Source organism: Lepisosteus platostomus, chromosome 1 (genome assembly GCF_059453375.1).
Source record: "Lepisosteus platostomus isolate fLepPlt1 chromosome 1, fLepPlt1.hap1, whole genome shotgun sequence".
NCBI lineage: Eukaryota > Metazoa > Chordata > Actinopteri > Semionotiformes > Lepisosteidae > Lepisosteus > Lepisosteus platostomus.
This window is the reverse complement of record NC_142611.1, coordinates 65,096,853-65,340,361: the sequence shown is the minus strand read 5'-3', so window position 1 is coordinate 65,340,361 and position 243,509 is coordinate 65,096,853. Positions and strand designations below refer to the sequence as shown.

Below are 243,509 nucleotides of genomic sequence, written 5' to 3'. Positions count from 1 at the left end.
ACACTGCGTATAAGCAAGAGTCCCATTGCACTTACCCAGCTGCATTCCTAAACTTTACTTCAACTAGATTTAATCATGGGTAGCTGACCTCGGCCTTAACCACTGACGTCGAATTCTTGTCTCAAACCAGTTTTTGAATCTGAAAGAGGAAATTGCCAATATATTTAATCAGACGCCAAACATATTAGTTTATACTAGTTTCTAATTAAAAAATATTGGGGATGATATTCTATGTAACCCAACATTACTGGTTGGCTTTGGAAATGCTTGAGCTTAAGGTAACATTTATGTGAAAGCTTTAATTACATTAGACATAAATTCAGTCAAATGTGCACTCCTGTCTGTAAGACATCGTTACCGTTGACGAAAGATACTGAGTAAGATATGAAAACATTTATCTTTGTTTTATATAAAATTCAAATACGGTCCACGAATTACCTAATATAAACCATTTAAAACATCACTTCAAATAGCCAGAGATTTTTTTACCTTAATTTTCCCTGTGTAATCGCTGCAACAACCTCTTCACAGAAAGAGGTCTTCAGATGTAAATTAGGAATACCCATCACAAAACAAAATCGCAAACAAAAACGTTTTCGGCGCGTAAAGTGCAGAAAAGTCCATTCTGAGTCCAGGAGGGGGAGAGTCATTAAATTGACCGGTCCAGATTTTTAACCTTCTTGTGATTGCTGCTGTTGTTTTGAGTTCTTACAATTATATTTTTTTTCTGTTAAAATCAGAGCCGGTTTTAGCTATAAAAGCATCACTAGCCGTGTATGTGTCCATATAGTAATCGTTACAATAATATTTTACCCAATGGGTTTCCCCATATCGTGAAATGGAACATCTCGCGAGTCCAGGGTGGGGGTGATGATTTTTGCACCCAGATGTAATCGATCGATAGCGCGGGGAACTCGCAACAGGTGACACCCCCTCCAGCTCAAGTGACCTGTTAAGCGCCGATCTACCGGGGAGCCTACGTTCTTCTTTTACGAATCCAAAAGCATTTCGTACTTGTAGGGTGAGGGGAGCTTTGCAAAGCTTTCCTTAAAATATCCACACACTCATCCTGGGAAGAGATTCTATCGAGATAACAAGGCAGAATTAAACAATACTAATCAAGTTGCCTTTTAAGGTTTTTAATTCTACAAAGAAGGATTTTCCCTGGATACAAAACCAATAATAAAAGGTACAAAATGTCTTATTAAATAAAGAAAAAACAAGTACATACATATGAATATATACAAAATTTGTAAATTCTTGCAAAATGCTCTAGAAACGTTTTTCCTTAAAAACATTTTTAATAGTAACAATCAGTCTTGAACAAATTTCAACTCTATGCCAATGGCAATAGACAAGGAGAAATATCCGAAATTGATCTCTAACTGAAAGCAACTCAGGCTGAAGATCATTTTTGTTTTGTGGGCATGTCTTTATGGATGTGTCATTGCAGATGTGTCCATTATGGGCCTGTCATTGTAGGTGTGCCCTTGTGGGCATGTCTTTATGGGCCTGTCATTGAAGATGTCCCCTTGTGGGCATGTCTTTATGGGCCTGTCACTACAGGTGTGTCCCTGTGGACGTGTTCAGGAAGTGAATTAATCGCCATAATGAAGGTGCAGGTGTTTCAATGCCAGTCCTAGTCCTATAGGTCTCTTAAGACTCATATCCTGGTACCAGAGAAGCCCAGTGCAACAGGGTTTGTAGGTAACCCTTAAATCACCAATTTCACTTTTCTAGCACCAGTTTCTAAGGACTTAGAAACATTCCATTGCGATCACTTAAACTGATCATTTCTTAAAATTTGTTACGAGATCATCTAGCTACTCTTCAGCCCACTTTAGATTTTACTTAATTGAACAGCTGACTTGCTTGATTCATCAATTATTTGACAGTCTTTGAAACTAGGCGACTTAGAGGACTGGGGCTCCCCTGACTCATAACTTAATACTGAGCTGCAGTGTGAGGTAGCTCACACTTTCAGTGTTGAGAAAAAAGGAGCACGGGGCTTATGAAGCATAGGTAGAACCCAGTATAGGTACCAGGTCACACATTTCCAATAGGAGTGACAAGGAGTGAATTCAGAAATCAGAAAATGCAGAAAGCAAAGTGTAGAACAGAATTTGAAACAATTGTTCGACAGGCCCCAAATCGCACTCTTCTGGTACTACCAAATAGGGGTTTAGGTAGGCAAGTCCAGGGTTAAAGCAAATCATAGGAAAACAAAATCAAAGGATAAGCTTTGGATAAAAGAATTCCTGGGTTTTTGCGTTTTGTGGAAACAGAATGGAAGGCAGCACAGAAGACCTGCCAGCGTGGCAAAGTGCTCCAGGCTAACAGAGAGCCGAGCAGAACGTGAACAAGTGCTGTGTAATACTCTGCTCACGGCACAGCCCACCTGAGATACAGAGCATTTAACGGAACTACTTACTGACTAAAAGGCTTCCCAAGTCTTTCGCCACTGAGCAGGCTGTCTTCACACAATCCCGCACATTTTCTGCAACCCACCTCCATACGAGAGATGGTGTTTGAAGTCCCCACTAAATCAGTAATCAACACTAAGCAAGCATGACTTATAGCACCACTTAATCACCACAGGCAAGAAAGCAGGAGCAGCTGTTCCAAAAAGCATTAGCCGATATGTTCTCTAGTTCTCCTTACGGGTTCATTATTGCTGTTTGCTTGCATGTGGTGCCCCCTTAATGCAAATGTGCAATTGGGTCTTTCAGTATCTTATCGTGAATTTTACATTTGTTGTTGCTTGGTGACAAGCATATCACTTCAATAAATAATTTTAACAAAAACAAGACACTTTCTGAAATTATTTCAGCTGTTGTGTGGAGTCCTTAAGCTATGCCAGTTCATTCAGGAGCAAGTGTTCTCCATCCCCTGTTGCCATCAGCTCAGTCCAGACTTAAATGTGAGTTTAAAGACCACACCTGGCTCAGGTGGACTCCACCAGGTGTGACCTGAAGGGAGGAGTGGCCACTTCAGACAGATGACAAGTAGGCAGTTCGCTTTTATTCCTCTAGTGTCAATTCTTAATTACTGCCTCGGGTCTCTGCCTTCCGATCTTCTGGACACAGTCACAAGAGCAGAGCTCTTCTCTCCTGCGGTCTCCATCACTGCCGTCGGGCCCGTGTTCACAAGCGGTCTTTCCATCCATCCCGTCAGCTGCGTGCTTGTTACTCGTCTCACACTCTGGCCACACAAACCCACGCTCCCCCCTCCCCACTCCTCCGAAGCTCAGCGATAGAAACTCCTTGCACGTGCCCCCCCCCACGACTGCTTGCAAAGGATCCCCTGTCAGAGATGAAAAAACGAAACCACGAGACTCCACCTGACGCGGTGGGAGAAAACAGACCTGGACGAAGAAATCCGGCGACATTCCCAGGCAGGGGAAGAGTAATAGCAACTCCCATTCTCATGTTGCCTATGAAGAGCTCTCAACATCGGCGCCGACTTCCTCTTCCCCGCCAACCAGGCTAAACCAGCCACCAAATCAAATGGAACCTCAGCGACTGGTGGTTTACCGTGCCCCATGTGGGCGAAGAATGGGGAAGATCAGCTTGTCGCGCTTACCCTTAAGGAGCACTAGAGATCGTTTGAGTACTTGTGATCTTTTCCTCTCCTCCACAGAACAACAGGGGGGGCTTACTCTTCCCCCATAACAAACGCGGAGAGAGTAACATCTGAGAAGACCTTCTGTAGTGCCTCCCACTGGGCCCCAGAATTCCTTTTCAAGTCTTTTCAGCACTGCCCGACCCAATAATCCACGCTGAAATACAGCAGCCGCCCAGGAGCGCTAAACGAGAAGCCACACTGATGCGCAGGGGCAGATCGTCCCAGGACAAATGCCTTGGGAGCAGAATGGAGTGGTGAAGGAGGTCGGCCATTATCTGAAAAACATATCGGGTGCTCCAGTCTGGGCTGCTGTGGGAAGGTGTCAGTTGTTTTAAGGTTGTGGAGGAACTGGGGGAGGAGGAAAAGAGGGAGCTGGGTAGAGTTTTGGGGAAATTAAGTCAAAGTCCTTCCCAAGTCTTCCGTCCCATTACACCCCATGTCAGATTTAGGAATGCCTTGGTGCTTTCTCCCGAAATTCACAAAAGCTTCCGATTCAAGATCTCCCACACCATTCGCCTCCGGAAATATGGCATGTGTTTCTGTGGGATTGGGAAAGAAAACATTATGCATTAGGAATTTGTCTTTTTCACATACCCCAGCTTGCTCTCCATGAGACACAGATACACAGAAAGGGAGAGAAGCTTGGGGTCAGAGCGCAGGGTCTGCCATTGTACAGCGCCCCTGGAGCAGTTGGGCTTAAGGGCCTTGCTCAGGGCCCAAACGGAATAGGATTCCTCTGCCGGCTGCGGGATTTGAACCGGCAACCTTTCAGCCACAGGCGCAGATCCTTAGCCACAGAGCCACCGCTCCAACCCATATCAATAAAATTAAGCATGTTTTCTTCTTGGTTAAACAACTCAAACTGATTTAGAAAACTTCAGATCAGCTCATGGCAAGTCACTCCACCCTGATTTCACACATACAGCACTCCATGGCAATTAACAACACAGCTCACCATGAAACCCTAACGTTCAATCTCACTGGGCATGCTCACCTGCGTGAATGTGATTGGCTTATCTTTGGTGATGTAATCAGCATATTTACAGGTAAACATTCCACAGTCACTCCCGTTCATCTGCTGAGGGATCTCCTGTAGGAGGGGGAGACGCGTTACTGTAGTACCACAGGACAAACACTGTAACTCCTACATTACAGTATTACTGTACCCTGACTGCCTTTCGAAGGATAAATACAGCACTAATCAATCATGCTCATAAACAGAGTTTCAAAGGGCTCTGATTTTTTTTTTTAAAGACACTTGCTTTTTATGCAAAATATTTTATGCAAATTCAAGAGTTTGAGATCAGCGCCGAAAAAAAATAATGAAAAAATAAAAAATGTGGGAAATTCCCCAAATTCAAATCTGGTGAGACATGCACCCTCAGAAGGGCTCATAAACCCAAAACAAATACAAAGGGGAATGGCAAATCAAGAAAAGTGCCTGACTTGGAGTTAAAATATAGATTTTGAACACATTAAGGGGTGGGACTGTCATCAGCTGCACACTCCTTTCATATTTATCGTCACAAGAAGATTATGGTGAGGGTTCCCTGATTTTACTTGATCTATTTCGTATACCATACAGTAGTTTATTTGCTGTACTACACTTTTCATAATACTTTAAACTACATACGTACAGATACTAATATACCTACAAGTGATTTTACTTGCTTAAGTGAGGGGAATAGCTGGATTCTCAGTGGGGAAAAGCACAACAGATGCCATTTTTGTGATGAGACAGTTACAGGAGAAGACACTAGAGAAAGGGAAAAAGCTGTATGTGGCCTTTCTGGACTTGGAGAAGGCATATGACCGTGTGCCCAGAGAGGTGGTGTATTGGTGCTTGAGGAAGAAAGGAGTACCAGAAAGCATGGTGAAGTTAGTTCAGGCAACCTATAGAGATGCAACTACGAAGATGATAACACAACAGGGAGAGACAAAAGAGTTTGAAATCACAGTTGGAGTACACCAAGGATCAGCACTAAGTCCTTTCCTTTTCATAAACATTATTGACACACTGACAGAGGAGGTAAGAACAGAAGTGCCTTGGGAACTCATCTTTGCTGATGATGTGGCACTGATGGCAGACTCAGAAGTAGAGAAAATGAATGCAGAAAAATCTGAAATAATGGTAATGGAGAGAAGAGGAGATACTATGACCAATGTTGAGGAGACAAATGGAGGAAAACTGAAACAAGTTGATGACTTTAAATACCTTGGATCAAAACTGGTAAAGGGAGGAGAAACACTGGAGGCAGTAAAACAAAGAGTGAAAGCTGGATGGAACAAGTGGAGAGAGATAACTGGAATAATCTGTGACAGGAAAATTCCCAGAAAGTTAAAGTGCAAAATGTACAAGACTGTGATTAGACCTGTACTACTATATGGAGCTGAATGCTTGGCAGTTGGAAAGAGGGAAGAGAACTTGATGAGAAGAACTGAAATGAGGATGTTGAGATGGATTCTGCAGATTTCAATGAAGGATAAGATCAGAAATGAAGAAATCCGTAGACGATGTAGGGTGGTGGATGTGGTTGAGAAGATGCGAGAGGCGAGGTTACGGTGGTATGGACATATCATGAGGAGGGACGTTGAGGAAGTAACAAAGAGGGTAATGGAATTTGAGGTGGAAGGTAACAGAGGAAGAGGCAGGCCTAGAAAGAGATGGATAGATTGTGTGAGAAAAGATATGGAGGTATGTGAAGTGAGTGAGGAAGATGTGCTCGACAGAGACAAATGGAGAAGAGCAACCAAAGCAGCTGACCCCAGGACAGTCTGGGACTAAGGCTGTGAAAAAGAAGAAGAAGAAGTGAGGGGAATAGCGAGTCTAAGGAGGGTATTTTGATCATATCCAATTCTGTGCATACAGACTATGTCAGGAACCTATCTACCATGTAAAACACGACTCTACTGTAATTACATCATTCAGGCTTCAACAAATAAGAATGCAGTTGGCCATTTCTTTGGGAGGGCTGTGGTCAGTGTGATTTACCATGGTCCCATGAGGGTCACTAAGAACGCATCCCAGCACTGACCACGGACCCCTAACACTACACTTTGAACAGACTCACGGGAGAGAAGATGCTATTACTCACATTCCGCTTCTTGCTCTGCACGACCCAGCCCGATGTGTTCAGCTCTTTGTTCCTCTTGTCACGGCTCTCCTGCTGTAGGTACTGCCTGTGAGGACCAGATACGGAACCGTCAGCCTCCGTAACAAAGATCTGGACCAGGGGACGCCCTGTCCTGGTGCTGGAGGCTTACACACACCTGCTAGATTTGCTTCCAGCTACGCTCTCTTAGGTACACAACTAATCCTCTTAATTGACTTAAAAACAGGATGAACTGTTTGAATGGTTTTCAGCTCTTAACCATGTTGGGGGTTACCTTTAACCTACTGCTTTTCAGGAATAAAATGAAATCCCAAACTCTAGAGGAGAAAAAAAACTTGTTAATATTCAAAGCCAGCTTACTGTTAGCTCAACTGAGGCTTCAACCGGATCATTAAGCTGGGCTGAAATGAAAGCCAGCAGGTGTACTGGTCTCCAGTACCTGAGTAGGGAACTCCTGGTCTAGATCAGGGGGTCCCAGTTTGGGTCCTGGAGGAGGCTTTTTTCCTCAAACTAAGTTATTTTAAACAGCTTTCATCTGGGACATTTTTGTAAATTTGCTTTCAATGCTCTCAAGAGGTCAAATGGAATTTCTTATCGGCATCAACCCTGTAATGATTTCTGCGTTTCATTCTGCCTGAAATGTTAACCAGCTGGACCTCTGCAGAAGGCAGTCATATCCTGGGCATAAACCTGATGCGCCGCCAGTCCCCTTGCGGGTGGGCGTGTCCAATACACCACCACTCCCCTTGCAGGTGGGCGTGTCCAATACTGTGTGATCCCCACCCGTTCAACATCAATTGATCAATTAATTAGAGCTCAAAGAGACAAGCTGAATAACTTAACTAAAATTCAAATACGTAAGCCAGTTGATTAAGTCATTGATTAGCACTCAAGATTCAGAGCTCAGCTGGAATGAAACCAGCAGACATGGCTTTCATCCAAGAGCAGGACTGGGAACCACCGGTCTAGACAACAGGACACAGGCTACGCAAGAGTCTGCACTTGCAGTTTTGATCATAATAAATCACCCTTACCACCCTCTCTTTTTAAAGTCATAAATGGAACGAAAAGCACAAAAGGCCACCCAGGCTGAAATCATGTTAAAACAACTGACGTTGTTCCAAGCTGTTCAAACGACCAACGGCATTAAAATGAGCAATGACCTCCAGAACAGATAACAATCCCCCTAGGACAATCCTGCTGCATTTCTGCAAACTCCAATGAGGGCCAGCACTCACAGCAATAGTCTGCAGGCTTCGTCGTTGCTTCCTCCCATGGAGTCAAAGTACACGATGCTCTTCTTCCGGAAATCAACCACCTGCAGTTAAAATCGACGAATCAAACAACCGGACCAAATCAACAGAGACCAAACTCCTCCCCCTGCTACATTCACGGGATTCAGAGAACTCCACGTTTACACTTCACTTCCGGGGACGAAGCACGTCGGTCACGGTCGAACGGGTCGGGGTCTCACTCACCGCCAGGCACCAGTGGACGCCCAGGTGAATGGGCACGAGCAGGATGTTCACGGAGAAGATGTCCACCTTCTTGGTCCAGCGCCGGACGGCGGGGAAGCCCGCGTTGCGCAGCTTGGGGTAGAAGAAGGTGTTGAAGGTGTGGACGGAGGGCAGGCCCGGGCGCTTGCTCCTCTCCACCAGCATGTTCATGTAGAAATTGATCACCTGGGGGCACACGGAGAGAGAGGAGAGGCTGAGGGTATGGGGGGGCGCACAGTCACAAGTCAACGCCAGGCACCCTCGCCTCTGCCCTTCTATATTTAACTCAATCGGACAATCCAGAACAAAATCTCATCACAGGACTAAATGTCTAATCGCCAAAAAAAGTAAAGACTTTTCATTAAAACATTTTTCAGATTTAGTCGTGTGGAAGAAATAATGAGTAACAGATAGAAACTTCTTTCTGGCACGTATCGTGTAGATGTAGGACAGGAAGTAACTGATTTATATGTTCACCCTGTGTCTACTGTGACGAGCTGGTCTTGCCTTTCAATCATAATCAGGGCCGAATGGGCCAAGAGGCATCACAGAGGCACCATTGTTACTGCATGAGAACCTTACTACATCAGCTGGACAGTTCCTCAGTTCCAACTATGTCACATTACACGAGGAAAACATCTTCCAACATCTAAATGCGATCTGTTTGTTGCAGAGCCCTGTTGTGTCTGCAGGTTTAAACAACACTCCATAACAGAGCATGAGGATTGTGAGATCTCTTCACCTCGTCACACACCGTGCCCAAGTGTACAGTGGTTAACTGGGTGCAGTTAACTACTTCAATTAGGCAGACAAGGTCGGGGTAGTTGACCTGCAGGGCCAAGGTGAGCACCCTTGTCTCCTCTTGCATGCACAAACGAGCTGTTTGGACCGGTGGCAGTACCTCGTCGTTGAGCCAGTTGAGGTGGCTCAGGGTCTGCAGGTCTTTTCGGGTGATGGTCAGCCTGAAGCCCTCGCTCAGGACTTCGTCTTGACTGCCCCCCCGCAACGCCTTGGTCACCTCCTCCTCCATCGACTGGTGAGCGAGAGAGAGGGGCGCAGGGAGGGGAGGAAAACAACAGCTTAAAACATGGAGAGAGCAGAGTCTCACACATAGATGTGACTGAACACCACATAACTCCAGTATAGTGATCTTCTGTAATATTGTACAATGACAAAGTCCCGCTACAGAACCAAGACCTTGTGTCAGTATAATGTAGGGAGCTCTTACCAGCACAGCACAGGGACAGCGTGCCAGCGTAATACTGGAGCTCTTACCAGCACAGCACAGGGACAGCGTGCCAGCGTAACACTGGAGCTCTTACCAGCACAGCACAGGGACAGCGTGCCAGCGTAACACTGGAGCTCTTACCAGCACAGCACAGGGACAGCGTGCCAGCGTAACACTGGAGCTCTTACCAGCACAGCACAGGGACAGCGTGCCAGCGTAATACTGGAGCTCCTACCAGGGACAGTGTGCCAGTGTAATATTGGAGCTCTTACCAGTGCAGGGACTGTGCCATTGCGTTACAGGAATTGTATACAGTGACTGTGCCCACACAATGTACCTGAGTGAGCTCAGGGAATTCGGGCTCCTCCCTGACTGGTTTGGTTTCCTCGACGATAGGCGCCAGGGGAACCTCCTTCTCCAGGGGCACGCGCAGGTGCAGCTCCACTGGCGGCTGGCCTGGGCGGCCCTCTGCAGACAGCCGCTAGACAGAGAGAGAGAGGAAGGCAAGAACGATGGACCCAGTGAAGCAGAGAATGAGAGGGTCACAAGCCAGGATTTTCACACAGGCAGGCGAGGAAACAGGAGGCACATGACAGAGGTGAAGCCAAGCTGCATGTAAGAGACAGATGTCAAGATGTCAAGAGGCAGGAGGTCAGAGAGGTTAAGAAAATAAGAGAAGAAAAGCTGCCAGGACATGCACACAGGGGTTACGCCAGTGCCCTACGCCAGAGCTCTCCAGGGGCGACCTACCTGTTTCTGCAGACGCGCGGCGAGGGCCTCCTGCTCCTCGATGTGTCTCCGCCGCTCCCGCGCTCGAGAATCGTACACACTCGTCCTGCCGGACAGCGGGAGAGTGAAAAAAACAAATCAGGAATGAATGCAGGGAATTCTGAGTGGATATTTTTGCAAGGTATTTTTGCATCAAAGCCCGTTCTGTGAACAAGGACACAACTGACAAGAGATATGGCGGGCAAAGACATTCAAATTCCCCCAAAAATCTCACTCACAGTTCTTTGATCCACAGTTCCGTGTGGAAGAAGGGCACGCTGCAGGGAAAAGGTCGGGAACACGATCAGGAACAAGGAGTTAAAACGGACACTCCGACAAAATCCAGAAACTAATGAGAAAACGTTGGGAGAGCGCGGTACCTCATCCTGTCCTCCCTCTTGGGCTGCTGTTCCTTCACGAAGATGACCGAGTCTGAGTCTTGAGCTGGAGAAGAAAGCACCGCAGTCAACCCTGTCTTTCATGCATTTCCTAGTCTTATACGTCTGCTGTCACAGTGATACTGTGGCACTGATTTCACAGGCTTATCGATGCCGACTCTCAACAGCACAAGATTGACGTTATCCCAACTTTATAGAGTCTACAGTTAAATTAATAACGACTGGAACACAGACTGCAGACCCTTTAAAAGACGACAACTTAAGCTCAAAAGTGCCTTCAGGGATTATCATGAAACAAGTCTCAAGCAAAGACACAAGTAACAGGTAAATTAGGAGGAGTAAAGACAGGATACAGTTAGCTGGAGCTTCTGGTCTTCCTCATTCAGTTCTGAGGGAACTGAAGAGGGACACATACACTATACAGTATATTGTCCATATCCAGCACTACTATATTACTACCTAACCATATTGTGGAAGGCTTTAGAATAATTGCTGGGATCTGTGTATTTAACCTTTTAACAAAATGTATGTTGAGACAGGATAAAAATGATTTGCTTGTACAGCTGCAGCAACTAATTTTCTTCTATAGGGTGTTAAGAGAAGGAATAATCATATATCAAAAGACAGGACTTGCACTCAAACGTGTGAAATAAACGTCTGTCAGAGTCTGTACTGTATACAAGAGCTGGGAGCCCTCTGCAGTGCGTCTGTTCTGTCGTGCAGAGCTCAGAAAAAACAACCTGCACAAGACTGTGCCCTGCTGCTCCTGATGAAGAATTTCCCACAATACCAACCCGCTGTCAAAACCCAGTACTACAGTTTGCGGTTTCTAATAGAATTATACCGAGCTATTTTTTTCTTTTTAACTGTTGGTGCATGTCCAGAAGATATCAGAATATATTTCTTTGTGTGCTTCAAAAAACCATACAAAGCGAAACCAACTTCTGTCACGTATGGAAGTATGGAACCCATCTTCCTGATGTACAATTTCAAAGCAGAAGAAAGCCTCACTGTACTGAGTGGTGTCATGCTCGTCGGCAGACATATTGTATAAAAAATGAATTTTCCGGGCAAGACTTCATCAATGGTATCTGACCCGAGCAGCTGCGTTTCTTGGAGAGCGGGTCAACTCTCAGCACTAGACGAGCAACGTGCTCTTGCTCTATAACAGGGCCTCGTCAGTCCGATAACCTAGGAGGCACTGCAGCAGCAGCAGCACAAGGCCTCGGGACGAGGGTTAAATAAGCAGAATTAAATCTTAATTGCAGACCTGCAGCTGCTGATGTTAATCTCGAGGAGACCTGCACACCGTGCTGACGTGGGGAGTGCGGCCGTATGATTACAGACCATGACTGTAAGTCTGAATCTGTCCGCAGCAGACACACCCTTGTACCGCTTCACAAGCTCAGACTCCCCGCCCCCACCTGAGGACTGCGTGTCCTGCGACGAGCTGTCCTGCAGGGCAGCGGGAGGCTCTGGGACGGGCTGGCTCGGGGACGCCCCCGGGCTGACGTGGTTGGAGAAGGGCCAGGCCGGGTTCTCCAGGTCCACAGAGGCAGCTCCGGGGCTGGGCAGGGTGCTGGAGCCCCCGCTGGACAGCGCCCTGGGGCTGGAGGGACTCGGGGGGCTGCTGGGGACCTCCGACCGCTGTTCCTCGCCTTCCCCTGTGCAGCCTGACCGCTGGTACAAGCGGCGCGTGGAGCTGAGGAAACTGGTCCTGATGGAGAGAGAGAGGGGCGAAGGTCAGGACAGGAGCCAGCTCTGGATGGGCTTGTCTCAGAGCCACGCGCCGGAGCGGTCCGGCCCCTCTCGGCCGCGCCCCAGCAGGGGAGACGGTACTCACAGGTCCCGGTGCGAGCGCAGGCCCATGCTGGAGCCAGGATTCTGGGACAGCCCCCCGGACACCAAGGCCAGCAGCTGCCGGTACACCTCTTTCTCCTCTTCGCACACCGACTGGAGGGGGGGGGAGGAGAGGACACGGATTTATCAGAGGAACAGACTCCGCACCCCCTGCCAGCAGAGGATCAAACCACTACAACCAGCGACAGTCCTAACTACCAAGAACAGCCAAAGGAGGAAAAAATACTTCTGGATTCACTAATAAAAAGTTCCGTAGTGCACATCATAGATCATGTCCTTAGCTTGTTTGCCATCTCGTTTTTGTGGGTTTAGTGCAGGGGTGCAACACTCCAGCACTGGTGAGTTACTGTCTGCAAGTTTGCAGTCCAGCTAAGGCAGCTCTCAGCTACCTAGCTGGTATTAATTCATAGAAGCTAACTTTTGTCATTACGATTCGAAAGCCAACCATGAACTTGTTTCACAATACATACTTGTGCATACCCTGGACACTTAGTGCAGCTCCTAGCGCCCCCTTCATTAGAAGAATATTACTTCATGCACTATCAAAAAGATTACTTTGAGACAACATTCCTTACACAAAGGGTGTCGGGAGTATGGCCAATAGAAACAGTGGGGTCTATTAGGTTCTATCTAATGAGTTATATGGGCCATTCATACATTTTCAAACTGCTTAATCTAACTGAGGGTCATGGGGACCAGAGCTAATTCCAGCAAGCCAAAGGCACAAGGCAGGATACACCCTGGACAGGTCGTTAGTCCATCACAGGGCTTATAGACACACACACCAGGCTAATTGTCCCAGAAGCCAATTAACCTGCCAGCACGTGTTTGGACTGTGGGAGAAAACCCACATGAACACAGGGAGAACAAACACACTCCACACGGCCAGCACCCCAAGTCCAGAATTGAAACCAGGGCCCCAGGGCTGCAAGGCAGCAATGCTTACTGTGCCATCATGTAGCCCTCACTGTTCTTATTAAATATAATTTGTCAGGAACCACAACAATACACAGCAATAGATCACCCAGACAGATTAAAAAAGCAGCACCGATACAGACCGACCTGGCACACCAGTTATGATAGTTAAAAGGTCAGCCAGCAGGAGCCTGGGTTACGCAGTGCAGTGCTGGTTACGTCCTGGTCAAATGAAGGACAATATCTTTGATGGGGCACTCACAATTGCAGGCTGCCCCCGGAAGCATTAAAAAAACCCAGCGAGAATCAGCCCGTGCCCTCTCGCGCTGCTGGCGCCTCACCTCCTGGGCGGTGCAGTGCTGGACGGAGCGGCGGTAGCGGAGGATGCCACGGCGGCGCAGTGGACTCTGCACCACGCGGATAGGGAAGGTCTTCTCATACATGGAGGTGTAAGACTGGTTTGCCATGCTGCCCCCTTCTGCACAGGAGGACAACGGTCTGCAGAAGGGAGAAGGAAGCCAGTGAGAGCTCGGCATGAGAAAGGGGAACAGACACTTCATCTAGGGACCGCAGAGTGTGGGGCTGGGAGGAAGTCCCTTTCTAGAACAACAAAAATTAATTACAGGCATTATCCATACCCCCACGCAACAACAATCAGTGAAAAGTATCAAAACAAGCTGCAAAACATGGAAGATAAAATTGGGATCAGTTTGCAAATACTGGAGAGCAACATCAACATCAAGATTATTAGGGATTACAGGTTTTGCCCTGGGCGTGACACCTGCACGTTGCAGGACCCTTTATTATCACTGTTCTGAGGAGCTCACACTGAGCACAGTACCTTTTTTCTTCTAGATTATTTGTTCATTGACTTAATGCCGTGTAAAACTTCATTGCAATTAAGCACCATCTGCACTCTGAGTAACGTACCACTGCCCTGCAGATTTCCATCCTATGGGTCTGTCGCATAAGTACCCACGAATTAACAAACTGGCCTTTTCATCGGGTTACTGACATGACCTCACAGGTCAGAACCAATTAACCCGGACCTGCAGTGCTCCAGTGGCATGGAGGGGTGGGGCTTGCCAGGCGCTCAATGGCGTGCAGTGGTGTCAGCAGGAGATGCAACTCACCACCAAGCCATGCCAAGTCTCCTGTCAGGTACGTCCACAGAGCACATGCGCACATACTGAACCCCCTCCCCCCGGGAGGGGACATGAGTCACTGATGTGAGCCTATCCCAGCAAGCAACGGGTACAAGGCAGGTGGAAAAAACGCACGCAGAAAGAACATGCAAACTCAACACAGATAGCACCCCAGGTCCCCCAACCATTACCCTGCTAATCAGTGCTGTTACCTGGGCGCAGTCCGTGGTCCCAGCAGCAAGGTCCTGTCCATCTTGGGGGAGGAGGGAGGCTGTTTCAGGCTGCAGGCAGGGGGCGCTCTGACAGAGTGCCCATTGGTCTTGTGAGTCTCACAGGGCAAGGGGCTGACTGGCGTCTTGCCGTCTGTCAAACCCGCAGCCAGTTTCTCATTCTGGAGCAATGCTACAAAGAAAGGGGGAGGAGCTTAAAAACACGCTTCACAGCAGACTGCTGTCCGAGTCTCAGGAGAGTCTCAGGTGTGCCAGCAGCCATATCACCCTGCAACTCACAACTGGCAACCCACTGAAGCTAAGCAGGTGTGAGCCTTGTCAGTACCTGGATGGGAGACCTCCTGGGAAAAACTAAGGTTGCTGCTGGACGAGGTGTTAGTGGGGCCAGCAGGGGGCGCTCACCCTGCGGTCCATGTGGGTCCTAATGCCCACGTATAGTGACGGGGACACTATACTGTAAACAGGCGCCGTCCTTTGGATGAGACGTAAAACCGAGGTCCTGACTCTCTGTGGTCATTAAAAATCCCAGGGTGTTTCTCGAAAAGAGTAGGGGTGTACCCCGGCATCCTGGCCAAATTTCCCCATCGGCCTTTATCAATCATGGCCTCCTAACAATCCCCCTCTATAAATTGGCTTCATTACTCTGCTCTCCTCCCCACTGATTGCTGGTGTGTGGGGAGCGTTCTGGCGCACTATGGCTGCCGTCGCATCATCCAGGTGGATGCTGCACATTGGTGGTGGTGGAGGGGAGTCCCCATTACCTGTAAAGCGCTTTGAGTGGAGTGTCCAGAAAAGCGCTATGTAAGTGTAAGCAATTATTATTATAATTATTTAAAGAGCGCAGCTGTCGGTAGTTCTCCGTCAAGTCCAGGCCAGCAGATTTGGATTCGTCACGCCAAGATGGCAATATTACACTTATTATTTAATAATAAATAATGAATTGTTTTATATAGTACCTTTAAAAGTATCTTCTCTAAGCACTGTATAGGAAAAGTTAAAAAAAGTTCAAACAAATGAACAAAGTGACAAGGACAGGAGATGAGAGAAGCACAAGGAAACACAAGGGATTAGAAATGTAGTAGAAGATGCAAGGAACAGACACATAAAAGCCTTTCTGATGAAGAAGGTGTTGAGTCTGCTCAGCATGAGAGGGCCCTAGAACCCACAGAATGTAAACGAGCTTGGGGGACAAACAGGAGACGGGAATGACACGAATGAAGGTTGTGAGGTGGGGAGTAGAAAGCTCAATCAGACAGTCAGATTATTACACCAAATCACCAGCTGTAAAAGCCTCTTACCTCGCCTAAAGGTGGTTTTCCACTCCAGCGCTGGTGAAGGGGCCACAAAGGTCTCTCCCAGAGAACCAGGAGTCCTCACAGGGAACTGCAGGGGGAAAATAAACTGTGAGAGAAAAACAATGGCTCTGCTGTGCCATTCTTACCAAGGCTCAAGCGAATCCCAGACAAACCGGGGCTCAGAAAGACGGGAATTAAGCATCGCTTTCCCTTATGGAATGCATAAGGGGAACAATGATATTGCAGGACGTCCAGTCATCCAGAACTCTCTCCAGGAGCAGCTGGAGACCCAAGCCACAGTCCTGCAGAGCAGTGGCAAGCCGATCGCCCTATTCCATATCATATCCGTCCTCAAAACCCCCCACGTTCTACAGGTAGTAGCTTCATTAATTTGGCTGACAATTTTATCCAAAGAGGCTTCAGTGACGCACAGACTTGCGTACTCATATATATACTCCTCAGGAATGCTACAGTTGCTGTTGTCCCCTTGAGCACGAAGTTTTTTCAAACCTGGGGTTCCAATCCACAACCCTGCAGCTCCAGAGCCCTAACCAATGCGCCACACTGCTGCCCGCAGTTAAAAGCCACACAATCCAAATGCCTGCAACAGGTTTTAAGGACCTCTGAGCCCACATTTCATTCCTGTAAATGGGAACTAATGCAGTCCTAATGTCTCAGACCAGTTATTAAATCTCATTAACTATATAAATTAATTAGACAAATTACAAATTAAGCACTAAAATTGTGAACTTCGTGAAAGTACTGTATAGTCGCCGTGGGCAAGAGTTTGCGAGAACTGTGACTTGAAGCAGCCCTTCCTGCTCACTAGTCACTGTAATGACCAATGTGCTGTGAATAAGTACAGGTTGTGCAGCAGACTTTTCAGCACAGAAATACTCCAACTTGATCTGCATCCAGAGTTGACAAGTAAGTAGTATTTGTCGGCAATGACCAATAAAAAACAGTCTCAAAGTCAAGAGTAATAATTCTACTGGATTAAAAGAGATGAATTCACAAGCCTGCTTGTTCACCGTGTATCAGGGCTGCTTCAACTGACCGGATGTTTTGTTGCTTCATTCTGAATCGTAGATCATGGCGCTGCGCATTCCTGGAAATTCTGACTATTTTGTGATGTAAATTGGCGGTTTTACACATCACTGTGTACATTTGACTTTCATTATGGTTTGAAATGCACTCATCAATCCTGATTCTTTCTGAACCCAAAATATAAAAACAGAGTTGCCATTATCCTTTAAGAGCACTAAGAGAGACTGAAGTTCCCAGAAGGCCCTGCAGCTCTCTGGAGGCAGGAGGGAATTTGCTGACGGGCACCAGAAACTCGGTCTCGCCCCGGGGTCGAGGGGTCGAGGGAAGGTGGCACACGCACCTCACAGTCTCTCCACGCAGAGGTGGTGGGGGTGGGCGTGGGCTCGGGTGGCTCGGGCGGGCCAGGCGAGGCAGGCAGCATGGCCCTCAGCGAGGGGCTGACGTTGTTTCGGACCCAGGACGCCACGCTGGTGCCGCGGACCCTCACTCCTTCCGCTGCCAGCTTCACCGTGTCCACCAGGTCTCCTGGCACACGAGGAAGAGACAGGAAGTCAAGGGAAACCGATAAGAACAAATACTACCCTTGATCTTGGCCAAAATCAAGAGAAAACCCCACTGCTGGTCACTTTGGGATCCATCAACCATTTCAGCTCAAATCCAGCCTTGTCATCATACCCTAATCTTGGGCAAAGCATACTCGATCATCCATCAGGGCTGGCTGGAAAGCCCCAGGCCCTAGCCAGTGAGATATGATCTCTGTCTCCTTCACCTCCCTGATCTCCATCTCTTCATCTCCTCGTTTCTCCATCTAGCCATTCTCTAACCACTTCATCCCATTCAGGGTCGCGGGGGAGCCGGAGCCTATCCCAGTAAGCAACGGATGCAAGGAGAGGTCCACACTGGACAGGACGCCAGTCCACCACAGGGCACAGAGAGAGACACACTCACACCAGGGCTAATTTTCTCAGAATCTCTCAACCTACCAGGATGTCTTTTTTGACTGCGGGAGAAAAACAGAGCCCAAGGAAGAAATAATTTTATTTTATATAGTGCCTCTAAAAGCTGATACTCAAACTGCTTTACAGTAACAAAAAGCTCACCATGAGAGGAGACAGAGGAATTACACAACTACAATAAGGTTCTGGGATACAGCAGGAAAGCAAAGTGTCAGACATAACTAGTTAAATAAACATCCTTCTAAAGAAGATCTTGAATCTTATTTGCAAGAGCTCAGGGAGGGTGACTCAGATATCCTTAGGGATAGAATTCCAGAGCTTTGGGGCATCCCACGTGAACATGAGGAGAACATACCGGCCTGGAATTGAACAGAGGGCCCCAGTGCCGCAAGGCAACAATGCTAACCATGGAGCCACCATGCCGCCCAATTCCAGATCACGTGATGAGCAATTGCAAGCATACTAGCTGAAAAGGTTGTTTTTTTATCATTCTTAAAATAGTCTTATTCACAACATGGAACAGTCCGTAATATAAAAGTACACATGCTCAGTGCGTGGCACCACCCTTAGAGGGATTTTGAACACACCTATTCTCCTGAGTCACTGCAAGTCATCACACAATCGGCGCTGCTCAGATAAGCCTCAGATAAGGAAAAGCTGAACTCCACAGGGTGCCACCTGAACAGCGACCGAGGACACTCTTCTGCTCCCAGCTTACCACAGCCCAAAACTTGAGAGCACAGCCGGGTGGAAGCAGTCCCAGAGCATCCAAAAACAAAAAGGGACTGCGTTCGTCTTCCGTTTTGGCAAACGGACAGACAGTGCGTGCACAAGCCAGCGGCTCAATTAAAGTCATCATCGTTTTGAGCTCACTTGGAGTGAAAACCAGAGGATACAGGGGGCCTCTCAATCAGGATTGGGAACCACTGCCCAACGCGTTCAGTCTAAAAAAAAAACTATAGTTTAGTCTTGAACTGAGAAGACTACAGAAGGGGACAAGCACCTGGTTCAAGTATTCAAAACCCTCAGGGGACTGACAAACTCAACCCAGTGGACTTCTTCAGAACCAGTGATGAAACACAAACCACTAGTGGAAACTAAGTGAAGCGCATTTAAAAATTGGGAACAGGAAACAATCCTTTACACAAAGAGTCGTGGGAGTCTGGAACAAGCTATGGAGCCACGCTGTCAAAGCCAACAGCCAGAGTGTGACAACGAACAGCCGGAGGAGAACCTTGGACTGATTATCTACTACAAACTGAAACAATTTTTTTTTTTACATTCGCTATAAAAATAAAAACCCAGCCTCTCACCCATTCTGAATTTCTTCATGGCTCTGTCCTCAGCCTCAGTGCAGCCTCCATCCAGAACACTGAAGAGCAAAAAAAAATACGGCATTTAACAACTGCACAAGACTCACAGGGAAGTGCAGTGTTCATTTGATGCAATGAATAAATAAGGTTTTAACGTAGCCTACTTAAACAGGGGCGGTATAAAAAAAGAGCTGTCAAGAGGGGAAAAAAATGTTACCCACATTAGCACATTGTTTGTTCTTGATTTTGAAGTAGGTGCAGAAGAATTTAACAAAGAACTCAACTGTCAACACATGTCAAACACAAGTTGAAAAGACCAGGGGGTAAGAAAAGCAGGTGGAGAAACAGAATCAGCCGGTTTGCAAGGGCTACAAACAGAAGGTGGCTCTGGTAAGGCTGCATTAGCAAATATCTGGATATAATAGTATAGTATAGTATAAGGCCTAGCTTACAGCAAGCTTACCCGCTTTCTTGGGGTCAATCTAGATCTGTTGTAGCATATTAGTTAAGAATAGGATGTACTCACGTAATAATCCTTTCGTGACAAACTAACCCCAAAAAACAAACTTATTTTTTTTTCTAAGCCAGAGCGCTTAAAGGCGCGAATTATTTCAATCCATCACCTATTCGCACCGACTTCACTGATTTACAAAAAAAAAGATCATACGATTAATTTCATTTGTGTGACTTTACACCCACCAGTTCAGGGATCTTTTTCTGCCCCTGGGGCCGTCTCGAACCTCATCCGTCTCCGCTACCACCGCGACTTCGTCTCCGTCCCTCAGGGAGGCGATACCGGTGCCCAGCCACTCGCGGATTTTGTTAAACATTTTAAAACTCAGTAAAAATATGATAAAAAATAAATAGATAGTCACCCAAGCTCCAGAAAAGCGTCTGAGTCACATGCAGTTTAAAAGCTCTGAGGTCCCCGTCCCCCGTTCACCACTGCCCGGGTATAACAGTACTCCGCACCCCGAGTCAGAGGGAAGAGAACCCCCCTCGGACAGCAAACCTGTTCTCTCACAGCCCTGAACTCACTTTTCGCCCGTTTTTCCTCCTCGGTAATTTTTAAACATTTTCCGATATTTCAGCTCTCCCCTCCCACTCCGTGGGGGAAAATCACCTATCAAAAACTAGGAGAGAAACCGGAACGGAAAAACTCAACTATGCTCTCCCGCTTCTTCCTCATTCAAACCACAACATGGCCGAGGCCCACCCACCACCATCCGGGGTCTCTATTGGACGAGCAAACCGAGAGGAGACGAAGGAGCGCCAGTGTGCGGCTCCGAGATTGGCCGGGGCCGGGCTGCGGTCATCTGTCTGACTGAACAGGCTGTTTTTGATGTAAACAGCGCTGAGATGTACCGTGATCTTCGGAATGACGGAAAAAGGGATAATTTAAAAGTTCTTAATTTTTAGTTATAGATTTTTATGTTATTAACACATGTTGGACCGTCGCTTAAACTGGGAAAAGTATTCTTAAGTTTTTAATATTATTTGTCAAGCGTTTCGTTTTTAACCATCCGTAAACCTTTTGTTGAGTTCTGGTAGTAGATTTATTTCAGAAAATAATTTCAAATAAATAATTTTTTAATTATCGTTAAAAAATGATGATAGCAATAACGGAATGAGAAACTGTAAGAAACTGGAGACGAACAACTCGCTCGGATTGAGCGGTGCTGAGTTATATTTCAACTCATTTGAATTTGTAAGGAAATGTATTGATAGTTTGTTCAACCGTTTTAACTTTTCAGCATTTGATCAAACCTGTCTTCTGGGTATGTACCAGTCGAGTTTTTACTATGGCCATCTTGAAGTGAAAATTCTTAATTCGGTCTTTATTAACCTGATCATTGCCCGCAGCCTTTGTCTTTGCACATACTCTGGTAAGGCTCATTAGGCATGTGAGTCAACAGGAATCTCCTTTCCTTCCTCAACTCAAGTTCAAGTTCACGTTTGTCATTCCAGCCATATACAAGTATACAGTGGAACGAAATATCGTTCCTCCTGGTCCACAGTGCAAATACAGACAGGGCACTGACAGACATCATAGACACGATACACATAGTGCAAAGTGCAGATTGCAGTGCAAATTACAAGGCAAATACATAATACAATATACTCAACACACTGGGGATTTAAACCCTGTTTCTGGAATTGGAGTGGGTGCAAGTACTGTAGATTCCAGTGTGTTGAGGAGCCTGACAGCCTGCCGGAAGAAGCTGTTCCAGAGTCTGGTGGAGCTAGCCCGTACACTGCGATATCTTTTTCCAGATGGTAGGAGGGCGAAGAGTTTATGGCAGGGGTGGGAGGGGTCATCTACTATACCGCAGGCCCTGTGTAATCAGCGTTTGTGATAGGTGGCGGAAATGGAAGGGAGGTAGGCTCCAATGATCTTTTCAGCTGTTTCCACAGTGTGCTGCAGGGTCTTGCGGTCTGAAGCATTGCAATTCCCAAACCAAACAGTGACACAGCTGGTCAAGGTGCTCTCGGTGGTGCTTCTGTAGAGAGTGGGAAGAATGGGCGGGGGAAGGTTTGCCCTCCTCAGTCGCCGCAGGAAACGGAGACGCTGCTGTGCCTTCTTGGCTAGGGAGGTGGTATTGAGGGACCGAGTGAGGTCATCTGTAATGTGTACACCAAGAAACTTGGCGCTTCTAACTGCCTCCGCAGGGGAGCTGTTGATGTGCAGTGGGGAGTGATCAGCGTGGGCCCTCCTGAAGTCAGTGATTATCTCTTTTGTTTTGTTTGCATTAAGAGAGAGGTTGTTGTCTGTGCACCAGTCCACTAGTTGCTCCACCAACAACGAAGGGGTTGTTGTCACCAGATATAAACGGGGGTGAGCACCAAAATTCCCAAACAAAAAAATAGGCTATGCTTAGACACAGGGGCTCAATCACTCATGATCCTTGCACCTAAGCTAGGCCAAAACAGCCAAAACTGCTCCAGGTCTGATAGTACCGTAATCACCAAGCACATCCTACATCTTAAGAGCTCTTGACGATAAACCAGATCAGTATGTCTCAGAACGCTTGTTGGAGGACGCCTGTGCTGTGTGCTTTTTACTCCAGCAGAGCTGTAACTAATCTCCAAAGCTTACCGGATCTTGGAAATGAACAATATCCCCGGGAGAGCTGGGGAGATCATAGAGAGAGGGGGACACCTGTTAAACGTGTTGCAGTGTCTCTTGCTTGTCTCGTTATTTCTTCTGATGTTCCTTAAGAAAATCACATTAAAAATGTGATCCAAAAGAAATGAAGAGAAACCCTTTTTTCGGGAAGTGGGCTTCGGAATTGTACCGTTTCCGGTTTGTGGTTCCAAGGGCGGGATGTAAAACGGCGAGGCTTTACATGGCCATCCTGTCGGAAGAAGGAAAATTGCTTGGGATAACTCAACGGCAGAAACACCAAAACCTCACCTCAGCCCGTTCTCTCGCGCCCCTGGATCAGATTCTGTCAGGATATGTGTGCAAGCTGGTGATGACGTTCTTATCAGTCAGCCCTGGGCTCGTGGAAGACTGGGGACAGCCAGTGATGATGTCGCAAAGAATACTGACACGGCATCTGTCCCAGCCAGAACACACAGCTCCCACTGATAAACAGGTGGTTCTCATAAAAGGTACAGGGGAGCAATGAGTTTAACCCCAGATGAAACAGAGTTTCAACAAAATCAAACCATCTGCTCAATTAAAAGTATTAATGTAATTTGTCATCAGTTTAGATTTAGAATAAGAGCCAGAACACCAAGGGGCCATCCAGGACCAGGACTGGATAACACTGGACTAGAGACCAGTCAGGCCAGAGGGACACCACTTCAGTCCTGATGGAACAGAAGAAAGTATCTGGTTTTCTTCTCACTTGAGTCCTGGATTACTTTATTGAACAAGTGCCTTGTGGAAGCTCAGCCTCGTAGAAGCTTAATTAGTCTGATTCAGAAGTTCCCAATTCTGGTCACAAGGGACTGTGTCCAACAGATTTTGTAGAGCTCTCTTAATCTCCAGCTTCGCAAAAAAAACAAGGAATGGCTTCAATCTGTCCAATCAGGCAAAACAAATGGAGTAAAATTAGGTCCAAGGTGGGTAAATCCTGTATGGGGCAGCAGTCCATTACAGGATATCCACAAAAGAAGGGAGGGACAATTTAGAGATCATAATTAACCCATCCAGCATGTCTTTAAAATTTGGAAGGAAACCAGATCACCAGGACCCATGTAGACTTGGGTCCATGAGAACATGCAGACTCCACACAGAAGGTGTCCCAATCTAAAACTGAACCTCGACCCGGAGGTAACTGCACTATCATGCCATTCTACCACCTCTTGTATGTGCAATTCTATTTAATTCTTTGGGGTTTAATCCCCTTTACTCAGTTAAGAGTAAACAATGTGGGTGTTGTTTTCTATTTAAGAATAAAAGAACAGTTACATTTTTTAACTAAAGATAAATTTTCCAAAAACTTAGAAAAACTGAATCATTTTAAACATTCTTTTGTCTCTTGCAAATAAGAATGTTTTCTTCCAAGTAAATTATATGTATATCAATATGTTGTAACATTACATGCAATTAAGACACGTGAAACAAGGTAGATGAAATCAATATTGAATTATTTATTAGCAATGTAGAGAAAAATACAATATATATATATATTTCATTCATCTCTCAAAAAATAAATAGAAAGAAAAATCTTAATGTTTCAATGTGCGCACAACAGAGCAGCCGGTCACAGGAGCAAGCTAAGTCTCCGCAATAGGGCCACACAAAACAGAAAAAGCTCTCCTCTCTCCTACACGTAGATATACTGTATTTTATATATACAAACAACCCTGTTAGTGTGAAAAAATACAAGTGACTCTGAACTGACCACAACGGTAATGGTCCTTTTGTAACTTTATGCAAACATCTATCCTTCGTCGTGTTAGTGTTGGTTTTCCAAAGGCCACAAATACAGAAGTAAGCAGTAAATAGGTAAATAAATTCATCTGATTCAATACCACAGGGTCACTCCCCCCTTGACCTCAACACTGAAATCCCACAAATCCTACAGAAAGCTCAAGAAGCCAAGCGAGTTGCAGATGTTTCGACACTTGTCTTCCTTGGACAGGTGTCTTTTCCCTGAACAGGTGGAAGCTGTCAGAAAGAATGAGGGTCACATGTTTCCATATTCGGAGTTATGCAGGTCTCAGGTGACGGTCTGGATCTGCTGAATGGTCAGGCATTGTGTGATTCAACGCACAGAGATCCGGAGAGCAGGCTAATGCCTCCTAATTGAACAACGCATTGATCCAATTAGGGCATTCAGAGCTCGGCTGCAATAAAAGCCTGGAAAAAGCAAGGCTGTCCAAGACCAGGACTGGACACCCCACCCTACCCTACTCAGTCCCCCCATCTCCCACTGTGACTCAATACTCCTAATTCACAAGCGTGCAAGGGCTCAGTCTTTTAAGTTTCATCAGCAACGCTAATCAGTAGCTAAAGGTTGTTTTGATTAAGCCTTATTCAGGCTTTGAAGTGAAGATCTGGAAGGGCTGGAAAGAAGATCAGGAAACAAAATCCGGCTGCCAGGGACCAGTGTTTTAAACTCACACTCTTTTTGCTGGTGGTACATTTTGGCTTCACCTCACGTCTGTGGCTGAAAGTAACGAAACAATGAAACATCCACCTATCCCTCTGGACACACTGTCCAGGACCACTCGGAGTCCAGCTTTTGCAGCATCCAACCCAGCAGCTGTCAAAGACCCGTGGCCGGACACCCAGCGGAGAAAGACGAAGGAAACAGGGAGCCGAGCAAAGTCAATAAGCTAAAATCCCAAAACACTGTGGTCCTTTAGGACAGGAATTTGGTCCCCCACCCTGCATCATTTCAGAATGCAAACCACGAAAAGGAGGCACCAATTAAGTGCTACTTTACACAAAGGGTGGTGGGAGCATGTGACAAGCTATCCAGTCATGCTGTTGAAGCCGATACCCTGGCTTTTTTCACGAAACAGGTTGATGAGATCCTGGGATCAGTTAACTACTGACTACCCAAGGGAGGAGATAGGCCATTTGGCCTCCTCTCCTTAGTAGCCATGTTCTTATGGATAGTGGGTACATCACTTCAGCATTCCTTCTCTTAGTTAAATACAGAAGAGCAACAGGAAAAATATCTGCAGGTGGCTTGTTTCTTGAGTATTCTGTGGACAGTCAGGCTACATAAATGAATGTCAGTGCTGAGGAAACTGAGGGGCCGTGCTCCAGGTTTTCCTGTTGATTCTACCACCTGTGTGCAGCATTCCTATGGGGAACAGCCTCTCAGACTCTATACAGATTTCTCCTACTAGACCAGAATATCAGGAGCAGGATTTTGCATGAAAATATAAATAAACACATGAAGAAAATACACAATCAATTTGACAGCATTAGAGAATGCTGTGCAACTTTAAACGACTTTCAAGGAAAGGAGGCGGCAGTGAGCTGAGGGCACAGCTCCCTGAAATCTGGACAGTACAAACAGAAATACAGAGTGGGAGATGATGGCAGGTCTGCCCCCTCCCCTGCCAGAATTAGATCCCACCCACTCATGGGCTCAGAGCATGCCGAAAGACAGGGTCCAGTGTCACGAGAGGATTTGACACCACACCTGGGACAAGCGCGGCTCTCCCCACCCCTGCTGGGTGTAAATCCGGTCACCCGCGGACTCCAGCCCACATGGCGCCACTCTGTAAACAGTGGCCAATTCCACTGCACCTCAAGCCCGGGTGCTTGGCTGTGGCAGAGCTTCACGCTGTCTAGATTTCAGCAGAGGGGTTGTGATGTCACTTCTGTAAACTCGCTCAGCGCCCCCAGCCCTGTAACATCCGCAGACTGAAGAGTCTAATAACCAGCTGCACATTCACAACAATAACCGGCGTGTGGCATTCACCCAGACAAAGCCTGTCATGCTCTCCCTGCTTGTGTGTAGACCCAATACAGCTGCCCCCATCAGATTCCTGCACAGGAGCTTGCTGGGGTTTTAGAAGCTTATGTATAGTCTAGCGCATGGGTGCCCAAGAAGAGAAAGGAGCTATACAGTCCAAACACAGCAGCACAGAAGGCCAAAACAGAAGTTTATATATATGATTGTTTATATACACAGAGCTTTGTCATTTTAAAAAGGAGCAAAACACTGTGGAATGCAGTCCAGATTCCCTGTGGCATAAGCGTCTAACCTTAAAGGCATTTAAACACATGAGCATCTGTACCCGGGCCTTGCACAAACGCCGAAGGCCAAGCTGTCCCAGGCCATGCTGATGTGTTTGTGCCTGCTCCACTGTGTGCTTGGTGTTGTGTCGTGTGTGCTGTTCATTTTATCAGGCGTGCATTTTTAGTTTCCCCACCCTTCAGGAACGCCCAGAAAATCCCAACAGTCCTCTGCATGCAAGATCAGGCTAAAACAAGCAATGCACACACAAAAGAAGACAGCGCTCCTATCGTTACAGAAGTGGGCGATACTGTACAAGGTACAAGAGTGGGCCAACAAAGTGCAGTTTTTAAATGTATGCATCTTGGTTTATATTTCAAGAGAAGCACAAGCAGTCATCAGAGACCATGAACTTCTGAATAGCCAGTATGCACAACCGGACATTTTAACTAGCCATGTTCCTCCAGCACACAGGACACAGCACCACGGAAATGCCTACAAAAAAGTTACAGGGCCCTGAACCCAAACATACAGGAACATGGTGGGCATGCAAACACCACACAGGCAGCCAAACTACAAAGCATGAATCAAACCCAGGACTCTGGAACCGTAAGTCAGCTCGCCACCGTGCTACCACAAAGGAAAGAGAAATGAACGACATGCATCTTTCAACCACACTTTCCTGTGTTGCAGGGTCCATTATCTTAGATGACCAACTACCTGTGCTGTACTAGTTTAACTGTACTGGGGTCCCTCTAGGCCATCAAGGTAATAAAAGAGAATCTGGACCAATTAAGCCCAATACAAGGGCCAATTAACTAAATAAGGATGTTGTGTAAATAAAAAAGCAGTTTTCATGGTCAAGACTTGGCCAGTTCAGCTTCTTTTATCAGCTGTTTTTTCCTATTTTCATTCATCTTTCCTCAAAACATTTTCCTAATTCTAAAGACTCCCATGAGAAAAAAGAATCACTGTCTTCTTTAGTGGACAACAACAGCAATTAAAAATGTGCCGATGGATTATTTATTTCTGCCTACATTTGTTGATTGAACTGGCAAAGGGTTTTCCTCAGGTTGATCCCGAAGGAAGACAGAAGTCAAAACGTTTGGTCAACTGAGCTGTTCCCTTTGCTTGGCTAAGAATTGGCAATTGAAGTTACAGATTATTTTTTACGCAATCCCGAAGAAAAATTAACATAAAAATCGGTTGTACGGTCCATTACTGTAATTACTTCAAAGCTACTTTTAAAAAAAATACAGATGGAAATATACGCCAGTGTGACACTACATCTAAGCAGATAGGAAGCTTTTACGAACACAGGCCAGGGGTGCTTTAGATGCAGGCAAGCCTAGGATCTGGGGGTATCATGGATCCCTAAGATCAGCCAGCGGGAGACGATGGAGCAGACAGGAGGATCACTCCCTTTGAGAGCCGAACAGCTGCAAAAAGAAGCTGAAGATATAGATGATGTCCAGGTAAATGTTGAGCGTCCCAAATATGTACTCCTCAGGGCTCATAGCATAGCGCCGGTTTCCCATCAGCAGCTGGGTGTCAAATGCCAAGAACTGAGAGAGATGGAGAGAAATAGTCATCATCAGCTAATAATGATATTGTCAGACATAATAATAATTCCTTATGCACTTTTCTGGACACTCAATTCAAAGCACTTTGCAGGTAACGGGGAATCCCACTATCAACACCAATGTGTAGCACCTACCTAGATAATGCACCAGTCCGCTCACCAGACATCAGCTATCAAAATTTGGCCAGGAGAGTGGGGGTAATACTCTACTTTTTTCAAGAAAGGCCCTGGGATTTTTAATGACCACAGAGAACTGGATAGTCAGGACAGTTTTAAGTATCATCTGTTTTTTACAGTGCAGTGTCCCCATCATTACACTGGGGCATTAGGACCCACACAGACTGCAGGGTGAGCGCCCCTTGCTGGCCCCACTAACACCTCTTCCAGCACCAACCTTACTTTTTCCCAGGAGGCCTCCCCTCGGGGGACACACCAGGCTCACACCTGATGAGCTCCAGTGGGCTGCCAGCTGTGAGCTGCAGGGTGATATGCCTGCCGGCGTTTGGAAACACTCCTCTCCTTGTCACTGCTTAGTAAAACTCTGAGACCCATCATTCAGGCAATTAAAACTCTTTGAATTTAAGATATGAAACTGAAGATACAGAGGGGAAGCAGGGAGAGGAGACCCAGGACGCTTTATTTAAGATTAAGATCTCTTGAACCGATGGGTGTGGAGCGGCGAGGGCACAAGCTTGCGCGGGACTGTGACGGTCACACCTGCTTAGCGTCCTGAGGACTTTTCTAACAGTACATTACTGTATATTTATTCACGCTGGCTATTGCATGCAATATAATTTCTTTTACCATTCTGTTTTAATCTTAAACCTAGACTCAGTCAGGCTTTTCATTGGTGTCTGTCTTTTCTCCTTTTTCCTTTTTCTACATGTTGTATCTCTATCTTTGCTTCTTTACTTCTCTTTCATGTTATTTTGATTTTATTTTTATCTTTGTTGTGTGTTCTTTGTTTTTACCCGGTAAAGTGCCCCAAACACTGTTTGAAGTACACGAGCACTGAAATAAATCCTTGTGATCTTCAAACTTTGGGCAACGCTGTTCATGAAGTATTCACTTAAAAAAGTGAGTAGAAGAGAGAGTGTTAATGTCATAATACACCTCCCTCCCACCTGTGCCCTCTACCTGTCTGCTACTCTGTGCACACTCACCATTGTGAAGAGTATGGCTCCCAGCACAGCGTAGAGCCCATGCAGCCAGGGCACCTGCAACAGAGCACAGGGTCAGAGAGCAGGTCAAAGGTCAAGGGTCATCATGTGATCAAAGGGTTAAGATTAGACATAAGGTCAGGGGTTACCAATGAATTACCAATGGACCACTGCTGTCAGCCAAAAGATTAAATCCTCAATAAAGAGGAAGACTTTTAGGGTTTTAGAAGCTTTCACTGTGGGGCTAAGCATTAGGGATAGACAGAGGTTAGGATTTAAGAATAGAGGTGATGTGAAAGTTCAGGATGGGGGTCAGGGGTCATGCTGTGGAGGTGCATATTGTGGGGGAAGCGGGGATACTCACATATCCAAAGGGGAGGACAATGGAGAGGATGATGCTGCTGAAGAAGAGCACCATCACCAGGACAAAAAGCACGCCCTGACACGAGGTGAAGTCAAACTGCACAGATTGACAGAGAGTGAGAGAGAGAGATGCTTACTGAGAGCTCACACGTTGCACTGAGACACACACAATCCAGCCCCTGAACTGAAAGATCACTCAGTCTACCAATTGTATAAACCTAGACACTGTCATCCCCTTCCCAAGCACCCTGTTAATTAATTTAGCCAATCACTTGATTAAATGATTAATGGATGTGATAGTTCCTGATGGTAAAGACCATTTCAATCAGTAAAGATCATGTGAACAGTAAAGGAATTGAATTGCTAGTCTATACAACTAACTGTAATGCTACACTATGTAACAATCGTAAAACACAGACAATACACTACCCCTTGGGGCTTATCAAGTCCAGCCTTCCAGGGGAACTGTCCAGTGGTCATTGTAGGTCTCCTTAAAACATCAACATCTCAATACTTCAAGAAGAGGGACTAACGAGCTCAGTTAATGCTTAATTAAGTACCAGACCCGTTTAACCTTCTAGAGCAGGTCTCTTGCAGCTGATGGTTGAAGACTGTGGTGCACAACTCCAGTCCAGCGAGGCTGCAGTCTCTGCAGGCTTTCTCTGCAATTAATGACCCAATTCAGCTGACCGTTAGCTTGATTTCTCCAGCTGTTGATTCTTTGAAAATACCTATAAAATTTGAGGGACCTATAAAAACTGGCTCTTAAGAACTGGAGTTAAGGAGCCCGACAACACCTGCTGGACTGTGAAATTGCAGAAACAGATGCAGAGTGTTTGAATATGTGAGATCAAACGCACATATATACTGTAAATACACACAGTCTGGTTGAGCAGCAATCCCTGTGATGCCTCCTATTTCTCACCTTGGTCTGGAAGCTGAAGATGGTTACAGACAGACAGACCAGGGCAGTGATACCCAGGCACAGTATCACCGATTTGGTGTTGTAGTAGCTGTGGAGACAGACATAGTGAGACAGCAGTCAGAAACAGCACACAGCATGCTTACTTATGTATCTGCTGTAAGAGCAGGTAGAAACAGGAAGAAGATTTTTGTCTGGACTACATTCTCCAGAAGGCAATGGGGGAATAACCTGCCATCTTCAGTCACCTCACCATGGGGTGGAAGACCCCGTGGGTGGCATTCAAAAACCAGGAAGCAGAAACTTCCAGTTGCCCATCAAAGTCTGCTGTCTAGGAGAAGGGCAGAACGTCTTATGCCAGCATCACACTACACGACTGTTCCTAGGATTTCCAGTCCTAGCCTTCATTTTCATAATCGTAAGAAAATCACAGCGAGTTGTAGAGAGTCACAGCGCGCGTCCGTTACCGTCAGTAGGGTGACACCCCCAGTTACTTAACAGCCCCTAGGACTCTCTGCGACTCGCTACAAGAAAATTAAACTGGTTTCCAGGCGCAAGTCGTAGGGGTGGGCTCTAGTGTCGGCGACAGTCAACCGGAAGTACAATGCAAACAGTGCAGCTGCAGGGAAAGAAGGAGAGCGAGTGTTCTGGACTGTGAACATGGAGGAGAGGCTCGTCGAACTTTGTAGGCAGCATAGATGTCTGTTCAATGTTTCGTGTTTGTCGTTTTGTGTTTGTTGTTTTTGCTTACTTTCGTGCTCCACGTTGATTGGCTGCCAAAACGAGGCGACCTCGCGGTACTTTCACGGCGCAATGCGAGGTTTGGTACCGTGGTGGAAAGTCGTGAGGGAATCGTGTAATTAGTCACCCCCTGCAATTCCTAGTCGTATAATTTGACACCCTCTAGGACAGAAAAGGCAGCGAGATTCAGGAACGGCAGTCGTCAAATTTGATATGCTCTCCGATTAGAAGTCGTGTTGAGTCATGTAGTGTGACGCTCGCTTTAGAGAAAATGCTTCAGAGGGGGAAGGGACAAGTGACAGACAAGCCCATGAATTGTTCAGAGTTTTAGAAGAAAGTTTTGTGAATCAGACTTGGTTTGGAGCTGGTAAACAGCTGAGCTGCCCGGCTGTATTAGCAGACCATCGATGTAGAAGTAGAGCTTGGACAGAGCTATGCTTTATTCTGGAGCTTTTTCTCCCTCCCTGAAAATAAAAAGCCCATTTGGTTTCTTCCTTTATGGCTACGTTTATGTGTTTGTTTCCCTACAACCCCCCTATTAAAATTTTCCCATCTTGGCCGCCCCTGTCCCCCAGGTCTCCCACATTATCTACTTGTGACATAATGATGCAGAAAGGCTAAAATCCCCTGCAATAGGCAGCATTTGGGCTGTTTAACCTTCATCCCATGTGAGATCCTTTATTGACTTAGCCAAATGAGGAGTCCCATGGAGCATCATCTGTAACACAGCCAGGCAGAACAGCAGCAATCAGCTGTACAGATGTGCGCTGTGGTCTCCACAGCTAGGCTCCCATGGTTCCTGGTGCCCAATGCAAGAGGCAGACGTTACCTGGACACGAAGGCCATCATGCTGGCCATGCTGAGAGTCTGAGGCAGAGCGAGAGCATGCAAACAGAACACAGAGAAACACAGGACAGTGAGAGCAAGGCTAACGCTCAAGATGGAAGGCACTCTACCTGGACAGCATCCCTGTCATATAGGAGAGAGACAGGGTCTGGAACAGGAGGGGAGACACGTTAGTCAGCAAGAGCAATGAAGTCCCAGTCAAACAATTAATCCCAACCCTAGCCCTCCCTCAGTGCACAACACTGTAAAGAGTGGGCAGTGCACACTCACTCACATACTGTCCCTTAATACACAAGCTGCACCTACTGTCTATTAACTGACACAACTACTGAACCCCCCTCTCTTGCTAAGACTAAATAAAATAACAAGGATCACTCAGAACAAACACTTCCAATTTCACATCCAAATGCATTTCACAGGAGGTCAGAGTTGAGCTCATTATTACGCGCCATAGTTTTAAGCAACAGCTCATGATATTCCTGGAAACCCAAATGTGGGGGTTCTCTGAACTCTAACTATAGTTAGATTTACCTACTTAATTTAAATCATTAACTGTAACTGTAATTACAATTTATACTGTAGATTGATTATACAAACCATTTATTAATACCTTACTATTAGGTATTCTAATTGCCATGTAAGCTCTGTGAGATTTGAAGTGATTCATGCCTGCCCAGAAAAAGGGTTTATCTGGTTGGATTTAAAAATGCACTGTGTCTCGTCTAATGTGAAATGACATCTAACTTGCAATTACATGCACACTGATGATTCTCAAGACAGCATTCTTTATTTGACTCTGGAGAGCGTGCTCCTATGACTGGGTATCTTCTCAGTGCTGTCAGCCAGTCAGTCATCTCTCCCACAGCTCATCAGTGGAATTCAAACACAGGGATTGTGGGTTTAAAGAAGAAGAGGTCACAAATGGATCACAAAAAAACAGTTTTTTTAAAACTGTGATTGTTTGCCACACAGTTATTATTAGTAGTAGTACTATTAGTAGTACTAATACTATCGGTAATACTAATAGTAGTAGTATTACATTCTGCACTCCAAATTTTACCAGTGTTACACTTTTCTCATATACTACAGCTTTAATACAAATTGACAAAATGTTACATTGCTAAAATAATACGTCTTTTTTTTTTCCAGGAGCCCTGGAATGAGCACATGGTGATCGGCTTAAATTGCAATATGTCGTTACTGGTAGGTAGTCCCACAGCAGTTAACAACTCCAGATCAGGCCTGGTCACAGGTCTGTATGATACTAGGCAGCAGCTATGACATCATATGAAGTATGAAATCATGTTGTCCTAGCAGTGCTCCTGCTGCAGTTCAGCTCTTGGTTTTTCTGTTGTCAATAATGCAGGAGGCTGAGGTTTCTGTAGAACAGAGAATAAGCTCAGAGCCCCAGTCATTAGGACACCTAATCCTCAACGTGCTGACACTACTCTGCCCTCAATCTGTCTCTCCCCGTGGCCCGCACAGTCCTGAGGACCCTCTCGTCTTTAAAATACCCTCCTAATGTACCAGAGTGCACACATAATGCACAGGTGCGTTTTTTGTACGTGTCTCAAACTGTCTGGTGTTCCAATTAAAAATAATAATAATAATAATAATAATAATTGCTTACACTTATATAGTGCTTTTCTGGACACCCCACTCAAAGCCACTCAATTTCACTTCAAATCCCATAAAAAGTTTTTATGGTACTGCTTTTTTATGATACTGCTCTTTTTTCTTTTTATATTCAAAACAACTGAGTTTTCTTCCACTGCCGCCCAGTCCAAACATATTTATTACACCAGAGGGCAAATGACTTTGCCTTTTTAATGTGGTATATAAACAAAGTGCTTGTTAAACTATTCCAATGTGTCACCATTCAAGTACATTCAACACTTAATCATTCTCAGGATCTTACAGCGTTCCAGTGAATGAACTCCTTCATCATACAAAGTGACAGTTTTCATGTCTTTGTACATACAGAAAATTTCTGCACTGAAATATGCAGCTACCATTCACTACCAAGAGAGATTAGCAGTGTAATATTACCAGTCACATGGTCTAGTTATACAGCCTGTATTTATATACCAATCAGAGCACAGTGTATTTATACACTCTGTATTAACACAGATTACTGCAAAGCAGAAATAGCTTTAATGTGACAGGAAGCCACAGTGGGAGAAGATTGTGGCACAGATGTCAGGACTGAGTGCCTTATACTCACAAAGACAGCCAGCAGGATCAGATTCCAGGGAAACTGTCTCCTGTAATAGAAGAAGAGAAGAACACAGGCCAGGTCAGACATACCAGCCCCTCGTGCAAAGGACTGCACACACCAACATATTCAAAACCCACCTGCAAGGCACCAATCCTGGCAGGTAGTGCCTGCAGGGTGCCAATCAAGATTCAACCTGCCTGCAAGGCACCAATGATGATTCTCGTGCAACCGTGACCTCTCGTGCACAGCAAACCAACATATTCAAAACTCACCTGCAGGGCACCAATCCTGACATGACCCACCTGTGGGTCAATCCTGACACTACCCACCAGCAGGGTGTCAATCCTGAAACTACCTGCCTGCGAGATGTCAATCCTGACTTTACCCACCAGCAGGGTGTCAATCCTGACACTACCCACCTGCGGAGTGCCAGTCCTGACACTACCTGTCTGCAGGGTGCCATTCGTGACACTACCTGCTTGCAGGGTGCCAATCCAGATATTACCTGCCTGTGAGGCCCCAATCATGACACTACCCACCTGTGGGGTGCTGATCCTGATATTACCCACCCACAGGGTGCAGTAGTATGAACTGAATTAAGGGAGGACATCAGGAAGACTAGACTGAGTGACTTCTGTTGTAAGAAAAATACGCACCTGGGTCCCGGGCAGCAAGACAGGGTCAGGTAGGTGACAAGGAACACTGCGCTGTTAACAAACAAAACAGGTTAATGTTATCAATGAATATTAGCAATAATGATGATGCAATGTAAATAAAAACAACAAAATCTGCATGCACTTACTAGGAAGCCCAGTACCAGCCGGGGTTGGACTGAATATAGATCCTCACTGGCTCACTGTGGGACAGACAGGACATGTCAGATACACTATTTAATTAAAAATACACACTGTGTACAATGGCAACACTGTTTTGGAATAAGCTGTTATCAAGGTAGATGGATATACTGCAAACTCACGGGACAGACAGGACATGTCAGATACACTATTGAATTAAAAATACACACTGTGTACAATGGCAACACTGTTTTGGAATAAGCTGTTATCAAGGTAGATGGATATACTGCAAACTCACTAGGCTACACAGACACTGCACATATTGTGGTATGTAAGCACGGTGTACTCTTACAGACACAGGCATTTGGAAATACTTCTCTTACTCAGAGATGCACACATCAAGCACACAATACTGGATCAGGGCTACAGTCCAATCCAGTCCACTGCAGGTTTGTGTTTCAGCCAGCCCCTAGACGCATTGATCCCCGTAGTAAGTGTCAATGAAATAACCGCAGGGCTTTGTCGGAGCAAAGCTCTGCTGTGACCTGGACTGGAAGGGCCTCTAGTTCCGTATCTGTCCCTGTGCCTGAAGCGCACCGTCACCTGCCGAGACACCCACCAGAAGGTGAAGAGGGCGACGATGGCCACGGTGATCAGCAGCTGGATCATCAGGATCGTGTAGACCTGCAGCACAGAGCACAGCTGTCACGCACATCTGGAGCAGGAGCACGCCGTCACGCCAATCCACAGAGAGTGCCCTCCCAGAGCTACAGCTCCCCCCCAAGTGGGTTTTAACCCCCGGTCTCCCCAAAACCTGACCCCGAGGGTGTGCGTTAACAACCGCAGACTGGGACCTCAGCCTAACCCCCCCAACCCCACTGAATCGGATCTCCAGGCCGGAATAACTCAAGGAATAACTTGAGGGCAAGGCAGCAGAGCAGCTAGGGAGCGGACAGGGACACTGGGAGAGCCAGGGAGAGTGGCGAAGACCCAGAAGGGGAGGAATTGTGTGCGGGATAACGGGAATAGGTCATGTGGAGGCAGGCGGGCAGGGGACTCCCGTCACGCTGCCCCGTACCTTCCGGATGAAAATGCGGCGGATGTTCTTGTCGTCCCAGCTGAACTCGGTGAGCATCTCGCCGTCACCATGGTAACCGCCGCTGCTGTAGCTAGGGCTGGAGTCTGAGAAGGACAGAGAGAGGGTTGAGACCAGAGTCTGACCAATCAGCAGAGAGAGGGAGAGATGAGGGGAGGGTCACAACACTCACTGGGATCCACGTAAGCCCAGCTGGGGTGCAGGGGGACGCTGGGAGGGGGTGGGGGCGACACCCCGGTCTTGTTGTCTCCTGCTGTTGCCTCCTCATAGCTGGGTGGGGCTGTGGGCACAGCCCCTCCTCCCTCTGTCCCATTGGCTGGCTTGTTTGTCACCGAGATCTGGACAACCAAACGGGAGACATGTCATGAGCCAATCACAAGCCTGTCTCTCGACCAATCACACTTCCAGAAGGGGGCCCGCCCCTGTCCAGGGTGCATCCTGCCTTGCCCCCGCTGCTTACTGGGATAGGCTCTGGCTCCCCCACAGCCCTGAATTGGATAAAGTGGTTATAAAATGGACTGCCGGAGAAATAAGGAGACTGATCAAGGAGGTGAAGGAGACAGTGAGTGAGATCATCTCTCTCTAGCTAGGACCTAAGGCTTTTCAGCGAGCCCTGGTGCTGGCGGAGTCACCCTCCAAACCTGGTCTCTGTGGAAAATCCGCAGCCTTAAGAAACAGCACAGACAGAACATTGTGAATGATACAGAATGAGAAAAAAAACTAAAGAAATTCAACCCCAAAAGTGTTGGTGACCACTCATACTTATTATTGTGGTAGTAAGTTCATAAGGAAGTAGTTCAGGTGGGTAGCTGCGTCAGCATGCCTAGGCTGCAAAGGAACAAAAAGAAGAAAGGAAACACAACGTTTTGGCTGTGGAGCCTTCTTCAGGTGCTCCGCTGCCGAAACGTCATGTTTTGTTTCTTCTCTTTTCATCATGGAATAAACCTATTACTAGTTCATAAGGAACGTTTACCCAGGTTAATTCTTATAAGTATTTTGAAAAAAAGACTATGTACAGCAACCTGAGCTGGACTTTTCAGGCTCAGAGTTCAGCAACATTTGTATTTTTCATGAAGGCTAAGAGTGTTTGAACTTGAAAAGGAAATAATGTTCCTCTTTTTCCATCCTGTCATTGAGACTGTTATTGGATATGGTATAACAGTGATGTCTGGTAATTTATCAGTTCGGTTCAGATATAAAAATCACCCGTCTTGTCCAGACAGCAGTGAAGGTTATGGGAGTGAAGCAGCACTCCTTGCAGACAGCTTTTGAACAACCCACGATGAGACAGAAAAAAATATCACACCCTCTTCATATTCTTAATTCTGAGTGTCATCTGCTTTGTTTTAGTGTTTTAGGGTTCCCAAATCTAGTTCAAATATATACAGATATTGATTTATTCCCTTATCTTTTAAAGTATTAATACAAATAAATGACAAAGGTAAATTCTGTCAGTAAAAACCGATTATGCTGTAACAAACTCAATGTGCAACATGTCATGACTATATTGTAACGAGTTCTGCATGTGCAACAGATGTGATGAATATTTTGTGATGTATTCAGATGTACAGAAGAATTGTGCATCCATAAAAAAAATCCCCTAGGGGGCAATAAAGATTAACAGGCTTCAGGGCCTGTGCTCCTAGACACAGAGCAACAAAAAAGTGGAGAAGTGTTCAGACTGTCAGAGCCTGTCTCCCTGAGCCTCAGATGGAGCTACAAGCAGGCAGAATGAAACCAGTGAGCCCCTTCTTCATTCTGGATTTTCTGTGGTTCCTCAAACACACATCCCTGCCTGGGCTGAGTTCCTGGCAGGCCTTAATTGGCAGGGGCTCTTATGTAACACAGCAGCACATCCATCTGGCTAATCTGTCCGTAAACAATGGCTTGCCCCCCAGCCTTTCCTCCCTTTCCATAATTCCATGGGCTGCTTCTTGCTCTATTTCTGCCGGATTCTTCCAGATGTTGAAGTCAGCAGTTCTAGATGGGGGTGGGGACTGGCAAGTGTCTGGGCTTTTCATTCTTTTAGCATCTTTTTAAAATTATTATCAGCCACAGGCAAGAGTCAATGCCCTTTTTTGTTGCTCTGGTGCTCCTAACTAATTCCGTTCAGTTCATTCCCTCAGGGCTGGTTCCAGCTGGGAGTTATTAAAGGATATTTCTGGCCGCCGCTGCATGAGGCCTTCCTGGTCTTTTGTGATTACATGGGAACAGGCCACACCTGTCAGCTGTCCCTAATGTTCCAGGAGTGTCCCTCAACTTGGACGTCTACCTGGATTTTTCCCTTTTCCTCCTCTAGTCAAAATTGCTGCTATTTATTTTATGAACAGGCATGGCCCCACCACATCAAAAGCAAAAACAGACTGCACGCTACTGACCTTTCAACTTATCAAGCACACTTTTGTTGTCCAGGTTCAGAGCTCCGACATTTTTGTCACAGATTGGGGTGCATTTCCTGCAGCAGAATTGTTGGAGGAGAAAAGCTGGAGATTGTTATCTCAACCACATTCCCCAGAAGGCATGTCCTGCCTCCCTCGGTCACCTGACCAGTCAGAGGAACATGATTGGTCAGGTAATGATTTGACAACCATGAAACCGAGGCCTCTGGGATTGCACACCTGCCCATACGCGAAATACGAGGTGGGACATGATTTTCATTAAAGGCAAAGATTAGCTGCCCGGTTTTGAGGGACCGAAGAAGTGTTCTTAAGGGAGGTAGGCTTTTCTTGCATTTTCCCTGTTGTGTTTCAAAATAATATGCTCTGTGCCTAGGCATGAGCACCCCTGCTCACTGGGTGAACGTCTATACGTTAGAGGAGAGTTCAGCTGCTGTGGTCAGGGCCCCAGAGGACCCCAGTGCTTCTTAACAGGTTAATGGTATTAAGTTCTTACTTCAGCTCATCTTTTAAGTCTTTGATCCAACCTCTTTCTTTAAGGCCTTTTGTTTTCCTGTTTCTAGATCTTTCTGCTCTGGGGCTGCACCAATCACCCCACAGTATCAGGAGAGGAACGAGAGCCTTCCAGAGAGCAGAGGCAGGGGAGGGGCCTGGGATCTCTGCTGGGGGATTAGATTTGGCAGAAATTCCCAAATCGCCCGTTACACCACAAAGCCACCCCTAAGCTGCACCAGTTCTCAGATGGCGAGCTGGTATGTTCAGCAGAATGTACTCAGGCGTGGAGCCGCAGTGTGGGCACAATGTTCCAGGGCCAATCAAGTATATTATCAGTCCAGCATGCACTGTGATTTCAGATGCACAGTGGCGCGCACGCCTCCGCAGTCCACCGAACATTCCCAGCTTCTCTTCCTGCTCTTAATCAGCGTGATCCGTCAAGGTAACGAGCTCATCCTTCAATGATCGGAGTGTTATTGACCTGCCCCTGGCTCCAATAATGTAAGGGCTTGTACCTGCCCGAGACACAGGCACACCAGAAATTGGTCAGCTCTAGATGATATAGTTCAGGTGGGTAGCTGCGTCAGCATGCGCAGTCTGCAAAGGAACAAGTAATAGGTTTATTCAGTGCTGAAAAGAAAAGAGAGAAAACACAAAGTTTCAGAAGGCTTCACAGCCGAAACGTTGTGTTTTCTCTCTTCTAGATGATATAGCTGTCAAACGTCCCCTTTACAGTCCTCAGCTCTTGAAGAGCTGTACACAACAGTCCTCTTATTGTACAGCACGTGGCTTTGGATAATCAGCCAAATGAATAAGTTTAATGTCCCAGAGCAGTTACCAGACTATAACTATAGCAGGCAGCCATACTAACACAGCAGGCAGAAACAAGGAAATCGTAAGTGTAAACACACAGGCTGATTAATTTAGAATTAGAGCTGTGCTCTGTGCTGGAGACCATGATACACCCCAGAGCACAGGAAAGCTGTGAATTCACCTTTCACAGGGATTGTCCATTCACTTCCTACATCTCTTACTAGGGACCTCACAGGACCAGAGACGCCTGGAGAGCCACAAGGAAGGCAATCAGCTAATTCCAAGTTGTTAATTGAATTTATTTCTGTGAATAGCTAATGCGTGAATTTTTCAGCATGTATTTTCAGGAAGCACACTTCACCTTAAACCAGAATTCGTGCTTTATCAAACAGCGCACAGGTAGGGGGGAGTTAAATGCCAAAAAAACTTTCAGCTGTCTGCCGAGCCCTTGCACGACGCACAGAAAAACCAACCGGAAGCGAAAAGATTGCTGCAGGCAAGATGAGGCTGTTGGACGGACGAGACCCGAGCCAAACTGACCAGCGTCGCCTGACAGCTGCGTTCTCATTACAAAACACAACACAGGACAAGCACAGAGCCAAGACCAGCCGGCCTTCTGTCCCTTGTGTCAGAATTATGGGATTTTTGAGTTTTTCATTATGCAACCCAGTTGGTTCACAGCACGTTGAAGAGAGCATCATATGTTCAAAAGTAAACACCTAAGACCCCAAGCCCAATGTGTAATTACTGCTGGCCTGTGAACCAACTTGTCGTCTGTACTGTGCGCCAGGCACAGGAGACATCACTCTTCCCATCAGCCTCGGTGACGTGGCTCAGGAGGAAACCTGCACCACCCCAGCCAACCAGCGGAAGAAACTCGCGCAATCAACCCCTGGGATCGGAGATGTGGCAGCTCCCGCGGTCTCCTGCCTCTGGTCCTGCTGGGGCTCCCATCTCCGAGGGCACTCCCCTCCAGCTCTGCACAGCCGGAGCTCCAGAGAGCAGGAGAAAGACACACACACACAGACACACACACAAAAACGGTGGAGCAGTTCGCTACAGAGCCCAGTCCAGCTTTGAAAAAGAACCCGCAACGTCCCCTCTTTCAGGAGCGACTTTCAACAAAATGATGATTGCTTTTTCAAAAGCTACATGAAATATGCCCGTGCTGACCAGAGACGGAGGAGGGGGACTGTGGGAGCACACACTGCAGAGAATTGCAAGATTTGTTTTAATGCTCCATGAAATAACAACTGCAAGCACGAATGGATACAATACCAGCATCTGAAAAAAAGGCCCCCACAACATACACCCAGGCATGCCGCTGTCTGTATTCCATCTCTTCCAGTCCGGCAAAGGGACATAAGAGCAGGGACTCAGTCACCCTGCACAGTGACCACCTCCCACCGAGGGGAGAGGTGGGAGAGGCACGAGAGCAGGCTGCGTGATCAGAGACACAGCTGAGTTACCATGTCCTGTAGCTGCTTGTGGCGAGGGAGAGGGGGGGCTTTTCAGTTCAGCTTGGAAAGCTCTGGAGCCAGTTACTGGAGACACTGTTATTGTACCTACGTCTGTGCTTGCTGGTATAACTTAACGTAGCAGTAAAACAAATCTTGCAGTCTCTGGAGTGTTTCCTCCTACAGTCGCTCCTCCTCCATCTCTGATCAGCACGTGCTGTAGCGGCACATGAGCAGGAGAGCTCTGGGCTCTGCGCAGAGGACAGACAGACATGAACTTGAGCGGTTAACTCCTGCAGCCTGAAACCTGGTTTCTTCAGCCGTCTAAACAGCCCCTCTGTGCATGAACACAGCTAAACTAACGTCTTCAAAAACATAGTGTCGCCGTGAAGGGGCTCCTCAGAGGCGGCACAATTAACAGTCCGCTAACTTGGGGCGATGAAAATTTCCCACAGTACCACCAGCCCCCCTCCCCCCCCATGCACCAACCAGCTCCCCGTTGTCTTAACAAGCACCCCCAAAAGAGGAGAGGGGGGGCACTCTTCCACGAACACAAGAAAACTGCAGCTGCACACCATAAGCAGACCTGTCCCAGCACCCAGAGAGGGAGGGGGGAGGGATCCAACATGCAAGTTACATCATAATAAAAGCCATGTTCAGTAATCCCAAGGGGCACTCCCGACACATCCTCCATTCATTACTCTAATTGAATGGCGGTGTGGTGGCTCTGTGGCTCAGGATCTGCCCCTGTGGCTGGAAGGTTGCCGGTTCGTATCCCCACGGCCGGCAGAGGAATCCTACTCCGTTGGGCCCCTGAGCGAGGCCCTTCACCCCAACTGCTCCAGGGGCGCTGTATAAATTGCTGACCCTGCGCTCTGACCCCAGGCTTCTCCCCCTGTGTGTCTGTGTCCCATGGAGAGCAAGCTGGGGTATGTGAAAAAGACAAATTCCTAATGCGAGAAATTGTATATGGCTGACAAAGTGATCTTATCTTAATTGGCAATTATCCAGAGGGCACAGCTGAAGCAGATGAAACCCCCTTCCCAGCCTGTTTTCCCACCCTTGCCTGAAAACTGATTGATGCTGCAGTCGGTCCTGCTGAAATCCACACCAGGCTGTTATTACCGCATCCCAGTGCCAGCACTCCTTACCTTCCCCTGGGTCATGGTCACAGTGCCTGCGTGCCTGCCTGTCTCCTCTGCGGCTTCTCAGCGGTGTTTACTTCCAAGAGGGTGATTAAGCCTCTTCTTGTGCTCCCTCTCCTCCTGTCCTCGGACCCGGGCGAACGGGCAGCGACGCAAGAACCGGAGAGAAACTGCGTCTTGCGGAGAGATCTGGCTTGTCGGGCTTGCAAACGTGCTGCTGCTGTTGTTGCGGAGATTAAAGTGACCCTGTAATACAGCGCTAACAGGCTAATCCAACGCCAGCGAGTCTCGTTCTCTCTCTCTTCCCCCCTCCCCTGTGCTAAAAAGGACATTCTAGCAACATCCAGGTAGAGCAGCAGCACTGATGCGAGGCTGGGATGTACCATTCCAGGCAGCAGCACAGGGGGGTAGGAGGGGGGGGGGATTTTGTTTGTGTGTCAGTGTGTGACTTCAGTGATGCAACTAGGTCCCAGAGAGGTCTAGATTCAATGCTCTGCAGCTAGGGAGAGAGGATGCAGAGAAGAGGAAGAGAGGGCTCGTTTTCAGAGCCTTTCAGTCTTGTTGCCACTGCGTTTCTCTCCCATTTATGTAACATTTATGTAACAGCACGCAGCAGCACCGTGCTCACAGCAGCCTCTCTGCCTGGACCCCCAGTGTGCAGGGAGAGGGCAGAGAGCAGACGATCTGAGAGAGAGAGGACAGGGAGGGAGGGGAGAAAGAATGACAGATGAACGAGAGACACCAACAGGGAGGCAAGAAGAGACGGCAGAGACAGAAAGGGACCGAGGGACAGAGTAGGATGTAAGGAGAGCCAGAAAAGGAGCAGAGCAGTCAACACAGGAGAGAACACATTGACTAAAGTCAATGTCTGAATCAATGCCCAGCAAGGAGGGAGACGTCACAGAGAGCTCGCACTAAAGTGAAACGTCGATGAGAAATCACGCCAACAGTCCCATGGAACCCACTTCTTTTTTCAACCACGGAACATGGGTTTCCACAGATACACTGTTTTGCAAACGCAGAGCACTCTCTTTGGAGATCTCACCCTTGGGCTTTAGCTGGCCTAATTTTGCACAGACCCTGGTACCTATACAACCTCTCACTGAGCCACAAAGGAGTAAAAGTTTCTTGTGACAGGGTGGGTTTCTAAGTTGGTTTTGTAACTGATCAAGAGAGGGGTTGTAATAGGGCTTATCCCCAGATAACAAATACGAGCCTCTTAACTGCAAGTCTCCATCTGTCTGTCTGATTCTGTGCTTATATAACCCTCATATGAAAACAGAACAGCACAGGCCATAGCATTGATCTCTCAACCAGGAGCACCAGAGCCAGATAAACACAGAGGAAGGTTCTACAGAAGGAGAAAGCGAACTCTGCAGCTAGCAGAGTTAGCACCTTCTAGTGGTGATGAGCTGCAACATTCTCTCCAGAATTTAAGGGTTACATTCGGAAGCTATAGCTCACCACTGGCAGTCCACTGAAGAGAAGCAGGTCTGGCCTGTTGATGGGTGGTGAGCATACAGGTGCACTGTGACTATGGTTGCATCATCTAGCTGGGGAAACAGATGGGTGGTGGTAGTGGAGGGGAGTCCTCATTACCTGTAAAAAGGGCTTTGAGTGGAATGTCCAGAAAAGCACCATGTAAGTGTAATGCCATTATTAATTATTATTGAAACCCTTCGAGACATTTCTCGAGAGATCCTGAGAACCCGTCTCCTCAACACATCAGGGCAGTTTGTTCCACACACCTGCCACCCTTTGTGTAAAGAAGCAATGTCTGTCAGCCCTGAATGAGTCCTGTGGGATGATATTGTCAGTAACCTGTCAAGACCTGAGTCAGGACCTCCTGCCAGTGGTCCCTTCATTCCAAGACTGAAAGTATCCAGTTCCTTTAAACGGTCTGCATCAGACACTCCTTCAAGGTGAGGAATTAAGCTCACTGCCCCTATAGGAAATTATCCTAAAGCACCAGAGTCCTGGAATCAGTCTGCAGCTGTGTTTCACCAGGGTGTGTCGTGACCTCTCTCAGGTTTAAAAGCAGAACAGCTCAAGAGAGACCCCCCCACACTGAACAGGACCCACAGGAAGAGAGGGGAACTGATGAACACTGCACCATCTACTCTAGTTCCCACTGAAACATATGCATTCATTATTCACTATATCTAAATCGCAAGGTCCTGACTGGATCAATCTAACCATAATCTGTTGAACATCCCAAGAGCCCAATAGAACTAAGTGGACTGTAGCCCCATAACCTGAACAACCTGCAGGGTTGTGGTAACTTTGAGACCAGGATTAGGAAAAACAGGGGAAGAGTCGGAATGTTGTTTCAGGAACTGGAGTCTGACAGAGGTGATCGATGCTCTGAACTGAAAAACTGAAGCAGGCCTCTGGATTCATTGCTCACCCCTGTCAGAGAGCTGGAAGCACAAACAATAAGGTCCACCTTACAGACGCAGAGAGCACAACAGAGGTTAACAAAGCACACAGGCTCCCAAAGGCCAAAACTGCTTTTATTTCGAAGAAATGATTTTTGGTTTGACTACCAGCAAGGTCTCCCTTGACCACACAGCACATAGTCCTCCATTAACTCCTTCCAGCCAAATCCCGGCCCATTATCTTTTTATAGTCCCCCCCCGCTTCCAGGGCACAGCTGAACCCATTTACAAAAGGGTCTCCTGGAAGAGAAGGAGTCAGACGTGACGAGGGAAGGTTTATTACTCGTTCCCTCGGAGAAGCCCAGAGGGGGTCGCGTGCTGACCGCTGGCGCGTGTCGCAGTCCGTGTGTGGGACCACGTCACGCGCGCTGCAGAACCACCGCTACCCCGAACACACGCGACCAGGCGTGCCCCACTGGCGCGCAGAAGCGCCAAGCATCCACACACCTCGCACTTTCCCAGGAGCCAACAGCTCTGGCACTCGGGAGAGGCGTCTGCTGCAGGCCTGGGGGGGGGCTCTTGAGTTCGCACGTCTCTGCTTAAAGCCAACCGATGCTGCCTTTGTCGCTGCGCCAATCTGCAAACCGCAGAGTGCTGTACAAAAGGAACTTGTCTCTAGGCAGCCTTGGTGCTCAGCAGTTTATTTCGGCCTTGGCGAGTTTCCGAAAAACCCTGCTGGCGACGGGCAGCGCCGCACCCCTGCATGGGCCCTGCTGTCCTTGTATAGCAGACTATACATTCAGACTCTGTCTCCACTCGCCTCCGCCCGTCTCAGAGCTCCCCTTCCCCCCGGCCCCCTTCAGCGGGTCCCCCGCCCTCCAGGCGGAGCTGGGCATCCTGCCGGCCCAGGGTGAAGAGGCTCACCCCGGCCAGCAGGGCGGCGAGCATCATGCCCGCGCAGCCTGCGAACATGTGGCGCGTGCCGCCGCCCGCCTCGCCCTCCCCGCCGGGCGCCGACACCTCCCCGTGCAGCGCCAGCAGGCCCAGGCAGGCCAGGAGGTGCAGGGGCAGCCGGAACCAGGCCAGCACCCCCGCCCGCCGCTCCTCGGGGATGACCCGCCCCTGCAGGAAGCCCACGGCCGGGAAGTAGAGGCCGCAGGCCAGCTCCAGCAGCAGGAAGGCCAGGAAGGACTCGCGGGGCCGGGCCTGCCCGGGGGCGGTGGAGAAGGTCAGCATGAAGAGGGCGAAGAAGGCGGTCAGGACGGCCAGGCACAGCAGGTGCACGGGCTGCAGCCGGTAGCGGGCCGAGGTAGCCAGGCGGTACAGGGAGGAGCCGGCCATGCTGGCGGCCATGAAGCAGGAGAAGACGATGCCCAGGGGGGGGCCGTGGGGGTCCAGGACGGGCGTCCAGAGGAAGACGAAGATGTAGAGCACGCTCTCGAAGGCCGCCTGCACCCCGCCCAGCAGCAGCACGCGCCGGTCCGCCAGCAGGCAGCGCAGCCCCTCCAGGCAGCCCCGCCAGAACCGGGCCCGGCCAGGCAGGGGAAGCGGAGGTGGAGGAGGAGAGAGGGAGGAGGTCGGGGGCTGCAGAGAGCCCGCCAGCGCCCCCCGGCCCTCGCCCCCCTCCGCCTCCTCCCTGCCCCACTCGTGCAGCACCACCCAGCCGCACAGGCCCAGAGCGGGCACGGCCGCCAGGAAGGGCGCCACCGGCCCCCAGCCCAGCCACTCCGCCAGCAGGTTGGCCACCAGGCCCGCCGCCACCGCCAGGCCGTGGTTCCAGGTGGCGGCCCGGGAGAAGGTGGCGGGGATCCACTCGCGGGGGAAGTCGTGGGCCTCCAGGTGGCGCTGGACGTACCAGGCCTCAAAAGCCGTGGCCAGCAGGGAGGTGGAGAGCCCCCCCAGGACGCGGCCCAGGATCAGTACGAAGTAGTCGCGCGACAGCTTGGTGAGGCAGCAGGCCGCGTAGGCCGCGCAGAACAGCAGGCAGGTGCGGCGGCGGCCCAGCGCCAGGGGGAGCCAGCTGGCCACGGGCGCGAACAGGATGCAGGAGGCCAGCCCGAACACGTACAGGATGGCGATCTGCGACTCCAGGAAGTTGTAGTGGCGGTACAGCTTGTAGAGGTAGGGCCCCTGCAGCCAGTCGGCCCAGAGCGCCAGCAGGTAGCCGCGCAGGAAGAGCGTCTGAAAGCTGCGGAAGACGGGGTTAGCGGCATGGGCGGCCTGGCGGGGCTGGGCGCGGCAGGCGCTGAGCTCCAGGCCCAGGCAGAGGGCCAGCAGCACCAGGAATGACAGGTAGGCGGTGACCAGCATGGTGCCTCACTGCGGGTCCAGGCCAGACTGCCCTCTCCTCTCCAGCCCAGACTGCCCTCTCCTCTCCAGCCCCGATCCCTCAGACCCTTCAGCAGCAGAGTCTCCTGTCACTCACTCCCAGAGAACCGCTCTCTCGCTCTCAGAGTCTCCGAGCCTCTTGGACAGTTTGGGGTATCTGCTCCGCTGGGCAGTGTTCGAGCCTCTGGGACAGTTTGGAGTAGCAGCCCTGTGAGGAGAGAGAAAGATCAGCACAGTAGTACCCACAGAGGGAAGCTCTGGACACTCTCCTAAATTAGGTCCCACACAGGGAATGGGGGGTCCATCTGTGGGACACAGCGCAGGGGACAGAAGCACTGGATGGCCACAGCTGTGCAGGCGAGAGCTGGCCGGACCCACAGGACAGCCACTGTCCTGTTTCCGGGGCAGATTCACAAACTGGGGCTGGAGGGACCAGGATAACAAGTGTATAGTCGCAGACTGGAGCAGGTGCTGGTTGACGCAGACATGGGAATAAACTTTGATTTGGAAGGAAAACTGCACCTGTGATGAGTTGCGATTAACCCTGGTTTGATCGCTTGTGAGCTGGAGGCAGGTGGCTGAGAGAGCCCGCTGGCGCCGGGCAGAGCGAGGGCTGGTAGCTCTTGCCCCGTGGGCAGTTACAACAGGCAGAGCTCTTCAGGAGTCACCCTCCTGGGCAAACAGCAGTTCCAGAGTCCAGTTTTCCTTGGGCTGCAGCACCAACACTTTCACTTAAGAAAACGAGCTACGTTTCCCAGAAGCACAAGACAGATAATGACCAGTTTCCCACCGGTCTGCCTTTAAGCAGCAGTCTTTTTAATTATTTTTAACAACCACTGCACCACTGTGACAAACTTTTAATTATTTCTGATTTTTAGATTTCAAGCACGACTCGTGTCACAGTTGTTCCAGAGGTCACTGCGACGGCCTGGACCACGACAGGACGGGCAGGACGACTTCCCCCCGAGAGGTGGTCGGGAAGGTGGGTCAGCGCCTGGACAGTTAACACACCAAGCGACCAGGATGTTGCAAAGCTGCACGGGCCGCGAGCTCTCCTGCTCGCCTACGCGGTGTTTCCGCTTCCTCGGTACGGCTCCACGTACACCCTACCTGAGCAAGCGAACACTCCGTTGCTTTGACTTTTTTTAAACATTTGTATTAAATGTATAAAGAATTTACAAATACAAATAGAACTAGAGGAGCGGAAACTCCATTGCTTTGACTACTTATATTAGCGCCACTACTAACCACGTCACAGGACCCCGCAAAAAAAAAAGTTTTAAAACTATTTCTGAGACTTACATTGTCTAACATCAATCAAATATGTCCTTATCCTTCCTCACCTGCAGAAATGCGATACGGTTGTTAGAATAAAATCAAAACCTTTAACATCCGCTAAGTTATAAAACGATTTAGATTAGTCTCAGCGGAACATGCAATGTGTATATGAACAATGATAAACACGTTGCCATGACTAAATCATAAAACACGTTTGTTTAACTTACCTTCCCTGACCAGCGCTGAGCGCTTTTCAGTGTCAAAAACGTATGATATGATTTTTCGCAGTTAAAATTACTTGTATGTTCAATACAGCCCCGACGTGTTGCTTATTCCTCTTTACAATAATGTAAATACTAACAGAAACGGTGTCCGCATGTAAGACTTGTATTTGCAGGGAAGCTAACCCTGATAAGAAACTGAGGATTTTTATAGTTATACATTTGTTTTCAGCCTAAATAATAGAAACTGCTCGTCAAAGGGACACCCTCCTGTCCGTTTTTTGAGATGGGAATCTCATGTTAAGCCTTGTGTTGGTTTATATCAGGCTCAAGCTTTGAGTTCTATGGAGGAGCATACCTGAAGAAGATTTTCCTCAACAGTATGTTTAAAAAGACAAATACTAACGTCAAACGCCTTTCTCCTTGCGTCGCTCGCGAATCCGTCACTTCTCTTCCGCAGGTCTCTACGCCCCGCCCCTCCCTGAAGCCACTGCGGCCAGAACTCGTCATGTGACCCGAGTGCCTTCCAGACTGTGGGACCTCTTACAATAATCGATCTGTGGCAACCTGTCCGTTATTACTCCTGCACTGTTTCATCTGATCTGAATATTAAAATGTATTTGCAGAGCATACGCTCGTATCCAGTGCCATCGAATCCCAGCGATTTACAGCGCCTTATTTACGTTAAACGTAGTTCGTTTGTCAACTGTAGCAATTACTCTGCCTGAACTGATTACCTGGAATCTGATATCTTGAGGGAATATTGTCTTCGTCAGCTCAATGGATCTTCAGTGAAGCACCAACCAGAGGCCACAAGTGGTTTAAAGACTGAGCACAGTAGAGGCGTCTTTACACTAAAGGGTGTGGGTGTGTGGAACAAGTGAAGCTCATACGAGGTTGAAAACCGGTACATGCGTTCTCCCGCGTTCTTACATGAAACTGATGGACAAGATCCAATACCTGACAAACAAGTCAAGACAGGCCAGTCGGTCCCCTCTCGTTTCTTTTTAACTTCCCTATGTTCCTATTCGTTTCCATACATTTTCGGGGGTACAGGCTTAGTTGGGATAGAAGGTGAGGATTATTTTTTTAGGTAAGGATGAAGGCCGGGGTTAATATTATGAACATTAGAATGCAAGAGCAGTTACAAGAAGATGATCTCCTCCAGCCGTTTCTTGAAAAAAGCCAGGGTATCTGCCTCATGAATCTGACTGGATAGCTTGTTCCACACCCCCTCAACCCTCTCCGTAAAGAAAATGTCTCCTGCTCTCGGTTTTAAATGCATTATATGTTAACCTTCGGCCTTGAGAGGGGTTAGAGTACAGTGTTATAGAACGGTTTCGCCGGGGATGTTATGATGTTATGGTTACCCAGGAGTAGCTGGGTAAGGAGTTCAGGCTGAGCTACGGGCAGGCTCAGTGTTCACAGGCAGTAGGACGGGGGTTAAGTTTTGAGTTGCTATTGGAGGCGAAGGGGATAATCGTCACATCAGCGGTTTCGTTGTTCTAGATTTATCGCAACGTCGCCAAACGGTCTTATCCCGCGAAACCGTCCTTTGGCGCTTCAAGGGTAGGGAGGCAGTGCGCTTCATCACCACTAGATGTCGCCCACACACAGGTCTTCATCCAGGCATCCATTTCCTAAACGTTTCTTCCAAGTCAGGCAGCTGGAGCCTATCCGAGCAACGGGTGCACGGCAGGGCACACCTTGGACGGGACACCAGTCCATCACAGGGCACACCTTGGACAGGACACCAGTCCATCACAGTGCATAGAGGCTTTCCCGTTCTGAAAAGATTTTCTATTGCCTGCAGAACCTGAAGTAACGCTAGTTGACACTGAAGCAAAGCGCACGAGTTGTTCGTCTATTCAGTAAAACAATGAAGAACTATTTTGCGTATTTAAGCTCATGTTAGTCTTGCAAGGAAGTAATATTGCTATGTTTTCTCAAAGGCAAATTGTGAGTTAGAGAAAATGACTTCTTCTGCCAAAAGCCCTAAAATAGTAACCCAGCTGAATTACAGTGAAATGGTTGTAAATATGTCATTTTCAGTGCCTAATGTGTTCTTACAGAAATGAAACGTTTGTTCTTCTTCACACGAGGGTTGTAAGGAGCTAAAACAGCTGCCCAGCTGTGCTGTCGCTGCAAAACCCCAAAGTTACAAAGGCATGTGCTCTGTATCTGACTGTGTTCCCCTTTAATTACAAACAGGAACTATAACCTATTACCAGTAGAGGTCAAATCTACAGAATGTAGTAGTTCAGGTGGGCAGCTGCGTCAGCGTGCGTAGGCTGCAAAGGAACAAGTAGTAGGTTGATTCCATGCTGAAAAAAAGAAGACAGAAAACACAACGTTTCGGCCGTGGAGCCTTCTTCAGGTGTGGCTCCAAGGCTCCACGTGACACCTGAAGAAGGCCCAAATTATGGTACCAATTAACACACCTAGGGTTTGGGTGAAATCGTTTTTTCTGTGGTGAAGAATCCAGACACGTAGCCAGACCTCCACAGCGCTGGCGCCTCGGAAAACTGCAACGCCCCCTATTGCCAGCAGAGGGCGATCTAACCACCGCCATTTTGCCTATATATGAGGGATTCGGTTGCTTGTACCGCAGATCTGCTGTTTTTTACGCGTGCCTTCGGGTTAGTCCACACGTGAAAAAAAAAAAAACTCACCCTCTTTGACGGCCAGAGTATGCAATGTAAACCCAGCAGTCAGCCAGCAGTCATATCACCCTGCAACTCACAACTGGCGACCCACTGCAGTTCTGCAGGTGTGAGCCTTGTCAGTACATGGATGGGAGACCTCCTGGGAAAAACAAAAGTTGCTGCTGGAAGATGTGTTATTGAGGCCAGCAGGGGGCGCTCACCCTGCGGTCTGTGTGGGTCCTAATGCCCCAGTATAGTGACGGGGACACTATACTGTAAACAGGCGGCGTCCTTCGGATGAGATGTAAAACCGAGGTCCTGACTCTCTGTGGTCATTAAAAATCCCAGGGCGTTTCTCGAAAAGAGTAGGGGTGTAACCCCAGCATCCTGGCCACATTTCCCATTGCCCCTACCAATCATGGCCTCCTAATAATCCCCATCTATGAATTGGCTACATCACTCTGCTCTCCTCCCCACTGAGAGCTGATGTGTGGTGAGCGTTCTGGCACACTATGGCTGCCGTCGCATCATCCAGGTGGGGCTGCACACTGGTGGTGGTGGAGGGGATCCCCATTACCTGTAAAGCGCTTTGAATGGAGTGTTCAGAATAGCGCTATATAAGTGTAAGCAATTATTATTATTATTATTATTATTATTATTATTATTACTACCTAATTGGAGTGGTTAGGGGGGTGTCATTTTAATAAGAGGTGCAGACGGTCGGGCATCCCTTGAGGTTCCCCGAGCGCACGGAGCGGGCCAGTGATTCGCGGTTCTCCGCGCTGTGTCTCCCAGGGCTCCAGAGCTGGGCCCACTGGTGCACACGGGCCTGTCCGGGGCTTCCCTGTCCTTATTTTCTCCATCCCATGCACCTGGAAATATACTCACCTGTTCCCATCCAACTCACCCACCGAACCGCGGTTCTCTCCCCTCCTCACCCCACATCCCACTGGATCACCCCAGGAAAACACACTGACCAAAGCCGCCGGCCAAACACACTCCTCGGTGCTGGGGCTCCAGCAGCAGGAGACGTCTGCACGGGGATGTCGAATCCCTGTTCCAGCGCCCCTGCTGGAAGAGCAGAGAAGGAGGGAGACCGGGCCACGGCTCTTTCACGGGCTTGGAGAGTCCCAGCACCGCACTGAGGTCCCGTGTCTGTGCGGGGGGAGACAGTATATTGGCCGGTGTTTGTGTCTTATACGTGACACCACCCCCTGCGAGGCACTTCTGCTGGCACGATGGGGAATCTTTTCCTTCCAAGTCGCACCACAATCTCTCCATTGATTTTTGAGTGCGAGTGCGTGGGAGAGGAACTTTTACTCCGGTCCACGGCGTTTTTATTTTCAGTGTGGGGCGGGCGGAGACTGTGCAGGCGTTGACAGTCGGAACCCTGAAGGCAAAACACCGCCCGTAAAATCCCGTTTTGTTTTTGTTTGTTTGTTTGTTTTTTTGCGACGCTATCGTGCCGGGGGGGACTGAACTGTTAATACCGGCTTAATTCGGAGACGCCGAGGTCCCCGTGCCAGGGTCAAATCTCACACGGGGGAGAATTTCAGAGCTGCTGCTGTGACTCCCCGCATCGCCTGTGAGTGTGCAGCATGTGAGAGCGAAGGCTTATCGCCGCTAATAGAACGAATTAGGACCCTCCTCCAGTTCATAAATTCACAGCCTCTGTTCTCCCTGGGACGGTACGTACAGCTGTTTCCGAGGGATGAATCATCTGTAGATGCGACCTGCCCTTCCCTAGACGGGCGCCTCCAGGTCAGTTCTTTGCACGAAGCCGTGAATCTTCCTGGCAGTCTCTGAAGAAGGAGCCAGAGCCAACGTATTTCATCATGTTTCTGCTGCAGATATACACACATCCCAACTTTGAAAAACTGATTTCAGGGGGGTGAGATACCCCTTGAAAAAAATCAGGGAGTCAGGGAGGAGAGGCTGATTTCTGGGAGACCTGGGATGTCTGGATATGCCGCCTGTAAAAGGTCAGCACATGAGCAACGATGGAACAGCTTTACCAGAATCCTTACCTCAATGTTGAAAATGAGCCTAGGAAAAATGTCATTTTCAGGGGGAACATACTGTATAAGTACATCTTGTGTTAAACTTGGACCCCTACCTAGATCATCAGGGAGAAGTGCAGAGGGGTGCCGAGTCTCACTCGAGAGCCAGGGTGCAGGAGCCACCTCTACGCAAAGGGTTGTTGGAGTCTGGAACAGGTCGCACACAGCTATGGTGCCCAAGCTTCTCTGGTGAAATGGCTGGATGAGGGCATCTGAACCAACAAGCTGCTAGGCAGCGAAATTCTCAATGGGGAGAATGGCCCTCTGCTGTTTGTAGCTAATGCTATCAGCTTCCTGGGGTCCAGATGGGCGTCGAACCACAGTGGTAAAAACTCTCCCCACTGGGCAGACTTCACACACGAAGGAATCTGAAGCCTGGAATCGAACCCAGGATCCCGGAACTGTGAGATGGCAGCACTATCCCAGCATACAGATACACTGTTCTGAGAGGCATTAATAGTGCAGCTCATCCGTTTTGGAGACAGCAGCACGTGCTGTGTTTTAACACCTGTCGGGACGTGCTCTGTATTTATGTGAAGGTGTTAGATATCTGTCGGTGTGAGTGGGGCACACACGGATGTCTGTGGCTCCACTGTGCGTCCTGCAGTGGCTGGGCGAGCGTTTTCTTACTGGAGCAACGAAAACCTTTCTTCCGCCGCACGACGAGAGGACTCCAGTGCCCACGCAGTCTGAAAACGCTGGCCCTGTGGTTTGTGCACATGCACCACAGTGACTCTGCCCAAGACGCACTCGTGCTCCTGTGGTCTTACCACACTGTCACCCCGATTTCACCGCGCTTTACTCTGCCCCGGCAGGTGAAGAAGGCAACAGGGGGCCGGAGGAGGTGGAGAAAGCAATAATGACAGCACACAGGTCTGTAACTTTGTCTTTATAATGATCCGATGGAAGAAGGAACCGAAGAAAGAGAAACAAATGTACAAAATATACAGGCAGGCGAGAATATAAGTCTGGTGACAGAATAATGTCCACTCGGGATTTGAGACACCTCCCCTGAGTCCTATAGCCAGCTCATTTTTATATGAGCACCCATCAAGGGTCCAGAATCACAAACTCCAGACACAGGAAGAAGAGTTCCTCAACAGAGTTCCTCAAGGTCCCTTTCTGTGGGGGGAAGGGGTCCCTTCTCTCCTCTTCTTCATGGATCTTAGCTCTTTCCCGTGTTTCCAATCCAGTACTCCCAGTCCATTTTCTAACGAAGATCGGAGGGGGAGGGGTGGACTGGAGTAAAATGGAATTCATATTTACAAAATTAAAGTAACACCAACCCACAATGCATTGGGGGCAGAACCTGCTCTGAAAATTCCTCCAATTCGTGTATCACTGAATGTGCAACCTGACCGGTCAAGCAAGGCAATAGAGCTGCATGTCTAAGGAACTGATCCCATTGACTAGGAGGAATTAAATGGTGATTGATTAGGGGAACAATCTACGCATTGTTTTCCCTGCCTTAACTAGTTGCCTGATCACGCGCTCGAGTGATATAGACTATTTTAAAGAGTAGGTGTTTACACATGTGTATTACAGTAATTGTAAGGTGAATAATTTCTTTGCTCTTTCCGAACAGGCGAATTGATAGCTTTCATGATTGTTTGATCCATTCAAAGTTTCACTGCTGTCAGTCACTTCAGTCACATCAACATCATTCTAACCCCTCCCCAAACATAATTATTCAATAACCTTTCCATGCAGCTCTATGTTACACACCAGAAACAAATACGCACACATATACTGTATATATATAGTGTGTATTCCCTTTCAAACTACACAGGCTGTGTTTTGTCCATAAGAAGAAGTTTCTTTCTGGCTGCCAGCAGGCCCAGTTATCTGAACCCCATCTCTGGTCTGTGGGAGGAGGGACTGAGAAGAAAGAGGAGGAATGAGGCAGAGAAGAGCAATGTTCAGCTTCAGGATCTGTGGTCCTGTGATGCTTTTGGTCTTCTAGATGTTTTTCCCCTTTAGTCCAGTGGAAGAGTCTCACCTCGCAGAAATGGGCTTGTGGGAGTGGGGGCTGTTACAGTTCAGAAAGAGGGCCCCATCCCTTACCTCCCTGAAAAACAGCGGGGTGGGGAGGTTTGGTGGTGATATGATGTTGTACAGACAGTGCCACACCAAAGGAAGCTGTTCAGAATTACTGAGGATAGGAACCAAGGGCATTGTCCACGGTCTCTGAGCAAAGAGTTCGTCCAACTGTTTGTTCTTTCACCTGGGAAGTAATCTGTTTTGAAACATCTTCTTCCCCCCTCCCCATGCGTACAGCCCAGCGGGGTGGGCGGCGGGTCAGGGGTCGGGGGTCAGGGGTCGATGCGGAAGGCGAGCAGCTTGTCGGAGTGCTGGTTGTTGAGGGTGCGGAGGTCGGGCAGCCGCAGCAGCAGCTTGGGGAAGAGCGCGGTGTCCTGCGGGTGGCGCCGCGTCACCAGCGTGCGCAGGGCGCGGATCAGGCCCTCCTGCAGCTGCTCCACCGCGGCCACGTCCACGATCCCTGAGCGGTCTGCGGGGGGAGAGAGGGGCACAAGGGTCAGAGGTGTGATCCGTTGTGTTTGAGGCCCTTTCGTGTTTTCTGAGGGTGGCTTGGTTACATTCTGGATTCCACTTACTGGGTTTGTTTTTTCCAGAGGCTTTCGCATTTGCCATGTACGAGTTTGCTTACTTTTGGAGTTTTCATTGTTTGTTAAAATTAAAACCTTCTTTGTGGAGAGCCATTTTGCTCTCCTGGCCTGAACGGGTGTTAGAGAACCTGTCTATTTAAAGAAATAAGAGCCGCTTAATTAGCTAGTGAGTTTTCGCTGCACTACATGATTTTGATGTGCCTGAAATGATTTGATTTAGCCCCACTACAGGAGAAACAACCCTTCTAGCACTGTAACAAGCTCTGTTATATCATCTGAAAATACACAATGAGCAAGGGGAGAGAATTAAATTGAATGATGTCTCACATGCTTTGGAACGTGAACGATTTGAATAATGGTAAATAGCATGAACCCCTTACGATACATATATATGTAAACGACATATTTTTTGGCAGCCAACACACACATATTGAAAATAAGTGAAGTTAATTAGACACACAGTGTCTGCTGGGCTCTTTATTTTCGGTATTTATTTTCCAACAGTCTACCTCCTTTTAAATGGTAAGTACGCTACTAAGGCAACGCTAGAACCCAAATTAGCTAAAAATATTCATTGCCCTCAGGGTGGAAGAAGGTTTAGGAAGATTTCTGTTCACTTTAATGATCTAAAACATTGTACTGTGGATTGCTGTACAGTACATAATCTCAATTCTGTTGAACAGAATATTTGTCTGAAGATTTCAGCTTAGGTTTTGGTAAAAATATACCCACAGATGCTCTGGGCTAAATACTAAAAACTGCAGGACAGAAACAGGAGTCAATCAGGCTCTGGGATTAGCGATCAGCATCACCTGTAAACTACTGAACCGTCATGTTCAGCAGATGTATTGGCCATATTAAGTGCAGATATTTACTGTGTTGAGTGTATTTGCCATGTGCAATGTGTGCAGTTACTGTGCAAGTGTGTGCATAGCGTGTCCTACTCAATGTGTGTGTGGGTAGCGTGTCCTGCTCAATGTGTGTCAGTGTACCATGTGCTCTGCTCAATGTGTGTGTGTATGTAGTGTGTGTCCTGCTCGATGTGTGTGTGTTTATCATGTCTTGCTCGATGTGTGTGTGCAGTGTGTGCCCTGATCAATGTGTGTGTGTAGCTTGTGTCCTGCACCATGTGTGTGTGTAATGTGTGTCTTGCTTGATGTGTGTGTGCAGTGTGTGCCCTGATCAGTGTGTGTGCACAGCGTCTGTATTCTCACCAGCAGAGACCAGCACCACGGCCATGAAGAGAGCCATCTCGTCTGCCTCCAGCCCCAGGGCGCCCAGTTTCTCACTGAACTCAAACATAGCGTCCAGCAGCACACCCATGCCCAGCGCCCGCAGCGCGGACAGAGGGTACGTCTGCCCGTTCAGGAACGTCACTGTCCTCTCCTTGGGGTTGAACAGGGAGGAGAACCGCACCATCAGCACCTGGGTAGAGGGAGCAGGAGGAGAGGGGTCAGGGCTCAGGCGCCCAGAGGAAGCCAGCAGGGGGCAGTGGGCACCGTGAGAGTTCTGCAGCTCTGGACAGGCTGTGTGTATAAGAGCAGCTGAACTCAACCATGGCGTCCAGAATACGCCCACGCCCACTGGCCAGGGGTCTCTCTGAGGACAAGATAATGGACAAGAGCAACCCAGAGAAGGAGAGGAAGACACTGCTCAAGTGGGATCCCGAGAGTGAGACGGCAAGAGTGAGCCTCCGAGAGTGAGACATGGAGAGTGAGACAGTGAGATTGCAAGGACAAGAGTGGAGCCATGGAGAGTGAGATACAGAAAGTGAGAGTGAGACTACAAGAGTGAGGCTGCGAGATAGACATATAGAGAGTGAGACTGAAAGATTGAAAGAAAGAGAGTGAGATAAGGAGAATGAGACTGTGAGAGTGAGATAATGAAAGTAAGGGTGAGATGAGGAGAGTGAGACAGAGTGAGTTGCAGAAAGTAAGAGTGAGATATGGAGAGTGAGACGGAGAGTTGCAGAAAGTGACAGTGAGATGGCGAGTGAGAAAGAGTGAGATCGTGAAAGTGAGATATAGAAAGTGAGAGTGAGATGAGGAGAGTGAGACAGAGATTGAGTTGCGGAAAGTAAAAGTGAGATATGGAGAGTGAGACGGAGAGAGTGAGATAATGAAAGTGAGAGTGAGAGAGAGAATGAGATGATGAAAGTGAGAGTGAGATGGCGAGAGTGAGATCATGAAAGTGAGATGATGAAAGTGAGAGTGAGATGGCGGGAGTGAGTTGAGAGAGTGAGATAACGAGAGTGGGACTATCAGAGACGCTGGGGGAGTGAGGTGCTGTGTACCTGGAAGGTGCCGGCCTTCAGCAGCATGACCTGGTCCTGCTGGCTGAGGCTCTGGAAACCCGGGATGCTCTTGGCAAACTCCACCACCTCCCGCACGGCCGGCGTGAAGCACTGGGAGAACGACTCCCACACCTGCTGGCTGGACAGTCCGGCTGGCGCCACAGGACACGCGTTGAGAGGGCACGCCTGGGGGCGAGAGAGACAGAGCTGCACTTCCACACCGACTTTCTTCCCCTCACCCCAGAATTCCCCATACAGCTCCTGATCCCACTGGGGGAGGAAACTCCACAGAGCTGCAGCCCAGTGTGTGATCTCCTGTCCTGGCTCGAGGAGCAGACAGTGGGCCTCTCCAGTACTGTCTCATGTGCTGTCTTTAAATCTCCAGTAATATGTTTATACTGTAAATGTCTGCAATTGTGTTAATTGTATCTGCTCTGGCAACACTGTAAGTCATTGGTCATGCCAGGAAAAGCCCTTTGACTTTGAATTCGAAGAGATGCAAACAGAGAGCCAGCGTCTTGCACACACACATAAACACAGCATGTCTAGAGCCAACACCTACCAGCACTTTGGCACCGCCGCCAATCCTCCAGGGGCACGAACTCTGACCCACAGTCTCAGCCAGTGGGTAGCCGTTGTAGTTAGTAGGGTAGGTGGGAGGGGGCGGGCCCACACCTGATGGGCACTGGCTCTGATTGGAGGAAGTGGAGGGCTGGTAGCCATAGCGACTGTTGTCGACAAATGGGAGAGCAGGGTTGGGGTCACGTGGCGCCATGGGACATCGGTGGGCAGCTGTTTGGAAAGAGGTGGGGTACGAGGGGTACCCTTGGTGGTGGGCGTGGGGGTGGCTTGACTCGGGACGGGGGCTATTTTGGAAGACGGGGGAGTGGTTGTTGTTGTTGCTGCTGCTGCTGCTTTGGGTGGTGCCCCTCCTCCCTAGCCGGTCCTGTCCGCTCACAAAGATGTCCCGGTATGCCCTGGAGATGGCGCCGATGGCCTCCTCTGATTGGCTCTCCCCCGGGCTGGGCGGGGCCTCCGGTGGGGAGCAGTCGATCTCCATTGAAGCCGATTCGTTGAGGCTGTTCATGTAGCTCTGCATTTCGTCCAATAGCCTCTGCTTCTCACGTTTGGGGATCCGCCCAAAACGCACAGCTAAGGGCCAAGGAGAAGGAAAAAACATGAAACATTAGTGAAGAAATCCACAACAGTAATAAGCATTCTGAGAATCACTTTAGAGACTTCACACCCCAAGATCGTATCATCTTAAAATTTCTAGAATAATAAACAGTCTAATATAAATTAAACCACGATTACACCTTTTCATATACAAGGTCCATTAATGTGATCTTTTTTTATACCCTCAGTCTGCTGCAGAGCTTTGGAATGCTTTGTATGAAAGGTGAACCTCGGTTTCAGCGCTTGTTTGAAATGCAGGTAAGAGCTAACAGGGCTTACAGGAATCTCACGGGCACAGCCAGACCTTCTGTAATTTCACACCGTGCCAGGGTGTCAACTGCAGAGCCAGAGAGCTCCCTGCTGCTCCTGCTACAGAGCAGCACAGTGCAGACTAGGGAGAAGAACAAAAGACCCTGCTCCCACCAGCTGCACCCCCCCTCGTCCTTATCGATGTCTCCCCCCCCCTCACACACACACACACACACACACACACACACAGCACAGTCCAAGAATAACTGTCAGCTGGCAGGGCTAATAATAGCCTGCTCTCCACCATAACGGTCTCTCGCAAGCGCCCTCTCACTCTCGCTCTCGGAAAGTAGGTTAGTGGGTCAGCGGGAACGTGATGTCACTGGCACTGCGACAAGCACAGGGGGGAGGAGATGATGTCGACAGATCGGCAGAGCGAGGGAGGGGGGAGTGGGGACTGATGGGAAGTCAGATGCAGTCAGATGAGAACTGAGGGAAACAGGTGGAGGGAGAGATAGAGGGACCCTGAAATACCGGGGGGGGGGGGACACCCCCCCCCTCCCACCCCACATTCTTCAAGAAACAGTGAGGGAGCACTGAGAGAGAGGAGAACCATCGGCGTGGGGGGGGGGAGTCTGTTCAGACGGCTCTGTGGTGCTTGCTAATTAGGGCTGGGAGGGGGTGAAACCTGTCGGCTCTGAAATTAATAACATGAATATGCACTTACGGACGACTTTGTTACAGTCGTCCCTGCTGTCAGAAGCCTGTTTGAGCTGCAGGATGCCGTACCTGTTGTGTTTTTTGTCACTTCTCAACTTCTCACTTTCCTATTAGGGGAGCCTAAACACCACTGTGGCCACCAAGGTCCGAACGTGGGTTTGTAAAACCCAGTCAAAACCCAGCTGCCAGTATGAGGCCACGCCCATAGTTTACCATCAGTGGCAGTTGACATGTTGTCTTTTTGTGTGAGGCGAGGTCAATCAGTAGCCACTGGTATGATTGTATGATCATTGGTCTTGGATTGGTATGATTAGATTGGTATGATTGTACTGTATGAACACAAAATGTGCTTCTGAGATCAGCAGGTGGAGTACATCAGGGGTTTTCTTCAGGGAAAGGGAAATACGTTATGAAGCAGACTGTCTTCAGTTAGCTAGTCACTGGTTAAACTAGGTTATGAAATCACCAGAAGAAATTTATACTCACTCATCTAACTCATGGAGTGCTGGTAGGTGCTAAATCACCCAACATTTTCTTAGTTTTTATTATTTGTTTTTATAATCTTATTATTATAAGATTTGTTTCTAACTGGGCATTATTTTTAACTTCAACCCTAAATTCTATCCCTAACCCTAACTCTGCTGTTACACCTAATCCTGACCGTGACTACCCCAAACCCTGTCACTAAGCTCATCCCACAGACCTTAACCCTAACATTAAACGGAAACTAAACACACCCTGACCTCAAACCCAGCCCCGACTCCACCTCTACACCCTTAGCCTGTACCCCCTACCCTCACCCAAACTCTGTAGCAGACTTCTACCCTGTGATGTGCAGATCAGCACCTCCTGCACTGCTGCTGAGGCTGCAACTGGGTCAACAGCTTCACAGATTTCTTCCAACACATGGATGTGTGTGTATGCAGGTACCTCCCAGAGGCCTCAGATTTCATGTGGGGTGCAGGCCGTTACACAGGCCTTCCTGTTTTGCACAGCGAACAGTAAAGGGGTTTCTAGGCTGCGGTTTGCGACACTTCGAGAGTGGCGGTTTGTGTTTTGTGCACCCCCCCCCCGAGTCCGACCTTCCCCACCCCTCCCTCTCCACTTCCGGCCACAATAACTGCCGAGCCGAGAGACGCTCCGCCAGACGCTTTCGCACTTCGAGAAGCCTCCCCCTGCGCGTCTCGCTCCGAGAGCCCGGAGTGGGGGCCATGCCCGGCCCTGCCCCGTGGGGGAAATCACAGGAGATCGTGGAGAAGCCCCAGGTGCCGCATAGGACGGCCCTGGTTCAATGTCTCCGGGAACGGAGCAGATCCAACATAGAAATCGGGGAAAAGGGGGAGTGGGAGAAGGCCGTCTTCAAGTGTTTGTGAAAACGGGAAACGGAGAGAATCCCAGAAGTTCAAAAGGGAGAGGAGAAAGCAGGGATGCAGGGCCTGACAGCAAGAGAGCGAGGGATTAGACACTCTGCCCCCAAATTCCAGTTTCCCATCCCAGAATTCCCACTCCTGCCAGGACCAGAACAGCTACTGCTCCTACTGGGGGAGGAAACGCAACAGAGCTGCAGCCCAGTGTGCGATCTCCGGTCACAGCCCGAGGAACAGAGAGAGAGCATTTATAACTGTCTGCTAACTGTTATTGCTTTGGCAACACTGTGGTTGGTCGGTCACGCCAATAAAGCTCTTTGAATTTGAATTTGGAACTGGAGAGAAAGAGAGGGAGCTGGGAGAGGAGATCCAGAACTCTTTATCTGAGGCTGAGATCTCTTCAACTTTGCCTGTTTAATTACCGGCTGTATCCTTTCATAAATTATACACAAGGTTAAAAAATACACAATACGAAGCAAAAAAATGTGGGTAATCAATGACAAACACTGCATTCCTCCTTCCCAAAATAACTCCCGATCTCGCTCCCGTTGGAAATGAGTAATGGCTTTAGGGACTTCAGAGCCCCTACACTCATAAATCACTGTCCAGGGGAGAGAGAGAGCGAGAGGGAGGGAGAGGGAGAGTGAAGTGGTAAAACAGGGAGGACAGAGAAACAAGCAAGGGAGAGACTGCAGCAGGAGTATAGACAGATTATTTTACTAGATAAAGGGGAATGGAATGAATTTAGAGCTGTTTTGTGCGGCCTGGGAAAATCTGAGACTGGCGCAGTTGCGGAGGTGTGTCTAGACTGTGGAGGAATGTCAGCACACCCTGGCAGAGTGCTGCTCTGATAACACTGTGTGCTGTGTTTGTTGCCATTATACCAAGACTCACATTGAGAGAGTGGGGTTGGTGATGCCAGTACACTCAGCCAGGCATGCCAAGAGAGCTGTGGTAACACAGATATAGCCAGAATGGCACCATTGCACTGAGAGAATGATGTTGGGATGCCACTGTTGTGATGCACGAAGGCTCAGAGAGCATTTTATTGATGCCAATCACATCACATATTGATGCAGAGTGGCCTGATGCCAGTATACTCAGACTGGCACTGACAGGGAGCTCTGGTGATGCCAGTATACTCAGACTGGCACCAACAGAGAGTTCTGGTGAATCTAGTTTACCCAGACTGGAAATGACATAGAGCTCTGACGATACCAGTCTCCCCAGACTGGCACTGACAGAGAGCTCTGACAATACCAGTCTCCCCAGACTGGCACTGACAGAGTGGCCTGGTGATGCCAGTCTCCCCAGACTGGCACTGACAGAGAGCTCTGACGATACCAGTCTCCCCAGACTGGCACTGACAGAGAGCTCTGACGATGCCAGTCTCCCCAGACTGGCACTGACAGAGAGCTCTGACAATACCAGTATCCCCAGACTGGCACTGACAGAGAGCTCTGACGATGCCAGTCTCCCCAGACTGGCACTGACAGAGAGCTCTGACAATGCCAGTCTCCCCAGACTGGCACTGACAGAGAGCTCTGATGATACCAGTCTCCCCAGACTGGCACTGACAGAGAGCTCTGACAATACCAGTATCCCCAGACTGGCACTGACAGAGAGCTCTGACGATGCCAGTCTCCCCAGACTGGCACTGACAGAGAGCTCTGATGATACCAGTCTCCCCAGACTGGCACTGACAGAGTGGCCCGGTGATGCCAGTCTCCCCAGACTGGCACTGACAGAGAGCTCTGACGATACCAGTCTCCCCAGACTGGCAGTGACAGAGAGCTCTGACGATACCAGTCTCCCCAGACTCCCCAGTCTCCCGCCCGAGCCCCTGATGCTCACCGTCCCGGGACATGCCCACGGACAGGCACTTCCTGAAGCGGCAGTGCTGGCAGCGGTTGCGGTTCATGCGCATGATGAGGCAGCTCTCGTTCTTCACGCACATCTTGTAGTGGATGTTCTGCTGGATGCTGCGCCGGAAGAAGCCCTGCAACAGACCACAGACAGGGGGCGCTGTGAGTCCAGGGGCAGGCATGCAGCCTCCTACGCTTCTTATTCCCAGATACAACACTAGCCCTTGAACCTGCCTGCCATCACTTAAAGCGTTTCCTGTGTTAAAGATAACGTCAGGGTGACGAATATTCAGAGTTCATCTTACTTCACACCTCTCTAAGATGTGCTTTTATCCCATTTAATGGCAAAACAGAGATATTAAGATGCATACACATATGACATTCTCACACCTACTCTTCCTCCTGGGCTATGCACTTGATTCACTTAAGCGAATGTTTAATTGATCTAATTGTTTGCTGAATTAGGTATTTCCAACGTCCCCGGAAGCTTACAAGTTGCGCATTTAAAAATCATTTAAAAAATGATTTATAACCTCATTGTAAACTTCACCATAACAGAGGACCTGAAATATCTTAAAAGCAAAAACCACCAGATTCTGAATGAACCCAGTCATCAGCTCAACAGAACGTCTGATTAGCCAATGGAGAGCCCTCTCACCTTGCAGCCCTCGCAGGCGTGCACGCCGTAGTGGAACCCCGAGGCGATGTCCCCACACACCTTGCACAGCAGCACCATGCCTCCCGTCTCTAGACAGGGACACAGGGACACAAGGCTGGTCACAAACGAGAGCAGGCCATTCCATCCACCTTTGGTAGTTAGCAATTAATTGAACCCAGGATCTCCCTTCAAAATAAAGAGACTCAGTTCCCTCAGCCTGTCAGTGGGGGACACTCCCTTCAGACTAAAGAGACTCAGTTCCCTCAGCCTGTCAGTGTAGGACACTCCCTTCAGACTAAAGAGACTCAGTTCCCTCAGCCTGTCAGTGCAGGACACTCCCTTCAGACTAAAGAGACTCAGTTCCTTCAGCCTGTCAGTATAGCATATTCCCTTTAAGACCCAGAACGCATCTGGGTGGCTCTTCTCTGGACAGATGCCAGAGCAGCAGGATCTATAACAGGGTGACCAAAAATGTAGTTGATATTGTAAATGAGGCCCTACTAGTGTGCTACAGTTTTAACTTCCGTTGATTTGAATTGCTCACTGTTAACTACATATCCCAGCATTTTGTTTTCCATTTTAACTGCTTCCACCAACGTGGTTGAGAAGATGTCAATGGCGTGTCAAAACAGTCTTACTCCTCAGTACAGGAGTTATGACCCACGCGCTGCCCCCAGAGAGGTGGGTGTCGCTGGTAAATACAGGCAGACACAGAAGGGCCAAGGGACAGAGAGGGAGGGAGGGGTGGAGGGAAGGAGATGGAGGGATGGAGGCATGGAGATGGAAGCGGGGATGGGTGCAGATGGAAGGATGAAGAGATGGAAGGAAGGGTGAATGATAGAGGGATGGAGGGATAGGGAGATGGAGGGAGGGATGGGGAGATGGAGGGATGAAGAGATGGAAGGGGTGGTGGATATTAGAGTAATGAGAGAGGGAGGGGGGTGGAGAAATGGAGGGACAGAGGGAGGAATGGAGAGATGGGAGATGGTGGGACTGAGGGAGGGATGGATGACGGAGGCATGAAGATGGAGGGGATGGAGAGATGGAGGGAGGGAGGGATGCAGATGGAAGGATGAAGTGATGATAGAGGGGTGGAGAGATGATCAGAAAGGCAAGAGGACTGGCAGACAGAGGAGACTCACTGGTGAAGGTGCCGGTCACTCCACAGGGCTTCTTGGCACCAGGCGGGTGCGAGTGGGGGTGGGCGTGCAGGTGGGGGGCCGTGGGGGCGGCCACCTCGGGGAACTGGAAGACCAGTTTCGGGGACGAGGGGGTCCCTCCCCTCTGCTTCAGGGCGCCGATCTCGGTGAAGGTCACCTCCTCGGGGGAGGAGGGCTGGGAGGATGGCGACTGGGTCTGGTACCCGCTGGACGGGCTGCCAGGGCTGGGGCTGGCGCTGCCGGAGGAGCCAGCATACAGAATCACTCCGCCTGCAGGGAGAGAGAGAGAAGGAGGGAGTCAGCGCCGGGCTCCGCGCAGCAGCACAGCTCTTCTGGGCGGCACTGTGGCGCAGTGGTTAGCGGGGATCCATCTGTGTGGAGTTTGCATGCTCTCCCCATAGTCGCGTGGGCTTCCTCCAGGTGCTCCAGTGTCCTTCCGCAGTCCAGAGACACACTGGGAGGTTACATGGCTTCTGGGAAAACGAACCCCTTGTGTGAGTCTGTGTCTTTTTGCCCTGTGACTGACTGCTGTCCTGTCCAGGGTGGACCCTGCCTTGCGCCCGTTGCTTGCTGGGATAGGCTCCAGCACCCCCGCGAGCCTGAACTGGATAAAGCGCTTATAAATGGAAGACAGACGGACAGCTCTTCTGACAGGAACGTGCTGCCCCCTAACCCAGTTCAGACTTATCAAACTCCCTGTTAACAAATCAAGAGAGGAGCCTTTCGGCCCGTTTGGTGGTTTGTAGCTGATTAACCGAGGGACTTGTACGGGCTTCAACCACTTGACCTGACAGCTCGTTCCACACTCCCACCACGCTTTGTGTAAAGTAGTGCCTAACTAGTGCCTGATCGCAGGGTCTCATCCCGAAAACAGCCAGGGGTCCAACTTCAACCACATGACAGTACAGCTTGTTCCACACTCCCGCCACCCTTTGTGCCGACAACTGTTTTAAACAGCCCTGGTCTGCTTTAAGCACGCTTATTTAAACTCTCCCCTTGAGTGCTCCTGTTTGTATCTCACACATGATCCCAATTCACTCCCATGGACGGACTTTGCCGGCGCCTCTTAGGGTGTTGAACACTCGGATCGAGTTTCTGAGCCAGGCACAGCTTCCCTCCAGCAGTGGTTAGTCAAATTGGCCCAGTATAGCTATAATTGGACCAATTTAGCCTCTTTCCTTAGTTGGTGATTTGCAGAGACCTAGAAAACCTGCTGCATTGCAGGCTTGCAGGACAGGAGAGGGGGAGGAGAAACAGTGAAACAGGCTGTCTCTCTCTTGGCGATGTTACTGGCCACAGTTTGACATCTGCCTCAGAGAGAAATCAATACCATTTGCATCCCAGTCCAGCTGGGTCACTGGAGAGGTAGGCAGTGCCCTGGCTGATTTCCACCTGTCCAGATAAACACACACAATGCATACCACACACAAACACAACGCTTACTCCACAAGCAACTGATAAATCCAGAATTTACTGGAAAACCACACCAATACTGAGTAGAGTTTACATTGTCCCCGAAAATGAAGAAAACGTTGAATGGACCCTCACGTACGTGAATGGGGTTATTTTCAACTTCATACTTAGCATGCATTCGTAGCGAGGGCCGGTTGCTGCAGTACCGGAGTTAATACGTTCAGCACTGACTCGACAGGGGTCATGCCACTCCAGGTCAGTACACTCAGAATCGCTTATTGTGCAGCAATTCAAATGGCGAGAAACGTGACTGGGGTTAATTACGATTAGGTGAGGTATCGCAACACTTCAACGATCATGAAAAATCACATCCGCTTCACTAAAGCCTTTCCATCGTGTTGCCAGGCTGCCGTGAGCCGTGTGTGTGTGTCTCTCTCTCTCTCTGGCTCCTTGTCTCAGTATTTTTAAATGCCGCCACAAAGTCGGCTCTATATCCCGCGCCAGGCAAACTGCTCTTCAAATGAACTCTAAGCCTCGCATTCCCTCTCTCGCTGGCTTGCAAGCGCGCGCATACACACACGGACTCTCTCTCTCTCTTTCAAGTCCTCTGTCATGCGCCGTGGACGAGCTGCGCCACAGCCTCACGTGTCTGCGAGGCCTGCTGCCGCCGCGGCTCCAATAATAGCGCAGCTCCCCTGGCGGCGCGCCAGGAGCCGGGGAGCCAGCAGACACCTGACCGCCGGCTCACATGGACTGCTAACACAGTTACCGCCTTGCCTAGCTCAACGGAGGCACATTCCGCAGTCCCGTGTGTGTTTGGTTCGGGCAAGAGGGGAGCGGGGGGGGGACTCGGTGATTAATGATAAAAATAAAAAAAGCTAAGACGACAACAGCGCTTCGGCTGGGAGGTGGGGACTGGTACACCGCCTTGCAAACGTCTTAATCGAATAAGCACGTTTTCTTTTCATTAAACTTTAAAACACGGGATCATCTGAGGCGTGTCGGTGAATGTGAGGCAGGATCTGTTTAGTGGCGCCTGGTTTGCGTTTTCACCAGGGCTGTTGCAGGCTGTCGAGTACAGAACTGCACACACTCACGCCGTGCGTCTGTTACCAGGGTTTTTTTTTGTGATTTTATTAAATGCAGTATAATCGGTCGCCTGTTTTCTGCACTGAACTGCACCCTCTCTTCATTGCGCATAACGTGTACTGAGCAGCTGCTGGTCGAGGACCCTGGGCCGGAGAGGTATTCTGCTGAGCGAGCTGCTGTGGGTTCAGCTACAACAGCAGGCTGAGAGGTTTGTTCCTCTGTGAAGATCAAGGAGAGGAAAGGAGGGGGGCAGCAGTCAGCGCACAGTGTAACCTGCACCTGCCTCGCCTGCATACAGCTGACCTCCATCACACAGCACACACAGCCCCACAGTGGTAGTGGTGGGGGGTTCCTGACAGGCAGAGGAGTTTATCTGCCAAATGTACATGGAGAGTGTTCCTTACTCATGCTGTTCTCTTGGAACAGGCACAATGAATACAGTACATTGCAGAAATGGTACATAATAAACAGTGAAGGTATGTGCAGACAATAAAGAACCAGAACAATCAATGTGTATGGCTTGGCAATAAGGGAAGGGGTGTGATGAGTTCAGGGGTACTGCGCAGTGCAGGGATGGTGTCAGTGTCAGGGATGTGCACTGCAGTGGAGTAGAAGCTGTTCTTAAGCCTGGTGGCCCGTGCTTCAGTGGTGTGGTGCTGCTTGACAGAGCGAACATGTGGAACGTGGAAGGCACAAGAAATCGTGGGTGAACCGGGAAAACCAGCCAGGGCCAACCGGCCCCGTTTAGAGGGCACTGCCCTCTTCAGTGTCCAGCCTGCCCAAGCGCCGCCGAGCTCCCCCATCTCCAGGGCACGAGAAACTCCCCCCGCAAGAGCCCCAGAAGAGGCGCTTTTCGCAAAAGCAGGTCACGCGCCGTAGTGACCACGCTGTGTTTCCTCCCCGGTGTTCTCCGCATTCAATTCAAGAAACATCTCCTTCGTCTGATTATAAACCACACACGCACGTACCGAGAGAGAGAAATGCAGTCGTCGTTTTCATTACTCTCCTACTAACAAGAAATGAGTTCCCTCTTTGTTTTTCTAACCAAGCACTCCCACTAACAATCTAGGAATGTGCCACGGTCACAGCTGGGCTTTTGCAAAAAAGAAATCTGTTTTTCGACTGCTTCCACTCTCCAGTGGGGCAGCTGCGAGGTTGCTTGGGTACATTCTGTACACGGTCGGCGCTGGAATGTGAGCAGATCCCCGGGCTGTGCGCTCTGGATTTCTGCTGCTCTCTCTGCGACGCGACGCTCATCTGTCTCCTGCGCTGTTCGGCGAGCCCTAGCAACAGCAAACTAATTAACGGCAAGCAGGCTTCAGTGGGATCTGGAGGGTGTGCGTGTGTGCAGGGGTTCAGCGCTGTCTTTTCATGCAGAGCTGGTCGACTCTGCTGCAACAACAGGCGTGGGAGCAAGAGAGAAAGTGCAAAATGCCTTGGATAAAACTGTCATCTAAAATAATATATTTATTAATAACTTAACATCTTCTTACTGCTCTGAAGTGGTAAAAAACAGTCAAACCAAATGTTGTTCAACCAGCTATAGTGAAGTGAGTCCAATAAATCCAGTCCATTAACAGTCTTGCAAAGCCTCACTGTAGTGTATCACAGTAAAGTCACAGCCTTGGAAAGTCTCACTGTAGTGTACCACAGTAAAGTCACAGCCTTGCAAAGCCTCACTGTAGCGTACCACAGTAAGGTCACAGCCTTACAAAGCCTCACTGTAGTGTACCACAGTAAGGTCACAGCCTTGGAAAGCCTCACTGTAGTGTACCACAGTAAAGTCACAGCCTTGGAAAGCCTCACTGTAGTGTACCACAGTAAAGTCACAGCCTTACAAAGCCTCACTGTAGTGTACCACAGTAAAGTCACAGGCAAAGGTTAGGGAACTGCAGTGAAATCAGAGTGAGGCCAGGAAAGCCCGGCTAAGCCATGACATGGACACGACCCATCCAGGACAGGATGAAGTTAGGTCTTCTGCAAGTGCGATAGGTCTCCCATGCACCCTCAGTTTGTAAACGTCTTGATGAATGTAGCATGTTGACCAGTTCAGTAAGTCAGAAATGGCCAGATGTCTTGGTCCATGAGAGCTACAAGGGGCTGCATTAAGTAGTTTAATTACCAAAGATTTTAAACCAGCTTCACTCAACAGATCAGCTGATTCAGCAGCCAAGATGGAATTGTTCCTGTTCTTCAGAAAACTGGTGATTTCAGGGTGATCTATAAAATCCCAGCTGCACTGGGGCTCTAGGAAAGGAGCTCTCGGTTCAAAGCACGCTTGGAAAAGCCGTGAGAATAAAAAACAAAAACAAGCAGAGTAACTGTGGTGCACTGGCACACTGGGACAAGGCTGCACCCTTGCTGGGTTCAAGGTGGGAGGGAACCCGAGACGGCAAACAGCTCAACACTATTTTTGCACGCTTGTTTTTGCACTGTGCACATGCTCCATTTTTTTTTTTTGGCCTTGTTTTGTTTTTCTTGCTCTGCCAAGCACGTGTCGCTGGGCTGTTTTCGAAGACTGTATCACCTGTGTTCCTGCCAGGGAGCCACCTGCCCACCACCCCCGTACCACCCTCCGCGGGTCGGAGTGCCGTGTGAAATTCTCCCACTTTCTGGCCTCCCTCCAGCACCCACGCCTCTAGCAAGCTGGCAACTTCATATCCCGGGAAGCGGTCTAGCCCCGCTCCAGTTTACTGTTCTTAGAATCCCAGATGGAAAGATAAGGATCAATTTAAGGAAAGGCTGGCTATGTGTAATGATACATCCAGATATATTTATCTAAGAACTCGAGCACTACAGCTGTGCCACTCCGAGAAGAGAGAACAGCAGCAGACTGTCCTGTGTGTGGGACGCGGTATTGAAATAATGGTCACAGCTGCACGCTCCTGAACGGAAAGGTCGCGGGTTCGAATCCCAGGTGGGGCACTGCGCTTGTGCCCTTGTATTCCCTGCAGCGTAAATGGCTCTCCAGGGCGAAACAAAGCACAGCATTAGGTAGTTTCCCTGCCTCAGGATGCACATGTCCCACGCAATGTGTTGAAAGTCTAGATTAGCCCAGTAAGCGCAGTGCCACTGAGGGGGTGGCTGTCAAGCAGGGGCTCACACACTCACAGACACCGGCCCGTAAGATTGAGGTCAGGGAAAAGCATCCCGGCGGATCACCGCAGGCTCAGCGTGCCCATGCAAGAGCTTATCCCCCCACAGCGCAGCGGGAGGCTGAGAAACGTGAGCACTTGGCAGGCAAATGACACCCCACGCCCTTCCGCTGGCTGGGACAGGAGCTTCTGCAGCCTCCCTGCTTGACCATGTCTCTTGGCCTCTGCCCTGGCACATGGGAGCACGTTCCGATGCCGGTCTTCGTCCTGTGACCTTACTCCTGCATTGTGTCATTGTAAGTGGGGGGGGCCACGACGGCAAGAAAGGCATCGCCGGAGCGGAAGACAGGGAGCAAAAATGTCCGACTGGTCAGCGACAGGATGGGGCTGAGCCGTGCAAAAAAAAAAATACGATGGAAAAAGCAGAGCAAACGTCGCCTCAGGTGCAGCCCCCCCCCACCCCCCCCCTTCAGGTGTGTAGGGCTCAGTGGGCGAGTGCAGAAATTGGGGGCAGGGGGGTGGGTAAGGAGAAGTGAAAGATGATGGGAGAGTAGGTAGGGGTGTGAATAGGGGGATGAAGGGACAGAAATCTGGGAAATTAATACTAGGGGGAGCCTGGAAACCAGAAATCTGTAAATGAATGGAGAGATTTAGAAATATATTTGTCTACTGACAGCTGGGCAAAGGTGTAAAGCTTTAAAGGAGAGGTTTAAGAATATCGGGGCCATTGTGCTTCCTATTCTAATTGTCCTTGAAATAGGTTCACACCGGCCTCCAGCTCCCTATCCAACACAAACAGTTTGATTGATTATGCCTTTCCAGGATAAAAGACGCTGCCTGAGCGACGGATGGAGTGAGGAGGTATGCCCAAGCCAACAGAAGAAAGGGCAGCCCTGCAAACACTTTCCACAGACCGCTGTGAACAGACAGAAAGCAGGTCAGAACAGCAAGTGGGTCTCGCTACAGAAACTGTTCCTCTTTCCGGCCTCAATTTTTTACATCCTTTGCACAAAAAAAAAAACACAATGTAGGAAAGTAGGCCAATGTCACAATATGAATCTGAGAAGACCTAATTATGCGACGTGCTGAACCACAGCAGCATGACGAACCCTCCACTTTAATTACAGCAATCACTGCCTAATTACCGGCTCCCACAGCCTCTGCCGGCACAGCTCCCTCCTTCCTCGCCTCGCCTTCCTCTTCACCTCCTTTCCGTCTGCTTGACGTGTGCAGTTCAGGTTTATTTCACCCGGCCCCTCGCGCTCCTTCATTGCTTTCAAGCGGGCGGGGAGGGCTCGCGGATTCTTCACGCACACACACAGGCGTGCGCGCGCACACGCGTGGACTTTCCGTGAGACATGAAAGAAAGGGCACCTTGTGCTTTTCGCCTCTGTGCTGGCGAAACACCTCCCTTTGGTGTCTCTCAGAAGTCTCCATACCTCTAAGCAACAGTAGCAGACCTAGGATGGGGCAGATTAGCACATTCACATCTGGATCTTCTCCCAGGAAAGCCCTAGGTCACGGAGAGATGGAGCTCAAAGCATGTGGAACATGTGGAGCATCTGTCAGGCTGCGCCCCTGTTACCCTGTGAGCCCCCCACTGCCTGGGCCAACTGCACAGCACGTGCTGAGCACTGTGGGTGGCTGGGTGAGCACTGTGGGTGTGGGAGTCCCACCAGAAAGCAGAAAGCCAGGCAGACAGTGTGCACAGTGACTGATTACAACCCGCATACAAAGGCACGAGTCCTGAAGAACATTTTCTAACCCCTTCATGCATTTCAGGGTCACAGGGGAGCCAGAGCCTCTCCCGGAAAATAAGGGGTGGAGGCGGGGTACACCCTGGATGGGACGCCAGTCCATTGCAGTGCACTCAGCGACACAGACACACACACTCCCCCCCCAGGGCCAGTTCTCCCAGAAGCCCACTAACCCACCAGCACGTGATTCATTTCGCAGAGGTTTGTGCTATGCGTTTGTTCTTGCGCGTTCCGTTGAGCTGGAAAAATTGTGTCTGTTGTCTTTATAACACAAAGGTTTAGGGGATGGAACAAAACGTCCCTAATGATCAAAATACAAATTGTACACGTGAAGCCATAACACCGACCTTAAAGTCAGCAATAATACAGACTAACTGGTCTCCACATCCGTTCCTATACCAAACATCTGCTGGGGAAGTGCAAATATTTAACATCCCCGCGCACAGGGCGTCAACAGGGGACTCGCCGAAGATACAACCTTCTCACAGAAGCAGGGAGTTTTTTTTTTTTTTTAAAGAGGATAATGGTTGTTTTTCTTGGAAGAGCCGCAGTGGGCGATCCTCCGCGAGGCACGTTTCGGGTACAGCTGACTCGGAAGCCGAGATACCCTGGCGGCGTGTCAGGCGCGAGCTCGCCGGGGCGCGGGATCGAGAAGGTTCTGCGCTTAAACCCCCGCGAGACACCGCCGCCGAGGAAGACCCCCGCGAAATAAAACGGCTCCCGACTTTCCGAACCCCTGCGCGCACGCCACTGGCAAATGGAGGTTCGAATTCGAGAACGTAGAAAAAATCAGCATGCTAGCGAAAGAAGATTAGTTTCGATATTCACCGTAGGCTGAGCCTACTAACACCATGCCTTCGCGTCGCCCCACGCTTCGCCAGCGACCTTCCTCCCTCGCCCTCTTCTCTGCCTCACGTTGTCTCCAGCTGCCCGCGAGTGACAGGCTCACATTTCGAATCCTCGCGCCACGACCCGCGCTGATCTGATCTCCCACGAGCCAGGGATGTCACGTTTCCGGCCAATGAAACAGGAACGACAGAGAGAGGCGGGGGGAGTGTGGGGGGTGATGTTGCGATTTACTAATAACATCGAGGTACCCATTTCTCAAAGTGGGGCTAATAAAGCAATATCCTACACTTAGCTAGATTGTACGGACGGAAAAAAACAGGGATACAGGCGCAGCTGCGTGTAACGCGGCTTTGCAGAAACAACAGGGAAAACGTGATGTGACTGGAAGCGATGCGAAGAATCGCTGACCTACTGACCGAAAAGAGCTCTCCCCATCTCCGTCCTCCACCCCCCATCACACACACACACAGAAAAAAAACACCTCCCCATGGGAATATCCAGAGAAGGGGAGAGAGAGAGAGAATCACGCGCAGCACGCGGCTGAGGCAGTGCGTCCACGTGACGAGTGAGTGTGGAGCGCGATCAGGGTCCTGCGCGTCAGGCGGGCAGCGAGCGAGCGAGCGAGCGCCCACCGGCTGCACGAACCCCGATTCGACACAAAACGCGGATGCAAGGGGGCACAGCCGTGAACTAAAGAGGGCAGCGGGCAGGCACGGCGCGCCCTGCTGTTCACCGCGCTGTCTGTGATTGCGGAGGCGCAGTAATTACTCTGCGGACTTCGGTCTTTTTGGAAGGTGCGACAATATGCCCTCTGAAGTGGTACTTTGTGACACAGTTCGCGCTCCTGTGGTAGAGACACACTCGCGCTCACGTGTGCGTAATTAGATCCCACACAAGCCGCAGAAGGTGAGAAGCAGCGAGGAGTCGCGCCGTATCCTTCTGCTCTGGCGCAGCTCAAGGACACGGACTTGGCCGTGAGCGGGAGAAAGCGGGCGACCCTCAGAGAGAGAGGGGGAGCTTGGGGGGTTCACTGGATGGGTCTGCCTTTTATAGAGGAGTGCGTCTTAAATAGAAACACCGTGAGAGTGACTGAATCGGAATTCGCACCGCTTAAAAAAGCCGTCTTTTCCTGCGTGGCAGCCACCTGCTCTCCGCTCTGCCGCTCCCCACCTCTGAAATCATGCCCAATCGCCCCCCCGTCACCACCCTGCAGGATGAGCTAACAGCCTCAGAAAGAGAAGACTAGGCGCCGCTGGACTTTTGCTCTCTCTTTGTATCGGTCACTGTCTCCGTTTCACGCTCGGACCCGGAGTAGCCGAGCGCCTGTCCTGAGCGCCGTGGCAGCTCTTCGCTGTGAACTGCCGGCGCTCAGCGTCCAGGCGGCTCATGATCCCGGGCCCGCGGGTGTCCCTCAGCACTCCCCGTCACAGCGGTCACCTCCACTTTGAAGCCGCTGGTCAATATGGTGTTGTGCTCCTCGCATCAACTACCTATTTCAGCGCGATGTATTGCTCCCATAGCCGTCACGATTAAAAACAAAACAAAACACTCGGCTTTTATGACAACAGTCAAGAATCGGGGTTTTCCTTGCTGATGTTCTTGCTGTTGAGTGGGCTATCGAAGGGATCAGCGTGTAGCTGCGGTCTCGCCTGTCACCCGCACCTAGACGTTCGAGCAGGGAGCTGCGTCAGCATGTGGGGGCTTGCAAAGGACCGGGTAAAGGTGTTGTCCATCCTGAAAGGCGGAGAAGCGTCTCCTTTCCTTTCAGCATTGAATGAACCCTCACCTGTTCCCTACAAGCAGTGCGCTACACGAGGGTACTGACGCCCAGAAAGGACGCGGTGAGGCGGGACACGCCGGCCGTCACCGGCCTGGAAACGTGCCCGACTGCAGCGTGACGGGACGTGAATCACCGGCACCTTCAGGATCGGAGGATGACGCACCTGGCAGATTACAGCACTTAGCTCCGATTAAGCGGTTCACCGGCACACACTGACCTGACCTGGACAGCTCACAAAATAACGAGCCCACTGGCGCCTTTCGGAAACGCGGGGAGGGTAGGGGGCGAGGGATGCCGTTCAAATACCTCCACGACCACGACCGATTCCTGACAGCGGGGCCCAACTATTCTTCACATGTGAAAAACTTCTTTTAAATGAACACCTCAATGATCAACCTAAAATCCTGCGAGCGGGCGGGGGAGGTGGGGGAGAGGCACAAGCTAACTGTGGAAAAGAAACCAAATCTCGCGACCTGCGCTTGAGCTGTACAGTACCTGGGAGGGAACCATCGATCTGGCGAGAGGATACTTCCTCGCTCTCTGAAGGGGCACTTTAGGTCGGTGCTGTACACGTGAGTTTGTTTACAAGCTGAGAAGCAGGAAGTGGCTGGGCCAGGCGCGCCCCCGCGGTGAAAGTGCGCGGCAGACCAGTGGGGAAATATTATGCGATTGGTCGTAGGGTAAAAATACAATACCGGTGTAAACAGTTTTGTTCCCAAAAGGGTAAATCGGCCACTTGGCGCTATCCTCACCATTCACACATTTTTCACCGGAGAGAGGGAACTCGCTCGTACTGGTCGTATTTATAGGTGCTGTCCGTGCACGCCTCGCCGGTCCGGAGCACTTTTACTTTATTGGGCTACGAACGCCGCGGAGCCCTTCCGAAACCCGGACACTCGTCGGTAAGATAACGGAACCCATGCCCACGGGGAAGCAGCGCTGCCAGGCAGGTAAAACAAAACCTTCCCCTTCCTCGCCCTTCTCTAGCCCGACACGACACGACACACACCCACCCGGCAGAGCACCCGACCAGACTGCGCTCTATAGCGAGAAAAACACAGGAGGGCTCCCCAGGCGGCTGCAAGCAGCCCCACCGAGCAGTTCTAGAAAACACGTGTGTTCCAGTTAGGACCCTATGAGCAGTAAGGAACTCCGCCCGCCAGCCTAACGGTCTAGAGACTCGACTGCAAATATAAACATGCTATGAATAGGCTTTAGACTGTACATCCACACACTTCATACACACACAGAACAGACACGCAGGACCTAATATGCATTCGCCCAACTTCATTTAAAAACGTGCAATACGGTCAGGTGGTGAAAAACAACAGCAAGTGAGAAATACAATTTTGCACCAGCGCTGCCACTGCAAAATACATCTGAATAATCATGACAGATGCTTACCAGGACTGTTGTCCATGTTTCTGCGTGTCGGGAGCTTGGCTCTGCTCTCACGCTCGGCTTGGCTGTATTGCTGTCCGTGCAGACGCGGATCGCCGGGGAGCAGAGCTGGTCTCCGGCAGGGCACACCGGGGGCACACCTGCGCGCGGGGCATGGACAGCCGAGGCGCGCGCTGACGGTGAAGGCAATGTGGGGTCTGGAATACCCCTCGCTCTGGATGCAGGTGTACAAGGCTTTGATAGCTCGTTCGCTCCTCTCCCTCTCTCTCTCCTCCTTTTTTTTCTACCGCTCTGTCTCTCCTGTCTGCTGAAGTCTCGCTGCGCCCGTGTTGGTGTGAGGTACCCCTGACAAACCAGTGATTCGCTCGCGAACGGAGAACCAGCTTTAGCAGAATTCCAGGAATTCAGCCCGGCAGCCCCCGCGCCTGAGAGTTGAATGTCAATAAAAGCGCCCGCACGTTTTCAGGTAATCCTGAAATGTGACCGACTGGTTTCAAAGCCTGTTTTTTTCCCCTCTTGTCGCTTCAAACTCTGTTGCTTTTGTTTTTATGTGCTGGTGGGGGGGGGGGGGGGGGGGATTTCTCTCCACCATCTATCTTTTTTACTCCCTCCTCTGCTCTGCTCTCTCTCTTTTCCGACTTCTCGCCTGCTCATTGGCCGGCGGAGCGCGGAGGCGAGTGGGCTGTGTTGGCTCGACATTGGCCCGCGCTGCCGCTGCCCCGGCTCGTGCGCCGAGCATGTGAGCTGCAGGGAGCGCTGGCCTACTGACACACATTTTATGCAAAGTAACAGCGCGTGAGAAAATAAGTGTGTGTGCTGCGGGACGGAGGTAGCGGTGGTGGTGGAGGGGGGAGGTAGGAGGGAGGAAAACAGCACATGCTGTAGGGGCGGAGCTCACCGTGACTTGTCCTCCTCCGCGCTGCCCCTCTCCACCCCCCCACTCTCTCTCCTCTCGTGCCTTCTGCATCCGTAAGCCCCCCCGTCCTCCCCAGCACCGAAAAGTGGCAGGACGCTGAGAGTACGCGGGGCACGGGCACGGGCACGCCGTGCAGACACGCCAGCAGAGCGGACAGCCAGCTCACTCGGGCTCGTCACGTTTTTCGGCTGTTGTTCCGCCGCTGAGCGCAAACAGGAAACTAGGTCAAGCCGCTGTTAATTTATTATTTGTGTGGCGATACACACACACACAAAAATTGTTGGCGATGGCGGCGGAGAAGCGAAGAAGAAAGTAGTAGCGCTGTGACCGCATGTCGATACAGTATCCCACGGCGGGCGCGGCAGGTTATGCCAAAACACCGCGTAGACTGCTGAGGGAGATCTGCAGGTGTCTGACAGGGAGGAGCGGCGCTTCAGAAGCTGCTGCATATGAGGATCCGCGTTTCGCATAAGAAAGTGTACCGGTGAAATGAGGCTATTTCCCCATCTACCCCCAATTATCTACCAACTAATTGTGGTATTTGTATTTAATTGATCCGAGGTTCTCTTCTTCAAAGAAAGCGGGTCCCACAACGTGGCTGGGCAGCTTGCTCCACACTCCCACCACCCTTTGTGTAAAGTGGTGCCTCCTGTCCTGACTAATCCAGCTGTGACTGTGACAGAAGTCAGGCAATGGGCTACAACCACATTGCTGGGCAGCTTGTTCCACACTCCCACCACCCTTTGGGTACAGAAGTGTCTCCTGTTTTCGGTTTTAAATAAACGCATTCCCACTAGTTTCCACTTAAAATAATAACTTTATTCCTCGAAGGAACATCCGCTTGCAGGATAAACATCCAGAATAAAGGAGAAGAAAATGAATAGTGAATTTAATACTTATGGAAGGTACCCTCCCCCTAAAATCCCGACTCCCCCAGTCCGGGGCTGCGTCCTCGCCCACCGCTCCACCGTCCCGGCAGGCCGCAGCGCCGGGCCGGAGGAAGGAGAGGGCTCCCCCTTGCGGTGTGTTCGCGAAACTGGTTTTGCTTTCCCTTATTATGACAGTTCCCGGTCTGTCCGCTCCAGCCGCGAGCGAAGTGCGCCTGAATGAGCTGGTCGTGTCGCAGAGACAGGACACACCGTTTCACGCCGTCGTGCGTCCTCAGTTCTGCACAACACGACAACCGTACAGGCCACCTTCTGATTGGGGTGGGGTTTACCATATACCACGGCCAGCAGCCATATCACCATGCAACTCACAACTGGCAGCCCACTGAAGCTAAGCAGGTGTGAGCCTGGTCAGTACCTGGATGGGAGACCTCCTGGGAAAAACTAAGGTTGCTGCTGGAAGAGGTGTTAGTGGGGCCAGCAGGAGGCGCTCACCCTGTGGTCTGTGTGGGTCCTAATGCCCCAGTATAGTGACGGGGACACTATACTGTAAACGGGCGCTGTCCTTCGGATGAGACGTAAAACCGAGGTCCTGACTCTCTGTGGTCATTAAAAATCCCAGGGTGCTTCTCGAAAAGAGTAGGGGTGTAACCCCAGCATCCTGGCCACATTTCCCAATGGCCCTTACCAATCATGGCCTCCTAATAATCCCCATCTATGAATTGGCTTCATTACTCTGCTCTCCTCCCCACTGATAACTGATGTGTGGTGAGCGTTCTGCCGTCACATCATCCAGGTGGGGCTGCACATTGGTGGTGGTGGAGGAGAGTCCCCATTACCTGTAAAGCGCTTTGAGTGGAGTGTCCAGAAAAGCGCTATATAAGTGTAAGCAATTATTATTATTATTATATTTTCTCTACTCTGATCCTTATAACTCCGTCCGGGAGGAATTTCCAAATTTCCACAATTGTCCGGGATTTCGACCCCATTATTTTCACCATGAAGAATAATTAACAAAGGTTTCAAGGATAGTAGATCAGTAGGTTAGAAAGAGAGACCTACGTCGTCGTTGGGGTTTCGTCCTGTACGCGTATGATTACATATATTTTAAAATAGTATTGAGAAGTATTTTGTGTGTATTCAGTCGTTAATGGCTAAACTGAAATAGCATGCATTTGGCAACTAACAACTCTTAAAATGCAAACACAAACTATTTCCCTTGTTAGGACAGATCCTTGGGATAATATTTTTCACTTTTGGGACAGACGTCTGTGATTATATTCCTCCCGGTTAGGACTGAGCACTGAGAAAATATTCGCCCTGATTTGGAAGGTGGGTTCGTGTTCATCCCTATAGAAAATTCCTAAACTCTGCCATATGCTTTGGAAGTGTCTACAGTAAGAGAAATTATATTGTGCTGTGATCTTTAATTCCAATATGTAAACACTACCGTCTTACTGAGTTGTGGATCACAGCTTTAGCTTGTAATGAGATGTTGTTTTTACCGTTACCGTTTCCCCAGTGCAATCGCACACCCATTACGATGTTTAGTGGGAGGGAATGTGCAAATTCATCCGTTAAGCCTGTTAAGGATCACTTTCCCAAGTGGGAGAAACTGAACTGCTTTTCACCGCTAGACGGCACTGTTGCCAAAGAAAGGTCGAACTGATTGCCTTAACCCTGCTCCACTTCAAACCACTAGAGGGCGTGTGTCCGTGCGTGTGTGCGTAGATACACTACACTTTTGGGATATTGAAATCCAAGGGAGGAACCGTATCTGGTTAAGCAGCAGGAGACGCTGTTGGATCACGAGTGAGTGATAGGTGAGAGGTGCATGATCACAGTGTGCACGTGGATGGACACAGTGCTGTCCTGGTCATTTAGGGTCAGAATATAATAATAATAACATCACTTTATTAACCCTTTACCATTTCTTGCATTAGGAATTATCTTTTCACATACCCCAGCTTGCTCTCCATGAGACACACAGACAGGGAGAGAGCCTGGGGTCAGAGGGCAGGGTCAGCCATTGTACGGCACCACTGTAGTCAAGGGCCTTGCTCAGGAGCCCAATGGAGTAGGATTTCTCTGCCAGCTGCAGGATTTGAACCGGCAACCTCTCAGCCAAGGGCGCAGAGCCACCACTCTGCCCCAACTATATAGACACATTGAAGAGTGTAGGAGTGACTTCAGAGGAGTGCAGGCCATTAGGGTAGACTTGGCCATTGTGCAGGGGGCCATGTTTGAGACAACACCCCCACAGTAAGACTTGATAACTTGGGGAAGTGCAGATGTCCCCATAATGGAAATTACATTTCATGAGTAGCCAAACGGCCCCTTTGCTAAACTCAAAAGCTCCAGAAGCGTTTGTTTGGTTTTTGCTTTATTCCCATGTGGGGTTTTATTTCAGTGGCGTAGAGAACGGTAGTTAAAGCCAGAATGGGAGTGAACAGTGTGTGTATATGTCTGTGTGTTAACACGCACATTTGTGTGCGCGGGTGTGCATCTGTGCCTGTGTACATGTGCATATGTGTGTGCAGGTGTGAGAGGTGTGTGTGTAATGGTGTAAGTGTGTGTAAGCATGTGGGTATGCGTATGTGTGTGTACATGTGTGTGAGTGTGTAAGCATGTAGTGTGTGTGTGAGTGTGTATGTGGGTGAGAGTATGTGTGGGTATGTGTGTGTAAGCATGAAGTTTGTGTGGGTATGTGTGTAAGTGTGTAAGCATGAAGTTTGTGTGGGTATGTGTGTGAGTGTGTAAGCATGTAGTTTGTGTGGGTATGTGTGTGAGTGTGTAAGCATGTGAGTGAGAGTATGTGTGGGTATGTGTGTAAGTGTGTGTGTGAGTGTGTAAGCATGTGGGGGAGAGAATGTGTGGGTATGTGTGTGTGTAAGTGTGTAAGCATGTAGTTTGTGTGGGTATGTGTGTGTGTGAGTGTGAAAGCATGTGGGTGAGAGTATGTGTGTGTATGTGTGTACGTGCGTAAGCATATGGTGACAGCATGTGTGGTATGTGTGTAATTGTATGTAGAGCATGTGTAAGTGTGTAGTTGTATACAGTATACTTGTGGGGATAGGCGATGTGTGTAGGTGTGTGTGTCCACATGTGTCTATGTGTATGTGTGACAGAGCTCGCAGTGCCCTGGGCAGGGGGTGTTTTGCAGGTGTGTTGTTGGCAGCATCTCTTGTTCGGTTACAAAACTGCAGCACAGTCTGTAATTATCCACACGCTCTGTCACAACACGCACTGACACACACAGGTTGTTGTAAGAGCTGGGAGACCTGGAAAGAATCCAGAGAGCTCAGGGAGGTACTGCTACTGATTGTTCACACACAGACATCATTTCATTGGGTCCTGCCACAGTCCAGGAACAGGTCAGAGGAAGGTCTTCACACTGTATAGTGCACAGTGCGGTGTAGTGCGGCAGAGCTCACAGGGAGCAGGTGAAGGACGGACCGGTACAGTACAGTGTGTTCAGCAGGGTGCACTGTAGTGTTGTACACCTCAGTACAGTCCATTACAATACAGTACAGTATAGTGTGGTGCAGTTCAGTGGAGTATAGTGTATCAGGATGCAGTATAGTGTACAGTTCAGTACACTCCAATTATAGCACAGTACAGTGTGGTACAGTTCATTATAGTGACGTACACTGCAGTACAGTGTAGTACAACTATAGTACAGTATAGTGTAGCACAGATCAGCACTGCCATTATAATACAGCACTGTACAGTGTAGTACGGTAAAGTATTTTGTAGTATTGTATGGAACACTATGGCAAAATCCATTATAATGCAGCAAAGTATAGTGTATTGCAGTTCAGCAGAGAATGATGAAGTACAGTGTAGTACAATATAGTACAGTATGGTATAATACAGCAGAGACCATTATAATGCAGTACAGTATAGTATAGCACAACAGTGTCCATTTTAATGCTGTATATTACACCACTGCCCATTATAATGCATTTTAGTACAGTATATTACAGCTCTGCCCATTATAATACAGTACAGTATAGTACTGTACAGCACTGTCCATTATATTACAGAATATGATAAGATCTAAGAGATTAAGAGAGAGAATAGTATAGTATTGCCCAGCACTGTCCGTTATAATGGACAGTGTAGTATAGTGTAGTATAGTACAGAAATGACCATTATAATGCAGTACAGTACAATACAGCACTTCCCATTATAGTGTAGTATAGTACAGAACATAACTACACATTATAATGTAGTATAATACAGTATAGCACTGCCAATTATAATCCAGTACAGCATTGTATAGTACAGTCCATTGTAATGCAGCACACTAGAGGTAAAACACAGCAAGAAATCACATGGAAGATCAGGGATTACTGTTCTAGTGAGCAATCCAGACTCCTCACTCTGATTCCTCGTCTGTCTCTCCCTCATTCTCACAAAGCCGGTCTTGTTTGCAGGGAAGGAGGGGTTGGAAAGAGAGCCCCCTCCTCTTCCTGCACTCCCGGATTCGCAGTAATTAGGGAATGACTTCCACATGTGGATCAGGCTGCCTTTCCACCGCGGTATTTCTCCCATTCCCTCTCCCTCTGTCCTCTTCTCCCTTCATTGTCCCTCCTCTCCCTCCTTCTCTCTCTGCGCCTCCCCCCCATCTGCATTTCTCCTTCTCTCCCCCTCTCTTTCCATCCCCTCTTCACCACCACCGCCATCCCTCCTTCGCTCCTTCTAAAACTGGGATCGATTTGAAAACCCTCTGTTTTGCAAAAAGCCCCCGTCTTAATCGAAACAACCTGGCAGGTTTTGGCACTGCGGTACCATTGTGGTCTCTCAATCAGAGGGAGAGAGTGGAGGAGGGGGGCTGAGGGTCTGGAGGAATGGAGGGAGAGAGACGGGAGAGAGGGAGGACAGGGAGTGAAAGAGTGAGCACGGTGGACAAAGAGGAGAGAAGAAGGAAGACCTGGAAAAAGCAAATAATGCCCATGCACAGCACTGTGGGAAAGGAGACAGAGCAACAGAATGGGGTTTTGTTTAGATGCTGAAATCTGATCAATCCCAGAATCTCTCTTCAGAAGTTCTCCTCCCCCAGTTTGCTCTGTTGCCAACCTGAATGAATGATCACTTTGCCGATACACCTGTCCTTACGCTGCACCCCGGCTCTGTCTCTGGGTGACCACGAGACCTTTAAAGATGCTCCTCTTCGTTTGTCAGGTTGGCACTGCCGTTCACCGCGGCAGCTGAGGGGACGTCCTCAGAAGCAGGCCGCGGAGGATGATGGGACTGGACCGGAACAGGGGGAGCTGGACGGCGCATGACGAGGCCAGAGGGAGTGGCAGGATGACAGAGGAGAGGGAGGAGGGAGGTGGACAGCACGCAGGCGGGACGAGGGAGAGAGATACTCCAGGGACAGGAAAGCGAATGGAGGTGGACTGGGATACAGGACTTAAAGGCTATGTCTGTTTGACTGTGAGATGTCCAGTGGTGTAAAATATTGATTTTTAATTTATTGTTAGGAATGTGTAGGTTTACTAATTGATCATATTATTTTCTCTCTGTGAGCTCCTGTTAACTGTTCTGTTTTCCTTCACAGTTGTATTCATTAAATCACTCGTCGTCATTGTGATTAAGAGGGTGGCACAGTGATGCTGTGGTTAGCATTGCTGCCTTGTAGAGATGGATAGACCTGGGCTACTATCTGCGTGGAGTTTGCATGTTCTCCCCATGTTCGCGTGGGTTTGCCCTGGGTGCTCCAGTTCCCACCAGTCCAAAGACATGCTGGGGGGTTGATTGGCTTCTGGGAAACTGGTGTGTTTGTGTCTGCCTGCTCTGCGATGGGCCGGTGTCCTGTCCAGAGTGTGTTCCCTCTTGCGCCTATTGCTTGCCAGGTTAGGCTCTGACTTTCCGGTGACCCAGTACTGGATAAACGAGTTCAGAAAATGGATGGATGGGCTACTTGATTAATTGTGAGCTGTTGTCATGCATTTGGCAGCACTGTAACTGGTCTATCAGTCCCAGTAAAGCAGTGTGATCCTGCGAGGGAGCAGGGTGACGGGAGCGAGCAAGAGAGTCACGCTGTTTGACAAGAGGTGGGTTCAGGCTGAGGTCGCGATGACATCATGGCCCGTTCTGAGGAAACTTTATACAGCAGAGCCATAGAGACTGGAGCACTTTTCATTGGACACACATGTGGCAGAGTGTGTGCACACACACCCTGATAGGGCACAATGCACACGCATTGCATCAACAACAAACAAACAAGGAATTTCAAAATGTCCAGAGACTGGGGCAAGACTCCTCAGCCTCCACAACAGTCTTGTGGGCTCCTGGCCTGAGGGTCGTGGGTTCAGCTCCCAGGTGGCAGGCCTGACACTGGACCCAGAATGCTCCTGCAAACTGAGCTGTTTAAAGTTACAGAAAGGGGTCGCTGTAGCCCCCACCTCTGATGAAAGTGGCAGACAGAAAATTGGGACACGAGAAGAGGCTGTCTGATAAGGCTTGGTAGATTGCTGTGTGCTTACTGAAGGGGGGCTTCAGGCTGCCATTTCTTGAATAGTCCTGGGGCTGCAATGAGTTGGCATTATTCCAGTTCCTGTCTCTCTCTGTCCCCTGTCCCAGTCTCTCTTTGTCCCTGTCTCTATCTGTCCCCTGTCCCTGTCTCTCTCTTTCCCATGTTCCAGTCTCACTCTGTCCCCGTCTTGAGCAGTCTGCTGTGTGAGAGAGAGAGTGCTCTCACTGTCCCCTGTCTCTCTCACTGTCCCTGTCTCTCTCTGTCCCCTGTCCATGTCTTGAGCAGTCTGCTGTGTGAGAGAGAGAGTGCTCTCACTGTCCCCTGTCTCTCTCACTGTCCCTGTCTCTCTCTGTCCCCTGTCCCTGTCTTGAGCAGTCTGCTGTGTGAGAGAGAGAGTGCTCACACTGGGCCCTGTCCCAGTCTCACTCTGTCCCTGTCTCTCTCTGTCCCCTGTCCCTGTCTCTCTCCCTGTCCCTGTCTCTGTCTGTCCCCTGTCTCTCTCACTGCCCCAGTCTCTCTCTGTCCCTGTCTTGAGCAGTCTGCTGTGTGAGAGAGAGAGTGCTCACACTGGGCCCTGTCCCAGTCTCACTCTGTCCCTGTCTCTCTCTGTCCCCTGTCTCTATCCGTCCCCTGTCCCTGTCTCTCTCCCTGTCCCTGTCTCTGTCTGTCCCAGTCTCTCTCTGTCCCTGTCTTGAGCAGTCTGCTGTGTGAGAGAGTGCTCACACTGGGCCCTGTGTGTCTGTTTTTTTCCAGGCTGTTTTTTCACGGCTGCGGGAATATTAATGTGTAAATTGTGACGAGGTGGGATAAGGCTGAATGAATGGTTTCCTTCATTGCTAAACGACCGTGTTTAACTTTATACCCCAAACTGACAGCTGCCCCCCCCTCTCTGCGTTTACTTTTCTGTTTTCAGCTCTCTTCATCCCTCCCTCTCTGCCTGTCTTTTCTCCTTCAGCACTTTTCCCCTTCACTCCTCCATCTGCTCCTCCTCTCCTCACTCTCCTCTTTTCCCACTCTCCCCTCCTCTCTCCACCCTTTCCTCTCTCCCCTCCTCTCTCTCCCTCTCCTCTCTTCATTCTCCCCCCTCTCCTCCCTTCTTCCCTCTCCTCTCTCTCCCCCTCTCTCTTCTCCTCTCCCCTCTTCTCCCTCTTCCCTCTCCTCTCTCCCCCCTCTCCTCTCTCTTCCCCCTTCTTCCCTCTCCTCTCTCTCCCCCTCTCCTCTCTCCTCTTCCCCCCTCTTCTCTCCTCTCTTCTCCCTCTTCCCTCTCCTCTCTCCCCCCTCTCCTCTCTCTTCCCCCTTCTTCCCTCTCCTCTCTCTCCCCCTCTCTTCTCTCTCCCCCTCTCCTCTCCCCTCTTCCCCCCTCTCCCCTCTCCTCTCTCTCCCCCTCTCCTCTCCCCTCTTCCCCCCTCTCCCCTCTCCTCTCTCTCCCCCTCTCCTCTCCCCTCTCTCGGTTCTTGAGCTTGCAGTGAGCTGTGTCAGTGTGCAGTGTGTCTCTCAGAAACTTGCACACAGCACACAGACTCACATGACATCAATCTGGAGGGAGGGAAACAGTGATCTCATTACAGACGACTTGTTTCTGATTAAAACCTGCCGCGGCCGAGGCCCCCCCCCCCAGCCTCAGGCACACACCATTCTGTGGTTTATACTGTTTCCAACTGGGGCCCTCTTTTAGCTATCCCAAAACGAACAGCCTCTTTCCCTCTCTCGCTCCGTCTCCCTCTCCCCCAGGTCTATCTCTCTTTCACCTTTGCCTGCCCCGGTCTTTCTCAGTCAGCTGGAGAGACTGTCGATCAGTCTGTCTGGCAGTGGGCAGCAGTGGATTCGAACCGTGTGTGTGATTTAGCCTAGTGAGATTTTCACAAATCTTGCGTTCCTGCGGCGCAGAGCTGGGAAACCGGTTGGGTCTGCAGACTTCACCGAAAAGAGAGGATGAGGAAACACTGCAGGAAATTTGAAAACATTTTGACAAACTTTGACAAACCCGGCCAACACCTGCTCGATGAGATTTAATATAGTCAAGTGCAGAGTGTTGCATGCAGGTAGCAGAAAAATAAACAGATAAAGATGGGGAAACACTGAGCTAAGAGGCCACTTATGCAAGAAATAAATAAATAAGGCAAACAAATTGTTGGATACACGGTTTAAAGCATGGAATTTAAATTAAGGGATGTTGTATTAAAATTATACAATGACCTAGTACAACCTTATTTAGTGTGTTGTTTACAAACTTGGTCACCGCTTTACAAATAAAAGATGTAGCTGCCCTGGAATCAGTCCAGAGAAAAGCAACCAGACTCATTCCTGGGCTTAAAGGAATGTCCTGTCCTGAGGAGCTGAATCTTTTCAGTCTTGAACAGAGCAGGCTAAGATAGCACTGCACTGACAAATTGGACTTGTAACTAGAGCTAACCAGAGCACACAGATGGAAATTACTGGGACAGGGCAAAAATGGACTTTTTAGTTTGTAAGACTGAAGGAGTCTGAAGTGATGATGGCAGTATTGCCATCTTTTAGTTTGATCAGATAACAAAAGCTAGCCAGGTCTGGTTCTGGTTGGTACTGGGATAGGTTACTGCTGCTGTGGACCAGTAGGTGGCGCTCTTTACTCTGGACTCGAATTTCCACACCAATGTCCCAGTATGATGACTTGTAGGAAGTGCCACCTTTCAGATGAGACATTCAGGTAAGGTGCTGACTACTTGATCATTCAAGATCTCCTGTTTGTAAAATAATTGGTGTTAACCCCAGGGAAGCTTAATTTCACTCTGGGTTTGTAAAATCTGGAATCTCTCAGGTTTTCCCTAATTTCAAGTCTTTCTCCTCCCCTTGATCTGCTGTGCAGTGGGGCTGCTGGTGCAGACTGGCTGCTGTGTGTCTCCCAGGTGGGGCTGCTGGTGCAGACTGGCTGCTGTGTGTCTCCCAGGAGGGGCTGCTGGTGCAGACTGGCTGCTGTGTGTCTCCCAGGTGAGCTGCTGGTGCAGACTGGCTGCTGTGTGTCTCCCAGGTGGGGCTGCTGGTGCATCGAATGGTCTCTTCCTCTCATCACTAACCTTTCTTGTGTTCTCCATGTAGATAGTGAGAAAGAGAGAGAGGAGGGAGAGAGAGAAATAATTTGTCTTCATTCTCTGCATGAGTCTGCAGCCCAGACACTCCGATCATAAATCTCCAGACCCCCTCCTCCCAGCACACTCCACTGACACTGAAACACAAACAGTGCTGACCTCTGACCCTGCTACTGATACACACGCACTCAGACTGACGCGGAGGTGTGCTCATTCCCATTGACAGGATGCCAGGCCCTCTGCAGTTCTCTCAGAGAAGACCAGCAAGATTCGCAACAGACACAAAGCAAAATGCTTTTAGTCTGATTGCAGAGCAATTTTAGTGTCATTGAGATAGGCACACAACCTGTATACCATATAGACATATGGTAGTGAGAAGGGAATATTGGGACCTTGTATTTGGAGCAAGGTAACTCATTTATTGAGTGTATAAGATATGTTTTTTAAGCTTTATGTATCACACAGTGATCCTTCTTCTACATTTGTTGAACACTTATTCAGCTGAACAAAATGTTCAAGTCTAGTTGTGTCCAGTCCTGGTCTTGGGGGTCAGTGTGTCTACATGGTGTCCAGTCCTGGTCTTGGGGGTCAGTGTGTCTACATGGTGTCCAGTCCTGGTCCTGGGGGGTCAGTGTGTCTACATGGTGTCCAGTCCTGGTCCTGGGGGGTCAGTGTGTCTGCAGGGGGTCCAGTCCTGGTCCTGGGGGGGTCAGTGTGTCTGCAGGGTGTCCTGTCCTGGTCTTGGGGGTCAGTATGTCTGCAGGGTGTCCTATCCTGGTCTTGGGGGTCAGTATGTCTACAGGGTGTCCAGTCCAGATCTCCTTAAAGAAGCACCTGAACAACTGGGAGAAGCTGTTCAACTGGTCAAATTAATCCAGTAAAATGATTAGCTGTTTCAGGTCATTCAGACACAGGCCTGGAGAGCCCTGTCCTGGAGTGGGAGGTGTGGCAGCTGGCTCTGCTCTTAACAACCTTAACCAGCTCCTTCTTGACTAACTCAACAGCTTCTCCCAGTTCCTCAGGTTCTGCTGCTTCAAGGAGATGTACTGTAGAAAAACAAGACTGGAGCTCAAGCACTCTGGTCTGAGATGCAGAGATACACTGATCCCATTGTTAGAATAATTGTTCAGGTCCTCACTTAGGTGGTGCCATGTTCAGCAAATGTTGATGATTTCTTTTATTCACTAAACGTCATTTAGTCATTTTTAAAAGCACCAGAAAATATTTGTTGTTTTTTTTCTGGAGCATTTGAATATTGGACAGAAAAGAAGTGAGTCATCTCTCCTTACACTGTGTCCACTCAGACTCTGTGTGTCTCTGGGCATCTAGCATGATCTGGGCTCGCCTGTCTCTGTGTCCAGACTGTGTCTGCATTGGTTCAGCATCTGTCTTTTCTGGAGGACACTTTCGTCTTGACCACAGTGCAGGTTCCCCCTATAGAGTACAGCAGCACTCTGTAACTTTGTTTTGACATTTCTTACCAGTGCACCAACATGCAGACCCTGCACTGAGACAGATATACTGACACACACACCCTCTTTCTCTCTCTGTGATTCTGTTTGCCTGCCTTCGCCTCAGTGTGGGTGAGTAAACCACTTCCTGTTGACTCCGCTGGGTACCTGAGAAGGACCCAGCTAGAGCCACTGGTTGGAAATGGGCGTCTATCTCGCTGCCTGACTGCAGAGCCATGTGCATGTTTTATCTGAGCGTGAATGTGTCTGTGGTTTGTTTTCTGTCAATGTATGTGTGTGAGTGTGAATGCTTGTTTATGTGTGTGTCAGTCTCTGCAGTGTCTGTAGTGATTGTCTGGTATGTGTTGTGTGTGTGTGATTGCCTGGGGCTGTCTGTGTGGTCGGGCAAGTTTAATGACATTGCTGCGTTAGCTCTTCAAACTTGACATGTACCCGACACACCCTGCAGAGAAACAGGCTAAGACAGACACCCGCCCTCCTCCCATGTCCGTCTCTCTCCCCTATCCCTCCCTTTCTCCCTCTCTCTCAGTTCCTCAGTTCTAGCTGATAGCTCAGACAGCCTCTGTCTCTCACAGCTTCTCAGCTCAAATCACTGCCTCACACTGTTTTCCTCCCTCACAATCCCTTTCTCTCCTCTCTCTGCCTCTCAGTTTCTCAGATCTAACCACTGGTTCACACTGCCTCCCTGTCTCTCCAGTCCTCTAATCTGACCACTGGTTCACACTGCCTCCCTGTCTCTCCAGTCCTCTAATCTGACCACTGGTTCACACTGCCTCCCTGTCTCTCCAGTCCTCTAATCTGACCACTGGTCCACACTGTCTCTCTCCTCTCTCCAGTCCTCTAATCTGACCACTGGTCCACACTGTCTCTCTCCTCTCTCCAGTCCTCTAATCTGACCACTGGTCCACACTGCCTCCCTGTCTCTCCAGTCCTCTAATCTGACCACTGGTCCACGCTGTCTCTCTCCTCTCTCCAGTCCTCTAATCTGACCACTGGTCCACACTGTCTCTGTCCTCTCTCCAGTCCTCTAATCTGACCACTGGTCCACACTGCCTCCCTGACTCTCACTCCAAATCAAAGACTCTTATTGTGTTTCAACCTGTAAGTGCAGTGACTGAGCTGTGATTTAAGATGTCTCAGCAATCGGCCCTATAATCACCTTTCTATGAGAGGTGTTAACCTCTTGTTCTTGGTGTCATTATTTCCATTTTGCTGTATGTCTCCTTCTCTCCCTCCATCAGTCTCTTCCTCTTGGTCTCTCTTCGTCTTTTCATTCCACTTAGGTTTTTGTCCTCTGTCTTTTGCCCTCCGCCCCCGCCTCCACTACGCTCTATAAATTCCAAGGGAGTTTATCTGCGATCAGTGTGTTTTCAGATTTGCAGCAATCCTTCCTGTTAGCCTGCGATGCTCCTTATCGCGCATGCTCTGGGGGTGACTGGCTCCTCCTAGCCTAGCATGGTTGAGTTCTGAGGAGGGTGAGAAATGGGGTGGTGGGGAAGACAATTCAGGTTGCGCCAGTGCTCTGAAGCCTACAGAGTGAGGGTAGCACTGCTTTTAATCCACTGGCACATCCCAACCCCCCCACCTTCCCCATCAAGACTTTCCTCTTTCTCCTGTGTCTCCTTCCACCTCCCCCTTCTTCTCTCCTCTCTCCTCTCCCCCCTCCTCTTCCTGTGTCTCCTCTCTCTCAGTGACTCACACTCTCCAGCGCCTGGTGCCCCCTCACTGCAACCTCTCGCCAGTCTGTTTGTCAGCGCTGGGTCATGTGCCCAGGTCAGGGGCAGGCTGCAGGAGGGTAAGGAGGTCACAGGGTCACAAGGTCACTCTCTCTCACTTAGCAAGAAACTGGGCGCAGGTTGATTAGAAACCCCACGAGATGCATCAGTACAGCACTCTGTGCTCCAGTGATATGTTTGCCAGCAATCATCTGTGGCATGTTCCCATGACTTGACACAAACTCTACACTAAAAGCCGCAGTACCGCGTTTGAAGTCTTGGGGGCAGCGGTCATTGTTCCTTGGAAAAACCACCCCCTTCCCGACCTTTTTTTTCTTCCCATACGGAGCAGCGAGTCGGAGTCACAGAGGGTCGGGCCGGGCAGCCAGGGAGACAGAGGGACGGGGAGACTCCCGGGAAGACAGATGGGACAGACAAGGCTGGAATCGGAGAGAGAGCAGAGAGGGACGGATGACCACAGGGAAGGCACAGATCAGAAAGCCACCGAAAAGAAAAAAAAAACCAGACAAGAAGCAGAAAGGAGAGAGAGAGACAGATCTGAGGGAAGAAAGCTGAGAAGGAGAGAGCGAGAGAGAGGGGGGGGAGCTGCCGACTTCAGATTTCTGAATCTTTAAATCCGTCTGCAGGCATTCTGTGGTTTGTAAAAAATGTGCTGTATATTTGGAGTTGGGGGGAGGTGTCACGTGACGAGGTCTTGGTTTATGAATCGAAGAGCATAATGATTTCTTAGTGAGCGTCAGTGTGTGTGTGTGTGTGCGCGCGCGCGCGTGTGTGTGTGTGTGGGGAGAGAGAGAGAGAGGAAAGGGAGAGAGTGAGAGAGAAACCGAGACAGACTGCCAGTGACTGACTTTGCTCTGCGAGAGAAGGGGACTCCAGCTACAGCGCCGTAAACTTCCCTCTTCCCCTCTTCGACTTTCCTTCTCTTCGGCAACGCCAGATCCCCCCCACCCACCCCACCCTCGCCCGCGCCGGTCTGGGAGACACCCCCCCCCACACACACACATACTCCTCCTCCTCCTCCTCGTCCGTCCGTCCGTCCGTCCGCCTGCCTGACCGGCACCCGGAGCTCGGTGAGTGTGGCCCTTCTGGGGCTCAAGAAGATAGCGATCTTGCTCTGCTGCCTGCATCGCGCTCTGCTGCCTGCATCTGGGCTCCGCTGCCTGGGCTGCCGCTGCCTCTCCAAGCTGCTTCTCGCTCTGTCGCGATCACCGGGGCACCGGGGAGGAAGAGGGGGAGAGAGGGAGAGGAAGGATCTCGGGGAGGCAGGAGAGAAGAGGGAGCAGGAGACGGGGTGGTGGTGGTGGTGGGGGGGGGGGGGGAGACTGGGGGGATCTGGAAACTAGAATGGGTTTAAAAAAGCCTTCTGACAACTTTAATTGAAGTCAGAGATGGAGAGTGAGGGGTGGCAGAGGGAGCGAAAGTGACAGATCAACTTAAAAGTTGCTGAGGTTTTGCTGCTGGGCCAGATTGTGTCAGCGAGTGTGTGTGTTTGCAGGGGGGTGTCTGTGTGTGTGTGTGTCTGTGTGCGTGTGTTTGTGTGTGCATGTCTGTTCGGGCACCAATACATTCTGGATGGGATTGCCTGTGTTACTGTGTGCTGGGCTGCTTTCTGTTTGCTACACAGGGAGAAGCAGGCTGTGTGTCGGCTCTCACTCTCTTTGTGAGGTGTGGCTTTACTGAGAGCAGGACACGGTGAGCTGTCCTCTGAGCTCCTCAGACCAGGGAGAAAGTGTACGAAGTCTTGGCGTTTCTGTGTGAGCAACTCACTCGCTTCACATCAGCAGGGATGTGTGCAAGTTTGTCCTCTTAGCCAATGGAAAGAAAATGGAATGAAAATGGAATGACAAGAAATTTAATAGTAGTAAAATACCCAAAAGCCTGCTTTTGTCAGCTGATACTACGGGGCAGCTTTCTGAAGAGTGAAGAGTGGTGTGCTTGTGGACTCTGAGATGTGTCTTCATGTCTGGATGTGTCTTAATTAACAGCACTGTGGAGGCACTGTCGGCACGCAGGGTGGTGAATCAGGGACTCTGTGCTCTGACAAGCACTGGAGACAGGCTGCTGACTAGCTCTGTCCCTCTAACTGTCTGTCTCTGACTGTCTCACTGTCTCTGTGATTTTCTGTCTATTTTTCTCCCTGTCTGACTCTGTCTACCTGCCTCTCAATCCACTGTCTCTCTGTCTCACTGACTGCTTGACTCCATCTACCTGTCTGCCTCTCTCTCTTACTACCTGCCTCTCTGTCCACTGTCTGTCTACCTCTCAATAACTACCTGATTCTCTGTCTACCTATCTCACTGCCTGACTCTGTCCAGCTGTCTACCCGACTCTCTCTCTACCTGTCTACCTGACTGTCCCACTGTCTGCCTGACTCTGACTACCTCTTACTGTCTGACTCTCTGACTACCTGTCTGTTTCACTGTCTACCTGCCTCTGTCACATTGACTTCGTGTCTCTCTGTCTGCCTGTCTACCTGCCTCTGTCTCACTCTGTCTACCTGACTACCTGTCTCACTGACTCTCTGTCTACCCAACTGCCCGTCTAACTGCCTGACTCTCTGTCTAGCTGACTGCCTGTCTCACTTTACCTGACTGTCTGTCTCACTGACTCTGTCTACCTGACTGCCTGTCTCACTGGCTTCCTGTCTATCTACCTGCCTCTGTCTCATTGACTCTCTGTCTACTTGACTACCTGTCGACCTGTCTCACTGACTGCCTCTCTGTCTCCTGTCTGCCAGTCGTGTCTGGTTTACAAACATGACAGTTCTCTTCGGCTGAGTGACACAGATAGCAGACGCATATGAACAAATGAAACGAACATGTGCTGTTGTGAGTTTACAAAGCCGACGTGGTGAAATCCCCCAAGCAGACCGAGTTCTTTCCACCCTGGCTGGGCAGAGGGCAGGTGTGTAAGGGGGCAGGTGTGACGCCTCTCCCAGCCAGGGCCAGTGTCGCACGGCTTGGAGCAGCAGGCCAGGTGCAGGATTCCCCTTCTCTCCTCTAGAGTCCGCTAGGAATCCTCTCATTTCCACACAGCAGGAATCGGTCAGGGAAGAAACATACCGGCAGGAAGACTGGGAAAGAGCAGCTTTACAGGGAGCAGCAGGAAGCAAAGTTCAAGACAGAAAAGGGGACGCAGCCAGGGGAGAAGGAAAGGACAGCCGATGATGGGGACAGAGGGGGGGAGGGGGAAAGGAGGCAGCTGATCAGGGGGTCTCACGCGTGCCTCCATGCCTCCCGGGTGGGGTGTGTGTGTGTGATCCCCCTGGACACCTGCGTGCTCGTGATTTTAATCTCTGCGAATCTTCTCTGGCGAGGGCGTGCCTCGGGTACTGAGGGCACTGTGGGCTTTGCTGGCTGAAACCAGAACCTTCAGCAGGACCCCAGTGGGCTGATGAGACAGGAAACGGGAGGGGGTGAAGTTGGGTGTTGCACACGTTGGCTTCAGAGCACTGTGTACCCTTAACTAACCCCCTCCCCTGCCACTGCATGGGGAACCTCCAAGCCGTGTTTGAGCAGCTCCCAGCAGAATTGCCAAAGATGCTCAGAAGGCAGCAAAAGAAATATCAAAAACACAACACAACACGCCGCGACAGAGTGGACTGACTTTGCTTCTGTCACGAGAGCGGTCTGCACAGTGGAATGGTGCGTGTCTCGGACTGAAGGAAAGCCTGTGTGTGCAAGCGTGAGGGCCTGCTGGCAGTTTTCTCTGGTGTCACTGAAAGCACGATGCTTTGATTTAAAAAGCCATTGTGGTCTGCCTGCAAAAGACAGGGCACTACGGAGGAACTGCCCAACCTTGGACCCTGGGACGTGGCTTGTCGTGAGTCCCCACACGCAGTGCGAGCGCCTGCCGCGCAGACCGGCCACAGCAGGCCTGAGGTTACACCTCCCTTCCCTCCTGCCTTTGCGTGTTCCCAGGGTTCGAGGCTCGCTGTACAGAACTCACGGCAGTCTAGACCCTGCTTAAGAGTTTAAGACGGCTTATTTATGACTCAGTGTTATATACCTCACAAGTTTTATGCAATAGGACCCGAAACTTCCGAAACCTTGCATGGCGGCTCCTGTATGAACTGGAATATAGGAGACTGGCGAGTCCCTCCATCGTGCTGCAAAGAGCCGCCATGCCGTGACATTTCTAAAATGATCAGACTTTAATGCACTGGGATCATAAGGGATTTTGGCCTCTTCTGTGTGGAGTTTGCATGCTCCCCTTGCGACTCCCAGAATCCCCATTGTGACTGTGGATTTTCTCAGCTCCCCTGGTTTCCTCCCACAGTCCGAGGACATGCTGCCTGGGTTAACTGGCATCTCAGAAGCTCCCCCGTGGGGCTGACTGCGCTGGGCGGGCGGCCCGTCCAGGATGTAGCTCTGGGCTGGTCTCCGGCTCACCGCAGCTCCCCGAGGGAAACGGACGGATCGCTTCAGACAATGGGAGCAGGCGACAGCAGCCGCCCTCTGGCAAGACTGCTGCTGGGGGTTTCGTCCTTGCGACGCGCTGCTGCCAAAACCGCAGGGAGGGCAGCTCGGCTCAGCGCCGATCGGTAGCGCTGAAGAGCTCTGGTGGTCAGGATCAGAACTCGGCGATCCATATGCTTGACGTTCGTGCCTCAGACCCCTCCCCCTCCCCCCCCCAGGACTGTCCGTGACCACTGGAATCTGTCAGATTCCCCCTGCCCCATGAATGGACGTAGATGTACTGTATGGACTGATGCACGGTAGTCCAGAACAAGTCTTATCAATACTGGAATGAGTGCTGATGATATGGGGGTGGCACGGGGTGGGGGCACAGTGTTTAGCATCGTCGCCTCGCAGCGCTGGAACCCACAGTTCCATTCCAGAGCTGGGGTGATGTCTGTGTGGAGTTTGCATGTCAGTGGTTCTCTCCTGGTGCTCCGGTTTCCTCCAAAGACATGCTAGTAGGTTAACTGACTTCTGGGAAAACTGGCCCTGGTGTGTGTGCGTCTGTGTGTGTGTGTTATGGGAATGCGATGGACTGGTCTCCTGATCGTGCCGGTTGTCTGCTGGAATGGGCTCCGGCTCCCCCTTACCCTGTATTGGATAAAGTGCTAAGAAAATGGAAGGATGGATTTTGGGGATATTGATGCTGAAACACGGTGTCAGTTCAAGCTGCTGGAGAAGTTTTAAGTGGATGAATTAAAAATTAAAATGTGCTAAGATCCAGAGTGCCCAGCAAAATCAGCCATTTCTAGCCCAGATGTTGGCAGTGAGGTACTGGTGATGTATGGGACATATTTGTCCGCTACACCTGCTGGCTTTATAGTGCTGTGCACCATTAATACTCCATACCTACTTCCTGCCAACAAGCATTAGAGTTTGAAGCAAACAACGAGTCCTTGTGGTTCTCAGCACGCTGCCGTCACTGAAGCCCAACACAGCTTCCACATTCCCTGAGCACGCTGTTTGCCTGGTCTCTCATGAAACGGCAGTGGGCTCTGCTTATTTCTATACTTTTCTGAGCCTGACTGAGACTCTGGGCCTATGTGGCACGTCTAATCAATTCACTGGGACTTTAAATGCTTTGAGAACACACCCCTTTGTCTTATTGGCTAAGAAGACAGTGATTGGGACTCCGCGACCAGACTTTTGTGGTTCCAGTCCCAGGTGGGAAAAGTGCTTTTGTACCCTTGATTAAGGTATTTTTCTCATATTGCTCCTGTAAAATGCCTGCTGTAGTTGTATTGATGTGTACAAATAGTTTTGGAAAAAAACGCATTAGACAAATTGGCAAATCATCCAGATTGGACAACAGACTTCTGCGCCTAAGACTTCACCAATGGGGTTCAGAAAACTGTGCAACACCAAAATGTTTCCCCTAACCCTATCCTCTGCAGAAGTCTGTCCCAGATTCCTTCCTGTCCTTATGTTATAGAAGTCCAGAAGGACTTGTCCAGGAGTGTGAATATGAGGTGAAGGAATCTGCCAGGAATAACTCATGTAGGTTTAGACACATTAAAGAACACAACTGCCAGAATGCAGACAATACAAATTATTTGTAAGAAGAAAGGGCAACGCTGCACAGATGACTGAGCATGATCAGTTTTCTGCCTGTGGAGACAGCAGGAATGACGATAACTGCAAGTGTGCGTTGTGTTTGTGTGCACATGTGTGTGGGGGGGCCAGTTGTTAAGACCCTCCCCACCACACACACACACACACACACACACACACTCTCACAACATCCTGTGGTTGGGGGGCAAATGCTGACAGTGTGTGCTTGGGGTCTGCCCTCCCCTCGCTCAGGCCTGTAATTAGCAAGGAAGCGTCAGGAGACTGTGCTTCCTGTCGGAGCGTCGACAGGTGTGTGTGCACGACCCTGGGGTCAGGCCCGACAGGCTCAGGCGCCCCATGACAGGCTAGTGATCACTCCCACAGCTAGGGGTGTGATTCAGCACAGAGTGTGTGCACATGTGTGTGCTGTGCACAGGGGCTCAGCGTTTAATATGTGCACAACAGGCTGCCAAGCTAAATGCAAATGGCACGACCGCGGCAAAACACCGGGCACAAAACGGAGCCAGCACCAACACATACTGGTGTTACTGTTGGGTGTTTTGTCTGGAGGATGAAAGCGAGGGAGCGTCTGTGGGAAGTCCCCGGTGGAGAAAGGCTGAGGTGTGTGGTGCATACCTGAACACCCTTAACTGCTTTTTAACTGCATTGCAAATTTTTGTTTTTGTTCTCTGCACCAGTGATTTTTAAGGCCGCGCGCACCCCGAGGGGGAACTTGCTCCGTCTCCCGGCCTCTCCCTCCCTCCGTCTCTCTCTCTCTCTGTCTCCAGCCGTCTGTCAACAGGGTTCTGGGTTTTCAGCACTGCTCCGTCAGCCTGCCGCGGCACGGCCTGCCTGCCTGTCTCCTTACCCCTCTCCTCTCTCCCCATCCCTCTCTACCTCCCTCCCCCTGTCTCTCTCTCGGCCTCTGTGCCCGCCCGCCTGCCCCTCCTCTCTCACGCCCCGAGTTCTGTGCCCCCGTGTCTGCTCTGCCCCCGTCTCCCCCCTCCTGGCAGACCCCACCACAACAGGCCTCCCACTTTTACGAACTGCCCCGTTCTGTTTGCCCTGGGGAGGATACCCCCGAAACGCTCCCGGGAAAGTTCACTTCTATTCCTGCACCAGCTGTGCCTGGAGTCCGGGCTCTGATGTGGCCAAGGAAGACATGGACACCCACACAGAGTGGCCGGAGGATAGTGTGAGAGAGCAGCGCAGCATCCATCCACTTTCCTTACTGCTGTAGTCTAACACAGGCTCGAGCTATACAGACAGCGCCACAACACAACAGATACTGTATAAATAGACATTATATATGATTAGGAACAAGTCATGGGTTTATTCTATCTTTAAAAGAGAAGAAAAGAGACACAACGTTTCGGCTGTGGAGCCTTGTGCGGGTGAGCAGTCTTCGGGTCACACTCGGAGAAGGCTCCACAGCCGAAACGTTGCGTCTCTTTTCTTCTCTTTTCAGCAGGGAATCAACCTTAACTTGTTCCTGATATATTATATACATATACTGTACATTACACTACACAGCAACAGAAAATAGTGCGGACGCAAAGCAAAAACAGGTCAAATATACCAGAACAAAAAAAAAGAGATACGATTGAGGGCTCCGGCGGTGCACACAACCGCCGCTCGGTCCGCTCGCTCTCTCCTCGCGCAGAACGAGCACGAGCCAGGCAGCGAACCGCGTGGGGTCCTGGGTAAGCGAGGCGCGTGGAAAGGGCCGTTCTGGGGTCTCTCTTGCTTCTAGTCCTCTTGAGCGCCGATCCTGGTTGGAAAAGTAGGCTACTGTGCGTCTGAACATCAAGAGGCGCTAACTCGTGCTGGGGAATACCTAAGCGCTTTCAGATAGTGGATTATATCAGCGCTGTATACCGTAGCAATAGGTTTTATTCTTGTCTTACTTATCTTAATTGTTCGCATACCTAATTAATAATAATAATAAAAGTCTACAGAGCTTTTTCCAGTGATAGATTTTGAAATTTAAACTTAAATGGATTTTGTAGGACCAACTTTACGGTCGATTACTACATTAAAAAATAAAAAAAAACGATTATTAGTAACATGGTTAAAAAGACAACGGTGAGTGGCGGAGGGCTGAGGTGTCAGTTTCAAATCTCACCCTTTCGCCCTCGCTCCACTGACAAAGCGTTAATAAGAAGAAACTGAAATTCGCCTGGTGTCTTGCTTAACGACGCGGTAGGAATTAAAGGGTCAAAAGAGTCTGACAGCAGAACGTGTCAATTAGGGCTGACCCCTGACCCGTGCTTTAGCCGGAAGTGTTGGGCTTTGGCTGAGGGGCGCGAGAGGCGGTGACCTTCACCGTGACCCCTGCCCCGTGTCAGCCGGTGTCAGGAGTCCGCGGGGCTGGTTTGCCCCAGTATAGCCTACGGGCACACAGCACACGAACCCTTTTTTACTTCTAAGTTGCCCCCCAACAACAACAACAACAACAACGAAGAATAAAAAACACGACTAGATATTTTTGCACGCGCCCCATCTCGTTTTGGTTTGAAAAAAAAAACCTGATTTCAACGTAGATTATACCTGAAAAGCAAGCGAATGATCAACAAAAGCTCTTATAACGCACTACTAGTAAAGTGATAATGAAGATTAATTAGCTCTGACCTTTTAACCGTGTAAGAAACCTCAGCCGTTGAAAAAGATTAGGTTTTCTTTGTTGATAGTCCATATTAGCAGCCGCGGAGCTATCAGCGCGCCAGGCCCGTCTCGGACATGCGCAACGGGCTCGTATATGAATCTTGATGGACACACTTTTCGAGATCATGGCATGTTAAGAGCAAGTTGCGTTTTCTTTCAGGCAGCAGTCTGTAATCAGCGGGAGCGACCTGCCATTAAGCACAGTTCAGCGCTCTGCTATTTCAGGGGAGAGATGCTCAGGGAGCTTCCCGAATACTCGGGTCGAGGGTTCAAGTCCCGCGTGGGGCGCTGCCGTGGCGGCCTTAAGCGAAGTATTAAGTATTAAGGGGGGCGGGCGAATCACCGACTGGTACTGCGGGAACAGCGAGCAGCGCCTTTCGAACGTGGGCCGTGAAGATCGCATCTCGCGATGCGCGAGTGGCGCGGGAGAGGCCCTCGCACGGGCCGGAGAGCAGCTCGCTCCGCCGCTGCCCGCCCTCTCACGCTGTGCCCCAGCGGAGCTCCGCACTGCCCAGGGTTTCTGAGAGGGTGACGTCAACGTCTGAGCCTCGTTCGGAGCGCTGAGCCCTGTTAGACGGGCGCCGTGAGTCAGTGTGGAGTCGCGGCCCAGTGGAAACATCGACCCACAACGAGAGCTGCAGTAAATATGCCATTAAATGAAAACGGCACTACCACACAGGAAGCGTTGCCCCGGGGACCGCTCCATCTTTCTTCCTCGTGGTCGATCGGGTCGGTTGATTTGATCTGGTCGATCTCGTAATCTCATCGAGACGATCGTGTAACTGGTCTAGAAGAAACAGCCTTCCCTTGTTAGGCCCTGCTAGGCGCAGTCAAGGAAGGGGGAAGGGGTTTTGTCTCAAGCCGGGTAAATTAATACGAAAACTGACAGGCAGCTGCTTTAAAAGTCACGGGCGTGATTTATTTTATTTATTTTTTTTGCGTCGAGGAGTTGAAACACTTCGTTTCCTCTCTACAGGCCCGTGGCCGTGTCCCCCTGCTGCCGCGCCTCTCAGGGAGGACGGACAGGTGTGGGGGTCGGGTCGGGTCGGGTCCGGCACGCAGAACCGGCGGCGGGTCGGTGCCACCTGGCATCACGCGAGGGGAGTGAGCGCGCTGCTGCTTGTTAACTGTAGAACAAACCACGTCCGCTGGTTTTGCGGTCCGTGTTCTTCCTGAAACACCTTGATTTATTTTTTCTCTTTGCTTTTGCTTTGCATCAACTGGCTATACAAAAAAAAAAACATTTTCAAATCCTGTGCATTTCCGCTGTTTTTTTTTTAACGATTACTTATTCAGTTTTTAAAATATATATATATTAAAACCGAAATGGAGGCACTTCTCTGAGACGTGTTTTTTTATGTTTGATTTTCATCCGTTTTTACCTTCGTGGTTTCAAAGTCAGACGCTCGTTTGGTGTGCGTGTCGGAGTCGGCGCTCTGCTGTTCTCCCGAAGTACAAACAGGGTTGTGTTTGAAAGTACGTGTTGTAATAATTAGCACGCCACGTGAAGTGCAACTGCTAACGTGAAACTTTGTATCTGTCATAAACTACTTCAAACCCCAGTGATAAACTATAGCCAAGGTGGTCAGGTGGAACACCATGGATTGAACCCATAAATCCTGTAAGGTTTGCTGGGATTTACGATGCCACTGCTGAATACCGCACCGCCACTAATCGTCCCATCACACTCCTGCTCCGCCGCTCTCTGCCTGTAGGTGTGAGACGAATCAGTGCCCATGCGGCGGTCTAGTGTGTTTCTGCTGTCTGCGTGTATCTGTGTGTTGCACGCAGGTTATGAGGGTGTGTGTGACGGAACGCGCTGCGGTGTCGGCCCGGGCGAGAGCGCGCCCATCGCGTGACAGCACAGCAACTGTCGCGGCTGAGTCCCGCCTCAGGGCGGAGAGGGTAGAGAAGGGTCGGGGGTGGTCGGTTAGTAATATGGGCTAACCCGATCAGAAACCTCTACGCGATCCACCCAGGCGCCGCCACAATAAATAACGTTTCGTCTTCTGTTTTCAGCGACTGTCGAGATGATGTTTATCAAAATTGCGCATTGTACATTCTCTCAGTACGGTGTGTTGAACTGGCTATCGGGAGGGGGCGCGGTCGGGATAATTACGTCATCAGACTCGTCCGTACTCGGGCACCGATAAGTTCATATTGGGAGATATTGCGCACTCCGCTGACTTCTCAACCATGGGGAATACGCTAACTAGACACATATGGAATTACCGTTTTCCCTCTGAAACTATTCGCCATAGTAACTGGAAACCGTTGCCTTTTGGACGTTCAAGTCGCTGTTTCTGATTACTATTGCTTTGGCTACTAGTACTGTTAAAGTACTGGGAGCTCCGAGGGTCTGCACGAGGGGCTTCATCTTGTTTTTTAAAAAAGTGGCGGTTTCAGTGTGCGAGCGCGCGAGTTGCAACGGCCCTTGTTCGTCCCCACCTCGGTCCCAGAAAGCGAGAGTCGTTACACTGTTGAATCGTCTGGGCTGTCAAGAGTTGTTTTAATAACCACGAAAATCAATAGATACAGCTTTCACGTCACATTTAGGTCAGAAAATGGGGAACTGTGACTTGGGTGCAGATTTCTCGGAACTGGAAAATGTCGCCACGAAACGACTATGGAGTGTATGCGGCGAGAGTTTCATTATCCCGTGGTTATGTGAACTGTCCTGTGTAGGGGGGGGTGTTTGTGATTTAGACCACAGACGGCTATTGTTTGCAGACTTTTCCCGTTAGGTCTCAACTGGAAAGGTTTTAGGTGACAGCCGCCGAATATGTAGAGGTAGTTGTTTCACCCATTAATACAGATGTTGTATTAGGTTAGGTTAAAAATGAGCCATTTTTCTTTCTCGAAGGAAAAAAGTTCTGTATATAATTCACATGAGTGCTGATGGGAGACTCTGGTGGTGAGATTGATGGGTTTTCTCGATCTAATGTGAGGTAAATAGGGCCTACTGTAAACTATCCCGTCAGTTCGGTTTCTACTGACAGGCGGGGCCTTGTTGACGTGCCGACAGCACGACTGCCTGCGGAGGACAGGCCCCTTATCCCCCTGTCTGCTAACACCTGCCCCCGAGTAGTCAAGTCATGTTTTAGCAGCGGAGAGGAGAAGAAAAAAACGCCTCACGCGGCTCTCTCTGGAAAACCCCGGGTTTTTAAGGCTTAGTCAAGGAGCTCTTTAAACTCCCTCCGCCCCCGGCCTCCAGTCCCCGAGACGAGCCCGCAGGGGCGCCGCCGAGCGGGGAGCCCCTCTCTCTCCCTCTCTCTCTGCGGCAGGTTGGGTCAGGCCGAGGGGGATGAGGTCATTGCGAGGCCTCGGTATAAAGAGCGCATTGAGCCCCCCCCTCCCCGGCGCATAGCGGCTTTTGTTTGCTTGACGGTCGAAGGTGCGAAAGGAGAGGGTCATCCCGTGTTTTTGTTGTTGTTGTTCCGTTGTTTTCGACTTGTGTGACTCACTAAAAAACGGCGCTTATTCGTTTTAGTTAAGTATTCATTAAGAAAGAAATAAGGTTTTTGTTATGTAAGTCATTCCTCCGCCTCCCCCCCCCACCCTCCATTCTTTCCCTTCTCGAGTACAGAATGTGCTGCTTATTAATGTTTTTTTTTAATATAAAAGATCTGGTCTTGGACGACGTAGGCTGCATAATAAAGTTAATAGCAGAAAACCTGTGAGGGAGCAGTTAAACTTATGTATTTCAAAACCATTTGCCTTTCGGAAAAAGAAATCTGTTTCTTTCTTTTTCTCCTTTCTCACTTTTAATTGGCCCTGTTTTGAATCGGAGCCGGCTCTGGTTAAGAGGCCTGGAATGGAACGTGGTAAACACATGTTTGCACTCATACACCATCTGGGTGCATGTTTTCCAATAAGCTGTTCGCCAGTGTTAAACGTTTATTGTCAGTTTCATATTTGAATGAATAGGGCTGTGTGGCGATGAATTGCTTGGTGCAGAAAAACCTGTCTGACTGTGACTGGTGGTACACAGTGAGTATCTGTACCTCAGACATACCGGCATCGCGATGGCTATTTCTATTGTCGTTGCTTGAAGGACAAAAGACAGGGAGTGTGCGGACAAAAGGGACAGACAGAGCCTATACTGCCAACAGCATAACGCACAAGCATTCGTATCATTGCTCAGTGTCAAAGAACCGGAGAAAAGTGACTTTAAATGTGGTCGAGAGTAATTCAAGGGAGGACAAACCTGTGTTTTATGGTGGAAGGGAGGAGGGAAAATAGGAGCTGAAGGTGGAAGGGATAGAGAGAGGGGTGTAGAATGGAATGATGGTGTTAAAAGAGCGGCTTCCTGGAAAGGAATGAACGAGAGAGAAAGAACAGAAAGAAAGAAGAGAAATCAAAGACATAAAAGAGGCAGTGAATGCAGAGGTGGGAGGACGGAGAGGAGAAAGCGAAGGGAGTCGGGGGAAGAGGAGAAAGAGAGGGGTGGCAGTGGTTACGGTGGCAGGGGTGGGGGTGGGTGCCTGTCTGTGCTTCTCCTTCCTGAAACGTGGCCACCCCAGCCGGCCTGCTCTCTGGATTCACATGTGGAACAGTTTACTGTAATGGAACTCTAAATTAGTGGTGGTTTGAAGCTGCCTGCAGCGGTAGGGTGTAATTAACTGGCTCTGTGGAAAGAGAGAGACGAGAAAGGGGGGAGGGGGTATGAGTGTGTGCTGGGGCGGCAGTCTCCCCCCGTGGGCACGGTGCCACTCTGTGGCCCTCTTGGTGCCCCCCAGTGCCCAGACCCTGTCACTACAGCCTGTGTGGTTTGTGGTAATTGGGCGGTACAGCCACTGAGCTTTAGGTTTTTATGAATTTTGTTTTTGTTTCGAGTGCACCATCCAGACTTTTTTCTCTTCTTGTTCTTTCCTTTTACACGCCAAAGCGCTTCCAAACTATAAATTCTTTGGCCCTTGTTTGTTTACCGCATTCAACCAGATCTCTGCCGCCACCCACTCATAAAACTGCGCCGGGGAAACTTGCAAATGAGTTGATCGCAACAGAAAAAAGGGTCTTTCAGCTCACTGTATGAGTCTCCTCTCACTGTATGTGAATTTTGCTGATGCTGAAGAGCACATCTAGGTTCCATGACCTGGGCTAGAGTTTAGGGCTGAGGGACTCGGGGGGGAGGGATGGAAACAGTGTGCTAGTCTGCTAGTCATGACAGGGAGGCAGTTTAAGAGCTGAGGGAATGAGAGAGAGGGGGACTGAGGGTTTGTGGGTAGAGCTGATGGGCTCAGAGAGACAGAAGGAGGAGGTGGCAGAGCGGGCTAGTGGCTAGATTTCAGGGAGGGGGAATAGAAAGAGGGACTGAAGGAGTTAAGTGGGTAACCGATTGGTCCTCTCCCTTGTGCTGTCGAACCCGAGTTTGGGGCCCTGGCCCGAGGGCAGCTGGGAGGGGGCTGGCTGCTGTGTCAGGCTGGCAAGGGAAACAGAGGAGCTCTTTATTGTGGAGTTCTGGTGATTTAAATCATATGGCATAGCCTGGGATCACAGAGAAATCTGGATTCCTTTAAAAAAACTGCAGAAACAAGAGTTTTCCCTCTCCTTCTCAACTCCCTCCCCCTTTCTCTCCTTTCTCCATCTTCCTCATCTTTTCCCTTCTCTTTCTTTGCCTGTGTCTTTCTTTCTCTCTTGCTTACCTGGTATGCTATCATAGACAAAAGCTGCACACATCTGGCCCATTTCTGGGCTGTGGAAAATCTTCCCTTGTACAAAGGCCAAAACACAGAGTGTGCATTGTTGTTAACTTTTTTGTTGTTCAGTTACGGTATAACCATTGACATTTTGTGTGTTCTTCCATAAACTCTTCTTGTTTTGAAAAGGAGTGCAATTTTCTCATTTAGATGTATTTATTCATCATGTAAAGTGTAAGATCGTTTAAGAACAATAATAACCTCCCATCATCCTTTTTTGTCTCTCCAGGTCAAAGGATTCTACAAATTCTCAAAGAGAAGAAGCTCTGTCTGTTTCTTGTCAGCCCTATCACAACCCCAAACCTCAGGCATTGCTCAATATCCTTTCCCCAGTCTGAATGTCGAAGAAGTACAGACCCTTGGCTTTTACAAGAAGACAGAACAAGGACTGAGTGAATCTTCACAGCCTGAGCTTGCATCAGTGGGCTCTCAGTCCCTGCAGTGTTCCTGCCTGAGATGCCATTGTATACTTGTGGGTGTGTGCCTACATAGACGGAACTACCTAGTCCCTTAGTTAGGCACAGTTACACACACCTCAAGCCAAGCAGTGTCCACAGCCTAGATTTCAGTGATACCTCAATCTCAAACATCTGTGGCTGATGCTAAACAAACCTGAACATTTTAAAACAGCGTAAGCTGCATATTGAGGATAGTTAGCCTTACAGTCCCTGTTTCAAAGCTTTAATTTTTTTTTAGTCCATATCTTTTTGGCATCTTTACTCTAAATTTAAATCGCTCTGGGATTATTGATAGGATTAAAAGAAAACCTTCCTGGATACGCTGGACTTTGTGTGAACGTTTGTATTTCCCAGATGAGAGACTGAGTGAGCGCACGTCAAATCAGAGACGGGTCAGGATAGAGAGTGTTCAACCTTTAGGTGAAAGTCGCACCTACTGCTGGCTCCTGCTCCATCACCTGACAGCTTGGCCTCTTCTCCGGGTGGAGGGCCTGTGGGGCGTCGTTTGCCATGGCTACCAACAGAGAGCGTCAAGTGGGTCACATGACCGGTTTTCCACCCGCCGTCTATCCCTTTGCCTTCAACTCCATCCGAAGCCACTCCCCCTTCGACCTCCTGGCCAATGGGAGTCTCTTCGGCAGATTTGGGGCGGACCTCCCCAAAGAGATGGCTGCTTTATGTAAGTTGACTATTACACTGCATAACAATTATCGGAAGATTTGTTATAAATAACTATCTGTATCTAATAAAAACTCCAAACAAACACTAAAGACTTTTGCATCTTATGACCCAGTTCTCTCTCTTTCTTCCTTTACATAGGCACCACCCTGACAGCCTCTGCTGTGGAGCATATGGTGTACCTGTGTTCTGCCTGTTCTCCTGTTCTTTCTCTTCCCCCTCTCTATCACATCACCACCTTTCCTCTCCATTCTCTTCTCTCACCCTTTCTCTTTTTATTCTGGGGTGGAATGGCTGCTCTGTTTCACACCGAGCATCTGTCATGCAGGTGCTCTTTCCTTTAAGTGCTTTGAAATCTTCGGTTACAGTCAAAAGAAAATTGCTGTAGAAACGGAACCTGCATGGCTTTGCACAGAGAGCAGTGTCAAGAAAGAGACTGGCCTCCTGGCAGCGAACAGACAGGCCAGCCTCTCATTAGTCTGGAAGCAGAAGCAGAACAAGGCTTTCTTTATATATGGGAGCTATGAAGTAACTCAGGGGTGAATGATATTTAAAAAAGATTTTTTTTTTTAAATCCCCGTGCCGAAATGGCTCCTTAACGTGGTAGAAAGCTGTCATACTTTCCACTGTGGGTCACAGGGGGAGCTGTTGTCCATCAGTGAGAGTCTCACTCAGAGTTCAGGAGCACTTTTTCCATTGTTGCAGTCCTGACAACCCCATCAGAGGCAGAACCACTGTTCCTTTGCCAATTATATGTATTCACAGCCCCCAACACACCTCCTCCTCGAGGAATTCAAATCCCTGTTGTGGACATGTATGGACTAACCTGTTCTTGGAATATAACCAAAAACTTGAAAATGATTATCATTGCATTTATCTCTTTAAGCTAACACTATGTATGTATGGGTCGAGAGGTTCAATAAATAGATGGATTTTTATGATGTGAGTGCTGTGAGGTGTAACGTGGACTGGAGAGCCAGTGCAGATGCCAGCGGGCGCTCGGGGAGCCCGTGGCAGTGCCGGTGTGTCTCCGCGGTGATGCTGTGCCGACAGTGACAGACAAGCACCGGGAGCTGTGCGTGGGCGGCCGATCCCTCTGCCTTTCTAAGTGCTGGGTGTGCCGCAGGCCGGTGCCTCTACCTGCTAATTAAAAAGACAATGCGCTGCTTCAGCAGTAATTGCGCGAGGAATTACACCTCCTTCCGTGTGTTTGTTTCAGCTTTCATCATTATTCTTTATTTTGCCAGAGTTTATGTTGCAAGCTGCCTTTTTCGTAAAAAAAAAAAAGCCATTTAATAGCTCAGCTCGTACGAGTGAACTCTGGCTGCCTTTGTTAATCACAGGGTTGAGAGGTTTTCGTAAGGACAGGCTTCCTGTGCTACAGTCATCTTCTGCTGGTTAAATCCTAGCTCTGGGCGGTGGGTCATAGCTGATCATTTTGATTTCATATAGCGCCCTTTTAAGTCGATTGCTTGTATTCTGCCTGTCCATTCTGGTGTCGGCACCTTCTGTCCCATATTAGTCCCATTATTTCCCAATCTCACCAGCTCTTTGCCATCCTCCTCAGGCCCTTCAGTGTGTGTTATCCCTATGCTGAGTGACAGAAGAGGGTGTGATAAAGCTCCTGTGTTAATTTAAGTGTTGATTTAAAGATGGAGATAGCAGTTCTACTAGGGAAGGTGGGTTTCAAATTTGTTGTTGGGAGCCTCCGCATTCCCTCCCCTAGCATCACTGGATCTTGGCATGTCTGCATCCTTTACAGGCAGCTTTGTGCTGCTCGGGTCCATGTTTTAGGGGTGGAGAATGGCGGAGGCTTAGTATCAAAATTATTATTGTATAGTGCTTCTATATTACTTTTCTAATTTTAGCTTGGACATCTCATGGTCAGTAACGTGGAGAGGCATACCATCCACAGCAGGGGAGGATATCTATATTTTGATTTCCTAGACCGTTCTGTATTTGATAAAAAAAAAATGTGCACACACACACACACACACACACACACACACACACACACACACACACACACACACACACACACACTGTAACCCTCCTTCCCCCCATTTCTCGGCACCTCTCCTCCTTGCCCTCTCCATACTCCTGGCCCCCCTCTCTCCCAATCCCCTCTGGTCAGGACTTGTCTGAGCAGTGAGCCAGTCTTTCAGCTGTCAGTCAATTCCCCTTTCAACCCCCCCCCCCACTGCTTTGGAGTTAATCCTTGCAGTATTTTAGGAAGAAGCTGAAAGACAGCCCCAGGGTTAGGTCTTGGTGTTGAGGAATCTGGGAACACATCCTGCCTGTAAAACACATATATTCATGCACACACATGTGCGCTGTCTCTCACACACACTTTGTTATAACTCGTCTGTATTGAGTTGTAGTCGTTTTTTAAACACAAGTATTCATGGGGTGTAAAAAGTGACAGTGCTTTGGAGCATGGAATTGCTTAAATAGGTCAAACAAATACCATAAATTAAAGAGGTTACAAATGAGTGACCGCACCATATATTGAAACAATGCCATTGGTTAGACTTGTAGTCATTAAGCACAGGGGTGAGTTATAGAGTTCCAATATAAGGGTTTAGGATTAAAGTTCTGATCACAGTTAAGACAAACCCTTGTTAGGAGATGTACTAGGCTTAGAGCAAAGTCTTGAGTTAAGGTTGGGGCTGGCTTAAGGTTCTTCATAGGAATGAGCTGTTGTTCCCTTCGGTGTTAGAATTAGTGTGAGGGCTTGGAGTTGGGTCAAGGTCAAAGAAATGGCTATATGATTTAGGGGTCAGATTAAGAATAGGTACAGCAATGTGGTACCAGCTGGATGTGGGTAAGGGCTACAATTAGGACAAGGATTTGGTTTGGAGTGGGCCTAGGGTTGTGCATAAACGTAGGGTTAGTGCTGCTTTTTAATATTTATTATTACTATTAGGGTAAGTGTTCTTTACTGTTGGATTACAGGTTTTTACTGCCTGGCATTTCTAAAAATCCTTTCCAGGTAATTAACGTGACCCAGAAAATTCAGCTTTGGAAGAAAAATGTAAACACAGCACATGTCATTTCAAGGCAAAATATCAGGTCTTATTTTGCTCACTTTTTTGTGATTTAAGAGTGGGACCTGCCCTGTTGTGGTCAGTGTTTTTAAAGCAACCAGAGTCAGTCTGTAGGCTTGACTTTTGGAGTGCAGAACAAAATGACAAATAATGCTGCGGCCCAAGAATGAAAAGCTGCAGAGTCTTGGAGTGTTCTCTTTATTTTTCAGTAGGCCGAGGCCTCATGCACAGAGAGTAGTCAGGGGCACACCTACTGTGCGTGAGCTGCGTTTCCAAGGAAAGAGCAGCACTGACAGGTTAGAGCAGCGTGCCACAGCTGCACAGTTGGCAGCGTTTTTGGAAATACCTGTTTAACATACAAAGATGGAGACGAGAGAGAGGGTGAGGGTGAGAGGAGGAATGAGGGAAATATATGCAGTCTTTCATAAGATTGTGATCACCTGATCTATATATACTGTGTCCAGTATACACGTATACTTGTGTATGAGTTCCTAAATCATTTTTTTATTTCATTTTGTGTTTGCCTCTTGGTTTCTGTACATATTTTTTCTTGTAATTCTTAAGTTTTCAATTATTTAGTTAAATTCAGTAAATGTTCCTTTATTGACATGTTTTTACAGAATTGACAAAGCTGTTGCTTTGAGAATCGAGCAAAAAAGGGACAAAGAACAACATTATGCAATTCAGTTCTGAATTGCCTGGTCATACAGCTGTGATCAAACTTCTAGCTGTGATCTTTTGTAATAAGCCAGATATTTATAGTGTAATAAATATTTCCCACACCAGGTGCACTTGTAGGAGTCAGTTTGACACAGGCATGTCATACTTCCATCATCTAGTTACAAATGAAAGGGACAATTTTCATCATACATATTTTATAAGGCCTCTGTAGTTGTCTCCGTGCCACACTGTGAGTGCTTCATTATCCATTAGTTGTGTTTTGCTTTTCACACTTTTTGTTAGGTATGGGCTTTTCACAGGGAGTATATATGCGTTTGTGTGTCTCTCTTTGCAGCAACATGTTTTTAGGCAGTGAGTGAGAGTTGGTGTGTCTGTGTAAGCAAGTGTCAATGTGTCTATGTCAAAGGCTGTTATCAAGTTGCCCCCTGTCATTATCTGAGCTCTTCAAACAAACAGCTGGAAGCCCATTACTGCCACTTATGATGAGATAACATCTGGACTGAGCACTTTTTAGCTTCTACTGGGGGTGCCGCAGAGGGAGTGACAGAAAGAGGGGGAGGTAGAGAGTAACTCAAATAGTCCTGGGTCATATTACACAGCATGAGAAAGAGAGAAAAAAGTGGACTAACCTTTAAAACGTGACCCCACACACACAAAGCCTGAAAATCTTGGGGCCCATACTCCTTATGGATTACCTCTTGAGAATCTGTAAGGAGTTTTACCCACAGATCCTGAAGGATATCTGCCTGTGCCCTGTAGTTTGTTTTCTGAGAATCCTGTAGTTTTAGTTACAGTCTTGTGATTGAGGTAAATATTTAGTGAAAATCTAATCAATCTCATTCATTTGTTTAAACTTTATGATTTTGTTTTTAAGTAAGGTTATGACCCTAGATTTAAAAAAGAAGCTGTAGAGCACAAAGTAAAATTAATAACTATACCTGTTGAGTCTTGTCTTAAAGTCTTCTGGAGCACTGTATTGAAGGTTATATTTCTTTTCCTTTTGCACTTTACTGCCCCTATAGGACACTAAAGAAACTGTCGCTCGGTTTAAACACAATCTTAAATAGAAACATACAGTCAAGCAGACACACATACAGACATGCCAACACAAATATATTCACACACACACACTCCATAATTAAAAACACACACAGATACATACGCACTGAAATAATCACACAATCCCAGGCACGAAACATTCTTTTACTCACACTGTCGGATACGTACACTAGTACAAACACACACTCTCTGACCCGCAGTCACACAATAAGACACACAAAAACTCTCTCACACAGGGAAAGTGAGCCGTCATGCCGGTTCTTGAGCCTCAGGGGGGATATAAAAATTAGAGACTTTCTAGTGGGAAGTGGTTTAAGTTGGAATGGAAAAAGGAGCATTAAAAAATGAATGCCACATTTTTATGGAAAAAAAAGATAACAGGAAAATAAAGGTTACTTCAGTGTTTAAGCCACTGAGCACAAACAGCACATTGTACCTACTTATTTATTTTTATAAAACTTGATTTGAAGTGTTGGGTTTCAGCCAGCGCTTGCTCTGAACTGGCAAACAACTTTGTGTGTGTGTGACAGAGAAAATGTACGATTATGTCAAAGTGTATGCGCTCTTTCCCTGTTAAGAATAGTGTCTCATTCTCTCTCCCAGTCCATCAGCCTTAATCACTAGCACACAACAGCTCCCTCTCTCTCTTCCAGTACCTCATCTCTAAGTACTAGCCACCCCTCTCTCCTAGTTCCTCATCTTTAATCATCCACCCATTCTGCCACCATCCCTGTCTGAATTCTAAAATCTAGTGCACACTGCCTCCCTCTGCCAGGCTCCCTGAGTCTCACAGCTCTAATCAGTAGGTCTGCCACTCTTTTTCACAGTCTTTCATCTTTAATCACTCACACTTGCTGCCTTCCGGACTCTATGCTTTAACAGTTTCCCTTCTTCTCTGCCGTTGGCCTTATTTTAATAATTGTGATCCTTGCATTTATATAGCGCTTGGTCCCCCCCGAAAGGATCCCCAACTTTTCATAACGGAGAGAACCCAGTTCATCCAGCTGAACCCACCTGGGTGACACACAGCAGCCAGTCTGCACCAGCAATCCCACTACACAGCAGTGCAGAAGTGAGAAGTTGCTTCAGAATTGAATTAAGGATAAACCTGATGCCAGATTTTAAAGGCCTAGAGTGGAATTTTATCCAGGACAATGAATGTTATAACCCAAGTTTATTAATAGTGCCATTGGATATTTAATGACCAAATAGTCAGGACCTCACTTTATTGAATGATCCTATTAATGAGCAGTACCCCCTACAACACAGTGTCCTTGGTCACTAGTTAGGGAATGTTGCCATTTATTTGGATATTCTAGCAGCTCTACTTACAGCAGCATCTCATTTTTCCTTAGAAGTCTTTCATCCTAGTACTGACCGCCTCCGGCCCTGCTTCTGAGATCTGACCAGATCAGGCTCCTAGATGGTAACACGTCAGCACTTCAGTTGTGCTTTCCTTTGCATCTTACAGTTGAAGTGAAAGAGAGGTGGTTGAAGCAGAGTCAGGTGTCAGTAATTGTGAAAGGCTAGGAGTGACTGTCAGTCTGGGGTTGGCAGTTGAGCTGGTAAATGTCAGCCTGGGACACCCCCATCCCAGTGCTGTACACGTACTTTCACAATGAGTATTCTCTGACATTGCCAACCAGATGTCCTGTTCCTGCCACAGCAGTTTAGCTGTAGCTAATCTGGGTCTCAAGGCTTTGTTGTTCTAACAGATTTTCTTCCTTTTTTATTATTTTCATGGAGATTTTATGAAAGAAATATCAAATCAGTCTGGACAGCCCCTACACATCCAGTTACTCTCCCTTTTTTCTCTGCCTCTGTCTCTCTTTGTTCCTCAGCTCTGACCACTTCACACAGTCAACCTGTCTTTCCTCCTTCCCTCACAGGTCTTTGGTTTATAAATGTAGAATAATCTAATATTTTTGTTATACTTACCTGACTGGAAACACAAAGAGGATGATGAGGAAGTGTAAGTATACTCTGATTCCACTGCCTTCTCTCCACTTGTCTTTCAATACTTCACAGGCAGTGCAGCCCTGTACTGGAGGTTTAGCGTTGATTGGAAGAGAGGCACCTCTGTCACTGACAGCCCTGTATGACTGTAATTTCCCAGGAGGCCGGAGAGGTCATTGTGAGCAGAGACAGTGCTGGCTGACTAGTTCCAACCCATCCTCTGAGATGCCACTGCTTGGAGAATCCCAGTTACAGTCGGCTAGTAACATGACTACACAGCCTCGGTCATATTACACAGCATGAGAAAGAAAAAGGTCAACAAACCTTCAAAACTCTACCCCACACGCACAAAGCCTGAAAATCTTGAGGTCCAAGCTCCTTATGGAATACCTCTTGAGAATCTGCACGTGACTGTACTTTCCCAGGAGGCTGCAGGGGTCACTGTGAGCCAAGAGAGCGCTGGATGGCTAGTTCCATCCCAATCTCTGAGATACCACTGCTTGGGGAGTCCCAGTTACAGTCAGCTAGTAACACGACAGCCTCCCTTCTCTCTGACTCTCAGCAGTGACCATTACTGCCTGCTGTGCCCCCCTTCTCCAATGTCCTTTGCTCTATCCTAGAACCTACAGTACCTCTTTTTTTCCTTCCGAGTTCGATAGCTCTGTCTGCCTTTCTGTCTGCTCCACCATGCCCTGGGAGTGGGGAAGACATGTGCTGAACCACTGTTCTGATTGTGCACACATTGCACAGAAGGATAAAGTAACCATGAAAAAACAGCAAGGTCTGTGAAAGATAAATCACTGTTCTCAATATTGCCCCAAAATAAAAAGGGAACGGTGAGTTAGCAAATCCTGGAAAGGACATCAAAAGTCAGATCAAACCCTTTTAATTTATTTCGTACTTTTCCGCACAGAACAGAAAAAAAGAAGTAAATACGTTTTGAAAGCACCAAGTCACTTTTTGCTTGGAAGGTCTTCAGTACGTCTGGTCTGTTGATGTCATTTTTTCTTGGAAGGCATGAAAGTACAACATGAGTGAAAAAACTGAAGGAGAGAGACTGGCAAAGAGAAACACAGAAAGAGCGCGGGCGAGCCTGCCCGATGACAGATGAAGATAAAGAGACCGTCTTTGAAGATGGGTGGGGTTTTTCCGTGAGGTTGCACTGGGCACGTGTGGGACAGTGACGGGGCAATGGCGAGGGAGGGGGGAGGGTCTCCAGGATGGCAAGGGTGGGGTATGTGAAAAGGGCATGGTCAAAAAGTGTGTTGGGGGGGGACGTCAGGACTCTGCCAACCTGAGAGGGAGAGAAACAGAATCGAACTTGTTCACTTTGCAAAACCACAACAGTTTTTTTATCTATAGCATCTTAACTGCCATTTTCGTGGTTGAATTGTTGTTCAATAAATGTAGGTCAGGCCCATCATTAATAAGTGTAACAATAAGAGTAAAAAACAAAGTGTTAATAAACAATATTTATTAGGCTTATTGACCTTGTTTCAGTTGCCCTGACCTTGTTCTGTGTTCAAAAGGCTCTCCATCTAGATTAAGGGTTGTGGAGAGTCCCAGTCCAGTTAGTTTACAGGTTGCCCCATATCACCTAGTATTTAAACATTAGGAAAACGTCTGTAAGATAATTTCAATAAAGCAGGTGCTTAGTTCAATAAAGGGGTCCCTGAATATTGAACGCTAAAGGGGCTTCTGGTTGTAGTGTCAAATAATCTTCTTCATTAAACAACAGATGATTCATTGTAGTTAAATTGTTCCAGGTGTTTAAAAATGGATTATTTAAGGACTAACGATGAATACTGTTGGACGGGGGCTCTCCAGGAGCAGAGTTGGAGATCTTGCCCTGGATTAAATGTTCAGTATTGTGTGATATACTGATGCAGAATGTCTGCAGTCATGTTCCACCTCAGAGTTGGTTGTTTCCAACATTTCTTCATTTCTGTGTGCGTTTCAGCTGTATCTATATTTATTGCAGAGCCAAGAGCAAGTACTTTCAGATGATTTCTGTGAAAGGTGCTATATAAAATATTTTTTTTTTTATCATTCAGCAGCACAGTTCAAGGCAGAAATTGGCAGTGACTGACCTCCCTGCTGCTCTAATGAAGTGCTGGTGGGTGGCCATGCAGTGTTATCCTGAGTGCTGAAGGGCTAGCATTGTGTCACAGGAGTCCTGCACGCAGACTGGGGGTCCGGCTTTCTCCCTGAGGGCAAGGCACAGTAACACATCCCTCTTGTCACTCTCACACACACTGAGGCTATTGAGGGACCTTCGGCTAACTCAACATGATGCTCACAGCAACATGACATCATTGCTGAACATTAGGAAAAAAACATTCAAGTCAGGTTTTGGTTTCATGCAGAAATGATGGATCTCACAATTCCTTAAAAATAATTACTCATTAATTAGAGACTTTTTCAGAGTGATTTACAGAGGAAATCATACCCTGACAACTACTACTGCAGGGTTTCTTACAATAGGACCTTGTTTTGTGTGTTGTAAGCTGGATGGAGTAACACCGAGGTTCAGTAAATTTCTCAAAGGTAGAACACTGAGTCAGTGACATGCTTGAACAGGGAACCTCCTGGTAACAAAGCCTTTATCTTAACCACCGAGTCACCAAGCTTTCTCTTTCACAGACATTCACTTAAGAATAATCCATTTTATCATTTAAAAGTTTAACAAGTCTGTATTGGTCAAAGTAAATTGAAACAGAAACAGCTCTTAATTACTGATTAAAGGCAAGCAATGGGTTGCATGTACACCAGCACAGTCCAGCAGGAGGCACTGTTGTGCAGCATGACAGAGATCCTTCCATTCCTAATTTCTGTACCCAGCCCAATCTCTAGTGTCAGCCCTTTCAGTTAGCAAAGCAGCTGGATAGTCAATACAACATCCACACAGTCAGACTGTCAGATAGTCTAACAGTCTGACTGTTAATCAAGCAGTAAGTCACTCAGTAGGACAGCCAGACAATGGACAGATCTTGACTTCAGATAATAGGTAAATCAGTCAGTCACCATTCAGTCGGTTAGCAGTGCCACTGGAGAGTGAATCAGCCTGGAAGGGAAACTTAGCTCTCTTGGTATGCAGTGGTAACGTAATAAATCATGTTTAGTCTCAAAAATATTGATGGAATGCAAAGAACAAATATGTTTAAACTGTGGTGAATGCTAGCTGAAAAGATCATATCTCTATAAACTCAACGGCATTTACAAGAGACAGGAAGACAGGAAGGGTGTCTCTTAAAGAATATTTGGGAAGTAGAATAACCTTAGTAAATCATATTGAATCTAAAATAAAAGAAATACATGAATAGAAAATGATCAGACATGCTCTTTAAAAAGGTGCAAGGTTGGGGGAGGTGGACCACAACCCAAGCCCATTTGAGGAAATGCCACCCATGCTGTGCTTCAGGTGGGAAAACATGGGTGCTCTGTTGGCTGAAGGTATTTTTTGTCTTGGACTTCTAGTTTTTCTAGAGATATGCGGGGTGAAATTGTGAAAATAAGCATATAGCACGATGGGTGCATTTTCAAGGAACACGGATGTAATCGTCCTGCAGTTTTGTTGTCGTATGAAGGGTTCAGCCATCTTGGCAGATCACGGACTGAAGTTTCCAGAACACGAGGGTGAGAGAGACTTGAAGAATTTCTGATTCTGTTTTTTTTTTTCAGCATTAAAATTTTGGGGGTCTTGCAGAGACGTTCTAGATTTTCCTTTAGAAGTCCCCCGTCGCTGTGTTATTGTGCAGCCCAGAGAGGCATGCCTCAGTAACCTGAGCCCTGAGGCAGGAGAAGACAGTCCTGTGCTGCTTGTCTCTGTCATCGGACCAGGCTTCTTCCAGCACATCCCCCGTGTCCAGACAGGCAGGCCAGGCTCTTCTTACCTGCCTCCAACCGTCCTGTTGGTAAAGACAGCACCAGGGCGTGTGGCGTGTAGGTGACTGTGTTTGTTGGTTAGTGGCAATCCTAAAGGGTAATAGGAATGGTAGACAATAGTGTTGATTAAGCAGGAAACACAGTGAGCATTGGAATTAGGAAAAAACAGTGCTATGTGTATTTTCACAAAGAAGACAACAGTCCCTGATTCGTTTATAAATGTATTTAAAAAATAGTGTGTTAACCCTCTGCTGCAGTAGATTGGAAGGCAAGAAAGGTCGTATGACTTGGTCAGGGGTGCTGTTTCCCACTGCCATACCTGGTGTCACTGTGTGCTTGTTTTTACAGAGTGTTAATGTGGACACTGGTGTCTCAGTGTGTAAGTGTAGCCTTAGCAGGAGTTTGTGCTAGATACATATACACAGTGAGCAAGTGAGAGAGAGAATGGGCCTCTCCTTTCCTGTCTGCTTATAGCTCCCCACTTCTCTGTTTCTAGTTCTTGGGGGGGTAAGTGGAGGGGAGAGTAATTGTCTCAAGGTGTGGATAGGACAGGGACAGGGCCATGTTGAGACTGTACAGCACTCCTTCATGACAGACAGAGAGAAATGAAAAGTCTGTGAGAGAAACTAGCAGAAATTCTGGAGTTGACAAGGGAAAATGCAGAGACTGAAGAAACAGCAGTGTGGAAAGAAAGGAAAAATAAGGGAGGAACAGAGGGGCAGTAGACATGTGGTGACAGGGGGCAAAGCAGGAGAAAAATGTGGTGGGAGATGGAACAGAGAAAGAAAGCATCGAAAGAGAAGCATAGACTGTCTAAAACCTGCAGTAGAGAAACATAAGGAAAAAATACACATACTGTATAGAGAGATTCCAGAGAAAGTACTGCACCAAAAGAGGGGATGAGTGTGAGAAAGACTGGAAGAAGGGAAAATAAAGTTGTGGAATACAGGGACTAGCACAGAGAGAGCAAGAGAAAGAGAGGGAGAGAGGGAAGGGCAGGATAAGTTTGGGGGGAAAGTTAGTGGCCCACTGGGGGTGTCTTGTAGAGTTCAGGCTTCTCGAGCAGGGAAGGAAAAGGAGGAGGGAGTTAGGAGGGGGGTAGTATGAGTGTATTAAATATCCAAACTAACTTCCCTGGCAGCTGAGGACTTGCTTTAATTTAACGGACCTGCCCAGTGAAGTTCTGTCAGACTGAACTGACGCTTTACAGAGAGAGAGAGAAGACGTGAGATTATTAAAAATAATGGAAAAACAGAGTAAGGAATAAAAGTGGCAGAGAAAGGAGAGTGGGATGTAGGGTTTTGGAAGGCTGAAAAAGAAAGATTTTCACAGAAAAACAGTACTCAGTATTAATGTTGATGTCTGCATTGTGATTTATCGAATTGCTGAACAGAATTCTTCAGTAGAGCTGATAGGTCAGAATAAACACATTCTTAAAAATTGAAACCTAATTTTAGTGCATTAAACAGTTAACAGAACTTTGTTAACTTTAAAGTAGTTTTGGTGAAATGACTGAGAGACAAAAGGGGGGAGGGAGAACACGAGAGAGAAAGGGATTGTGTGAGCAGTACAATATGTACTGGTTTGGGCAATAATAATTGAATCTAGAGGCCATTCCAATAAAAGCATGATTGAATTAAGCGGGGGAAGGGGAGAGAGGACTGATGTGAGGAAGCAAAGGAGCAGAGCGGAGCGCTGGGCATTAAGAGGGAGAATGAAAGAAAATGAAAGTGATACACTGAAGCTGAAAAAACTGTGGAGAATGAAATCGAGAATGTCGTTCTCCCTCTCTTTTATTCCATTTGTGACCAGGACACCCTGTCTTGGACATCGCTCTGTGTCTTTCTCTTTCATCTCAGTTGCGACCTGGACACCCTATGACATTTTGTCTCGGACATCTGTCTCTGTTCTCTGTCTGTCTCTCCCCTTACTGCAACCGAGACCAGCTCACACCCTGGCACTAGCCCTGACTCGATTTTTCTGTTTCCTTCTCTCTCTGCAAGACTTTCTTTCGGTCTCTTTTCAGTTACAGATGGTTGGTGTCCGAACCCAGTTCAGACATGCTACCAGCTGAGATCTGGGGACCAGGGATCTAGAGCTGCAGGGCTGTTTCACCCCCCAGGATGGGCATAGTCTCTGAGCTAATCAGCGTGCCCTTTGGAATTCACTATGGATCTGAAGCCGAGGGGCTGGGGGTAGGATCGTTTGATAGGAGAAATGAGGAGGAATTCAGGATTAGGGAAGGAAAACAAAATAAGTAAGAAAAAGTTAAGGCCAGAGGGAAGGAGAGAGAAGAACACATAGAGAAATAAAGAGAGGGAAAGATTTTTTTGTTTTCTTTGTTTCCAAAGCCTTTTCTTCTGATAGAGTTAAGTCAATAAACAGTACCAAAAATGTGATGTTCCTAAATACATCCAAGATGTGAAAAAGAGAGAGAGGGAGAGAAAAAGGGAGGGGGGAGAAAGAAAGCAAGAAAGTATGAGAGAAGGGAGGGCAGAGAAAAACAGAAGGAGCAAAAAAAATAAAAAGAGAAAGAGGGAGGGGGTCTGAGTGTGTGTTTACTGAGAGCCCAGCCAACAGCACAGATTGACAGGAAATGGTGTCTTTTCAGAGTCTACCGGACTGTACCATTTTTGCCAGCGGAGGGGGGTGGAGCTCCAGGCAGATTTAGCTGCTTGCAAGCTGCTGATACAGTATGAGCACTGGCAGCAACAGAGACACTTAGATGACATCAGATGACCTTTCTGTGTTGTCTTCTTAATTTGAACAAGTTTTATTTTAGGCAGTGCTTTTTCTAGGTGAACACTATCTCATAGTGCTTCACAGTTTACTTTACAACAATGGCTATGGTAACAGTGTAGGGGAGTTATATTTTAAGTTCATTTTAGTACTACTTTTAAAACACCTATATAAATACATCACCAAAAGAGGTGATGTTTCCGTTTTAAACTATACTATTGGTGATAAATTATTCATATTTCCTTGGTCCTGGAAAATTGAAAACTATTGAAAGGTAATTCAGAACAAATTGTTAGAAATTGTATTTTGGAAAAGAACAAAGAAAGAATGTCTAAAATTATTTTCTATTCCACATATTTTCTAAGTGGATAATTATGTGCCATAAGCATATTGACTAAAAATATATTTTTACATTATACTAAGTTAGTACAAGTAAGGTTTGTATGAAGGTAAACTAAATAATACCTTCATTGACCATTGTACAGGAACTTTGAACTTTTTTAGTTTTCATAAGTTTGTAATGATCTTCCAAAAATAAAGCAAACTACAACTGTGAATGTATCTTCAAGTACAAGTCTTACAAGGGTGGTTGAATCTGCAGTGATGGTAGCATTGATCCCTTTTGAAAGTGGTAATAGCAAGGGCAACCACCCTGTTCTCTGTCTCCCTCTGTCTCCCCTGTAGTCACCCTGTACTCTGTCTCCCTCTGTCTCCCCTGCAGTCACCCTGTACTCTGTCTCCCCTGCAGTCACCCTGTACTCTGTCTCCCTCTGTCTCCCCTGCAGTCACCCTTGACTCTGTCTCCCCTGCAGTCACCCTGTACTCTGTCTCCCTCTGTCTCCCCTGTAGTCACCCTGTACTCTGTCTCCCCTGTAGTCACCCTGTACTGTCTCTCCCTCTGTCTCCCCTGCAGTCACCCTGTACTCTGTCTCCCTCTGTCTCCCCTGCAGTCACCCTGTACTCTGTCTCCCTCTGTCTCCCCTGTAGTCACCCTGTACTCTGTCTCCCCTGCAGTCACCCTGTACTCTGTCTCCCTCTGTCTCCCCTGCAGTCACCCTTGACTCTGTCTCCCCTGCAGTCACCCTGTACTCTGTCTCCCTCTGTCTCCCCTGTAGTCACCCTGTACTCTGTCTCCCCTGTAGTCACCCTGTACTGTCTCTCCCTCTGTCTCCCCTGCAGTCCCCCTGTACTGTCTCTCCCTCTGTCTCCCCTGCAGTCACCCTGTATTCTGTCTCCCCTGTAGTCACCCTGTACTTTGTCTCCCTCTGTCTCCCCTGCAGTCACCCTGTACTGTCTCTCCCTCTGTCTCCCCTGCAGTCACCCTGTACTCTGTCTCCCTCTGTCTCCCCTGCAGTCACCCTGTACTGTCTCTCCCTCTGTCTCCCCTGTAGTCACCCTGTACTCTGTCTCCCCTGCAGTCACCCTGTACTCTGTCTCCCTCTGTCTCCCCTGCAGTCACCCTGTACTCTGTCTCCTCTGCAGTCACCCTGTACTCTGTCTCCCTCTGTCTCCCCTGTAGTCACCCTGTACTCTGTCTCCCTCTGTCTCCCCTGCAGTCACCCTGTACTCTGTCTCCCTCTGTCTCCCCTGCAGTCACCCTGTACTCTGTCTCCCTCTGTCTCCCCTGTAGTCACCCTGTACTCTGTCTCCCCTGCAGTCACCCTGTACTCTGTCTCCCTCTGTCTCCCCTGCAGTCACCCTGTACTCTGTCTCCCCTGCAGTCACCCTGTACTCTGTCTCCCTCTGTCTCCCCTGCAGTCACCCTGTACTCTGTCTCCCCTGCAGTCACCCTGTACTCTGTCTCCCTCTGTCTCCCCTGTAGTCACCCTGTACTCTGTCTCCCTCTGTCTCCCCTGTAGTAACCCTATACTGTCTCTCCCTCTGTCTCCCCTGTAGTCACCCTGTACTCTGTCTCCCTCTGTCTCCCCTGTAGTCACCCTGTACTCTGTCTCCCTCTGTCTCCCCTGCAGTCACCCTGTACTCTGTCTCCCTCTGTCTCCCCTGTAGTCACCCTGTACTCTGTCTCCCTCTGTCTCCCCTGTAGTCACCCTATACTGTCTCTCCCTCTGTCTCCCCTGTAGTCACCCTGTACTCTGTCTCCCTCTGTCTCCCCTGTAGTCACCCTGTACTCTGTCTCCCTCTGTCTCCCCTGCAGTCACTCTGCACTGTCTCTCCCTCTGTCTCCCCTGTAGTCACCCTATACTGTCTCTCCCTCTGTCTCCCCTGCAGTCACCCTGTACTCTGTCTCTCTCACCTGCAGTTATATTGTACTCTCAGACCCTCTTTTTCTCTCTCCCTCAGTCACCACACACTCACGCTCTCTCTTTGTCTCTCTTTCTGTTTCAGTGGTGGTTTTGGCCTCTGTGGCTGTACTTTAATATGGTTATGATTAGAGGGGGTTCTGTTCTGTAACCAGAGAAAGGCACTTATTTACTAGAAGGAAATGGGGGAGGGGCAAAATAAAGTGAGAGAACTAGGAAATTGTGGAGGACAAAGGGGTGGGGGGGTAATATTTTATGTTCAAAGAAGATGAAAAAAGAGAGAGAGAGAGTGGAAAATGAAAGAAAGTTTGTCCTGTAACCAGATTAGACAATGCACAGCCCCTACTACTCAACACACACCCCTCCCTCTCCTTCCTCCCTCCTTCTCCCTCTGCCTCAGTCCTCTCTCCTCTTCTCTCCCCACCTGGTTCCCTCCCCCTGTGAGGGCCTGGGCAGTTGGTTTGATCCACAGTATCTGGGAGGCAGTGAGTGTTGTGTGAGCCTGTTATTTAGGTCTGTTTCAGCAGACAGCGCACAGCTAGCCCAGGGGCAGGAGGAGACTACAGGAGCCAGCCAGGAACCAGCTCTACGAAACAGGCTGAAAGGGGGCTTATGCTGGAGGACGGGAGAGTCAGACACAGTTCTGCTTGGTGCCCACTGAGAGGCGGGTGTGAATTGCACAAGGGGTGGACTTGCAAATTGGGGGAGCAAATTAAGATAGGAGGTGCCAAACCAGTTTTGCTGCGCTCTGGGGTTTGTTTTTGTTTTTAGTGGGTTTTTCTGTGACGTGTGGAAGGCGAGTCCAAGGGAAGGGGCAATTGACCGGTGGAGGGGTGGGGGGGGTGTGAACAAGTGGACCATGTTTGACTGTATGGAGGCTCTGGGGATGGCCCCCCGGCAGCTCTACGACGTCACCAATCGGGGTGCCTGCATGCTGCGCAAGGCGAGCCCCTTCTTTGGGGGTCTTGACCCCTTCGCCTGGACTGGGACGGCCAGTGTTCAGTGTAAGTGGCCCATTGCATCCTTATCTCTCTCTTTCTCCTGCTCTGTCTTGTTTGCTGTCCCCCTTTTAAACTAACAACCCAATCAAGATTCTTCTGTACTGACTGTATTAGAGACTTGGGGAGGGTTCCTTCTATGTGGATTCTTAGAAAAAAAACAGAAAAGCCCTTATTAGATTCAGCCCTGGTACAGTACTAAACACAAAGTTCAGACACTTCACACTGAGATTGTTTATGTATGTGCACATACGGTATCTGAGTATTTATTTTCCTCTGAGTGCCTGTAAATAATGATGAAAGTGTGCTGAATAGAGCCACTTAAACTGACATACTCATATTCAAAACGGAAAGAAAGAAGATTAGTTGGGTAGAGAGGAGAGGAAATCTGACACGTACTGAAACAGACAGTACAGATTGGAATTTCCTTATTCCCACAAATGCTGTGGTTGCTGGTTATGGCTGGTCAGCTTTCGAACAATCAGTATTTTATCAAATAAATTATTCATATTACTTTTTACTATTGTTTGTGGTATTTCTTTTAACATTTTTTTTACCTTGCTTAACATAACAAACTTATGAAACATACTTGCCCAAATTATCTCATTTTTTTCTTTCAGTATTGATTTCATTAAACCTTTTTTTCAGACAATTGCTGCTTGGGCTCCGATTCCTTTAACACTATTGGAAATCTATAGCTTTTTCTTGTTGATAGCAGAAGAACAAACCGATCTTCTACAGAGGGCCAAAGGGCCCAGCCAGTTCTCTCTGTCCCAGAGCCCTTGGGCTTGGGGTTCAACAGGAGAACAGCTAGAAGACACAAGGACATTTAACTTAGTTCCCAAAGCTTTCTGGGCTGTATATGTCCTGGCTCTCTTCAGCATGGAAGAGGCCCTGCGTGCAGCCTCTGAGCCCCTGATATCTTAGACAAGCTCCATTACTATTTAAAAGAAGAGCCATTTATACAAATATTATTATTATTATTGCCATTTAAGTTTATATTTATTTGTTTATTTGTTGCCCGACAACATTTTTGAAAAGCCATTAATCTTCATTAAATCTGAAGACACAAACATTTCAGAGCCTGTTATCCACACAGTGTTTTCCTTAATGAAGACAAATGTCCTGTCTCTGAAGGTGAGGGCACTGGTTTGGTGTTGCAAACTATTTCTTATTTCTTCACTTTTTTCTTCACTAAGTCTGGCGTTTTTCTTTTATTTTACACGAAGAGGTCTTTGTTTTCTTCTTCACCGAGAAGAAAAACAAGATTGAGATAGGAATCTAGTTTCCAGTGTGTGCCCTGAGGGGGCTCTGTGTTTGTGGTGTACAGTTTCAGCACTGCGCTTAACAGCCTTTCTAAACATCACAACAGTATCAGACGTGAAAAGGTATAATGGTGCTTTATTACTGAGAGCAGTTGCACTGTATTATCCTTTTTCCCTGGGCAGATTCATTGATGTTTGATCCAGCAGTAAAGTGTGTGCCACAGGTTGCACACAACAAGGCAGTAATTCTAGTCCCTGATCTGTCCAAGTCAATTAGTAAAGAAATCTCTTGCAAAGGGTTGGCTAGGTGTAGGGATGTTTTGTCAAACCACGAGAAGGCATTATACAAACTGTGGTGAAGCCAGATCTGTGCAATGTGTCAGTATGGTAAAAACAAGGTGTAACCTGTGAAGCTTTTGTCCAGATTTACCGTGGTCCGCTTTAACACAAGAACTTAGTCCAGTCTTGGATAATGTAGCAGTGGGCTGAACGAATGCTTTGCCTGAGAAAACAGGAGCGGCCTAGGGTATAGATGGGGTTCCGACCCTATCCGTCATCTGACAACAATTGATATGACACAGGTATAAACTTATGATGAGTCCGTTTCTTGTTACATTAGGAAAAGCAGGAGTTAATTTTGTGCTAGAAAAAATGTGGCAGATGTCACACTCCCATTGCTTTGTTTAGGCCATTAGTTCCTCCTCCTCTTATTTCTGCGATATACTTCAAGACATCTGCATTTTTTTTGACTGTGCTGAGCTATGGAGGCTGTGTTGACTCCTGTGTCAGACGTTTAGCTTCTTTGTGTGCCAGCTGGGTTTGAGGGTTTCAAGTGAGAATACACCAACATAGTTTTGTCAGGTATCAGGAGCTGAACTAGCTGTAGTAGGTATTTTTTGATGATTTATTTCAAACTGTCAATATAAACATTTCTGCCCACCACCACAAATGACAACATTTAAATCTCATGACCTTTCCTCTTCTGCAGCTTAGGGATACTTAGCTTTGTTTCCAGCCATTTACGGAAATATTTTCAAAGATCTCCACCAGCTTTCTGAATAATGATTTCGAGTAGTGCGTGCACTGTTTGTAACAAAAGAAAACAGGCAAATAAAAACTCCCCAGCTTTTTCGGTCACTTCAGTGCAAGCGTGGTGCACAGTGACATCTTCAGGGAGTGCTAAAAGGCCTCAGAGAGCTGGAGGGAGATACTTGTGCCTTTGTGAATTTAATTTGAGTTAATTTGTCTGGATGGAAGTCTGTAGTTGTTTAATTATAATTACAAAGACTCAATTAAAGGATTAAAAAGCCAGCACGGCTTTTGTGTGTAGAAAGGGTGGGGGCAGGCCGAGTGGAGAGAGGAGTGCAGGGCTGATACAGAGTAGAAGGGAATAGGTTTGGTTGGGGGCAGTTGTCAGGTGGAGTCTGAAGTGAGCTTTGGTCAGTCCCTTGTTAAGATTTCCCTGTACTTCCAACCATGGTCTCGTAATGGGATTAGCTGGGACCTTTCCTCTCTTGTATAAAGTTAGATCACTGGGACTTGGATAGCAAAACTTATTCTTTTCAATTTCGAATTTGAAAGCTGCACTTTTATACTTTTGTCTTCGATGTGACCATATGGTATTGTTTCTTGTTTTTGCAACATACAGAATTTTGCACTGTTCTTGCAGATTTGTTTCCGAGATTACAGACCTCAGTTTTGGCGTTAGACTGGTTTTAGTAAAAGAATATCTAAATTAGCAGGAAAATGAGACCCATATCCCTTTCCTGTGGGGAAAAAAAATATGCCCTGAGGTACTGGTGTTGACCTTGCAATTTTGAATATGCAAAATCCAGTTTAGAGAGGCAGCAGCCACAGCAATATTAGTCTCTGATGTAACGGCTGATCAGGGTCGATTTCCCAGTTGGCACTTCTTCCATTTTTGTTTTTCTGTTTTTATAGCTTTGCCTATTTATCTTTGGTTAACATACTGTACTATAATCTAATAATACTGTGGCTGCATAAGTGTCTTTTAAGGACTGGAATGTATTGGGCTCAACTCTGGTGGTTTGTAAGGCTTTAATGGGCTTCAACCAATTTTTCAAAAAGGTTGAGAAATTTATTAGAAGCTCTATTGAACTGCTTTGATGTCTCCTTTCCAATCCCCAGTTGTAGATTAATCCATTACTCACTCTGAAACATATTCTTTGAAGTACAAACTGAGCAATTGGCTGAATGCATGTGTAGCCCTCTGGTGCAAGACATGCTAGGATTTCTTTATTGTTTTCATGGATGTTTATTACGAAGTTACATTTTCTAATTGAGAATTTCAGACTCTTTTACCAGATTGATAGTTTAATTTATCTACCGCCATACATCATGTGAGTAAGGAGGAACGTATATAAGTATGCTGAGGCAATCCCAGGGCATTGACCACCCTAATAGCTTAGTCTCTAGAATCTAGAATATTGACCAATTCACTGGTCACAGACTTGAAGACCTTTTAAAGTTTATTTTTTGCCAGTGACATTTGACTTCCATGTATGTTTAGTAAATTAGTAAAAGTATCTTAGAGGGTAAGTAAACAAGGCAAATCTTTTTTGCTTTTAAAAATCCAGCCTGTGCTCCTCTCTGCACTTTCACTTACACAGGCTCTGTTTGAAGAGGTTGTAAACTGCTGTGTATTTACTGGTTTTCAAGACCTCTTCTGCTGATTGAGCTGGTATCCACAGGGTCTGGGAGGAGAGGCGAAATCTTCTCCATTTTCTGCTGGAATTCACCTCTGTGTTGTAATGAGGAATTTATAGCTTGGACCAGCAGCACAAATGCCAAACGGAGCTGTAAAGAATATCAAGTTAAATGGGCTAGTGAAGGGCTAGTGTTCAGCATTTCAATAACACGGACTGTTTAAGACAAACGTATGGGCACCCTGTGCTTGGAATAAAGTTATTACTTTATTAATCAAACTGAGTTCATTTGTCAGTGATGTCTCTCTTAAGATTACTGAAGGCTAATTCACTCTAGCAAGTAGCAGCAAAGGTGTTCAACTGAGTAAACATATTTCAAGTACATGGCAATGGGTATGAAGTAGTTTAGGTGGAGAGCTGCGTCAGCATGTGCAGGCTGCAAAGGAACAAGTAAAGGTTTATTCCATGCTGAAAAGAGAAGAAAGGAAGCACAATGTTTCGGCTTTGGAGCCTTTCTTCTCTTTTCAGCATAGTAATGCGTATGTCTTCATCAGTATTATAGACTGTTTATCTCCCTAGCTGTGATTAGAGATGGTAACTGGCCCCTGACCCTGAAACTGGGACTCACTTCTTCCTGTGGTACATCAGTTTGGATCTGGCTGAGTATTGTTATCTCAGACAGTAGGATGTCTACCTTCACTTGAGCTGAGACCATCTCACATGCAGAATAACACCTGTCTTTTTTTCTGCTTAGTTGTTGACTGAGAAAAGTATTCTTTCATTGTAAATAAAATTCCATTTTGAGAAGTCTACAGTGTACAGGGGAGTGATAACCCTAGAAGCAGAATGGGTTTAGTAGTGTAACTCTATCATCTGACAGTTTAGAAAGCTGACATACTGGCTACCCAACATAAATGTTATTAGAGCGCAGCAGAACAGTGTTGGAAGCAGTGATCTAATGTAGATTACACTGGATTCTCTGTTTTTGCAGGATACTTCAATTGACAATCAACTCTGTGTTACTGTGCTGGGGAAAAAAAATGTTCTTTACCTTTTTAACACTCTTCTATTTGTTGATGTTTTGTGTAAATGTCTGGCCATTAAATATGGTGGGCATTATTTAATCAGGCAGAGTTTAACGTCCTGTATCTAGCCATGTGTGTAAGAGACAGATTTGTTCAGGAGTGTGTGGCGGCACAGAGGTGTGTGTGTATTCTCTCACTGCGCTCGGCTTGTGAATGGTTCTCTGTGTGCTGCTGGGTGCCAGACTCCCACTTCAAAGGCACAAACTCTGGATACCTGCTTCTAATTTACACTCTCGCCCATTCCCCCCTCCCTCTGAATCAGATACAGCACATTTTTGACAGATTGTGTTTTTGAAATGGATCCTTAAAGCCACAGAGTCCAGCTGTTCTATACACCCCCAGCACTACACCTTGTCCCGAGACTGCAGGAGTCAGTGCCAGAGCTCTGTCTGCCAGTGGAGATCACAATAGTACAGCACAATCCTGTCTGGAGCCACGGGTTCTCACCCTGCGCTTTTTCCCTGGATTAGATTTCTTCTTGTGTACCGTAGTATACCATGGTAAAAGAGGAGTGAAATGACATTAAAAATATGGCAAAGCACAGAATGCTAGAAACTAGGGGGGAGCAGGATGCAAAAAGTGAATGCATAATACAAGATTGATAAAATCATGAGAAACCTGCACAAATATTGTGAAGAGTTTGATGTGGTAATCAAAGGATATCAAAGGATATTATACTTTGCTTAAGATGAGAAATGAGCAGTTTTTGTGGCGCGGTTATGTGGACTGACTGCCTTCCTCCTCTCTTATGCTCGTTTGATTTATCCGCTGTCTGCTGCTTTCTGAAGCTCCGACAGGTATGAGCATGCAAAGCTTCACAAAAACATGATTTGATCACGTGGTGTGTTTAGTGGGAGAGGGGGCTAGGCTGACCCTGACTGGAAAGGGGAACACGCATTGAGATGCAGCACTAGTGCTGCTCCTGATGAATCAGCGCTGGGTGTGGAGAAATGAAGTAAAAACGCTTCACCTGGGAATGAACATGGAGAATATATCTCCACACCTTCACCACATTTTTTGTCCACAAACTGTTTTGATTCTGAAAGGAGTTTTCACATGATAAAATGATTAGAATCACCTGATGACTAAAAAACAAGGAAATAATGAATATGTCTTGCCAAGGTCTCTTCACTTCTTGTTTGAATTATTTCTAGCTTAAAAACACTACAATTCTTCTAATTACACAACAAAATAGCCGCTTTTAACGTAATATCTGAGATACTCAGTGTTTTTGTCCCATTTTATTTTTATTGATGATGCTGATCGCTAATCCCAGAGCCTGATTAATGTCTGTTTCAGTCCTGCAGTTTCACTGGGTACATTTTCACCAGAAATTAAGCAGAAATCTTCAGACAAATACTCTTTTCGGCAGAATTGAGATTATGTAGTGTACAGCAATCCGCTGTACAATGTTTTAAATAATGAAAGTAAACAGCTAACTGCAGTGCCTCAATACACATCTGCACTGTACACTTTTTGCATGGTCCACCATGTTTTTTTTGGTCTCACTACTACATATTTATTTTTCCACAACATATTTATTGATCCTGTTGTCTACATGTGTGGTGTTGTCTATTGCACTGTCTATGTCTGGAGAGATCAGCGTGATTACAAATTCTAATGTACGTGTACATATGGCAATAAACTGTTCTACTACTACTACTACTACTCCTCTGCTTAACAAAAAAATCCTAAACCCAGAGTCGAATAATAATAATAATAATAATAATAAACTTTATTTTATATAGCGCCTTTAAAGGTGGCTTCTCAAAGCGCTTTACAGGATGACAATAACAATAAATAAGAAGACTACAACAATAAATAAGAAAATTTCACAAGAGGACACAATTATAATTGCAACAATACAACAATAACAATAGAGGAGACCGTGGAAGGTGGTATTAAGAAGAGCAGAGGGGTGAAGAATGGAACCAGTTAAGTAAAGGCTTTTCTGAAGAAGAAGGTTTTGAGTCTGGATTTGAAGGAGTTTAGAGAAGGTGACTCTCTAATATCCTTGGGCAAAGAGTTCCAGAGCTTGGGGGCATAGCAGGAGAAGGCCCTGTCGCCCATACAATGTAGACGGGCTTGGGGGACAGTAAGGAGGGCAGAATTTGAAGAGCGGAGGTTGCGAGGTGGGGAGTAGGGCGATAAAAGTTCAGACAGGTTGAATTATGAATTATGAATTATGTTTTCTAAATTAAAATCTAGTGAAGGCGTAGTGACTGAACATAACTGTTCTTCTGGAGCCAGGCAGTGTGAAAATAAACACTTATACCCAAGTCTGTAATTTTAAAAAGCCCTTCTGAAACCAATCTGAAAAATCTAATTATCACTTTGTGCTGCTCTCTGAGCTTCATTTCCTGATGAGAGCAGGTGTACACTCTTCCATTGTGTCTGTTTGACCCTTCTCATGTGTCCAGTTGTCATTAGCTGAATGATCCAGGAGCTCCCTTTTTAAACCCTCAGGATATCCAATACAACATAAATACTTTTTGCAGGTTGTCAGAAAACTCTTTAATCCCATACTCTAGATAACTCATAGAGGAACAGTAGATTATTTTTGAGATTTTCTGTCTTCTCCCCCTGGCTGCTGTGTGCTCTGATGGGCAGAAGGCCTGGAAGCCAGTCCTGACCCATCAGGCAGATCCCCTGCACACAGCCTGCAGCCACAGCCTGGGCAGAAATGGGGGCGCCACCGCAGGGTCACACCAGATGTACGCCTGTTGCACAACTCTGCATCTCCATCTTTAGCAAAAATAAAATACATATTGTATCTTTTCCTTGTTGCCCCTTGCCTGCTATCATTCTTTGCTCCTTCTCCTAAACAGTTTCTATTGCTGTGGTTTCTTCTGGGAAAACAAAAGTCCCAAAGTTAATTTTTTCCGCCAATTACTGTATGTCTTAAAGGCACTTCTTTGAATCATAACTTTTTGTAGATAGTTTAAGGTTCCCAACTGGAGCAGCTGCACTAATCTAATTATTGTGGATGTTTTATTATTTTGAGCAGAAGGAATTGGTTTCCCTAGTTGAAATCATAACTGTATGTGTCAGAGTGCTCACTGGTATTCAACCACTGATTTTAGGAAGATCAAGAGCTGGTATGAAGCTAAAAACTCCATTGAAGAGGTGCTGACTGTACCTGTGGTTTGAACAGTGTAAGGCATTCAATTTTAGCAATTGTGAGTGAACAGCTTCCAAGCTGCTCCCCTACCCAGATGCATCCTGATCCTGAAGTACAAGAAATGTGGTGACAAAGAGGGACTTAATACAACAGAGAGAATCAAAATGCAGGAATGAAAGTAAGAAACAAAGTCACAGGATGCAATCTAGCCCTCTGCTGTGCCTTCTGGGAAGGAGCGGGAACCTTTCCTGTAGTGCTGGTGTGGCATGGATGTTGCCAGTGAGTTTCTGGTGAAACTGCTGTGGCTCCTGTCGCAGAGCAGCTGGAGGAAGTGGTTTTTTCCTTCTTCTGAGAGGGAGACTCACTTCTCTGTTTGAGCGCAGGCTGCCCACTTCCACGCTAGCGGGAGATTTTTGAGGTTTCTATTTGCTGAGAGGAGGAAGCAATTGCAGCCCAACAAGCAAGTGGCGCCTGGCCGTCGCGAAGAGCCGTTCTTTCTGACCATGACTTGAGAGACGGGCACGTTGAATTTAGCGCAGGTTCGAGAGAAACCTGGCTATTCGAGTGCTCTTTTTCAAAAGCGGTTTGGAAAGAGTTCCTGTGAAATGCGAAGTGTGGCCGAACAAAAGACGCTAAGTGGTATAAACTGGCTCTTTATGCCAGGAGGACTGAAGAGAGGGAATGAAATCTAAACAGCATATTCTAAACAGCTCTACTGTGACGTGAAAGTCAGATCCAGGCTGTTGCTTCTAGGAGTCTGCAATGAGAGTAGGACACAGGAGCTGTAGGTGTGGCTTTAAATTGGGATTTTTTGATGAAACTTTTGGTAGAGGTGACCAACCAATGTCTACCTCACTTCAGCTTCTCTAACTTGTGAGCTCATGTTGATTTTTCTAGTTTCGCCCTCCATCCCTTCTCCACCTTTGCAGATGCTCCTAGTTTAAATTCTCTCCCTATATGGGGGTCTTCAATTTCTCTATTTACCGTATCCTGGTGGTTGACCCTCAGCCAGGCAAATTAAACCAAAATGTCTTCTGCCTACCTCTTTAATAAACACTTCTTTACGCATGTTCCTGTTGGTCGATGTTGTTTGTCGTGAGCAGCAGTAATTACAGACGTAGGTGTAATCATTTATGCTTTAATCTAAATCAGTTTCCAGAGTCTGGGGCTAAACTGGAACAGTGATTCCTGTTCCACCAGGTTCTTTTCAGCTGAAGGGCAGAGTGGAAGGAGGTTAAGGTTGAGGGCAGATGTCAGACTTAAACCGTGACCTTGAGAAATTAAAGAACCTATTTAAATAAGTAAAAATATATTCTGCACTGCGATGGACTGTATCCTGTCCAGGGTGTACCCTGCCCTGTGCTCATTGCTTTCTGAAACTTTTCTGGGTTACCCTTTATCCCACTTATCCCAGTTTCTGGGATAGGATTGGATGGATCCCTGGATTGGAAGAACTGGTTGGAAAATGAATGGATGGATACGGATTTAATGTAATCCACAACAAGCAGCAGGACCTAGAACTCTCCAAGTGAGCCTCAGCTGTTTGAATTCCGACTCATTTCTTTTTTAGCCATGCCTTTCTTTTGCCTTGGTTATAATTTCCATGTACCATCTCCTTTCTTTTAGCAGGGTTCATCACTCCTTTACAGACCTATGTCCTTTCCTTTTGTGCACGTAGGTTTCACTTTCACTGGGTTGTATTGTGCTTTTACTTCACTTTCACTTTGGTCTGCGTGCCAAACCATTATGTCCGTTTACTGTGGTAGACCAGGGTGAAAAGAGTGCAGGGAAGCAGGGTAAAATCATGATAAATGTGTGGGAAAGCAGTGAGATGTATGGTGAAATATTAAGAACACGGACAATAGGAAAATTCCACAAAGATGTACTATTATTAACTTTGTAAAGGCGGTTTTTTTTAGGAAGATGGCCTAGTGCAGTGAGAGGAGGGAGTCCGGGAACATTTCGGCCCCCGTTTTTAATTTGGTGGAAGAAGCATCAGTTTGGAGGGAGCCAGGCAGGGAGGACTCCTTGAAACTCTGTGTTGGTTGACAGGCTGGTGTTGTGCAGAAGGGGGGCACAAAGTGTTGAGGCCAAATGTTGACTTGGCTTCATCAAAATAAAGACTGGGGTTTATGAGCTGCTGTAAAAAAAGAAAGGCAGTTTTGTATGTGTGCTGCTGAATAAGGGGGCAATCCTGGTTTAACAACCTGCCCTTAAAGCAGAACCCCACCTACCCCTTCCTCCCCACCCTCCCCCAGAAGAAGAGCAGAGAGGAAGAATAAAGTCTGTGATTGAAGTGCGAGTATGGGTCTGTGAGTATTCGTCTCTCTGTCTCTCTGTCTGTAAACCCATGGTTAAACAGACTTTGCTTTGAAGTGACAGATTTAACAGACAAAAAAGGGGATTTTTCTCTCAAACAAAAAAATCTGAGATTCTGCACTTTTGCCACAATAATATTAAGATGCACAAATAATAAAACCAGGTTATAATAAATACTGCATAGGAATATTGATCACGCTCCATAGGGGTAGGCTAATTGCTTACAATGGGGCAGTGTGTGTTTCGTATGCTTTAGCAAATTTCATATGGTATATTTATGACACATGAATAGAGAACTTGTATATTCATCATAAAAAGGGCAAATGAACAATTTTCGTTGATTGTGTTGATACCAATTGTTCAAAAATAAGTCAAAAGATCCAGAAAGGAAGTGTATATTTATTTATCATTCTCACATAATTTGTGTTTTTGGTGTGAAAAACTGTCATTCGTGATTTAACGGACATTCTGTAATAACTACAGCCCTTCCCCCCTATTAGTCTGTTAAACTAAGGCTTTACTGTATTTAGATCTGAGTGTGTGTGAATGTGTGTGGTTATGACAGGGGTGTGTAAATTCCTACGGGTGGAATCCCTGCCCCTGTGCAGTTTGGTGTTTTTATTGACCCATCTCCTGGACGGGAGCCCAGTTTCATCACAGGCTCCTTTTCAAAGACAGCCTCATTTGGACAGGAAGAGCTGCTCCTCTTTATGGGCTGGAGGGGCAGGGGCGTAGGTAATGAGTTAACAGACAGCTGCTGAATGGAGCTACTTTTTGCTCCGTGTCAGTTCTAAAACCTCTGTAATCCACACATTTGCAGCCCTGTCCACAGTACAATTCGGGCACATGTGGGTCTCTTTTATTTAACCCAGAGGTTAAATAGTCCACACCCTCATATTCTCCCAGGTGAAAGCAGTGGAAAAAACGGTAGTGCTGATTTAAGTAAAAGCTTGAAAAACCTACAGACACAACACAAATGCTCTGAGACATTTGCATTGATGAACGCAGTACTTAACGTTGAGTGAAAGCTGTTGTGTGTAATGTAGTACTGGTGTTCTGATTATACTAAGCTGTTTTACAGGCACATTTATCAATGGTGACATATAGACACTGGGGGTGTCTATACTATGACATGACCATATGCTGCTTCAGAGTCACTGACAACAGAACCTCCATTCGATGTCTCGTATGAGAGGTGAAGTGCAAGGAATTGAGTAACTCACTCAGGATGTCAGTCTGGACAAATTGATTCAGTGACAGAACAAGGACTTGAGCTGAAAAAGCCCCTAAGCCTTCATCAGTGGCCTGCTTACCCTGTGTAAGTTTTTGGATCGCTTATGCATGTTGGCTCTATGGATACACTGGGCTCTCCATATTCCAGTCTGAAACCCGTGGCTCTATGGCAGAGAGCTGCAGTGTAGAATTTGCATAGAGATCTGATGGAAAAACAGGTCTAGTCAGAGGAAGCAGGGAGAGGGAGAAGTGCAGTTTGTGAAAGGGTGCTTGTGCAACCACTGGGTGATGGACAATGACGCTGGCAGAGGGGAGAAGGAAGAGTGAATGAGGCAGTAGGAAGTTGGCAGGGAGGTGGGGGCCAGCCGCCTGTATGTGACATGCCAATACATTGCGCAACAGGTACGCATAACTACATTTAGAGCATCACATAGTGTCTCTAGCAAAACTCCAAAACACTGACCTGGGCACAGGAACCCACGAAACTTGGGACTGCTGAGCCCAGGATGGCAACTAGTTAATATGCGCATCGGTTAGTCAGTGTATTCGTTTGCCAGTCAGTACATATGTCTGGCAGTAAGTGTGACAGCCAGCCAGGCAGTGGACGCAGTAAGGCTGGTTTTGGTTACATTTGGCAGTTAGAAATAGTGCATTTCAGAAGTGCTGGTTTACAATTACAAGCCAAGCATTACTTATTTGCTTATAAAAATAGCTTGTAATTGACATTTGCTGGTTCAATGCAATGTTGTCCCACTGGGCAAAGTAGCACAGATTAATGTTTACATCCTTTGAAAGTTTTCGCCGTCCTTCAGCTTTTCCACACAGCCTTCCTCCCTCTTCTCCTTGTCCCTCAACTAAAACTATGAGCCCGCTTTGCCTTCCTGACTAAACTCCCTTTGTTGTCGAATGTGCATTTTTTGGTGCTCAAAAACGCATCAGGTTTTGCAAATCAGAGCACACATACACACAAACTTATATAACCACACAGACCACACACATACCCCAGAGCACATTGGAGGCCTTTGTTAGCAAGGAAAAGCTGAACCTCAATTTGCAAACCAAATAAAATACTGTTGAGACTTGGGGAGCTAGTGCCTGCTTCACGGGCTGCACAGAGCTCTGAATACATGTAATGCAGAGGACACGTAAACTTGAAAACAGTCTTTTGCAAATAATTCTAAATCCAGGGATTGAGTCACAGTTCCTCCTACATTGTTACAACACAACATGAGTCTTCTGTGGGTGTGTACTGTAATGGTTTGATTTGCAAACAGGAGCACTGGAAACATGCACCAGTACCAGTGAGCAAATCGAGATACAATAATCATAGATCTGGATCTGGGTCAGCAAGGTGCTCCAATACATTAATACAACACTGAGAGAGATGGATGGGTTAGTAAACACACTAAGAGGTTCACTGAAAGAGTGTATACCACAGTATGTTAACACTGCTCTGTCTGAGAGAGCAAGATGGATGAGTTAATGCAGACACTCTGACAGACTGAACACTGTGCTAAATTGACACTCAACATGGGGACAAGAGCACAAGAGACTGACATGTGTCAGCAGAGAGTCCCTGCTGCGCTTGACAGAGGGATTAGTCCAGGGCACTATAACTGTGTTACTCCTGTACAGAAGCCATTGAGAGACGGGATTAGGAGTAAACCGATACTTAGCAGGAAATGAGCAGCAACACTGATAACACCCTGCCACACACCAAAGCCACATTCACTCCCCTTTCCCCCACTCCTGGCTGGGAATTGTAACGCAAATTGAGACCCAGGCTTTGGAACTGATAAGGGGAAGGCCTTGGGTTTCTAAGAACTTTGTTTTCTAAATAGTGCTGAGTGGGAGTGGGGTGGGGGATAAAAGGATTAATTACCAGCTTCATTTAGTATCCTGCCTAAGTGCTGATTGACATTCTGATGGTGTTTTGGAGGGGAGGAGGATGGAAGGAGCTGTGTATTAAGTGAGGGTCCAGTCCAAGGTGTCGATGGATGTTGATAAATTGTGTTATTATCTCTCTGGCATTGTCTTTCTCCACCTTTGTCTCTCCCTGGATTTTCCCCTCCTGTCTCTCCTGTTCTTCTGTTGCCAGCAGATACAGTTCCCCCCTTTCAAACGAATTTCAGCATTTCCCTCCTCTTCCATCAAGACCATTGTTGTAATAGTACAAACAGAACACGACTTCTCCATTGTTCTGCAGCTTTTAGTTCAGTTTTGAAATGTAAATCTATTTGAGTGTGTTTGTATGATTGAATTTTGAAGTGTTACCATATTACACATAACGTTGCGACGGTGACTATTATTAGCAGTAGCGGTTCTAATCCTCCTTCTAATAATAAAATGATAGCAAGTGCTGCCAGACAAAGCGCAGGCCACCGTTTAAAGTTCCAGCAGTAAAAAGCACCTTTTGTCCTCCTCACTCCCTCTCTCTTTCTTTGTTTCTCTCTCTCTCTCTTTATATGATATTACCTTTATTCCTGCACTGCTTTTTGAAGTCCCCCTCCCCATTGTTAGCAGCCATCTCACAGTCTGGTGGCTGTGAGGGACATAGAGAATGACTGTGGAATATGTGGTGGGAGGTGCAGACTGTGTTTTGTCTCGCCCTGGGGTATTCGTGGGGGGGGGGGGCAGGGTTCCTAGTAAGGGAGAGAAGGGGGCAGTAAAGTTTTAACCCCCCTGCTTCTATTTTATTTTTATTTTTTTTACGGGCTGGGTGTCCGGGCTGCAGCTGGTGGGGTGAATAGCTGCCCGAGGTGCCTGGGTGCCAATAAAGAGCAAAGCAGCCGGACTGGGGCCTCCTTTCCCAGCCCTGGGACCGGCTTTATAGGCCACCTTACGAGCCTGGGCCTCTATTAAAACCTGGCAGGGCTGCACTGAGGAATTTAGGGCCAGGAAACAAGAGAAAGAGGTGGGGGCTGGGGTGAGAGTTGAAAGAGGTTCTGTGGGGCCTGTGTGTATGTGTCCATGTGTAGAAATGTGTGTGAGAGGTAAATGTTGTCTAATTGGGTGGGCATGTTAGCCAGTGGGATGAGTATATTAGGTATATTGTGCCTACTGTTTTAATGAATCATTTTTGTCATTTATCACACAAATCACGTCATAAGAAATAGGTACACAGGTAAATGGGCCGGGAGATCAAGGGATTGAAAATTCCAGAGGAATCATGGGGCGGGAAAGTAATTTTTATTGGATTCAAGCATGTAAAAATGGAACATGTTCAAAGCATGTATCTTAAAGTAATCGGACAGGCATATGCAGTAGCTGGGTAGTGTAGTGTTTGTGAAGATGCTGGAAATGATGTGTTGAGAATGGAGGCTGATAAAGAAGCCAGCGAGGTGATGTGAAACAGCCCAGGTATGGAATGAGGAAGCCAAACTAGGGGGGAGGAGGAAAACAGAGAGAGGGGGAAAGAGAAAGAAGGAAGCTGCCTGGAGCAATGATGGAGATTCCATTAAGAGCTCAGTTGTCTGTCTTATCAGATGAGCTATTGGGCTATATTATCAGCAATTGTCTAATTGTTTGTCTTCTCTTTCTCTTCTTTGTCAATCAGCATTCCTACCTTCCCCTGATCTCTCCAAATATTTGCACCCAAGAACCCCCTCCTTACTCACAAATCAGCAAGCAGGGAGGTGAATTCCACTGATTGACAAGCCCTTCTGTCAATCTGTATCTGTCAGGCGGTGCCTGGTGATCTTAGCCTAATGTAAGCACCTTCTGTCCACAAAAGCAGAACACCACTGGGGCAAAACAACAATACAAAGCTGGTGTTTGCCTTTGATGTGTTTGCCCTTCTTACACTTAATGCTTGAAAGGTAAAAGCTCCAGGAAGACTGACTTTTATCAGTCTCGGAACCTGGAACAGTTCTCGCAACACACAGGAGAAACTAGTATCTGCAGAAAGGATCAGAAGATAATTCCTTAAACTCTCATGATGTGCAGAGAACTGTCTCCCATGCTCTGTCTTGTACCTGCCTGCTTAGGGTGACACGCAGCAAAAACGACCCTCCAATTGACAAGCCTTTCACCTGAACTACTGAAGCACCTAGCCTCCCTCATTCACAAAATTCCATCGTGTCTTCTAACCGGTTTGAAATAATGCAGTACTGAGACTCTTTTCCTTCATAATGCATACCTCTCAGTCGTGCCATTATTTCAGGGTCACATTTTTATAAAATGATCATTTGGTGTTTCACACTGAGTTTTCTTTCTTAAGAAAAATCGTTTTATTTTTTATGTGGCTGCTATGTACAACGGGTATGAAGACAAATAGGTTTTAATCTGTTTTTTTTATTGATTTTGTTTGCAAAGTGAACAAAGTTCCTTTTATTTTTGGAGTGTATCCTCTGTGTGAGTGTGTGCATTTAAGAATAGCAGCAATGCAGCCAAGCCCAGGTCAACCTCAACACAGACTGGCGTTTCACAGCTCCCAAATATTCACTCCAGGACAGAGTGTGAGAGGGAGGAGAGAGAACCCAGAGAGGGGATAAGGGTTTCAGGAGGAGGGAACAGTCAGCAAACAGAAGAGGGAGAAAAGGCACGGAATGGGAAATAGGAGGGTGGATAGGAGGGTTTTGGCATTCGTTATGGAAAAATGAGAAGACGTTTTCATTACTTGCAAAGTTACGAATGTTTGCAAGTTACAAAATAATGGAAATGGATAATCATTTTAAAGGAAGAAGTGTAAATAAAACACAGTCCAATCGGAAAGGTCTTTCACACAATACCAGCTTTATACTGGCATCTGCATCACGGTAGCATTTCGTTCGTGGTCTGGATGCTGCCTGGTTAATAACTGTCCCCCTTCTGGCTCTGTGCAGCGGTGGAGACCCAGAGTACCAGTTCAGAGGAGATGGTGCCCAGCTCACCCTCGCCACCCCCCCCTCCCCGTGTCTACAAGCCCTGCTTTGTGTGCCAGGACAAGTCCTCTGGGTACCATTACGGGGTCAGCTCTTGCGAGGGCTGCAAGGTGAGTCGGGAATACGGCCCATAGACTGGGAATATAGTCAACAGAATGGGGATGTTGAGGACAGGGAATATGGCACATATACATAAGAGTATTAGACAGAGACAGGGAGCACTAGAGTGCTGAGGACTAACAACTGGAAGTAATGGAGACAGATGCACAATACATGTAGAACTAACAGTACTGGAGTTTGACTGAGCATCTCAGGGCAAACTGAAAAAGTTTTGCCTCCAATATTACCATCGTAAGTTCTGGGAATAGTGGCGATAGACTGGGAGTGCAAGAAATTGAAAGGGGGGTACTGGACTGTCAGTACATGACACGGGGCAACTCTACAGATGAGTAGACAGTGCTTCATGGACAGTGAAGTTCCTTTTTCCTCTGTTTCTCGTTCTCTCATCTGTCTAAGCGGTGCTGTGTCTTCCTGTTCCAGGGCTTCTTCAGACGGAGTATCCAGAAGAACATGGTCTACACCTGCCACCGGGACAAGAACTGTCAGATCAACAAGGTCACACGCAACCGCTGCCAGTACTGCCGGCTCCAGAAGTGCTTCGAGGTCGGCATGTCCAAGGAGGGTGAGTGTCCGTGGCCAGAAACTCGCTAGGTAATACCTGAGCAAGAGCAGACATGCGCGTTGCCGAGGCAACACCAAGTTTCTGGTAAGGCTATTCTTAAGAAGAATGTTCAGTGCCATTCCTGGGACTTATCACTCAAATAGATGGGTGAGTGTTGGAGCACTTGAATCTTTTAGGCCTTGTCCGGTCTTTCACCTTTAACCACTAGCCCTCAGCACACCCTCCCCATCTCTCCCAGTCTGTTAGCTCCGATCTCCAAAAGTGGTGGCAGTTCTGCTCCGCACTCCCCCAGTATGAGACAGCAGAATCGGAGGAAATGCGTAGGGGTGGGAGGGATTGTGACACCAGTCTCAATAAACACAGTTTCAAAACCCGACCGGCTGTTTCCTGTATTACTCGGAAACGTCAGTCGTCCTCGCAGAAAAGCAGAATTTTTAGGAACGCTGAGTTATGATTTCCTCAGCTCTGTTTTCCCTGCATAGTTTGTGATTTAGCTATAATAATCTTCCCTATATGTCACCGCCGTCACTGTCTTCTTTAATAACAATGATAAAAACAACAACAACAATTTTAATAATAATAATAATAATAATAATATCACCTGGGTTTCTTCCGGGTGCCCTGGTTTCCAAGGACATACTGGTAGATCAGTTAACATTGGGGTAAACTGGACCTGGTGTGAGTGTGTCTCTGACTGTGTGTGCCCTGAGATGGATTGGTGTCTGTCCAGGTTGTACCCAGCCTTGCGCCCATTGGTTGCTGAGATAGGGTCCGGAGATAAGAGCTTAGAAAATGGATGGATAGATAATAATAAAATTATCATTTCAAAAATCAAAAGAATAATTTTGCAGATTGTATTCAAAGCAGTTGCTGACACATAATCAATTCAGCTCTTGTACGTCTCACCTGAAGGACAGTGCACAAGGTGGTTCAATATTTTGGTCAGGACAGACAGTGTCAGTGACAGAGCTGGGACTTGAACTGGTAACGTCCTGGTATTAAACCCTTTTCTGTAACTACTGGAAAACTTGTCCTCCATTGTAAGCATTGCTCCTGCTACTCATACAGATGAATATGAACTTTGCAAAATACTGACCATAGTTTATTCTTCCATATATCAATTACTCAAACATCGATTTGCAAACACAACCCAGATAAAAAGCTCTGTGATAGTATTTCAGTATCGTGCACCTGACAAAACAGAACAACAAAAAGGTAAATTAACACTTGCACATGTCATATTTGAAAATTTTGTTGAAAAACATTGAGCCTAAGTCACGCCTTTTAAAAGAAGTAGATACTGTATACCGTAGATTCTGCAGCAGTAATCGGAAACACTAGTTACACAACAGGACTTTGTTACTTAAAATTATTACACATCTTTGAAAGACTAAGGTCAACACCCACTGACGTATAAAGATTCCTATTATTCATCATTGCATTAAATACATATTCTGAAACATCCTGGTAAGTGTCGCAGAAACCCAAAAATTGATTTTATTTTAAACCTGTAAATTAAATATCTAGGCCCACAAATTATATTTATTTTTATATCCTACATTTTTCCATATATTAGTTGTTAATGAAAGAAGCTCACAGCTATGGCCCATGTACCAAGGCAAGAAAGGAAATACGGACTCGCTGAAACAAGCACTATCATCATCTGCTACTCTTTACACTCGGAGCCCTGCAGCACAAATACTGCAAGAGCACAGGTGCTCGATAAACCAGAGGGGTCTCTGCTTCATGAGGAGCTACTGGAGAGCTGGGCAGCCTCAGACCCACCTGAGTGCTCCCGCCTGGGAAATCCCAGTCACGGCTAACTGTGCGTGCAACCCAAATCCGATCACTCTGGACTCCAGGGCCGGATCTGTTCTTTACTGCTTGAGCCACTCTCAAGCCCCATAGAAAAGAAAAGTTAGAGCTCAGTGTATTTTTAAATATGTCATTCTATCCCTGACCTACCATCCACTTTGTTACCATCTTGGTCAGTAACTCCACTGAGATATACGGTTTCAGGTTATTATGTCAAGCAGCACAGTAATGTATAATCAGAGGGTGTATTTTTCGTTTTTTGAAAACCCTAAAAACAAACCAGAAGTATTTTTTGTGTGTGTATTTTTAGACTTTTCAGCCTTTTTTATTGCCTGTTTATTTTCAAAGTCAGAAAAGAAACACGGTAAAATGGACAGGTCATATTTTGGCTGGGTAGTCAAGGCAGCTGCTGTCACCTCAGAGCTGTGCTGTATCAGCAGCCTGTGGGTGGAAAGGACTTTATTGAGGGTTAAGTGGAATCTGGAAGATCATAAAGGCCTATTTCAGGACCACAGTTTACTGTGCTTGTTGCCACTGAGTCACATTTTCTGATTTTTCCTCCCTCTCTCTGTTCTTTCTTTTGGTCTCTCATTTCTGCCCGTCCTGTGGCACTTTTGCAGTTTTATCGTGGTTTTATCACAACTAAACATGTATTTCCTTTTCCATAGCTTGGATCTTTACCTTACTTCTCTATCCTTTATACTTTTTCAACTTGGTTTACTATATTTCTGCCCTGACACACGACAGTGTAAGAGTGGTCTTAGTGATGTGCATACCACAGTATTCGGATGAAAGTCTTAAAGCAAGGACAGGATCCAGTTCACATGGGTCAGGCAGTGCACTGAAGGGACTCTGTGCATATCCAGGAGAGAGCCACTGGGGTCCTGATTGCAAGAAGAGCATTGTGCCTCTGCTATTACTGGATATCCTGAGAGGAAGGAAAGAGGGGGAGGAGGGGAGAAAGGAGGGGGGGGGGGGGGGGGGGCTCAGGGGACGTATTTCCTGCAGCCTCTGCTTCTGACAAGGTAGGAGTGTCAAGGAGAAGGAAAGGGAGGAATTAAGAACAAGGTGAAGTGAGAAGGAGAGGTAACTGCGGAAGAATACAAAAGGAGACACGGGGAAAAGGTGAGGCATGAAGAGAAGGAAAATGTAGCGTAGTATGATGAGGAAGAAGATTGAAAGAAATAGGAGCAGTGACAGGGATGGATGTGAATCCCGGCAGTCTCTTGGCAAACAGGAGAGGAAGAGAAGTACAAGGGTACAGGGGGGTAAAGGAACTTCAAAAACCACACTTGTACACCTCACACGAACGTCAGTCTCTCGTCTCTTTCACTGCTCCCAGTCCTTTCCCTCTCACTCATCCTGTTCTACTTTTCTCTCTCAGCTGTACGGAATGACCGCAACAAGAAGAAGAAGGATGTGAAGGAGGAGGTAGTGGTGCCGGAGAGCTATGAGCTGAGCTCAGAGCTGGAGGAGCTGGTCAGTAAAGTCAGCAAGGCTCATCAGGAGACCTTCCCCTCGCTGTGCCAACTGGGCAAATACACCACTGTGAGTAATTCACACTACCACACACTCGTAACACAGTTAATCAGTTATTAACCAGTAGCTCTTATCTGACGCAATTTGCCAAAATGTACAGGGTTGAACTATTGTTGGCTGACAATCGGGCCTTGTCTTCACATGTCATCAAAATGATGGAGCAAATGCAGGTGAAGTAACTTATAGTGCTTCAGTGCGTCACTGATATTGCACAAGGACAGCACACAGTTACAGGGCCTCTGAATTCATATAGACACGAATGTACTTCTGTCCTGGGTCACACACCCTTCTGTGTGCAGTCTTCATGTCTGCATGTGTCTCACTCTTTCTCTCTCTCTGTCAGAACTCCAGCGCTGATCACCGGGTGCAGCTAGACCTGGGGCTGTGGGATAAGTTCAGTGAACTGTCTACCAAGTGCATCATCAAGATCGTGGAGTTTGCCAAGAGACTGCCAGGATTCACCACACTCACCATTGCTGACCAGATCACTCTGCTCAAGGCTGCCTGCCTTGACATCTTGGTACGCCCACTCTCTCTACCTCTCTGTCCATCACAGTCTACCTCTATCACTCTCCCTCTCTTCCCTGTCTCTGTTACTGCGTCTTTCTGTCCCTCTCAGACCATATTGTCCCAATCAAACACGTACCCACCAACCTTTTTACCCCATTTCTGTCCCCCTTAAGTGAAGACAGAAGCTTTGCACATGCCTGGAAAATTAAATGTAAGAAAATGATGTAATCTTCCATACTCCTGTACCTCTTTCCACTGTTTGGCTCTTTCACTTACTGCTCTATACTGTGGCTACACTTACACCCAGTGGTGACGAGCAGTACTGCAGCTATAGCCCAAGACCATATGAATTGTGGGTAGTCCGGACAGTCCTAGTGTTTAGAATACAGTTGATTCCTGAAAACCACCGAACCGATTTTATGGTAGAAACATTCTGAAAAGGGGATTGGCTCATGTACTAAGGCCGAATAACATATTTTTACTAAAATGGCCAAAAGTTTGAGTTCAGCCAATTATAGACAGGTTCCCCATATGACTGTGTTCAATGGAATACTTTGACAGGACAGGACAGGAATTCAGAACCGCCATGAAATTGTAAGATGTTGATTTGTAAATTTAGCACTACACATTTGGCACGAAGAAAACTAGTGGTTTATGCCCCGTGCACAGTAAAATGTAATAACAATCAATTGTTCACTATTGCTGCCAATGATCTGACTGCATGAACAGTTGAACAGTATAATTTATCTGAAGGTGTCGTCTCGGGTTTTGTTTTGTTATTTCAGTGGGAATAACAACACCCAGAAAATAAGTGTACCGAAAGGATTTAATAAGTGTTTAGTGAACATTTGGCATAACCCGCTTGTCTGAGGACTAACCTCCTGGCGATAGGACTAGGAGGCTAGGATTCTCTTGCAAAGTGAGGAGTGACCAAGGTGGAGATGGGGTGGAGGTGGAATGCAAAAAGAAATATGCGAGGGAGAGAAGGGATCAGGATCTAGTACAGTATTTCTAGTGTTTTAGGAGAGGAAAAGACATCTGGAGTCATTGCAAATTACTGACAGCTGGGTCTGATTGAACTTGGTTGTTGTCATCCCTCCCAGGCTGTTGTTATAAACTCCATATCTTCAGAGTCATGGTCACAGACTGCCTTTCTTAACAACAGCCAGCCCTTCTGAAGCAGAAACATAATAAATAAATGATGTAAAAAGATGTTATTAAGAAAATAGTTTGTGTTCTCTGTGCCTTTTCCTTTATCTTTCCCTCTCTCTGTCCCACTCCTTCTCTGACCTCTCTCCTTTTCTTCCACACCCCTCCTCTGTTGCTGTGATGGATTTATGACAGTGCCCGTGACAGTCAGCCATCTTGAAAGTGCGTGCCTCACTCTTCCTCTCAGATGCTGCGTATTTGTACTCGCTACACGCCAGAGCAGGACACCATGACCTTCTCAGATGGGCTGACGCTTAATCGCACACAGATGCACAACGCCGGATTCGGGCCACTCACCGACCTGGTGTTTGCTTTCGCTGGCCAGCTGCTGCCCCTGGAGATGGACGACACTGAGACCGGCCTGCTCAGTGCCATCTGCCTCATCTGTGGAGGTAATCCACAGCTTGGAGTTTGGGGGGGTGTGTCTGGCTGTGTGGTTGTGTGATTGTTGAGCACATGTTGTGTCTCACTTTGAGCATGTGGCCGTGACTCTTGCTGCATCTCTGTCTGTGAGTGTGACCGGGTCTCTGCGCGTTGTTCAGATCGTATGGACCTGGAGGAGCCCCAGAAGGTGGACCGGCTGCAGGAGCCGTTGCTGGAGGCCCTGAAGCTGTATGCTCGGCGCCGGCGCCCCAACAAACCACACATGTTCCCTCGCATGCTGATGAAGATCACTGACCTTCGTGGGATCAGCACCAAAGGTCAGTACAGTGCAGCCGTATGGCACTGTACCACAGTACACACTACACAGCAGTACAACAGAGAGACACTGGATGGAGCAAATGGACATTCCAGTACAGCACACAGAGAGTGCAGTACAGCACATCGGTACACGGCTCTAAAACCTGTGTTCTCTCTCTCTGCCTGCAGGAGCGGAGCGTGCCATCACTCTGAAGATGGAGATCCCCGGTCCCATGCCGCCGCTGATCCGGGAGATGCTGGAGAACCCGGAAGCCTTTGAGGACAAACAGCAAGAGGACAGCGAAAGCACTCCTCCCGTCCGCCCCCCTGCCGTGGTCAAGCAGGAGCGAGAGGAGGAGAAGGGGGCCGAGAGTGGAACGGATCCCCCTGACGAGGACGAGGAGGAAGATGAGGGCCTCAGAGGAGAGAGGGAGGAGGAGGAGGAGCGGGAGTGGGACAGCGAGGGGGAGGCACGGGGACAGCCGTCCAGCAGAGAGGCCGCCAGGAAGAACCTTGTGGGACGAGCACAGTAATCACCTCAAAATCACATCCCTCGTCCCCAAAACCCCACAGCCCTCTCCTCCCATCCCCTCTCATATTCTGCACAGACTGGGGCACTGCCCCCATCCCCTTCCCTCCAGCCCCACCTTGGCCATCCCAGAGTCAGGGCAGGAGAAGAGACTGGACCACCCGTTAAACACTCCCTGCCTGGAGACCCAGTCGTACATCACAGACAATGACAAGGAGATGGAATGAAACAGAGAGCACCTCATGGATGGCTGAATGGGAGAGCTAGAGAATGAGGGAGAGAAAGAAATTCTGGCTCCTTAGATAAGGAGAGACAACTCTTTTTTCTCATTTATATTTAAGAAAATGTTTTTACAAAAACTGCCAAAAAGGTGAGGCAAATAGATGGCAGAGGATGCCTTACTGCCATTATCCTCTCCAGGTTGCAGTGATGCAAGAAACCAGCAGGGGGCACTAAAATGCTGCCTAAAAACAAAACTTTCTAAAAACCAATAAGCCAACCAAACAGAACATAATAATCACTTTTGTATTGTTTTTTCTTTTTTTTAAAAAAAAATGTTATTTTCATTTTCTTATTCTTTTTATGTTTTTTTTATGGTATGTATACACACAATTATATATATTTTTTGTCTTTGTTGTTTATGGTTTTTGTATTCACCCTCCTGTTTGACTAGCCTGCCAGGGAGAGAGTCAAGACTCTTACCCTGCTAGTGTCCCTGTTCCTCTACAGCACCTTCTTCCAATTAGCAGCACAACTACAGACTGTGCTGCTGATTGGGTAACACTGTCTGTGCCAAACTTAGCATTCTTTTGTGTCATTTTGTTAAGGAGGTTGGATGCTACAAATGAGTGGAAGCCATTCTTCTGTCCGAACAGCTGTCTTCCTCTTCCTCCAAATTTCTGCTGCTGTGTCTTGAGATTCATCCATATAACCCAGCCATCCCTGCAATCCAAAACATATCCCACCTTTCTATTCTCGATTACCAGAGAGGTGCACTAAATGGATAGACTGTGCTTATTTGTTCCAGGACACAATGTAACAGCAACCCCATTCCTGTCTGGCCATTTGAAGCACTTAAAGCACAGCATACATACAATACTCTATAAATGCATACGATTAACTTTAGTATTGCATTGTGTGCTTAGCTGTATCTGGTTCCTTGGTTCCTGCTTTCCAGATGTTTGGAGAGATTGTTTATGCCTCAGCGTTGGGCAGTGGGCCAGAGGTCAGAGGTCACGACCTATATCTATGCAGGGTATTGAAGGCCCCTTGATGCATCTCTATGTTATGCCACTAAGAATTAAGGACTAAGGAAATTAGTAGGATCCATTTTTCTGTGGATTAACTCAGTTTGTGAGGACCTGTAGGATACCTGTAGTGGTCACACAAACAAACACCTCTTTGATTCCATAAAAGACTTGTCTTCACAGGAGCAGTAAAAACAGGGATGCCATCTTCCTGTGGGAGAAGAATGTACAATGGGGACACGACCCTGGACTAAAAAGTTGTCGGGAAGAATTCAGTCATAGCCTCCACTGGGCATCTCTCATTGAGCTTTGTGCATCCATGACTTGGATGTCTTCAGCATTTTGCTTTAAATCAAAAGCTCACAAAAGTCACTTCAAATTCATACACAGGCTCCAAAAAGAACATGTTATAAATAAAACAACTCAACCAAATAAAAAAACAATACTACTACCAGTTAGGCCATGGATTCACAATCTCTTTTCTTTTTTGTATTCCGATGCAGCCAGCGCTACTGTGAGAGGATCAAACCCTAGCTGTCCTCTGCAATACAGGACAATACAGTTCTCAGACATGTCCTTCTGTTAGTGCCAGTACGCAGTGCAGGGAGACTGTGTGAGAGCACCTAGAGACCACTATCATGCAATCAGTGTGTGGGTCTAGTTTTTTCCAAATGTAGGTTTTTTTTCTCTTCTTCCAGAGCACAATTCAGAGGTCATAGGATGCAGCCAGCCGGTTACTGTCAGTTGTGTTTCTCTGTCTTAATTATTCCATTTCAAGATGTTTCAAGTTTTAATTACTCCATTTTTTTTTTGTTGAAGGGAACAAAAATGCTAAAATGCTCTTCCCCATTCTGCTAACAGTAGCACCTACACATGCACTAAATCTCAGGAAAGATCCTAAATCCAACCTTTGGGGAGTGAAGCTGCACGTTTCTCTGCAGTTCATGTGCTGAGACAGCTCCCCACTCTACCAGCCATAGACAAAAGATTGCACTTCATATGTATTATAAAAGGAGGCTCAGTATATCTGCATATATCGGTATACTGTAGCGGGGGGGGAAACGGCAGCTTTGGAGAGCTCTGTTTAACAAGCCGTGACAAACTGTTCCCTGCAGCCTCTTTAGAGTATGTTACCTTATTTACACGAGGACATACAGAATTTCATTGAGTTCAATAAAATTATTTATTGGGTTAATGGAAAAAAAAGAATGAAAAGATCTTGAAATGCAATCGAGTGAGAATTGCTCCTCCCAGTTTTTCTGTTGTGATCAGGCACTGTGTTTTTAAAATACCATGTGTTAGCTGGGCCTGGTGTGCAGCTCGGGAGCGATCTTTTTTAAACGTAAGCCTTTGGTGCTGTTACACTAAAGGAATGATGTTTGCCAAAAGAAAAGAAGCTGTGTTTTGTGTATTTTTTTCCACAGCTCAGCTGGGGACTTCTGTTCATTCTGTCAAACACTATCTTGCTAAAGAAATGTCATTTATACAAAGAATGGGGTTTTTGGAAAATAAACTGCTTTTGTAAGCTCGTTATTAAGTTTGTTATTCTTTTTTTTTAATGCTGTCGCCATTCTTAGTCTTTGCACTCCAGATGATGGCACCCTGAATGAAAGTCTGGAACCATTTACTTACTGTCTGTGGTTTTGCAGTGCCCGGTGCATGCACCGGCTCTCTTCAACTGACCCTGGGACTTCGCTGTGATTTTTATCGTATGCCACTGCAAGTGTTCAGTGGAGTGTGCCCTCCACTGTCGTTCTATATGGCAGGTTTGCAGAAAGTGTCTTTCAAACAAAAGCTGGCTGTTGTATACGGTAGACCTTGTGCAGACCAAGCTGGACCGGAGTTACAGTGGTTTTTGAAGACCTCTAATCATAGACACTGCTACGGGCTTAATGTAAGTGCAAGTTGTACCTTTTCATGAAGTGTTATGCACTCACTTGGTGAAAACAGATCTCACTATATGCTTCAGTGTTGTTTTTCTTACACCGGTAAGCGATGATTGCGCTTTTTTAATACCTCATGATGAACACCAGAGGGAGCCAGTGCACCACAGGTGGAGGGAAGTGCTCTCGCACCGCTTTAGTTAACGCCGACAGCCCGGTTGCGGAGCGGAAAGGTACATGACTCAACCCTGGAGAACAGTCTGCAGGCTGACAGCAACCAGGCATGGCTGTTGGCACACTGTAATCCAACAGTCAACAAAAACATCTTCACTATTATAAAGTTGTGCTCCAAAAAGTCAGAGATTATGCTGAAAAACAAGCTTAGGTTATAAAGCAGTATTTGTGATGCTTCATTTTGTATAGTTTCGTGTACAGAGTGCTACTACAACATCCACATCCACATGTCATGCTCAGTGCCCCTGTCAAACTGGTGCCTAGAGAGAAATCCTATACTGCTGGAGGGGAGGACACCTAAATAATCGTAAAGCTTTATAAGAGGAGGTATGAGAGACCCTGTGCTGTGCCCCCCTGTCTCTTAAGACAGGCAAGCTGATGGGGGTATTTAGGATAGGGGGGCTATTTACACGTGTGTTAGAGAGAAGGCTGCATGGCCTTGTGTGCTTATCCTGCCATCTATACAGATAGATGCCCCCAACACATGCACTGGGACATGCAACCTGCACAGACAATACACCCACACAGCATGGGGACACCAGGCATGCACATACAAATGCACATATTTGTCAAATCACTCTTTTACAAGCAGACATGCAGGTAGAGTCGCAATGCCTATGACACAATCTTAACACTCACACATTCACCCCTCTCTGCACTGTAGCCCAGCGCCCCATGGCTGGATGATAGATGCCGGTGACAGAGTGGTCATTTTTATTTATAGGAAGAGAGAGGGGGCGATAAACTGAGATAGGATTCTATTAATTAAATGATTGCGATAATTAACTTTCATTAAATGAAGATCGATAAAGCAGCGCAGGAATGTAAGCAGCGTCCATACATTATGCTCTGTTTTACAAGGAAACACTAAATGACCTCGTATATTAAAACCAGAATAAGATGTGTTTCCATGGGAATGCTGGGTGTGTGTGGGGGGGGTTACTTAAAGAGACAGTGACTTGTGTATTCATTTTTTGGTGGATTAGACCAATATAACCCTGGTGCACACAGAGTACACCAGGAGGCTGATTGGTGCCTTCAAGTGCAAAATACACCAAAGTATAATCTAGCTGGATATGTATTTCAATTCACTTTCATATCCGCTGCCCTTATCTTCCCTGTCTACATGCAGAACTGCAGGGAGAGAAACAGAGGAAGAGAGAGGGGAGGGGAGCAAAGCATCAAAGAGAAACTAGGGAAGACAGCAAGTAACAGGATGAGGATGAGGAGGAACGCCCTGATACACTGTCTCAGCAGAAGAAGCATGATTGGCGAGGCCAGTTGTATTCAGATAAAAAGAGCTCCTGTAGACACAGATCATCCTTCCATCCATCCATTTTCTAACCGCTTCATCCAGTTCAGGGTCACAGGGGAGCTGGAGCCTATCCCAGCAGGCAACGGGGGCAAGGCAGGCTACACCCTGGACAGGACACCAGTCCATCACAGGGCAAGCACTCACACTCACACCAGGGTCAAATGACCTACTCATATGTCTTTGAACTGTGGGAGGAAATCATATCACCCAGAGGAAACCCACGCAAACATGGGGAGAACATGCAAACCCCACGCAGACAGCGCCTCAGGTCCGGAATTGAGCCCAGGCCTCAGCGGTGCGAGGCAGCAGTGCTGACTACTGCGCCACCTTGTTGCCCACAGACTGACCAATACAGTTCAAATGCTTAGTAAGTACAGAACATTACTGCAACACAAAAGGAAGACATAATCCATCACCCCCTTCCTCAACACCACCTGCTGACCACATCTGCTCTGCAGCAGCTGGAATTAACCTCCCCTAGCCTGATTGCCAGTTGTTTCCAGATGTGCCCCAGAGTTTTGTGATCTCAGGGTCTTAATATGGTCTTAAGGATCTAATGTGTCTTAATATGGGGAGAGGGGCTGTCCATTGTGGGAGGTGGATATATACATACAGATCTATTCATCTATAGGATTTTAAATGAAAAAAAACTAACTTCAAGAGCAGCAAGAATATTTAGACTTCAAGTTAAAATGGCGGTTCAGTTTTTGGACACCACACAAGAAGTTTACTGCCATGGAAAGTGTAGGAGAAAGAGCTGTCAGAACAGTCCCAGGAATGTCACAAGCAGGCAAGGGCTGGGAGAAACCGAATCCCTCTCCTGAATAGCGGAGTTCACGCTGGGTTTGAAACACACCCAGGTTTTGACAAAGCCAACACCCAGAACTCAGCAATGAAATGACGTCCCTCGGTCACAAGAGGAGATTCCGAGCAGGTGGATTTGGGATGGAAAACGGGAGGCAATGCTTTACACGGACCCACACGCGTGCAGTTGGAGCCGTTTCTCATGGCTCTTTCGGGAAACAGCGCCGCGAGACCCTGGAACAGCCAAACCAAACACAACACAACCAAAGGAGCCAGACGACCCCAACGGCCTCCCCTCGTCGCAACCCCTCATGTCTTCTCATGGTCCGAGCACTCGTCTGCCTCGAGCACGCGTGTGCCGCTTTCCACATGACGCCACTAACTGCCCCCCTGCTCCTGTTCATTCCACACTAACAAGGTGCCCAGTGTCACAGAGGGGCAGGAGCGCCGGAGGGAATTAGTGGTGACGGAGGCCGGCATGCGAGAGGAGATCACCGCAACTCTCTTGGCAAACAGAACCACAGACGCCCAGGTGGCACCTCACAGACTCACAGTGCAGCACTGCTGGGGTGACAGAACTCCAGCAGGGACAGAGAGAGGAGGACAGGAGAGAGGAGAACATGAGGAGAGAGGGGAGGAGGAGGTGAGAGCGGAGAGCAGAAAGCAGAGGGGAAGAGTAGACAGAAGAAGAAACGAGAAGAGGAGAGGGCACAGAGGAGGGCTGAGGAGATGAGAGCAGATTGAGTTTTGCACTCGGGTGCTCCTCCGAGATATCAGAGTGAAGGTCAGGAGAAGGTGAGGAACGTTTCAGAAGGAGGGAGGCAGTAAATTTTATACCTGCGTGAAATATTAAACAGAGAGATAAAGTGAGAGAGACGCAGAGTGGGCGAGGAAAGAGAGAGAGAGTGTGGTGTGCCCTCAGGTCTTCTTATCTTTTACATTTCTAATTAAAACAGATAAAGAAGGAGAGAGGGTCGTCAATCCCTCAGCGATTTCTCTGTTCAGGTTTTAGAGGGCTCCATAAAACAGGCAGGGCAGCGCGATTGATTTTGTAATTAGCTCTCGTCACTGCAGCTTTCCAGCTCGTGGAGCGATACACTGAGAGGAAGGGAGAGAGGGCTGCTGGAGGGGGACAGGTGACAGAGAGACAGATAAAGAGGTGAGAGAGCGACAGTGCACTCCAGTCAGGTACAGTCTCAGTCCCAGCCCAGACAAGCCCAGTCCCTGTCCAGTCCATTCCAGTCCGGTCCAAGCCAGTCCAGGCCAGCTGAGCCAACTTCAATGCAGTCCTCTCTATTCTCAGATCACTGCACGCACACTCGGGGAAAAAGAGACAGCAGACACGGAGCCCACGGTGTACAGTCTGGTCTTTATTGCAGCAACTCGGCACAATCACACAGCATAGCAGAGCAGGACAGTCTGCGACACTGAGGAGGAGTTCATCCTTAATCAACCAGACACGAACAAATTCTCTAAGTAAGAACAAAGCACGCCACCGATAGATGCCTGTGGATCTTACAACAAGCTCTCGGGACCTGCTCTTTGAGGATCACGGTGTTTGCTAGCTTGCATTCTGCCCTTTAAATAGTTATTCAAACTCCTTACCCACTTAAACTCAACAAACCATTGTTCTAGAGAGACAGTAGGTAATTATTCATTCTAAGGAATCCTTCTGATAACCACCACAACCCACCAGAGAACTAAAATATAAGAAGTAAAACGGGACAAAAACAACAACAGCAATAATACAATAATAAGTATTACAGTAATAATAAAAGCTGTTCTGATTACAATCAGTTTCTTAAATGTGATATTCCACCTAAAATCAACTAGTACAGTAAATATCTGGTACAAGAAATCTGTGCAAGGTAACAGTAAATATATCAGGCAGTATGAAGTAAGCATCTTAAGTTTTAAAAATTAAAATTTAAAATTTTGAAGAATAAAACATTCAAACCAAAAAGCTTCCCTCCCTGTCTCTCCGTCACTCCAACTCCCACCCTCTGCCTCTTTCTCCCATCTTTCTTCAGGACATTCCTGAAAATACAGCTCCCGCCCCCACCTCCCGAGCTCTGGTCCCTGGTAGCACCTGTAGCTATTGCTTATAAGAACCAGAGCCGACAGATAAAAAATCGAATAACAGCTGTATAAGCGACTGGAATAGGTCATACAAAATATATGCACTTTAGAAAATCAAAAGTCTTATTTTTGGTATCTCAAAGCTATAAAATCTCTGCACAGCCGCTCTCTTTTTGCTAAGCAGTTTAAATTTAACCTTAGAAAAATACAAATGAAGTGACATGTGACCCAGTCCCACCCACAACCCACCTGTCAGGTATTCCTGAGCTTACTTAGAACATCTGACCTTTTCAGCTGCTAAACTGATGCTGAAATTGAATTCTGTCAATATAATAATAATAATAATAATAATAATAATAATTATAATTGCTTACACTTATATGGCACTTTTCTGGACACTCCACTCAAAGCGCTGTACAAGTAACGGGGATCCCCTCCACCACCCCCAGTGTGCAGCCCCACCGGGATGATGCGACAGCAGCCATAGTGCACCAGAACACTCACCACACTCCAGCTCTCAGTGGGGAGGAGAGCAGAGTGATGAAGCCAATTCATAGACGGGGATTATTAGGAGGCCATGATTGGTAAGGGCCAATGGGAGATTTGGCCAGGACAATTATAGGGTCATGCTAGTCATATCTGAAAACATATTTCAGTGCAGCCCTTTACGGGTTTGATGGTGCAGATACACATCTAAAATAAAGCAGAAATTGATAACCGTGAAATGTAAGCCAACGAGGCTGCTTGCCTGAAAGTCAGCCCAGGAAGTTGAGTATTTACACACAAAATTTAAAAGTTGAACCTTTTTGTTTAAAAGAAACCCTCAGTCCGTAAACACAAACACGCACTCATACAATTACAAAAAATAAGACTCCTGCAGCTTGCTGGAGCTACGTTACATTATTTAACTGCAGTCTGTCTGTGCCACATCACTGATCGATCAGCGCATGGCATGGGTGTGTATACCAGTTACATCTGTGTGTATATTAACCGAGTATCGACTGTGTGCATCAGTTACATAGAGTGCACTGTTTCTAGTGTAATAGCTTTACTTTGCGCAGAGGTGTAGCAATTTGTGTAGTCATTGTGTGTAGTAACTGAAAGTGTATATAATATTGTATTATTTGCTGTAAAAAATTCCCTTGCTTCTCTACCGCCATCTTGTGGTCATCTCGGGGATGGCAGTCTCTGCACTCAGTTCCACAAGGGGGAGCCAGAGCGCTCACTGAAAGAGAGAGAGAGAAACATTTTTTGTTTTGTTCTATGTTAATTTTATTATTTTTATTTGCTTTGGCAACACTGATTGTACCCATCAGTCATGCTAATAAAGCACCTTGAATTGAATTGAGAAACGTTAATCCAGTTCCTGGTGGTGGGGGCAGAGATTCTCTATAAGGAATTCCATAAGTCCCACTCAGCCTTTTCTTCTGCTTCTGCCAACATGGTCCATCATGGGATCCAAAGAATTTCTCCGTCTCTATTTCAGAGTATTTGCTGCTAGTCTATGCCTCCTCATTTAGAATTAACCAATTGAACGGAGAGGGCAGCGCAGTGGCGCACTGGTTAGCATTGCTGCCTCGCAGCACTAGGGACCCTTTGCTCAATTCTGGACCGGGGGTGCTGTCTGGGTGGTGTCTGCACGTTCCCCTCATGCCTGTGTGGGTTTCCGCCACATGCTCCTCTTTTCCTGCCACAGACCAAAGACTGGCAGGTTAACTGAAATCTAGGAAAACTGGACCTGGTGTGTGTCTGTAACTGTGTGTGTGCCCTGCGATGGACAGTTGTCCTGTCCAGGTTGTGTCCTGCCCTGCGCCTGCTGCTTGCCAGGATAGGTACCGGATCCTCCCCAACCCAGAGCTGGAGAAAGCGGTTAGAAAATGGACGGACAGATGATTCGTTGAGGAGGTAGTCCAGCTTTCTACATACATATAACAATACTGATACTGACCAGGTGGAAACATCAGTAGTAGACACTGTAACTTGTACTGTACGTGTAAAGAAAAATAATAAATAATTAATCAAGAGTAAATTTTGAATTGTTTAAAATGAGACGACAAATCTCACATTTGCACAACACAGAAACTCTGAGCTTGGACACTCTGGATCCCAGAACGCACCATGCTGACAGGGACAAACCCTTCCATGAAATATTAAAGCTCAGCTGACCATCACGGCCACAGACCCTCCGTCAGGGCAGGCAGAGGGGCCACAGAGGGAGGGGGGATGTTAATACCTGGCACAACGGAGACGTGGGGAGTAGCAGGAGAGCCAGGGAGCCAAACACAGACTCTCTGATGGTTTCACTGCTGTGTGACCTGGCTGCTCCCCATTCTGGACCTCTGTGCCACTTTATTCCCTCCCTCACCCCCATCCCATGGATCCACACACACACCTCTATTCCCTGTCTGTGCACTGTTCCCACACACACACACACACACACACACACACACACACACACACACAGCTCTATTCCCTGTCTGTGCACTGTTCCCACACACACCTCTATTCCCTGTCTGTACACCGTTCCCCACACACACACACAGCTCTATTCCCTGTCTGTGCACTGTTCCCACACACACACACACCTCTATTCCCTGTCTGTGCACTGTTCCCACACACACACACCTCTATTCCCTGTCTGTGCACTGTTCCCACACACACACACACCTCTATTCCCTGTCTGTGCACTGTTCCCACACACACACACACCTCTATTCCCTGTCTGTGCACTGTTCCCACACACACACACCTCTATTCCCTGTCTGTGCACTGTTCCCACACACACACACACCTCTATTCCCTGTCTGTGCACTGTTCCCACACACACACAGCTCTATTCCCTGTCTGTACACCGTTCCCCACACACACACACCTCTATTCCCTGTCTGTGCACCGTTCCCACACACACCTCTATTCCCTGTCTGTGCACTGTTCCCACACACACACAGCTCTATTCCCTGTCTGTGCACTGTTCCCACACACACACACCTCTATTCCCTGTCTGTGCACTGTTCCCACACACACACACACCTCTATTCCCTGTCTGTGCACTGTTCCCACACACACACACACCTCTATTCCCTGTCTGTGCACTGTTCCCACACACACACACCTCTATTCCCTGTCTGTGCACCGTTCCCACACACACACACCTCTATTCCCTGTCTGTGCACTGTTCCCACACACACACACACCTCTATTCCCTGTCTGTGCACTGTTCCCACACACACACACACCTCTATTCCCTGTCTGTGCACTGTTCCCACACATACACACCTCTATTCCCTGTCTGTGCACTGTTCCCACACACACACACACCTCTATTCCCTGTCTGTACACCGTTCCCAAACACACACACCTCTATTCCCTGTCTGTACACAGTTCCCCACACACACACCTCTATTCCCTGTCTGTGCACTGTTCCCACACACACACACACCTCTATTCCCTGTCTGTGCACTGTTCCCACACACACACACACCTCTATTCCCTGTCTGTGCACTGTTCCCACACACACACACACACCTCTATTCCCTGTCTGTGCACTGTTCCCACACACACACACACACACACACACACACACACACACACACACACACACACCTCTATTCCCTGTCTGTGCACTGTTCCCACACACACCTCTGTGGGGCAGGACAGGGTATTTACCCCTCAGTGAGGCAGGGCAGAATATGAACCCAAGGTGCAGGGTGGGAGAGTCTATCTACACCCCAGTGAGGGGGCCTCTGGTGTAGCAGCCAGAGTAGTGTATTTACCCCTCAGCGGGGCAGCTGTGCTCTGGCAGCAGCAGGGCAGTCTCGTCCCCCGAGCTCTGGGCTCCATACAGCGCCGACTCCTTCTCGTCCTCTGGCTCCTGGAGACGGACACAGAGTGAGGAAGACAGGCCACCGGGCCGACAGACTCTCTCACAAACGGCCCCGCTGCGCAGGCGAGATGTGTCAGCGTCTTACCGACTCCGAGCTGTGGGCCAGTGACTCGCTGTCTTGTTGCCGTGGGGAGGACAGGGGGGCGGGCTGGCTGATGACCACGCCTCCCTGTGGAGATGGGGGAGGGGTAGCGAGGAGCAGGGCCTCTGTTGTGAAAGTTGGGGGGTCACAGAGGCTGTAGGCGCCCAGGGGATGAGGGGGCTGCAGGGCTTCAGGACTGTCCTCCTCTGACTCCGATACAGGGCTGTCAGGACGACCTGCACACACACACAGACACTGTAGTGCAGTGGACTGTCGCAAGGTCCAAAAACTACATCACAGAATGAAACTATAGAGCATAATGCAAGCAGGGGAAAATACAAATCAATATGGTAGAGAATAGTACACCACAATTAAGCATAACATAGTGTACTATGATCTGAAAAGGTACAGTGGAATGAACAGTGTTTCACCATGGCACACTTAAATTAAAGTAAATATTATAATATAACATCACAGTTGACATTCTGAGCTATGTATGGCATCACCAGGTGATGTCATGCCATTCTCTCACACACAGAAGGGATGATGTCACTTACTGTTGGAGTCAGAGGCAGCATCCCTCCACTTAGCATCGGCAACAGCCTCCAGCCTCTGCTCCAGCTGGCGCACATACTGCAGCAGCTCCTGCACACACACCGGGTGTCAGTACCTCGCACTGCACCTACACAGTGTTAGCATCTCACAGCACAGCACACAGTCAGTGTGTCAGTATCTCAGAGCACAGCACAAAGTGTGTCAGTATCACAACACAGCACCTACACAGTGTCAGCATCTCACAGCACAGCACACAGTGTGTCAGTATCTCACAGTGCAGCACACAGTCAGTGTGTCAGTATCTCAGTTTAGTGTGCACACATTCTATATCAATATCTCCCTGTAGCATGCGCACACAGAAATATCAGTATCTCACAGTGTAACACACACTGTGCTAATTTTTGCATAAAAGAAAATACTGCACAAATTTGTTGAAGTACTGTACACTAACAATCTGCACAAATCTCAATGTTTAATGTAACTGAACATTTTAGAATATGGTCATTGTGTCAGTACCTCACTGTGTGCACTCAATCAACGAGATCTATGTTCTATAAGTTATGTATGTATAATGTATATATGAGGTCAAAGTATAGCTGTAACACAGAAATTTATACTTTAGCATGCAGACAATATGGAGATTCTGAGCTGTACTGCAACTATATAGGGACCCTGTTACATCAGCTGCATATACAGTTAAAGAAAACTGCGTATCAACAGCATATTAAGACCAAGTCCCGACACTATACATACACACTGCATATAGACTACATATCTGCTGCTTGTGCATAAAGGTAGTGTACATCTCCTGAATGGGTGTGCAGAGGCTGTGCACTGGCCTGTTGCTGGTGCAGCAGATGCTCTTTCTCCCTCTGGCCCAGTCTCAGGCTGGATTTCAGCTCCTGCAGCTCCCGGCTTGCCTCTCCCCGCTGCACCTGAGGGGGGCGCCACACACAGGCTCACACTGAATGCACACAGGGATGGTGTATTCTTCCACACGTCAGTGTGCACAGAGGTGCACCTTTGTGCTGTTTCAGTAAACAGTGTGTGTATTTACCAATGTACAGGGGCTGCATATACTGGACATTAACGGTTAAGAGTAATTATCATGTTAATAGTTTGCCCAGGTGGTGGGTTTATTTCACTATACAGTGTGCTTATCTGCCCAGATGGTGGGCCTAGTCACAAGAATGTTAAGTGCACATACCCCAACTGTCAGTATCTTTCACTTAAAGGTACGTTTCTCTGAATTATCTGTACATTTATTGTATTTATTGAACTGAAATTCACATTCTCACAGAAGGCTGTGAAGGTGTGAGTGGGTGCTGTGTTCTGGCTTGTGACCAGGGGGTGACTACATGTACCCGGTTACAGTCCCTGTCTCTTGCCAGCTCCACCTCTGCCTTCTCCCTCTCCATCCTCTCCTCCTGCAGCCTCGCTTCTGCCTGCTGCAGCGCCTCGCTGAGCTCTGCAATCCTCTCTCTGTCCATCTGAAAGGTTAGAGGGCACCCTCTTTAGGCTGTTTTCAGGGTCAGGCTTGACCGAGTCTCAGTTTTGCCTTGGTTCACACAGACTGTGTGAGCTGTCAGTCTGTGTGTGTGTCTGTGTCAGTGTGTGAGCTGTCAGTCTGTGTGTGTGTCTGTGTCAGTGTGTGAGCTGTCAGTCTGTGTGTGTGTCTGTGTCAGTGTGTGAGCTGTCAGTCTGTGTGTGTGTCTGTGTCAGTGTGTGAGCTGTCAGTCTGTGTGTGTGTCTGTGTCAGTGTGTGAGCCGTCAGTCTGTGTGTGTGCCTGTGTCAGTGTGTGAGCCGTCAGTCTGTGTGTGTGCCTGTGTCAGTGTGTGAGCCGTCAGTCTGTGTGCCTGTGTCAGTGTGTGAGCCGTCAGTCTGTGTGCCTGTGTCAGTGTGTGAGCCGTCAGTCTGTGTGCCTGTGTCAGTGTGTGAGCCGTCAGTCTGTGTGCCTGTGTCAGTGTGTGAGCCGTGAGTCTGTGTGCCTGTGTCAGTGTGTGAGCCGTCAGTCTGTGTGCCTGTGTCAGTGTGTGAGCCGTCAGTCTGTGTGCCTGTGTCAGTGTGTGAGCTGTCAGTCTGTGTGCCTGTGTCAGTGTGTGAGCCGTGAGTCTGTGTGCCTGTGTCAGTGTGTGAGCCGTGAGTCTGTGTGCCTGTGTCAGTGTGTGAGCCGTCAGTCTGTGTGCCTGTGTCAGTGTGTGAGCCGTCAGTCTGTGTGCCTGTGTCAGTGTGTGAGCTGTCAGTCTGTGTGCCTGTGTCAGTGTGTGAGCTGTGAGTCTGTGTGCCTGTGTCAGTGTGTGAGCCGTCAGTCTGTGTGCCTGTGTCAGTGTGTGAGCCGTCAGTCTGTGTGCCTGTGTCAGTGTGTGAGCCGTCAGTCTGTGTGCCTGTGTCAGTGTGTGAGCCGTCAGTCTGTGTGCCTGTGTCAGTGTGTGAGCTGTCAGTCTGTGTGCCTGTGTCAGTGTGTGAGCTGTGAGTCTGTGTGCCTGTGTCAGTGTGTGAGCTGTGAGTCTGTGTGCCTGTGTCAGTGTGTGAGCTGTCAGTCTGTGTGCCTGTGTCAGTGTGTGAGCTGTCAGTCTGTGTGCCTGTGTCAGTGTGTGAGCTGTCAGTCTGTGTGCCTGTGTCAGTGTGTGAGCTGTCAGTCTGTGTGCCTGTGTCAGTGTGTGAGCTGTCAGTCTGTGTGTCTGTGTCAGTGTGTGAACTGTCAGTCTGTCAGTTCGTACCTGAGCGCTTTGCTGCAGGGCCTCCCTCTCCCCCTGCCAACGAGCCCGGCCCTCCCTCATGGCCAGGCGGGTCTCGGCCAGCTGCAGTGTGAGCTGTGCCGCCTCGAGCCGGGCCTGGTGCAGCTCGGTTTGCCCACGGTCCCTCTGCCCACCCACCACCTCCAGCTCAGCGCCCAGTCCTTCCACACGGCGCTCGCTGGCACACAGACGCTCCCGCAGGCTGGACAGCTCCTGGCGCAGGGACTCGTTTTCCACCTGGGGCAGCGGTGGGGGTGGCAGGCGGCCAGGAGCGGGTCCCAGAGAGGGGTGAAGAGAGGCAGACGTGCAGGGAGGTGGGGGGGGAAGGGAGACAGAGGAGAGGATGCAACATGAGCCCGAGACGAACACTCACTGACGCTCTGCTGCTCTCGGTGCCCGTCAGCCTCCAAGCCTGTCTCGCCCTCCCTCTCACCTCTCTCTGCTGTCCAGTGTTCAGCCTGAGAGTCAGGGTGCTGATGGTGTCTCTCAGTGTCAGGGCCTGCGTCTCCCTCTCGGCCAGTGACCCCCGCAGGCTCTGAAACTCCGAGCACATGCGGCGCAGCTCCTCCTCCGAGGACAGCAGCTTACCCTGAGGATCAACACAGCGGGGAGGGGGGCAGGCTGTACATGTGCTGTCTGAAAAGAGCGTGCGCGGCGTATGTGCAGCAGGAGTGAACAGCATGCAGTACAATGTAACCGGTGCCCAGTGCGTGTCTATCAGGCCAGAACTAAAAACTACATACATCACATTCACTACTGTGCAAAGTTCTTGCATCCCATGAGAATTGTGCACACTGAGCCAGCGGTAAGCAGAAGTGAGTATATTGTGTGCAAACTCTGTTGAGTGTGAATACATGTAGAGTGTGTGAATGTGTAAACGGTGGGCAGTCTGGCTGTTTTATGTGGAAGAACAGATCGTGCACGTATCTGGGGTGAGTGCACATCATGTGTCAACTAGGTGGCAGCAGGTTGTACGCCACGAGCAGCCCTTGAGCACCTGCAGGGCCTTCCTCTCCTCCTCCTCCTCCCCCTTCTGGCGCACCGCCTGCTCCTGCTGCTGCGTCAGCCTCCTCAGCCGCTCCTTCAGCCTGCAGGGACACCGAGCCGGCGGTCAGGACCGAGAGCCAGACTCGGGCGGGGCGCGGGCCTGCCGGGGCCGGCGGGCTGCAGTCACCTGTCCAGCTCGGCCTCCCGCTCCCGCCCCCTGTCTCCGAGGGCGCCGACGGCCTCCTCCAGCTCGCCCGCGCGCCGCCGGCCCGCCGCCACCTCGGCCAGCAGGGCGTCCCTCTCGGCCGCCGCCGCCTCCCGCGCAGACTCCGCGCCCTGGGGAGGGAGACGGGAAGGAGGCAGTGCCGACGCGGGGGGGGAGGCCGCGGCCCCCGGCGGACGTCTCGCCCGGCGCTTACCTGCCGCGTCTCCCTCAGCCGCGAGGCCTCCTCCCTGGCGCGGCCCAGTCGCTCACTCAGCTCCCGCCTCTGCCTGTCCCACTCCTCCCTGTCCTCCTCCCGGCCCCTCTGCGACGCCTCCCGGGCCTGCAGCAGCTCGGCTCTCTCTCGGAGGCACTCCTCCAGGCGGGCCTGGCGTTCGGGGGAGGCAGGGACAGGGAGTTTACGGAACGATCCACAAAATGAGGAGGCCAGGTCAAGTGTCTCCTTGATGGCATTTTCACCATCTTCTTCCGAGCCTCCCTCCTCCTCCTCCTCCTCCTCCGCTGACCTGTAGCAGCTCAGCCCGCGGGATGACCAGCAGCATCCCCTCCCCCTCTTCCTCCTCCTCTCCCTCTCTCCTCTCTTCCAGGGTGACCAGCTCGTCCAGGGGCTTGGGGGCGCAGAAGGCGAAGGGGGCGCTGCGGGCGCACACCTCGCCGCGCTGGTCCACGTAGACGAACTGGTACGAGTCCTCGCCGGGCCTGGGGAGGTAGCAGGCTGCGCGGGACAGAGGACACGGTGACGGTCTCGCTCACAGCTACCCAGGGTCACCCTGCTCTCAGAACCCTTGGCAGCTCGGAGAAGTCTTTTTTCAGATTAACATTAAGATCCTTTTCTTGGATTAAAATTGCGCCATGCACTGCTAAAATGGAAAGGATCCCGTTGCTACTTGTTTGCAAAGCTGCGGGAGAGGATTACAGCCACTGCAACTATATTCAACTTGGGCTCATTAGGAAGAGGAAAAACTAATTATTTTTGCATCAGTTTGCAAAATTTAATTAACTACTGACTACCAATGGAGAGTCCAGATAAGCCAGAGAGCCAGCATAATCTCCACACGTTTGTAACCGTTCTTAAATTTGATACGTTGTGCTTATGTGCTACACTTTGTTCTCATGTTTAACACTTTGTTCTGGGGCTCTGGACTCTGATTTTGCAGAAAGGCAGGTGGGTTGAAGTTTTTTTTTCCCTGTGCCAGGTATTTTAACTAATCATCGCCCCAATACTTATCTGCCTTTCTCATCTCTCTCATCATTAAATGCCCTGCAGACGGTGCCCAGACCTGCTCGGAGTTCGTACCTTGGAAATGCACACAGCCGTTGGCAGAGGTGCCCTCGGAGTAGCCCTCTGGAGACAGAGCCCAGACAAAGGTGTGATAATCCCGTGTAGAAGACCAACCCACCTGCGCCGGGAGAGAGGGAGGCACAGAGACGAGATCAGATTCCAGGACAATAGCTGTGAAACCAGCAGCGACGGTAACGACAGCAGTGCTGCTGACAACAAGGCTCCCTCCTGCCTGATGTGTTTGATTTTGCTGTGCAGTAAAAAGCTCACCCTGTAAAGCCAATGGCTTTATTTAAATCAACACTGACACCTGCCAATTGGTATCTCTCCTTGAAGCCTGGGAGACAGCACAGAGTCTCCATTCACAGAGAAACTGACAATCAGCGGTTTGTGTTTTTCTATATTAATCATGAAGTCAAAACTGCCTCAAATCACAATTTTTTCCACAGTGGGAGAGATGCACTTTTTGGGCCTTTGGGAAAAGAAAAAGGTGAAGGAATTCCCACGTTTCCTGAAAACACGAAATGGATTGTAAAGGCTGAACGATCTATTTTAAAACGCTAAGCTCTTGCCTTTTGGACAAACATGTTAAAATAGGGAAGTTAATGTTCAGATTAATTGGCTGAAGCTCCGCAAACAAAATGTATAATTGGCCAAAAGGAGCCAGCCTAGTTAAAACACTGATGAGGCTGCTGAGGAGGTGGGGGAAGATGACACAGAGGATGAGGAAGGTACCTTGAAGAGGCCTATCCAGTCACTGCTGGCCCAGCAGTGAAGGGGGCTCATGCTGTAGTGGCACTCCACGCGGCTCTGGGGGAAGTAGCTCCTCCCCACATTCCGAAACTCCACCCTCCACTGGGGCGGGGCTGTCGTCTCCATGGCGACTGCAGGGCTCTGGACACACCCACCTGGGGGTGAGGGGAGCAACAGAGGTCGATGCAGGAAAACGGAGAGCGGAAAGCAGGGCACCTGGGTTATAATGCCAACTCAATGGAATACCCATGAGATGCAGATCTATGTACCACATTACCATTACACAGAGCAGGAAGAGAGTTTAAGTACTCTACTTCCCTCCTCCCTCTCTCGCTTCTTTCCAGTTCCCTCTTTATCCCCTTTCCCTTATCTCCCTTTCTCCCCAGCCCTTCTGTTCTGCCTTGTCTCGGCACCCACTGTCTCTCCCCCCCCCCCTCTCCCAGACCCCCTTATCCCTCTCCCTGGACGCTCTCCAGCAGTGTTGGCAGCCTTGCCGTGGGAACTGCTCCTGACTGCCTCTGGCACACCTGGGCCAGGTAATTCCACCAGGCTCGTCCGCATTCCCTTTGTCTTCCTCCCGTTCTGCCTCGCACACGGGCCTCGGGGCACACCGCAGCAGAGCGGGCACCCTCCATAAAAGCAGCCCTTGTGAATCGGCAGGTCTGTGCTGCTGGTACAATAGCGCCTGTCAGCAGGTGCTTTCAGGCACAGACAGGGGAGGGACCTCTGTCCTCAGCGAGTGCCACAGGGATTGTGCTCCTGCTAGTGGGCCTTGGCTGTACTCTCCATCCTCCGCACCGATCACGAGCAGGCTCAGTCACTCACTCCGGGTGGCAGCAGCTAGGGACCACTCAATCCCGGAACTGCTGTGTGCGCTACACAGCCTCCTGCTGGGCGTGTCCAGCACAGACCACTCTGTACCTGCAGCACTGTGTGCAGGAATGCCCAGCACCCTGGGATCAGACACAAATTTCAATCCTCAAAGACGGCCTCTGCAACAGACCCGTCCCGCCTCCCCCGGCCCCCGACAACTTGAGGCCGCGAAGAGGACAACTGCACACCGCCTCTTCAAACACGAAATTAGATGCCTTTGAATACCCGAAACAGCGAGCCGAAAGTCATGCGACACGGAGAGAGGCAGGGCTCAGGGCTCAAGGTGTTGTGAAACCGGGGGTCCAAATTCTTCTGGAAACCGAAGTCCTGCTTTTCTCAGAAAGGGACAGAGCGGGAGGGGGGCGCTGCAACATGAGCAGGGGGACTCAGGGGACACCGCGGGTCCAGCTGACGGAGCATGACTAAGGGAGGGGAGGAGAGGAGGGGTCGAGGGGTTTATAATCATCGGCACAGAAATAAACAACAACTTCGTCCGCCAGAGCACGACACAGACACGCAGGGTGGACCCGCACCTGCGAGAGTCCCGGTCCACGTGTTCCTCTCAAACGCTAGGTGAAGGCAACCATCTCTGCGGAAGCTGAGCTAGTCATCGAGTCACGCAGCTCGCTTTGTCCGTGTACTCGCTTGAGTTTTGCCGACGTGAATAAAATGAATTCCAGCAATATCGCAGGCGCCCGCAACTCGAGTCGTGCGCTTCAGTAGCGCCAGCGACACGACGGCGCTAGACTGGTCACGCAGAACCCACGCTCTCGCCCGCCGCCGCCGCCGCCTGTTCTCAGTCTTGCTCAGGACGGGAGGCCTGTGGTCCACGCAGCTCTAGGTCGCTGTAATTGTTCCCGAGCACTCAGGCCTTCAGTGTGTCGAAGGCCGCGGTTTTGGAGACATTTCAAGTGTGTGCACGGCGTAACACCCGTGAGACAGCTCTTGATGAGGACTGCGCTGATGGAGGTTCATTAATAGTTCTAAAAACACGTCTAACAGAAACATTCTTGGCATCCGGAAAGCGGGACGCATGATTCGGTAACGGTGTACTAAATTGCTGTTTTCGGCTTCGCTGGCAGCAAACTAGTTTAAAATTACTCTCATCCTGCAGAAATTAAGTATACATTTTTTAAACCATGTGCATCGATTCCCATCTGGGATCGCTGTCCCCTTAAGAAACCCATAAGAACTGCGTACGAAAACATTATAAACCGCACAAGACACATATAATTAAGTTACAGAAGACATTTTTCTCTCTCTCTGAAAATAATAAAAAAGCAAAACGAACAGTCAAGTACACTAAAGTAAACACAAGATATGCTTTGTCTTTAACTTGTTTTCCATTCAACTAGTAGATAAAACGTCACCTGTATTTTCTGAAAAGATGTTCAAATGAAGACGCACAGAACTCTTTTCTCAACGACCTCTCTCCGCGTCAGCTGTTCCACTAACCTATAACAATAACAAAAACAGAGACCTGACCGCGTGGGCCGTCACGCTGCTTCCTGGGAAATGTAGTTCTTTTCTGTCTGGGGGACCGACGCTATTGGACACTTTGACTGCAGCTCCCCTGTCACGGAAATGACGCGCTAGTAATCGAACATGCGCCGCAGCCCGTTAGCTGCGATGCATTATGGGGGATGTGGTTTCTGTCCATGCAAACCTTAAACCAACTTCAGGGCTCGCCTGTACAAGCTACAGTTTCCAGAAAAAAATAAATAAATCGGCAGCTTTTGCGATGGAAGGAACAAGATGAAGATTTATAGGCCAGGAAAGATTCCAGATTCAGATTACTGAACTCTACCCCTACCGCCGGCTCACACTGATGTGTTTTTCTCTCATACTGCTTATCTGACTTTTTAAAAGTTGTATGTTATTTAATTGTTGTTGTTGCTGCTGCTGTTCTGTGTTTATGTTTTTGGTGATGCCTTTATTGTCTTTGTATTGGAGGATACGTGTAAATACGCATTTCATTGCACTTGTGCATATGACATAAACTGAACTGAACTGAAAGGTTTGACTTGGCTCCCCGCCTTCTGTTTTGATCAGAGCGATAGTGTACTTTATCACACACGTGGACAACATCAAACACATCACTAAAGCTCAACGTTGTACGACGCTGGTGTCGTTTCATAAAGGTTCATCGAGCCTTCCAGGATTCTGAAATGCCAGTTTATTTTCTGGAGCTTAGACGACTAATAAAATCGCTGTTATTTGACCCCTAGTAATGAACTCGGCACCTGACCAGCAGCTGTAGTCTGTAATAGGGGCCGGTTAACCTGCACTGGTGTGTATTATTAAGTTTGGGGGTAGCTGACACGCGTGTGTTGCGCTGACAGGACAACCGCGACAGCTGTTGATAAACGCGATGCGCATCTGAACACCAGATGGCGGCAAACTTTAATGAACAGCGCGGTTGAGCAAAGCTGTCACCCTGTTCGCTGTTTTTTTTTCTTAATACCGGAAGAGACATAAACTGAGGCGGACATTATTATTAGACACATTATTTAAAATTAATCTATTTAACGATCGATGGGGAAGATCTCAGGACTGTAGTTTGAGACCCTTGACGGGGAAGGAAAATCCTGGTTCTCTCTCTCGTTTCTCTGTACTCTCGGGATAGATAGAGTTCAGGCTCTTGTGCAGACAGGGACGGCCCTAGTCTTTTGGGGGCCCTGGGTAAGATCTTGGAATGGAGCCCCTCCAGATCATGATTTGTGCAGACACTGCTAGTAACAGCTCCTAACACAACCTTATTTCACTATTTAGAACAATTCAATACATGAATTATAGAACTAGAAAACTTTCACTAACCAGCTTTCAAGAACACATAATACATAATTTATCAACCAGAACGTGGAGCACACATTTAACAGACATAATGTATTTTACAATTGAGAGTAATAAATAGTAACATTAATAACAATACATAATGCTAGAAGGACCTCTGTTACTTCAAAATTATAGCAAATCATGACTCACAAGATACTGCACTGCAACCTTTGTAGAAAGTAATTGTAGGAAAAAATATGAAATTAATTTAAACCAAATGCACTCAATGACAAGGGGGTGAGATCAATAAGGCTGAGCAGAAAGTTTGATAAACATTATATAAATCATTTTTCTTATATTTTTGCCTCAGGTATGTTTGAATGAGCTCTGAAACGCACTACTCCTGCTGCTGTCACTGGGAGAGAGATTACAATCCGAAGGGCTACTGGTTTGAGTTCACAAACCCCCCATTTAATGAAATGATAGATACTTTATTGATCCCGTGAGGGAAATTGCAGTGCAACAGCAGCTTAACACACACAACACAGCCACAGTGTAACGAATTATATAATAATAGTACAATACATACAATACAATACAAGAGTTACTCACAGTCCGGACACACAAAGAACAAACTAGAACAGAACAGTACACAGAAAAATCGTATCACACATATGAATATAAATATAGATGTAAATATAGATATAAATATAAATGTATTGCACAAAAAATGGTTGTAAGCGGGAAAAAGAAAAAAAGAAAGAGAACAGATGTAGCAGTAGATGTGTAGATGTGTTCAGTCCAGAAACAGGTCACTGTCAATGGTGCCTCTGCCCAGACTCAAGGTGGATGCGTTGTACAGTCTTATGGCAGAAGGCAAGAATGACCTCCTGTAGCGCTCCAGGAGGAACTACAGGAGGAAATACAGGAGGAACGCAAGGATAACAATGCATTTTATTTCAATTACATGTAATCAATTGTGCTGAGCAGTCTTTTGTACTGTTCATTCATCTTCACGCTGTTTTTGGCCGGACAGTGCCGATTTTCAGGCGGGCGACCCACATGGTATGTGTACAATCACATCTGTTCATTTCTAGTAAAACACCTCCAGCAGTCTGCGTGTGTAACATGAAAATCTGGCTTGTCTACCGTTCGCTAGTGCATCTGACAGACTCAAAACCAAACGCAGTACAAATTATTACGTTCTTCTGCATATTGTGCACTATTGCAATGACCTGACGTGGTGTAGCTCTGGTCTGAGATCGCTTAGCCTGCTCTTCTTTTCTTCAGCTTCAGAAAACACGACGGTCTCCATTATGGCCACCTTCCATTAGGATGATCCACAGCCACAACAGAAAGAATTCAACGACCCGAGCCGATGAACAAGACGTTGTGTTGCACATTGAGGGAGTCAGAGACGATCGCCCTAGGCCGTTTCCTGGTTCGCCCCTTTCCAGGGCTGGCTCTGCAGACAAAGCTGAAAGGCGCCTAAATATTCAAAGGTGCATTTAAGACTGGTCTGTCCTTCACTCCCGAAACCACTGTGCGCTAGGCGTCTGGTCTGGTCTGGGCTGCTACAGGGAGAGTCGTTTCCCAACTGCATCCGCACCACATGGCCTGTGGATCTCAGGGCTCTGCAGCAGATCCAGCAGCCGGGGGACTGAGTGTCCGACAGTGAACCTCTCTTCTGGTACAGGGCTGAAGGCTTTCCCTTCTGCGTGCGCGCTTAATTGAGTTAATTGAATCAATTAGCCAGCTGATTGTCGATGGGGGGGTGGAGGACAACCACCCTCGCTCTGGGCAGGCCCGGCTTCTTCCCATGTGCCAGACCTGGGGGGGGCGGAGCCCCTTTTGAGTGACAGCTCCCCCCGGTGATAAAGAGCCCAGGAAACGGCACCTCAGTACATAAGCGCTCCGCCGCCGCGGCAGCTAATGGGATGCAGGCAGTGAATGAGCTGCCCCAATAAAGAGCAATGAAGTGGTTTTAACAGAGTCAGTCTGGCTGGGGGAAGCAGAGGCGGGTGGGGGAGGGGTGTGTGTGTGTGTGTGTTGGTGATTTACGGTCGGTAAGCTGAATATTACTGCCAGCCCCCTCTGCCCATCCATCTCTACCCCTGCCAGCCCCTATCTGCTGCTGTGACCCGGCACAGGTGAGCGGTAGCAGCTGTTCCTTTCCATGCCTACCTGCTCCATTGCATTCTGCTGGACAGTCCAGTCCACTCCAGGGAAGGCCATCGGTACCTCATGAGCATCCCTGGCCCTCACCTCTGTAACTAGCTGGCCTGCTGCTGCAGAGCGCTGGACTCCCTGATCCCTGCCACTCCAGACACACAGGGCCCCCGGGTTTTTAATCTAACCCCTCTGACTAATTGTTTGCACGGGTGAGCCTTTGTGCGATCGTCTCTGACTCCCGGTAACAAAGGATTTGGTGAGAACATGAGTCTGATTACAGGGGTCAGTCCCTGATCAGGCCGCGAGCCCGTGGAGGAGGCAGAGGCGACAGGACTGACCTCCCAGTGGGACAGATTTTCCTGTCTGCGAGGAGTTTGCGCGGGGAGCCCGAGAGGGAGTGATTGCAGCGTGTGCTGGGCAGAGTTAGAAACACAGGCCAGGCCGCCCCCAGCGACGAGGGAAGTGGGATAACTGATGGAAGTCTTATCATGGGATAACCCCCTCTTCCTTCTCCTGCTGGTCAGCGGGCCTTGCTGATGTTTGGCTTCTCCTTGACAGCTTTACTGCAGGACACAGAGCTGAGAAGTCCCAGAGCCCCAGCCTTTCTGCCACCCAGCTCTCTCGCTCTCTCTCTCTCACACACACACACACTGCAGAAAACAGAACCCACAGGGAGATCCCTATCTAGCAGAACAGCCTACAGTAATGGCAGCAGAATCAAGCAGGCAGACAGTGCCTCTCAGCACAGTGCAGCAAGAGGTGCTGGAATGAGGCACAGCGGAGTGGTTTGCAACACGGCAGAGCGCTGACAGTATGACAAACTGCCGTGTGACGTCATTCGGCACCATGCGTCGCAGCCCTGTCCCGTACATACGCGGCGCAGCAGAACGGAGAACAGGCTCGTTTTTCGGTGCAATAAACGTGCATTACAAGAAGGAGTAATAAGATGCAGTCCACTGAGCGATCTTTATACATGAAACCAGGACGAGACCGGGGGCTGACAGATGGGTTGCTGTCACTGGGCAGGTTAATGATGCCACAGCAGACTGTGGACACAGGTTCGCCACTTGTAAACCGGGCGGCGTGACGGCAGCAGTGGTTTTCATGTTGCTTCAGCTCGGGGTGAAGGGAGCGGAGCTTGCTCGTGAAGTCTGAGGCTCGTTGGCTCGTGCTGCTGGTCGGCGCCGGTGGTGCTGCTGCCTCACAGCTCCTGAGTCCAGAGTCTGATTGCACACTGGGACGGCTGTCCTGTCTGTCTGTGTACCTGTTTGCACGTATTCCCCATGTTGTTTCCTCCCATTTCCTAAAGACAAGTTGCTGGCCGTGTTCATCGGTATCTCTAAACCATTCCCGCCTGCGAGTATGTGCTCTGCGATGGACTGGCTTACTATCCTCCGTGTGTTCCAGTGCCCTGTGCTCCCAGGACAGGCTTCAGGCTTCAGGAATTGCGTGGCTGATCGGGGATGGGACCCCCAGACTGGTGTTTCTCATAAAGGCCTTTTACTTGGGTTGAGCTCTGGGGTCATGGCTAGGAGTGATTTCTGGGGCTGGGGTTAGGGTTCGCCGTAGGCTAAAGGGGTACAGTGATGGTAAATATCCCAGTGGGGTGAAAGTGGGTGACAGGACTGACGTCGCGGTGTGATAGATTCTCCTGTCTGTGAGGAGTTTGCGCATGGCGCCCGAGAGGGAGGCCTGTCTGATTCGTCCCCGAACCCCGAACGCAGCTCAGCTCCCGCCTGCCGGCCGGCCCGCAGGACCGGAGTGGGGGAACGGGAGAGAGAGAGGTGTGTGGGGGGGGAAATAGGAATGAGTTCTGACAGGGTGGGGGAGACCGGCAGGAGCGCAGAGGGGGAGGGAGAGAAGGACCGGGAGACAGAGCAGGCGAGGGGGAGAGAGAGCGGAGGGCCGGGGTTACAGAATGCAGGCGGAAATGGAGAGAGCGATTTTAGTATGCACAGCCAAGCGGCCCCATCTGCTTAGCACAGCAATCGCCATCGTATAACTGTCTCCCGTCCTCGAGCTGCATAAAGAATGTCCCAGATTTGATGTAATTCCGTGAAATTAACGACAGCTTTATGCAGGATGGGCCGTGAGGGAATGATTAGTGTTTCATCGCCCATCTGAGCACTGTCCTGGCGGAGCCTGCAGCCCCGCGCTCGCTGGAACGCGCCGACACGCCGGCAGTTATTGCCGACTACGCCACCTGAAAGACTCTGCCTCATTACCGCGTGCTCGCCGGCCTGCGCGGGCGCACACACACTGACGGCGCAGCAGCCCGGCGCGTGTCAGAGGGAGGAGGGCGCTGCGTTCGGACTCTGGGGTCGGGGTCTGATCTCAGGGGGCGGGCAGCTCTCATGCCGTGCTCTTCGGCATCGTAAGCAGCATAGGCTGAATCCTGCTCATCGTCATCATCCTGCTTTTTTTGGCCTTTGTCAAAGGGCCTTCCCAAGATTCTTCCCCTTCCGTCTTTGTTTTCCCACCTCTGGCTGGTTCCTGCCGGGCTGGGCTTGTCTTGCCTGTTTGTCTGGGCCTGCTGATCAGGCGTGGGGTCAAGCCCAGTGACTGGGCGCTTCTGAGACGGATCTCTCTCCTGCTCGCCGGCGATCCGTTCAGCCTGTCGGCGATCCTTGTGGGAACTTCGTTCTCGGCCCCCAGAGCCCGAGACGATCTGGAACAGGCGGGTTTGAGCTGCGGCAGTGGGTTGGGGTGTGACAGGCCGGCCTCAGCTTGAGGGAAAACAGGGGGCAGTACCAACCCCACAAGTTGCAGTTTTATGAAGAACCTTCCAGGAAGTGGGTCTTTTACTGTTTTTTTTGGGACCCAGTTCTGCTCCTGACAATCCAGTCTCATTGCCAGCTGTCTGTTTCTTCCTCACAACATTGGCGTCCACTGGTACTCCAGCAGCTGGTACTCCTGCTGTCCCAGGCAGCAGGCTGGCATTTCGATCAGCGTGGGATCTGGCTTCTGATGCCACCACAGCTTTGCCGTGGGGCTTATGGCACGGAAAAGCAGCAGGAGACCCTGCTAACCCCAGTTTCACAGGAAACACTGGCCATCTTTTCCTTTGCTAAGCACAGTCGGTTAAGATGTAATGATTCCTGTTTGGGTTTATCAACAAAACACAACGATTAGGGATTGAATTTAAATTAATGATGCAGGCATGGTGACGCTTGGCTAAAGTTTGCAGCACTGCCTCACTTGTATAAACCACAGAATTTGAGATCGCCAGTGTCCTGACAGACATTCCTGGGAAAACTGACTCTTCTCATCCCTTTGGAACCCCACGGTCACCTGTTCTCTGCTCCGGCCTCAGGCTTTTACAGGGACGCTGGGTGATTTGGGGCACGAGCCTGGTTTGTCGTGGCTTCTTCCTGGGCAACACTAATGTCCCGCCCCGGCTTGTCAGTGCAGGGCCTGACGTAGGGGATTGCATAACCCTATCCCATCTGGGCAGTTATACATCTCCAAAGCTAAACATGCCCTAGGCAGCTAACAGGCATGGAACAATAGACAACTGTTCCCCCCTGGAATTCAGCGCAGATCCCAGAAGGCAGTGTGAGTGCCCGCAGGAGAGAGGTGTGCGTCTCTGTGTTCTGACGAGGGGAGGTGAGAGACAGCAGCGTCCGCAGTGTAGCTCGGGATTCCCTGCAGGTGGCTCAGAGGAGAGGGACACCAGCGGCAGCGGCAGTGGCCACAGCACCCTCAGGTGGCAATGACTGGTGAGGGACTAAAGCAGACCTGCTCGTGACTGTGGTCGAGTGGGCAGGGGTGAACCCTGCTGAGTACAGACCACCCCATAAAAAAAATATTGTAAACTTGTATCAACAATACATATACAGGTCCACCACCACAATCCGCAGTGCCTTTGCTAGGCCTCTCCCCAGTGTCTGTGTCTGCTGTGGGTTATTCGTGCCAGGCAGCGCACATTTCTGCAGTGAAGGATGGGCTGCGGGAGCAGAGCTGCTCGCCCATCTGGGCAGGGCAACGAGCCCATACTGCCCTCAGAAGATGCCCAGGCTGCTGATCTGTGGAGCAGCGCGCCCGTGTGTGTGTGTGCCAGGGCAGATTGCTGGGCATCACAACTGGCACAGGTCCTGCCTCCTCTAATGCAATGAAACAGGAGCCTAATAACTTGAGCCTAATAACGAGTGCATCGCAGTAAAACAAGAAAGCAGGAAATGTTTTCTGGCATCTGCTGTGTTGGTATGTTCGCCTGATAGCCTGTCTCCATGGCTTTCCTCTTTTTTGGTCTCTCCACCCCATTGTTTTCTAACTCTCCTTCTCTCTCGATTGTCCTTTCTCACTTATTTCTATCACCTTCTCTCTTCTCCCCTTGTCTCTCTCTTCTCCCCTTGTCTATGCCTCTCTCTCTTCCTCCTGCACTGTCTCTCCCTCCCCCCTCTCTCCTCTCTCCTTCTTTTATTAAATTTTTTGGCTCAGCTTGAGACCTTTTCCAGCACGGTGACCTTTCTGGTTTTAAATTAAGCCCCAGTGCTGTGCACAGCTCTTCATAGACTGCGAGTTACGAGCCTTCTGAGCGCCGCAAAAAAATAATGATTCAAGTGAAATGACCTCTTTAAAAGCTCTTCCAAATTCCTTTTTTTTTGCCTTTCCTTTTCTTTAGCTTCTTTGGGTTTTTTTTTTTTGGGGGGGAAGTTGTGCGTGTGTGCTGCTGTTTCTCATTAATGAGGAACAGAGGGCAGAGGACAGACCTGCGTCTTTGCTGGGATGTGTGAGACACAGACAGGCCTGGCAGTTCACAGCAGCCCGTGAGTGTGAAGCCACCCTTGTCCTGGTCTGGCCAGACAGCCAGACACTGGAGCTCCTAGTCAGGGGTCCTCCTGGGGGGAGGGGTCTGTGTGTCTGCAGGGTGACCAGTCCTGATTCTGGGGGGGTCAGTGTGTCTGCAGGGTGTCCAGTCCTGGTCCTGGGAGGTCAGTGTGTCTGCAGGGTGTCCAGTCCTGGTCCTGGGGGGTCAGTGTGTCTGCAGGGTGTGTCTATTTAAAGCACAGGCACCTGGAGAGCTGACAATACACACATGAAAAACACACGCTCACACCTCCACGGCCGAAACGTTGTGTTTTCTTTCTTCTTTTTTTCAGCATGGAATAAACCTATTACCTGTTCCTTTGCAGCCTACGCACGCTGACACAGCTACCCACCTGAAAAACACACATACATGCACATAGTCACATACACACATGCATACCTACAAACACATACTGACATGAACTCACACACATATAGACACACATCCTCATACACAAACACTCACTTCAACACTCACACTCACACACATATAAACACACACCCTCATACAAACATGCTAACACACACCCTCGTACAAACATGTAAACAAACACACTCACACACATATACAAACACATTCCCTCATACAAACGTAAATACTCACACACATATACTCACTTAAACACACATATTAGGCACATACTCACATACACACACACACATTAACACACACCCTCATACAAAAACATACATTTACATATATACAAAGACATATTGACAAACACACATCTTCATACGCACAATAATACTCACAAACACACACACTTGTAGACGTGTCTTTGCCTACCTATAATTCACAGGAAGGTTACAGAAGAGACGCATTAAAGGACCCTGGCTCTGTGCTTGTGTATTGATTACACAACAAGGACACTTAAAATTCACTGCTACTAAGCTCTATTCCCTTTTTCATAAGCCTTCACAATCAGAACCATCACACTTTACACAGATCCCTACTGGCACTGTGACTGGAGAAACTACACAAATCCAGACTAGTCTGTGGATTAGTATTGGAAAGGAGGAAGCTGTAGAGTAGAGCACTGCTCCAGCATGGCTGTGCAAGCCCACTTAAGACAAATCCAGTGCTCACAGTACTCAGGACCAGCAAACAACATCCCCCAGATTCTGGTGTGGACCACAGAGATTCAGAACCTTCACACAGACTCTCCCCGATCTCGCTCTGCACTGCTGAGACTCAGAACCTTCACACAGACTCTCCCCGATCTCACTCTCCACTGCTGAGACTCAGAACCTTCACACAGACTCTCCCCGATCTCGCTCTGCACTGCTGAGACTCAGAACCTTCACACAGACTCTCCCCGATCTCACTCTGCACTGCTGAGACTCAGAACCTTCACACAGACTCTCCCCGATCTCACTCTGCACTGCTGAGACTCAGAACCTTCACGCAGACTCTCCCCGATCTCGCTCTGCACTGCTGAGATCTTCAACATAAATATACTAGTGGTCAGAGTAGGACTGCCCAGAAATGAAGGGGTAGATCTGATGGAATCGTGAGCTGTATAATATTTAATGCTAAATTACAGCAGTTTAATTGGACATTTTGAGAGGTGAGAGTGACATTGTTTGTGTCTTTTGTAGAAACAGAATAGCGGCTCCTCTAGGCTGCTGGGTAAGCATTCCGATGCTCTTTCGGCTAGCAGGCTGGTCAGTAGAGAGCAGCGCTCTGCTTATTGGACGCGCCCTGGCTGTGCCACTGTGTGCGTGTGACCCCCTCCTCCCACTGACTCCTGCAGCTGTCAGTCTCCTGTGTCCTGGTCCCCGTCCGTCTCCGCGGGCTCAGTGTCTCCCGAGCGGAGCGGAGGAGCAGTGTCTACTGGCTCCTCGGGGGCCGTAAATCTGCCTCTCGTTCTCCACGCCTCGCCGCGCGCCCCTCCTGACGCGCTCCCTCTGTCCGCCGTCACGCCGCAATCGCAGCATGATCGATCGCCGCAGAGGCCAGCGCTTCTCTCGCGCAGCAGGCCGAGGTTAGAGCGCCGGGCTGCAGCGTGTTCAGTATCTCAGTGCTGTTGATCTGGGCTGCAGTGTGTTCAGTATCTCAGTACTGTAGATCTGTAGATCAGTGTTTTCAGTCTGTCAGTGTTAGAAAGCTGGGTTGCTGTGTGTTCGGTATGTGAGTGTTACAGAGCTGGACTGCAGTGTGTTCAGTTTGCCAGTGTTGGAGCACTGTGCTGCAGTGTGTTCAGTATTCTGGTGTTAAGAGCGTTGGGCTGCAGTGTATTCAGTAGCTCAGCAATGTAGCTCAGTTTTAGGGCACTGGTCTCCAGTGTGTTCAGTAGCTCAGTGTTAGAGCACAAGAGTGCTGTATGTTCAGTAGGTCAGTGTTAAGAATGCTGGGCTGCAATGTGTTCAGTAGTTTAGTGGATGGAGTGCCAGGCTACAGTGTGTTCAATAGCTCAGTGTTAGAGCGCAGGGCTGCAATGTGTTCAGTATGGCCGTATTAGAGCACTGGGCTGCTGTGTGTTCAGTAGCGCAGTTTTAGATCATTGGGCTGCAGTGTGTTCAATATGGTAGTGTTAGCGTGCTGGGCTGCAGTGTGTTCAGTGTGCCAGTGTTCGCGTGCTGGGCTGCAGTGTGTTGCATGTGTCCAGCAGGTCAGTACTCAAGAGCTGGACTGCAATGCAGATGCAGTGGGTTCGAGCCACACCAGCACATGCGAGGCCACCCTCACCTCCCCCCTCCCACACCCTCCACTGCCTTTAACCCTTATCTGAGAAATAAGCATTTTTACAGAGTTTGGGCTGTAAAGCGAGGAAGCAGATAGCCCATAAATCTGACCATAAAAACGTAGAGCTGTCAGAGGTGCCAGTGGCCATCAATCCACTAGGCTGATGAAGGAGAAATAGGTGATAAAAAACAGCATTTTAGGGAAATTATGTCCAGTCTTCCATTTGCAAAGTGCTGCAGTCACATCACACCAGAATCTTAATCGCGGGTGGCGCAGAGCTGAGCCAGTGGAGGTGGGGGAGAGAGAGAATGTGTGAGGCAGGAGAGGGGGGGATTATACAACTAGTATAAATCACTTCAGCACTCGTTTCCTCTCCCTCTCCTCCCTCATTGTATTCCTCTCTCTCCGAGCTCTTCTCTACCCTCTCCTGCCCTCTTCTCTTTCTCTTCCCCTCCCGCTGCCAGCGAAACCCCAGGATTCTGAGCTCTGCCCGTCGATCCTTTTCTTTGTACTTGTCTCGCGGTCTGTCTCTGTCTCCCATTTCTCCATGACCCCCACCTCTGAGTCGTGAGGCTGCAGGGGGCACAAGCGGGAGACACATTGGTCTGGTAAGTTCTGGGACGCATGTTGACGAAAACAGCACTAACTGATGCTGTTGCAGCTTTGACAAGTGGAATAAAGTTTAGCAGCTGTGTTACAGTGTTCTATCTGTTCACCGGTCCTTGTGGGGTAACAAAAGGGTAACACTCTGATACGCCATATATTAGGGTGGCTTGATTGCTTAAGATACCTTAAGTATGAAAAATGCTTTAAGTGTTGTACTGTGCGATATATAGGCTTTGTCTTTAGCAGGCGGTCCACAGTGGATGCTGAACAAAACAAACAGTCTTACATTTTCAATCTTCCATCCAACTCTTGTGACACTGAAGAGCGCCTTCAACATCCGACTTCATAACGCCCCAGTATCAGCGCCCCCTAGTGTCAGAGGTCACTGGAGACGCGCACAATCCGCACTCGGTCCATTCTGACGTTCGGCTTCTTTTACAGTCCGGCTGCAGAGGACAGAGCATAGTGCTGTCAGGCTCGAGGTAGTGAATCCCCCTTAGTCTTGAGCAGGAGAGAGTCCTCCAGTGATCCAAAACTTTAAAGGCGTTCGACAACATCAAGCCAGAGGACATTCACAACTGGGAGCAGGAGAGACGTCCTTACTCCAGGGCCTCTGGCAGTCTGGGATAAGCTTCCCAGCCACATTGTTGAACTTGGTTCCATCAGGAAATGACTCAACAACATCCTCAGGTCAATCATTTACAAGCAACCAAATGAGCACGCGGGTCTAGACGGCCGATTTCCCCCCCTTTTATCCTTTCTTCCCTTCTTACAAACACGGACGAGAGAATTTTGCAGCTTGAGCTAGACTTGTTGTGTCCTTACTAGACTGGAACAGGGTCTGGAACGGTTGGAGATGAGTGATATGTTCACCGATGTCCGCATGTTGTTCCTTGTCCACCCAGGAGATATCTCCCTGATTGTCCTCGAGGGTGGTGGGCTTCTCTTTCTCAGCCTTTCCAGACAGAAGAGAATGACCTCTACGGGCCAGCCTGCCTCTCCAGCGTGTAACAGAGGGTCGTACCTAGGAAGGCTAAAATAATTCATGGGTAGGAAGACCCAGAGAACACCTTATCTTATGTGAAATGGGTCACATTAATCCATTCTGGGGCTCAGCTGAGCCAAGAGCAAAAGACATGACGCCTTCCCATGACCAAGGCTGCTGTAGAGCATGAGTGAAGGGGGCTGTGCTTGGACAGTCCTCGCTCGTGTGGTCAGTTTCAGCCCATGCTGGATCGAGTCGCTCCATGACCTGCCAGCCTTCGCTAATGCCAGCGTCACACTACGCGACTGTTCTCAGGATTTCCAGTCGTAGCCTTCATTTACATAATCGTAAGAAAATCCCAGCGAGTTGTAGAGAGTCGCAGCGCGCGCCCGTCACCTTCAGTAAGGTGACACCCCCAGTGACTTAACAGCCCCTACGACTCTCTGCGACTCGCTACAAGAAAATCAAACTGGTTTCCAGTCGCAAGTCGTTGGGGTGGGCTCTTGTGTCGGCGACAGTCACAGCCAATTAGCGCTCAACCGGAAGTACAAACAATGCAGCTGCAGGGAAAGAAGGAGAGCGAGTGTTCTGGACTGTGCACATGGAGGAGAGGCTCGTCCAACTTTGGAGGCAGCACAGATGTCTGTTCGATGTTTCGTGTTTGTCGTTTCGTGTTTGTTGTTTTTGCTTACTTTTGTGCTCCACGTTGATTGGCTGCCAAAACGAGGCGACCTCGCGGTACTTTCGCGGCGCAATGCGAGGTTTGGAAGCGTGATGGAAAGTTGTGAGGGAATCGTGTAATTAGTCACCCCCTGCGAGTCCAAGTCGTATAATTGACACCCTCTAGGACAGAAAAGGCAGCAAGATTCAGGAACGGCAGTCGTCAGATTTGACATGCTCTCCGATTAGAAGTCTTGTTGAGTCCTGTAGGGTGTCAAAGGCTTTAGGTGACCTCAGTGTCTGCCAGTCATTGCTCAGGGGACCTCAGCATGAGCTGTCACGCCTTCTGTGACGCGCGGCCGGCGGCCTGCTCTGTCGGAAGCTGCAGCTGGGCTCCTCCGCTCGCGGATGACGAGTGGAGCTGTTGACACCCTTCCGTTCGTCTGCGGTCGTGTCCATGAGCTCATTTTGATTGCCGTGGTGAGGACCCCTGCAGAGAGCTCCTGGGTCTGCGAGCTGCAGGCGTAGTGGTGGGCAGAGGCAGGCTGTGTTTCCACATGTGCCTGTGTGCTCACATACAGTAGACATGAACAGGGTAACACTGCGGTACACCATCTATTAGGGTGGTTTGAATATTGCTAGTCTGGGTGCTTCAGATACCTTAAGTATGAAAAATGCATTAAGTGTTGTACTGTGCTATATATAGCACTTCTCCTTAAGTGGGTGGTGGACTTAGAGCTACACCCTTATAGTCCAGAAATACTTAAGAATGAAGAGTGAAACAGGAACCAGAGGACACTAAGGGGAAGTGCATTTATAGCCAAGAACAGGAGACACGTCTTTACCCTGAGGCTTATGGGAGTCTGGAACAAGCTATCCAGCCGTGTGGTTGAAGCCGATGTTTGGCTTCCTCCAAAAAACGACTGGGATCAATTAGCTACTAATTACCAAATGAGCCGGATAGACTGAATGGCTCCTCTTGTCTGTAACCTCTCTTGTGTTCTGATCTGGGGGAGAGTGCGGCTTGAGAGGTTCAGCTGGCCCGTGGATGGGACAGAGCGATGCGCCCGAGGTCACTGTCATCCGCCATTCAAGCTACTTATTCTCCCATGTGGGGCAGAGACAGTCAGCCGAGTCAAGGCATTCCGCATTTGAGCTGTTTCGCTTAGGGGATAGAATGACAGCGTGCCGCTGCGTATTTCACAGCAATGCTGATGGCCTAACTGTAAATCACAAAGACTGAATGGGGATCAGAGCAGTCTGGGATAGAGTGATGTGGCCATTTCAGTTTGTTCTGCATGGAGCAGGAATAGCCAATCAGATTGTTTTCAGACTTTCTAGCCAATCAAAACGCTACGTCCAGGCCTGAGGACGCTGCTGTGTCTTTAGTGCTCCTCTGTCATAGGTACTCTGCTGCCACCTTCAGGCCATCTATGGGAATACACCCAGCGCTCACTGACAGCCCTGTTTCTGCGGTTATGTGCTGCTTACAGTTCATTATGGAGACAGCAGGAACACAGTATGCGGCCGTGACGTAGCAGTTGGATCCCTGTCAGTTTTCTTTTACGACGTTCAACATCCTGCGCATTTGAGTGAGCTTGGAAAAAATAATATGTGTAACATTATTTGGGGTCCCAGTGTCTGTGCATGGCTGTGCAGTGGTTGCCATTGCTGCCTCACAGTGCTGGGGCTCTGGGTTCAATTCTGGACCTTGGGTGCTGTCTGTGGAGTCTGCATGTTCTCCGAGCTTTTGCATAGGTTTCCTTCGGGTACTCCAGTTTCCTCCCACAGTCCAAACACATACTGGCAGGTTAATTGGCTTCTGCGAAAATTGGCCGTGGTGCGAGAGTGTGCATATTTGAGTGTGTGTCCTGGTATGGACTGGCATCCTGTCCAGGGTGTATCCTGTCTTGTGCCTGTTGCTTGCTGGGTATGGCTCCAGCTCACCTGCAATCCTAAAGTGGAAGAAGTGCTTAGAAAATGGATGGATGTCTGTGCAAACTTTAAAATAAATAATTTTACATGCTTTTATTACAAGGTGTCTTTTGTAGGCTTATATAATAGCACGTGATATGGTCTGAAAGTGAATGAACACGTATACCACAGGAGTTCTGCTGAATACCTGGAAAAACAGAGGGAGTTCTAGTGATTTCTGTAAATGTGATACTGAGCACGGCCTTGACCTGCGTTTAGTGTTGAAGTGTGGAATTTGCATAAATCGCACTGATCGAACTTTACAACACAGAAGGTTGCAAGCAGAGAATTCAAGTAAAGGATAGAAAAAAAATCTAAATTTTTACTTAAAACGTTTTAAAATGTGGCCCTGGAGGACAGCTTGTAGGATAAATTAGGGCTTTGGTTTACTGCAAGAAAGAAAAACAAATAGATGTTGTATTCAGCTTTATTAATTATATTGATATTATTTTTTATTCTTGTTCTGTGCTTGTATACTACATGAGCCATGCAGGCTGTGTTGATCAGTATTACCACCAGACAGTCGTGTAATTCTTACTACAGTTGTACCATAAATACATTAATACATTGGAATATTATAATTAATATTTTTAATTACATGAGTTCTATGAAGTGGCTACATTACTCTGCTCTCCTCCCCACTGATAGCTGATGTGTGGTGAGCGTTCTGGCGCACTATGGCTGCCGTCGCATCATCCAGGTGGATGCTGCACATTGGTGGTGGTGGAGGGGAGTCCCCATTACCTGTAAAGCGCTTTGAGTGGAGTGTCCAGAAAAGCGCTATATAAGTGTAAGCAATTATTATTATTATTATTATTAATTATGGGCAGGAAATGGATTCTGTTCTGCATCCTGATCATTATCGTCTTCGTCATTATTGCTGTAATGTTATTAAACGTACCACGTTCCAGGGTTCAGAAAGACAGGAGAAGACTAGAGTCAGGGCATTGAATCTTCAGGCAGGAAGGCAGACAGCTAAAACCCAGTAGGGTCCTACCAGCAGTGTGTGATTGACAGAATGATGGCACTGTTATCCTGACGGGCTTTGCGGTTAGATTCGCCTGTCTCTCATTGATCTTTCCTGCCTTTGTGTGCGAATGTGCGTGTGGACAGATCGATCAGCGCAGCCTCTCAGTGGCCCGCAGAGAAAGTGCTTGTCCTGGTCTCTCCTGGTGTATTTGCACTGCAGTGCCGGAGCGCAGGCGGGTTCTCCGCCGACTAAGTCAAGGAAGTGGGGCGGAGAAGGGGGGACCGTCTCAGCGTTTTTACAGCCCAACACAGCATTTAGGCAGGGGTGCAATTCTCCTGGCGACGCTAGGAGGCGGTGGTGTATACATAAAGACGGGAACGACGTGGCTCTTCCGCAAATTTCTTTTCCCGACTCCAGCCTCCAGCTCCGCCGGCCTGTTCTCCCACCCCCCTCCGTTTTCGTTCAACAGAATGTTAACCCTCTCGGCGCCGAACGGTTCTCCCCAGTAAAGCCCCAGCGTGTTCCCTAGCGCAGACATGCGACACCGCCTGGCGGTTCACATACACGGGGGAGGCTGTCTTGTTACGTAAGGGGAGTAGGTTAAGGCTGAAGCCCTGTCTGTTATTATAACCAATATTTGTCATTTACTCATCCCATAAATCACTCGAGACCGAATCGCCTGGGAAAGTGAGTGTGTGTGTGTGTCTGCACGCGTGTATGCCTGGGCTCGTGCACGGCGAGCGTGTGCGTGCGCGCGGGGGCTGAGTCCCCGGTTACGACATGCTTGAAGGGTCTAAATATTCGCACAAGAATCTCTTACAAGAAAGGCCATAAACCACTGTCCTTTTTTTTTTTTACTGCGCCTTATAAAGAACACCTGTATCCTCCCTCAGTCTTCGGTGCCGAAATATCATTTGCTGCTTTACGACGTCGCGGAGTAACCCGGGGGGGCCCACACACGAGGACTGCAGCACCGGGCTTGCTGGGCTCAGCCCAGCCCGGCCGGGTCACGGTCCACAACGGAGGACACCCCCTCGGGGTCCCGCTGCCCCCGGTGTCGACTGGCTCAATACCCCGATAGTCCCTCGCGGCAGAAATGCCACCCTCGACTGGACCAGCACATGCAGACTCAGTTTTTGAGCTCTTGAAAATAAAGAGACAGATTTCAAGTACTCTATAAAACACAACCAGCAATTGGCAACTGCTGTGAGCCAAAAAGAAGCTGATTTCTAATTAAGCCAACTGTTAATATCAACTATGGGTTTAATGAGATCATTAAGAGCCTGTTTGCAACAGAACAATGTGACACTGGAGCACTGTGGCCAAAAGGCAAGGAGCTGAAATGACTGTCTCTCCCGTGTGCAAGTCTGCGCTGTGATCTGCTCTGTCCCACATCGTCGTGTCACTGACTTCTTGCTCGTGTTGTTATCATTGTTGTTCGTCTGGGAGATGCTTTTATCCAGTGAAGATTGTAGTACATTTTTTAGCAGGGTAGCTGTGTCAGCACGCATAGGCTGCAAAGGAACAAGTAAAGGTTTATTCCATGCTTAAAGGAAAAGAAAAAGAGTTGTGTCTCATTTCTTTGTCCTTTCATGTTGGAAGAAACCTTTACTTATTCCTGTGCATTTTTTAGGTTTCAAAAGCAACCTTTGTTCAACAAGCAAATACAATATAGTTACCTACAGTACCAATACACACCTGACCATGGTGATATTAATTCCTCATCTTCCACAGCTCTGCTCCCACCCCTTAGAACACCTCTGTGTGAGCCCATAATATTTAGATTATATTTGTACAAACAGGCTTTATTTCAACACTCTGAGCTACATATGTCACTCTAGGGTACAAGAGCTATGCTCCCCTTGGGAGTTGAACCCACAACCTCCCATCTACAAGCCTAGAGCACAGAACCACCCTCCACAGGGCTGAGCCACCATGGCATGTCCCCTGAAGTGGAGCACCCTGATGCCCAGTGGGCTTCAAATTGTTGATTTTCATGCTCTGAATGAGTTTGTTGTCCCTGGTTCTGCTAGATCCTGTTCTGTCCCACCGGATCTGTGCCCTTTTGTTTTTTTTCCCCATGTGAGCTTGAGGAAACTCCAGAGTGACTCCAGGGCGTTTCGTTCTTCATCGTCTGAAATGTACCATTTGTTTTAGGTTTTGCGATTGCGCAATGCTTTGACGGTGCTTTAGTGTGACCGCATGCTGTATTTTTTTATTATTGAGGCTTGTGGCGAGCAGCTAAAATAAACAGGGAAGCATCCCAACTGCGTCACCCAATGTTCCACAGACTTACTGTGAGTGAAGCAGTACAATCCAGTAGGTCTGAGTGCACACGCTGAGTGGATGTGGTATTCTTTTGAGACGTGATGGCGTTGACACACTTCACCCCTTAAGGAGCTTTAGCTCGGAAAATGTTTGGAGTCTCCAGCAATCCCCACCATCTTAAGATTTGAGAGAACTGGTTAAATGAGCTTAATTGAGGCTTATTGGACCAATCAAGCCTTCTCTGCAGCTCTGACGCTAACATCACTTTAAACGATTTCTTGCATTAGGAATCTGTCTTTTCACATACCCCAGCTTGCCCTCCATGAGACACACAGACAGGGAGAGAAGCTTGGGGTCAGAGCTCAGGGTCTGACATTGTACAGCACCCCTGGAGCAGTTGGGGTTAAGGGCCTTGCTCAGGGGCCCAACGGAGTAGGATGCCGGCTGCGGGATTTGAGCCGGCAACCTCCCAGCCACAGACGCACATCCTTAGCCACAGAGCCACTTGATTATAAAGAGACCCAGGAACCTGGAGGAAGTTCTAGACTTAGAAGAGCTCCATTTTTCCACACGGAACTTAATTTGTGTTGCTGAGTACATCAAAAAACATATTCAAACACACGTCCAAAAAAAAAACAGCACCCCGTTTTTACAAGCGCAGGAGTCTGAAAGGCCCAAGTCCAGGCAGTGAAGAGACAGCAGGGTGCAGCCACTGCAGAGTCTTGTTCCTCCTGAGGTCTCAGCGGCCCGGCTGATCGAACGATTTGCGTCATGATGGAACAGTTCCAGGTTTAGGATCTGGAAACGTAAGGAGACCTGTAAGACACGTGGGCCTGTGAGACCTGCACTGTGGGTCAGGACAGGCGGATGAGAGGGGACTTCACTTTCATGAAGGACTGGATTCGTCTTAATGAAGAGCGCCCTGCTGGCGAGAGCATGAGGCTTTAACAATCCTCCTGCCGGTCCGGGCTGTGAGCTGTTCTTCCTGGGGGGGGGGTAGGGTCTGCGGATTCCAGGAAGCGCTCCAGTGGAGGGCTGACTCATTCCCGAGGATCAAGGTGGGAGAGATGGATCCCCCGTCAGAAAAGTGTTTGAGGGCTCCCTGGCCTGTAATTTACTGCTAATTCAGCCACATCTGCAGAGCCCTGCCCCTCTCTCTCCCCTCCGTTGCCCCCCACCATGTCTTCCACTGCCCTCTGGATTCCTCCCTCCTCCCTCCCTCCCTCTCTGCGGTAGATCTGTCGTAAACGCTCCCTCCGTGAGTCACCTTCAAGGTAGGGCTCCCCTGCCGCCAGGGAAGACAGACAGCATTCTGCCCCCGGGCTGACAGGCTGCACCCCAGGCCGCCCGCGCCTCGGCCTCCTGCCCTCCGCCCCGCTGCCCTGCCCTCCCGTCTCTCTCCCACTGTCCCCCCGAGATCCAAGATCGCTCCTGCGGTCTCAGAATCCCGAATCCTTACCGGAGCACGGGTCTCCACCCCACCTCTGACTTTCGGATCTCCTAGCCCCTCTCCTCCCTCCCCCCTCTCTTCTGCCTCCGCTCGGTGGCCTGTCTCCTCACCCACTGATCCTCCTCTCTTCCTCTCTTCCGAGAACCTCATCAGACTGGCCACCCATAGCCCAGCCGAGACCCTCGGGTTGGTGTGTCCATGCCGCACACTTCACATGTGTCGTGGGGTAGATTGACACGGAAATAACCGCACTGCGGGACTGGATTCATATAGACAAGGGAAGGGTTTTGCAGGCAGGTAATTAAAACTCAGTCTTTACCTACCAGAAGGGGAAATGCAGAGCTTAAAAATGGCTACTGTGGAGTTTATGTTGACACATCATTAAAGTCTTCTGGAAAATGTGAAGAAGCAGTTAAGAAAGCAAACAAAAGATGGACCGACAATAGACAGTTCAATGAGTAGAAATTAAACAAAACGTGTTATGTTAAAATTTTAAAAATTGCACTAGAAAAGCCTCACGTTAGGAATACAGTCTAACATTTTGCTCGCAATGGTTTTAGAAAAGATGGTGCTGCTCTGGAATCTGTCCAGAGAAGAGCAACCAGATACATTACATTGCTGACAGGCTGGAGGAACTGAGGCTCTTCAGTCTGAAGGGAGTGTCCAACATTGACAGGCTGAAGGAACTGAGTCTCTTTAGTGTGAATGGGGTGTCATACACAGACAGGCTGAAGGAACTGAGTCTCTTTAGTCTGAAGGGAGTGTCCTATACTAACAGGCTGAAGGAACTGAGTCTCTTTAGTATGAATGGAGTGTCATACACAGACAGGCTGAAGGAACTAAACCTCTGAAGTCTTGAATAGAGAAGACTGTAAGTATGCAAAATCCTGTAAAGCACTGACAGAGTCAACCCTCCTGATTTATTCAGAATGAACAATGAGTCACAAACCAGAGGGCACAAGTTGAAACTATGTGGAAGTCTGGCACAAGTTACCCAGCCGTGTTATTGAAGCAAATACCCTGGCTTCTTTAAAGAGCTGGGAGAGATCTCCAGACCAATTAACTGCTAACTACCAAACAGGTTAAACGGCCTCCTCTCATTTGTAACCTGTCTTATGTTCTCAATGTACAAAAGCAATTGTATCACAGTACAACGACCACGGACTAGTGACAAATATTAACAAAATATTAATAGCTGGGGATGCCGGCTAGTTCAGTGAGCTGGGCTGCCCGTTGTGCACATCTGGACTCCTCCGACCAGGATCGCACACCGGAGGGTCTGAACGTTCTGAGCAGAGATCTGCTCATTCATCCGGGGAAGAACATCTGTGTGTATCTGGGAACACTTTAGTAAAGAGATGTCTCTCTGTTTCAGCTGTGTCTCTCTTTCTCTCCCTCTACCTTCGCTCTCCTACGCCTCTCTCTCCCTCTCCCCCCTCCTCTCCCCCTCCTCTCCCCCCAGCTGCACCCATCAATCCTCCGAGACAGCTGGCTGCTGTTGCACATTATTTCGGGAAACAGCGAGACTAGGCAAGATGCTGGGATTTTTGGGCTGGTCTTTTTCTGGGATGGGTGGAGGAAGAGGATCGAGGGGTGTGTGGGGTGGGTGTTGGCTTTAGGATGTGCACCTGTTTTTTGGAGGGCATGTGTGTGTCTTAAGTGGGGTTTTTGCAGGGGTGATTGTGTTTGCTTTGAAGATGCCAAGCAAGGTTTTGCACTGGGTTGACAGAGAACATGACTGCATTTGGGGGAGGATTCCTCAGCCCTTCCCTGCAGACTGTATGTGACTTCACTGACTGTATGTGACTTCACTGTTACTATGGTACACGCGGATTTGAATTGTGGTCTCTCCCCTTTGTGCAGAACGAGTACAAATACTGCTCAATGGTCTCCATCGGTATTCTGCTTCACACATCTCCCCTGCACACAGGACTGTAGCAGATCACAGAATCAGTGTTTTGCTGGTCCATTAGGCTGCCTAGTCAGCTGACACAGGCATTTGGTTGGCTTATCCATTTGCCACTCAGGAAATCCTGGGTTCTTATTGGCTTCCCTGCCTTGGTTGGAACTGTGTGCTATTATGTCCCGGGCTAAAGCAAGCCCCATTCACAGCCAAGGGCCTAGTTTGTGTGCTCTGCAGGAGTTTGCAGTCTTTCTTCCTGATGTCTCTGTAGGCTTTTACAGCCTAGCCGCTGATGTGCAGTTCCACAGTTGCATTGCTGACCACCCCGAATCAGCATATTTCACTGGGACGTTGCTGCGATTCCCAGATTCCCAGACAGATACTGCTCTTTACTTACCAACAGGAATGGAAGATTTCAGTGTATATACTGGATCAGGAGATTCCTCTTTTGATGATTTTTTTTGCCAGTTGAATTTGAAGAATAAAATCACAAGTCTCTTAATTGCAACATGAGGTTTGTTGATTTTGAGCTCCTGTCTTGGCTGAACTGCTCATGTCTTCTCCTGTGTTTGTATTTTGGAAATGGCAGACAGATTTCTCGCTCTCGCACTGTCTCATTTCCCATTTCCCTCTTCCGGGACGTTAATGTGGTCTCTGGGGTGTCTTTGAGCTGTGATTGTTCTCATCATGTGTTGTACAAGGCACATGGTGACACTATCATACACCTCGGGATTCCACTGACTGCTAAAATATTGTTGATGTGTTTTTGCGATTTCACAATAATTTCGATGAGCTTCAGTAAAATAATTGTACTGATGATTGCACTATTTCACAATAACTTCAGTGAGCTTTAGCATTATTATCTTTCACCAAGCTTTACAACAATTTACTATTTTACAATGATTTCACCAAGATCAGCAATGATTTTTCTATTCCACATTGATTTTACAGATGATTTTACCAGTTCACAGTGATTTCAATGATTTTACAGATGATTTTGCTGTTGATTTAGCTGTTCTGTGATTCTCTGTGCTGGTTTTCACGTATTTTGCCCTTTGCCCTTTGCCCTGACCTCACTGCGTCATGGCTGTGCTGCCACAGATGGCCACAAGGGGGACATCGCAATGGGGGACACAAATCCCCAACCGGACCACGGTCACACACAGCCCTTCGAGGTGTGGGCGAGCTGCTGGGGTGGGGGGGTGGCGGGAATCTCCCTGGTGTCGAGGTGGGTGGGGGCAGTGACTGCAGGCAGTGTGTCTCCCAGCCCAGCAATTTTAACCACATGTACCAGCCCCCTGCTTCCCTGTGTACAGCCCCACAGACAATATCCCAGACGCGCCAGGCCTCTGTCTGTGAAGAAGAGGCTGCCGTTCATTTACTCAATATTATGTGGAAAATGGCAATATTACGCTATTGTCACAAGGGAGTTCTATCAGTTTATTTAAAAAAAACGAAGAATGAATTCCACGCCACACTGCTCAGAAAGGTTCAGTATTGTCTCCAGTGTAGGGATTCACTGGATCGAGATCTACAGGCAACACAGGGGTGTGTTGGGAGGTATCTGCTGGAACGTGTTTGACTGTCGGACTGTTGAACACCTGCAGCTGGCTAGCTCTCCTCCCAGAAACTCACCAGCCACCCCCCACCCCCTCCCAGAAAACCAGGCTGAGAATCCCACTGATGTTACACTGCTGTTGAGCTGGGGGCTGGGGGGTGGGGGGTGGGTTCTTGGCAGAACTGGATAGGATCCTTCCTTGGGTTACAGAGCTAAAGCCATTTATCATCATCCTCAATCTTACTGATGTACTGTACAATAACAGGAAAGACAATGTGGGTGGCACAGTGACGTAGTGGTTAGTGCTGCAGCTTCACAGCTCTGGGGTCCTGGGGTTGATTCCCACCTTGGGTGTGTGTGTGTGGAGTCTGCATGTCCTCCCTCTGCTCACATGGGTTCTTGTCTGGTGGCCTAGTCTTCACCCACCCCCCCACCCCCCGACTGACATGCTGGATGGCACACACTGCCTCCTGCTTCTGTAGCCCTGTGATTCGATCTGAATTCCCCTTCAGCCCTCAAGGATCAGAGTTGGTGTATTCAAATAAAATTACTTTCTTATTTGACCAATGACTTGAAGGTGTTCCCACTCTGCAGAAACAGGACTCGAAGGTATAAAATGATTTTTTTAATGTCACTACAGCGTACAATCGTATTTCCATCCTTAGTTTCTTTTTTTAAAAAAAGCTTTTTTCTTATTCAGGGTGAAAGCTGAGGTATTTTGAAGTGAGGATGGGGGTCTCTTCCCTACAGGGGTGTCTTGTGAGTGTAATGTTCCAAGCCATTTTGGACCAAGCCCCTACCTACCCCCACAGCTAAGCCTCCTCCACCCAGATGGTACCCCACCCTACACTGGGACCCCCTCACCCATCTCCGGACACTAGGAGCACAACTGTGGACACGCGGATGGAAATCTCTGTCTTTGATTACCTGGACACCCCTCCTATCCCCCCGGCTCCCTCTCGCCTCCAGATCCCCGGAGCAGCTCACTCGTTAGCCTCTTAATGGGCCAGCGATGCTGCAGAAGTGACATTTGCTGTCTCCGCCACAGCGCGATTAAAGTGTCCCCCAGGGCGTGTGGGGCATTCAACACGATCAGGATATTTCACAGAGAGAGAGGGAGGGCTTCCTGTCTGAGGCTGGAGGAGGGAAAAAAAACGACTGAAATTAAAAGCAGGAGAAGGGATAGGGAATGAAGATACAGGAGCTGTAAAAGGGCTCTGTGTTTACGAGTCTCGGGGCGCAGGAGGAGAACCGGACGGGGGAGAGGCTGCTCTCCTGTGCGGCTGACTGAGATTCCCTAGGGTCTGGCCGTTCTGTCTGCCTGGGCTGCTGGACTGAGCTCTCTGGGTCCTCGGTATTTCCACCCCCCCCAACCCATCTGCATTTCTTGCATTTAAAATCAGAACCACACTGCATGCTTGCGTCTGACCAGGAGGGAGCCTTCGCAGAGTCCTGTGGCCAGCTGCAGAAATTCCTTTTAAAATGTGAAACGCGATCATTTTCCCCCTCGACCAGCTTATTGACTGAAGTGTGTTGGGGTGCTGTGCGCAGCCGGCTGAAAGGCAGGGAGCACCTCAGGACAGAATGAGAGTAAAACATGGCTTCATGCAGCTGGTGCAGCCTGGCTGCTGGGAGCCATAGACAGCGCGGAGTCTACTCAAACTCCCACATCGCTGTGCTCTCCCTACCTCCATTCCTGTCATTATTACTCTGACGCGTGGTCTGCATCTTTGCTTGAGGTGGTTTAAAGTCAGTAACACCACTAGCTTCCCTATAAAGACATATTGTACACCGCTGTAAAAGCAGCAGTGTGCAGCCCTGGCGAGGGCTCTGGACAGGAGGGCTGTGGCCACTGTGGTGCCCCCGAGCAAGGCACTTCTCTCCAAACCCGTCCAGTGCTGGCTCCGCTGCAGACACCATCCTCTTTGTGAATGAGGCTGCGTTCTCCAGTGGCTGGCCTGAGAAAATAAAATACAGGAAGAATGACAAACTCTCAGGTCGCTCAAGCAGAAATTCTGTCATTTATTACAAAACCGAGCTGGTGTGAGAGATGATTAAGGAAACATGTTAAAATTAAAATTAACATAAAAGTTTTTTTTTCCTGGGATTTGTGGCTATAAATGCCTCTTCTATTACTGCTACTATTATTACTACTACCACTATTGTTACTAGTATTACTGCTACTATTATTAGTATTACTGCTGCAAATACTACTCTGTCTGCTACTAGTAATACTGCTGATATCATTACTGCGATTGTTTCTACTACTCTTCTCACTGCTACTATTATGATGAAGAATACTGCTATTACTAATAATAAGAAGAAGAGCATCTTGACATAGTTGCAGCAGTGACCAGAATTCCACAGCATCAATCCTGGCTTTGCCCTGTCCGTTCTCTCCTTGTCTATCAATCAATCACTCCCTAGGGAAGTGCCTGCCGGCTCGGCTCCAGCTCCAGCTCCTGCTCGGCCTGTGAGCTCTCGGTGGGCCGGACTGGGGAGCAGACCCAGGACCCAGTGAGTAACAGTGACGGGCGTCTGGCATTGTGCATTGGCTAGCACCTGCATAATAAAACAGGACGCATGTATGGCTGCACAGCAAGTGTGTTCCTCTCCTTTTGTCACCATGTTTTATTTTAGATTTTTCCTGTTTTTTTTTTTGCTGCAAAATATGCCAAATCCGTCAATCTTCTCCCCCCTCCAGAGTGTTCAAGAGGTCCCATTTAGCAGGCCTGCTGACTCCCTGCACTTGGGGGTGGGAGCTACAGCCTAGGTGCCTGCTGCAGCTGCAGAGCCAGAGGTAATAGGAACTCCGTTTCTTCCCCAGCCTTTTCATCCCGGAGGACGGAACGCAAGGCGAGTGGTAGCCTGCTTCCAGCACCTCTTCCTGAGCGGAGGGAAGGGCTGTGGTTTGAACCAGGAACCTCCTGGTAACCAGCCCCTTCGCCTTCATCACCGGACCACCCCTGAGGTTGCAATGCGCTGGCTGCTCTCCAAGGGAGACCTGTTGGTCCTGCTGGCGGGGGTGGGTGAAGGAAACAGATGTTAGCTGTACTTGCAGGGGTGGGAGGATGCCGGGGGGCGGGGGTGTAGATTCGGAGAGGCCGACATTTTATGGCCTGTCTTGGGATTCTGCCTCGACTCGGAGGCACAGCTTGCTTGGTTTTGCGCACGGGAGGCGCGGCGAGATCGTTAACGTGCCCAGGGCCGCCAGCCGAGCTCCTGAACACAGCTCCCCCTGCAGCCCACAGGACGGAGCGCACATCGCTGGGCTCAGTCCTTGTTTGTCTTGGGCATTTTCTGGCATGTTTTAGAGATCATGCTGCCTGGGGAGGCTGGCATGGGGAGGGGGCAGGAAAGGGGGGGGGGGGGGTTGTACTGTGAGGTGAGACCAGAACACAAGGCTGCAATTATGTTCAAGAAAACCAAAAAGAATGACTTAATTATGGGATGTTCCTTCTCTGGAAGGCTTAAGGCAGATGAAAAATCACATTTTTTAGTGTGTTAAGAAACTAAATTCAACATTCAATCCCCTTGCCAGTGCATTTAAGCCTCAGCCAAGAGACACAAACTATGACAAACACTCCCAGTCTATTTAATTAGGCCCTGCTAATGGCTTCCATGCTCCTTCATGGCTGGGGAGGAGGAGGAGCCGGGGGGGTGGGGGGCTGGAGCTGTTGGTGGGTGGGGGTGAGATCAGCGCTCTTAATTGGAAACAGACGGGATGCTAATTAGCACGAGCCATGCTGTAATGGAAACAGCGCACAGCGCTGACACAGGTGTCAATGAAGACGGCGCAACAGTGGCCAGTAGTTCCTGGAGGGAGCAGGGAGGAGTAGGGGGTTTGGTTTCGGAGGAGGACAGAGCTGGCAAGCGTGTGAGAGTGTGAGATTGCTCTGCACTTGGCTCGGAGGGAGATGTCCATCGGCGTCACTGCTGTGGCGCAGTCCTTTACCCCTCACCTTGTCCCAGCGCCTTGTGAATTGCTTCGCTTCCCTAAGGGCGAAAACAATTCTGTTAAATGATTTTACTTGCACTCCTGGAAAAAAATCAAACACATTTTTTGGACATTACGATAACTTTTAAGTAAGCGTTCTCTTCTGCGTTTCACACTTCGTCCCAGTAAGTGAAGAGCAGCTTTGGTGTGCATGTGTGTGTGCACATGTGTGTGCACGTGCACATTTGTGCATAAAAGTGTGTGCGCATACAGGTTTTTGTACACACATGTTTGTGTGCAGGTGTATATACGTGTGTGTGTGTGTGTGCAGGTGTGTACATGTGCAGGTTTATGTACACAAGTGTGTGCATGTGTGTGCAAGTGTTTGTAGCTGAACGTACGTGTGTGCAGGTGTGTACGTACATGTGTGCGTGTGTGCAGGTGTGTATGTGTGCAAGTTTATGAACATGTGTGTGCGCATGTGCAGATTTATGTATGTGTGTAGGTGTAAGTGTGCATGTGCACGTGTGTGTGTGCATGTGCAGGTGTATGTACAAGTGCTTGTGTGCATGTGCAAGTGTGTATGTCTATGTGTGCACGCTGGTCTGATCTATGCAAACGAAGCAGTCAACGATGGACTGAGACACTGAGATCTGGGGCTGTGGTGGAAAAGCTGCTGTCCCTGAACCTGCACCAGTTCAACCTGCGCAGTTACAGAGCACCCAGAAAGATGAGCTCACCTTTGCACTGGACTTCCCTCTTGGAGCAATGATGGCTGAAGAATCTGCAAGACACTTCTGTAAAGAAGCTCTTTACTTTCTCCACACATTACAAAAACAAATAAAACTACAGTACAGAGGGATAAACCGTGGATAAAAGGGGAACTGCAGTTCCAATTTCTCAGACTGGTTATTAAATCTCAGTAACACAATACATTCATTGGCATTATAGAAAAAAAATACAAATTTTGAATTAGGCACAAAATCTTTAACCTTGTGAAAGTACTACAAGTCGCCATGCTGTCCCAAACTCGGATTCGAGTTCCCACGAATTGCAATGTGATGCAGCCCTTCCTGCTCACTAGTCACTGTAATGACTAATGTAATGCGATGTACGAGCGAATAAGTACAGGTTGTGCAGCAGACATTTCACCACAGAAATGTTCCAACGTGATCTGCATGCAGAGTTATGCAAGTAGTATTTGTCAGCAACACCATCTCAAAATCGAAAGCAATATTACTATTAGATTAAAAGTGATGTATACACAAGCCAGCTTGTTTACAAGGTCATACAGCCGCAACACGTCACTGAACGTTTTGTTGCCTCTTTCTGAAGTGCAGGACATGGCGCTGCGCATACCTGGAGTGTTTGGCTATTTTGAGATGTAAATCGGAGGTTTTGCAAGTTACTCTGTACATTTTACTTTCATTGTGGTTTGAAATACTCTCATCAATGCAGATTCTTTCTAACCCTGAACTATAAAAATAACGTTGCAGTTCCCCTTTAAGTAATTTCATGTATTTCATAAGCACTGTTGGCTGATAGCTTGTCCATAGAGGGGAACCAGGCCCACAGCGTCCCTTTGAGGACTCCTTAATTACCACCCTGCACAAATTACACAGCACATTGTGAGTTTACTGTGTTCTTAATTACGTTTGACACAGAACCAAAAGAAAGTATTATTAATTTATTCGCTTCTAGCTGTTAGCCTTGCAGGTGGTTACAATTATCTTTTTCTCCTTCTACAGATGTGTTTCGGCTATGTGAGAGAGTTTGCTGCAGTAAATTGGGTACAGGACCTTGCTGAGGGGTACAACGGCTGTGTCTCCATCAGGGATTAGAACTCGCAACTCTCCAAACAGGAGGCACAGCCCCACACAGGAAGGACCTCTGGAAGCGATGCCTTCTGCCTGTTGATTGGCTTTAACCACCCATGCATTCATTTTCTAACCACCTTATCCAATACAGGGTCACGGCGTCACAGGTGCAAAGCAGGGTACGGCCTGGACAGGACACCAGTCCATCACAGGGCACACACACACACTCAAACCAGGGCCAGCTTTCCCAGGAGCAAATTAACCTGCCAGCATGTCTTTGGACTGCTGGATGAAACATGGAGGAAACCCATGCACACATGGGGAGAACATGCAAACTCCACACAGACAGCACCACAGGTCGGGGGCTGAACGCAGGGCCCCAGCGCTGTGAGGCAGCAATGCTAACCAGTACGCCACCATTTCGTTTTGCGTTTGTGGAAAATTGGGCTGTCAGCTCACGCTGCCCCCAATCAGCGCTAGTTCTAGTGAAGACTAGAGATTCCTCCAGAAGACAACCAAGACTTCACCCTACAAAGAATCACTCTAGTCTACTGGAACTTCAGGGTGAACTTTCACTTCTCATCCAGGCCTGCTAAATTGCCACCCCATCCCCCCAGGAAAGTTCAGCCACTACTGGGTATGTTCCAGAAAGATAGGCCGAGAGTTGGGACATCACACCTCTATGAACACATCTCTCAGGCGGCGTCCTTATAAACCTCTCTCTACCTGATCTGTTTTTTTCTCTGAACAGTCTCGCCAGTAGCAGCACACCAAACTCGCCCTAGGTGCACGTCTGATTTAACTATACCTCTTTAAGGACAGGGACAGCAGTGTGCTCCCCCTGTCCACAAGTTAAATGTAATACCTGGCATAAACTAAACGAAATAAAAAAAGGTGTAACCTAATAATTAATAATGTAAATTATTGTTCCATAATAAAACGAACGAATGAATATTTTAAGTCAACAAAAAAAGTAGAATATATCACATAACGAGGCAGTGGCGCAGGCCTGTTAAAACTTGGTTCAGAAGTGGGAACTGATGACATCATCGCTACTCTAGCACAAAGGCAGGCTCGTGAGAGGCGCTCGCGACGGCGCGGCGTGATAAAGACGTTGGGCTCAGTCTGCGAAACCCCCCCACCCCCCGGTGGAAAAACAAAACGTCGCTTTGAAAAACTCAGAACTGATGATAACCGAGTAACTGTCTGACAGTGAGGCGCCCCCCGGGTAAAGTCGCTTTTTAAAGTATCCCGCTGAAATAAGGGCGGTTCTGCCCGTGGGTGTCTGGTAGAGAGTGAAATGAAATGGCGCGCCTTTTCAAGAACAGGCGAAAGGTACAAATTGCTGTCTGACTTTCGTCACCTTTTAGTTTAGATTTAAGTTGTGCGCTACCTTATGACTCTCGTACCTTTGGCATTGTTGTCATAAAATGACGGCGGAGGAAAACTTTTGTCCCTTTGATTAACATAACCGGACAGGAGGAGGCCTCCGTCCTTAATCCGGTATACGGCGTATTAAAAAAACCGTGTTGATTTGGTCGTGAAGATCTGCCCAGCCTATTTATAGAGGAATCGAAAACCAGGTATTGGAAAAATAAATTATGCCATAAGTCATAACCGCACATCTCGGAATAATCCGCGTGATTTATGGATTTTTTTTGTTGTTGTCAAATAAGGTAGTCATCGCCAGGCTTCGAGCCAGCTCGGGCCCCGGATGTTCGCTTTTCCGCTGTGGCTTGAAAGCTGCATGACCACGGTACGCAATATCATCAATTAAACATATTTCTGCGGGGCTTTTCACCACCTGGCTCTTTCAGAGCGTCCCAACTCTCAACCAGCACGCAGTTGTGGTGTAGTGTTGTAATGAATTAATGAGCCCGAATTTTTGGTCCGAAGTCTTGGTCAGGAATCACTGGACTCAATTATTCCTTTTTATTGAACAAGCTACAGTATGACTCGGCGAGGTAGAAGTAATCATTTTGGTTTACTCTCCTCTTATTATAACGGTTAATTATAGGCCGTTAATTGTTGGACTTCGAACCATGCATTTTACATTTGCTCTCAGACATTTCCAAATTATTTGACTTTAATTGGGAAGACTCTGACTTGTTCACGAAAGGCAGTGAAGGGCAGTTGAGGATTTCAGAGCGCATCTCTCGCAATCCAAAAAAACTGGGCCTTTTTGATTTGCCAGTCGTCCACAGAAAAGAGCATAAAATCGGGAGTTCTTTGACAGCAAGTCGGCCTACAGTCGCTATTGTGGGGTAACGTTAAAACGTCTTGTCGGAACCTTTTACGTAGTGTAGAATTAGAAAAAATAAACAAGGATAAGCCCGTGTGCCCAACAAATATTAACGCCAGTTGTCGTTATTGATCTTGTTGTTTATTGTATACCTAAAAGTATTTTTGTCGACGACCACACCGAACACAAGCTGCCGTGTAGCGGCACACTCCCCTGGTTTTCAGCGTTACTGTAAAGGAAAGTCGAGCCCGAGAGATATATTTTTCTGCGTTTTATGCGTAACTGTACACACCTACGTCGACAACAATCCAGGTGCGGGTCATTTCTGATGTCAGAAAAAGCCTTTTGCTTCTAGTGCTTGTATTTGTGAAAAAAAAAATTAAGGGCGTTATTGAAAAACAAAAACAAGCAAAAGTAGTTGAATTAAATCCTGACGTATTATCATGATCAAATAGATAACTTTTCTGGAGCGAAATTAAACTTTTGCTTATGTCAACACCTTTTAATTTTCGGGAATGTAAGAATTACGTTAACGAAGAACTATAAATTCCACTCAATAGTGATGCAAAGCAGCCTTCTATACTGCACCGAAGACCCAGGGTCCCATATATAGTGCATTTATTTGGCTTCTGGTTGAAAGTGGTTAGCTGAGGAAATGTTATATGCCCTAGATAGCGCTAATTTTGCAATACTGTACAGGCTGGGTTGCTGTATAATGTTAATAGCAAGTTATTAAATTATTTACTGGCGATTTCTCAGCGTGCAGTTTCTGTAACCATTAGTGTAAATGCTCTATAACGAAACTTCTGTATGGGCGCTTTTTCCCCCTCTTCCTTGGGGTTTTAACAATAAATGCAACCCGGTGGCTTCGGCGCATTCCTCGTCATGACAAGGACCTGCAGCTTGACTAGTGTCGCTGGTTATGCGAGGTGCTCAGAAATAATTTCTTGAACTTTTCACTTGCCCTCCTGGTTCTTGGCGATGCTTGAGAGGGGAATGTCGAGGGAGTGAGAGCTGTACTGGGCTCGCTCGCTCAAAGCGCCCTATTGTTATATCTCAAACCGCAGGCCGGCCTGCAGACCCCTCCAGTTTCCACCCCAGATGAAACCGGCCTGTGTGTCCTCTTTCCCGGCCTGGATCCACGCCGGCCTCCACAAAGCCCGAGTCATCCCGAAGCCGAATAAAGTGTGAGGTGAGTGCAGAGCCGGTTTTTATTCTCTGGTGTCCATGTTTAATATCTGTTTTGTGGTGGGCCTGTAGATGTTACCAGCGGCTTTTCACAGGTGATGCGAGGAGGGGGAAGTGACCAGCGAAATACAGCAGGAAGCGGCGTCGGTATTAACTTGACAGAACACAGACTGAAGGGCAACAGCTCACTTTGCCGAAGAAGTACCAGCTGCCGATTTTGTCTTCATCAAGCAGGCTTTTAACGTATAAAAATGGTATTTTCCACTGCAACAATGTAAGCAGGATGCTAAATCCATTGAATTCCTCTCACTGGTATAATGAGTGGGATAATTGCAGCGGTTAGCGTGGGTGTACTGAGATGTTTGGAAGATTTCATAAAAGCAGTTCCATGCATTTAAACCGATAATCTGTAAGTAAATATACACAAATAGAACAGCATACTGTGCCTGAACGTTTTGGAGTCATTCGGGTTAATCAGACCAGAATTTCTCATCTCTAATTTCTGTTCAAGCGTGTAAGTGTTTAAATGATCGGAAAAGTCTTATTTTTCAAACGTTTACAAGGATCGGAGCCTCACTTTGAAACCCTGCGTTTGAGAATCAAATGGCATTCTGCACATTTGAGTTGAACTTTTTGACAATGTATCTACTGCTGCACATAGAGTATAAAACGAGGATGGTGTTTACAGAGTTTTGTACCGAATTTCCGGAAATTCTGGCGCGCGCGCTGGGTGTGCTCTGGGCTCGCTGGCGCGCGGCCCTGCGGGGTGTCCGGAGCAGCAGCTCGCCGGTCTGTGCTGGCAAAGTCTTCACCCACCGTTTCAACAAACAGCCTGTTTGCTTGTTGTGACACTTCGGACACGCTGCAAGTATCCGAAACTAGGGCTGAAATGTTATGCGCCTTTAACGTAACTTCAAGCTTGTGTGCTGAGGTTTTACTGCATTTAGTATCAGACATCGAAAAAGTGGATTTGTTGCACGAATTAAACGCAATGCGAACCGTATGGTGAACCGTAAACCTAATCACATTTTTTTCTCAATTTGATTTGACATTAATATTGGAGTTGAAGATAGTAAATAAACGGACGTTACCTTTTTATGATTCACATTGTAAACCGCTTAAAAGAGAAGTATAAGGGAGATTTTATATTTTTCGTTCGTGGTCCGTATTACATGTTTTTAGATATAAATATATGTTTTAATATTAATTACTAGATTTTGAAAAACACTACTCTGTCAACCCCCTACCTGTTTGTATTTTAGGGTATCGACAAAACAAAGATGAGATTTGCTCGGCGCTTTTTTGCAATTCATTTTTTCCGTCTTATAATTTTTTTTCTTTATCATAAAATATGTGGATTGCAGCACCTGGGTTCTTGGCGCACCTGTCCGGACAGCGCAGGACCGCGGGATTCTGCTGTTCAGGACAAAAACCCCACGGTCACCTACGTGGCGTAAAATTCAGCAGATTGATCTTTAACTATTACATTTTTGTAATTAAGAAATAAAGCCATTTAAAAAAAATAACTATCAATAAGAGCCCCTGAGCACTTCTTCCCCCTCATTTAAAAAAATGTCAAAATATCACACTAAACGTGTTTACGTTTATTTCAACACATTCAGGCCCAAAAGTAGACATTTATAAATTAAAGGAGCAGTCGGTGAATAGAATTGTTGCCGTTCTATAATATAGGAAATGTATTCGGAAAACCACCATTATTCTGGGTTCATTTAGGAACAACAGAGGAATGACTGCAGTTACCTGGCTAGAGTTGTCGTCTCCTATTCTTAAACTAGCGGATAGTTGATAATTATTTGGAAATAATTATTGGAAAAAGAATTGATCATTGATCCTTAAAAGTCGCAATTTACACGAGTGAGTCAACTCGAGTTACAGGGCTGCAATTGTGGTTTCACCAACTCCGGGGCGCAAAGTAAACAGATTTAACTATGACAGTCGGCTGTAATTTATCCAGTGTGAAGGCAAATACAAAAACGAAAGTTAATGCAAAGCGACAATTGTTAAGAGACGAAGAGATGCTAAATCTGAAATCCTACGAAAAACTTACAATTCTATGAATAGCCTCATGAGACACGCCCTTAATGGTTTCATTCGGGACATCTGTAACACTTACTAGCCAGACACAAAATACGTGAATGTTTTGTTCTGATTGCTAATAATCTTATAGAATTATGATGGTCATATTACTCAGAGTTTAATCTCTTGCAAATGCGTTCTCTACACATAAACAAAATTGATGGTTGAAAATGTTTACTGATTTCTGTACACGTTCTTTGTCACTGTGCTTTGCGCTGGGTCCTGTGCCAAGTACTTATCACCCAAAGTGTTTTGCGCGGTCAGTTGGTCACTGTTGAAATGTGGACATGTGTAAAGCCGAGAATTACAGTGATTCTATAAATCTGCACCTGCGGTCGGCCGCACGCAATCTAGAGAATATAATCTAGCGCGCTCATCCCTGGTGTGAGCAAGGCTGGGTTTTAGACGCAGATCAAGCTAGATTTTTATTTAAATACATGGAAATAAGTTGACGGGTTTTGGTGCATTTTTCACCTTCCTCCTACCGCTCTTGTTGTCAGTACCAGGGGGACTTGGTACATCAGTTCAGCGGAGTGTGTACCAGCGTTAACGACACCGAAACCTCTTTCCGGACGCGAATCTTTGGGTGGGCTCTGCTGCCACCTGACTTCCTGAAGTGTCCCGCGCTTCCCTCCCCCCTTCGGTCTCGTGTGCCACCCCAGCCCTCCAGCCCACGTTCCTGAGGCACAATCACCCAAGGATGTCTTTTCCCGTCTGTATTCCCGCAAGGAAAAAATGGTTTAGGATGTCGGCGAACACTATCTTTATGAGAAAGCTCTTTTCCTCCCCTCTGTGTAAGCACCCACCACGAGCAGATTCACCCGTAGACAGAGCTTATTGTGCAAACGTCCTCCGATAGGAAACCTACACCCAGATGTTTGGAATCGCTGTCTTTTAGTGTGCGCACAGTGATGTAAATGGCCGCTTTCACAGATGACTTGCCCTTTTTCTTTCACAAAAGGGACAACAAATTGAAGAAGAAAGCAGCACAGGGACCAAAACAGCACAAAGCGCGCACGGCGTCCACGGGGGGTTTGACTACATCTCCCAGCTGTCCCAGCACCCCGAGCGGAGATGTCGCGCGAGTCCTGTGGAGATGACGCAACAGTCGAAGTGTTGGGTTATGTGAGGACTGGGTCCTGTTGGCTGTGTTGTCTGTTCTGAAAACGTTCGACGCTGTTGGTAATGAAAAAGTAGTGTATCACCAAATGAAAGACGAAACTCGTTGACTTTTAAGTCCAGAATATATCAGAGTATCTTAATTATCCCCAAACATAAAACGTTACTCTCGCAAATAATTTTACAGCCTCGGCGTCAATTATACAATTAAAGACACAATTAAGTATCCATAGACTGATGACGTTTTTTTTTTAATACAGGGAGAATTCCAAATCAACACTGAATATTGGGAGTCACACAAAATATACACTTTTGTGTGGCTCAATAAAATCCTACGCACGGTAAAATGCGAAAAAGTGTGGTTTTTCATCGCCCATTAACTCGCTAAATCCGTCAATAAAATCCTGCAACATCAAGAAAAACAATTACATTTGGTTTGTATTTACTTCTATTAAAGAGGGCGAGTGAGCAAAACATTTTCAGCACAAAGGAAAAATTGGTCTTTAAACACAACAGTTAAAGCAATAAAAGACTCAAGTTAAATTTCGAAATAGTCTGTTATTTCACATTTTAAATGAGGGTGTTTTATTAAAATGACTTATTCAGTTTGATTATCAAGACGAAAGGCGAATAACGCAACACATGCAGATGGCATTTAAACAAAATAATTACACTGAGCGCGCGTAAATGAGCATAATAGCTACACCCTCTCAACATTTGTTTTCCTCGATAAAATTTAAGCGTTGAACGGAAATATTGCTGATATGCACATTTTCCTTCGTCATTCTAAATACTTATTTACATGTAAAACCAAGTCTAAAGATTAAACCCAAAACTTTGGTAGACATTAATTGTATTTGGAATATACCCAGGATTTGAAAAACAAATAAAGTGCAGAGTTGGACACGGATCACATACTGCGTTACAGTGTTTCTGGAACATTGTTCTTAGGCTTTCTCAGACTGTGGACGTGCTAAAGAGCATTTTAACTCTTTCGACTTAATTCTGCATGTGTATCGACTGCTCTGAGGTTCAGACACCTCTAAACCTCGAAAAGAGAACGGAGTAGGTATTTCACCCAATTTGTTCCCTCCTTGCCGCCAACCCCAAAATAGAGCTAATACGGATGTTCTCTACTTTTCCCGCTCCCCACTGTACACCCACGGCATAAAACGGAAGCCCCCCTTTTCTACAGGAGACAATTACACAGTACAGTACAGAACAGACTCCAGAGCAGAGAGTAATGGACATAGTATGGGCAGCAGGTGCTGCGTGTTTCTGCGTTAATGAAGGGTTCATCAAACCGCGGGTGACAGGCGCGGCTTCTGTACTGTGCGAACGGGTTACAAAGTTGTATGTCTCAAAGCCGGGCTGGTGCCCTTGTCCACTGGGGTGACGGACCCCCAGTGAGAGACACCAGCTGTGAAGAATGCCCCCCAGTCGAGGCTGGCCGCGATCATATTCCGGTCACGTGGGAGTTCGAGAATTCTAGGGACTTTGTGAATATATTTATTACCTGATGTGGCATCGTATCCGTGGAGTGGCCAAGTGATTGGACGTCTGTTTTTTTTTTAAATAACTCGCTTTGATTTAATAGACGGTTCAAGTTTTCAGTGTGCAAACCGGCCGGAGTGACAGATATTTATCAGGCGGTTTTACAGATACAAGCGAGTGTCTCACCGACTGGAGATGGCCACTGTAATCTCTTCTCCTGCCAGAAAGCGAAGATGCAATAAATTGTTGCTATAAATAGTTCCCCCCCAAAGAAAAAAGTCATGTCTTTGAGGCTAAGTAGAATCTTTTGAGGTTCGCGTTGACTCGGGAAACGGCTGGTTTACGTGAGCAGTCCTATGGGTGATATGACCGAAGACGATTTAATGCTTGTTATCCATAGTTCCAAGGTTACCACTGGACAGGCAAAACTGGACAAAACCCTTATCATGAGTTTATGTTGTACTTTCAAGAACAAAAATGTCTAAAAATAAAGTTCATGCCTCTGTAAAGCGTTCGGTGCTGTTTTGAGTCTTACATCAAATGTATTAAGTACTTTTCAGAGTAATTTGGAAAGTACGAACGTACACGTTTCGTGTAAGGACAGATTGGATTTTTCGAAAAGGTTAATTTTTCTCGAGTGAGCTTCTGTGGTTACAAAAACCTCTGTGTATTTTCATTCCATCACCAGGAGGTTCGTAAGTTGTCAAATATCAACCCTAAGACAATCTATCTGTACGTGCGTCACCTGGATAAGGCGCTATTGCACAAACCTGTGCAGAAACGCAGGAAGAAAAGTCGGACTGGAGTGTACTGGTCCAGAGTAGGCGCAAAGGCATTGCACACTGCTAATTAAACTGGATGCGGGAATTATGTACATGAAGAGATATGTTTACTCGTCGAATTTGAATCTCAGATAGCAAATGGGAGACCGAGTGTTTGTGCGAGAGTCGGACGGGAGCCCCATTATTTACTCTTAAATGCGAATGAATAAAATATGCGATTGCAGTTCAATCCCTTGAACAAAGATAAAAAAAACCCACTGTGAATAACGTTATCCACGAGAAAGTTACATAGGTTATATTTCTTGAATCCGATATGTATTAATTTACGGATTTAGTTGAGCGCCGTTTCTAATTTAGAATTCGACTAAAGGGTATTAAGTGGTGAATTTCAATTCAAACACTTTCTAATCTAAGCGGCAAAATAATTTATTAAACTGGATTTTAAATCAGTTACACGCCCTTTATTGCCACGATGGTTCCATTTTAAAATGCATAAAGTTCTGAATTACCCGTCAAGTTTACATGGTGGTTACTATACTGTATAATTTTTCATGTTGAAATAAAGACGTTTATATTCATGGAATGAATGCTTATTGGACACCAAGCGAACTAATCGGACTTGGAGGGCGAGGGAGAATCGAACAAAGCCAAAACATTACCCCGAAACCCGCTCAGTCCACAGCACACCAGACGTGGAGTCTCCCCACACAGACAGCCTCTCACCCTGCGACACGCGCCCCGCCACAGACCGTGATTTCACTGTGACTTAAACTCGATTTCGGAAGCATTTCCACATTTCCTTCCACAGGCTGGGGAAGCCGTGCTGTGCAGACGAGCCGCGGTATGCGCCCTGAATTGAGACTGGTGTCCCTCGAGTCTCCGTGGGAGTCGGTGTTTGCGATGCACACAGTTACAGTGATCGTTTTCTCGCGTGGAAGTGCCGTGGACAAGACTAATTTTCCATACAATGTTTTTTAAAATAAAAGGCCAGGAGCTATTTGTCATGGCTTTCTGCATCTACCGCGTCTCTTTATCAAAAGCAATATATAAGTGTGCACCGGCCAACTTCACTTTCTAGTTCACGTGCAAAGGCGATTCCTTAATGTGAGTTGCGTAGAGTAACACAAGTTGGTACTGGGATAGTGTTTCTTGAGGTTTGGGTCTGCAAACGTCCCTGATGTAGCGAATCATTGCGAATTTCATGTTGTTGGGCTGCTCGAATTAAGTTGGAATGAAATATGTGATTTCGTTAACCTGTTTCCCAAAGGAATTACTCACCCTAGACGGGGCCACTAATCGAGTTTGGCGGAATAGAATTTACAATAGTCATTACCTCACTAAATTGAACTGCCTTGGTAGAGATGCCAGTTTTGGAGTTTTTATCGTGTATTTTTGAGGATTTATGGTCTTGTTTTATAGTTGGAATTTTCCGATATTTTAAAAGTGAGTGAAACTCAGAGACGTGTGTACCTTCAGTGACGAGTTTCCAAACTACATTTCCATTTTCCAATATGTATATCGATACATACATTCCGTCCGCCTGCCTTGGTTTAGGTTTCTTGTTATTTCTGTTAGGGAATTCGTGTTCGGACCTTGTCGGCCAGCGTGTAGCCCTTTTATCCGGGTGAGAGGTGAGCGGGTCTTTTCCCTGAGCTCTGAGTGTCGGGACGCAGAACCTTGAACTTGAACTCTGATCTCGTCTGGTCATCGCAAGCCAACTGGTCACGATCCCCCTATTCCCACGACGATACATTTCAAATTTAGTCTGTCTTGCGCTTTTTTTTACGCCGGTATTAAATCAATATTTCGCTATTCCAACAAATCGACAGTCGCTCCCTGTGCAGAGCCCCATGAAGTCTAACTCACGTTTCAGAAGAAAACGGCTGGAGTCGGGTGTATTTTTCAGTAGTACTGTATCCGCAGAGGGCCAGTTCCCTTGTAGAATGCGCTCGGAGAAGAAGCCTGTTCGGCAACATAGCAATGTTTTCGCTCAAATGTAGTGAAATTAAAATGCAAACTGAAATCCAGCGTTTTAAATGATGCTTTTATTAGAATTTCATCTGTATGACATTGCTTCGATTAGGATAGAAAAATACAAAAAGTATTCTAGCTTTTAAAAGTAATAAAGATAACCGTTATATACCAAGCTCTGCAAAGTTGTTGTTTTTTACTCCAGCACGAGTGTGTTAAGGGTTTTCTGTGGAACAGCACAAGGAATGCCCTACTGTGCTGCAAACAATTACTGTTATTTAGACCCTTATTTACTGGTATTGAAGAATAATGGTACTGCACAGATGGGTCACTGCGGGTTTTCTGGTGGCACCGCAAGATAAAATCATTCAAGAACCTGTATGAAGGGGTCTCTTTAAAGTTACTGCTTTTACCACGCCTTAAAGGTAACAAGTTAAGATCGGTGTATCCCCAGTTAAGAGCCCTGAGCGTTGCCGGCGTCTGCGACTCGTGCCCGTGAAGAGCGCGGAGTGGGCGCGGCGCTCAGGTGCTCCTCCAGCTGCCCGTCTGCCTCGCGCACGAACGCCATTCTCCTCGCTCACACCCGGCACGGTCTCCTTCTGGGTTGAACCTTTTACTTCAGTGTGGGGCAAAACTGGACAGCTACACTCTGCGCGCCCTTCTAAAATGAGTTTGTTGCTACAATTATTGTGCTCTAGTTCTATTTTCACGGGTCCTGGAGAATTCGTAACAGACATTATAAAGTTTTTCACATATACAATGAGTTTTTTTGTAAGATTCGAATCCTACAGGAAATGTGCCAATTTAATGGAGGTCGTTTTCTGGGAAATGTTTTTTTTTTAAATATTTTGAAGCCTAGATTATTCAAGCTCCAGGAAATATAATATATTTTTGCCGACAACCGTAATGTAGAATGGGTTTTGTGAAAGATTAAATTTAAAGGAACGATAACTGTATGACACTTGTAACTTTATAAAGCCTAACTAGTTTGAAAATAAATTTCAAAGTAGATAAATGGCAATCAGGAAGAAAAATTTAATTTGATAAATAGGAGTAACAAAGATTCCCTCTTAGGGTTGGCGGTGAGGCAGAACACATTTGGTTAGATATTGAATTTCACAACGAGATGTCTTCAGCACATGTTTTGCATGTGAAAAGCCTTCTTTGGGATACATAGAAAGACCCACATCACGGAAAATAAGCATTTTAAAACAAATGAGGAATTACAGTTAACACGCTTCGCATAATCTGCCTGCTAAAATGTCAATACTAGTATATTTTCAACCTCTTAAAGCTAAACTTATAAACAAGTTAGCGTCCTTTGCAGATTTGTCAAAATCCTAAATGTCTAATTCTACAGGTCTGTTGTGCACGAAGCAGAAATGAATAAGTAGTTAGAATAAAGTCTTAAATATGAAAAATAACATTTTTACACTAGAAAGATCGAATGCGAACAATTTCACCAGCACAGTGCTTTTTTAACATTTCTTTTTTAAATGTTTTTGGGCAGACTCACTGTATTGTTGGAGTATTAGTTTTCCAGCCTGGTAGTCTGTGACCTTTTTGCTCAGTTGTGTCTGCTGTGTTGTGTTGTTGCTGCTCAGGCGCCGGAAGCTCGTGAGCTGCACGAGGAGTCTGGTCTGTCTGCGGCTTTGCCCGTATGACCGTAAAACCAAGACATTTTAAGCCTTGTCGTCTTTCTTTCGTATTCCTCTACCTTCCCCGAAGCTTTCCCTTCTTTTAACACATGCCTTGCATGTAAACTAGAAAATGTTGAAAACATGTTTTTTTGTTCAAACGGGGATAACGTTTTGCGTTATTTCTTAACATGTTAATTCAGAATAAAATACATTTTTTGTGAAAGCGTCACTGTGTGCCGATTTAAATGCTAAATAATTTGGACTCTGAGCTCGAGATGTTCGCCGCGCAGTTCGGAGTGTAACCATGTTTATTTTCCACTATAAATTATTAGAAACATTACCACGCTGTTCCGTCCTCTGTCTGGCTTCTTTTTACTTTACTTAAATTAAACATTAACATATGTTAAGTTGCATATCTTTCTTAATTAATCGGAAGATTAAAAAAACCGTAACGTCAGATTGGCATGTGTGAGCCCATTGTCCTTACAGACTTGCGGTTTAATTAACTTCTAAAATGTTCACCTCTTAATCTTCGAAAATACCAAAACATGGGGATTTATTACCAGAATTCCGAGCACCCCAGTTGGAAAACTGATTAAAAGATTTTACGCAAAATTAAATAATTATAAACAGCCTAATTAAAGACGCGGTTCTGTTCAGTCCAAACCCAAAGATTAACCACAGAGCCTTTTCCTGGGTTTGAAAAAAAAGGATAAATAAAACGACTGCTGTCACTTTTATAGCTATTTTTCAGTCAAAAGGGATTTCGAGAAGACTTGGGAACATGATCCTCTCTTCCAAAGAAGCCCATGCATTTTTTCTTTACGACAATACTTTTCCTGTCATTTTAAGCAACAAAAGGTGTGCATTATGTATGGCCCACCTGTGGCATAGCCAACACGTTATAACAGTTCAGCAAACACGAAAGCGGGGCTCAAATCACCGGTGAACACACACGCATGTGTGGTAATGTTTTCCCGGGGGATTACGTCATGCAGTTAAGAAAGCTCGTGCTGCTGATACAGAGAGCAGTCCAGCCGTGCTGATGTGGACAGCGTCTCGCCCTGGGCGGCGTTTCACCGGGGATCCGGGCCAAGAAAAGACCGAACACTTCGCACTTCGATATCTATAGTCGTGGTTGCTTTTCAGACAACACAAAACGCAACAATTTCAAAATGCCATATTTCTCAAAATCTAAAAAGCACAGGTTAATGGGGCCCACTGTGCACAGTGTAGCCATTTTTCTACAACAAGTCGTTAATAAGCCATAGCCATCTCCTCCTTTGGCTGACCTTACCAATTCCATGTGCCAGAAGTCATTTCCAAACCTTATGGGATCAGAACTGTATCATCTACTATGTGCTTACATATTCCAAACCCGCACAGTGGTTCTGGAGTTCTGGAGGGCCCTGAATGCTCTTACACAAGCTCAGCAGTTTTAGACCAATGGAGAGCTGCAACATGCAGGGTTCTCTGGGGTTTAAGTACCACTGACATTGAGTCTTTTTCTAGGTCACCTCCTGTGACCTTCCAATGGCCAAAATGGTTCCCAAGGATGTGGGTGTTCCAGCCATGCGGGTGCTGCGCTGACATTGTCATTGCACACGCGTCCCCTGAGCAAACCTACTTCCACGTGTCCCCAAGAAAAACACCATCGGGGTATTTACTGCCATTTATGTTGTTTGGGGTCTCCTCACTATTAGGAGCTCCCAAGCACCCACAGTGCAAAACATCTGACCGAGAAGGAAGGTCTGAAGATGGTTAAAGCCTTCGGTTTCCTTTGATTGGTGAAATTGTTGCATGTTTAAAGACAGGATAGAGCCCAACAGTTATGCAGCTTGTCTCCAAAAGAAATGATCAGCTTGGGCTGAGAATGCTTCAATGTTTTCCTTTATACAGCATTTCCAGGAGATGAGCTGTCAATAACATAGAGGATGGTGGGATTCTTCTAGAGAAGCAAAAATCACGAAGGACACATAAAAGGCAAGCTCACACAATGGAGCAAAATGAATTGCTTTCTTGCTATTCACCAATGACTTGATCAGTCGAGTTGCACACTTTGACTAACTGTATACTGCTTTGCCAAGGCAGAAAATACCATGGATCCTCCTTTGCAAACAGCAGTTCCTTTATACATTTTGAACAACTCTGTTATCTAATAACAGGCTCTACATGTTTCATGAATGTGGAGTTCCCCACTGATTGTTCTGTTGAGTTGATCATTTTAGAAAAACAATAAACTGCCTTACACTAAAAGCTTTTGGATTTTATTCTGAAATGGTAATTTAACGTTAAGTCATGAACCATTTGTACTCCACATGTGGTAGCTTCTTAATAGGCCCGATTGTCTCTAGGACCCACAGGACAGAATTTTTTCCTTGCACAGAGTGTAGTGCAAATTTACCATAAGCACAACCCCTCCATTCTTTCTAAAAAAAAAAAACCTCTACATACAGATCTCTCATATTGCGTTTACAGTTTGTAGCTGATGCTAGAAATTAAGCACCCTTCCCCCAAGTAACCCTGGTGATGTCGTGATAAGACCTGGCTGCTTCACAATTCTCAGTACTGTGTTCGTCAAGGGTTTGTCCTGGTTCACTTTCTCCCACGCCTCTGAATCAGGGGTGTCCAACTGCAGTCCTGGAGGGCTGTTACAGCGGCCCGGTTTAGTCAGTACCTGGCTGGTTTAGCCCATTACGAACTGAGTTGGAATGAAAATGTGCGGGCACACCCGCCCTCCTGGACCAGGGATGGGCACACCTGCTCTGATTTGTCCCTGTGAGTCCTGTGCTGTGTGCAGGGTGTAGTCCTGCACTGTTTTGTGCTTCCCAAAAATACTTCAGGTTGCAGCAGTTCTCTCACCAGGAATAAAAGGCTTTCAGACAGTGGATGGACTGAGTACCACAATATACAGCTAATTTTCTAATTTTCCACAAATTCTTTAGTTATGTGGATATGTTCAGGAACCACTACCTGTTAGTACTTACTGTCATTAACCAACATCTTGTTTTGCGATCCACATATGTCAGTTTGCTGTTGGGCTTACAGGGAGTGTTTTAATGAAAATAAAATACTTCCGACTGGGAAAACATTTACAGGCATCCCTTTTTTGCATTTGAGTGATCACCTTGAAATGAGATGATCTGAAATTATGGCTCAGTAGTCTGTATGATGTAGACTAATGTATTTCACCTCTGCAACAGCCTATCGGAACAGGTCTTTTTTCATTGTCACATTTCTGAGGCGAAGCATAGTGCAAACCCCTAGCTAGCTGTTTACACTCAACCAGAAAGAAAATGTGCAAATGACATAATACACTTTTTCAACCTAAACATGTGCTGTAACAAAATACTGCTTTCTGAAAATGCAGCATTTTACAGACTTTTCACTAAAAAAGTGAGCTGCTCCGCTCTCAACATAATTTCTGTGAGCATGCACCAACGGACCTACGTGTGTCAAAATGCATGTCCTGCTTGAATAGGCAAAATATTTTGCATCTTTCATCTGCCTGTGTGGAGTTTGTAAGTTCTCCCTGTGTTTGTGTGGATTGCCTTTGGGTGCTTTGATTTCCTCTTACAGTCCAGAGATGTACTGGTATGTTAATTCGTTTCTGTAAACTGGCCATGGTGTTTGTATCTGTGTCCGGCCTGTGTTGGAATGTCATCCTGTCCAGGTTGTACCCTGCCTTGTTCCCATTGCTTGCTGGGCTCTGGATGGAGTCTTCAGTGATGATGCAAGGACATGGAGATGCATCATTATTAACTTTTAAAATGGTACATATTTAAAAGCTTACAAACTTTTTGTTTCCAACTTGATTAGTTAACCTAATTTGTTTCTTTGGCATTCATGTTATTTAAGGCCTTGTATAGTTTGTTACTTAAATCACTTATGTCAAAGAGGCTTATGTAACAACTTGGAGATTGTTAAGAAATATTAATTATGCAGTTAATTAATTCAACCCATTATGTAAAAGAGTTTGGGTGGAATAAACCCTAGAATGTACTGGATACCCCAGTAATTGAGCCTGAAACCCCCAGTTCAAGGCGTAACTGTAAGTAGCAAACTGACCCTCTGCCACTAAGATGGACCCACGATACAGCTGCCTGATTTCAGATGGAGTTCGATGAAGAAGTGTTGATGGGAATTCTTTCCTTGTAAACTGTGCTCCTAACATTAATGCAACGTGAAGTATATATAGCGGCTTTGGTTATTTTGTAGTTTTTTAATAGGAAACAAAGACTCATTTTAAAAGTACTATATAAACGCCAGTTTGTATCAGTAATGGCAAACGTTGGTTCCAGTGAGCAGCAAGCTCCCAGTTTGGAACCAAGGCCTGGAAATGATGACAACTCATATAGACCGTAATATACTTTTCATGACATGTTATTTTTGTCTTGGAATAATTAATAGCTGAATACCCCTTTTAAGAACTAAAGAAGAAATTCAGCTGCTGAGCAAAAATCACAAGATTGATGTAAAAGCTTCAACAATAACGATAATATAATACTAATAATGGAAAACTTTACAGTTGACTTTACCATTTTGGAAGCAATAAATTATGGGTACACTAATAAGATAGAAGTTAAAATCTGGAAATGCTTAAAATACATTACGGTTATGAATTCATAAATCTAAAAATAATCGCCCTAATGAAAAACACCAGCGGGGTAGGGCTTTGGTTCTGGGTCGGCAGCTCGGCTGGTACCGAAGTGGCATTACAGTGCAGAAACACACCGTATGTTGGACAGCTGGAGTCGGATTACTGAGATTTAGTTACAGCGGTGCTGCCCGCAACTGCATTTCTCTCATTTCCTTGTCAAAATATTTGCTTCACTGGGGGCCCCTGTTGTTATTTTATGTCCCTAAATTACTAAATTATTGCTATAATCCTTCATAAAATATTGTGATTCTTGGGAAGTTGAATAGGGCTTCTGTCGGAGGCGAGGGGAGTGTCAGGTTCAGATTTGAATTGAACAGCAAGAATCAAACTCACAATCGTCAAGTTGCAAGGCGGACTGTGCTAACCGCTCTGCCACACAGCCATACTGAAAAGGGCAGTGTCACCTTAACTGCTGAGGGAGCTAGTAGGGTTTTCTGAGGAATTGCCCACCCTGTCCTGGCTGTGGGACACCCAGGGGTCACCTGCAAGCCCAGTTTGGGGCCTATTAGATGACCCTCCCTCCCCTGCCCCACTGCGTTTTCTGGGCTTTGGGCACCGCTAATAACTGATGAGCCATAGAGCTTAAAGGAAAGGCTTTCAGCCTGATCTACAAAGGGGAACCCCAGTTCACATAGGTACTGTATTTAGGATCCCCAGTTTAAACCTAAAATCAAATATACTTGTCTAAGTGGTAAAAGCTACTATTACTTAGGTTCAAAAAGAGCTGCAGGTGAACATATCTACTGTCTGCTGCTTGAGAGTGGTGATTTTGGATACAGATAGGCTTGCATAGAGTTCCTTCTTGTTTCCAGGGACCCCTGGATAGTTTCTGGACCTGTGTTGAAAAATGTCCTACTAAGATCTCTCTCTTGCTTGCACCTTGAGAAGACAGGGCAGAGCATGTTCCTCGGTGCTGAGTGACTCCTCCCTTGCAGTCCAATCCTGCTGCCAGGTGTTTGGTGTTTGCTTCCGTATCATGCAATGGACTGACCAGCCGACTCTAATTGTTCTTATTGTGGACTGTTAGAATAGTTTTACTGCATTACTTACTTAAGGGCTAAAACAGTGATTGCAATGGATTGCTAATTTGGGGTTCAGTTTTAGCTTCCATAGATCTGTCTGTCCATCAAGTCATCCATCCGTCAGTCTGCTCTGATGGTGGAGGGAGTAACATGGAGGTGTTGCCGATGAGCTAGGCTTTTGGAACACTTCTCTTGTTCGCGTTCAGTCTCTTCTTTCAGGGTCATGTTTTTGGAAAGAAAGGACAGACAGAAGAGTTGAGGAATTGATAATCCATCAGAGTGTTCACGCAGTCTCTAGCACCACTGCCAGAAGGTTTGCTGCCAGGAGGTTTGAGCCTAGAAAATGCCTTTTCAGCCATTCTGGGGGATCAGGTGTAAATTACTGCATGCCTGAGATCATGCAGCATAGGCAATAAGAAATGATAAGAGTGCATCCATATCCTATCCATTTTCTGTGCATGTATTTATGTCTGATATAACCAGCAGTGCTGGGACTAAAGATGGGTAAAGCAAATTGGTTTTTTGAAAAATCTGCATCATAAATCTCCATCTATCTCCGCAACTTCATTTCCGTTTTGCTCTTAAAGCTCTTTTATGATTAATTAGGAAGGATGCAGCGTTTGTCCTCCCTTGCTTTTTAAAAATATATCTTCCTTATAAATGGCCAAGTCAATCAATTTCGAGAAGCACAGGTGTATAATGAAATTGATCTAATAGAATATAATTTAAGCTTTCTGGTGTATAGACAGAATGTGTGCATAGACAGATAGAAGGATATTTGGACAGATGAATATAGTCCACTGATGAAACTTCAAAACCAGTGCATGTCAGACAGATTTCAGTTCCAAATTGATCCTTTCCTGTACTTTTTTCATCCATCATTGGAATGCCATTTATTCCTGGTAAGGGTTGTGGCAACCGAATCTTGGGAGCATAGGGCCCAGCTGGGAAAACACCCTGGATGGGATGCCAGTCCATCATGCAATGCACACAGGAACAATTCAGACATGCCAGACAACACCTGACAAAAATCCATCTGAACTTGGGACAACATGGAATCTTCAGACGCATGGCTCCTCAGTCTGGAATCGAACCAGTTCCTGTGTGACAACAACTCTAATCGCTGTGCCAACGTGCCACCCTTGTTAGGTCAATGCTACAGAAAATAGACACATTTTTCTGAATGATCACGTACTTGTGGTCCCTGTTACAACCCACTCGCTGCTGTGATTTGCGCGATCCTCAGTACTATACTCGTATCTGCTCTCTGAGGTGCTCTTTTATTGCTTTTTAATTTGGAAAAGTTCATTTTTTATATTTGTATGTCCACCAATTGCCAGCAGCCTGACTCCATTTCATGCCTGCAACCCCTGTGCCAAGCGTGGGAGAGAATAAGAACATAGAGCAAGCATCCTGGAGTTTAATGGGAACCTGCACCTGCAAAGTGGATGTTTTGATTGATCTGTTGCAAAAGATCATAATAAAGATCCTGTATAAGTTTAATAAACTAATTAGGTTAATTGACTCTTCAGGTTGGAATGAAAACTATAATTAGGCACTCCAGTAAATGTTTGATCCTATATAAATAATTAATCCTAGATGAAACACTTTGGCACATATATTGAAATTCATCATTGTGAAGGTGTCCAATCCTCGTCCTGAGGGGTGGCTGTGTTTTTCATCCCATCTCTGCTCTCACTGACCTAAATCAGCTCGTTATTGGCTGAATTGTCCAAAAACAGCTGCTCCCGGTTTGTCAGTTGCTGGCACCTTAATGAGATGTGGAATAAAACTGTGGATTATTGGCACTTCCAGGACCAGGGTGTGACATCCTTGTTTTAAGCAATACTGCAACAAGAAGATCCTGTCATCCTGCTTTCATTTCCTTCTCTGATGTTGAAGTTGACACAAGACCTAGTACACATTGATGCCAAAGACTAAGATATTCCCTTTAACAGTCTTTTTATTTTATTTATTTATTTGCAGAGTAAAAAGTCAGAGTGGCTGTTGGATGGATATTGGAACCTCCTTCTGATTCAGGAGCGACGTGAGCAAACTGGTCAGGTACAATTAACCCCCAGCCCGACCCAGTCCCTGTCCTGGTCTCTGCTTCCCCCACTGTCCTGGCCCAGCTTGGTGCAGATTACCAGACTGGCATTGCAGCGACTTACACGCCCAGCATTGCACTTGCGCACCAAGCCCCAGAGCATGCTGAGTTTTGTCCAAATTGCTACGTGGAGAAAAGTCAAAACTCAGTCAGCAGATGTGTTCTTGTCTGGCCCAGTCATTTGTCCTCTCCTTGTTATTCAAAGCTTCACTCTCCAAACCATAACACTACATTACTTGTGTGTATGGAAGCCTTAGACACCACAGATAGGCTAGTTTAATGGAATGTCATCTATCACACTAGGCCTGCTGAATCAATGTCCAATTTTCTGTTAAGATGCCCAATCAAAAGCAGTTGACCTCCTGGCACGAGCACCAGTTTACCTCCACCTTTGAAATTTCGTTTCTGCAATGATCTGTGCAGAGTTTGCTCATTGACCACTCTTTATGAAACAAAAGAATGCACTACTCTTATGACCCAGGCTGGTTAATGATTCACACGTAGGGAGGTAAGAGAAACTAAGGCTGGGGGCAACAATGCCCTGTAGCCTCAGCCGTGGTCCCGTGAGACGTTAGGAGGTGCGTCTGAGTGTTTGACAAAGGTTATACAGGATTGCGAAACTTTTAATGTACAAACATTCAAAGAGAGGTGTGACCCTGAAAGGGGCAATCTAGACAAAACCACTTCTATCAAAAGCACGTTTTAATTGGGGTTACTTTATTTGTTTCTGATTAATCGGATTCTGTTACTTTATTCCATTATATTTGCACAACCATTCCTTCATGTTTCTGTATGCGAAGTTATAGGAGTTTTGTTCCATATAGAAGTCAAAGATCATGCTTACAAGGCTGTGCCAAAATTCCTGTGGGCTTATTTAGACTGGTGTTATGAATAAATCTGATAATGAATGTTTCAGACCTCTATTTCTTTTTTTAACTTGTTGCCTGTGAAGGAGGAAACTTTTTTTTGTTGCATGATGCATTCTGGGGGTTCTGCACAACCTTTATGGTTGTGCCGGAGCAGAGCGCGTTTACGATGTGGATTTCTGAATCCTGCAGGGGCTGGACAGGGCCAGCTCGAGTCTCGCTGGTGACCCGAACCACGTTTACACCCCCTGCCCCTGGGGAGGGGCGGGGCGTTGCAGTGCTCAGTTGAGGAAGCCATGAAAAACCTAATGAATTAACGCCCCACGTGAGACAGGCCCTCAAGGCACCACTCTCGGTGCCAGACATTTACTGCTTCTTTTTGCTTATGGGAGTTTTGAATTTCGTGTTTCATTCTGCCGTAAAATAAGGGGAGTCAGACTGCCATTTAAAGAAGCCTAACATTTCTGAATATAGAAAAGGTTAAGGAAGTACTTGTGTGAGTGCTCCCTTGAATGCACACTGGTCTTGACAATTGCAATCATTCGGCACAACCTCTGGCACATGATGCTAATATTGTCTGGGCTTTCATCACTGGTATTATAATTCTTTAAAGGTTGGTTATTGAAAATGCATATCGTATGAGTCCTCATATCCAGTTCCAAGGCAAACACTGCTACAGAGGTCCCTGCAGTCCCAGACAAAATGTCTTGCTAGCCTGAGTAATTATAGAAGGGAATGGCTTCATACAGGGAGTTTTGGTTGGGGATTGAATGCTTCGGCAAAATGTTTTATTTTCTTGTGGTTGAAAATGCAAACTCAGTACTCATATATATATAAAGATTGTTTTTTTTTACTTATTTCTCCTCATGCAATTTTAAATACAAAGTTCATTTGGTGCACAGCACCCTATTCCATTGAATGCAATTAAAATTGTTGCTGGTTGTCTAATATTTGGATGATACACCTGACTGCGGTAAAAAGATTGTTAAAAGAAGTTGGTTTTTTTAAACAAATTATGGACTTGTCATGCCTCCTAAGAGAAGGAAAATGTTTTACATTTTTGTTTTTTCCTTTAAACGTGACTAAAGCCTTCTGTCTAGTTATTGGGCTCCCTATATATCTTTGCATGTTTTCCATAGAGAGTGTTGTGTTGGAGCATGGTGTTGAGGGACTAATGTCCTTGTCTGAACTCACAACAACCCAGTGCATATGAGGGAATTCCTGAATTGAGATGTTTGCTGGAATTCTCTCAATTGTGATGCAAATTGTTCTTACAAATTCTCTCATTCCTGATCCCTGTGTATGACCAGGTTGGTATATAGGGTATAGTAGAAAATAATTTACATTACAGATGCATGATGTGCATTTTGGAGACCATCCTCTGGGACTGATAACTCAATCGATCTGTATTGTGCAATATTCAGAAAACGTGAAAGTAAGTTTTGGACTGTCATAGGACACACAATTGCTCAGTGATCTTGCAGAGAAACCGGCTGAATGGACCTAAATGGATTGTAGGATCTATGACACCGACACCTTGGCATGTGTAACTGTGCGAAAGTCAGGGCTGGGATGCCCTAGATCACACCTGGGTGAACCTGGATTGTATCTTTGATTTTTTTTTGTATTTTTTTTAAAGCGATTTTCTTTGACACTCTATCACACTACAACAAAGTACTATTTTACCTAAAACTGTTCCGTAAGCGGTATACATCACTCCAGCACATATCCTGCGAGCCCTCGTGCCTCGTGGCTCTGCAGGGAGATGAATTCTAAACTGGCCGCCATCTTTCTCGCGCCGATCAGTCGGTGCATTTTTGTTTTTCCATTGGTTTCCATTGACACCATGATGGCAGTGACTGAACGCGCGATCAGCCAACAATGAAGGCTGTGTTCATCCGCACGTACTGTTCTAAAAAACAATGACTCCACACTGTTGACGGGGGTGTGGGGGAAGCGTGGTGTGTCGGATCATTTGTGTAATAAGGCTTCTGTGCAGGCTGTCAAGACATGTTGTGATTTATGTATTTATTCATCATTGCCTCCCTGTATAAATACTTATTTGTAGTGGTTACCTTTTCATTAGGATATGTAGAGAGCGAAAGTTAATATCGGAATGAGGAAAACGCTTATGATATTGCAATTTGTTAGGATAAACATGTTTTTGTCGCAAACTTGCCTTATGGAATGCAAGAGAGTTAAGGAAAAACAATATCGCAGAAATGATGCAAAGATAACAGGTACTTAATGTGATGAAAAACATAAACACGATGTGCATATTACGTACGGTGTTTAGTGATGAGATTTTCACAAAACCGTCTGTCCCTGTTTTTCGTATTACGATAACATTTGTGCTGTGATACGAATACAAAGACTTTATAATCCTGCTACATAAGACAAACTTTTTTTTTACAGTACGGCTCTATATTGCCTCTCATTAAACTTAAAATATTTCCATTAGTTGTTTTACACGGGAAAGGTGATGTGTTACAAAAAAGGTCCCCGCTGCTTTTCTGAGTTATTTGGGCGATTTTGGTCTTCTATTCGAATGGGAGGATCGTGTCTTTACTAACGTAAGGTGTTTGCACAGTTCGTGATCGTGCCATTCTGACAGGTCGGCTCTGGTTCTGCGACCTGAGCACCGCCGCAGTCGGACACGTTTCATGTAAAACTCGCTCGCTTCACGTTCACGGCCTCCGCGTTGTCGCGGCGTCATCGGTCATGATATGAATCCGTTTTAGAGGATTTTACTCACTTTATTTTTCACAATTATATGTATAAAATCCGCGCGCAGCAGAGGGAAGCCAGTTAATCAAGATTCAAGTAGTCCTGATGATACCTGAAAACACGCATTTCCCGTATATACAAAACTGGACGTGTCTGCCTTCACGGTCATCTGCAAGTCCTCCCCGATTTTTCTTGCGTGAGATGAACGCGTTCACTGGGTCGAATAGTCGGCTATGTATTTTTTCATGGTGTCCTTTTCATTCTGTTGGAAAAAAGCAACCACACCTGCTAAGATCTAGCCTAAAGAGTAGACTAATGTGGTCTAACTAGGCCGGAGTTTCCCCAGTCATAACGTGCTGTATGTCTCGCGATTCCTCAGTATCTATAGTTGAAGTACCCGAACAACTTGAACTTGAACACACACACACCTATATATAAACATAAAAACTGCCTTTTCAGTGAAACTAAGAATAATACTTAACAGTAGCTGCGGGGAGTTTTCAATATTTCCACTTCCACTTCATAACAAATTTCCTACAAGTAATCTGTATAAAGTAATGGTCATTTAGGAGACGGAACAATTCGAAACGAGTCAGCCTGTACGTCCTCGTGCTCAAAGGGGTGCAGGTGAAACCGCCTCGCGAAGTACCTGGGACGGAGCTCGGGGCCTTGAGCCCTGATGTCGGGCAGGCAAAATGAAAGAAAAATCCTTTCTCTATCGGGCACCAGCCTCCTCTTCAATGCAAAAACACACGACGCCTCAGGTTGGACCTTTAAATTGTGTTTTATTTTTAGGGCACAGTTTTCACCCAAACAGGAACCCGTAGAAGGTGGCAATCACAGATCAAGAGTATAAGAAACCTTCAGACCCTCTGGGGGGTTCGGGCGCCACTGCTGGCTCCTACAAGAAATCGCGATTCGATCTCGCAGGAATGTATACAATAACAGCAAGACATACATGCTAAACTGATGAATCGGCGTCCTGTTTACGCCTCAGCACACAGAGATGTCTTAATCCCTGCATTGTGTGAGCTAGTCGTGGAGAGCTGATTCAGGAACTGTTGCATGTATTCGCGCTGTTCATCCGATAATCGGATAACCGTTTTACCGAGACCGAGTAACTTCCTCTCGCTTCACCGCTGCTTGATACTGACACCTTGACCCCACAGCGACAGTGATGGCACCACCTTTCCAAAAGTTCCGCGTTACACCTTTCACAACGCGAAAATGGTTAAACCTCGTCAATGTGTGGCTTTGACAATAATTACATTAATGCGTCATGAAAACATTTTTAAAAATCATTTTTTTCCCTCTCGCACCACAGGACGGTATTGTGTCGAGACATAGATATTGATTTTAGATGAGAGTTTCGCAGTAGTCGGATATATCAGAAAAACGGTGCTTTTATATTCATATTTTTTTTTCCACAGCGTGTCGATTTTGATAAGCTTCCGAACGTCTCTGCCAAAACAGAACATTTCAAATAAAATAATTACCTCTGTCGTCGAATCAGTACGGTCAATGGATTTGTTCTCCCCCAATGTCCGAACTCCAGCCTCGCCGGTCAAAGGTTAAAAATTAAATTCGATTAAAGATCGGCTGCAGCGGCAGTAATAACGCTGCCGAGTAATTGCCCCGAATATTGTCATGAGCGACTTGCCGCTTTTAATAGGATTTAAAGAAAATCTGAAAAACGGAAACCAGGAGCGAGCCAAAGCGCGGTAATTAAAAAGGCCTGACTTTTGTTGTGCTGTCTGGACATTGGTAGTGACCGCCTCTTTTAACTTGAACTTGGACTTCCGACGCGACAGGTCTGTAACCGGGGAGACATTTTGTCTGTCTCGGGAGGCAATTGAAAACCGTGTACCTGCACGTGCTTTCGTCCTCCTTTCTATAAAAGCAGGCAGTCCAGACGCACTGAATGGGGGGGAGTATTGATATACAATGCATTTGTTCTTTTTTTTTGCTTTGTGAAATTTATTTTAATATCTGAACCCTACATGAACACACTCGGTAAATGAACATTAACATGCGGCTGTTTGCTACTTTGTTCCCTTTCTTTGAAGTTGCCATGCCTTTCTGTAAGAATAGTTCCCTTTTCCCCCATTCTCTCTTCATTGGTCAGGGTGTGAGCTCAGACCGAGCCGGGCATAGCAACCGGGATCGCTGGTAATTATTGCACTGAGCCGTGGTAAGAATGTATTGTTTGTTCCAGATTTTGGTTTCGCCTTTTTTTTTCAGTGCAGCCCTGTTGTACGCGGTGCCATGTCGTGTAACTGAGATTGAAAAGCCGTAATTGAAACAAGCTTGTAGTGCGAGATGACCCGCTCTAAGCGGATGGAGTCGAGACGACGCAGGAACGCGTCTAATCAGGCGATATAGCAATTGCGCGTTTTACTAAAATTACCAACTGCTTCAGAGCTCATCGATCCGTGGTAGGAGCAACTCCTATTAATCAGTGTAAAAGGCGATGTCTGCTACATCGTTTACAGTTATTTTTTAATTATATGTAGTGGGCGTGAATTGATAAGCTGTGCATTTCGGAGAGTCTTTATCATGCTGGTCGATTAGGAGCGTGGCTAATGTTATATTCCAATGTTCCCATCTTTTCTCGGCACGTACAGTTGTCCCAACGCCAGCGCCCGGACGTTCACTTAGAAAACCGCGTGTCCTATCCGTGTTTAGTGATTTGATGTCACCAGCATGCAGCTAACGCAGATGAGGGTGTGCAAGCTTTTCTTTAATAGGAAAGTGGACAAAGTGCAGCGACGTGCAACAATTTCGCGTTTTGTAAACGCACGTGTTTCAAAGCCATCTTTTATTTTTAACCGGAAGGCGTCTGACCTTATATTGTTCGGTCACTCTGGATGTTTAAGCGTCCAGCTTTCTATATTCAAGTAAGCAGTGATTTACTCTGTGCAATCACAAAGTGACAACCGTGTACCACGCGAATTCCCGTTGTGGTTAGAAAGGCTGGTGAACTTCGGCACCAGCGCCGAGTTTCACATCACTTAAATACCCTTTATAGGTGACTCGTACAGACGTTTTTCCTTAAAAATGTAAGCTTTACATATAATTTTTGTAATTTAAAAAATAAAAAACTGAATATTCTACGTTATTTTTCAGAGGTATCTAAAATTGATTTGCTTGCTCTCAGCTTTATCTTTTTTGTTGTTGTTTTTAAATAAACTCGTGATCAGAGCATTTTTCACGCTGTACTTCAATGTTAAACAGCACAGAAAAGAAATGCTTTCGATCTGCAAAAACTTTCAAACGTTCAGAAATGCCAGCGAGGTTTTCGAGTATCGATCTAAAAAAGTCCTAAAGACAATACTTTACTCTTGGAGGAGCCGAATGAAATGGTGACATTTACGCCGCACTCACCGCATCCATACCTGATCATACCCAGAACACGTCTTCCATAGGTTTGAATGTGAAATGATTATTAATCTAAATTATTTTCCAAAACCTTATAAACGAGACATTGAATCCAATATATCTTTGTACTTAATGAACCATTACGTGTGCTTTTAGATGTATCTAAACGTGTTGTTGTTGTAAAAAAATAGTTTTTAAAAATAAAATAAATACAAAATATACATAAAGATTAATTCTTAACCCTTGCCATTCTCGTTTATTAAGTTTAACAACGCCTGATCGAAAACACACACACATCCAAAAACTAAGCAGCAATGTATCGATTCTGGTTCTGGATTATTTTAAAAAATTCGTTCTCTTATGGTTTCGTTCCCATGTAGATGATAACTGACTGTCCTGCGGTGACTGTGCAGCACTGACACGAAAAGCGCCTATACAGGTACATGAGTGATCTCGCAGTGTTTGACTCTGGACAGCGGTTCCGGTTTCTAAGCGTCCGGTACAGCAGCTGCGATCGGACTGGTCCAGTTGTGGCCAAAACATCTGACAGCTGAAGTCAGAAACTCTACAGGTGGTCACAGTATTAAAGGCCGACGGCTGCTTGATTTTTACTCAGTGTAGTAGATGATGATAGTGGGAGCGAGTGAAATGGGGATCCGAGCGGTGCTTCAGCTTCAGCAATTTCAGACAGCCGGGACCAATCCCGTTCCTCGACCCTATCGTGTGGCTGCAGGAGCTACTGTCCCCACTGGCCCCAGCTCGCTGCCTTCCTCCGGCTGCATCTGGGCTCATGAAGGTCGTTTGGGGACCGAGCCTTCTCCGCGGAGCCCCCCGTCTCCGGGCACTCTTCCGGACCATTTTTATAAACGCAGCTTCTGCTGAGCTCTTTCAATCTCGTCTTAAAAGTTGACGATGGGCCTTAATCCTTAATATTTTTATTTCCTTTCCTTTCTTACATATACCCGTTTTGTTTTTGTTGTAGAATTTCTGTAAAGTACCTTTGTGTTGAAAGACAGAAAGACACTATATAAGAAGACATTTGATTGATACCGCAGGCTCTGTTGATACGGTGTGTGCAGTGTTACTCATACCAGTATCCGTGGGCCCGCACCTGGATTTCGGGGCTGGGGGGTGGGGGGTGGGGGGTGGTGAAAAAGAGGAAGGGGGTGTTGGAGTGGGGTTGGGGCTCCGAAATGAAATGAGTGTTCTCACAGCCTGAGTGCTAGGTGGGATACTACAATTTCTAACCGGGTGGGGGGAATTCGTCAGCATCAGCCCGAATGGGGGTGGGGTTGATGTGGGGGTCTTTGAAATCACTGGCCGTGCTGGATGCTGTTGAAACTCATGACAGTTTTTGTCCTACTTATCTGCGCGTTTTGATGGGTCTGGTTTATATTATATCCCCATCCTCTCCTTAAGACAAGTTTCATTTCAAAGGGAGCGAAATGTTTTATTGTCCTACTACTTACAGACGGTGTATGGAATATTGTAATATATGTATAATATATATCTAACGCATAGGGAGCTGGTTTGTTGTACATATTGTCATTTTGAAGTAGGCAGGCATGCAATTATGTGCCGCTTTACAATGAAAAGCAGTTTTGCAGTTCAAATCTAATGTCTCTTTTGCAGAAACACGACTGTAATGCTTTATTGTTGGTGTATAAGGAGTTTACAATTAAAGGCTTAGACCTAAAAGGACAAACGGGACAATATTAAAGGGACTTTTACCATACGCCTGAAATTCTGGAATATATTCTGCCTTCTGATTGTATAATAGATACCCAGTCCTTGAAGTGCAGAAAACAACATTAACAGTCTTTTAACACAATAAAGAATTCTTTAATAATGAAAAAACAAGACAGCTTTAACTAGATATTTAGATTTTTCCAGTATTTCTTAGCTATTACTCAGTTTTTGGGTGCTATGTAATTTTTCCGTTCAATTTAAGAAACGGATCAAAGACGACTCGAGAAAAACAATCTGGCACTGGAAAAAGAACAGCGGTTTTATTCGCGTTGAAGTCCACCATGGTCAAAATATGTTTTTACCCACAGTGTTACAGCAAAGTAACAACTTTTGTTAGGGAAAAAAAACAACAAAAAAAGCATTGTCTGTTGGGTCGAATACTAGGTTGCATTGTCCTTATTTGAACCTGTTTTAATTGTTGTTTTGATTCTATATAAAAGGTGTATATATATATATTTAGTGTCCTAGTGTTGACTATGAAATTCTGTATTTCAAGTCGTGCGTTTATTTTGCAATTATTAAATCGTGCTTTTATTTTGTGACAGTTTTGAGGAAAAGACAGAAATCCACCGACTCTAACAGGCTCATACAGAAGCTGTGTCCGTGTTTGTGACGGGCTTGTCCAGCGAGGAAACCTTCTCTGGGATGTCTGAGCTCCAGTGGCTGTAGGCGGAGATCTTATACCTAGACCGACGTGTCCTGCAGACTAGGTCGCTTCTGTTGATTTCCAAAACTCGAACCACTGAAACGCAGGAAGAATGACTTTTTTTCCCAGATCAAGCATGCGTTTACAACACAGAAAAATAATCGCATATGTAATCATAGTAAAAACGAGCTTATCTTTTTTAAAACTCTTCTTTTTACTCTTTTTGTCGTATTTTTGACGACAGCGTCAGCCTGCCTGAGTGTATCGAATAAAAATTAAGTGCAAGGAATCGGATCGTTTATTTTTGCTCATGTTTAATTTGGCTAGATTTTGAATAACATTTGTTGCATTTTAACACCTCAATATGTTATTGGACGCATTGAAGGGCGTTAAATGCATAGTTGAAGTTGACGACTATTTCCTTAGTAGTCTCAGAATTAACTTTTTTAAGGCAGGATTTCACAACCCGGGAGCCAGGCTTAAGAAAAAACGTTATTGTAATAAAATAGTAATTTATGAATAATAGTACCCAGACTGCGGGTATGACAGTTTCGCTACTCGATTTGTACGTATTGGAGCTATTTTGGTCTTGTTGAAAATGTTTTAGCTGGGAACTCATTGAAGAGATGTACGTCTGTACTTCACTGCTTAACATTTGAGTGCAGATGTATTAGTAAAATACTGTTTTCTAAACTAACAGGGTGCCAAGACAGGGACACTGGATAGAGCTTTGGGAGATTTAAGAAAAGGGGTTTTTCGCTTTTTGTCCGACTCCAGAGAATATAAGTCCTCTCTTGCTCTGCGCCACTCCGTGCCCTCTTACAGCATTTAATTAATATAGCGTAACACACCGCAGTGTCTCAGCCTCTGGTTAATATAACACACGGATAAACTGAAGTTTCAACGCCAGCGGACACGCAAGCACAATTGCGTTGGAAAACCCACGTAGTCCTGTAGTAGCATAGTGAAACGAGCAGCGCAGTGTTGAACAACACAGTTTCTTCAATGCTGCACCGTGCTACAAAATGTTAGATTTTAAATGCTAGAAAAGACCATTGCGTTGATATTAACAGAAACCCGTGTTTCTGGATACCACATTGCGTTGCAAAAATTTTTTTCCGTCTATACGAAGAAAACTATTCGGACAAGCCGTGCATTCAGTCTCTGAGGTTCTGTGCCCTGGTACAATGCACTGAGTTGTGCTGATCGTTTTCTCTTGAGCATATCGCTGTTACTTGTTTCAGCTCAGACGGCGAGTGTAAATGTTTCGGGAAATGGGAATAGTAATCTCGTGCAACATCTCTCTTGCGCTCGAATTTACAGCAAGAAGCTGTCATAAATGACATCACGTTCACCAGTTTCTGATTGTTCTAGGCGATATTCTTGCTTAAGTCATTTAAAGGGAAACGCGTCCTTCGCTTTGTTTTTTGTTTTTAAACAAACCAGGTTCATAGTTCATAGTTGTGTGTTAAGTGAGTGATTGGCAGTGAGCGGGTGTTTTCTCTTCCCCGCCGGTCCAGGAGGTGCGGTGTGGGCCTGTCGCGGAAGGCCCCTGCCGAGGGCGCGTTCATAACCCGCACTAACAGGCCTCGCTGCTGGGGAAGGCCGACTTTCCGAGTGGAGCTTCCGAGCTGGAAATGGTGTTTATTCTGTTGAGAGGTGGGGAAAAACAGCCGTCTGGCGTTTTAAGGCGACTCTGCAGAACCTCTGGGTTTAGCGTTTAGGCCTCGAATGCTATCTGTTGTTCACTTACCCGTCAAAGGTTTTGCTAAGAGATGCTTTTTTTTTTGTCGGGAAATTAGATGATGTGTGTGTTCTGTTTTTGTTTTGTCCCACCTGGATGTGGAGGACTGATTCTCCCTACGGCTGTCAGAGCTGGTCGTTATCATTCAGAAAGCTACGAGAGTCGGACTGTGTGTTGAGGGGAGAGGAGTAGGTTACACTGGGGTAATCCGTATTTGCACCCCGAACCTTGGTAATCCAACCCGGGCAGGAAGTCCGATAATGAGACAGACCTGTGTTCCTGCTCGGAGACAGGGCCTCATTACCTACCGTCTCGGCCCGAGAGTCCCGCTGCCCAAGTTCGCAAGTGAGCATGAGTTTCAGAAGCACTCCGCTGTCAGAGCAGCGAGCGTTTCAAGTCTGCTGTTATATCACGAACAAGAATAAATACACCCATACATTAATTTATTAGAAATCTAAGCGATTCTTTTGTAGTGTGACGTAAAACGTTTACCGGACGTAATCCTCTCAGTTTCACAATCAAGCACACGAATACAAGATCAGGGATCAGCCACCTCTTCCTCCGGTCTTTTGTTTCCGCGTCTGGGTTTCTAAAAGCTAGAAGTGACAGGTCTCCCTACAAACCGAAGAGCGAAAAATGACTTAATTGAATTCTTCTGCATGTGGATGTTTTCAAAGCGTGCGATAATTTAATATCTGCAACAGAGTTATAGGGAAAGATTATGGATTTGAATGTTTGAGGTTCGCATTCTCAGGGACTATCTTTAATCATATTAACGTCCTGCTGCGCGCTAAAACGTCTCCCTGTCATTAATATTTTAAACGCAGTTATTAGCAGCCATCTCTCATCGAGGTGCTCTGCATTCCTAGCCAGTTATTCCGAGTAGCAGAAGTGCACATTCTGTTACAAAATGGGGCGCAGGGTAGTTTTGGAGGAATAATTCAAACTGTGCAGGAGTGCGAAACTGGCCTCGGACACTCTCTGACCTGCGCTGCCATGTTGGGCTCAAAACTTCGCCTCCTCGCCTGCAAATTAAGTGAAGATTTTCGCCTCGTACGTTTATCAGAATCCTCGAGGTGTCTCGCGTGACCCAAGACTACAAGAACTGCGATGGAAATGATAGAAAATGACAGCAGATTAGGGGCAGGACCTTAAATCACTGAAATGATAGACGTGAAGTAAAATATATATATTTAGATAATTTGTCTTGCAGTCAGAATCATTAGTACTATAATCCGTAATTGCCTAGTCTTTGGAAACTTCTAAATTGCCCCGTGCAGATTTCGGAAAACTTTTCTTTTGGAAAAAATCAGACTGTTCCAGGCTAACAAGCAAACATCTTTGTAAATTTTCCAAACGAAAAAACTTCTTGAATGCTTCCCTTTCCATATTGTTGATGTTGTGTTGTGGACGCATTGTGCTCTGAAGTATTTACATTTTATTTTAGGAACTGTACCATTTAAAAGGACAAAGGTGCGATTATATGAATACAAATAAACTGGCAGGATTCCATTCTGGATTGTTGTGAGAAAATCGAACTGTTTGGCTATTTTTTCTCGTTTTCATTTTCTCCGAGGCTTGACGTTTTTCTCCTATTCATTTAATTCGTCACAGAACCCGAGGCCTTAACGGATGATTAAACTATAAACAGAGTCAAATACTTTTGTCCTTATTAAAAGGTTCCTTTGCTAAACCAATCCCTGAGTTGGCAGAGGGCTCGTCTGTTTACTCTTAAACTCAACAGCTATATATTATGAAAATAAACTGATTTTGCGATCTGGTTATGACAATAGTAAATCTAAAGCTGGCTAAAATTAAACGTGCCAGCAAGGAAAACGAAGTATGAGTGGCGAAACGCTGTACGGATTTGTTGATGTATCGATTTTCTGACTTAATTATGCGATGGAGCAGGTTTTTCGGACAATTTTGCAGATGTTGCCTGTTTTTTGAAACGGGTATTATTCTTAAATCGAATTTCTCAAATGTGAAGGCGTTCATTAAAGCGTTTAAATGCAGTACATATCTGTTACAATAGTAATACGGTAGATTATACGTGGTACATTAAAACTTATATACACCGAAGTGATGGATGAGTATATTATGACAGTCGATCATTTATCTAAATACACACAGTACCAGTATAGACCAGTTGGCGCGTTTACGGGTTTTTATTGAACGACAAGAGCTCTCAAGCTTATCGGTAACTGAATCTCGGCGGATCTTAAATCCGAAATTGCGTCGTTGAAAACATTGTATTGGCGGGTACTGGGTACGCATTGAGAGTTGTGTGAGAGACTGTGTCTGGTATGGTATACGACTATACATCAGGTTAGATGGGTTTAAGTTCAGCCCCACGATGGAACTGAAACTCCACCATCTTCGACAAGAACAGTAAAAGTGTAAGTAGTGTATCACCTGGTTTTATACGCCTGTATGTGAGCTTTCGGGTTTTAAACACGCTCTCGGCCTTAATTGAGAATTTAACGCCTGTCTAGCCATTTAAATGCAACTGTGTGTAATTTCGGTATTATGTCCAGCGACTGTAAATATGACAGGGGTAGTGTGCAATCACTTCATCGGCAAACTGGTCATATCAGACGTGTGATATGCCTATCGCGTGTGACGCTTACCTGACATAGGCTACATGGAAAAGCTGTAATAAAGTAGACTAATGTGCAGGTTGGTTATAGAGCATTGCAGTCATAACCCATATTTCTGAAAATGGCGAACCTTGTTCCCAGTGTGGCCTATATGCATACGTGGTATGCAAATATCGAGTAATTTGGATGAAATCTGATGTTGATGTTAATAGGGATTATTTTTTCCTAGCTGTGCTGGTCAGGGGCATTGGGGTAGTGGCGGAATTTATGCTACTGCCTAACGTTTTCTCACTCTGCTTCGAATCGATGGCACCCCATCTCTATAAAAACAACAGGCGTCTTTATCTTATGGTTAATGATAAATTAGACCTATACTTCACCTTAACGGCCCCGGTGGCAGGGGTGTATCTAGCATCTCGGACTGTGTTTGAGTCTTGGCTTTAGGAAGTCGGATGTGCTGCTCAAACCCGTATGAGGCGAACCGGCCCTTGAGGAGATGTCTGGCTTCGGCTCAGCTACCATTGTCCGGAGACAATACCTGCAGCCCCGAGAGACAATTCAGCCTGCACAAGGCAGGGAAATTACTGCCATTTTTTTTTCAAACGAATTGATTTTTTGCATGCAGTTCCGCATAAATTCAAATGATAAAATATTACACCATATTGGTTTCTGTAATTTGGTTTCTGTAATTTTATTCAGCAACCGATAACAAATGGTTTCATTTTTCGGACACTTGTGTACAGAGAAGTATATTGTTGTAATTTAAATAATAAAACCTGCACCCATTCGATTAATTGTATCTCTACATTTTCTGTGCGTTTTTTTTTGCCTCCTTTTATTTTATTTTGGTTTACTTGTTTTGTTATAAGCCTTGTCGTAAGGGAGAGAGACATATTAGTGTAGTGTAGTGACGTGTAGTTTTCTCGAATAAATATTCAATTATTCAATAATTAATCCTCTGTACTTACCAGCCCAGCTAAGTACAATGTTTGGATTTGAAATTTAATTTGTCATGGTGAATTCATGAATGTTTTAATGTTTATTATTTTCCAAAGAGATACTGAGTACAAAGTGACCTTTTTTCTGTTTTAACTTTATATTACAGCCATCTTTTCGGTTTCCAGCTGATACATAAACCTATTTCTTTAATCACCCCCGCACCGAGCGTTTTTTCTCCTTTTCGGTAAAGAGACGGAAGGAGCCGGGGGGGAATTAGTGAGGGCAGACCGCCCTATCTCGAAACGACCCTTTTTCAGCGCTTCTGTTCCCCTAATTACGGCGAGTTTGCATGTCCACTCGACAGTGCGAGTGTGAAGTTCATTCTTGTCCGTCTAGACTCTAATTACGACCTTGTTTGTCTTTCCTTTTCCACCTTGACCTTGGACTTCCTCCCAGCTGCCATTTGTAAGAACCATCAATATTTGTCTGTTCTCTGAGCCCCGCTGTCCGAGATGCTGAAGCCAGAGTTCAAAGAGCTTCGGTCTCCGATTGAACCTTCCTCTCCCTTAAGTATAATCGCTTCTCTTTCTTTGTTTCGAAACCCCCTTTTTGTTGACCAAATGCTAACTGAGTCCTTACCAGCACACCTGATGCATTTCCTATTGTTTCTGAGGCCGAAGTACAATCTGCCGTCTTGTCCAGTTATCGCCGTGATCGCCCTGCCGATCCTGTGAATTGTAGTGTCATTAGAAAATGCCGAGACAAATCCATCACCCTGAACTGCAAGCAGTGAAAACACATTTTGGTTGCAACACTAACAGGAATGCATCCTGTACCCCCGGTACATGCACACGCACACATTCATGGCTTGCATTTATTTCAAGAGGGTAGCATTTGGTGCCGCATGAAGTTTACACTGGCCTCTCAATGGGTCGACTTTCTTGCACGGTCGTGTAAGCAATGCACTGCGCGAAATCTCCTATTAAATAACCAACAGGTTTTCGCAATGGCCTGTATAGGGAAACCTGGAGTCTGCAGCGCACTGAATTTCGCAGCACCGTCAAGACTACGGTGAGACTGGGATGAGCACACGGGAATTCAGAAGCGGTACGGGAAACGGCTGTTTCGGCAAAATTGTTATTTTAGCACCTGCTCAGTATATACGCCCTGAACATAGTGATTAAAGCGCCGTATGAAAAACATTTAATGTGCGAATAATATATGAATTGAGCTGCCTGTATCCGATCATTCCTATCACGGTTTTTGTTGTGGGTTGGTTTGTCATGTCTGTGCCCCGCTAAAAAGAGAGCGACCAGCTCCACCCGCCCGTCTGCTCCCTCGGTTTTGTGTTCAACCCCGGCCACCGAGCAGCAGTCCCGCCCGGGCTCAGCCCGAGCGCTGCAATGGAAACTCGCAGATTTTGAAGAGAGAACGAATCATTCGCTTTAAGTAGCTATTTCCCCCCGTAATTAAAAACAATTGTAAACTGATTTTATTTTATTTTTTTAACATTGTAAGAAATTACGCGCTGATGCCCAGTTCCTTTGACTTGGTCAAGAAAAGAAAGAAAAGTTTTTTTTTTTTTCGGTCTTACGGATTCGGGTTTTAAAGGTAAAAACTTTCTTTTAGCAGCGTGGTAACAATGGGATATTTGGAATGTTTTGGAGTTACAGAAGCAGCGCCACATTGATACATATCCAGGTCTATTTAATGTGTGAAACTAATAGGATCGTCTTGTAAATGTGTTTCGATAAAGTACACATTTAACTACACCAATTTTTATTTTTTGGCATTAAGAAATATACAAGTATTTTAAGAGTACACAGAGACATCCAACAGATCGTCTTTTTAACAAATATCCATGAATTATGTGTAATATCGTTACCCACCCTTGCACCAGTGCGCATTAGAAGGCCGGCAAGGCCGCTTGGTGTAGCTATGATTGACAGACCAGAGAGTTTCCAAATAGATTTTAGACAATTTCCTGTCGTCTTACCAGCAAAGTCTGGATGTCCCGCTTTTGGATCTGAACGCTTGTTGGTTTCATTCATCGATATCAGTACTGAATCGGAATTCGCAGGCAAGAGGGTAAGCGTCTGACAACCGTAATTTGAAATGGGTATATTTGCAGGAGGCAGAACATCGGAAATAATCTGACTGTCTGAGTTCGAATACGCAGCATTTTGATGCATCATGAGTTTTTCACATCTAATCCATCCGGAGCGTTATGATTATTTAGCATGATTTAACTGAGTGTTATCTGCAATCGGGGTTTACACTGAAGTCGTGGTCAGTGGATCGGAACGATGTAAACAAAATGTTTACTTTCAGGGCTGAGATTTTCAAAGGTCGGCTGAACAGTTGAGAGTGCATATCCCCCCCCACCATTCGATCACCCAGGGTGTCGATCTTCGCCTTTAAGGTTTTTCTTGTTTAAAGAGACTTCAGCCAATGGGATTATCGCTCCTCTTGAAAAGGCGGTCAAGAAATACGAGATGGGCGCAGTTTAAAGGGGAGGCTGTGGTTTCCAGCCTCTTCCCTGTAGCTCCTCTTCGGCCTCGTTAGCATATCACGTGCCCGCGGCTTGGAGCTTAATGAACTGGACACTCGGCACCCCCCTGGCGCGCATGCGCCGGCGTAAAAAAATGTGCTTGGAAATGAGGTGTCGGTCTTGGAGTAGTCGACTTTTAAAAACCATCGGCAGCCCGTGATATGACGACTTCGCTGGTTCTGCATCCACGCTGGGCGGACACCTTGATGTACGTGTATGAAAAAAGCCCGAATGAGAGCAATCAGAATAAAAATCCAGCCATGGAGGGACTGAGCGGGAATTGCCCCGCGAGCCACTGCAGGGATTTGATCTCGCACCCAGCGCTGGGGCGACATTCCGGCAGCATAGCGACCCCCCAGGGTTCCGTGTACTCGGATATTTCATCTCCAGACACCGGCAGGCAGTGCCCCGCTCCCCAGACTTCCTCCAGCGCCACCCTGGGCTACGGCTACCCTTTCGGAAGCCCCTATTACGGATGCAGGCTGTCTCACTCGCACAACGTGAACTTGCAGCAGAAGCCCTGCTCCTACCACCCGGCGGAGAAATATGCGGAGTCCGGCAGTGCGCTGCCCTCGGAGGAACTGTCCAGCAGGGCCAAAGAGTTCGCCTTTTACCCCAGTTTTGCCAGCTCTTACCAGGCTGTCCCGGGCTATTTAGACGTGTCAGTGGTCCCCAGTATCAGTGCGCACCCGGAGCCGAGGCATGACGCCTTGATTCCCATGGAAGGCTGTCAGCACTGGGCTCTGTCTAACGGGTGGGACGGACAGGTGTACTATTCCAAGGAGCAAACGCAGTCCACTCACCTCTGGAAATCTCCTTTCCCAGGTACGTGAACGTGCATTTTACTGCATAATACACACTGATAAATCTACACTTTTCTTGAACGTTATTAGCTTTTGCATACTCGGGAGCCAGGAACGTAAACAATAGTGCACGCACTGTGCCTGCGCCTGAGATTCCACTTTCGCAAGGAAAGGTCCTGCTCCTTTTCCGAACTACAAAATGTCGCTAGGAGCATCAGGTTTGTGTGTTATTACTACATCCATGCTATATTACCACATCAAGGCACTGTAACGTTAGGTGTAGGAAGTAACTAAAATCGGTACATTTAATATTTAGGAACATCTCCCACGCGTCCTCAGCCATGGATCATTTGCACTGTCTATGCACGACATGGTTCCCGTTTTATCCAGAAAAGTCAAGCTCGCTCGTCTGCTTTTGCATGTCTTCTGGATCTCGAGAGCGGTGATAGTGCTGTGATTATATAACTCTAAAATATGTTGCTTCTGATCTTTAAAACAGCAGTGAAGGGAAAGGAATAAGTTACTGCTTTCCAGTCACCGGGGTTTCAAGACAAAGCAAGATGGTCTTGCTTGACTAGCATAACAGCTTTTAAAATAACTTTGAAATGAGTCGAATCCATTGCAGAAATCACTTTCAGCAGAAACCGAAGGCAAAGGAACACAAAACATCTTAGTTTAAGTTATGAAGTGTCTGAAAAAATTACACGTGCACATTTAATTATAGCATAGCTTTGCATGCACGATGCGGTTTCGAGAAGGCTTGGAAACGAAATCTATCCCACTCGAAGGATGTCTGCTATACTGCTTAAAGTTCACAGTCACGCACACCGAATCAGGGCAAGTCGACATGCCTTCGCATTGCCTGTCTGGTAAAATAGCGGGTATACTGTTTGTGCTGAGCTAATAAATTCTTCTGTCTCGGTTTGTCACAGAGCAGGGTAGCCGAGCTCTGTACCTTGCACAGCTTAGAAATGCTTTGCGTCAGTACGAATTCACTCGAGACGTGTTTGGAAGGGGCTGCATGTGTGAAAGCATCACCCCCGCCACTTTGCATATGATCTTTTATACGCGTAGTCGCTGCGTGCATTATTACAAATGGAATCCACTTCTGTATACAGCATTGAAGTTCATGACGAGTGAATGCACTGGTCACTATTTTAAATGCTCTGTTAACGAAGGGCATTTAATATTTGCGAAATGGCATACCTTGAACCACTGTGCAATATTCTAGCTAAATTACGTTATGTGATTCTCATTTACCAGGGAGGCGTTAGGAAGTTTATAAAATCTGGACATTCATTTCGGACAGTCGCTGCACGTTACTATTTCCACCCTTTGTGTGTGCGCGCGCGTGTTCGGGTCCTCTTCAGTGAGAACGCGCACCCAATTTCAATCATTTATATGACTGCGATGAAGACGGGTTAAAGGCAATGCTTACAATTAACCAAGCGATGTTAATATATTTACATTGTCGAGATACACAGGAGGGGGGAGGCACAAACGGATACTCCGTTTACTGAATCCGTGAATGTGCAAGCCATAGATTGAGGCTCATGCAAATATAATCCGTTGCTTTGTCTGTTTTTTTTTTCATTTTTAACACAACGATGTTAATCTAGAGTTACATTTTTTCGTAGGAAACTGCAGGACAAAATACTTACCTGAACTTTTTTCCCTATAAATAAATTAAAAGTGAGATGTTCATAAAAATATTTAAATATTAGTGCAATTGGGGGTCGTTGAAGAATAACATGTCAAAACAGAATTGACTATTATGTTCATTTGTACTATTATCACAGTTTGACTAGCAATTAGAAGGCGCTGCTCTTTGCGTGGCTACGGAGTAATTCTTCACCTTTCATGTCTCTGTGCTTCAGAAAAAAAAACCCACCTAAAATAAATTAGCACCCTCAAACAAAATACCAGACTTCGGGGTGCAATCTGCGAATTTAGGTAAACGTTAATGGACCACATTCCCAGCGAGGATTATATTTTTCTATTTATTTCGGTGAAATCTCGATGCAGGGTCATCGAGTTGAATCCAGCCTTGTTTCAGGCCGTCCTGCACGGGCTATAGCGCTTACGACCTCGTAAACAACGGCAATTAACATTCTCCAGCCCCGCTGCAGTCCACTGGCCACACACTCGTACAGAACCAAAACCCCAGTCCAACACGCCGCTAATTCTTGAAGAGCTTTTTAAGATATGTATGGAGGCAGAGTGTGATACAGCACTCATATTTCCATGAAAAAGGAGCGTTTTCCCTCCTAATATTTAAAAGCAAGTGTTAAGGAATCTCTGTATACACTAATTTGCTTTTCGTTTGAATGGATATTGTATTGCATAGATAAATACAGTAAGGGAATGCACTCAGTTTTAATTTTCTTTATTACTAGGTGGTACTATTTATCGGCGAGGTTCGTCAGTGTCTGAAATAGCTTTCCCTCACCCATTAAGTGGACATGCACGACAGCGAAAACAACACGGTGTTTTTCAAACAGGGCGAGGTGGTTTCGTGGTAATATCAGCGAAATGTCTCGAGCGAAAACTCAATCCACAGAATTTCTACAGTCAGCACTGAAAACAAAAACGATAAATCTTAGCAAGGCCTCCGCAGCACTGTTTGAAGACTACGTTTTGAGTTAAAATGTCGTTTATAAATACCCCACTCTATTTTTCTTAAAACTACTAATCTATATGAAAGGCGGATCTCTTTAAACTGAACAAGCTTTCACTGACATTGAATCAAACTCACTTTAAACACAGTGGACATTTAGGAGACACCCATCGTATTTTATGAAATATTGCACATATGCCGAGTAAGTAAACGTTATCTATATATCTATGTCTAGTCTATATATATAAAACTATATACACCTAAAGCCACACACTTTCGTCGTGGTCCATCTTTTATCTTTAAGCAACTCTGTACAAGCAGTGCGTTTGATGTATGCAATATTCCATTTAACAAGTTAGTAATCCCATGCATAAAGAGATATAAAGAATTTTGTTTTACGAAGCTGAGTTCAGATATTTTAAAATTAACCTTTGCGCGCGGTCTGTTACCATGCTCTTTTGAATTTAAAACTTGTTTATCGTATATAAACGCCAACAAAATCTAATCCACATTTTACATTTATTAAAATCTTTAGTTACCACTGTGCTTTGGGTAATGCACGACTGCATTAACACCAGTCATTGTGTTAAGCAGTGCTATTGTATTACGGTTTTGGTTACAGGACTGATTTGTCCAGTATGAACGGTCGCGGTGTTTTCTGTAGTTCCATTGAGCTAATGAGCTCTGCTGCAGGAAGTATTTTTCATGCGTTAAGGTGGAGCTCTCCAAACGTTAGTCCATTTAAACATCAAAACCAGGTAAATCCTGGACAATTGTGCACTTTTGTTAATGTGAAACAGATGAAAAATGACTACCGTCAACTTGTAAGGCAGATGCGGGTAGTTGTGTTTTGTGAACTGTAAATAACGCGCGATAAACCTGTAAACGAGACAAAGTTTAACCCACAGAAGCTACCAAGACGGACGAAGGTCTCATTTCCGTCGCATCAGTTTCTTTACTCCCTCCGATTATGATATTGATTAAATTATATATGACACACGTCCGTCTATTCATATTGACAGAGTTTCTCGGCTGTAAGATTTTTTTCGGGAACGCACAAGTTGTCAAAATACGTCCGAGTGGCTTAGTGGCTTAGATTTGACCACAAAACTGTGGTGACTGTATGGGGATTTCATTTTTCATTTTGTTGTGTATATTAAAATGATAATTTCAGCACCCCCTGCTGTCACTGTAGCCTGGCCCGGCTGGTGCGACTTTGACGCATTCGGTGCTCTCGGCCGCACGCAACTGAAACGTGTCAGTGTGCCCTCCTTCCTTGACTGGTAGCCCCGTACAGGGTGATTTATAATTTTAAAATTTAGTCTTAGCTTCACCGTCATCCTCGCTGACATCCTTTGTATTTTTGGAACGATTTTATTGTCATGAAAAATACGAAATGTGCGCGAAGTTAAGGTTTGACCGCCACTTTTGCGTCACGTGAAGCCCCGTCGCGCCTCGAGCTGTAGAAACGCGGACGTCAGAGGACTGTTCGGTCGCCACAAATAAAATAAACTATTAGTTCTCTTGGAAAAGACGCATCGATTTCAAGGAACCGGGATCCAACATGTCTGCAAACATTACACGGTGTTCCAGTCTTTTGAATAAGATACGTGACTTGGTACAATAACGGTGCCATTCCCTCCAGTAACAGTGGAAAATATTATACATCGGCTGGTACAGTTTGGGGGTACGAGAAACATGCTAAAGATACACCCCAGCTGTTAGTGTCATCATTGCATATGGAATTAGGGCGCAAGAAATACCTGACTAAATTAACACTGGCGTAAACGCGTCGCGAATGCGTCTAGCTAACATACAAACTGTGAGATGTTTGCTGACCGTTGACAGAAATGACCTCAGCTCTCTTGTAGCTAGCATTCTGCCTCTGCTTGCTACGGAATTGGCAACCCACATTGATTTGTTTTTGTTTTTTAATTTACTGGGAGACCTTCATGCAAAAATGCTGTTGTCGTGTAACGCTCCTCAGTGTATTTGAGTTAGCTGACGTCTGCGCCACCGCTGTTCACTCCCGCGTTTGCCCTTCTTGTCTCGCAGATGTGGTTCCTTTGCAGCCGGAGGTGAGCAGCTACCGCCGGGGCCGAAAGAAACGGGTTCCCTACACGAAGATCCAGCTGAAGGAGCTGGAGAAAGAGTACGCAGCCAGCAAGTTCATTACCAAAGACAAGCGGAGGCGCATCTCCGCCACCACCAACCTCTCCGAACGCCAGGTCACCATTTGGTTCCAAAACCGGCGCGTGAAAGAGAAGAAATTCGTCAGCAAATCCAAGAACAGCACGCACGTGCACGCGACTTGATGCCCGCCGTCTGTCTTCCCTCCCCCCAGCCTCTCTCCGATCAAAAAACACAAAAAATCAATATTTATCCCACACGCTTGTATTATAACGCCCCCAACCTCACACGTTTTCCTTTCCAGATTTGTTTTGTAAAATTCTATTTAATTCCTAAACGAAACAGCTGTTTTTCCCCCTACATTGCCTTTTTGTGCTTTGGAAAAATGCTCTAAACTGTGAAATCTTATATATAAGTAAAAAAAAAAAATCAGTTCAACCACGCCTTTTCTATGAAATATATAAAAAATATTTAAAGTGATCTCTGTATTTTAACCAGACACCGCGGATTGATTTTTTTCCATTAGTTGACAAGTTGAACGGCAAAAAGTTTTCTCGAAAGTTTTTATTCGAAATATACTTCCCCCCCCCCAGTGAAAACAGGAAAAGAAAATCTGGAATTCGGCTATCTGGAGGCATTTTTATTGAAATCTGATAGGTACCTAGGGTTTTTTCTCTTCGAAGACTAAAAATGTTTAGACATTTTACACTTCTTTGCTTTCAGCCTCCGTTCAACAACAGAATCGACGTTTTTTCAAATTTAAAACTGTTTAAATCGACAAAAAGACTCATCGACTTCGAAAATGACAACAGTTCTACCCGGGATATTTTACTTGTACCTTTTTGGTGTCTATAGGGTATACAAGCAAGGCTGCTATTGCTAAAATGTGTACAGTACATAACATTTATTCTTATTTAATTCTTAAGCTGTGGGTTCCTGCTCATAAGAAGGCTGTAGATTTAACAGTGTTCAGAATTTCATCTTTCTTTCTGCGCCATTGGAGAAAATCGCCTCTTCTGCCACGCAGCTGGAATGATTGTATTCGATTTGAAAATGAAATATTAAAAACGTTAAAAAATGCACAATTCTTTTTTTTCTGTTTTGTAAAATAAGTTAGGTCTTAACTATTTCAACTGTTCTTTCGCTTTGTACACACTTCGTCTGTGCAGTACGTGTTATTGTGGTGTCCGAGTCATACATAATGAATGGAACGTGTTTCGCAAATTTGTTTAACTCAAATTTTTTGTTTCCGGAGGGACTCCTGAAGGTGAATTATTTCGTGATTTCTTCCTGTTGTACAGTTGCTGGAAACCAGAGCGCCCTTCTTGTAAGAATGAAAAACGCAAAGATTATCAAAGACTGCAACTGAAGTCGTCTCGCTCTGTAATCTGATTTTAGCGTTTGCTTCTGGGACAAACAGATTTGGGCTTTCTTCGACGTTTCTAGAAAATTAAAAATTATGCACAAAGACTTGGTCCGTTTTGTATATGGAGACCTATAAAAAGGTCGGAGATGGCACGTCTGATTTCTCTGTATGTACTTCCTGCATACTTACATTTGTTTTAGTCTTAATTCTCCCATTTATTTATAAACCCATTTGACAAGAACAGAATGACTGCCTCGGTTAGCTCGTATCATCGGTTCAGGCATTTAACAGCATTGCTCATTCAAATGTATTTAGTAGATTCTAAATTGCTACCGCTATAGCGCTGTTAACTGTTTTTGATGGAAAGTGCTCTTTGAAAAGTGGGTAAAACTTTTTCTGAGGGGAGGGTGTTGGCGTTCAGACGTAGCTCTTTTCCCTCTATTTTTATTTGTCAAAGATTTTAATTGCCTGATCTCTAATGATGCTTGTAAATTTTAATATTCTGATTGTTAATTTGGTGATGTAGTGTAGGTCCAATTATTTTTCCCTTGTTTCATGCTCGCTGGATAATGTGTGCATGCAATGTTACTATGCAGTAAATATTACAATACAGTAAAAATATATATGCACATCTGTTGGGTGTTTTTGACTGCAGTATCAACACTCCTCTGTCTTATTAGTGACCATGTGAAGATCTTTTGGAACAGTCTTGTTTAAATTGTATGATGTATTTTTATATGTATTCTATCACATGGGGATCTATCCTGCCCGAAGCCTTCCGCTGTGGTTCTCGGTATCTCTGACAATGGAAGGTAAAGGTCGCTGCCTGGCAGTCAGAAATTTAAAGGCCATCTTCAGGCAATGTGTTTCCATTCACTGCTGGTGGCTCTTTGCTGAAATTGTTTTCCCTTGGAAACGTGCTGCCTACATGACATTTGGAGAACTGTACTTGTCTCTCTTGGAGAAGGCGAGTTCCTCGAGTTTTTGGCCCGATTAGGAAATGGTCTTCAGACAACATGCATTTAACCTTTCTTTCTGTTTTTGTGTGTGTGTACGTTCATTCTGAGCATTATTGTCAAAACAGGAAAGCTTAAAAGATGAGTCGCAAAGCGATTTCTGAAATCTGTGTCGAATTTCTCACTGCGTAGTTTTTTCAAACGGTTTGTGTAAAACGGGCCACCTTAAACTCGACTAGTTTAACACACTCCTCAAAGCGGTGACTATATTTAGGCTTTAAAAACATGGGACTGCTCCTCTGGTTAGTTTGCCTACGAAATATAAAGGAAACAATCTTTTATTGTGGAAAATAAAACTCAAACTTTTTTACACAGTTTCAAAATGTCAGTTCATGGCAACATACATATAAATGGGAGACATTGTAGGCCCGCTCTGAACAAAACAGTCTTTGAATCGGGACCATCTCTACTGTTCTATTAAATTTTTGAAAATATTTTCAACTAATATCTGTTAAGAAAACGGTGTACGTAAAACATGATTGATGTGTTTTATTGATTTTAAATCGAATGTATTTTAGAGAGAGTGGACAGACGTCGCAGGACGGAGTTTCTCATGTGGCTAAGGAATGTGTATTCGTTAAAGAATTTCATTTTGCTTAATATACAGTGACGCTGGGTTTGTCAGCGACTGTAGTAGAGTTGTATTCTTAACCGTGGGCTTTAGAAAATGTTGGTGGATGTGTATTTTCTGCCACGGGTTGTACGCACAAACCTTCGAATGTTTAGAGTGTTTATTGTGCCGACTGTAAAATAAGGCAACCCTTTCCCTAACGTACATAGCCAAATCAGCACAGATAGAGCTTCAAATAAAGATTTAGGTCTCAAGAGGTTTGTAATGTTAAAGGCTCTATATAAAGGCTTATTAAGCTTACTGTACGACATGAAAGGCCAGGAATACACAGGGGTGTTTCATTTTCAGAGTGTTATCTCTCCGGCGGGGAGAACAGTAACATTGCTTTGGGTCTGTATAATAAAATCGATACCCCGATTTCATTACATTATATATCAGAGCAGAAGAGGGTGAAGTGAATATCCTCGGCGGCTGGCGTTTATCGCCAGGCGCTTTTTATAAAAAAATACACACATAAATAAATTCCTAGTTAAACGGCCAAATGAGTTTTTGTCGTCGCTCTGCTTAAATAACCAGGTGTCTGTTTTAATTTTCATTGCAAATCACCAGTACATATCTGGAGAAAAAGAAAGCAATTTAGAGAGTATTGATATAAAACGTGTGTGTAGGAGGCAATGTAAATGGTGTATTTATGACGATATGTGTCCACTTGGCGCTTTTCTCGTCCATCTGTCCATTTCCAAATACGATCCGCCTTTAGCGAGAGAAGCTCAGATGGGTGTAC

At 47.3% G+C, this 243,509-nt stretch overlaps 7 protein-coding genes and 3 long non-coding RNA genes across 23 annotated transcripts; 4 read left to right on the top strand and 6 right to left on the bottom strand.

Annotated features, from left to right (window-relative positions):
• Nucleotides 1-1,118: 1,118 nt before the first annotated feature.
• senp1 (SUMO specific peptidase 1) lies at nt 1,119-21,538 on the bottom strand. Of its 2 annotated transcripts, none has more exons than XM_088633597.1 (18): nt 20,088-21,538; nt 19,389-19,447; nt 17,460-17,644; nt 16,076-16,160; nt 14,760-14,949; nt 13,744-13,900; nt 12,471-12,580; nt 12,052-12,344; nt 10,610-10,673; nt 10,469-10,507; nt 10,212-10,296; nt 9,799-9,942; nt 9,135-9,266; nt 8,216-8,419; nt 7,976-8,055; nt 6,720-6,804; nt 4,619-4,714; nt 1,119-4,163 (listed from the first exon to the last, which is right to left on the bottom strand). In XM_088633597.1, the coding sequence occupies exons 1-18, from the start codon at nt 20,216-20,218 to the stop codon at nt 4,101-4,103; spliced, it is 2,202 nt and encodes a 733-aa protein (XP_088489723.1). In that variant the 5' UTR covers nt 20,219-21,538; the 3' UTR covers nt 1,119-4,100. The 2 variants fall into 2 exon arrangements, with proteins under 2 accessions (XP_088489723.1, XP_088489724.1); XM_088633598.1 differs by having other exon boundaries at nt 20,264-21,538.
• A 2,432-nt stretch (nt 21,539-23,970) lies between these two features.
• Nucleotides 23,971-42,923, bottom strand: faim2b (Fas apoptotic inhibitory molecule 2b). Of its 2 annotated transcripts, none has more exons than XM_088633596.1 (12): nt 42,577-42,923; nt 36,437-36,602; nt 36,247-36,350; nt 35,788-35,852; nt 35,177-35,230; nt 35,031-35,081; nt 34,381-34,420; nt 32,140-32,177; nt 30,573-30,660; nt 29,649-29,744; nt 29,288-29,341; nt 23,971-28,107 (listed from the first exon to the last, which is right to left on the bottom strand). In XM_088633596.1, the coding sequence occupies exons 1-12, from the start codon at nt 42,589-42,591 to the stop codon at nt 27,958-27,960; spliced, it is 921 nt and encodes a 306-aa protein (XP_088489722.1). In that variant the 5' UTR covers nt 42,592-42,923; the 3' UTR covers nt 23,971-27,957. The 2 variants fall into 2 exon arrangements, with proteins under 2 accessions (XP_088489722.1, XP_088489721.1); XM_088633595.1 differs by lacking the exon at nt 32,140-32,177 and adding an exon at nt 32,267-32,304 and having other exon boundaries at nt 42,577-42,920.
• Nucleotides 42,924-45,062: 2,139 nt separating this feature from the next.
• slc61a1 (solute carrier family 61 member 1) lies at nt 45,063-49,253 on the bottom strand. 4 transcript variants are annotated; one of them, XM_088633593.1, is made up of 2 exons: nt 49,182-49,253; nt 45,063-47,484 (listed from the first exon to the last, which is right to left on the bottom strand). In XM_088633593.1, exon 2 carries the CDS (start codon nt 47,256-47,258, stop codon nt 45,780-45,782), a length of 1,479 nt encoding a protein of 492 aa, XP_088489719.1. In that variant the 5' UTR covers nt 47,259-47,484; nt 49,182-49,253; the 3' UTR covers nt 45,063-45,779. The 4 variants fall into 4 exon arrangements, with proteins under 4 accessions (XP_088489719.1, XP_088489716.1, XP_088489718.1 ...); XM_088633590.1 differs by having other exon boundaries at nt 49,134-49,252; XM_088633592.1 differs by having other exon boundaries at nt 48,782-49,239.
• On the top strand, nt 48,317-49,405 carry LOC148678473 (uncharacterized). The gene is made up of 2 exons (XR_015939176.1): nt 48,317-48,363; nt 49,236-49,405. It is a non-coding gene; the product is annotated as an uncharacterized LOC148678473 (long non-coding RNA).
• A 4,949-nt stretch (nt 49,406-54,354) lies between these two features.
• On the bottom strand, nt 54,355-77,546 carry nr1d4a (nuclear receptor subfamily 1, group D, member 4a). 2 transcript variants are annotated; one of them, XM_088633589.1, is made up of 8 exons: nt 76,983-77,546; nt 65,578-65,865; nt 64,436-64,524; nt 63,767-63,911; nt 58,963-59,552; nt 58,401-58,586; nt 57,322-57,532; nt 54,355-55,989 (listed from the first exon to the last, which is right to left on the bottom strand). In XM_088633589.1, exons 1-8 carry the CDS (start codon nt 76,996-76,998, stop codon nt 55,793-55,795), a joined length of 1,722 nt encoding a protein of 573 aa, XP_088489715.1. In that variant the 5' UTR covers nt 76,999-77,546; the 3' UTR covers nt 54,355-55,792. The 2 variants fall into 2 exon arrangements, with proteins under 2 accessions (XP_088489715.1, XP_088489714.1); XM_088633588.1 differs by lacking the exon at nt 76,983-77,546 and adding an exon at nt 73,778-73,909.
• Nucleotides 77,368-84,381, top strand: LOC148678471 (uncharacterized). Its single transcript, XR_015939175.1, has 2 exons — nt 77,368-77,445; nt 83,970-84,381. It is a non-coding gene; the product is annotated as an uncharacterized LOC148678471 (long non-coding RNA).
• A 7,486-nt stretch (nt 84,382-91,867) lies between these two features.
• On the top strand, nt 91,868-149,971 carry rarga (retinoic acid receptor gamma a). Of its 4 annotated transcripts, none has more exons than XM_088633584.1 (9): nt 91,868-92,609; nt 106,143-107,050; nt 140,188-140,336; nt 140,767-140,908; nt 144,108-144,271; nt 144,606-144,782; nt 146,169-146,373; nt 146,524-146,682; nt 146,852-149,971. In XM_088633584.1, exons 2-9 carry the CDS (start codon nt 106,882-106,884, stop codon nt 147,193-147,195), a joined length of 1,509 nt encoding a protein of 502 aa, XP_088489710.1. In that variant the 5' UTR covers nt 91,868-92,609; nt 106,143-106,881; the 3' UTR covers nt 147,196-149,971. The 4 variants fall into 4 exon arrangements, with proteins under 4 accessions (XP_088489710.1, XP_088489712.1, XP_088489711.1 ...); XM_088633586.1 differs by lacking the exon at nt 91,868-92,609 and adding an exon at nt 100,651-100,854; XM_088633585.1 differs by lacking the exon at nt 91,868-92,609 and adding an exon at nt 100,925-100,943.
• Nucleotides 149,972-154,024: 4,053 nt separating this feature from the next.
• On the bottom strand, nt 154,025-167,640 carry calcoco1a (calcium binding and coiled-coil domain 1a). Of its 4 annotated transcripts, none has more exons than XM_088633579.1 (15): nt 167,501-167,640; nt 165,240-165,412; nt 164,520-164,622; nt 163,729-163,937; nt 163,419-163,589; nt 163,187-163,335; nt 163,010-163,100; nt 162,446-162,601; nt 161,995-162,249; nt 160,638-160,763; nt 160,077-160,208; nt 159,276-159,363; nt 158,722-158,954; nt 158,527-158,624; nt 154,025-155,978 (listed from the first exon to the last, which is right to left on the bottom strand). In XM_088633579.1, the coding sequence occupies exons 2-15, from the start codon at nt 165,381-165,383 to the stop codon at nt 155,948-155,950; spliced, it is 1,986 nt and encodes a 661-aa protein (XP_088489705.1). In that variant the 5' UTR covers nt 165,384-165,412; nt 167,501-167,640; the 3' UTR covers nt 154,025-155,947. The 4 variants fall into 4 exon arrangements, with proteins under 4 accessions (XP_088489705.1, XP_088489707.1, XP_088489706.1 ...); XM_088633581.1 differs by having other exon boundaries at nt 160,113-160,208; XM_088633580.1 differs by having other exon boundaries at nt 160,671-160,763.
• Nucleotides 167,641-197,508: 29,868 nt separating this feature from the next.
• On the top strand, nt 197,509-241,795 carry hoxc13a (homeobox C13a). Of its 2 annotated transcripts, XR_015939166.1 has the most exons (4): nt 197,509-197,928; nt 200,010-200,134; nt 216,902-216,979; nt 239,698-239,803. XR_015939166.1 is itself a non-coding variant. In XM_088633570.1 (2 exons), exons 1-2 carry the CDS (start codon nt 234,384-234,386, stop codon nt 239,955-239,957), a joined length of 924 nt encoding a protein of 307 aa, XP_088489696.1. In that variant the 5' UTR covers nt 234,350-234,383; the 3' UTR covers nt 239,958-241,795. The 2 variants fall into 2 exon arrangements, 1 of the variants encoding a protein (XP_088489696.1); XM_088633570.1 differs by lacking the exons at nt 197,509-197,928; nt 200,010-200,134; nt 216,902-216,979 and adding an exon at nt 234,350-235,047 and having other exon boundaries at nt 239,698-241,795.
• On the bottom strand, nt 225,892-233,800 carry LOC148678468 (uncharacterized). The gene is made up of 3 exons (XR_015939173.1): nt 233,668-233,800; nt 232,311-232,399; nt 225,892-226,484 (listed from the first exon to the last, which is right to left on the bottom strand). It is a non-coding gene; the product is annotated as an uncharacterized LOC148678468 (long non-coding RNA).
• Nucleotides 241,796-243,509: the final 1,714 nt, after the last annotated feature.

Bases quoted from the DNA above. Each gene is read 5' to 3' on its own strand.
- senp1 (XM_088633597.1), bottom strand. From the start codon at position 20,218: ATGTTTAACAAAATCCGCGAGTGGCTGGGCACCGGTATCGCCTCCCTG. The intron at 19,448-20,087 runs GTGGGTGTAAAG...TTTGCTCTTCAG, and splicing joins AGAAAAAGATCCCTGAACTG to TGTTCTGGATGGAGGCTGCA. The intron at 4,715-6,719 runs GTGAGTAATAGC...CCCCTCCTACAG, and splicing joins TGCAGAGCAAGAAGCGGAAT to GAGATCCCTCAGCAGATGAA.
- faim2b (XM_088633596.1), bottom strand. The intron at 36,351-36,436 runs GTGAGTGTTGTG...TGTCCTTCTCAG, and splicing joins CTGGGCTTACGTGGATCCCA to ACTCCAGCCCTAGCTACAGC. The intron at 29,342-29,648 runs GTGAGTATCCCC...GCTCTGTTGCAG, and splicing joins TTGTCCTCCCCTTTGGATAT to GTGCCCTGGCTGCATGGGCT.
- slc61a1 (XM_088633593.1), bottom strand. From the start codon at position 47,258: ATGCTGGTCACCGCCTACCTGTCATTCCTGGTGCTGCTGGCCCTCTGC.
- nr1d4a (XM_088633588.1), bottom strand. From the start codon at position 73,802: ATGGTGTTAGTAGGCTCAGCCTACG. The intron at 64,525-65,577 runs GTGAGTCTCCTC...GTCCCTGTCTAG, and splicing joins AGTGACCGGCACCTTCACCA to AGACGGGAGGCATGGTGCTG. The intron at 58,587-58,962 runs GTAGGTGTTGGC...TCTCGCCCCCAG, and splicing joins GCGGCGGTGCCAAAGTGCTG to GCGTGCCCTCTCAACGCGTG.
- rarga (XM_088633584.1), top strand. From the start codon at position 106,882: ATGGCTACCAACAGAGAGCGTCAAGTGGGTCACATGACCGGTTTTCCA. The intron at 107,051-140,187 runs GTAAGTTGACTA...GGCTCTGTGCAG, and splicing joins CAAAGAGATGGCTGCTTTAT to CGGTGGAGACCCAGAGTACC. The intron at 144,783-146,168 runs GTACGCCCACTC...TCTTCCTCTCAG, and splicing joins CTGCCTGCCTTGACATCTTG to ATGCTGCGTATTTGTACTCG.
- calcoco1a (XM_088633579.1), bottom strand. From the start codon at position 165,383: ATGGAGACGACAGCCCCGCCCCAGTGGAGGGTGGAGTTTCGGAATGTG. The intron at 164,623-165,239 runs GTACCTTCCTCA...CTCCCGGCGCAG, and splicing joins ACTGGATAGGCCTCTTCAAG to GTGGGTTGGTCTTCTACACG. The intron at 163,590-163,728 runs GTCAGCGGAGGA...CCCGAACGCCAG, and splicing joins CGCGGGCTGAGCTGCTACAG to GCCCGCCTGGAGGAGTGCCT.
- hoxc13a (XM_088633570.1), top strand. From the start codon at position 234,384: ATGACGACTTCGCTGGTTCTGCATCCACGCTGGGCGGACACCTTGATG. The intron at 235,048-239,697 runs GTACGTGAACGT...CTTGTCTCGCAG, and splicing joins CTGGAAATCTCCTTTCCCAG to ATGTGGTTCCTTTGCAGCCG.